The sequence below is a fragment of the Magallana gigas genome, chromosome 5, assembly GCF_963853765.1.
Source record: "Magallana gigas chromosome 5, xbMagGiga1.1, whole genome shotgun sequence".
Classification (NCBI taxonomy): Eukaryota; Metazoa; Mollusca; class Bivalvia; order Ostreida; family Ostreidae; genus Magallana; species Magallana gigas.
This window is the reverse complement of record NC_088857.1, coordinates 27,063,206-27,330,674: the sequence shown is the minus strand read 5'-3', so window position 1 is coordinate 27,330,674 and position 267,469 is coordinate 27,063,206. Positions and strand designations below refer to the sequence as shown.

General features: G+C 33.0%; 12 protein-coding genes and 6 long non-coding RNA genes across 38 annotated transcripts; 4 read left to right on the top strand and 14 right to left on the bottom strand.

Annotated features, from left to right (window-relative positions):
- The first annotated feature begins 2,926 nt into the window (after positions 1-2,926).
- LOC105326339 (regulating synaptic membrane exocytosis protein 2) lies at positions 2,927-45,877 on the top strand. Of its 6 annotated transcripts, none has more exons than XM_011426313.4 (24): positions 2,927-3,807; positions 5,790-6,006; positions 11,210-11,254; positions 14,880-15,502; positions 18,437-19,203; positions 23,770-23,966; positions 25,479-25,584; positions 26,826-26,933; positions 30,267-30,390; positions 31,244-31,335; positions 31,762-31,868; positions 33,458-33,588; positions 33,796-33,961; positions 34,078-34,185; positions 34,547-34,673; positions 35,020-35,223; positions 36,001-36,211; positions 36,573-36,670; positions 36,950-37,135; positions 37,231-37,339; positions 37,931-38,296; positions 41,759-41,961; positions 42,203-42,342; positions 42,760-45,877. In XM_011426313.4, the coding sequence occupies exons 1-24, from the start codon at positions 3,668-3,670 to the stop codon at positions 42,988-42,990; spliced, it is 4,806 nt and encodes a 1,601-aa protein (XP_011424615.3). In that variant the 5' UTR covers positions 2,927-3,667; the 3' UTR covers positions 42,991-45,877. The 6 variants fall into 6 exon arrangements, with proteins under 6 accessions (XP_011424615.3, XP_011424616.3, XP_011424614.3 ...); XM_011426312.4 differs by having other exon boundaries at positions 2,929-3,807; positions 41,759-41,979; XM_011426315.4 differs by lacking the exon at positions 23,770-23,966 and adding an exon at positions 19,826-19,914 and having other exon boundaries at positions 2,932-3,807; positions 41,759-41,979.
- A 7,758-nt stretch (positions 45,878-53,635) lies between these two features.
- Positions 53,636-56,338, bottom strand: LOC109619081 (galactose-3-O-sulfotransferase 2). Of its 2 annotated transcripts, XR_004598025.2 has the most exons (3): positions 56,278-56,338; positions 54,151-55,781; positions 53,636-53,933 (listed from the first exon to the last, which is right to left on the bottom strand). XR_004598025.2 is itself a non-coding variant. In XM_020068394.3 (2 exons), exons 1-2 carry the CDS (start codon positions 56,283-56,285, stop codon positions 54,686-54,688), a joined length of 1,104 nt encoding a protein of 367 aa, XP_019923953.3. In that variant the 5' UTR covers positions 56,286-56,338; the 3' UTR covers positions 53,636-54,685. The 2 variants fall into 2 exon arrangements, 1 of the variants encoding a protein (XP_019923953.3); XM_020068394.3 differs by having other exon boundaries at positions 53,636-55,781.
- A 10,130-nt stretch (positions 56,339-66,468) lies between these two features.
- Positions 66,469-76,865, bottom strand: LOC117684155 (galactose-3-O-sulfotransferase 2-like). 2 transcript variants are annotated; one of them, XM_066084890.1, is made up of 5 exons: positions 76,485-76,865; positions 72,017-72,075; positions 68,501-68,706; positions 68,068-68,189; positions 66,469-67,648 (listed from the first exon to the last, which is right to left on the bottom strand). In XM_066084890.1, the coding sequence occupies exons 4-5, from the start codon at positions 68,073-68,075 to the stop codon at positions 66,553-66,555; spliced, it is 1,104 nt and encodes a 367-aa protein (XP_065940962.1). In that variant the 5' UTR covers positions 68,076-68,189; positions 68,501-68,706; positions 72,017-72,075; positions 76,485-76,865; the 3' UTR covers positions 66,469-66,552. The 2 variants fall into 2 exon arrangements, with proteins under 2 accessions (XP_065940962.1, XP_034311054.2); XM_034455163.2 differs by lacking the exon at positions 76,485-76,865 and having other exon boundaries at positions 72,017-72,466.
- A 2,156-nt stretch (positions 76,866-79,021) lies between these two features.
- LOC105330932 (uncharacterized) lies at positions 79,022-80,117 on the top strand. The gene is made up of 2 exons (XR_004598024.2): positions 79,022-79,161; positions 79,897-80,117. It is a non-coding gene; the product is annotated as an uncharacterized lncRNA (long non-coding RNA).
- A 1,878-nt stretch (positions 80,118-81,995) lies between these two features.
- Positions 81,996-86,440, bottom strand: LOC105330933 (MRN complex-interacting protein). The gene is made up of 4 exons (XM_011432875.4): positions 86,253-86,440; positions 83,557-83,712; positions 83,218-83,381; positions 81,996-82,790 (listed from the first exon to the last, which is right to left on the bottom strand). The coding sequence occupies exons 1-4, from the start codon at positions 86,373-86,375 to the stop codon at positions 82,199-82,201; spliced, it is 1,035 nt and encodes a 344-aa protein (XP_011431177.3). The 5' UTR covers positions 86,376-86,440; the 3' UTR covers positions 81,996-82,198.
- A 186-nt stretch (positions 86,441-86,626) lies between these two features.
- LOC105330934 (serine/arginine repetitive matrix protein 1) lies at positions 86,627-96,121 on the top strand. Of its 2 annotated transcripts, XM_011432876.4 has the most exons (11): positions 86,627-86,792; positions 88,934-89,110; positions 89,803-89,961; positions 90,569-91,126; positions 91,287-91,340; positions 91,686-91,829; positions 93,119-93,186; positions 93,320-93,379; positions 93,635-93,699; positions 94,046-94,286; positions 94,709-96,121. In XM_011432876.4, exons 1-11 carry the CDS (start codon positions 86,749-86,751, stop codon positions 94,834-94,836), a joined length of 1,698 nt encoding a protein of 565 aa, XP_011431178.3. In that variant the 5' UTR covers positions 86,627-86,748; the 3' UTR covers positions 94,837-96,121. The 2 variants fall into 2 exon arrangements, with proteins under 2 accessions (XP_011431178.3, XP_011431180.3); XM_011432878.4 differs by lacking the exon at positions 93,320-93,379.
- Positions 96,122-99,542: 3,421 nt separating this feature from the next.
- LOC105330935 (U1 small nuclear ribonucleoprotein C) lies at positions 99,543-103,736 on the bottom strand. 2 transcript variants are annotated; one of them, XM_011432880.4, is made up of 6 exons: positions 103,609-103,736; positions 103,389-103,431; positions 101,430-101,538; positions 100,608-100,625; positions 100,103-100,213; positions 99,543-99,899 (listed from the first exon to the last, which is right to left on the bottom strand). In XM_011432880.4, exons 1-6 carry the CDS (start codon positions 103,614-103,616, stop codon positions 99,805-99,807), a joined length of 384 nt encoding a protein of 127 aa, XP_011431182.3. In that variant the 5' UTR covers positions 103,617-103,736; the 3' UTR covers positions 99,543-99,804. The 2 variants fall into 2 exon arrangements, with proteins under 2 accessions (XP_011431182.3, XP_011431181.3); XM_011432879.4 differs by having other exon boundaries at positions 100,542-100,625; positions 103,609-103,729.
- A 2,558-nt stretch (positions 103,737-106,294) lies between these two features.
- On the bottom strand, positions 106,295-112,649 carry LOC105330936 (kyphoscoliosis peptidase). Its single transcript, XM_011432881.4, has 4 exons — positions 111,936-112,649; positions 110,887-111,002; positions 109,329-109,445; positions 106,295-108,725 (listed from the first exon to the last, which is right to left on the bottom strand). Exons 1-4 carry the CDS (start codon positions 112,149-112,151, stop codon positions 107,402-107,404), a joined length of 1,773 nt encoding a protein of 590 aa, XP_011431183.3. The 5' UTR covers positions 112,152-112,649; the 3' UTR covers positions 106,295-107,401.
- Positions 112,650-113,327: 678 nt separating this feature from the next.
- On the bottom strand, positions 113,328-129,799 carry LOC105330937 (uncharacterized). Its single transcript, XM_066083995.1, has 20 exons — positions 129,741-129,799; positions 128,670-128,713; positions 128,416-128,473; positions 127,721-127,888; positions 126,709-126,849; positions 126,217-126,384; positions 125,871-125,920; positions 125,133-125,187; positions 124,796-124,834; positions 124,112-124,408; positions 123,438-123,632; positions 122,999-123,146; positions 122,720-122,750; positions 122,010-122,096; positions 118,077-120,081; positions 117,635-117,992; positions 117,316-117,536; positions 117,085-117,200; positions 116,628-116,748; positions 113,328-116,114 (listed from the first exon to the last, which is right to left on the bottom strand). The coding sequence occupies exons 1-15, from the start codon at positions 129,754-129,756 to the stop codon at positions 120,079-120,081; spliced, it is 1,500 nt and encodes a 499-aa protein (XP_065940067.1). The 5' UTR covers positions 129,757-129,799; the 3' UTR covers positions 113,328-116,114; positions 116,628-116,748; positions 117,085-117,200; positions 117,316-117,536; positions 117,635-117,992; positions 118,077-120,078.
- A 4,760-nt stretch (positions 129,800-134,559) lies between these two features.
- On the bottom strand, positions 134,560-143,642 carry LOC105348309 (uncharacterized). 5 transcript variants are annotated; one of them, XR_010713861.1, is made up of 7 exons: positions 142,776-143,640; positions 142,124-142,308; positions 141,736-141,778; positions 139,282-139,593; positions 139,031-139,189; positions 138,634-138,804; positions 137,863-137,951 (listed from the first exon to the last, which is right to left on the bottom strand). It is a non-coding gene; the product is annotated as an uncharacterized lncRNA (long non-coding RNA). The 5 variants fall into 5 exon arrangements; XR_010713859.1 differs by lacking the exon at positions 137,863-137,951 and adding an exon at positions 134,560-136,471 and having other exon boundaries at positions 139,031-139,593; positions 142,776-143,642; XR_010713860.1 differs by having other exon boundaries at positions 139,031-139,593; positions 141,742-141,778; positions 142,776-143,641.
- Positions 143,643-145,347: 1,705 nt separating this feature from the next.
- LOC136275245 (uncharacterized) lies at positions 145,348-149,175 on the bottom strand. The gene is made up of 4 exons (XR_010713770.1): positions 148,905-149,175; positions 148,231-148,425; positions 147,512-147,938; positions 145,348-146,888 (listed from the first exon to the last, which is right to left on the bottom strand). It is a non-coding gene; the product is annotated as an uncharacterized lncRNA (long non-coding RNA).
- Positions 149,176-149,532: 357 nt separating this feature from the next.
- On the bottom strand, positions 149,533-151,631 carry LOC136275261 (uncharacterized). Its single transcript, XM_066083722.1, has 5 exons — positions 151,489-151,631; positions 150,997-151,164; positions 150,658-150,707; positions 149,919-149,973; positions 149,533-149,626 (listed from the first exon to the last, which is right to left on the bottom strand). Exons 1-5 carry the CDS (start codon positions 151,601-151,603, stop codon positions 149,577-149,579), a joined length of 438 nt encoding a protein of 145 aa, XP_065939794.1. The 5' UTR covers positions 151,604-151,631; the 3' UTR covers positions 149,533-149,576.
- A 10,808-nt stretch (positions 151,632-162,439) lies between these two features.
- Positions 162,440-174,294, bottom strand: LOC117690347 (uncharacterized). 3 transcript variants are annotated; one of them, XR_010713857.1, is made up of 6 exons: positions 173,557-173,711; positions 172,905-173,089; positions 167,289-167,852; positions 166,892-167,062; positions 166,126-166,181; positions 162,440-164,728 (listed from the first exon to the last, which is right to left on the bottom strand). XR_010713857.1 is itself a non-coding variant. In XM_066083993.1 (6 exons), the coding sequence occupies exons 3-6, from the start codon at positions 167,480-167,482 to the stop codon at positions 164,033-164,035; spliced, it is 1,146 nt and encodes a 381-aa protein (XP_065940065.1). In that variant the 5' UTR covers positions 167,483-167,852; positions 172,905-173,089; positions 173,557-174,294; the 3' UTR covers positions 162,440-164,032. The 3 variants fall into 3 exon arrangements, 2 of the variants coding, with proteins under 2 accessions (XP_065940065.1, XP_065940066.1); XM_066083993.1 differs by having other exon boundaries at positions 166,126-166,210; positions 173,557-174,294; XM_066083994.1 differs by lacking the exons at positions 172,905-173,089; positions 173,557-173,711 and adding an exon at positions 169,360-169,381 and having other exon boundaries at positions 166,126-166,210.
- A 2,072-nt stretch (positions 174,295-176,366) lies between these two features.
- Positions 176,367-189,326, bottom strand: LOC136275299 (uncharacterized). Of its 3 annotated transcripts, none has more exons than XM_066083991.1 (15): positions 189,225-189,326; positions 184,016-184,062; positions 183,759-183,819; positions 183,065-183,232; positions 182,306-182,446; positions 181,809-181,976; positions 181,462-181,511; positions 180,715-180,769; positions 180,380-180,418; positions 179,688-179,984; positions 179,030-179,224; positions 178,592-178,739; positions 178,312-178,342; positions 177,596-177,688; positions 176,367-176,542 (listed from the first exon to the last, which is right to left on the bottom strand). In XM_066083991.1, the coding sequence occupies exons 1-15, from the start codon at positions 189,235-189,237 to the stop codon at positions 176,540-176,542; spliced, it is 1,509 nt and encodes a 502-aa protein (XP_065940063.1). In that variant the 5' UTR covers positions 189,238-189,326; the 3' UTR covers positions 176,367-176,539. The 3 variants fall into 3 exon arrangements, with proteins under 3 accessions (XP_065940063.1, XP_065940062.1, XP_065940064.1); XM_066083990.1 differs by lacking the exon at positions 189,225-189,326 and adding an exon at positions 186,714-186,773; XM_066083992.1 differs by lacking the exons at positions 184,016-184,062; positions 189,225-189,326 and adding an exon at positions 186,714-186,778.
- A 12,606-nt stretch (positions 189,327-201,932) lies between these two features.
- Positions 201,933-217,740, bottom strand: LOC136275452 (uncharacterized). Its single transcript, XM_066084738.1, has 11 exons — positions 217,622-217,740; positions 217,422-217,459; positions 217,245-217,314; positions 216,903-217,109; positions 216,268-216,402; positions 215,451-215,615; positions 215,339-215,376; positions 203,859-203,913; positions 203,488-203,766; positions 202,606-202,797; positions 201,933-202,515 (listed from the first exon to the last, which is right to left on the bottom strand). The coding sequence occupies exons 1-11, from the start codon at positions 217,635-217,637 to the stop codon at positions 202,379-202,381; spliced, it is 1,332 nt and encodes a 443-aa protein (XP_065940810.1). The 5' UTR covers positions 217,638-217,740; the 3' UTR covers positions 201,933-202,378.
- On the bottom strand, positions 209,270-214,294 carry LOC136275453 (uncharacterized). The gene is made up of 3 exons (XR_010714016.1): positions 213,073-214,294; positions 212,704-212,982; positions 209,270-209,441 (listed from the first exon to the last, which is right to left on the bottom strand). It is a non-coding gene; the product is annotated as an uncharacterized lncRNA (long non-coding RNA).
- Positions 217,741-218,595: 855 nt separating the features above from the next.
- Positions 218,596-241,284, top strand: LOC136275373 (uncharacterized). The gene is made up of 6 exons (XR_010713928.1): positions 218,596-218,939; positions 223,874-224,127; positions 224,218-224,356; positions 224,474-224,639; positions 225,060-225,124; positions 239,383-241,284. It is a non-coding gene; the product is annotated as an uncharacterized lncRNA (long non-coding RNA).
- A 6,657-nt stretch (positions 241,285-247,941) lies between these two features.
- Positions 247,942-264,429, bottom strand: LOC105330940 (uncharacterized). 4 transcript variants are annotated; one of them, XR_010713988.1, is made up of 9 exons: positions 264,084-264,429; positions 263,517-263,657; positions 260,756-261,008; positions 260,524-260,662; positions 260,241-260,406; positions 260,079-260,144; positions 249,391-249,446; positions 249,016-249,149; positions 247,942-248,912 (listed from the first exon to the last, which is right to left on the bottom strand). It is a non-coding gene; the product is annotated as an uncharacterized lncRNA (long non-coding RNA). The 4 variants fall into 4 exon arrangements; XR_010713990.1 differs by lacking the exon at positions 249,016-249,149; XR_010713987.1 differs by lacking the exon at positions 249,391-249,446.
- Between the last annotated feature and the right edge of the window lie 3,040 nt (positions 264,430-267,469).

Below are 267,469 nucleotides of genomic sequence, written 5' to 3'. Positions count from 1 at the left end.
GCAATTCTACATCGGTTTATATAAGTTATGCGTGGCCATTCTTTATTCTTACCACTTCATTCTGAAAAATAATCTTTAAAAATTCGTAGCGTTGAATAAACTGCATGAAAAGCGCGTGTATATGTATTGCTTGAGTGGCATGTCTTAGGAACACACATCCGTCACATCTTAAGGAATGCTTAGTGAACATGCCTGTTGGAATATAATATTTTTTTCAAACGTGGTCTCCTCAGCACCGTTTAAACACGAAAAAAAAACTTAAAATTTTAGTAAAAGCATGACACTCACAATTCCCTACTATTTAAAAAATAACATTTACATTTTCAAAGTACAAAGTTTCAGTGACGATGTTTTTTAAAGCAGTCCTCATGGAAGTTTGTATGAATTTCGTCTGTTCAAACATTAAGATCCCGATGGAAAGTTGGTTCACGCATGCGCACATCCTGGTTATAGTGCCTTGTTATACTTAATAAAAAATAGCCTATTCTATACCTCCAACATAGGCCCAAATATGTACCCCCTCTCCCAAAAATTGACCACTCTGACCTCCAACGGTTATAAAGGAATCAAAATTAAACACTCTCTTTTAATTGCTTCAGCAATAATATAAAGTTATAGCCTTCATATTCTTACGAAAAAAAACCTTTATATTATTAAAAGCAATACGTCGACCTGTATTTATTTAGAATTTTAATTTGCTACAAAAACCGGCTATAGATGATTCTGCATATAAGCAGTTTCTATTCTATCCCCGGAAGCCTTTATAATTGAACCAGGCACGTAGCATCAAGTGCCTCTCCCCCCCCCCCCCCCCCCCCCCCCCCACACACACACACTTTTTCTCGCAGTCAACATTTTCATTAAACTTTACATAAAAAATGAGTTTTTCTAGATTTGCCTCCCCCTTCCACCTTTGGAATTATTTTTAAAGTGCATTCACTTGGTTATATGTTTAACATACTTTGAATTTATTTTCCTTAATTGTTCAAAAGTGCGTTGCCACAGAGCTATAAGGAATTCAATGTACAATGAATGGATATTGAACATTTTTGAATCATTTTAAATTGGTTAGATATGTATTGCTAGACAACAATGAAAGTAAAATGAACCAAATTCACATGACTGACAACATATGTTGCACCTTAAACTTGGTTGAAAAAGGAAGAAAAATTGAATTTTGTCAAAATATTTGCGGTAAATGATTCATTTTATTTCATATTTTAACAAAAAGAAAGTTTATGCAGATATTCACCAAGAAATTTGTATGAGTTTCAAGTTACTGTAAACAATAGTTAAATAAAACATGCGTTGCCTATAGATTACAATGTAAAATTCAAGATGGAATTAATTGGACAATAATTAAAATCAAAATGAAAATTCCTTTGGTGGAGTACTTTTACTTGTTAAAAACTTCAAAATGATATCATGGTTAAGAATATCGGACCATTCATTTATTCTGTACAAAATGTGGTCGTTCTACATTGAATACCTTAAGGTCTGGTTCATACGTTCTTCCAGTTTTTGGTTTTGATTCTATCTTGAAAACGACTGAGATGATGGCCCAAAAGTCCTAATCTGAACTGCTTTCGTTAAAATATATTTAGCATAATTGCATTTTCAAACATTTCTTTAAATCTATGTATGTATTTTAAGAATTTATATTTTGAAAAATAATGATATATGTGCATCAGTATTTCACGAATGATGATTTTTTCTTGTGTCAGAAAACACCCTTTTGAAATCATCCAAATACATGCAAATCATTTTTATTCTTATGTGGATAGGTCAGACAATCAGGGAACGTTTACAATTGTTCATGCATGACGATAATGTTAACATTCTATTTCAGTAGTTTCGTTTCGGTTTTGACTATTTGATTGGCTAAAATGGGACTAAGTATATACTCTTTTTGGTAATTGCGCAACACACTGAAGATTCGAAAAAACTTTTTGAGTACAAAATACATTGTACATAGATTGTAAATTAAGAGTTTATAGAGGTTGGTAAAACATTATCATGCATGTACATGTAGTACTCGTTGTGCCCTTTTTTTGCCCAGCTGCACAGTCAAAATTACAAAGAGTTGAAGTTTATATTGTGTACCTTTTCATTGATTTTTGATGAGACTATTTCTTGAAAACACTGTTCTGTGTTTCCAGATCTTACCGCTTAACTATAATTTTCGAGATTAGTTTTATTTTGACATAATTTTATTATTGGAAGAGTGTACTCTAAGAGTATTTTAATTTTCATATTTACAAGCATTTTTTTTTGAAATCATTCAATTTATAATGATAGAAAATATTCGCTAAGGAAATAGCATTACACTAAAAGACCGAGTAGATAACAGGCGAAAGGAGATTCCTACCTCCAGACTCCCCTCATCTTACAACATAGTTGTATCTTGTTTTATCTTTCAGCATTTTCATACTTACATTTAAAACATCTCACCACCGTAAATCTTTATGGAATGCAACAAATGGTGACTCAATATGTTGTAAATATCATGTTCAAAGATGATTAAATATGGATAGAGTGGGTGAAAGTTCGTACAATTAAGTAACTATATTCGTAGATCTATAGAGTTATCTATCTGTGTCCATATCACAGGATTGCTAACATTGTGAGAATGGGGTAGAGGGTACTTCAGTTTACAACCGCATTGTTATCTTAGAGAAAGTGATATCAAGTAATACAGAGCAACAATAAAACTCCAAGATGATAGTCATCGACCGGCGTACAGCAGCTGTTGGAACGACTGTGAATTGAGCTCCCTAGTTTAGACTCAAGCTTAGTCATCATGGTATATATAAGTACAGACCAATGCATTACGAAATAGACTGACAACTGCGCCTGGCCGTGATATTTCACTTCTGACAATGATGCCTTTGGTCTCAATTTGATACATAACAGGTGAAACTAGGCAAGGTGATAATCGATCAAAGAAAATCTGGGGTCATTGTTGGAAAGTCGATAGATCGATCCACTATTTTTAAACTTCGGCCTATATTTGCCCCCAAAGCGATACAAAATAGCTTAGGGAAAATGAACATACTGGATATTTTCCTTGCATCGTTAGATCGCTCTATGATGCTGAATTCAGGCGCCATCGTCACGAAGATGCTTGCCATTCCCGCGAGGAAGGCAATTCCACGGTCTGTCGTTATTATGTTATAATATGCATATATCGACGGTTTGAAAGAATACGTTTGCTGGTCGTATACATTAAATAGAGTCTCAATGGACTACGGGCGCGATAAATGAACAGAAATCGATATCCATTCTCCAAGTAGTGCATCCACAGAACTCGCCGATATCTTGACGTCACGAACATCCTGGAAGATGATTGGCGGTCTTGACATAAATATTTAATAAGTGTCGCATAGTTAATGTCGCGAAATAGATTACCGATATTTCACAAATGATCTCAACTATAACGTTTTCAACTAGCTGGAGGTCATTTGACAAAATGAAAATCATACAATTTTGATAGTGAGAATATCTAGGCAAAAAGAATTGAAAAAAAAATGTAGAAAGTGAGGAGTATTCCGAGAGCCGTTTTTCTCTGTCCGGATTGGATATATCTATGTATATTAATGTTGAATCTAGTGTATTCATAGCATCTGTATCGGGATTTGAATATACAGGAGGATAGATCAACTCTGGCATGATGTCCACAACAAGCAGACGACCCTCCCTGCCTCCAATGCCGGACCTCTCCCATCTGGACGAGGCGGAGAGGAAGCAGATCGAAGAGGTATTGAGGAGGCAACATGAGGAGGAAGAAAAAGAACAAGAGATGATAAGGTGAGCCTATGTCGGCCGCCATTTTGTCTGCACTCTCAGGATGTAGATATTTTGGCGCGCTTGATTTGTCTACATCGGAAAACCGTTGCACACTTTTCTGCAATTTAGTGCAAAGGTGTACACTCTAAGGACATTATTTACACTCTGTATAGGGTATGGGTGAAATTGTGTACTGCATAAATTCAATATGGCTGAAAATAGTACGGAACTGGTAAAACTGCGTGGATCTATTTTTTCCAGCAGTGGGAATTAATATACCAGTATATCTGATAGATTACTTGTATCTTATATAGTGTTTTGTGTGTATATAGTAATGCATACTAGGAAGGGTTAAAAAAATTATGAGATCATGACTTGTATGTATGTGTGTATGAATGTGTTATATGTACAGTGTATTATAAAATGAAAAACTGCAAATAAAAAAAAAAAAAAAAAAAAAAAGGAAGGGTTAAATGTATCTAAAGGAAATTGTGTCCTCAAATAGCGTATGCAGATCTTAACACCAGATTGGGTTAAATTGCCTGAAACAAATACTTTATCTCCCTTTTTGTGCATAACTCAGCTATTAAAGAAAATTTAGTGGCCAAACATTGTCTTGTGTTTTAATTGTTCATCCATTTATGTTTTTTCTGCTGAAGAATTATATAACATACATATATTGAGTGTATGGGTCCATTGCAATAAAACTCTTGGATGCAAAACCAAATAACGTTACTCTCATTGAGGACAGAATTATTTTTCAGTTACTCCCCCTATTTCAGACTCTCTAGATGAAGGAAACAACAAAAATGCATTGCTTGGGACAGACTATGTTGCATGGTACTTTCCCTGCAAATATTATGTTTTGCTCAATGGCCATTCATGCCCTCTGAAGAAATATTCTTGAAATGTCTATTATTCATTGCCAATTGTAAAAGTGTCTAGGGTTATACAGTGAAATATAAAATGGAAAGGGATGCAGGATTAAAATTAACTTTCATTTTAATTTCGTTGTCAGATGGGAATTTCATTTTTGCATATCATGATCGACTGCTTGTTAACCAATGTCTTCCAAAACTGCAAAGCAGTCAAAGATCATACAACAGTTGATAATCAGCTGCATGTACAGTATGGGTATAAAAATAGAAGCAAGCGTTTCTTTTTTTTGTTACATTATTATAACTGAATAACAATTGGCCATTGCTATACATATGAAACAAAAAATGAATTTTAATCATAACCATGGTAACCAAGTAAATTACGAACTCTGAAACCATGCAGTTTAGTGCCACCCTCTTATATCAGTTTACAGCTTTTAAAAATGTTTGGTAACTGTAAAGGTCTGGGGTCAAGGTCAAAGGTAAATAAAATTCACCAAGTTCAAGGTCAGAAAGTTCACATTGGGCAATGTTTTATAACTAAAGGTACCTGATTTTGTTTCATATTGAACACTGATCTAAAGAATTAAATTCTTTCCAAAGCTTTGTATATCCTCGATCCACAGGCACCCATTCAAAGTGATGAGATGTGCTGTGTACAATGCATGATCATCATCAGTGATATTGTAATGTTAACGAGTTCAATAGGTCCGACAATTCACAACTTTGGAATAGCATGCCTATATAGTTCTTGCTATATAGATATATGCTTTGAAATGCCCAGTAGTAGTTATACCTAAACATGTAGAGTTATTATGTAAGACTTAATTAAACCAACTTTATTTATAACAACTTTATCTTGGGATTTACTGCATTGAGATAAACTGCATGGTTTGCAGCTACTAATTTCAATCAGCAAACCAGATGTAAATTCTGTGCAAAATAATATACCAGAGTTATTTGAGAACTAGTACATGGTGAGAAATATTCACGACAACAAGTCTCTTATGAACTTGCAATGATTTCTCGCACGCAAGTTAAAGGTTGGTTTAATTAACATGTCTTACATATTGCCAGATATATATCAGGAAACCTAGTACAATTAAAATATGTTTTTTTTTTCAGAAAAATGCAACAAGAGTTTGATACATACCGCCAGACAGTTGACAAAATTAACTCAGAAGCCAAAAAGCTAGGTCCCCAAGGGCAGTTGGACACAGGGGCAGTGTGTCAGATTTGTCACAAGACAAAGTTTGCTGATGGTGTGGGGCATATGTGCCATTACTGCCAGCTAAAATCCTGTGCCAGGTGTGGAGGAAGAATGACGGTCAAACAAAACAAGGTACAGCTTAAACTTCCATTTCCTTTGGATTAAAGAATAAATTCATTAATTGGCCTGATATTTTGATTCCTATTCAAGTATAACAGGTTTTTTTTCTATGTATGATATAACTTTAAAGGGGTAATTTGCTTGAAAATATTATTTGGACCTTTGAAATTACCCCATCATGAAGTGCTATGATTTCCATTGTTTGGTATCCATTTGTGTATTAATGTGATAAAGTTCAGCATGAGGATTTGACTCCTTAACAGACCATGCAGTGTTGTATTTTACAATTGTATTAAGATATATATAAACTAAAGTTCTGAAGTAAATACATTTGTGAATAAAAATAAGAATATAATGTTTGTAGCATTATATATCTATGTATACATCATACTGTCCTTGGTTTGGTTTTTTCATACTAATGTAGAGGTAGATAATATAATAATAATATAATGATATATATAGAAGTAATAATGATATACAATGTATATAGAAGTAAGACTCCAAAGTCCGATGGTCACGCCAAAATCCGATGGTCTAGTTGCCCCAAAGTTCGCTGGTTTGGTACCAGTATGAACGCCAAAGTCCGATGGTGACAGAATATCATGATAACCTCAAGGCCGGGTAACATCGTAATAGCATTTCAAGATCAACAAGATGAAAGCAGCAGCTAGGCTGTCTGGGCAATTAACAGATACGTTTTAAAAAAATTGAAGAAAATATGATAGAGAGACAAATGATCTCGATCCGAAGCAAGTTCTAGTTTGATTGAAATGAGGTGCTTAACATTGTAAATTAAAGGTGAAACTATCGTAATGGGAAAGTGTTACTGTGGAGGATTGCAAAAACGAAAAAGTGCATATTGTGTCAAAGTACCTGTTACACCTCTTAAAATGTGCTTTAAATGTCAATGATGATCATCAATCAAGATACATGTAGAGAACTTGCTGCAGGTCTGTAGCTCCCGGTCTGAATATATTCGGATGGACGACCTCATCCATCCGAATTTTTTCAAACTGGGAGCTACAGACCTGCAGCTAAAAGAGAATATGGGGTAGCTAGGGGCTGTTTGATTGAAATAGTTAACCCCATAAGCCAAGTTTTTACTCATTAGTCTCAATGCAATTTGAATGTATTTTATTCTAATAGCCTACTTTAGTTTATCATTACACATACAGATGGACCAAATGCATTAAAAAAACAATCTATGTGCATTTATTAGTCTAATTAGAACCATCAGCCTTTGCCATGTCACACCATCAGACTTTGGCGTATCAAACCATCTATGTTTGTTGCAGTTCTTGAACTTTGGTGTGACCATTTGACTTTTCAGTCCCATCGCACTTTGGAGTCTTACATATATACAGCAAATTAGCTAGGAGAAATGATAGTCAGAAATAATTGTTTTACAGTGTATTATAATCTATAGTGTTGCTGTTACGTCTGTAAATTTATAATCTATTCTCCAATCTCATGTGAAACTTCTTTCTAAAATTTAAATATGAAACTTATGGATACTTTACACATACACACTCTCTCTCTCTCTCTCTCTCTCTCTCTCTCTCTCTCTCATGTAATATGCATGCATGTATATGTACATATATACTCGCATACGTGTGACTTATTTTTTTTCCCCAATTTTGAAAAAATTACACATTGGGAAGTTCACTTATTTACCTTCAAGTGCCAAGTCAGTGGTGGAGTATGCTTTTCATTGTTACAGATCCTTTTCATTTGTTATTTGATCATATATGGCACACATGGGATAAAAAGCAATACACAGCTCTATTGTTATCCTGTGAAACTGAATGCTTGCTGTCTGAATTTTCTAGTTAATAATTTACCATTATATTGATAATTTTATGCTTCTGGCTCTTTGTACTGGTACAAAGTTGAGAAAAATGTTGCTTAATTATTTGATTATGATTCTTACTAAATTCCAATCTGATGTTCATACTCATCAGCAATAAAGGCATTTTTATGTTTTTTAAGGAAATCTAGCTGATTCTTTTGAGTTATACATGTATTGTATGGAGGTGAAAAGCATTCATACAGTGCTCAGGTGTCACAATTGTGGGGACTAGTATTTTTTTTCATTGGGGGGGGGGGTCGCCTTGAAATTGGTAAAATAGTTATCTCTTAATTATTTTATAACAGCATAGAATCAAACATTTATTTGATAATCATACAACACACCCCTCTCCTTTCTTACATCATATGACCTTGAGTCTTTGAAAAGTTGAATCTAGGAACATTGCAGACATTAGGTCAATACTGTACTGCAGTACTGCTACAGCTTGGCCAAGGAGTAGATGTTTGCACACCAGTACTACTACACATAATATTGAACCAGTGTGAAAGCCAGCGTCTAGATTGGCATATGTTAAACTGCTGTTATCTCTATTCAAGAAAATCTGCAATCAATATATGGAACTATCCCAGAATGGTATGAAATGGGGAGTGTTAGGTTCTGAAGGCCGCCATTGTGTGCCCACTAGGGTATTTAAACATTTTGAAGCATGTTTTGATGCTGCTATAGCTTTGTACATGGGAGTTTAATGTCATTTGTTTCATCAGTTTAATAACATGATTGCTAATATAGCTTTTAAAAAAACTAACTAATGAATAAATGAACAAGAAATTGAATATACCAGCTTTTAATTGGTACAGAAGTATTACATGTTTTCTGCTGCTAAATATTTGAGAATACCTGTCCAGTTTCCATATATGAAGTCAACGGAAAATTAAAAAAAAAAAATGTACATCAGAGACATATCAAAGAACAGAAATTTGAAAATTCCTATATAGTTCCAGACGTTGCCACTATGTTAGCATTTTACTCTCAATCATTTGGTTTCTTTCCTTGCAATGGGGTGAATACCTTAAATCTAACAGATACAGTTGCTGTATACACATTTCTGCTGAGTAGGCTTAATATTGGCTATTTTTCCTCAAGTCTGTAGTTGCATTTACATTTACAATAGCTGAATTGTGGAGCAATGGATACCATCATGAGAATTAAGCTAATCAATACACTGTACAGTTTTCACTTTGTGCAAATACTCGGCATTACTTCCATCCATCTGGCATCACTCCATCATATTAAACTTATAATCTACATATATGACAAAATGATATAATTTTGGAAGTATTTGTATGACATTTGAATAATATGAAATCAACCAGAGGCCATTACATCTAATTCAACCTTATAAGCGAGTCTGACTAATGCCTGCATGGTTTTCTGAAAGGCTTTATAGGAATAATGCTGTTTTTGTAAATATCTATGTTTGTTAAGAATGTTATATACTATTAATGTCATAAAAGATTATCTGAGAGTTTTAAGATTTCACATCAAAATTATACAGCCTTAACCAATTTAAGAATAGGAATAATTCTATACAAACCATTATTCTAAAATGGTATTTTGCTACAATATACCGTAGATGGTACTGCAGAAGAATTGTGAACATCGTTTTTTTTTAATCAGAAAGTTAATTACTTTGTTTTTCTAAGTTGGAGATGAGAACATTGGGCATGTAGTTATTGGGAAAATTTAATATATTCTTTTCTCTGTCTGCAGATTATAATAACAGTGTCATAAAAATAAAGAGAAAAGTGAGCTTGTTGTGATTCATTTATTGTCAGAGTGTAACAGTTGGCTGTAATTGTTTTGTTTTTGGTTTTTTTGTGAGGATTTTGAAGCCAAGCTGTTCTTGTTTACTTTGATTCACAAATAAGGAGCAGTTATCACACATTGCTTACTTGTCCATAACAATATTTTTGTAACAATCATGACAATATTTAATGTTGCAAGTGTGTATTGATCAATAGTTCATCGAGTCAAATGCAATTTTAAAAAAAATCATCATAATTTGAAAAAAGGAGAGGATTCATGAATTTGAGATGCAGTTAATACTAAATCAGAATTACTTATGGACAATTTTCTGTGCTTTTCATTTAGAATTGGTTGTGTACATTTTCTCAAAGCTGGACATCAGACCATTATGAGGGGAAGAGTGGCCTTATTACCATCCCTCACGCTCACATAGCATTGCAGTACAATTGTACATTCACAGAATTTCATTAGACTGTAAAACTGTCAAGTTACATGTTAATAAGAGTATTAAAATATACATAATCGACAGAATTAACTTTGCATCTTATGATCGTATATAATGATATCATTCTTGTGTATTCAGGTTTCAATAATTCAAGCAAATTAAAAAACGTACAGTATAAATATTAGTAACAATTTTTTTGGTGAACATTTGTAAAAAGTCCCAAATGTGAAAGAAAAACAGAAGAAAAACTCTTATGTAAGAGTCGATCATGTACACGATATTCAGTGTACACTTGCCACTTGGGTACTAGCTACACTGTGAAAGATAATGAGGGTAAATTGAAGAACTGGGATCTGGACTGCAGGAGTGCTGTATAAGTTGGACAATTGTTTTTAAAAAAAGATTGAAATATTGGCTGTAAATGTTTTTTTGTTGTGTGCCTTTTTAGATAATTTAGCCGATAGGTTGTGGTTGAATTTCTCTTAATTATGGCATTTGAGAGAGTGGTATGGTCTGTCAGCACAGCGAGATCAATAGTGTGTATGTAGATAACAAAGGGAAGGGAAATTACGTGGCTTACTGGGTCGATGGTGATACCATGCATCCTATTGCATCCTATTGATCAGTGCGGGGGAAGATCATCAGAAAACGGAACCTTTGCTTTACAGACTCGTTCGTATTAGTCCAAATTCTCATATATCCTTACTGGTGCACACCCCTGCAAAGCAAGGTGCATCGTTATCCCCCACTGCTGTTTGAAATGGTGCACTACAAATTTGTTGGTGATAAAATTAAGCTAGGGACCTCATAATCTTTCATATTATTTAGCGTAAACTGTGTAGAAATTCTGCACAAGTTAGAATTTGTTTAAATGAATACCATATAATTTTAAAATGATAAATTGAAATAATATAAAATACCTGATAAATCAATAATAATATTAAAATAAGAACTTCAAAGTATTTAATGATATTTATATATGCTATTTATATAGAAATTCTGCATTTCAGAATTGATGTTTTCATAAAATTTATACTGGTACATAATCATTAAAGGAGTTATGTATCAGTCTGTATTTGTTTGATGTGACTCAATAACCACTGAAAACGTCTGATTGTCATCATGACCATGCTTTCTTCTTTTCTGTCTGTTAGAAAATGGAAGATACTCCCCCAGTACCTGTCAACAAACCACCAACTGTAAGTTCAGACATTGGCTGTTGTAAAGTCCTTTTTCATTGGTCAGTTCCATCATCACCATCATCATCCAATTCAGTCAATAGCCTCTAATAGTCATTTCCAATAGTTGAACTCATGCTTGACTTAAACAAATAATATTAACATATGTGTACTGGATTCCAATGAATCAAAACCGCCTGACCAATAACTGAAGAAACTTATGAAATCTGTAACAATTAAAAATCCCATTTTACAATATTGATTGTGGTTATAGCTAGTTTTGCAACCATTTGTGTAATCATGCATCTTCACCTAACATCTCCATCATAATGCATGGGAACTGTCTGTTTGCATTTTATCTCGATAAAACCATTTCAATAGGCCTAGCTAATATAATTTCTGTTTTTAATGATTGAGTGTTTGATTGGTTGATTATGTGGCATGATGTGGATTTTGTGTATTAACTAAACACTTGTTAGTTTTTTTTTGTCTACCAGGCATCTTGCCATAAAAATATATATGCTGCAGTAGCATTTAATTTTGAGTGTAATTTGTGAACAGTTGATGATTATTTGTGGTTTGTCATGGAGAAAAGATGTGATTGCATGAAGATGAAATAAAGTACTGGTATAAATGAATTACCTGTATATACATCTAGTTACAACACTGTAGATGTTTTGAACATATTTTATTCACACAATATATAAAAGCTAGGTTTGAACAAAAGTTCTTGCATCTTTTTCAAAGAGATTCTCACTCCATTGTTGCATGGGGTACATCTCTTTTGAGAGCACCTGTAACATGCTTTTAAAGAAACAGTCAAGACATTGTTTTCCATGTAAGATTTCCATTATGAGTATATATATAGACTTCACAACAATACAGTGGTCATGTAGTGATTGATTTGCAGTGTTTTCTGTGTGCATTTCTTTATTTTTGAATTTCAACTTTTTAAGAGAGTTTAAATCTTATGTATGAGTATATGCTCAAATAAGGTAATCTTTATAGCATTTATGTATGGCACCCACTCAATGGTTTCCATTTCTTTTAGTTTAAAACCTGTTTCAGTGATGATTCTTTTCTGATATTTAGTGGAATTCTGCTAATTTGAATCAAAGAATCCGATATTTGTTAATTCTACGATATTCCACTTCTTTTTTTTTAGCAGTCATTTTTCGTTTTTGTCGGTTTTGAGAAAAGATCAAGTTGTTTAGTCTGTGATCATGTCTGCATCAACTAGACGCTTGCTTTTATATCCTAGTAAGGTAAACGCAAATGTCATGGTGATTGAGTATTCCTTTTTAACATGGCGCGGTTTATCCTGCCAGGCCATGATGTTAAATTTATTTCAGGCTAATTTGAGTTTACTAAAACTTAAATTTTGTTAGCATCGCGCTCAACCCCCAGCCTATTTCAGCAATTTTAAACAATTTACAGAATCATCATTGCTGTTTTCAGAAAAGCAGAAAATTACCATTTTATATGCTCTAATATGAGACTGAATCTTAATCCATAAATACTACTCAATATGCAGTACAATTAAATAAGAAAATCTATAACAGTTACTGTTTCTGTGCAATTCAACTGTACATGCATACACTGTATACAGGGTTATTTTCGCTCCTCTACACTTGCAAACTGTTTCGCCAAGTCTTGAATTCGCCCAGTTGCGGTTGTGTTAACAGAGATATTATTTGTGACAAAGAATTTGCCCAGTCTTAAATTCACCCTCTGACAATGATGGGGCGAAAGGGGCAAAAATATAACGAGGGCGAATATTACCCTGTATACAGTTTATCAGATGACCAACATGAAAATGGCCAAACATTTTTTTAAGTAGTACATGTAAGTACTCTGAAGGCTGTGCCTCTGGAAATTATAGTTTTGATCATGCATGATACAGTATGCAGCAAGAAATTGAAGGATTAATGGCTAGCAAAGATTGATAGATTTCTTACTTTAAAGTTCAAGAGATCAAAACAGTTGCTTATGATTTATTAGTAACTGAAAGTACAAATATGAAATAAGATAAGTTAATTATTAACCATTATTAGCTAAGGGAGGATAGTGAGATGGCTGCAATGCAGGAAATAGGTTTCCTATGAAAGTCAAATTGTGCATAGTATAACACATTATTATAAAGTATCATTAAACAAACTATAAACACCATCTCATCAAGGAAGTAAGGATCTGTCTCGGTGGAAATTCGCAGTACCAAGGGAATTGTGGGAGGTAGAGGGAGGCAGTAATGGAAAATTTATCGGCCTGGTCCCTCATGAAATATTCACTGTCACAGAAAAGCTAGCACTTGTTCCCACCCACACCAAATGTCAAGCACTGGCAGAATAATATAATGTGAGCATCATGCTGATGGAGGGCCAAAAGTACCAATAAAATGTCGGAAGATGTAACGGTTTGACAGCCCTGTGACATTTCAATCAGGGATAAAACCATATGCTTTGGATGTTCAAGTGCAGGGGTATTGATTCTCAGAATATAGTTGAGACTCTTTTTGTTTTTCTTCATTTCTTCTTCTCTAATACTGAAATTTCAAGTTGCAAAGACATATATGGTCTTGTTTATGTATCATTGAAATTAAAGTTATGTTATATGGTTGCACTATTTACTGGTAAAATGTTGATGAAATGAAAATTCTGATTAATTCATTGTTGCAGGTATATACAGCTACTTAGCCTATTGTACATAGAGTTTATTGAGATCTGTTGTAGATGCATTTAGAGCCATTTTAACAAGTGCTTGGACTATTATTCAAACTCTAATTTGATGAAGGCAGGGTCTTTTTATGGTTAACTGTCCAGTCGTTGGCCAATAGATATCAAATACATTGAACAAATGCGCACTGACACTAAAATGTCAAAATTTATTCACGCAGGGCTGTATATTTCATTAAAATGTCCAAACTTAGTGATGCAGGACTATATTTCGATTACACACAATTGAGCAGACCTTGAAAAAACATTCTGAAAACTCAGTATTTTTCTGTACATACAGTTTGTTTTGATAAGCAAATTTGATATTTACATACCGCCGAAAGTAAAAAAAAAAGGGGCTCTATTACAATTGCTGAAATATCAAAACCTCATTCAGTTATTCAGTGATTATCTTTCTATTATTTATTTTAAAAGATTTTAAACAAATTATAGGAATATATATGTACAAAAATTCTCTGTCCAATTGCAAACTTTTACTCAAACCTCAAGAAATTTTTTATTCAAATAAAATGACATTGAGTATGTTGGATTTGCATGAGAGTATTAGCTGTACACTGAAGAATTTCTCTATTTCTGAGAAGTGAAGAGTAATAATGAATTTCATTTCTTCGTCATTGTTTAGTAAGTGTTGTACCTTAAATATCAACATTTTTTTTTTTAATATTCAGACTATTAAAGTCTTCTGAGAGAGAATTTGTATGCAATTTGATTAGGTGACCAGTCAAGTATTCAAAGGAGATATCAAAATGTTGGCCAAGTGGCAATAGATGATTATATAATCATTGCTTACAAGTGGAAATCAACAATTTGCCGGAAGCTTATGGGTCTCTTGATTGGTTTATGTTGTTTTCTAAGATGCTGTAAGAATTTAAAATAGTAAAAAAGATTGATTTGTTCCTAATCTCTTTTTTTAGACTGTCTGGGCCTGTAATCTTTGTCGCAAAAAACAGGATCTATTGGCGAAAACAGGTGCTTGGTACCATGGGGGGATGGCCAAGCCAGTGCAGCTTGGGATTGATGCTCAGTCGGGCAGTGACACTGGTTCAATCAAGGTGGACATAAGTCCTCAGAACGAAAAGAGACCCAAATTGTACGAAAAGAAACTAGACGGAACTCCTTCAGGGTCCGACAAAGAGAATATGAACTCTGGGCCGCGAGGACCACCTCACCCAAAGGAGGGCATAAGGAGGCAGTCATCGCTGGATACTGGCAGTACACAGCACAGTCGTGGACGCCACAGTGAACAGTATGCGTTAGCTCCGGAGGATGGTGATAAATTACGGGAACATGGACCGGAGCGGGGAAGAAATCGTGACCGTTCTCCTGCCTCTAGAAGACATTACAGTGAAACAAGGCTATCAGAGACAGATAGAAGATTTGCTCAAGAATTCCGACATGGTGAACGATTGGGAAGGGGGGAGGGGCCATCACGCTCTAGGGATCCGTCTAGGGAACGAGGGGGACCAAGGGATGATATGAAAAGAGGGCGAGATAGTCACATCGACAAACGAGTACGAGATGGGCCTAGAGATCCCAGGTAATGTTGTCCATACTATTTTCATGATATAGTTTGAAAGAAAATTTCTACACATAATTTAAACATCCCGCTGATGAATAAGTTAACCGAAAACTGATTGGGAAGATGTTTTGTTTTGATTTTATGTTAAATGTCCATTTGCCATTCATTTTCACTACTCCATTTTGAAAAGAGAATACCGGTACTGTAAAGTCCTTATTTACATGATTACTTATTCTGTGATTCCGCTGTTTTAAACTGTTTTACTGTAAAGTGAAAATTCAAATTGTTAGAATATATTATAAAACTCTAAGCACCAAGTTTTTGGTAAAAATTCATATACAGTAAAACACGCTTATAACGAAGTCCCAGGGACGGGCGATTTAAGTTCATTATAAGCGTAATTGTTATATCCGTCAAGTTTACAACATGAAATAGAATCTTGGGGAATGAAATTCACTTCGCTGTAATTGTCAATTCATTATAAACGTGTTCGCTATAACCGTGTTTTACTGTAATTCAAAACTATCTAAAAACAAAGCAAGATTTGTCTAAAGTCAGCAAAGGTTGCTTATTGTGATTTTACATGGGTATTAATTCTTTGTTCTTAATAAGGAATTTAAAGTAAAAGCCGATCATCACATTTGACTAGGAAATATGTTAGACATCATGCGAGGCTGAAAAACTCGTGGATCTAGTATTGAATTTCAATCATTTTATTTTTCAACTATTAAAAATGATATTTTTATGCATAAGAACTATAATCTTAAAGCTATATATGCAGTATTTAATGCTACTTTTGCAATTTTGGAAGCTAGATCCAAAGTTTGTTAGCATGATGAGCTGTATGACAGAAAACTTTGTTATATGTGCAAAAGATAATCCATTCATTACTTATAAAATAAAAACTAAGGTTATTTAATGTAAGGAAAAATGGATATTTTCAGATGCGTATTTTTATAAACCTGTACCGTTTGTTCGATTTGTACATATTGGTTTGCGCAAGAAAAGTAATTAAAAAAAAAAAAACAGAATGGAGGAAGAGGCATGACTGAAACTTTGTTCATAAGAGAAAGTCATATGAAAAATAAAATTTGTTCATGATGTTCACAAAATAATTTATTCCTTCACAGAACTTTCCTTTGCAAAAAAAAGTATGTGAACAATACATATATCTGTAAACATATAAACCACCATTTTTCACATCTGATCAAAGAATAGATAAAAAAGAAGGATAATATTCCTTTTTTCTGGGGCCCCTCAACCCAAAATATTCTTATATCACTTTTTCTTTCTCTTTACTGCGAATGCATACTAAGCCGTTCCAGTATAACCAACATGCTGACACTATATTTTCATGTTAATGTATTGTTCACATGGTGAAAAACTTGCAACATCATTTAAGACTTTGGTTTTCAAAGTCTGCACCGGACGGTAAAAAAATCGTTGGAAATGAACTTTTATACTTTTAAATGCATTTGAATTAATTTTTATTACATGCATTGCAGAGAGTTAATTATAGCTTATGTACCGGTAACAAACGTCATTTCTCTTTTTAAAAACATTCATGCAGTTAATACAGAATATAAGGTTTAAAACACTTTAAAGAAATTTTTCATGCAAAGGCATGCCTCTCTCTCACTCTCTCTCTCTCTCTCTCTCTCTCATTTGACAGCTATTTTTAAATATTGAATTCATTGTTTTGATTTGGCATGTAACTGTTTCATAGTAAACCTAAAATTTTGAAAAAAGCTGTCTTGCACAGTTGGCTGTTAATTTGGTCTCAAGCCATCATATCTTTACCAGAGAGAATCCAAGAGAAATTTTGATAAGTTGACTTTTGTGAATGATACAGAGAGTATCACTTACTGGTGATTAATTCAGATGTCTAAATATAACAACAATGTAACTTGATCACTGACTAGGAGACATATATAATCGTAATTGTGGAAGATCAAGTCATAGAGCCGGAGTAAAAATAGCTTGATCAATACACTAGCTGTTATAATTATACCGTATATACTTACAATGGCAGTGCCATGTGATTTCTTTGTAGTGTATGTATTTAAATTATATATTAAAGGCTCAACACATTCTTGTAGAGAGAAAAGTCAATCCTTAACATTGATTCAATAGTCTTCTCCAAAAAAGAATGAAAAATAACATCACGATAATATCTGTATAATTACCCTTGGGGTTGATCGGGGGTTTAGTATGGGGGATTGGCTAGGCTGAAAAAGCGTTGAGGTTTCTTATTTTTAATTGCTCTGTAGATGATATAACATTTACAATATATAGCATCATGAAATTTCTTGTTTTGAAGCAAGTTGTAAATTGCTATGCACGTCAACAGACAAGGCAAATTAAGCCCTGACATAGTTTCTAGCACTTGATAAACCAGTAATGTCAATGCACACATGTCCATTGAATTTTAGGTTCTGATGACAGCCTATTCATGTGGCTATTTTAATATCATTTTGAAAAGTATCAATTTGAAAATAAAATCACAGACTGATGTTTCAGAATTCTGCATGTGCGTGTGCAGAGTGTAATAAAATTGATTTTTGGGTTAAATAAACTGTTTCTACTAGCACCTCTCTTCCCACGAATCAATATGTGGCTTAATTTCCTTTTTGAAAGTCTGTGCTTGAAAATTGCTCAAAGAGAGAAAGAAAGAGAGAGAGATAAAAGAAGAAAGATATATTTGATATGATAGTCTCAAAAATACTATTGCTGCAGTGAAAATATTTTCTGTTTGAATAATAGTAATTTAATGATGCAAACCACAAGCTAGATAATTGCATGGTATGAGTATGTGCTAGCTTCAGAAAGTATGGCCAAAATACCCATTGAAACAAATTTTGCTTAATAAATTTTAATACATGATTTTTTGTGTTAATTTAGTACTATTATATGGTAATAATTTCTTATTCTATAAAGTGTTTAAATTTTTAGAGATGAAAGGCACCGTGACCTCCATCGAAGTGAGCACGACATGGTCTACAAACGTAGCAAAGACCCTGAACACTACAGGCAACCTCCGGTGGATAGCGTGAAAGGCCATGACTATGCAGACAAGGACACAATTCGTGGCTCCAGAGAACGTGTCGACATGTTGGACGGTGACAAAAGAAGGACAAGAGACTCCTCTCTTTCTAAAGTAAACAATATGCAACCTCCCTCCGCAGGGAAAATGGATCGTGGTAGCAGTGGACGGTTATCCTCAAGACAGGAACGCCCCCCAAGGGATGCCAGTTCTAGCCGTAGATCACCCACCACCATGGATAGGGACAAAAGCAAGGAGGGGCTGGATGTGTATCACGGGGAGACCTCTAGGTCACCGAGTGTATCCTCGCGTCATAAGATCAGAAATGCGTCCCCCACAGTAAAGGACGAGAGTGGACGTCCCATTGACAGTCCCTATGGTTACTCACACAGTGTCTCCTCACACTTGGACCCCAGTACTGCTGCAGGGAAGAATTTAAGTAAGAACAATAACAACAACAACAGGAAAAAAATGGAGAACCTACGAGCCGACTCCCTGAGTTCTGACCCCTCGGACTGTGCCCGACCACCCCCACCAAAACCCCACAAACACCGCAAGGGGAACAAGAAGCAGAGACAGCATTCGCTCAGTAGTTCCGATGACGAGATAAGATCCACCCCAGAGAATTCCAGTTACGAAGGAGAAGAAGAGAGCGAGAGTATTGTTAGTGAAAAAGGTAAGTAGCTCTAATGATTTCTGCAGTGTATAAGTAAGATAGTCCATCGTTTATGCTGAACAGATTCAATTTGAAAACAGATCTTACTTATTTAGAATCAGGTTAGTCATAATTGTTTTTAATGAAATGAGACACCTGGAATTGATTTAAAATGTTAAATAAAGAAACAATTTCTTGTGATTTCATTGTCAAGTTTAAAACTGGCATTTTGCATGATCTTTTAAAGTCTTTAAAACAAAATAATTTTATTTCAAATTGACACATCATTTAATTGCTAACAACACATTTTGGTGTAGGTTATTTCAAATTTCTATAACAGCTAGATTTTAGAATTTTCATTTGTGAAACTGATTTTCATGAATAAGAAATTGATGTCGTTGTTATGATGAATTTAATTTTCTGGTCAGCTCTTAATTGTCCAATCACTGGAGCTATTCAAGTCTCAGGAAACGCCTGATATTATTATTGATATGAATTATTATTCTGGTGTATTTAAGCAAAAGATCATTTTTTCTCTCTTTCTCTTAATTCATGCCATGAAGCAAAAAAAAAAAAAGCATAGATATTATGAATTGAGCATTCTTATAACTAACATTTGGCCCTTATATATCCCTGGCATCAGCAAATGTATGCCTAGGGGAGTTAGAAATGGGAGAGGAAAGATGGAGAAAGGATGAGATATTAGCAGCTAAGATTAAAAAGTTTCTGTCGGTGAGTTTGCATGCTGTCCATGTGTCTGTGTGTATAGTGCTGGGATGGGACACAACTGTCTCTGTTGCTATGCATTATTATAATACGGAGTAAATTTATCTGGCTTCCAAGCTAAATTGCTCCAGACTGCCTTAATATTAGCTTTTCAAAGCAGAACTATTGGGAAAACTGCAGATCGAGTTGTTTGTACAGCTATTGATCCGACAAAAATTCATCATATTGCCTCACTAGGGAGGGAGGGGAAGATCTGGCCTAGCTTGTATCTGAGGATGAGCAGTGTTTGTTTTTGGCTGTTTTTTATTACATTAATTATTTCAGATTAAGAACTTTACCATGAATTCTACTCCTTATTTATATATAAGGTCAAGCAGTTCGAATATATATAACACACAACTGACAAGTATGATTACTATGCTCCGGCTGCTGAAGTTCGCTATATTAGCGTTCTGCGTCTTGTTATGGCCTATACTGATTAATATAGTGTCTAGACGGATGTCACATGTACAGCTAGCACATACAACGGTTGTTATGCAAGATCGCAGATAACATGTATTAGAAATGCTCCACTGGCCCTAAGCATAATAGATAAAATATGATTGTGTAATTTTTTTATTTTGAAAATATTTGATGTTTTTTTATAAATGATAATTTTTAAAAAGGTACCGTAATATGTCTTCATGGATAAAATAAATTACCTGGTATACACATCAAAGGGCATGCTATTTTCAGCACATTTTCAATATTACATGGGCATTGACTATTAGGTGAAAAATTTCAGTTTTATAAGATGAAAAATATTTATGATATATTTAACGCAGTACATGTATTATCAAAAAAATAGGAGACAGCATTTGAAGAGAATTTACACTTATTTAGAGATTGTCTTACTTTTTATCAGCTAAATATAGTGCATAAAAAAACAAAGTTAAATGATAAAAAAAAAAGATGTCATTTGATGAAACAAAATTGTTTGTACTGACGGTCAAGTCGCTGAAAGAGACGAATATGTTTAAGATTCTGTGTAAAGTGGTCACACGTGCTTATGACCAGCTATATTTACAGATACTGAAAAATCAATTCACTCGATTTCAGAATTCTGCAGTATAATGCTTTTATAGAGGAACACTAATTCTCTATGGTCTTTATATATATACATACAATTTATATTGCTAACAATGTATTTCCATACCTAAAATCTTGTTACAGTGTACATGTATATTAATGAGAGAAATTTTCAGGTACTGTGAACCAGTTGTTATTCGTGTGGGAGATATTTCCATAAGATTCGTGAGGGCCTCTTCGTCGCAAATATTCTCGCAGCAAACCAATCGTTGTTATGTATTTGTAATAATCAATGAGTTTGGATATGCCTTGGTCACAAAGAAACCTTAGTTTTCGCAAAACAGTTTATTGGGAGTAAATTGCAAAAATAAATCCATCGTGAATAAAAGTTGGTTTACAGTATATCTCATGACAGTCTCAATAGAGAACATAACAACTGATATGGAGAATTTTCTATACATGAGTTGTGTCAAACTGTTGGTATATTATTTTAAGACAATTTACTGTGAATGAAGAGGTTTAGGACTTCGAATATTGTTGGAGACGTCACATAGCTTGGTGAAATTCCAACTTATCAAGTTTAAGTAATGTCTGCAAATTGAGTGAAATTCAATCTTAAAACTGAAAAAAAAATTGTAGTATCTATCAACAATTGATAGTCATTTGATAAACCAATAAAAACATACTCAATTTTTCGAAGACTTACCCCGGTAGTACAAAATCATTTTTTGAAGCATTTTGTGGATTCCATTGTCAGCAAGCTCTTAATTTTAACATTAACTGTCAAACAGTCACAATCAACAACACTGCATGTAGTACAGGAAATGCACTACATATACAGATATACAATTGTACTATAAACTGCGCCAACTTCAGATTTTTTTAATATCAATTTTTTTTTTCGGAATTGACTACAGTATACGTGTACCAAGTATTTTAAATAAAATGGTTATTGGTGACAATTTAATGCAATATCAAGTTTAATTGTTTCTAAAATCTTAAACATAGACGGCTTCATAGTAAAAACATATTTGCAAATGAAAATGAGGTACTCATGGACCTCACAGTTTTTTTCTTGCACAGCAAAAAAGTTGTTACAGCACATGTATGGGTATATGCGCATTCAGTCAGACTTTAACTTTTTTTTTTTTTCATTGTGTAACAAATTAAGTTTTTATATTAAAAAAAGCAATGAAAAACTTAAAGTAATAACGAAATGCTCATTTCTTTTAAACATGCAAAATTAGTATGTCCTTTGAAGCAGTCTTTTTTACCATTTAGCAGCCTACAGAGCTGATTGCATGTACGTGCATAATGAAGTCATTGGACCTGAAAGAGGGTTACAGAATTGTGTAATACATTGTAGGGAACTGTTTATAACAATATTTGAACAGCTATTTAATTATTGATGGAGATTCACAAGAACATTATTGATTTGCACAATAAATAGCGGAGACATCTTTGAGGCAGTACACATGCCATTGGATTATGTTCACAGTGGTTAGGCACGAGTTTACAGCTCGTGGAGAGGAGAAATATATAGAAAGCTTCCAATGTACTTGCGTAACAGCCAATTACCAAAAATTTGTCATTACAATAATTTATATATTACATGAACATAGTAAGAATTTTTCTTCATTGATTTTATAGAATTGGTTTTATAACCAGAATTTGTTGTGGACCTCTTTCAAGTCTATTTTGCTTGCTCGAAGAACACCACTTTTGGTAAATAACCATTAAGCTGATAGTATGTACAGTAATCAACAAGAAAATAAATTTGTTTTGATATTAAAATACTGTTACAACCGTTATTGATAAATGTGTAACATTCCAGTAACATATACCCATAACGCATACATAACGGGAACAACTAATTTTTCCCAGGCCAACCGATTTATAATCAATAGACTTTAAACTCATCTGTAAAAGTATTTCAAGAAAATCCAGAAAATGAAAAGAAAATTATATATATTGGATTTTTTATATTGCAAGTTAACTCATGAAAAATAAAATGCAAAATTCCTGTGTGATATAAATTACCAAAGTATTACAGAAAGTGCATATCCAAGGATATGTGCACATTTACCCTCACTCTTTGATTAAATTTCCTAAAACCTGTCATCTGGTCAAGTGGCTTTATATAGTCAGCTTATAGGAGATGATTGATACTGGAGCCTGGGTGCTTGGAAATTCTGTCCAAGCTACAATATTATATTTGTCTTTCTCAGTCATCCATTCCCTGCTAATATGATGGACATATTTGGTCAATTCTGCACTTATGCTGACTATTCATCATTTCTAACTGTCAGTCTGAAAGGCAACCATTTAAAAAAAACCTGTGCATTACAATTTGAGAATTTAAGCAAGAGAGGTGACCCAGACCCAAGATACAGTAAATTTAGTCCTCATGCATAGTCAGTCTCTCACAACCCGGCCTGGCTGAAGTATAGTCGTAGTTGGTAAATTTTAGCAGTAAATCATGTGAAGTCATAATACGTCAAAAGAGAACAAACCATAAAAAAATTCAGTGGAATATATTGTGTTTCCAATATACCGGTACCAATAATGCCAGTTTCTTATAAAAAAAAAACTTGACAAATTGGAATGAGGCAAATATGATGAATTTTTGGGCATTAGTGGTGGTGGAATTAAATTTTCATTTCATCATTTGCTTTTTTGTATCTTTATCTTTATTGGGCATTAGTGGTCTTCCTTCTCTTTTTTTTTTTGAATTTTGTGTTTCTCTTGCCCTTTTTTCTTCATTTTTTAGAGCTTGCCATTTTATGTTTCCAGGGGGAAATGAAAGCAGTTTAAGGCAAACTAATTCAGCTGGTAGGCCCGACACCTTTAATGGCTGTCAAAAATGTTGCCATGGCAATGTTTGCTGCAAGATGGCTGCTTATGAGACCGAGACACATGTTTTGAAAGACTCTGGAATAGACACAGGTCACTCCAGTAGTAGCCAAACATTAAACGAAGACAGTTCAAAGGTACCTCCCAAAACTTACCTAGCCAATATCAGTACCTCTTTCTTGTAATGTGGAACACCTCTATTTTACATAGGCATGCAATGTCAAGGTTTTGATACGTCATCATAAACATAACTTGTTGTCGTAAATAATTGAGCTTGATTTAGCCTAAAGAAATGGGTAGATATACTGAGCCATGTCTAGTGGTCTATTTGATTAAAAAAGAAAACAACAAAATAAAACAAAAGAAACGGAACTATACAAAACTTCAGAATTAAAAGAAAATTGTAGGAATTACTTTTGCTCTATTGATCACTTTATATTACACAAATCTTATTGAATTTCTGAATGCCATTTTATTCAACACATATCTTTTTTATTCATTATCATGCACATACATACTTTTTGTCATGACTCTATAGATAAAAGTCCGGTTTTATTTACTTGCTAGAACATTGCTAGAACATTGACCAAAAGACAAGAAGTTATGTTTAAATATTTCCTAAATTGAAATTGTGGAGTCTGTCCAATATGTGTCAGTTTGTTAGAGCCTTTCTTCTGATAACAGTATTCGGAACTAAATATATATTGACATCAACTTCCAATGTAGATGACCGTTTTTCTATTTGCACAGTAGTTTAAATCATGCGGTGTAGATATTTTTCCAATTAGATGCACCAGAAAATAGGGATCTGGCTTTAATACATTTTGTCTATTTAAAGAGATTACCAGGTAACTATGATATATCAGAAAAGTACGCTGTTAAAACATAGGAGCAAGAATCTACTGGCTGTTTTGGTTGCTGTCAACTCCCAAGTGTTGCTACTTACTTATAGCATTTTAACTCAACAATAAATGATCATGATATCTGTAAAGAAAAATAGATTAAAGGGTATAATGGGGAAATTTCATTTCCTGTAAGTGCAATGATAGTGCATTTATGATAAGCAACCATTGAAAAAATGTTGCTTACTCATATTAAAACTGCTTTCAAATGACCCCATTGTTACCAAGCTTTAGGTTATCCTGTCTTCAATGTGGTGTACTTATAACTTTGCATGAGTTCGTCTTTTATTAATAGCAGCACCGTGTGTATCAGAAATAGATATGCTTGATGTTGTATTTTAATGCTGACAACTTTTTTTAAAATTTTGATTATTTAAATGTGATTTTCAGTAAACTTTTAATTCATGTATTGGAATTTAAAGCTTTTTGAATTTACAAAATTATATTTTTTCTATTTTAAGAGTGCATGTAATAAAAGGGATTAAACTTTTGTCATAAAATTCTCTTTACACGAATGTTATATCCACATGGATTAGATATACCGTATAAAGTTCAGTTTGGTCTCCTGAAGATGAAAAATCATGAATACATTTTGAATTATGGTCATACTTTAAATTAAACTTTAAATAAAAGTGTATATAGCTGACAAGGAAAAATCACATGTTAATATCCTATTTTGGTTTTTTTTCCGTTTTTATACTCTTACTGTAATAATATATTTGATTGCTCTGAATCCTGGGATTGTAGCATCCTGTGACTTGGAAATTGTCATCAGATGGCTCAACATATGTAGGTCACATGATTCTTAAAAAAACCATTGATGGAGCAAGGCAAGATGACTGTGCAATTTTAGGTAAGCTCCATATGTATTTTATAACTGAGCTTCCTTAATAATGATATGAGACCTATAGATCTAGCTATTTGACCATGTATGCATGCACTCACGGAGACAGTTGTGATTTGGGGTCAAAAGGGCACTTTTGTCCCTTAGTTTTTATCTCTTTCCCAGTAGGACTGGGACAATTTAGTTTTTTTTTTCTTCAGATTTGCTTAGATACAAAGAACTTATTAATTTTTTAAAATTCATTTTATCTTGAAATTATAGTCAGTTCAAATTTCTCATTATAAAAAAAAAATAATAATTCATTGATAAACATCTTTAGATAATTACAATGTACACATGGTTGTCTTTTGTCTTGCTTTCCATCTTTATTTGCTAGAAGGGAAATTAAAACATTCAAATATTTCTGATTTCATAACTGTCAGGCACCTTTTCAGCCAACCTGAGAAGAAGATTCAAGTGAAATTTTCTGATCAGCCCTTGTCCTGTTTCCATCAGTCTGTTCTTCCATCCCCCTGAGCATTTTTTCACATTTTCACACCTTCTCTAAAACCATAGGGCCAATATCAACTAAACTCAGCATAAAGCACCCATATGGGAATCCTTATTGTTAACATATAAATGCTACTGCACGATGACACCTTTTTTTCAAAAGATGAAAAGGGTTTGGCTAGATGATTGTAAACAAATGTAAAAATAGGTGGGAAATAGCTACAACAATCCTATTGATATAAATGTCATCAGCTTTGAAATGCTCAAAACATATTTATCCTCTTTACTTATTGTTTAACCTTTTCTTTGTTTATAACACCTGTTTACTGTTTGTACCATTTTGTAAACATGCAGTGTAGGAGCTGATGAAGTGAGGCATGCATTTAATGGTTACTCCGTCCCCACTCTGATTGATCAAAATGTCAACTTCTTGATTATAAAAGCAACTTCCATGCTTTTGTTCTCTGATTAATTGGAACCAATACATTTGGTAACATGTCAATTCATGCTACCAATGGGACAGACAAATGGAAAGCCACACATACAGAGAGATGGCAGATTATATATATACTGTACAAATCGAAAGATTTTCTACTAATCTGAATAATTTGCACAGATGTTATGTTATTAGTCATTTTAGTTTTTAAAAATCTTAGGCTTGATTATTGTATTTTGACAGTGAAATCATTGCTGCATCGATACTGATTGCCTATATAGCTATAGAGTCTCATTAATGAGGAATGTTACTTTCTATTTTTTAGGCTTGAGCATTGTGGGAGGTAGAGAGACACCTCTAGGACAGCATGGTGCATATATCACCAAAGTCAAAAAGGGCAGTATAGCTGACACGGTTGGCCATCTACGTCCAGGTATGTAATTAACTTAAAAGCTAGAACTTTGAAGCGTTTTCTTATTAAACCAAAATTTGTATTTCAGATGACTTTATTGTAACTTGAATTAGAGCTCTTTGCTCACTGTTTTATGACTAATCACCAAATAAGTGCACCAAATTTTTGAAAATGTCATTGGGAAAATTGTGACTTGTGCGTCATTTAGCATTTATTCAGGTAATTTTGGAAACTTTATTGAAAATTATACCTATTCAGTTGAAACACAACAAGGAGTTGTTTAAAGTGCACCATATACTGGGCTGTACTTATATTTAAGGCCACAGATAAGAAGCAACAATTTTTACTAGTGAGAGACTGGTGTCCCATTTGAATGGTAATTCTGCCATATTACAGTTTTTATCATTAAGTTATATGTGATATGGCCATCTGTATTAATCATAGTACCATGTAGAGGGATCAAAAATATGAGAAACCTGATTGGCTGACAGCTTGTAATGGCCATCGGTGTTCAGTCATCATTCAGACTAGCTTATTATATTAAACAAGTGATGCAAATTTCCTTTTAACCTTTTAAATGCTCTTTTGATATCAGTTTGATATGTAATAGGATCTGATGCCTGTACAGGAATGATTAGGTCCAATAGGATCTCACTAGAGTGAAGCCATAATTTTGTACAGAACTGATACAACCTTTGAGTTATTTGCACTCTATATATTAAAACATTTTGAACATTATATATTGATACTTATAATGGACTCCTGATTGCATTCTTATATTTTAACAAACAGAGAGGAACATTAAAGTGTAGATTAGAGTAAAAGTATTGGGCTATTAAGTCTCTGAATAGTATCCTCAAAAGAAAGCATCAATGGCAATATAGTACAGCAAAACAATCATAAAGCAAAGTGCCAAATAAAACAATTTTGATTCTTTTTACACATAACTAAATGTTATTACCATTGAGTTTATGATATGTTAATGACTTGGAGGAATGAAGCTGACTTCATTGTAATAGTGAATTTATTATAAGCGGGTTTGCTGCACATGTAATGGTATTTTACTGTATATATACACCACAGTATCTGAAAAGCTAAAAGCATTAAGCATTAAAAGCAATGAAAATTAAAGTAAATGGACTGGGTGGACTCAGCATTGCTATCAGGACTACAGAACATATGCTTCGTGGCAACTTTTAATTAGACCAATAATAACTAATCAAGACTATGAATAAATATACTTAGAAGAATTTTGCACAAAAAGTGAGCATGATTTCTGAAATAGTCAATTATAACATAAGGCAGTGGTATTTTTTTAAGGAGAGAGTAAAATGTCATTGTCAAGGTTTCTTATACAAGATGGATAAGCAAAATCCAAAAGAGACCTATCTTTTGGTAGTGCAAAATGAGGTTAAAGAGAAGGGCTAAATCCTGAAAGACATGCAATTAGCAAGGCTATGGACAGGCAAAAGTGCATGTGGAAAACTATTGAAGGGGGAGATTTCAAATGTTCCAGAATCATATTGCAAGAGCGATGCAGGTTTACTGAAGTACAAGACTCATGGTCCTATATAGATCTAGGGTCTCTGTATCAACATCAAGAATGGTGCTGTACCATCATACGGATATCATGGGTTGACTGTGAATGTTGATTCTAAAATGATGAAGGACCAAATAAATGTTTTGTCTAGATTATAGCTGCTTTACTTAACACTACTTACCATCACACTTTTTGTGGTAATCAGAGTCTTTTTCTGACAGTTCAATACCCTTAAAATATTCTGCTATGGACCAAATCAAAGAAGGTAATTTTTTGATTCCATTGCAGGATATCAATTTTACTGATAGAACACAGAATTACATTTTCTTCAAAACCTACAACATTATGCCTGAAATATTTAATATAGAATATGTGTTTAAAGTATCTTGCCTAAAAATAGATTTATTTTGCTCTTTCGAATATTCCCACCAAATTACAAAAATAACCCCCCAAAACACAGGGTTATGATTATAAATCAACAATATGAAATCAAAATTAAGTCAAATATTAGAATGGCCGGTGTACTGAATTTAGTGATATAAAGCTTATTGAATTGTTACCCTTTAAATAAGTTATGATTGGGACATACAATACTTTTTACCTTGTATAGACATTAAGTTTACACCAGAAGATACTGTTTAGTGCAGATTTGGAGAATCACCAGCCTGCATTGTTTATGTCTTACAAGTAATGGGAATATTACGGTGCTCAAGGGACCATATTCTTTATCGCGGAACATGCTAATTCAAGTTTCTCCTGACTCGGCGATATGGGATATTTGTACTTTTCATACATTATTCATTCCTAGTCTGTCAGAGAAGGATAGTTATATTTCTCCTCCAAGACATTTGCTGCATTTCTGTCAATAGAAACGGCAGATAAGCTGCCATTTGGTTTCATCAAGACTTGGTCACATGTTTATTTTTAGCCATTTTTAGCTCAATACTGCTGGTGAGATGGTAGTTAATAGTAAATTCTATAGCCAACTGCTGTAGATCTGTTTAACAGAATCTGCAATCTAGCCCAATTCAGTTGCAACATTCTGTTTAAATTAAAGAGGGTGTGCAGCTTAAGTTAGCTAGTTCACTCAGAGGACTGAGAGGTTGTTGTTAAGAATAGTTCTTGGGTCAAAAACTGTTCCATGGAACACACTAGGTTTCTGCTCTAAATGGCATGAATGCTGAGCTATGGCAGCACTGTTGTCAGCTAGCAGCTCATTGATTTTTTTTTTGCCTCAATACACATTATATGTATTTGGAGAGTCAGATATATATAGGTCAGTGTAGTCCATCGTCAGGTTTTCTGCCTACTTTTCTTGATCTATGATACTTGGCTCTTCGTCCGTGGTAAAACAACCACTTTTGAAAAGTACAAATTGAGAGGGATTAATTATATCATTTATTCATTTTTATCAGTATATATATGGTAATGATTCAATATAGCAAGTAAACTGTGCTCATTATGAACAAAGACCTGCATGCCTATGATAAATAAAGATCTTAGTCATATTGATCTGGTATGTCTTTTTGTCAATCAATCCCGACCATTCTATTGGCTGAAGACTATGACCTGTTAAGACTTCCATTCAAACTTATTGACTTTGTAGGTTAAGAACACAGGAAAATTATGAGCAAAATGCATGTATAAGATCAAATTATTCTTTTAATTTTCATAAGTCTAACCTATTTATTAGATTAACCCCACTCCATGTCCCATCCCCTTAGGACAGAACCAAAGAAATTCTGAAAAACTTCAAAATGATTAACTGCGTGTAAGGTTTATCTATGGGACTTTTATTTCTGTCTACTTTGTAGGTGATGAGGTCCTTGAGTTCAATGGAAGATGCTTACAGCGAGCTACATTTGAGGAGGTTCGAGACATCATCATGGAGTCTAAACAAGAACCACAAGTGGAGCTTATTGTTAACCGCAATGCCAGGTGAGCAGTCAAATCATAATCAACGGAAAACCAACTTATATCAGTCTGTTGGTCTTTCTGAAAGAAGGAGGTACCTTATATGGTTAAAAGTTATATTCAGCTTCCTTTCGAAACTACTCTATTAAACTTAATGAAGTAAAAAATGTGAAGTATTTTGATTTCAAATACCGTAAAGTTTCCAAGTACAACCATGCATTGTATTTTCTCCGATTAAAGTCTTATGATTATTCAAAGCCCTTTGGAAATGGCAAAATGACACTCTTTCCAGCTATTAAAAAAATGAATCTTAATTTTTTTTATGGATATACCCCTGCATCAAAGTTGGACAGAAAACTGCAATAGTGTTTGTTCTGTCCACCTTTTGAATAACTGTACCTTAATTTTTAAAAAAATAATCTACAGAAAAATAAATGAAATACCGGGTAATGTTTAAGTCAACTGACCCGGCCTTCCTTCCACTTTTTGTCAGACTCCTCTACTTTGAAAAATGATTCTCTGTGCCTTGTGGCAATGCTCTTTGAAAAAGTCAACTAAATATTTCAATTAAGGAAGTTACAAGTGTTCACTAACATTTAAAGACCCCATTATGTGCACTTTGAAAAATTTGTATAAATCATAAATTCTTGACTTAAAAAAGAAATAAAGTACGAGTTTTCGTGCATGTTGCAGAATAACCTCTGAGGTAAAATGATGTTATTTTGGCATATAACAGCCTAGCATTAGCAGAGGCTTTTATATTTCAGACAACTTGTGGAGATTTTGAAAAATTTTTCAAAGTGCTTAATTTTTTGAAGTGCGTTGTAAAAGTCAGTGAGTATGCCATATATTGATATCTTTGTTCTTACTCTGATAGTTCTGGTGAAGTCCCACCTGGATTACAACAAACTGATCACAATACTCGCAGAAGTCCGCTGGACCATGACAAAAGAGGCAAGAGAGCCGCAGGTCAGTATATACTGTAAATGTATTTCATTTAGCTGTGTATTCTTTTTGGCATTTTTGGCAGAATGTGGCTTCCGCTAATTAATTCAAGTACGTCGCTAAATGAAATGCATATATATATATAAGAATAGTCACATTCGGGAATACGCTAATTTAAATCCACACCAACTTGTTCAAAAACTGTTTTCCGCAAAATATCGTACACGCAAAATATAATACGTTTACAGTATTTCTTATCCTTATTTATCAAGGTGGAATCAGACACTTTTTGAGATATTGATATGGATTGAAAGTAAAAAATAACAACTACGGTATATTCTTTGCCCAGTCTTAAATTTTCCTGCTGACAATGAGGGTGAAAGGGCCAAAAACAAAACATGGGCAAATATATTCTTGTATACAGTACTTATTTTTCACTTTTTCAATTAGATATTACCAATGGCCACACAAGAAGAGTAAATCTCTCAGAGACAGCCCCAAATTTTACAAGTCCGAGATCACGATCCCTGACACCCAAGTCAATGGGCAAAATTCAGGTAAAAAGATTCCCACCACAAAGGTTATAAAGCATCCTTATACAATATAACTTTTGCTTTATAGCAGGTCTACTAATAAAGGAAATACAAGTAAATAAGTTATGATATTACAGCCAAATAATTTATAATTTAATTTAGCTTGTCTCATTTTGGAAGGATTGCTAAAATTGCATCATTTCTGAGTGCCAAAAAAGAAATGAGTTCAAAAAAATGTTGAAAAATATAATGAAAAAATATGAAGTTTCCTGAATAGAAAAGTTTGTTTCTTTTTTGCCATTTGTGACTTTCATGGTATTTATTTTGCTGTTTTGGCAAATTTCTTAAAACATACTAGACTTTGACCCATGCGTGCATGGGTTGACTTTGCATATAATATAGAACATTTACGAAATAGATACATCGACACACCATATTGTTGACATTTACATAACCAAGCTTTAAGTATACGATAACGCTATTAATTTCATCTAACTGTGTCTCGGCACAGTCCTTCACAGCAGTTAAAATGCCTCCCATATACCCGTAATGTTGCAAAAAATTGCAAAATCACTCCGAAACGATTTTGGAGAAAATTAATGAAGATGCATTGAAAATAACAGTCAAATTATTTATAACAAACCATTTTGAGGCTGTAAATTCCTTCCACCAAAAAATTTAATTCATATTATTGAAGAATCAGGTACTGGAAGAATTCAACACTTTTTCACCAACGTTTTTACTCGCTTCGAATTTACACACCATTTTGATATTAAATGCGCTGAGTTAGCGTTATCTCCCATATTTCCTTTGATGAACAAAATATATGACAAAGAACTGCAAACACTAACGCCCGTTTCCTGCCTACATTTTACATCCAAATATTTCGCAACAAAACAAAATTTGTAATAAAATTATTAAATGCCTTCAAATTTTAGTTAGGCGGCTAGACAATGCTATCGTTCGCAGTCCTTTTCAATGAAAATTTACATGTATTTGTAATATTGTTTCTGAGTTTATCCATACAAATGTGATATTGTGGAAACATAAACTAAAGAGCCTACCATGATTTAGCGTGAATGTAATACGCATGCGCAAGATTGTAAAATCCAAAAAATCCAAAAGATTTCTGGATTTTCTAATGGAATTTTCGTTGATTATTAAGTAGCAAATCTTGATTAAGATAAAATAAAAACAAATTGGTAATCTTCAAGTACCAATGATGTTTAAAATATATGAAACAAAAGACGTACAGTACTCATCGATTTCTCAGTATTAAAGCCCAAAAATTCTATTATTTTAATATAGTAGTATAGATTCCTGTTTATTGCATACAATATTGTCTGCAGATCTGAGTTTCCTTTCTTTATACTCGTTCATAATGGATTTCGGCTCATTTTGCCCTTTTATACATGTATTCTTTTTCTTTGTTATGTGCACTAGCTCAGAAACTTGAAAGTTATTTTTTTTTTTTAAATAAAGCATAGTTTTAAATTACAGTAATGTTTTTTTTATATATTCTTTGTTCTGTGTACTAGCCCAAATATTTGAAAGGTTTTTTTTTTTTTTAATTGGAGCATTTAGTTTTAAATTACAATGATGCTTTTACATAGGTGAAGTTGTGGTATAATATGAAAGAACAGGAGCTGATAGTGACCCTTATTAGTGCTACTAACTTGCCACCAACGACTAAAGGCCAGTTCAGACACCCATACTGCAAAGTCTACCTTCTTCCAGACAGAAGGTCAGTTTGCCGCACTGATGATGCTCCTATATATAGCTTAAATAGTTTAACATATTGGTAGTAAAATTAAACTTTGTGTCAAGATAAAAGGCATTAATTTGAAAAGATAATTTTCAAAATTATATATATAAAAAAAAAATTGATAAATTTGATTTTTTAGAAGATCCCTTATATAACTCTGACAGATATGTTTGGTTTGGTTTTCAGTGAAAAAAGTAGACGTCGAACTAAAACAATTATGAACAGCAATGAGCCCACCTGGAACCAAACATTTATGTACTATGGTGTTACATCAGAGGATCTTCAAAACTTGCTGCTAGAAATAACTGTGTGGGATTATGACAGAATGGGACCAAATGAATTTATGGGAGAAGTGAGTTACATATACTTAATACCTTTGTATCGTGTTCCTTCTATTCTGTTTTGAGTGCTCTGTTTAAAAAGAAATCTTTGTGTTCTAAATGTATTCAATTTGTTTTCTTCCAACAGGTGCTTCTGGATCTACACAGTGCAAACTTAGAAGATGACCCCTTCTGGTACCCCTTGTCACAACATGATGAGAACAGTATACCCTTACCCCAGTCCTCACCAAGATCTGTAAGTCTGTCAGGCTGTGAGTTGTATCACACAGGGGAAATAGGAAGTTTAATTCAGAAGTATTAGAAAAAAAAATTTCATGCTTATTTAAGAAATAAATAGCAATTTAAAAAGTTCACTGAGATATGAAGTTGGCTGGTCACGTAATCAAATCCTGTGAAGCTCGAATGGTGTTCTATCTCCCTAAATGGATTGGTTTCAATATTCAGAGAGAAATTTTACTTTCATCAGATCATATTCTATTTTTCTATAGTTTTAAGCTCTCTCATGCTCAAAAATCTATTGTGTATGAGCAGATTCCTTGAAAGTTTTCATTCTGATAATCCTGAGAGTGTTTGACCTGGTATTCTTGGTTTTACAGAAAACCCAACAGGAGGCTTACTATGGAAGGAAAGATCACTTATCCCCCCCGGTCAGTTCCAGGGGTCACAGTGACAGTGATATATCGGAGTTTGATGTAGACGAAAGGTTCGCGAGGAGTGTTCCAGGTAAACCTGGTTAACCAAATAACTTTTTTCAGCCCATGTTGCAAATTTTATGAGAATGAAGTAAATCTGAAATCTTTTTTTTTTTATATACGTAAGTTGTTTTATCCGATTTGAATAGTATTATATACTAGAAGTAAAACACAAATACCAATGAGATTTTTGCATGTTGTATTTTTGTGATTTATAAAATGATTGTGAAAAATAGATTATTGCAAATCTTACTGGATAAATTGTTTCATATGCAGATATCTTGGAAAAATCACCATGGTTTTTTTCAATTTTTGTTTTGAATGTATATCATTTTTATGGAGAACTGTATGATTGAGACAAACTTGTTGTGTAACAGCTGAGGTTCGCCGAGGTCTGGATAAAACTAGTTCCTGTAGTTCATACGGTAGTTCGGCAGGCAGCGACGATTTGTCTGACCCCACAGACTATAAATACTCACGAACACGCACAAGACCTATTCCAATTCTTAAGAGCCAGTTTCGACCAGAAATCTCTCCCCTGGCTAGGGAAGATCCCCTTGCTAGGCTAAGAGAAGCTATAGGTATTGTTTGACACATTCTAGGATTTTTCTGGGTGATGGATTAGAAAAACTTTCCTTCTTTCGACCTCTCTTTCCTAGTTGTCATGTTGGAAGTATACTCTCTGAATGATCAGGTTCTCAGATGGAGGTTCATGTAATATCTGTCTTGGCTTTATTTTTTCCAACTCTTATTTAGATTAGTCCAGTTCATTGGAGGCATTGGGTTGTTTGGTTTCCGGAATTTTGGAATTTTTATTGTTTTTTTGCATGTTGGTGATGGACACATTTAGTAAAGCAGTGTATGTCAAATAATTTTGATATAGAAGAATGACATAGATTTTTTCTATGATTAGTTGTTCTGAATCATCTGTATGAGATGAGCAGTCTACAAAATACCCTCCATGTTGACCGGCTGTCAGAGCTTTGATATTCCTGGCCCTGGAGTGAATGTGTTTGATAATTGATTTTGGAATTACCCATAGTAAATTTTTTCAAAAAAATTATGAAGAAGGAATAGTTGTTAAATTTTATTTGAATTTTAAATTTTAATTGATGATTTTTGTAAACTCTGCAAGAACATCTTGTAGCATTCATTTACTTTACTCAACATTGATGTAATAATCAACATATCATTAATCATGCATGCAAACCAGGGCAAATGATTTGATACTTTACACAGTATAGAAATTGCGAATTGATTTAATTGATCCATTTAAACTAAACCTTTTTTCCAGTGTGTGATTATGAAAACGATGATTTTCTGTTCATTGAATAATTCAGAAATAATAATCGTTTCAGTTACAAGTCGAGAAGAACATGAGCATTCTCACCGTCACCCGAAGACTGCTGTGGAAAAGCTGTCTGTCCCCGGGGAACAGAGCTCCCTGCCCAGGACAGCGTCCCCCAAAACTCCAGACATGCACCCTAGAAATAGGTCAAGGACACCTTCTTCTTCTTACCATCGTGTGCCTGAAAACGCATCTCGCTCACTCTCCCCACCAGACCTTAGGTACTTGTTACTTTGATTATGTGCCTTTTTACCTCTGAGTGGGAATATTTCAAAGTACATTCACTGTAAACAGATTAGCATTAGCATGTCGTACAATATTTGGCAATATTTGATTTTTCAACAATTAAGTTAGTGTGGGTTTGATTTGGACCATTTCTGAATATACATAATTACATACATACCATGTGCATGACTTTTAGCGACATTTTAATAAAAAATGCTATTAAGTTGAATTTATATTTCCAAACGGTTTTATCCCTATATAGAAGTATGTACATGTAACTTAGGATGATATGTTTATTTATGATAATTATGATGTTATTATTATTAGGATAATTATGATATTTTCATTGTTTGACAGCTCATTGATGGCCAACTCTCCTTCCAATACACCCTCTCCCAAAAAGAGACAGCTGCCTGCAATTCCAACTGATGCCCAGCGGGAAAGTCGAGACAGAGGTTAGTGTATTTACTATGGAGAATTTTGAGTTGATACCTAATGGTTGAACAACAACTTGTCATAACATCATTTCTGTATCAAACATTGAGTTAAATGCTTGATTCATAAGTAATTACAAAAGATGAAAACATTAATTTTCTTGCAAAGAATGTTGATATACTGAGTATCAAAAATAAAGATCGATCTACTTGTGTATCAATCAATTCACTTTCAATAAGTTTTAGCAGATTGCAAACCAAACTAGAATTTATATGTATTTAAACTTCTTCCCTTTTCAGTAGTGAAAGATTTAGAAGAGAGAGCTCGTCAGATAAAGAGTCGAATGCGACCTGGAAGTGTGACCCCTAACCTCTCTGACAGTGAGGCTATGAGGGGTCGTCACAGGTCATCTTACGACAGGTCAATCTCCAGAGAAAGGGGGTACCCATTGTATGACAGAGACCCTTCACGTGGGAGAAGGAAGGGTACGTAATAAATATGTAAATCATCTGTGTTTATAGTTTATACAATTTAAATTTGCATGCATTTTAACTAATGATATATATATGATATTTTGTAGATGATTATGATATCCCTAGTGATGCTGATAGTGATATCTCCGAAATCTCAAAAGTTAGCACCATAAGTGTTCGCTCTACTCAGTCTGAAAAACCTCACAGAAAATTTAGGTAAGTAAATTCATATTTTTTCTATTTAAAATCTAATTCTTATGTATCTGCATTATCTGTTTTACAGTTAATATAATATTCCTTCTACACTAGTCTACACACATTCATGTTGAAACACAGACAAATCATTCAGGAGAGAGAATTTATGCTTACTACATTGTCTATGCATTTGGCTTTATTGTCTTTACTACAGATGATAAATATTAAACAGCATTTTCAAATTAGCTAATTTGTTGATAAAATCCTTTAGACGAATTGATTTGTTTGCATATCATATTTTCTGTTTGAATTTTAAGTTCAGATGACACATATTTTGCTGATGATCACAGTCTAAAAGTTTTTTTTTTTTGCATTGATGTTTTGTGTAATGCAATATTTCAGACCAGAGAATTACAAAAATGGGTGATTCAGAATACCCCAAATTATTGTATCATACAATGAAATGCTGGTTTCTTTTGGAAGTAACAAATTTAAAAACATTTAATTATGTTCAAAAAATAATTTTTGATATCAACTGCCAAAAAATATTTAAAATGGTCATAGCAGTTTAGTATTTATCATTTCATTTCACACATTGCTTCTTATTTTCAGTCAATTCAAAGAAAAAATAAACACCAAGTCTACGATACCCCGATCACAACAGCCGTCAGTGCGAACCCCCACGGGCGACAGTCAAGGCTTCCAGAAGCAGAGCAGTAGCGGCAGCATGTCTGACTCCGAGGTAGGCTCATGCGTGACAGAGGGGCGGAGACGTAGACCTAGCCTTGGTCACAAGATCGGGTCACTGATTGGTCTCCAGCGCCGGAGTAGCAGCGCGTCACAGCTGACTGACGGCAAGAAGAAGAGCTCCATACAGAGAAGCGAGGAGGTGCTGTCAGGGCGGGGACTGGTGAAGCAGCCTAGCAAGGACTCGACGGACGGCAGTATTGGGAGCATCAGCAGCGATTCTGGGAGTGTGTAAGTGCTTGTGACAAATTGACAAAATTGTAAGGTTGTATAATTAAGGATCAAGGATCTGGCTTTGGGGTTCCACTTGCTTTGGGGAGATCCTGTCCTTATGACAGGAAGCAGCATTTTGAAGTCATTTTTTGGCTAATACAGAACTGTAAAGGATGTGTAGTGACCTTGAACTCAGATTCTAGGTCAAAGGTTAAGGTCAAAGCAGACCTGTATAAAATCTTTGTCATGACTGTGTTCTTTCTCCCCTTAGCCCAATCTGGCTCAAATTTTACCAAAAGAGTGCCTGTAGGCAAGGGTGTGCAGTGACCTTTAACCAATTTTGTAGGTAAAAAAATCACGGTCAATTCTTGTCCAGAAGATATTATATTATCTTTCCCCCTGACATTGTCTGTGTTTAACCTCATCCTTGGAGTAATTGTATGTTGAAGGATGTGCAATGACCTTGAACTTGATTTCTGTCAGAGGTTCAAGACAAAGCATAATCCTCTGGAAATGCTATTCAATCCTAATGACTTTTTAGCTCACCTGAGCTGAAAGCTCAAGTGAGCTATTCTGATCACATTTTGTCCGTCGTCCGTCTGTCCGTCTGTCCGTCTGTCTGTCTGTCTGTCCGTCTGTAAACTTTTTACATTTTGAACTTCTTCTCTAAAACCGCTTATCCAATTTCAACCAAATTTGGCACAAAGCATCCTTATGTGAGGGCGAATATAAATTGCAAAAATAAAAGTCCGATCTGTATTCAAAGCGGAGAAAACCTTGAAACTGTAGAAAAAGGGGGGTGCATTTTTAAAAATCTTCTTCTCAAGAACTACTGATTCTAATTCAACGTAGTTTAGCATAAATTATCCTTATGGGAAGGAAAATATAAATTGCAAAAATTAAGTGCTAATTCTGTGTCAAATTTGAGTTATTACGAAAATAATAATAAAGGAAATGGGTGTTTCAATCAGTTTAATAGCTTCGGGCTCGGCATCCGGTAATCCGGCTTCCGGTAAAATGGGTAGGCAAGACTTGGTCTGGGCAAAACAAAGATTGGCAGATATTAATCTGCCAATCTCATTAAAATATCAGGATATTTGATGGACTAGTATATTTGTATTCGCTGTAAATATTGCTGCAAAATAATGCGTATTTGGAATTGACGATTGTCGATCTGCCTTGGCTTTTATTTTGCCACGGCCCGGGTTTGCATACCCATTTTACCTAGACTCGTATTCCATACATCTAAAACGAGGTTCTTTGTTTAAAGCAGCCATGACATTATAAGAAAAAGGGTCGATCTGACTATGATGAATTTGCTTGTTGTGCAACAGTTCGCGTATGAAGGGAAATTTTTGAAACATGCAAAATATATCGTTGCCGATTTTGTGAAGTAAATTGAGGCTAAATATTTCAATGCGTTGACAGTTTTCACACATGACGTTGGTGTTAGCTTGTTCCGATTTTCGTTTCGTTTTCATTATTTCTGCTTGTAACCTGGGAACAATCGTCTGTATTATTTCGTGATTTTTACGTATCAAATCAAACAGAGACTTTGGTAAATCAAACAGTTAACTGTTTACCTGCGCAAATTAAGCAAAATCTGATGTATTAAAAAATAATGAAATACAATTCATTCTACCGGTAATTCGATCGGCATTATCTTTTGCGTAATGGTAGATTAATGCAATAGGTTTTGTTGCGATGCTCGGCATTTTCTCGAGTTTATTCAATTTAAATAAAGTTTGACATTGCTGACGGAAATATGTAGGTATATACATGTATCTATATGATTCATTTCGAAAAAATAAATTGTGTTCTTTATTTGTTATAGTGAATGTTTCTTGTGTTTAATTGTTTTCAATTTCTAATAACTAACCATATTTGAGTGTTAAGCTTCAAATTATAAGCAAGATACAGAGATTTGCTCACAATTCTATGTTTGTACACAGATCTTAAAAACTAAAGATTAAAAAAGTAAAAAATTTGTCAATATTTATTGAGAAAATTTTCAAAGTCTGTTCGTTCAGAAACCAACTTTAACATCTTATTGTATTGTAAACTTAACATTTTTTCGTCATTATTACTCCTACTGTACATGTGATCCTTCACTGTGTTTGTGTACATTTGTATAAACTGATTTTGAACCTCAAATACCAGTGAACTGGTATTGAGTGAATAAAAGAATATAAAATCTTAGGCCATTCTTTTTTTCCATTTTAAATGCTGAATAGGAAATACCAAGTTAAAAATCATAAGCTGAATGTAATAAACTCATGTGAACAAAATATGAATCAAACCTTGGCGAACTGTGAGCTCTGTATCTTGCTTATAATTCTACAATTGACGCTGAAATTTTGGTTGAACATTAAAAAATCTCTATGAATTAGAGTATGTTAAATACTTGTACAAACAAAATAAAATAATGATACTGTGAAATCATTAGATTTCGTGGTGGCTCATTTTTCGTGGAATTCTTGGGTACCTCTCATCCACGAAATAACATCCTTCACGAATTGATGAATTAGGGTAATAAAGTCATATTCCCTTTTGTAGATATATATGAAAACACGAAATTACGTCCCCACGAATCTGTAAAATTTAAGTCATCCACGAAAATTGGCCCCCACGAAATTTAATGATTCCACAGTATTCTGTATATATCTACTCTCCCTCTCTTTATACAATAAATAATGTGAAATCTACATCAATTTTGATAGTTTTTCAGACACGAGTAAATAAAAACGACATCTTTAAAACAGTTTCCATATTTCTGACACATTTCTGTTGCGGGGATAAAGTAATTATCGCTATTCCTAAGAATATCACAGCGGAAAATTATCCTGGTTTGTACGCGAAGTAAATAACAGTCATTTAATTGTAATGGAGAAGACAAATAAAATTTTTGAATGTTTTTAATTTGAGAAATTGAGCACATTGAGGTACAATTTTCTTCTTCACATCTATACATGTAGGGTTTTTAAAATAAAAAACAATAACTATTATTTTTTTTTAAAACAATAACTAGTAAGTACTGAGTAGTTGATGAAAAAAATGTAACTATATGCACTCATATATTTTGATCGCTTTACAAAGTGGGGGGGGGGGGGGGGGCAGAACGAAAATATAGGGATTTGGAAGTTAACAACTTAACAGTATACCTCTACCAAATGTTTAGTTTTATATCTTGCGTAGAATTTTCTTATTCTGGTAAAAAATAGTATTTCATGAAGGTACAATGTCAAAGATTACATGTATACAAAAAAAGTGTAAAATTCGAATACTTTACAATATTTATTTTTTGTTTTTCTACCGAGGGACCATATGGCACAATATCTTTTGAACGCCCATTGTTGCTCAGGTGAGCGATGTGGCCCCATGGGCCTCTTGTTTAAAATAAGAGCCCTTTTAGATGGGTAGATCATCTAATTTCTTAAAAAGAATGGCTATCTTGATTAAAGAATTTTACTTCCATTCCAGTCTGTGGCTGAATCCAGCAGGAATGAGACTTGGGCCGGAGGGACAGTTTGGGGACTTCATAGAAGGCCTGGGTCCAGCTCAGTTGGTTGGTCGACAGGTTCTGGGCTCCGCTTGCCTTGGGGAGATCCAGCTAAGTCTTTACGACAGGAAACACCATTTGGAAGTAGAGGTCATCAGAGCTCGTGGTCTCATTCCAAAAGCAGGTGCAAAAATTCTTCCAGGTTTGTATGATTCATTTGTAAACCCCTAATATAAATATTAAATAAGCCTGGAAATTTTGTAATGGAATCCACCTTTAATTACATGTATATGCTATTGCATGTACTTTTTATACATTTGAAAATATTCTTAATGTTAATTACAAAAAGCTTTTAATACAATGATTTTTCTCAACTTTTATGTCCTTATATTTGACAATCTTTTACAAATGCTTTCCTGTTTCAGCCCCCTATGTTAAGGTGTACTTGATTGATGGCAAACATTGCGTAGAAAAGCAGAAAACGACTGTAGCTAGACGAACCCTGGACCCCCTGTATCAGCAGCAGCTGGCTTTTACTGAGGACTACCGGGGGAAAATACTTCAGGTACTTTTATATATTGTTTGCAGATACTGAAATGCACTTCAGATGATAAGCAAATGATGGTACCTTTTTCACATGTATCTACATACTGGTAATAATCCAAACTTGTAAGTCAACCTCAAAAGTATATAATAAGACACCATTGAAAAAGGTTTAAATAATTTTATATTAAGTATTTGATAACTGAAATATTGTTGTTAAATGAACTTAACAGTTTGCTTGAATGAAGTTTTATAAAGATTATAAGGAATGACAATTCTTAATTATATACAAACTACTTAAAATTGGTTAAATTGTGATTTGGCTTTATCAGTAGCTGATTACAAACACAATCAGATTTAAATGAAATGAGAGAAAAAATAAACAACTAAAAAAAAACACTAAATGCACTGCTCATAAGCATGTTCTCAATTCTTCCAGGTTACTGTGTGGGGGGATTACGGTAGAATGGATCGTAAAGTGTTCATGGGTGTTGCACAGATTCTCCTAGATCACTTGGACCTCTCAAACATTGTGATTGGCTGGTACAAGTTATTTACCAGCTCCTCATTGGCTGGTCATCACTCCTCGTCATCGACGATTGGACATTCTCGCAAAGGCTCAACAACCTCTCTAGATAGTGGTTACAATAACAACAGCCCCAGAACGTAGCATTAGCTAGGATAAAGACCTTTATATTATGTCATTATTATGTGATTTATTCATGTTGATTTTTTTTTTTAAATATGTAGTTGAGTATGCAATTTCATGTTAATATATGAAGACTGTATGCTAGAAGTAAGGGCACAGAATTTCATGCATAAAGTGGCCTGCTGCATTAATAGTTGTAAGTCTTGATGGTATCTTGATATGAATGTAATCTTTAATCATTTATTCATATGCATGTTTTCATAAAGAGCATTTAAATTATTTGTTTGAAAAAATATAATTATATAATAATGTGGTTTTATTAATTTTCGAGGGTATCAATTTGCGAGGTTTCAATTAAAATGACAGTTTCAAGTATTTGTAAACTCGTGGCCAATGATCCTATCAATACAAAATGTTAATAGAAATTGCATTTCAATGAACATTTAATTTAGCGGATCAACTTAACAATGAAATTTGGTATTCAACGAAAATTGATGAAACCACAGTAGAACTCTTATTGGCAAAGAAAACGTTGTAATTTTTGGCCAATTAGATATAGCAAGCTCTCAAAAACAATGTGTTATTTGTTTAGAGATGTGGTTTTTTTAAATGTTCCAAAATTTTAGACCTTCAATGTCTGATAGCATGCATTGTGCAGGGTGTGTTTGTGAATATATTTAAAGAATATCTGATTGTGTAAAGTTTATGCATGTATCATGCAAATATGCAAAAATGATAATTGTTTAAGAACAATTGAAGAATGATTGGTATGTATAAAAATATCAGTATTGAAGTTACAGTATACAGGGAAATATTTGCCCCCATTTAATTTTTGCCCTTTCGCCCTCATTGTTAGCTGGTGAATTTAAGACTGGGGGAATTCAAATGGTTTTGATTATCTCTCTTTAAACACAACTGCTTCTGGGTGAATTCAAGACGGGGTGAAACTGTTTGCAAGTGTAGAAGGGCAAAAATTACACGGGGCAAAAATAACCCTGTATACAGTATACTAATACATGTATATGATTACAAAGATTCCCAGAGATATAAATTATTCATTAATAAATTTTAAATCAATTTACAGGATATACTTAAAGAGAAAAAACTATTAAGAAAATTACAAAAGAAGGAGTTTTTACTGAACATAAGATTGACACGTGAATTGGCTAACTGGATCTGTAAACATGCATGCTTCTTGTTTCTGACTTGTATTTGTACTGACATGTTTTTGTACTGACATGTTTTTGTACTGACATGTATCTGTACTTATACAATACCGGTAGTTAGACTTTGAACTCAGTCTGTTTAACATATATGTTACTGTTCTGAGTGTTGGAAAACTGTTGAAGTTAGAGATTAAAGCACAGAGTCAGTTATAGCTTGTTTTTTTTAATTATTATATTGAGATTTTTCCTGTGTTTTTTTGTGTATACATTTTTATGTGAGACATAGATGTATTTGTTACTTGCAATTATGCATAGGGTAAGTGTTGTTGTTGTTGTGATATTGAAATGTAGTTAAAAGTTATTTGTGATGCGAGTTGGTTTATTTTTTATTTGTTTTTGTTGATTTCTAGTCAAAAAAAATATATATTAAATGTGTTGGTCGAACTTTTTTAAGTTGACTTTTTTATATATTATGAATGATTTTTTCCCCTTGTTATTGAAACAAAAATCTGTGATCATTTTGTTTTTTTTCTCTTCAATTAAGATATATATACATTACATATGGATGATGTATGTTTCAATATATTTCTTATGATACATTTACATGTACATGTATGTTGCATATATGTAGAATAGGTGTGTGTAATTTAATTCCCCTGTAGACATTTTGGGTACAGAAAGTGATTTATGAGTCGTTGATATTTTGAAAACTGTTAGAGCATGATCGATGGTTGTGTGTAAGAGTGACAGTTAAACTAACATGACTGTATCTTTAGACCTTGAGATGCAGGTGTTGTGAAGGCCATGTTTATAATTGTGCTTTAGTGACTTTTAGTCGTATGAGCCCAATGATAAATATATATAGTTGATCAGGTCTGATCATAAGGGGATAAAACTTGTTCAACAAACATTTGTTATTCATCCCAGGGGTCCAATATCCCCACCCCTCTTCTTCCACCAGTCCTTAGAATATATTTATAACTTATACCAAAGGGTGTATTAAGTTCCAGCATTTTAGAATAAGGTGAACAAATATAGTGTATACAATATATGTCGAGAGATATACTTACAGACATAGTACTTCATTGAACTATTTAACTTAATATTTCCACCTTGGATATGACAGTTGGACACCTGAACCAAATGAGTGCAAAGTTACTCTGGTTTATAATTGCTTAGAACGTACATAGATGTTCCGCATATACTTTGGATTAGACCATGCATTGTCAAATGATGATGGTCATTTTTCCTTCATACATTTTGTCAGGTACATTAGTCAATCAGTTCCACGTCTCTTGCATTAGTTTTATACTTAAACTAATGAAGTTGTGTATTGATTGTATGAGAACATTTTTTTAACAGCTATGTATAACTTAGATTTTTCATACCACACCGACTTTTTTGCACTGGGGAGCCCATTCCTGTCTAATGTAGCACCCAATATCTCCACCAAAGCGTGCTTTATAATTTGATTATTAATAGTTCCTGAATACATGTATATATAAATTGAGTTTAGAAAGTTGAGAAAAAAATCATTTTGCTTAAAGAATTCTTTTAAAGAATTTCATATTAATATAGCTGAATTTGTAACCAGTAGTCTTCGCGACATTAATTTTGTATTGTATTCTGATTGAGTTGTCTTATCTTTGTTATTTCATGGTAAAGCACCATTTTGTTGAAATTAGGGAAGGAATCAACTTTACACTGTTACAATCAAATAAAGTCAATATGAAATCTCTAAATCTTTCCTATTTATTTTACAACAAAGCAACGTTGTCATGTTGTAAGTTTTGTATTTACTGCCACCTGGTTAATTCAAAATTTACATGACACAATGATCACAAAAATATTGCGAAAATATCCTTAGATACAGTATATTTTGGATTTAAAATGTTAATTACAGTGACTGCAGATTTGAATAAAGGTACTAAAGGTACTCGATTATATAACAGTTCATTTATTGGACTGCATCATCTCTCTCTCTCCCCTCCTCTCTCTCTCTCTCTCTCTCTCTCTCTCTCTCTCTCTCTCTCTCTCAACCCTACAGATAATCGAATTGCTAGTTATGTTAGTAAGTTAAAGTAGTGTGTTTGGGAGGGCTGCGAGGAGTTGTAGAACTTGTATATCAATCGTTGTAAAATAAATGCAATTTAGTTTTTATTTATGGAAGAATTGCACGCGCATTTGGAAGGGTTAAAACAGCAAAGGCATAAAAAGAAATCCTTCAGACAGGGAGAAGCTGTATAGACCAGTGGAGGATCCTCCCTATTTCTTTATCTCCTTGATAAGATGTCATGACCATGCACTAACAGAGTCTGTCGAGGAAGTTATGTGTTGTAGCTAGGACACATGACATGCAGGATACATGCAGCGCCAGCTTAACCATGCAATTATAGGAGTCACCATGCAATGGTTGAGGATTGTGCCCGTGATTAAAATTCAAATTCTTTTAAAGGATAAAGGAAGTGATCTGTCAATGACATAGATTATAGGCATGTAGATTCCACTTTTTCTGACAAAAAATATTTTTCATAAATGTACATGTAGAAATTTGAATTATCATGGATTTGTTTTTCATCTTTTAACAACAGTTTAGGCCAATTTTTGACAGAAACAAGCCAGTTCAAGAAATTTTTACATTTTTATTCTAAAATGTACAAGACAACTGCACATCTCCCTTAACAGGGGAAAAAATATAGCTGATTGTTGATTCGAACCAAGCAACACAGAAATGTTTATCCAGAGGTGTGCTCATCCACACGGCTATCTACGATATTGGAAATACATTGCAAGTCATGAAAATTAGGTATACATGTAAATCACATTTTATGAATTTCATTGTCACTGACTGATAAAAGATTACACCAACCAAGTGACCATTATCTTTCCCTCCCTCTGTCCGTCCGCGATCGCTTGTCCAGAGCATATCTTCTCTTCCCTTGGCCTAATCTGGCTCATACTTCACCCAAATATTTTCTTTTGGTAAAGGATATGTAGTGACCTTGAACCATGTTTCTATGTTTAAGGTCAAGGTCATAGCAGAATTATATATAAAATCCTTGTCAGGGGCATATCTTCTCTCCCCTTGGTCCAATCTGGCTCATAATTCACCCACATAGTGTCTATGGTTAAAGGGTATGCAATGACCTTGAACAAAGTTTGTAGGTCAAGGGTCATGGTCATATTGAACCATGCAAATATACTTCTTTAAGAGCAGTAATTTTATGCTCTCAACTTAGCCTTATTTGGCTCATACATGTACTTCACAAAAACAGAGCTTTTGAGTAAATGGTGTGTTGTGACCTTGAACCAATTTTTCAGGTCAGATGTGAAAATTATTGCAGAATTATATAAAATAATCCTTGTCCGGAGCATATTTTCTTCAATCTATCTTTGCTCTCATCCAGCTCATACTTCACCTAAATGGTGTCTTTGATCAAAGGGTACGCAGTGAACTTGAATGAAGTTTGTAAGTCAAAGTCATATTGAACCAAGCAAAAATACTTTTTTCAGAGCATACATACTTTCCACTTAACCCTATTTGGCTAATACTTTACTTAAACAGGGCTCTTTGGTTTATGGCATGCAGTGATTTTGAACCAGTGTGAAGTTCATAGCGTAACGATTTATAATAAGTTTTAGACCGTAGATTATTCTTATTTGCTTAATCTTGCTCAGATTGAACAAAAATGTCTGTATGTATGGGGTAATGAGATTCAATTAGCTGTTTTATGCCAGCTTTGTGGTCGCCCTTAAGTAATCAGTCTGCCCGTTCATTTGTCCATCCGTCCTTCCATACATCCATCCTTCTCTCCGTCTGTCCATCCGTGATCGCTTGTCCAGAGTATATCTTCTCTCCCCTTGGCCCAATCTAGCTCATACTTCATCCACAGAGTGCCTTTGAGTTAAGGATGTGCAGTGACCTTAAATCATGTTTCTAGGTCAAAGTTGAAGGTCATAGCAGAATTATATGAAAAATCCTTGTCAGGAGCCTATCTTCTCTCCCCTTGGTCCAATCTGGCTTAAACTTCACACACAGAATGCCTTTGGTCAAAGAGTGTGGCCAGCAGTCCGTAATGAAGGTTTCGACTGATCGATAAACTGGTTAGAACTGTCAGCTCCCGTTAGTTTCTTTAGATCTGTAAATCACAATCAGTTTTAAGAAATAGAGAAAATTCTCGGTAGATGTAAATATATAAAAATAATTGAGAAGAATACAAACAGCTATAAATGTAATTAAAAATGAAAAGAATATGTACCGATATGCAATAGAATGTTCTCAGGTTAAACTGTTTTAATAATACATACTGTATTTGTAGCATAATTCTCATATGTTATTTTAAAGGAACTGGGCTTTAATAAAAAAAAAATTTACAGTCTGTTAATTAACTGCAATATTTGATTAAAAGCTATTGCAAGACAGTTACGTCATTTTAAATAATTTGCTAATATGCAAACAATCATTAAACCATTAGCTGTACATGTATTATGATCATGTTCTTCATATAGTATTATCATGTCTTCATTTATTACAGTTAGTGAGTATGTAATATCAACCTAATACAATATCAAAGAGCCAAGGGTTGAAGTCATTGCCATCATCAACGTTGGATTCTATTTACTTGAATCTCTTTTTTCCGGTGTGTATTTGAATCTGACAGCACCATTGTTGTGTTGCAGTGATTTACATGTATTGTGTGCAACTTCAGTGTAAATAAACTTGAATGTGATTATCATCATCAACAGCCTGATTCCAGCCCTTTTTGGAGTGTTCGAATACAGCCTCTGAATTAGACTACAGTTGCCAGGGAAACATGATGAATTAACATCAACACTCATCGTTAACATCATCTTAAAAGATATTGATGCATCCACAACAATCAGAAGAATCAAACATAACTAGGGTTTCATGGAGAGTGATTTCCATCTTTAGGCAAGGAGAACATGACTGACAATGTTAGCACAAAGAGTTTGTGAATGGCAACTTAAAGAGGAACCTCAATGGAGCACCAACAATGGAGCAGGATAATCAAGCATGATTATGTTCATCTTTGATACAGAGGAACTCATCGAGGATATTAACACAAAGAGTTAGAGGAGGACAAACATAAAGGGAGGGCAACAATGGACTATGTTGAGCTAACAATGGGATGATTATTTAAACAAAAAATACCTTCTTTGGTGATTCATGCGGGATATGAAGGTGGCGACATTGCAGAAAGCGGGTTAAGTAACTTTTTTTCTACAGTGATCGCTACCTTCATAACCCAAATGAATCATCAAAGAAAGCTTTGCATTGTTTATATTTACATTTATCTTTTAACAAATTTATGAATTGGTCGTAAAAAGTAACTTAGATTTACTAAAATGTTGACAAAATCAATGACTTGAATGTGTACTTTTGCCCTCAGAAACATTTGTGATTTTAAATTCTTATTCAAGGGCAATAAACAGTTTGATGAAAAGTTAATAAAGATAATTTTTTGTAATTATATGTATCACTTTTTAATACCTAAATGATAATTTTTCTGTATCTATATGTATAACTTTTTTGTACCTAAATGATAACTTTTCTGTAACTTAAATTTGTAACTTTTTTTGTGCCTAAGTGATAATTTTAATATAACTTTTTAATAACCTTTTTCATACCTTTTTTATTCCCATACTTTTATTTTTATGGAAAAAAATAAATTGTCAATAGTATGGAAACTGCAGGATGACCCAATTCCATTTTGGGTAAGTCTGATAAACGAACAACCTTCACACGCTTGTGTTTGTTAAAATTTTAAGATAAAGTCTTAGACTGGAATTGAAATTTGTTGATCGTTTTATTCGTATAAGAATTACATAACATACTCGAGGATATGGCTTCTGATTGAAGGGCAGTTCAGTATGGTGTTTTGGTGCATGTATGATGAAGACAAAATTGTTAACATAGGCAAATCAGCATTTTCTGCCAATTAAAAGTAAAAGTAATACATGTATATTAATTTTATAGATTATATATATGTTGTAATCTCTTTTAATAAAATACATTTCTTAATTTAATTAAGCTAGAATAAAACCAATGTATCGTTAATTTATATAATATATTGCAGAAAAAATCATAACAAAGTCCAGCAGACTGTACAAGAGATTGAAGATCATACCATTTAATAATAACAAATGAAATAAAGTAAGTCATTATGTGTGTATGGAAATTAAATATTTATAATACACAGTACATAACTGGTCTTATTTTATTATGAATGTTTTACAAAATGCAAGGAAACTAAAGGCAGAATAATAAATATACTACTGTAACATCTATAAAAAGTTTTAAAAAATTGATCATGATTTAATTTAATTGCCTGTTTTTGATTTGAAACGCAAGTCAAATTATAAAGAACAGTTTTATCTAGGTATTGGCCACATGCATTATTAAACATGGGTGAGTTATTCCTGTTTTATGAAAAGCTATATCACATGTGAGTTTAGAGTTATTTACAGCTAAGTAGTAATCACTATAAGGTAATATTTTCTACACTTTAGAAAGGATCGAGAATCTAGATACAGATCGAGTTGTATGCTGATCCATTATTTTATTTGATTATTACAAGCTATCAGACTATTCTTGAAGAGGTAGAGAATTAAGCGATGTTTTGTAATGTACTTTTTAGCTCACCTGAGCTGAAAGCTCAAGTGAACTATTCTAACCACATTTTGTCTGTCGTCCGTCTGTCCGTCCGTCCTGTCTGTAAACTTTTCACATTTTCAACATCTTCTCAAGATCAACTGGGCCAATTTCAACCAAACTCGGCACAAAGCATCCTTAGGCTAAGGGGATTCAAAGTTGTGAGATAATTAGAAGTTTTTGAGAATTTTCGAGAATTATTCAAAAATCTTCTTCTCAAGAACCATAAGGCAAGGAGAGCTGAAACATGTGTGGAGGCATCCTCATGTATAGCAGATTTAAAGTTGTGAAAATAGCATGACCCCCGGGGTAGGATGGGGCCACAATGGGGGGGGGGTCGAATTTATACATAGGAATATATAGAGTAAATCTTTAAAAATCTTCTTCTCAGAAACCGTTCGGCCAGAAAAGCTGAAACTTATGTGGAAGCATCCTCAGGTAGTGTAGATTCAAAGTTCAAAGTTATGAAAATCATGACCCCCCAATGGTAGGGTGGGGCCACAATGGGTGTCGAATTTTTACATAGGAATATATTATAATAGAGTATATCTTTAAAATCTTCTTCTCAAGAACCATTTGGCCAAGAAAGTTGAAACTTATGTCGATAAAAGCACTTAAAAGTATACTTTTTTGACTAGATTTGGAACGACCAAATGCATAGATTTAAATTTAGTCGAAAAAAGTATACTTTTAAAGTGATTTTATTGTACTTTTTTCATATATAAAATGTACTTATTTTTGGAATAGGTAGTTAAACTGAGGCGATACATTACCTTTGTAGGCTTATTGGAGATAATGTGAATCAAACTTCAGGATTTAAGATGCTCTTGTGTTTAAATGTATTTTATTTGCTTAAAATGTAGAAAAAATTTAAAATTGTACAGACCTTTCTAGGAGTGTGGTGATGATTGATATATACATGTAATCGATGATCAGTTGGAAAGGTTGTCGTTATGCGAATGTTTACATAGGAATATATAGAGTAAATCTTCACAAAGTCTTCTTCTCAGAATCTAATCAGCAAGGAAAGTTGATTTGTTTGATATGGTTGTTTACCAGTTTTATTGTACGGCTGTGGAATTTTGGGTTTTGAAAATCTAGATATTATTGAACGTGTACATTACTGAAACTTTTGTGGAAGCATCCTCAGGTAAAGTAGATTCAAAGTTGTTTAAATTGTAACCCCTGATGTAGGATGGGCCACAAAAGGAAGCGGGGGGGGGGGGGGGGGGGGGGTCGTCACATTTTCACATGGGAATATAAGAGTAATTCTTAAAAAATCTTCTCAGAAACCAATTGGCCAAAGAAGCTGAAACTTGTGTGGAAGCATCCTCAGGTAGTATAGATTTAAGTTTGTTCAAATCATGATCCCCAGGGTAAGATGGGGTCAATTATGTGGGGGGGGGGGGGGGGGAGACAAAAATTTACACAGGAATATATTGGGAAAAATCTTTAAAAATCTTCTAAAACCCCTCGCCTAGAAAAGCTGTAACTTTAGTGAAAGCAACCTCAGATAATGTAGATTAAAATTCTTTAAAGGGATTTGGACACGATTTGACATCAAATTCTTATTTTTTATGTATAAAATGGTTTAGAGGTGCAATTTGAATAGTTGAGTAAAGTTTGAATGATAGAAGTCAAGTAATTAGAGATATACAGAGGTAAAAATTCATTGTTATGTGAACAAAGCTCGAGTCATTATTTGTTTACAAATAATGTAAAATAAAGAATTACCATTTCTTTGATACAATGACTCGAGGTAAACAAGATGAACTGATCAATCTGTTCATAAATAATGTTATCAACAGAAAAACCAACATTTGATTGAAAATTTTACCAATAAAACACATATGTAAATAATAACAATACTTAAGCTTTGTTTACAAAGAATTTTAAACTAGGTCTGTATCTTGCTTGTAACTCAAGATTTGACGTTCAAATTTTGAGGAGGCATTAAAATACCCATATGAACATATCTAAACATTAAACACTGAAAAACAAAATTTTTAAATTTCGAGCTCAAATTGGGTCTAAGTCCCTTTAAAATCAAAACCTTGAGGAGTAGGGGGAGGCACATTGAGGATCCAATTTTACAAAAACTGAAAAGTTTATACTATATGGTCTTACTTATATTCAATATTTTGACATATTTTTGAAATTGTTTAGACTTTAGCCCCTGGACGATTCTTGAACCTCACAATTGTTTCAGAGGTTGATGTAGGTTTATATTCCATATATTAGCAATTATTTCGGATCTCTTTGAGAACTGCAATGCTCAACATCTGATATCTATAAAATCACCCTGTTGGAAAAGGGACTTGATTATAAACATAAGGATATCCAGCGGGAAACTTGATTTAAATTTATGCAGGATCTACATGTATTATACTACATTGTCCAGATATATGTATTATGTCCCCATTAAGCCATTAAGCTAATTTATTTACATTATCCGGAAATTTAATGTAGCAAAAATCACAACCAACATGTGCGCAATATAGGTTGTTTTCGCTCTCAGTTTCATCAATATTTATAAAAAGGCATTATATATACTTTCTGAATACAAATTGAAATAGTGAGTAATTGCTTTGTTTTTTGAATAATTAATTATTTTGAAATACTTGATACCACTCAACATTTTTCTCAATTAACCCAATTTTATGTTACAACAAAACAATTCGTGATTTTTTATCGCGAAGAAAAATGTCTTTGTTGACGTAAAAATTCATGTCGTTCCTTTACTTTTTATGTTCATAACATACACTTTTAACATGAAAAAAAAACAACCCCATAAGTTTTTGAAGATTGTTTTTATTGCAATACACAGAAAAAAGTAAGAAGCGCACTATCAGTCAACTGAGCCACTGGTTTGCAAAGACTAGTGGAAAGGAGACACTCCGCACAGCTGTCAAAATTGATGTGAAAGGTCACACCAGGAAAAAATATGATTTATTATAATTTTATTCCTCTAATATTGATCAATGAGGAAAGTGTCGGATAAAGCAAAGGAAAAAGCTGTTACATGTATAACTGATTATCCATATTTTTGCTAACGCCATTTTATTAGTTAATTGCCACAAGGAGAAGATGCATTTCCACCATCGAAATCCATATTTCCTTTGAATCTGTCAAGCGAATAAATAGATTAAGATTAGTGTGTAATTGAAGATTATTCAGTGCATAGAAATAATGATACATAAGCAGATATTGCCAAAAGCGTGTCATGTGAGTGACATTACAAAGTAAAGATGAAAATCGAAATAAGTAAAATGATATTACTATTAAACGCAGCATTTTTCAGTACTTTTATTTCTATCAATAGCTTAGTATCTGTTTGGTTACCTAAGAAAGTCATTGATAATGATATCCAAGCCAGGAGTTTCACAAGGTGACATCTGTTAAAATGACATTTTTAATAAAATGTATTCTTTATGAAAAAAATTACTGACAGTTTATGAATATTTGTTTTCTTCTGCTTTGACTAAAGTATGTTGACATACTCAATTCTGCACTATGTTTTGATAATGTTTGCTTGTACACCTTAATTGGTGTGTATTTTATATGGGCTTCCTAAACATTAAAAGAGTGTAGTCAACTGGTATCTACATATTCAGTTGTATGCATGTTTGATTTTATTTTTGCTGCCTTTACAATATTCATGTTCATGCTTGTTATACGAATCACAAGCACCTGCCGTTACCAGCTTTTCTCGTAATTTAAAATTGTACCCCTTCCTAATCTGATAGGCGGTATGTGTGTATATATTAACACGAGATGACTTAAATGTTGTCAGATGCCTTTGCTTTGGTGTAGTTAATTTGCAAGGGCTTGATGTCTCAAAAATATTAATATTGTACTGATTATGCCTTTGCGTATTTCATTTATACTGTATTGGCAATATCATGTCTACATAGTCATTTTCGTGTCGCAGCATGTCATCACAGTCCTTCCTGGATACACGAAACGACTCACTCCACGTAGAGTTCTGTACAAAAATATACGGGCCGGAATCGGTTAAACAAAAGTTCTCCACGGTTCTTCTCAGTGACTTGAAATAAGAAATTTCTCTAAATATATCCTGTCCAAAGATACTTATTTGCCGCCACAGTCTTTCAAAGAAAAATTCATACAGAGCATAGTCAAGCTTTGCATATTGACGATACAATTGTCTTTTCTCTAATTCGGTATGATCTAGTGTTTGCACCACGTTGTTCTTGTTTAGTGTCAAAAATATGACATCCTTGACCTTCCAGTTTAATATTCTTCGTAAAAGAACAATTGACTCTTCCATGTATTCGTTCACGAGGACCACATCAAATTCTTCATCTAGTTTCTTTAAATACTCCTGGGTTTTATGTGAGTTAAAGTCTCTAAACAGAGATTCAGGAAAATCAAACTCAAAAGCCATCCTGTTATTTGTAAATGACCCTCTCACGTCTTGGTTCTTGTACAAATGGGGATTTTTTAGGAAGGTACTAACATTTTGACCGTCTCCAAGAACATGTTTGAAATAGCGAAGTGTAGAATCAAACTGTAAAAAAGGTTCACGAACAATTGCAACATATTTCGTATCATTTGGCAAAATTTTATCAAGAGCAGTTCTGTTGTATATAACATGAAAGCACAACATTTCGAAATGTCTGTCTTTGGGGGGAGGGATGATATTATATCCAGGAACTGCAGTGTCTGTATAACTGATTACGTTACGGTATCCGGAACTGTTGTTTGGTACAACGAACGTTAAATCCCGGTCTATTCCGTACCGCAGAAAAACGTTTTGCACAGTTGAACTTCCGGTTTTATGAACTTTGAGATAAAATATGTGATGAACTTGTTTTTGATTGTTCGGTATGCCAGCAACACGTAATGCCTTGGTCCTTTGGTTGGTATTTGAATCGTATTTCCCAAATAATTTTATGTTGTTAACCCATACTAGCAAAGTAGCAATCACCAGGCTTGCGGAAAAAATGTACCTGCAGCCAAAAAAAACCCCATAGACCTTGTAAAAAATAATTGCTTCTAATCATTGGAATTAATACTTAAGCATATTCTAAAAAAGAATTTAATTTTTTTTTGTACAAACATTATTATAATTCCTTTTCGTAGTCAGTAAGCCCTCTGTATAATAAGATTTACGCTTTACAAATGAAATTATGTCTCAACGAACAATTCGGTTTTGGTTTCTACGAAAATTAAACCGACGCGATTTAAAATCATTCCTCAACACCGTAAATCAAATAGTCCTTGACAGAAAAAAATACGTACGATGTATATATATCTATAGTAGTCATGTTATATATTTCATTTGTTAAAATAAATTATATCAGAGGTGTCCTTCCTAATATAATTTATTTTAACAAATAAAATATACATCATGGCTACTTCTGGCTTCTTTCATTTGTTAAAATAAATTTTACTGAAAACGAGAGTAGCTACAAAAGTTCGAATTCAATTTGTTTGAAGATTTACCTTTTCATACTGTCTCGCAGCCTGTTCACTCTACTTGATATTCCTGCCCATCTCCCGTAAAACTGCTGCGAACAGCTTTATATAATATTGTCCGATTTCGACCAACCAAGCTAAAATCGGCGGCTTTTATTGATAATAAAATGAGATATTGATTTGATACCGACTTAGTGAAATTAAATTAGTTTATCTAATTAAGGGAGTAGATTTTTGTACGACCATGTACTCTTGATCCATTCAATTACAATTTCTGATTCAGTTTCAGTTTTAACTGCTAAACAAAACCTCCTATATTTTCTCATAAAGTTTTACATCATATTTTAGTAATTCAATGTTTGGTCGTCCTAAAAAATAACAAATGGATTTAAAAATACTAAGAAGTTGCCTTTAAATTAAATACTAGCAGACTGAAGTTTTATCAACACAGAATCAGTAATCAATTTCTATAAACTTCCTTGACTCCTCCCCCCCCCCCCCCCCCATTCCACTTAGGTATATTAAAACTTTGAAGAATGCTTATAATCATAGTAACACATTCCGACATGCTTATATTGGATTGTCAATTTATATATCAATAATCAATTGTCTTAAGAAATAATGGAAAATATACATGTACATTGTCCCAGAGGCAAAACTCATCTATTAATTATGATGATACTTTCTAAGATTTTACATTTGATCACTTTTTCATTATTTACTTTTTTTTAATTTTTTTGGTCATAATTATTCCACTGTGTTATGCAACATAACTGAAATTGTAAATACATGTTTTGCTTGCATGACGAGCGTACGTAGTATTTTGACTCATGCACGTATTTTCTTTTATGTAATATTGTTGATCTGGCTAAGACTGAAGAAAAACATAAACATGGTTACGTGTGTATACTGCCATTTATTAGTCCCCTACCGGTATTCACCGGAGGGGACTATAGCTTTCCTCTGTGTCCGTCCGTCCGTCTGTCCGTCCGTCCGTCCATCTGTCTGTCCCACTTCAGTTTTCCTTACTTTTTTTTCTTTATGCGTTTGAGGAATAATATGAAATTTGACTTCAAAGATGATGGGGGGGGGGGGGGGTTGGGGGGTTGATTGCAGTTCATCACGTGACTAAACTCTGCACTCTGATTGGCTGATGTAGACAATTGAGGACGATCAGCTGAATACAATGTACTCAAAATACCCAAGAATTATTTTTGGTACTGGCATAAATATAACATATCACAGTTTGCTATTATTTATAATAATGCTGTATGCGGAGTAAAGCACTGTTGGTCAACTGCATCCCTTTATGTTAAATATTCTCTATAATTTATCTCCTCAAATAATAACTATTGCAATTCTAATTCCTTTGCAAATGTGTTCCGTTAATGTTCGAAGGGGTATTTTACGTGCCAACGGAGCATCGTCCTTTCAGTTGTCCATAAAAATAGATAATCAACCGAGTATTTCTGACATTGTCCGAATTGATTATATAAAATAAGGCAAGGTTATATAGCTTTCTTGCATTTCCCCTTGAATGATGGATGCGATCGTCATTGTGCAAAATCCTTTTATACTGCAGCATGAAAATGTATAAACGTAATGATTTACATCGTAATATATATTGATTGTCAATAAAAACTACCATTTAAGTCATACATATGTTGCATATACATTGAACTAACCTTCTGATGTAGAAAATATTGATAATTCCATAAAAGAAGACCATTTCTATGCTTCTATTGGACTGAGTATTAAAACATCTTTTTCAATGGCCCAATATTGATACCGTCTTTTTTTTTCTCTCCAAAATACATCTGTGCCTTTTATAGATATTTCTATTAAAGTCTTTTAAATCTTTGTAGTTTAAAAAAGGTAAAATGTCCAAACTTAGATTATCTCGTATAAATTTGGTAGCAAATGAATTTAAATATTTTAGCTTTCAGATTTGAGACGCATTTGTTATTTTATATCAGAAATCTATTTTCATCAAGTATATATAATGCCCAAAGATATGGCTACACAAACAATTATTTTAGCAGAAAAATTATCACAGAGCACCGAAATATAAGGATATGTGGTATGTGGCAACACACTTTGAAAAAAATTTCAAAGTGCGTTATGAAGGTACATCAACATTTTTAAGTATCGACACTCTTAGCGCACTTTGAAAAATAGTTTTATACCACAAATTCTGGATTTGAATTTCTAATTTGTTGATAGTATTATATGAATAGTGCCTGTTTGGAAGGGTAACAGTTGAAATCGACACCCCAAGAAAACCATTGTCAACCGACGCGAAGCGGAGGTTGACAGTCGTTTTCTCGGGATGTCAATTTCAACTGTTATCCTCCAAACAGGCACTATTTATTTTATTAAACTGAATGTCTTAATTTTAGAGAAATTATTACTGCTTTGATATAGAAATGACGTGAATTCCACGGCGAACCGTACGCGCATAATTTACGCGCATGTAACAATTTGTTGTGTTACCAGTTGCCAAGTGTGTTGCTAACACTGAGGGTAATAGAACGGATTATCAACTGCGTATAAACCAATCAGATTTCAGTATTTAACATAAAAGATGATTTGTTAACACTCGTGAATCTAATTTACCGTATTTAGAGCGGGGATGGGGGTGGGGGTAGGGGTTAAGAAAATACCAGTGCATCATTTAATTGATTACAAGAAGAAGGTCCCCTGCCCTTCATTTTTCATTCCAAAACATTGATCTTTAGCAACTTTGGGTAAACATTTAAGATCGGAAAAAGAAATAAGCACTGTATAAGTATAAGTACATGCAGTGTTATTGCAAAAAACGAGCTGTGCGAACAATAAATTCTCCATTGATATGTCAAAGAATCTTTATGTTTCAACAGTAACCCTCTTTTCGTATTCTAATCAAATAAATCACTTCAATAAAAGAATATCAACATTAACGAACATTAAATCATTATAAACTTAAAAACAAGCATTAGGATGTTAGTATTTTCTAATAGATTTGATTGTTTTTGATAAACAGAAGTAAAATATCCTTTTTTCAGATCATATTTGCAATAAGCCAGCAGTTGAAATATATTATACATTGATCTCCATTTATATATATATATATATATATATATATATATATATATATATATATATATATATATATATATATATATATATATATATGTGTGTGTGTGTGTGTGTGTGTTAAATATATATATATATATATATATATATATATATATATATATATATATATATATATATATATATATATATATATTTATATATATATATATATATATATATATATATATATATTACAATGGAAAGTAATTAATTAAATTACAATTACTTGCTTAAATTCTTCAATTAAATTACCATTACCATTACAAGAGTTTTCAAATGTAATTAATTAAATTATAATTACTTTGCAGAAGTAATTAATTAAATTACAAATCACATTTTCATCAAAATTTACTAAAACCATGATTTATCTACAACACATAAACATTTCAGGAGATGTCTATAAAATGAATAAACATTTCCTCATAATCAAAAAAAAATTCACGGTTTGAGAATTTGCTAACTACTCTGGTAAGTTACAATTTTTGGAAAGAAAAAATGTAAATTTGGTTTAATTGTTTATTTCAATATGCAGGTACTGGTAGTCACAATATGGAGGTGTCCCATAGCACCTTGATATTCAATAAACATTTAAAAGTCATATACCCTAACCTACACCTATCATGTCAACTAAAATATTTTCTGCATGCAAAACTATTAAATGAAAACTTTCTCCTTTGCATTTTTACACATTTTTTTTCTTTGTAAATACAATGCCAAAGTACAGGTTTATCTCAGGTACAGGGCAGACTATAATTGTTATCAAAACACAATTCACACCTGTTGTTCTCTACCTAATTATCAAAATGTTAGCAATAAGGGAACACACCCTGTGGACATGTTAGGCACCAAAAACTTAACACCCATTTGAAGCCATGCATTTTAGCTCTGTGTATTTAAGGCTATCAATTACAAAGCATGACTTGATAGTTTATATAATTTTGATAACACTGATTTTGTTTGTAAATCAAACAGTGATGTTATAAGCTAACTCAATCACAATTGACACACTTATTATTCTAATAAGAAGGAAAATAAGTTTTTTTTAAGCAAAAAGGGATGACACCAATCATCAAATACATGTACTTAATTTAATTTGGGAAACTTATCATTAAATACTGAATCACTGAAAAAATCCATTTTGAAAAATATTTGGTATGATATATATAATAATAGTTCAATGCTTTTTAACTACTCTTCGAACTTGACCTCGTACCATTGTTAGTGTGGGGAAAAATGGGTAGTGGACAGCTTGATATCTATATGTACATCAGTGTGTAATTGAAAGTAATTGAAAAGTAATTGGAATTACATGCCTTTTTTGAAAGTAATTAATTAAATTACCATTACATGTAATTGAAAATTTGGCCAATTACACATTACTTTCAATTACATCAAAATTTGTAATTAATTACTCTCAATTACCATTACAAATTACCATTACCCCATCCCTGGATAAGAGGTAAAGTTGCTGCATACTCAAAAAAAAAAGGAAAATGCAGTTGCTAAGCAATGAAGTTAATGTCATATTTTTGGATAATTCAAAACTCCCGAATTTTTTTTTCTGTGTAAATTGTCGATATTGTCTTATAAGAAAGAAAATAATTCTCATCTAGAAATTGTTTATCAAGTTAGCTGAGAATGCAATGAGTTCTTTTTTAAATATATCACATTAAGCTAAATAAGGATAAAACAATCATTTATTGTATATAAAACTATCAACTACATGTACTTTCACTAAACCATGAAATTTTTTTTAAGCGCGTTAATGTTGACGATATCAACGCACTTTGAAAAAAAAATTTCAAAGTGCGTTGACTTGGTCCCAAAATTAAAGCACTTTAAATTTTTTTTTAAGGTGCGTAATTTTTCAAAGTGCGTTGTAAAAGTGGTAGCATAAGAGAAGGCTTGCGTACATGGGCAATGCCTGCTGCCCAATTTATTTATGTATATGTAAATAATAAAATATGTTCAAATAAACAAAAACAAATGAAGCATAATAAAAAAAGTTTTTTCCTAATCCGAGCTCGAGCTTCCTCTAGCGCCTTACAGCAAACCATGGGTATTTTATGACACCAACTGGTGTTGTTTATATTTAGCCACCTGTTATTTGTAATACTACGTAGTCGGTCCACAAGAAGCTGGATTTTCATTCTAGAAGACTAATTCACATGCTCCTTAATGCTTATTGCTACATACCTCTATTTCAACATGAAAATCTAAATTTATTGTGTGGCAGCGCACAATTGAAATTTTTGTCAAAGTGCGTTTAATTTTGGACAAAATCAATTTCAACGCACTTTGAAAATATTTTTCAAAGTCCGTTAAAGTTTGGACCAAGTTAACCCACTTTGAAATTTTTTTCTGAAGATACATCAACATTTTTTAGTATCAAAACACTTAACGCACTTTGAAAAAAAATATGTATAAATCACAAATTCTGAAATTAAATTCCTAATTTGTTGATATTTTGATAATTTGTTAACACTACTGAATCTAATTTACCGTCTTTAAAAACGGGGATATGGGTGGGGGTGTGGGTTAACCAAAGACACAGGTCAATTACCAGTACTTCATTTCATTGATTACAGGATTTTTTCCTTCCAAAACATATATGATATTTAGCAACTTAGAGTAAATGTATAAAATTGGAAAAAGAAATAATTAAGTACAGTGATACTGAAAAAAAAAACCCGAGCTGGTCAACCAATAATTTCTCCAATGATATGTTACAGGATCTATATAAGTGTTTCAACATAGACTCTCTTTTCAAATTCCTATCAAATAAATCACTTCATTATTAAATAAAATACATGTACATTGACAAACATTCAATTATTATAAACTTAAAAAATAATCATTAGGGTGTGAGTTTTTTTCCTCTCGCACTGATCCTCTAAAAGATCATACTATTTTTGATAACCATAATTAATGCATCCTTTTTTCACATCATGTTTGTATACAAGACCATGCAATTAGATAATTTTCGTTTCTGGCACAGCACAATGTACCAGATTATTAGCGAGTTTGCCGCATACACAATAAAAGAAAAATTCAGTTGATAAGCATTGCAGTTTATGTCATATTTGGATAATTCAAATCTCCCGAGTCTTGAATTGTCAAACTACGTAAAAAATTCTAATCGAGAAACTGTTTATCGAGTTAGCTGAGAATGCAGTGGGTTCTTTCTAAAATATATCTCATTAAGCTACACAAGGTTAAAACAATTATCTATTGTATCTAAATATTATATATTATTTCGACTAAACCCTGAACAATTTTTTTCAGAGTGCGTTAATATCGATGATATTGACTTGGTTCCAAAATTAAAATTAAAATCAAAAAAAATTCAAAGTACGTAATTTTTCAAAGTGCGTTGTAACATCCCCTCCCTGTTTACTTGGGTAACAGTTATATCAGTTTAACTAGTTGAGAAAGATGCGTCGGTTGCTTTTCAATCGAGGCATCCAGATCGCATTCTAACTCAATACTTAAGATTCCTTATCATATGCAAGTACTTAATTTCGCGATAAAACGGTTTCGCATCTAATCGCAAGAATAAAAAATCGTGAAAACCAAATTATCATAATTCAAAAAAGTTTACATGTGTCCAAAAAATAAAAGTAATATTTTAATATCCGCTTCTTGTGGAATTTACAGTACGTGCTCTAAATTTGGAAGAAAAAAGACGACCTAGAAAAAAGGCTCAATTTACAAATTACATTCGTTTGTAATTAAAATTGCTGAAATATCCGAAGGCCTAAGACTTGCATACAGAGGGTTGCCTCAGTCGACATTCACATCGCACACACATGTACAAATACTATGACTGAGTGTTTCACCTTTTTTATATTTAAGGCGTCCATTGGAACCCCATCCAAAAGAATAGGAGGTAATAAATCCAAGTAACAACAGATACTAAGTATCGGAAAAACAATCGACTGCTACTCTATCGATTCGTGTGTGTACCTCATTAGCAGGTGGTGAACAACTGAAAATATTTTAATGTACGACCAAACATGTTAGAGGATATGTATATTGCAAAGCATCTTATGCTGGTTGTTTGGTAGAATTAAACAGGTTGCCATTTTGGTCTAAAATCTGATTCTCAAGTATCAAATATTGGAATCACTTGATAACTTCTAATTCTTTGGCATTTGAATTATATCAAGGAACAATCAATTCCAATTCCTGGACAAAGAAAATTTATGGCATCCTAGATATTTTGGAATTCTCAAACATTAGTAATTATAAAAGCACAATTCAACACTCTTTACCAAACGTAGAGCAAAGAATCATTGACCATTGTATCCAAAAATTATATATGAGAAAAAGAAGCTCTATGTTCTGGAGAGATCTTCTATTAGTAGAATAAGATTAAGTTCACATGTATTAACTTGCAATAGAAAGTGGTTAATGAAATGCCACATTCAGGAACGAAAGATATTGTAATGCTTGTAATTGCAATTGCAATTGAAGATGAAACTTATTTTCTTTTTCAATGTAAAGCCTATTCTCATCTAAGGAATAATTATTTTAGTAATTGTTTTAATACAATTAAAATAAATATTGCCAATAACTTGGACAAAGAAAGATACATTTTATATTTATGTTTAAATAGTTATATACATACTATTTAAAAAATACTGTTAAATTCATTAATGACTGCCTTGAACACAGATGTCAATTATTCTAAAGAAACCTGATCTATATACTAGCAGTTATATATAAACTGTACATGCAGTTATTGTAAACATACAATGATGTTCCTGTATATTGATTTGACCATGCTCCGACCGAAATTATCACCTCATAATATTCAAAGAGTGATTCCTTAATACCTATATTTATATTATTTCCAAGTTTACATGTTAAAACAACATTATTTTAAAACCTTTATTTTATGTAGCACGTGCTATGTATTACTATGTGGCGCAGCCAATACCGTTTCTCGGTTATGCTATAGGACACGCCCATTTTGTGTCACTCATGTTTTATGTTAAAAATTGATCCGTAAAGTTATCACAAAGACAGTTGAAAATGTAAATATAAATGTTATATACATAAGACAGTGTATTTTATTTTAGGCAAAAGTTCTCTACAGTTTTAGTCAGAAATTTAAAATAAGAAATGATCATGTGCCGAAACCATTTTTGTACGACGAATTATATCAAACCGACAAAAAAATTTGAAAGTTTTCAAACAAGAGAATATAAATATGATGCCTTTTCAATTGTTTCAATACTTCTAACACATTATAACTATCAGGGAGCATCATCGTTGGGTTTTCTTTAAGACCCCATCACAGCGGGAATTTCGCCATGGTTTGTGGCCATTTGTACAATAGAGTAATGTATCTCGTAATGCATCTCGTATCACCGGTGTGAGATCGGTTTGTCCAATGAGAGACGGCAGTGTGAGATTTTTCTGTCTTACACTCTGTATTACTACGCCGCTTTAGAATGTAAACAAACGTTGTCTGCTGCAGGGAAACGTTAAAATATGGATTGAGATTGTTTTGCTTATTTAATTACAAGTTACCAAAAAGCTGTCATGTGCTCTCATTTTATATTGCCACTATTTATAGCACGCGGAGGGACAAACCGAGAGTAATCCTTTGAAATAACAGAAAGTTGTCAGACATCGTTTTTTAATGTAAGTGTGTTATTGAAGATTAATTAGTGCATAGAAATAATTTTACATAAACAGATATTGCCAAAAGCGTGTCATGTGTGTGTGACATTACAATGAAAAGATGAAAATCGATCGAAATAAGTAAGACGACATTACTATTTAACTCGACATTTTTCAGTACTTCTAATTCAACCAATAGCTTAGAATCTGCTTGGTTACCTAAGAAAGTCATTGATATCCAAGCCAGGAGTTTCACAAGATGACATCTGTTAAAATGACATTCTTAATGAAAAGAATTCTTTATGAAAATAATAACTGACAATTTAGGAATATGTTTTTGTTCTGCTTTGACTGAGGTATGTTGACATACTCAGTTCTGCACTTTTTGATAATGTAAGCTTGTGCACCTTAATTGGGGTGTATTTTATATGGGCTTCCTAAACATTATAGTCTGTCCCAAGTTATTTCTTCTATTACGTTTTACCTGTGAAAGAAGTACAGTTGAAATTGACAAAATGGAAAATATCCAAGATATCTTCTTTGACAAATTATCCCTTTTCACTCATAAAATTAAAAGGAACGAAAACAAATCAAATTGCTTACGGAGATTTATAATGGAAAATGTTTACATCTCTTCTCCATTCGGAAGTAATCGGGATACCTCGCGCAATTTTTCAACGTTATCATCCGCGCTTATTAATGGCTGATGCAATGCAAAATCCCCGTAGACTTTCTATTTTTAGAAGTGTATTGAAACCTGAAGCGGTAGAGGGGGCGTTTCAAAACAGATCATCTGGACATTTTTCATATAAGTGGATGAACGTAATTTAAGCACAAAGGTATTTATTAGTCCCCTACCGGTTTTCACCGGAGGGGACTATACCTTTCCTCTGCGTCCGTCAGTCCATCCATCAGCCTGTCCGTCCGTCCGTCCGTCTGTCCCACTTCAGTTTTCCACACTTTTTTTCTTTATGCGTTTGAGGAATAATATGAAATTTGCTGAACAGCTTCAAAATGTCAAACTACAGATCAAGTTTACACTTTTGTAGCGTCTGGTTGACAAATTTTCGAGAAAATTAATTTTTGATATTCCAAATTTTTAATGTTCGGGTTCGATATTCTGCATAACAGTGCATTGTTTTCACAATTTCCACACACCGGTAGGGGACGTGTATTGCTTATGCAATACTCTCAGAATGCTTGTTATTATTGAAATATCAAGCAAAAAGTGGTGGAAGTAAAAACTTGGGACAGAGTATAAAATAGTGTAGCTATCTGGTATCTACATATTCAGTTTTATGCATGTTTGATTTTATTTTTGCTTTTTGTGTTTGTTATACGAGTCACAAGCACCTGCTGTTACCAGCTTTTCTCGTAATTTAAAATTGTACCCCTTCCTAATCCGATAGGCGGTGTGTGTGTGTGTGTGTATTAACACGAGATAATTTAACTAATGTTAAATGATGTCAGATGCCTTTGCTTTGGTGTAGTTTATTTGCGAGGGCTTGATGTCTCAAAAATATTAATATTGTACTGATTATGCCTTTGCGTATTTCATTTATACTGTATTGGCAATATCATGTCTACATAGTCAGTTTCGCGTCGCAGCATGTCATTACAGTCCTTCCTGGATACACGAAACGACTCACTCCACGTAGAGTTCTGTACAAAGATGAACGGACCGGAATCGGTTAAACAAAAGTTCTCCACGGTTCTTCTCAGTGACTTGAAATAAGAAATTTCTCTAAATATATCCTGTCCAAAGATACTTATTTGCCGCCACAGTCTTTCAAAGAAAAATTCATACAGAGCATAGTCAAGCTTCGCATATTGACGATACAATTGTCTTTTCTCTAATTCAGTATTATCAACTGTATGTACCACGTTGTTTTTGTTTAGTATCAAAAATATGACATCCTTGACCTTCCAGTTTAATATTCTTCGTAAAAGAACAATTGATTCTTCCATGTATTCGTTCACGAGGACCACATCAAATTCTTCATCTAGTTTCTTTAAATACTCCTGAATTTTATGTGAGTTAAAGTCTCTAAACAGAGATTCAGGAAAATCAAACTCAAAAGCCATCCTGTTATTTGTAAATGACCCTCTCACGTCTTGGTTCTTGGACAAATGGGGATTTTTTAGGAAGGTACTAACATTTTGACCGTCTCCAAAAACGGGTTTGAAATAGCGAAGTGTAGAATCAAACTGTAAATAAGGTTCACGAACAATTGCAACATACTTCGTATCATTTGGCAAAATTTTATCAAGAGCAGTTCTGTTGTATAAAACATGAAAGCACAACATTTCGAAATGTTTGTCTTTGGGAGGAGGGATGATATTATATCCGGGAACTGCAGTGTCTGTACAACTGATTACGTTACGGTATCCGCTACTGTTGTTTGGTACAACGAACGTCAAGTTCCGGTCTATTCCGTACCGCAGAAACACATTTTGCACAGTTGAACTTCCGGCTTTATGAACTTTGAGATAAAAGATGTGATGAACTTGTTTTTGATTGTTCGGTATGCCAGCAACACGTAAAGCCTTGGGTCTTTGGTTGGTATTTGAATCGTATTTCCAAGATAATTTAATGTTGTTAACCCATACTAGCAAAGCAGCAATCACCAGGCTTGCGGTAAAAATGTATCTGCAAAATAAACCCATAGACCTTGTAAAAAATAATTGCTTCCAACCATTGAAATTAATTCTTAACAATCTTCTACAATAATATCTAAATTTTATTTTACAAACATTATTATAATTCCTTTTCGTAGTTTCAAACATTAAACCGACGCGAGTTAAAATCATTCCTCAGCACCGTAAATCAAATTATCATTGACAGAAAAAAAATGTACACACATAAATATATCTATAAATATATATATATTCACACACACACAGCACTTTATATCAATCAGTATAGTGTCCTTCCTAATGCATGTAATTTATCTTAACAAATAAAATATACAACATGACTTCTTCCGGGTTATTTCTTTTGTTAAAATAAATTTTATTAAAAACGAGATTAGCTACAAAAGTTCGAATTCAATTTGTTTAAAGGTTTACCTTTTCATACTGTCTCACAGTCTGTTAACTCTGCTTGATATTCCTGCCCATCTCCCGTAAAACTGCCGTGAACAGCTTTATATATATTGTCTGATTTCGAGAAGCCAAGCTAAAATCGGCGGCTTTTATAGGTAATAAAATGAAATATTGATTTGGTACCGACTTAAATCAATTATAAATTTATCTAATTAAGAGAGAAGACTATGTATTCTTAAACCAAACAATATTAACTTATGAATCAGTGTCATATTTAACTGCTAAAGAAAACCTTCTATATATCCAATTAAATATAATTTTGAAATTTAAAATATTCATATTCAAATAAACAGCATTAAATTTTTCAAAGGTTAGAATATATGCACCATCTAATGAAAAATATTTAAATTTTTCTTTGTTCAACACACGAACGGGAGATTATTGAAACAGGACTTACGCGGTGAATGCCACAATCACGAAGAGAATGGTTCCATAGATGGCCTTTTTACAGGACACACTGGGGTCCTCTTCGGCAGGCTGAGCGCAGCATGCCTTGCAGGCTACTCGACAGCAACCGAAGCAGCAGCCGACGATTGGGAAGATGATGATGAAAAGGAGACCGACAACCACGGAGATAGAGAAGCCCAGGAAGTTACTCCGGACCTACAGGAAACAGAAGACCGTACAGAAACGTCCACACATCATTAACTAACAACTGAGCATATCTGGAAACAAAAAATGTCTACACATCGTTAACGAAAAACAGAGGTTCGATAAAGACAAAAATAACTGGCTATTAGTAACTGGCTACGAGAAGTAAGAAAAGCTAGTTACTAGTAACTGGCTACGAGATTAAATAAAAGCTGGCTACTAGTAACTGGCTACGAGAAGTAAGAAAAGCTAGCTACTCGTAACTGGCTATGAGATGAAAGAAACTTGGCTTCTAGTTACTTCTTACAGTCCATGTGAGAACACATACCAAGGATTACTTTTTGTGTTCTTAACATGTACATTGCACTATATCACTATCAATTGTCAATATATCTCAAATAGCTGTATATATAGACTGAAGATATATGCCCGAATTGCTAATATCAACATTCTGTCAAGTCATCCACATAATATTACGACACAATTACTCAGATATCTCTCTTTCTATAGTCAGCTACTTGTGCGTTTCGTTACAAATATCTTTATTTTTTGGAGGTTTTGTCAATATATCTCAAGTAGCTGTATATATAGACTGAAAATATATGCCCGACTTGCTAACATCAACATTCTGTCAAGTCATCCACATAATATTACGACACAATTACTCAGATATCTCTCTTTATGTAGTCAGCTACTTGTGCGTTTCGTTACAAATATCTTTATTTTTTGGCTGTTTTGTCAATATTTTTCAAGTAGCTGTATATATAAATTGAAGATATATGCCAGTCTTCCTAATATCAACATTCTATCAAGTCATCCACATAATATGATCACACAATTACTCAGATATCTCTCTTTATGTAGTCAGCTACTTGTGCATTTTGTTTTAAATATATATATTTTTGGGCGGTTTTGTCAATATATCTCAAGTAGCTGAATATATAGGTTGAAGATATATGCCAGACATGCTAATATCAACATTCTGTCAAGTCATCCACATAATATTACGACACAATTACTCAGATATCCCTCTTTATGTAGTCAGCTACTTGTGCATTTTGCTACAAATATCTTTATTTTTTGGCTGTGTTGTCAATATATCTCAAGTAGCTGAATAAATAGATTGAAGATATATGCAAGATATGCTAATATCAACATTCTGTCAAGTCATCCACATAATATTACGACACAATTACTCAGATATCTCTCTTTATGTAGTCAGCTACTTGTGCATTTTGTTAGAAATATCTTTATTTTTTGGCGGTTTTCTCAATATTTCTCAAGTAGCTGAATATATAGATTGAAGATATATGCCAGACATGCTAATATCAACATTCTGTCAAGTCATCCACATAATATTACGACACAATTACTCAGATATCCCTCTTTATGTAGTCAGCTACTTGTGCATTTTGCTACAAATATCTTTATTTTTTGGCGGTTTTGTCAATATATATCAAGTAGCTGAATATATAGATTGAAGATATATGCCAGACATGCTTATATCAACATTCTGTCATGTCATTCACATAATATTACGACACAATTACTCAGATATCCCTCTTTATGTAGCTACTTGAGATATATTGACAAAACCGCCCAAAAATAAATATATTTATAACAGAATGCACAAGTAGCTGACTACATAAAGAGAGATATCTGAGTGATTGTGTGATCATATTATGTGGATGACTTGGCAGAATGTTGATATTAGCAAGACTGGCATATATCTTCAATCTATATATACAGCTACTTGAGATATATTGACAAAACCGCCAAAAATATATATATATTTATAACAAAATGCACAAGTAGCTGACTTCATAAAGAGAGATATCTGAGTAATTGTGTCGTAATATTATGTGGATGACTTGACAGAATGTTGATATTAGCAAGACTGGCATATATCTTCAATCTATATATACAGCTATTTGAGATATATTGACAAAACCGCCCAAAAATATATATATTTATAACAGAATGCACAAGTAGCTGACTACATAAAGAGATATCTGAGTAATTGTGTGATCATATTATGTGGATGACTTGGCAGAATGTTGATATTAGCAAGACTGGCATATATCTTCAATCTATATATACAGCTACTTGAGATATATTGACAAAACCGCCAAAAATATATATATTTATAACAAAATGCACAAGTAGCTGACTTCATAAAGAGAGATATCTGAGTAATTGTGTCGTAATATTATGTGGATGACTTGACAGAATGTTGATATTAGCAAGACTGGCATATATCTTCAATCTATATATACAGCTATTTGAGATATATTGACAAAACCACCCAAAAATATATATATTTATAACAGAATGCACAAGTAGCTGACTACATAAAGAGATATCTGAGTAATTGTGTGATCATATTATGTGGATGACTTGGAAGAATGTTGATACTAGCAAGACTGGCATATATCTTTAATCTATATATACAGCTACTTGAGATATATTAACAAAACAGACAAAAAATAAAGATATTTGTTACGAAACGCACAAGTAGCTGACTACAGAAAGAGAGATATCTGAGTAATTGTGTCGTAATATTATGTGGATGACTTGACAGAATGTTGATGTTAGCAAGTCGGGCATATATCTTCAGTCTATATACACAGCTACTTGAGATATATTGACAAATCGTCAATTGACAGTGATATAGTGCAATGTACACCTTAAGAACACAAAAAGAAATCCTTGGTATGTGTTCTCACATGGACTGTAAGAAGTAACTAGAAGCTAAGTTTCTTTCATCTCGTAGCCAGTTACTAGTAGCTAGCTTTTCTTACTTCTCGTAGCCAGTTACTAGTAGCCAGTTACTAGTAGCCAACTTTTATTTAATCTCGTAGCCAGTTACTAGTAACTAGCTTTTATTACTTCTCGTAGCCAGTTACTAGTAGCCAGTTACTAGTAGCCAACTTTTATTTAATCTTGTAGCCAGTTACTAGTAACTAGCTTTTATTACTTCTCGTAGCCAGTTACTAGTAGCCAGTTACTAGTAGCTAACTTTACCTATCTCCCATATACTGTTAACAATTGATGGAGCCTAGTGCTATACAAATATATTTTTAAATACATAAACAAAGTTTTATCCTAAATGGAAAACATGTACAGTTTTTGTTGTTTGTGTGAATTATTTTTTATTGAATTATGAAAAAATGATATATTTGTATTCATAACATGAACTTTAAATGTTGTAGCGCTCCGATGCTTTAGATACCAAGCGCTGTAGCCGTGAGGTATCCCGCCAAGATTGCATTCTTTCCACGTAAAGTATACAAAAGATGATACGATAGAGAAAACCACTCACCATTTGAAGAATATCTTGTACGTTGCTTCCGATTTTGCCCTTGATAGCATCTTTAATAACTGTTGATATAAAGCCGCATAATGTGTATTTATTATGCAAAGTTATGCATGGGTTATCAACATCAAAACATAAATATGTTGAGTTTTTATAAAAAACGTATACCGTTTTGTGATCAAGTGTGCATGATTACTTATCAATTGCTCTATGTCTCGGTTTATGGGCTAAGATTACTTTGAAAAAACAAAAAAATTAAATATATCATACTTTGTTTGACATTTGATGACAACGATAGAGTTGCCCAGTCGATTAAAAGTGAATTCGGCGTAATATAACTAAAATATCATTGGCATCATTAGGATACTTAGAAAAATTATTGAACCATTGTACAAATATATATATTTTGATATATATATTCTCATAAAGTTTCACATTACATTTTAGTAATTCAATGTTTTGTCCTCCTAAAAAAGAGCAAATGGATTTGATTTAAAAATACTAAGAAGCTACCTCTAAGTTAAATACTAGCAAACTGAGGTTTTATCAACACAGAATCATTAGCCAATTTCTATAAACTTCCTTGACCCCCCGCCCCACCCCCATCAATTCACTTAGATATATTAAAAATTTGAGGAATGCTTATAATCAATGCGACACATTCTGACATGCTAAAATTGGATTGTCAGTTTCTATATTAATTATCAATTATCTTAAGAAACAGGGGAGAATATACCTCGTCCCAGAAGCAAAAATTATTTATTGATTATTATGACACTTTGTAAGATTTTACATTTGATAACTTTTTTATTAATTACTTTTAACCTATTTTGGTCATAATTATTGCAAGGTGTTATTCAATATTACTGGAATTGTGAATACATGTTTTTCTTGCGTGAATAGTATTTTGACTCAGGCACGTATTTTCTTTTAATATGTAATATTGTTGATCTGGCTAAGACTGATAGAAAACCATAAAACATGGTTGTTTGTGTATATACTGCCATTTATTTTTGATAATAGGAAAAATCAGACAATAAGGGAATGTCTTCAAACAGTCAAAATACTAATTACAAGACATTGAATCTAAGTTATAACAAGAGGCCACATCGCTCACCTGAGCAACAATGGGCGTTCAAAAGATATTGTGCCATAATTATGGTCCCTCGGTAGAATAACAAAAAATAAATATTGTAAAGTATTCGAATTTTACACTTATTTTTGCATACACGTAATCTTTGACATTTTACCTTCATGAAATACTATTTTTTACCAGAATAAGAAAATCCTACGCAAGGTATAAAACTAAACATTTGGTAGGGGTACACTGTTAAGTTGTTAACTTCCAATTCCCTATATTTTCGTTCTGCCCCCCCCCCCCCCCCCCTCTGTAAAGCGATCAAAATTTATGAGAGCATATACATGTATGTACATTTTTTTTCATCAACTACAAGTTTACTTGTTATTGTATTTTTAAAAATAAATATAATAGTAATTGGGTTTTTTTTTATTTTAAAAATCCTACATGTATAGATGTGAAGAAGAAAATTGTACCTCAATGTGCTCAATTCCTCAAATTAAAAACATTCAAAAATTTAATTTGTCTTCTCCATTATAATCAAATGACTGTTATTTACCTCACGTACAAACCAGGATAATTTTCGGCTGTGATATTTTCTTAGGAATAGCGATAATTACTTTATCCCCGCAACAGAAATGTGTCAGAACTATGGAAACTGTTTTAAAGATGTCGTTTTTATTTACTCGTGTCTGAAAATATATCAAAATTGGTGTAGATTTCACATTATTTATTGTATAAAGAGGGGGCCCCAGAGAGTAGGTATATACAGAATATCATTCTTTTATTTTGTTTGTACAAGTATTTAACATACATGTACTCCTATTCATATATAATTTCTAATGTTCAACCAAAATTTCAGCGTCAATCGTAGAATTATAAGCAAGATACAGAGCTCACAGTTCGCCTAGGTTTGAGTCATACTTTGTTCACATGAGTTTATTACATTCAGCTTAAGATTTTTAACTTGGTATTTCCTATTCAGCATTTAAAATGGAAAAAAAAGAATGGCCTAAGATTTTCAATTCTTTTATTCACTCAAGACCAGTTCACTGGTATTTGAGGTTCAATCAGTTTATACAAATGTACACAAACACAGTCAAGGATCACATGTACAGTAGGAGTAATAATGACGAAAAAAGGTTAAGTTTACAATACACAATAAGTTGTTAAAGTTGGTTTCTGGAAGAACAGACTTTGAAAATTTTCTTAATAAATATTGACAATTTTTTTTTACTTTATTAATCTTTAGTTTTTAAGATCTGTGTACAAACTTAGAATTGTGAACAAATCTCTGTATCTTGCTTATCATTTGAAGCTTAACACTCAAATATGGTTAGTGAATAGAAACTGTAAACAATTAAACACAAGAAACATGCACTATAACAAATAAAGAACACAATTTATTTTTTCGAATTGAATCATATATATATACATGTACATACTTACATATTTCCGTCAGCGATATCAAACTCTATTTAAACTGAATAAACTCGAGAAAATGCCGAGCATCTCAACAAAACCTATTGCATTAATCTACCATTACGCAAAAGATAATGCCGAATTACCGATAGAATGAATTGTATTTCAGTACTTTATTGATACATCAGATTTTGCTTAATTTGCACAGGTACACAGTTAACCGAAGTCTCTGTTTGATTTGATACGTACAAATCACGAAATACAGACGATAGTTCCCAGGTTACAAAGCATAAATAATGAAAACGAAACGAAAATCAGAACAAGCTAACACCAACGTCATGTGTGAAAACTGTCAACGCATTGAAATATTTTGCCTCAATTTACTTTACAAAATCGGCACCAATATATTTTGCATGTTTCAAAAATTTCCCTTCATACGCGAACTGTTGCACAACAAGCAAATTCATCATAGTCAGATCGACCCTTTTTCGTATAATGTCATGGCTGCTTTAAACAAAGAACCTCGTTTTAGAAGCATGGAATACGAGTCTTGGTAAAATTGGTATGCAAACCCGGGCCGTGGCAAAATAAAAGCCGGGGCAGATCGGCAATCGTCAGTTCCAAATACGCATTATTTTGCAGCAATATTTACAGCGAATACAAATATACTGGTCCATCAAATATCCTGAAATTTTATTGAGATTGGCAGATTAATAACTGCCAATCTTTTGTTTTGCGCAGGCCAAGTCTTGCCTACCCATTTTACCTGATGCCGAACCCGAAGCTCTTTCCTTTATTATTATTTTCGTAATAACTCAGATTTCAAAAAGGATTAGCCCTTAATTTTTGCAATTTATATTTTCCTTCCCATAAGGATAATTTATGCTAAACTACGTTGAATTGGACTCAGTAGTTCTTGAGAAGAAGATTTTTAAAAATGCACCCCCCTTTTTCTACAGTTTCAAGGTTTTCTCCGCTCTGAATACAGATCGGACTTTTATTTCTGCAATTTATATTCGCCCTCCCATAAGGATGCTTTGTGCCAAATTTGGTTGAAATTGGATAAGCGGTTTTAGAGAAGAAGTTCAAAATGTTAAAAGTTTACAGACGGACAGACAGACAGAAGACAGACGGACGACGGACAAAATGTGATCAGAAAAGCTCACTTGAGCTTTCAGCTCAGGTGAGCTAAAAAGGTGAGCAAATGACCACCCCCAGATTAAACAAAGATGCATACATTATCTACATATACCAAATATACATACAACAAAATATTGTTGAACAAAAACAGCCTTTCACACATCAACAGCAACATACATGTATAATACAATGCAAAATGAATTTCTGACTACAAAGGTGATGAAGGGGAAGGAGAGTGGGTTGATTGAAGGGGAAGGAGAGTGGGTTGATTGTGGTACATCACGTGACTAAACGCTGCACTCTGATTGGCTGATATAGACCACTGAACACGATCAGCTAAATATAATGTACTAAAAAATACCCAAGAATTAATATTACCATTACATTTTGAATATACTATTATTTTTTGGTACTGGCATAAATATATCACAATTTACATAAATGCTATAATTAACAATAATGCTGTGTAAGGAATGAAGCACTGTTGGTCAACTATATTCCTTTGTGTTAAATATTCTCTGTCATTTATCTCCTAAATTTAATAACCATTGTATTAATTTTAATTCCTTTCTAATGAATGTTCGAAGAGGTAACGTGCCAACGTAGCATCATCCTTTCAGTTATTCATAAAAAATAGATAATTAACCGAGTTTTTCTGACATTGTCCGAATTGATTATATAAAATAAGGCAAGGTTATATAGCTTTCTTACATATCTCCTTGAATGATGGATGCGATCATCATTGTGCAAGATCCTTTTATACTGCAGCATGAAAATGTATAAACGTAAGGATTTACATAGTAATAAATATTGATTGTCAATTTAAAAAATTACCTTTTTAGGCATACATGTGTTGCATATACATTGAACTAATCTTCTGATTTGGAAAATATTCATTATTCCATTAAAGAAGACCATTTCTATGCTTCTATTGGACTGGGTAGTGAAACATCTTTAATTTTTAATGGGTCCATATTGATACCATCTTCTTTTCAAAATACATCTGTGCATTTAACGTAGCTCGCGGGTTTGCTGACGTCACAATAGGAACCGACGTAAAGAGTTGACCGTCATAGTAAACTCATACATGGTCACGATTTTTGGTCAAAAATTATTTTTCCGATTTTAATGTTTACTGTGCTTCAGTAAGACATTCTTAATAGGAAACCAAAATTTGAGTGTCATTTGTTGAGTTATAAGCGAGTTGCAAAGCTTTTGTTTACATTTTAAATGTTGAAGTGATAATTCCAATTCTAGACCTAAAATGAGTGTCGTTAAATGTTAGGAACTCTATCTAGTATGCTTAAAATGAATAAGATAGAAAAATCAGCTTGAAAACGATTTTTTATTGGTATATTGAACCTATGTAAACAAAAATGGGGCAAGAGCCTTGTTCACCTGACACAGATTTGAGAGCTCTGTATCTTGCTTCATTTCATTTGATCATTAGAAATGCACTGTATATAATAAAAACAGAAAAGCAGAATTTGACCAAAATCGTGACCATGCCCCTTTAAAAGATATGTTGATTAAAGTCTTTTAAAACGTTGTAGTTTTAAAAAGGTAAAATGTCCCAGCTTTCAGAGACACGTTTGTTATAATACATTAGAAATCTATTTTCATCAAGTATATATAATGCCAAAAGGGCTAGATACGCAATCATTTCAGTTGAAAAATTATCACAGAGCACCAAAATATCAGGATATGCGGTAGCATAAAAGAAGGCTTACGTACATGGACAATACCTGCTCTCCAATCCATTTATGTATATGTAAATAATAAAATAATATAAAATCAATTTAACAAAACCAAATGAAGCATTAAATAAAATGTCTTTTCCTAATATAAGCTTCTTCTAGCGCCTAAGAGCAAACCATAGGTATTTTATGACACCAACAGGTAATGTTATATAAATAGTGCCTGGTTGGTAGGGTAACAGTTGAAATTGACACCCCGAGAAAACCATTGTCAACCGACGCAAAGCGGAGGTTGACAGTGGTTTTCGAGGGGTGTCAATTTCAACTGTTACCCTACCAAACAGGCACTATTTATTTTGTTATACTGAATGTCTTAATTTTAAAGAAAACATCACTGCTTTTAGATAGGAATAACGTGAATTCTAAGGCGAACCGTACGCGCATGATTTTCGCGCATGTAACAATTCGTAATGTTACCCGTTGCTAAGTGCGTTGCTAACGCTGAGGGTAATAGAACAGATTATGAACTGCGTCTAAACCAATCAGATTTCAGTATTTAACATGAAAGTATAACAATAATATTTAGCCACCTTTAACAATGTTATTTTACGTAATCGCTCCCCAAGAAGCAGGAATTTCACTCTAGAAGACTAATTCACATGCTTCTCATTGCTTATTGCTACATACCTCTATTTCAACATGAAAATTTAAATTTATTGAGTCGCTATATTATTTATAACCTCTTTACTTGGGTAACAGTTATATCAGTTTAACTAGTTAAGAAAGGCGCGTCGGTTGTTTTCCAATCGAGGCATCCAGATCGCACTCTTAATTAATACTGTAGATTCCTTATTATACGGGAGTACTTAATTTCGCGATTAAACGGTTTCGCATCTAATCGCAAAAATAAAAAACGTGAAGGCCAAATTTTTATTATAATTCAAAATAGTTTACATCTGTCCAAAAAATAAAGCGAGATTTTAAAATCCGCGAGTTGTGCTTCTTGCGATTTTTCGCGGATATTAATTCCTCGCGTTTAATTTGGAATTGCTCTAAATTTGGAAGAAAAAGACGACATTAAAAAAACCCCTTAATTTACAAAAAATATTCGTTCGTAATTAAAATTGTCAAAATATCCGTATTTACATACCTGCAAAACCCGAGCAGTCAACATTTACATCGCATACACATGTACAAAACTCCGATCGAGTGTTTCGTCTTTCTTTATATTTAAGACCCCCATTGGAACCCCATCCAAAAAAAATAAGGAGGTAATAAATAAAAATAACAAAACGTACTCTGAAGGGGTTGTAACTGTATATTTTGGACATCAAACAGAACGGAAGAGAGTAGAATATCTTTAAGTATTTCGTCAAAAGAATAAACAACGTCAGGGTTATTTTCAGGATTATTTTTAAAGTAACCTCCCCCCCCCCCCTCCTTTTTTTTTTTTTTTTTGCTTGTCAAGATTTTTTTTGGATGAGTCTGCCCCCACCACACATTCAAAATCGAAGCTACGTGCCTGTTTGAGAATGACCTTGAAATAAACATATCAATAAACTTGGCTAACAAACAGAGTCGCGGCACATTATATGATACTATTAGCTTACAGATTTGGACATTATCCGTAAGGACATTTACATGTGTAAGGAACCGGGGGACCAACAAGACCAACGACTCGTTATCGGTCTTATCTCGACCACGATGACGATTACTCAGTGCTATCTTATTCTATATAACAAGTTCCAAAAGCGACATTCTTAAGCCCTAACCACTTGAAGCAGAACTTCGGAAACAGTTATTTCCAGAACCAGGTATAATTCTTATTTCATTGAATTCTGAAGATTCATTTTCATAGGCGTCGGAACCGGGAGGGGGGGGGCACTTTTTTTTTTTGCAAAGTTAGGCATAACTATAAGGAACGTAGCATCAGGAAGGGGCCACTCCTACCACTTTTTCTCGCAGCCAACATTTTTTTTCTTCAAATTTACAAATAAAAAACTGAAGTAATACGAAACTGCCCTCGCCCCAATACTCTAGCAGCGTCTGAGAAATTGAAATGAAAATAAAGAAATTAAGAGTGGTATTGAAAATTGCAGTTATAGGTAGTCTTCGCTACCACCCCCCCCCCCCCCCCCCCCCCCCCAACTACCACCACGGATTAGGTATTTCATAATTTTGGGAAGTTGCCTTTTATTTTGCTTGGATGAGTCTGACTATAACCGTAACCTTATTTTAATTGGCTTGCCAAGATTTCAGATAATTAAGTCTAGCCCTCCCACTTTCAATTTGCTTCTGACACCACTGATTTTCGGTACTAAGGGGCGTTGATCTCCATGTGACCAAAATTAGCTCTATTACGCAAAACTAGAGGTGTGTTATTTCACGACGAAATGAATTAGTCTCTTTTACTGTAATATTAGCTCACAAAGTAATAAAAACGGTCATGTAAATCATCCATGAAAGCAACAAAAACTAGTGGGGACAATTTAGCTTATACATCGTTTACTTATCTTCATTACAATGTACATTACTGTATTCTAATTCAGTTCAGAAAATGATTGCAAAAGTCTTTCTTGGTGTCCTGATGACGTCACTGGCCGTGGAGATGATCCTGAGTTGTAGATCGTCCTATCAACACAAGCAGTGCTACTGTGATTGTGATGACAATCTGTTCATCCCCTGTACAACCAACTGTTCTCTAGCCTACACAGACCATACCCACCTCAACCACTGTAAGATCAGGTGCCACGACCACCTGGCCCATTGCCTCCATGTCTGCAATAACCCGGATGTCCTCGGATAAGCTTTGTATTTTACTATGCATATGTATTTGATATTAAAATTTTGTGGTTAATGGAAAAAATGTATTTGTCTGTTTCTTTTGTTTTTTAAAGAAGTCTGTATGGCTAAGAGCGTGAAATCATCAAGTTCCAAATTGAAAAGTGCATTGTTGTTCACTCGATCATTTTCAAGCATCCATCTATTTATTTCACCTACAGCAATCAAGATACTCGTGACCTTATGTGTTGATTGAAATATATACAGGAAAATATGCAACTTTGGATAAAAAATGATTTCTAAAACATAGGTAATCACAGATTACAAAGTTCACCGAGACGAGACATCACCTTTATGAGTCCACCTTTAACATATTATATGAAAATCATACTTTATGATCTTTGGTATCCATGGATACTGTTTTGACACAATATCATAATTATGTTTAAAAACTGTATGTTAATCATATGTTCATTTTATACGGTATTAAGTGATACGATATTTATCAATACAATAATATGAAACACAATATCGCATCCTATCATACTAACAATGTATATATCATATTATACAATAAAATACCATTATAAATAATGATGCAATATGATATTGTAACATATCATATGACATTTATTATGTTATACATTATTGTATTTAATCACACAATACAGTATTATACAATATCATTTCATACAATATTGTATCATACTATACAGTACTATACATAAAAATATCATGATAAAATATCATATCATCAAAAATTGATACAACATCATATCATATAACTTGTTACAATATAACATATAATTTTATCGTATAAAACAAAATTGTATAATATCATACAATTCAATATCTTAGGAACCATGTTCTATCATCTATCAATATCATGCAGGTTTGATTGAGGTAGATTTTTCTCCTTGATAATGGAGATCAGGCTCTGCTGTGTGATTCATTTACATGTATATTATAGTATAATCAACTATGCATGCAAGCTATTATCTATAAAACATGTGACCTATTCCAAAAAACTAAACCTCACCCAGCATTCAAAACCTATGGCTCAGATTCAGCATTCAAGCATGTCTGGTGCATCAGTATCACAAGACGCACCATCCTTGCAAGTTTGTTGAAGTAAGGACCAGTAATAACTAAGATATAATCATCAGAGGGCACCTGCTCCAAACACTTTAACCAGCTCTAAAAACTTTAACCTCCTCCAGCATCTGAACGATTCAGCATTCAAGTCTCTCTAGTCCATAAGTAGGTCCAGCAGATGCATCATCCATGCAAGTTTGGTGAAGATAGGACAAGTAATAACTTAGAAACAGGACCTGCAACAAAAAATTTACCCAGGTCTGGAAGCTGACAGTATAGCATAAGCTCCCCCGACTTCGTCTCGTTGAGCTAAAAATGATCCAGTAAATATGAACAAAACCTCAGTCGGATTCGATGTTGTGATCTGTGATTTACAAACCCCGATACATTAACCACTGAGCTATGATGATATTTCAATTGATAAAAATTTAACAAAACATTTAAATCACCAATTTGTAAAGTACTGTCTTAAAATGTATGTCTTGGTGTAGTGAGGTCCTTAAAAAAACCTTTGAAAAATGATAGCTGGGATATACTCAATAAGTCTCATGTTTGATGCCTTAATAGACTCTTGTTTAGATAAGAACTTCATGTTTTATCAATTCCACAACCATGTGGACACTGACAGTTTGATCTTGACAAGTAAAAGTAGTCATAACCAAATCTAATTGTATATTTTGTGTATACTTGTCTGTGTTGTTGTTTTAAAATCAATTATTGGTGAGGAAAACATTAAGACATCCTTTCAAATATAAGAAAAGATTTACTTTTCAATACAACATTTAATGGTAACACAAATTGCAATACACAATTACATAACAGTGCCAACAATAGTTCTGAATTTTAGCACTTTTCTATATACCGGTATACAAATAATTTTCTATTTTAACACTTTTCAATGTAATATGTTACTGTATATTAAAATGTATTTTGAAATAATCTTGCAGTATATATTTCAGTCAGTTATTCAATTATTCATATACAGTGTATTTGAAAGTCTGAATCCTCAAGATCATCAATGGAGAACAGTTCTTGGTTCACTCTGTTTTCATATTTTGGTAAATTGTCTCTTTGCTGAAAGCTTGTTCCTTGGTTACTTACAGGGCAGAGATTTTCCTCCTCGTCTTCAGAATCCTCAAGTGAATCCTGATCCTCTTCTACAAACTGATCCCATTTTGACCCTGTAGTTTTAATTGTCTGAACGGGATTTCTCTTCTTAACTTTTTCAGGATCTAATTTGGGAAAATTACCCGCTGTTCTTTGTTTTACGTTGAGGGTGTCCAAAGCATCAAACTGTTCTTTGGGGCCAACATTCCACTCTGTAGAGGATAAGAGACTGGTTGTGTCTTCATGGGCAAACTCTTGGAGAGAGGAATTTGCGCTAGTCAAAGCAGGGTTTGACTTAAATCTGAAAGCTTGTGGTTGTTGGAAAATCTTAACTTTGTGAGATGAACTGCTGCTGATACTGGGCTGATCATTCTGTTGTAAATCTTTATCATAACTGCTTCGGTATGATGTTGAGTCAGCACCTATGTCATTTTGATGTCTAGTATACTTTCTGCTGAAGCTAAAATGTATGAAAATGTTTCATGAGTGTTATCTTGATCCCAGGATAATGAAAAGTTTAATACAGTCATTAAAATTTGAATACTTTAATTTCTGTTTGTAATGTTCTATTTGATTTTCTGCAAGAATTTTTTTATACATGGAAAGAGCTTTCCCTTCCTCACAATCAATATGACATTTTTGATAGAAAATGAAAAATTATACAGAATGAATTTGATAGCTTCTAAATTGATATGAATGTAAACCAGGTTGGAAAAAGTGGCTCATTATCTGACATGAACAGAACTACTTTACATAAACTGTCCCAACCCACTATATATTTGTATAAATTGGTACTAGCTTTTAAGAATTCATTCCTTAATTAATTACACATAGTGTATTATACCTTAATGGTTGTATATACCAAATATTGTCTCTGCATGTTTTACCTGCTTGTATTCCGTTTGCGTTTCTTTGATCTGTGAAATACACTGCCATCTGTGGTGTACATGTCATCCTCTGGCTGTGGAAGTTCATCGTGAATCTCTGACGGCACCTCTTCTATGTACTGATTCCATCTACTTTCAGTGTAAGTAGGGAGTCTGTTTTGGTTCTGTAACAGTATTGACATAAGTAGACAATAGCTAAGATGGAGAACGAGAGAGGCAAACAAGATGTTTCATTTTATTCGTGTTCTATACCATCCTTATAAATTGTTGGCATGTCAGAAGAGTCTTGGATTGATAAGATGCTTTATGAAGCTTATAACTAATTAATATAGCACTGACCTCAGGGACTGTAGTTAACCCTTGTTCCTTGTTCTCCAATTCAGGATTATCATAATGACAGACACTGAGTGTCTGAATCTTGTCCGCTTCTTGCCGTAAGGAGTTCAAATTTTGTACGTGACGTCTACAATCAGCTCCACTTCCTCTACCGTAAACCTATCGATAAAATAACAGGAAAACTCATAAATGCAAAGTGTAAACAGTCCGTAAAACAGGTAAAAATAAAAATACAAAATAAAACAGGTAAAATCATTATCTTATTAAAAATACAAAAAAACCTTCCTTTTTTTTTAATATAAAATAACAGGTATTAAACAGATAATCTTGAGTGCAACAATGCAGTCTTAATTTGTTATATAGTCCAAAGGCCTCTGAATTTCAATCAATAAGCCATTAAATGAATGGGAAGAGATATCTATGTATATACCCTATCTATATACGAGGGTCAATCAAAAAATACGAAGACTTTTGTCATAGCTATGTTATTTAACGTCATATAATTACTTAATTTGGTAGACATAATTTAGCAATAGTTTCAGACAATTTGCAAGAAAAAAAGTTAATAAATTTCTTTATTTTTAAGAATTATTTAGAATTTAATCCTGCAAAAATGAGGTCACGGCGCACGGTCAAAATTTGTGTTATGTCAACAATTAACCATATAATGTTGAAAGTATTATCTCAATAAATTTGGCTTAAAACCAAATTATATTGAAACTTCAAATTTAGTATAATCATGGTATTCTCTGTACCAAATAATGACGGGATATATTGTTTTGTCGAACAGATATTAGTTACTTAAGTCAGATAGTCCTCTTTAGAATTGACTAAAAACATCGACGTCGCCTGACGTCACGGCGCAACGAGAAGTACAAATAAAATGGATTTAACTCAGGAAAAAGCCGATACAAGCTGTGAAAATGCTCAATGGTGCAAAAAATAAGTCAACAAATATTTGCAAGTTTGTGTTTAACTGTAATAAATTTTGTGGGGATGGTGGTCATTGTTGTTTGAATACAAAACAGTCCGAAAGAGAGTAGACTATATGTAAATATTTGGTCATAAAAGAAGTAACGTCAACCGACGTTCAGGGTTATCCTTATTGTAAACTAAGAGATACACGGTTAGAAAATGAAAACTTTGAAGAACTAACTTATGATTCTCGAGAAAATGTGTGCAAATAAGATGTTAAGTTGTTCAGTGCCATTTTAAATTGTAAGAAGAGAGGCACAAGAGACTAAGCGTGATATATTGATGGGGTATATCTATAAACTGTGCGTGTTTAATTTTGACGTCATGTTTTGAACGTTACCGTGCGCCGTGGTGACAAAACATGTTGTTTTTAAAAAGGGGTTACAAAAATACCGTTTCATCAAATGGACTAAAACTTCGCATATCAGTAACATAAGTGTTGGTGCACAGATTAATTTGTTTCGTATGACTTTCATGAAAAATATATGATAGACAGCCGCATTGTCTTCGTATTTTTTGATTGACCCTCGTATAAACACACCTAATTCACTTTGTGCAGATATATCACACACCCAAAAGGAATGATTGTACGTGATTACAAACATGAAATTCTCAATAATACATCACAATCACCGCAATGAAAATTGCTTATGATACGATATATATGGCTGTTCTATGTCATCAATACACACTTTTTATAGCACAAGTAGTGGCTGAACTGTACATTAAATAAAACATACTAAAATGCACGGTTCAATATTATTTACCATGCACAAATTTCCTTATGGGATGTCTGTAGTGAGTAATTAGCTCAAGTCATTCATAACCATCTATATAGCTCAAGTCAAGGGAACCGGTAAAGTCAAGTCGAGATATACCCAAAGAACGCTTTTCCCCATTATCATGATTATGTTCAATTGAAAAAGAAAAGTGATACAATTTTTTAAATGATCCCTACTGAAAAAACTAGGCCCCTTATTTGATTTTTATGTTATTGTTTCAATGTTTGATTGATTTTGATATACATTGTATATATATGTATAATATGTATTATTATTACTGAAACGATTAACCATGAGACGGTATATCACGGTAATGATGTTCGACGATTCGATTCACGATACTTTTCTAAAAAGCCGCGGTTTGGTTTTCTCGATCAGGAAATATTTGAACCGTTGGTTTGGCTTTTAAACTATGTTTCAAAATGGCTTCCGACAATACCAAACAGGGCACGTCTGTATTTTCCACTGCGGGTGACATTGTTACAGTCCAAAGATCTGCACTTCATCCAGGTAATGCTGATGCATTGATTTTTCTCAAGAAAAACATGAAGTTGTAACAAGTTAAACATTTTAAGAATGTTAAACAGTGTTAGAAATTAAATGAAACCTTTTATTTGCAAAGTAATTAACATCGTAGGTATCGCGATGTGTATCGTATCATAAGGTCAGTATCGCGATACGTATTGTATCATGAGGCAAGCGTATCGTCGCACCCCTATGTATTATATCATTTGTTATATTGTATATCTTCCGCAACTCTAATGTAAAATTTTCAGGGAAATCACTAGGCCTATTGTAGAAACGAATTGGGTCCATCTTCCTTATTAGCTTATTGATTATTATTCATAGGCCTGTCTAAAGTCTCTTCATTAGTAAGCTTACTATAAGATATAATCAGCTATAAAAATCAGTGATAATTGAAATCAGGTATTGGACATTTACTTTCTTGATAGATTGTTTCTCTCCACAAAGTTTACAATTCCATTTGTTGCTACTCTTCTTTACTTGATGTACTTGAAAAGTAAAACAGCTATAGCAATGAAGAACATGAAATTCCTGTGGCATTTCGACAGCTAGCCTAAAACGAAAAATTTCTTATTCTGTGAAAGTTGAATTTCCCTCTTTGTTTTGATATTAACTCGATCCATGTGTATTCGCTTTAATATAAGTCGTCGAAAAAGAATATCAGAACGTGAAATCAGTGGGCCTATGATTTATGTTATAAAATAAAAGAAAAATAAACTAAATATGTATGCATAAATATATGTTATTGATATATATTTTAAAGTTCAATGATGTACTTGAATATTTACGAGATCGACTTATTGATTACCGATTAGCCCGAAGATCTCGAACCTCGAGTTGCATCCTGAATTTTGTGAAGATTTTTTTTGCAAAACAACAAAACAAACATCATATATTTTTCAAACCAATAGACATGCCCAGAGAAAGATCATTTTCGCCAAAAAGGAGCTACAGAAGGTGAATATTGTTAAAAATCTAGTTTCGAATTTTCTCAAGTTAAATCATGTTTATTATCTACTTATTAGAGGCACATCAGGCATTTTTCTCATTCTCGCTCTAGATTGCTAAAAGTAATATTCTAAATAGAGATCACAAAACCATTTCCATTTTTATTCCTGATTGTGTACATGAATTGTTATTTCATTAATATGAAAGTACTTTCATTTTCAACTAAAATGACTGTGTAACTGGAGGGAAGCCTAAATATGGCCTTCCAAATTCACAAAAATGAGCAAATCATAGTTTCATAGTCCATATAAAACTAGGTACGTTCAATGGTTGCAAACTATAGTTTACGGACAATAAATTATAGTGAACAATGTTCACATCTGTAATCCGTAGTTAGCGCAAACATCTACATGTATGTTTCAGAAGTGTAAAACTATAATGATTAACACTGAAAACAACCATTTGCAATTGCAAAACCAGGTCTATCAAAATCTTACAGGGATAACAAATGTAGATCTGTTCAGTATGATAAAACAGATGGTGAAAAACTCTGCGTGTTACATTGTTGTTCCGTTTACAACGAACTGAATCATTTAGATCCCAGCTTGAATCCGAACTTGATCCTCTGCTGCGTACATCCAAGAAGCCTCATAAGTCATAATAGAGTTTCTATTAGTTTCTGAACTATAGTTTAGGGTTTGTAACAATTAACTATTGTTAACTATAGTTAAGCACCTGTAAATATAGTTAACAGTCGATAAACCTAGTTTATCATCAGTGAAACTTTAATTAACCCGTTAATCTATATTTCACATCTGTCAACCATAGTCAATGCCATCATCTATGTTTCAGAAGTGTAAAACTATAATTAACACTGAAAACAACCATTTGCAATTGCAAAACATGATTTATTTGATAAATATAGTTTCATGGTTGTGAAACTATGATTAACAACTCTTAACCATAGTTAACGAATGTAAATTAAGTTTACAGATGTAAATCTATATTTATCAGCAAAATCTATTGCTAACGTTATCTGCATACAGATAAACTTAGATTATCATTTGTTAACTATAGTTTACAACTGTTAAATATAGTTTACAGATGAAAACTATAAATAACGAATTATTAACTATAGTTTTCGGTTCGTAAACCTGGGAATCATAATTTGAACAAATGTGAATCTACCCTACCTGAGGATGCTTCCACACAAGTTTAAGCTTTTCTTGTCAAATGCTTTTTTAAATGAAGATTTTTTAAAAAATACTTTTAAAAAATTTGATAATTCCTACCATAATTATTTCCCTTGGAAGAGGGTGTGGCCCTTCATTTTAACAAACCTCAATTCCCTTTACCCTATAATATTTTGTTCCCAATTTGGTTGTTATTGAGATGAAGTTGAAAATGTAAAAAGTTTACAGGCAGATGGACAGACAGAGTGACACTAGACAAAAAGTGATCAGAAAAGCAACCTTGAGCTTTCAGCTCAGGTCAGCTAAAAACTAAGTTAAACCATTAATCACAAAACAGGGTGCCTGGTATGATCATGTAATAAGAACAATATTACCTATTTTTCCAATGTCTTTATCAAAATTTTGAATTGATTTTGTAATTCCAATACATTTTATCAATGACTATTTTAATATTTAATCGTACAATTGCTGAAAATTATGAAAAGTAATAAGGAATCATTTTCTGAATATTTTGAAGTGATCTAATACGGTCGAGTGTGATTAAATCTATCATAATTAAAGCCCTTTGAGCTTTATTAGATTTTATCAATTCCGACCGTATTTGATCACCTCATAACACTCAAAGAATGATTCTTTATTACCAGTACTTATATTTTCATTATTTTCAGCAATTGTACAATTAAATATTACATTACATTTGAATTGTTTTACATCATAGAATTATTTAAGGAATGAGGAATCATTCTTTGAGAAGTATGAGCTATGTGATAATTTTGGTTGGGGCGTGATCAAATTCATTAAAGCTCGAATGGCTTTATGATAGACTTGATCATGCCCTGACCAATATCATTGGATTTTATAGTACAAAATTGATACATAGTGTTATCACAGGCAAAAACACTGAAAAATGTAGATGCATGTACATGTACCGGTATATAATTATCCTCATTTTTACAGCAGGACACCAGAAAAATACAGAAAAAGGTCAAGGTCACCCAAAAGGTCAAGATCTCCAAGAAGATCAAGATCGTATTCACCAAAGTTTAGAGTGAAAAAGCAGCATTATTCTGCAAAACCCAGGTATCCTGGATACTATAGAGGAAGAAGTAGAGGCTACAATCAACCATATGGAAGGTACCCAGAATAAACTTAAAGACAGAAATTCATTTGAAAGTAGAGAGAATTCATTTCTCTTCATTGTGCTGATTTTAAGGTCTTTCAATTTATTTGAAAGTTGCTTTAGTGAATAAATTTTCTCCATAACAATCATATTATGAATCATTTCAATGACCTAGTGATTATGCTGAAATTGAAGTGGAAATATTGTTTGATGATATGAAATTTTTTTTTTTAATTATGCCATTTTCTATTTAACAAGGTTTAAGTGTAATAAAACAGTAGTCACATTACTGTGGAATTATTTTTATTCATGTTGGTCACTGTTCATGGGTAGCCAAATTTTTACTGGTTCGTGGGGGCATAATTTTGTTGGTAAAAATTTTGGGATGATTTTGATAAATATTAAGCAAATGCTCGTATATACATTCGTGGGGGTGTAAATTCTTGGGCAAGGGTTACCCATGAAAGCCACGCACAATGATGATTCCACAGTACATATTTGGAATTTTTGTAAATATTTCATAAATCTGAGTAAAATGAAAGATAATCAAGCAATTATGTTTTCTTTGCACTGAAATCTTTTCCAGCATACTGTTTATATCATGAAAAAAAATATATTCTATACCAAAAAATTAATGAAGAATCTGTTCAGTGTCTCATTGCAGTTTTAATGATTCATATTTTGTTGATGACTATATTTCCATCAGGAAGCTTCCATTTGACAGACAAAAGCGATCTCCATTCAGAAGAGATTCCAGTCATCGCTATTCCAGATCCCGCTCCCCATCACCAAAGAAGAGGTCCCCATCGCCACCAAGAAGGAAGTCACCAGAATTGTCAACAAGACCCGCTAGGCCTGTCAGCTTGTGAGTGCATTTATCAACAAGAAGATAAAAATACTGAATGGTATCTTCTATACCAGTGCAAATCATTGTTTTACTTTTTGTAAATCTACTTAACAATTACCTAATTGTCTCATACATAGTATCCACTATTTATGGTCAAGTCCAAAATCAATACACATGTAATTGATTTGTTTGATGTACTCCGATTGATTCATCAAAATTGTCCCTACCTAAATTTAGGTCAAAGTACATCGAACATATTAATTACAGTATTAATGCTGGCCCAATATTTTATCAAAAGGGGGTGCCTATTATTAATAGGAGGAAATTTTCACCCTTTTGTAAATCATTTTCTAGATGCAACAGGAGTATTGCAGCAATATTATGTGTAATGTGGGTTGAATGGGATTGGACTAAAACATTTATTTATTTGGATATGCACTTACCTATGCTTTAGCACTTAGAAATATTCAAAGGTGTGAAAATTAATTTCACGTAACTTCTGGGATGTGTATTACACATGTTTGTGTACTGTACAATGGCTATTCAAAAAAGGGTCGAATTAAAAATCTTCATAATTGAACATTTTTATTCTTGAATTGATTTAATTCTTTCTTGTTGTGTACAGAGATGAAAAGAGAAGAGATTCTCACAGTATGGGATTGGGTTTGGGACGTCCAGAGACCTCTACTTTCCCCATCTCTTTAGGAGACCCATTCAGCAAATCCGCCTCATCATCAGAAGACCGATATAAATCATTCCGAAACATGTCCCCTGATAATTCTCTGTCAGCACTGGCCCCAGGGGTCATCGGAACAGTAACTGTGGCTCCGCCAAGTGTCAGGAGACCGCTATTATCCCAAAGATTCGAAAATATTGACGCAGAATATGTGGGCCCAGTAAGAGTGGATGAGAATATCTCTATTGGAATACACCGCACTGGGCCTAATCTTCGCAACACTCCGAACAAGCCTGTTGTCAGAGATTTTGATCCGTACAAATTTGTCATGTTAAGGAGACGAGATGAAGGGAAGAAGGCCATATTTGATCGTGAGGAAATTAAAATTTTTGGGTTGGATAATATCCTGGACGAACAGATTTATGACGAGAAAAGGACAATAAGTGTTGTTCCTACTGATGATCACAGGAGATCCTCTCGCTCTGACAGTCGACGGTCTCCAGACAGGTAGAATCTTAATAAATGCTCTCTTAATGGTTCAGTTTCTGTAAAATGCATGTACCAGGTATGTAATTTTATCAGGATAGCACTGAGTATTTTTATACAAATTTCAAAGAAGATGAAATTGTTTTCAGAGATAGACTTAGATTGCTTTTGTTAATATTAGACAGGACACACGTACTGTGAAATCTTCAGACAGACCAAGAGAACCCACTATCAGGTAATGATTTTAAAGAGAAAACCGTTAAAAAGAGTTCAACTGGAAAGTTGTTGGAATAAATGTACATGTATATCTTAATGTTTTCCAGAGTTTAATTATAGTTTAATTTTCCTAGTGTACTGTAACTAATGATGATTAATCATTTAATTTAGATAATGAAAAAGTTTCATTAAGGTGTTCCTGGCTACACTGATAATTTATTTTCTTATTTCTAATAATTAAAGCAATATCTACAGATATCTAGGAGGCAGTTGTGTTTAATTGATATTTGCCAATAGTATAATAACTGTTTTTGGAAGAAAAAAAAGCAATATCAAGATTTGATATGTTTGTGATATTTTATAGATTAAATCCAAAACCAGATCCTCGTTATGAGAAGTTGTTCCAAGAAACAGAGGCCTATGAAAGTAAAAGTATAAATCCCAATGACTTGCGCCATAATTTGATGAAGCGGAAGTATGATGACGACGAGGACAGTTATGATGCCAGGTAATTCTAAACAAAATCCCCATTCCATTGAATGTAAAAAAGTGTTTCACTAATTTCCAAAGTCAAAATTTGCTATGTTGTAATAGTAGTAATCTTCTGAAAATAGACTACTGATATTAAGGTTGTTGAATTAATGGGTCATGTAACTCATGTTCTTTTCGAAAGGGGAATTGGGAAAAAATACATGTAGTAAGGAAAAAAGAGTGGAGTGTTGAAAAAAAAATCTGTTCATCTGAAAGGGTTTTAATGAGTACAAGGCTATAAATAAGTCATTTCATTTTATTTTGCTTTCAAAGCGGTAGACTGTTTATCGATTAATTTAAGAATCATTGTGGATATCAGGGACGTAAACGGTGATGGATATTTTTTATAACGTAGTTGTCGAAAACAAGAAAAACACTATGAAAACATTTTAATTACCGGTACTTAAAAAACTATAATTCCTTTATTACTTTGAGCAGAAATATTTAGTCCTACATGTATATCAAAAATAGAATCAAGGCACAACTGTTACATATTTAATTATGGTCAGTGCATCAGCTACTGTGTAAAGTTCACCGTACAGTACATTAAGTACTTTTTCAGTAGCACAAAAATTACAGATTTTTTATACGAAATAGAAATTCATGGAGTTGCATTATCATAAGCTCATGAAATTATATGATAAAGTAATTTTTGCAATTATATCTACTTTCCTGCCCCACATGTACTCGCTTCACCCACAAAGTGTTGTCTGAAATTATCCGCTCATGTTTATTTTATTATTGTCACAGGTACTTGAGGACAGGATCAACCCCCCCCCCCCCCCCCCCCAGTATACAGACCCCTGGGACTTAATTAATTTTTTTTTTATTAAATTATCCTTATATTTCTAATCTAATTTATACATTCATTGCACAAAAATACCTAAAACAAACATTTTTAAAAAAATCAGATCCTCTACATATATAATAAAAGCTTGTATTAAATACAGAGAGGGTCTGATTTTTTAAAAATGTTTGTTTTAGATTAGATTTTGGGCAATGAATGAATAAATTAGATTAGAAATATGTCATAAAAGGATAATTTAATTTTTAAAAAGAGTAAAGTCCCGGGGGTCTTTATAATCGGAGGGAGGGGGAGGGATGGATGGGGGAGGGTCGGTCTTCTCCTCAAGCACCTTTGATTGTTGTGTGAAATTATTTACACCTTACTATATTTATGATGTACAAACACATATACATTTACATAGTAACCGGAAATTTTCATTGGGCCAAGGTGTTTTTTCAATATCATATTGTACCCTATAGGCACAGACTGGAGGATAGAAGAAAAGGGGGAAGAGACTACTCAGACAGAGACAGAAAGAAATCCTTAGGTGAGAAGACTTCCTGAAATCTCTGTTTTGTATTAAAAGAAAGCTACATAATACACAGAGCATTGCTTTTCATATGAAGAAATGAACATTCTTAATCTCAACAGCAATTGAAAAAGATGATTATTTTTATCAGATGAAAGGTTAGGCAAGAAATCAGATTCTGAAGAACTACCAGATTTTAAAAACCGCCCTGGTAAGTTCATGTCTTATGGATGTGAAATTGTTAAAAATTTTAACTTGTAAATTACTGGTAAATAATGAAAACTAAATCATAAAGTTAAGTTGTTAACACTACTAGATTTATTTGCCCTTTTTATTTCAGAGGTATATCTGATGACTGGTTTCTCTCACTCAGTGTTGTCAGCTGTTCTGCAGATTGTGTTTTAACTTTGAATAATGGAAAGTTAAAAGCTTGTTTCATTGTTACAGTGTGTTTTAATTTTTTCAGGGAAATACAAAGAAGCATGGAAGGAGAATCCTGAAATGATACCAAAGCATCCGATGTATTTTGAGGTATGGTTTTTGTTATTGAACAATACATGTACTTTCAGATTAATATAATTAATACAACAAAATCTAAAAACAGATGTACATATAATTCACTTTTCCCTCCAATTAACATTCAACTTGATGGCCCTTTTTAAGATTAGTCCTTTAGAACTACCTCATATGTTTGTGTCCTTTGCAGGGGCCTTTAAGATGCTTGGTTATAATCTGTCAAGTTGCATTCATATTTGTTTTGCAAAATGAAAAACTACAGAAACAAAGTTTTTATTAACGTATAAAAACAGCAAAAAATGGTCTGGCATGAGCCATGTTTACATAACAAAGAACTAAATACTGATTTATCTTTTTTCAGCATGATAACAGAGAAAAAGATGCTAATGCAAGAGGCAGGTTTGGATATAATCGATTTTTCCGTGGAGGAAACCGCAGGCCATACAGGGGAGGTTACCAACCTCGGGGATTCCGAGGACGATTTAGGGGAGGATTCCGAGGGCGTAGCACCGGGGGTTACAGACCGACCTCCAACTACTATACTTCCAGGAAAGATGGTGATGAAGATTATGATAAGAGATATGGATTTCATTATAAATCAGGTACATATATCAATTAGATTATCTTATACATGTAGTAGTTTTACACTTGTATGCCAAATATATGGCTAATAAACAAAGTACAGTTTTTTAAAAATTTTGTAAAAAAAATTATAGGAAATCTGAAGATTAATGAATGTGCTTCAAATTGTTATAATGGGTTGGGTTTGAACATGTCTTATTGTACACTAGTACATGTAAAATACTGTAGGTTTTAACATAACTAATAACGACTTACTAGGTTTTAATATCCTTTTAATGGGTAGTTTATATATTATTAAATGTAAAATCATTTTGCTTTTTAAGAAAAATGTGTTTGCTTTAACATTGGTTTTGTATTATTTATTTATTGTGTGATTACTTTGCTTTGTAAGATAAATGTACTTTTATATGGCTAGATGACAAGTCTTATGGTATTTTTGCAGATAAACGACCCAGAGACTCCGGTGAATGGAAACACGATTTATACGACACCATCGAAAGTGAAGATGGAGAGAAGACAGAGGACAAGTCGCACGAAGACAACAAGCCCTCTAGTACCACCACTACTTAGGTCGACAGAATAGTGACTATTGCATGAAAGAGTGACTACTAGTGACTACGATGATTACTTTGAAGGATTGAGACTATGACAAGGGAGTCCGAGTTCGATCTCTTCTGGAATGTGTCTCACACATAGGAATGTAAGAATAGTATGAAAGTATGACTGATCCATGTTAACAAGATTATTACACATGACTGCTCCTTAATAATGTGAGTACCAGTGAGTACTAGAGAGGAGAGTGACTATTGGCTTGCATTGACTAATATCTTTTGTGAAAAAGACTATCCTGACTATCCAGCATGACTCATACGATGGCATTACCTATATGAACCTTGTCATTAGTAAAATGAACTGTGCATCGGGATGCTTGGGACGGGAGTGTTTTTTACCTGCATTATATGGCTACATCATTTTAGTTACTGGGAATTTGCACGTATTTTAGGATGCATAGAGGTACCAGTACTCAAGCCATTGCAAAGTCATCTCGGAGCTTCAGTGAAGAACAATACATGTAGTAAGATTCTCTGTGTTCAATTCCAGTTTTACATTGTACTCTCAACATGTGATGTAATCCATTTTCTTCAGAGTACATGAACCAGTGCTTTACTCTTAATTTGTTGTCATCATTCAACAGATCTTTAATCTGTTGCTGTTGTACATTTGTATTTTAGTGTGCATAATATATATCCTTTGTGTATTTTCCTTGATTTTAGTAACTCTTTTCATGTTTTCTTGTAATAGCAAAACATAGGAAAAAAATATTTTTTTAAACATGTATCATTATCAAGATGTTAAATTCGTCTTTTGATGCCAAGTCTTTTTTACTGTCCATCGCTTGTTATCCAGTAGTCATTTGTAAATGTTTAAAGAAGCAGTATGTTTCACAACATCTGAAATGATCATTACTTTATTTATATGTGCACAAGGTTGTACATGTGTTTTACATGTAAAGTAGTGAGTGATTTTATCAGTCTGCATGGAAATTTCATGTCATGAATATGAACTGTGGAATCATTATTATTCGTTGGGGGGGGGTCAATGTTTGTGGGTAGCCAAAATTTTCGTGGACGTAATTTCGTTGATAGCGTAATCAGGATAATTTTAATGAATATTAAACAAATGATTGTGTATAGGTTTGTGGGGGTGTAAATTTGCATACAATAATTCGTTACACACGAAAGCTACAAACATTGGTCCACCACGAACAATGGTGATTCCACAGTATTTCAATTCTTTGAATGTTATTCTATGTTTTATAATTATAAGACATTAAAAATCGATTTGGAAAATTGAATGTGCTGGAGTGTGTTTGTCCTGTATTAATTGATTTGAGGGCTAATAGGATTTATGGGAACTTGTTTTACTAGCCCAACAGGGTTGTTTGAAAAAAAATGATCTGATCATTTATTTTTAAATGACATAATTAGTGTTGTTGATCTTTCCCAATAACGTTATGCTCATTTGTAATATTTACTATTTTTCATTTGTATTTTTTCACTTTTATTACTTCTTCTGTACACCCACTGGGTCAATTTCAACTAAAATTGATACAAAACATCCATTATATATAAATCTTAATTAAAATAAAAGAGTCATACCCCTTTTTCAAAGAGGAGATAATGAAAAAAGTAAAATTAGACAGGTCTCTTTATTTCATATTCTGGAGAATTACTTACCAGAAATGCAGAATTTACAAAAAGCTTCCTAGTGTTTTGAATATTCTTAACCATGTATCCAAATGTCATTGATTCTTCATTTTGCTCATATGCTTTAGAGGAGGATAGGTACCACTATATTTTTATTGAAAATCTTTCAGCCTTGCAAGAAACAATCTTTTGAAGGAATTACAAAAATTCAGCAATTGTATATAATAGATACACGCTGCTTGCATAAGGAAATGCGCAATTAAAAAAAAAAATTCTCCAAACTGAAGTACATTAGAGATTCATCTAGGTTTTTCACACATGGTTAAAATTTTGAAGTGTGTATGACTGTCTTATATTGATATTTCACCCTTTCTAAAACCTGTTTGATGCATGGAACAATGTGTTGAGAACCATTGGAAAGATTTTTATTAAGGCTAGAATTTTGTAAATCGACTCCATTCACAAGTGTGCCAATCCTGTGGGATACAACACCCAAACAAAATCAAGTTGATCAATTGAGAAATTTGAGCATGGTAGCCATCTATCCCCAGTTAATCCAGACAAGGAAAATAAAATCAGCAAGCCATTTAGAAAAATGATGAGATGAGCAAATACTTCTGAAAAATCCTATATTTTTATTTCTGCATGGACTTTCTTGTCTAACTGTCTCTTTTCCTTAAAACCGTATCTCGCATCGGTGTTAAAATAAAGTGAAATAATACATGTACAGTTGTTTAAAACATTTTTCAGAGAATTTTCCGTGTTGAATTTTGCATCAAATCTGCATTCTTTTTGGTTTAAAGGCACTTGCAGAGTTAAAACATATTCAAAATGTATCAGTAATATTTGAGGATTTCTTCTAATTTTCTTTGTTGAATTACGCACCTCTCCCTTGTTCATGATCAAGGTTTGAACAAATCTAAAATCTAGCATAATTAAAACAAGAGGTCCAGGGGCCACATCGCTCACCTGAGCAACAATTACCTTAATTCTGATCAAATTAGCATTACAGTACATGTATCAAAATATTTTGACTACTAAGTAAAGTAGATCTTGCTAAAAAAAAATTGAAAATCTGCCAATTTTTTATCCACCTCTTTTTTGGGGGTAAATACCAAGCTCCTTTTGTTGTTGTACCTGTAAGGAGATTTTTCTCTATTCCTATATACCCCCCCCCCCTCCATTTCGTAGCCCCACTTTTCTCTAGGGAATCATGGTTTCATCAAACTTAAAACTGCATAACCTGTGGTTTCACACTAATTTAGTACTGAGTTTTGGACCGAAACTTTCCCAGAATATTTTAAGATTTTCTCTATATATTCCTATGTAAAAATTCAAAACGCCATCACGGCCCCACCCTATCACTAGGGACTGTGATTTTGCAAACTTGAATTTACACTATCCGAGGATGCCTCTACACAAATTTAAGATTTTTTCTGGCCAAATAGTCTTTAAAAAGAAGATTTTTAAAGATTTTCTCTATATATTCCTATGTCAAAATTCATCCCCTATTGTGGCTTCACCATACCAGACTACCCTGGACTATTATTTAAACAAACTTGAATCTATACGATCTTGGGATGCTTCCACTCAAATTTGGGCTTTCCTGGCCAAATAGTTTTGAGAAGAAATTTTTTTAAAGATTTTCTTTATATATAAAAATTTATCCCCCATTGTGGCCCTGCCCTACCCCCAGGGACCATGATTTGAACAAACTTGAATCTACATCATCTGAGGATGGTTACACGCCAATTTGAGCTTTCTTGGCCAAATAGTTTTTAAAAGAAATTTTTTAAAAGATTTTCTCTATATATTCCTGTATAAAAATTTATCCCCCAATTGTGGCACCACCTTACCCCTTGGGACCATGATTTGAACAAACCTGAATCTACACTATCTGAGGATGCTTCCACTCAAATTTTAACTTTTCTGGCCTGATAGTTTTTGAGAACAAGATTTTTAAAGATTTTCTCTATATATTCCTATGTAAAACTTGATCCCCCCATTGTGGCCCCACCCTACCCCCGGGGACCATGATTTGAACAAACTTGAATCTACACTATCTGAGGATGCTTCCATTTTAATTTGAGCTTTCCTGGCCTAATAGTTTTTGAGAAGAAGATTTTTAAAGATTTTCTCTATATATTCCTATGTAAAAATCCATTCCCCCATTGTGGCCCCACCCTACCACCAGGGACTATGATTTGAACAAACTTGAATCTACACTACCTGAGGATGCTTCCACTCAAATTTTAACTTTTCTGGCCAAATAATTTTTGAGAAGAAGATTTTTAAAGATTTTCTCTATATATTCCTATGTAAAACTTGATCCCCCAATTGTGGCCCCACCCTACCCCCAGGGACCATGATTTGAACAAACTTGAATCTACACTATCTGAGGATGCTCCAATTTTAATTTGAGCTTTTCTGACCTGATAGTTTTTAAAAGAATTTTTTTTAAAGATTTTCTCTATATATTCCTGTATAAAAATTTATCCTCTAAATGTGGCACCACCTTATCCCCGGGGACCATGATTTGAACGAATCTACACTACCTGAGGATGCCTCCACACAAGTTTAAGCTTTTCAGGTCGAATGGTTTTTGAGAAGAAGATTTTTGAAAAATACCAACAAATTTTCAATAATTCTCAATTATCTCCCCTTTAAAGAGGGTGTGGCCCTTCATTTGAACAAATTTGAATCCCCTTCACCTAGTGGTGCTTTGTGCCAAATTTGGTTGAAATCTGCCCGGTGGTTCTTGAGAAGAAGATGAAAATGTGAAAAGTTTACAACGACGACGACAACGACAGACAACGGACAAATTGTGATCAGAAAAGCTCACTTGAGCCTTTGGCTCAGGTGAACTAAAAAAAAAAAGGATTTCTTTGAACACAGACATTTCAGGTCCATTGGTTCTTTCAAAGATTATGTGACTGACCCAGTGGTTTTAAATAAAACATTAAACATATAAAAAAAAAATTGCAGACACGCACGTGCATATCAAATATCAGAAAAAAAACACATGCTGTCAGCTTAGCTGAGCTTAAAACATTAACTTCAGAGACAATGTTCTTTTAAATTTTATTTTGATGACATTGTATTTACATACACACACAAAAAAAGATAAAAACTGACAAATTCATTTTAACCAGTCACACATCATTTAACTACATGTAGAACATGTATAAAGTGTACATTTTCTCCCCTGTCAACACATGCTCCACAGTCAGAAACACAAGATGAAACAGGATCACTTTCAACATGAGTCCTCACACATCACACCATCCACACACGCTAATGTCCTCAGCTACCACACACATCCTATGGGTGATCATTTCATTGGTTTTCTTGGTTGTCCCATCATTGGCCCCCTCATCATAGGACCCATGGGTCCCATCATTGGGCCCATTGGAGGCCGCATCCCAACTACAAAGACACAAGTTACAACAGTTTCAAGGTACTGCCATTTTCTTTAAGTGTTACTTATTAAATTATTAAATTGATCATATTTTCTTAAATGCATTTCAGCATACAATACCATACAAGCACTTTTTCCATGACTTACTAGAGATTTATTTCCTAAATTTCCAATTTTTTTTTATAAATACAATGAATATGAGATCATTTACCTGGCATCATACCCATAGGTCCCCCTGGTGGACCCATTAGTGGCATTGGCCCACCAGGCATGGGCCCTCCCATGGGCATTGGGCCCTGAGGAGGTCCTCCAGGTTTACCTGCTGTAATCAAAGCATAAGTCATGTGTTATCAATAAGTCATACATGCAAACAAAAAAAGAACATTAAATTTTCAAAATCAGAAAACACATTTCAACCAATACCAGCTGGAATATGATTTAGTTTTGTTGGATACTTAAGCTTTAAATACCGGTAACTGTAGTTATTGTGTAATAGAGGTTTACTCCTTCAAAGTTAAAAGAATAATTTAACTGAAAGGTTTTTTAACAAAAGGAATTGAATCTGATTGTTTGGATACTACATGGACCCGTATTATCAGTACATGTACAACACGGTACGGATATTGGGATGTCTGAATGTGATGCATTACCAGCTGGAGGAGGTATCATGGCACCACCCGGAGCACCCGACTGGAATGGGTTGGATGCTATTTTACCTGCTTTGAATGCTGCCGCTGTTTAAAATAAGAATAGAAAAAGGTTAGAAGTTGTCATAAAGCAAATAAATGATCAATAGTCAAATATGATTAACATTGCACAAATTAATTTTAATATGAATTTTCATCCTTGTTCTTGATGTGTTGTTAGTTACTTTGAAATTCTTTTAAAAAACACCAAAATTTGAACAAAGAATTATATATGATATGAATTTGGCCCCCATAATTCACCATTTTTTAAAGTGTTTTGGGAACAATAAAATCTTATGTTATTTTTTAGAAGAGTTGATATAAAATATATATTTCATCTATTTATTTGATTTATTTACACTCACTTGCAATATATGCTGTCAGAAGTAACACTATTTCTATAATTTAATCAAAATCTGTCAAAAATTGACATTTTGCTTACCTTTTAACGAATGGGAAATATAGTGCACATGCTTGAACAAGGAAAATTTTTTTGTCAGTTGCCTAGTTATATCTCTGATTAAATATTTTGTTTGTTCAAGCATGCGCTCTATGTTTTCTGAAAGAAAAACCGCTTGAAAACAAGCTGTTTTATGCTAAAAATGCAAAAATGGCGAGAAAAGGTTGTCTTTATGAAATCATATTTCTAAATTGTGGGCACTTGAATAAAAATGAACATAATGTAAAAACATCACATATCATATCTGTACAAAGAATTACAGTAAAATGACGATGTTCATTTTAAGGGGGCCATTTTAGGCCCATATCATATATAATCCTTTAGTCACAATGGCAGACATGAAACAGAATAAATGATAAATTATTACAACAGCAGTTCTGACTTGCACTTACTTGTGTCATCTACAAGTTTTTGTACTTGTTCTTCTAGCCACTTCTGGTAATATAATCTGACATTTTCTTTATGCTTTCTTCCATTGCAATGTGTTTTTCTTACTGATGGCTGGTTCATGAAATAAAAGCATTGAACAATCAAACTAATATACTATGAGCTATCTTATATATTTTACATATTCATCGGAATCCACAGCTTTTAATGGACAGATAACCTGCAAACTTCTAGTCTGAAAATATTTTGATGGACGACCAAAATTTTGCCACTCAAGTCCTTTTCTTCTGCTATTTTCGAAGACAAAAGTATGAAACATGACGTTATAATGTAGACTGAGCATGCAACCTTTTTACAGTCCAACTTTGGTTTATGATATTAGTAGACAGGTAGATCCTAATGTGTGCTTTTCAAATAAATTTTCTTCAACAAAAAATCAAACTACACTGTATTAAATCTACGCTCGATCCAACGGTCTTACCCTTTACATATTACTTATGGTTCTTATGGATATAGAGCAAATAGATGGCTGTGCTCTGCGACTATCGATGTAACGTTAAAAAATAGTAACAATGGCTCTCATAGAAAGAATAATCTTACCGTGACCGGGCTACGCTCAGGTCACAGTAAGAATTCGTCCTATATACTTGCAATGTAGCAGCCGCGAACCAGATCAACTTCGCGTCAATTTTAAGTCTGTTAAAAATAATTTGTAGGGAAACACATTTTTATACATTGCAAACCTTTTTGAACATGCATATATAGTTAAGTCCACAAAATATCCATGTAATGACTCGTACTGAGACATTTTGTTAAAATGCACGTTTGAATTTGCCCGCCATTTTGTCTGAAATCGCACTCGGAATGTCTCAGATTTTTTTCATTAACATGGCGACCATAAACAGGGAATTTTGAAACGTGATGTTAAAAGTGGCAGTGATTTTGTTGCAAAAACAGTTAATGTGGTAATATCAGCGAGAGGCGGGCGAAGCCCACCCGCCTAGCGAAGCGAGGATTAATGGTAACATGTATATATAAAAAAATCATTGAAAAATGAAAGTTGAATCAGGGATACTAAGGCCAAAAAAATTTTCTTCCAGCCATGGGCGCCGCCATATTGGCAGCCATTTTGTTTTTAAAAAGTTAATTCAATCATTGTTTGACCGGTACTTATCGATGTTTGTTTCCCCTAAACTCGGATAAAATGTTCCAGTATTTAAATTGAAGGTAATTTGAATCAAAAGAAATAAAAGAGGACACGGGATAAGTTTCAACAGTGCTTCAGTCAAGAAACACGACTAGTTCTATGTATGTCTTACCAAATTATCAGATGGAAAATAAAAACGTTAATATCAAGGAACTGGTCTTTTAGATACTGAATAAAGTATTCAATTTTTATACTGCGGCATTTGTATGACTTAAATTGATAAACAATGAAAGAAGAAATAAAAAAAAAGTTTGGAATAACGTAACTCTCTTCGGCTATTTCGAAGACAAAACGTGTATTACGTTTGAAACATGACGTCATAATGTAGACTGAGCACGCGACGTTTCGTCAAACTTTGGCTAATGCTTTGAGTAGGCAACCAGGCGGATCCTACTGTGTGCATTTCAAATTAATTTTATTCTACAAAAATCAAACTGCTCTGTGTTAAATCTGCGCTCGGTCCAACGGTCATACCATTTACATATTAACGTTGCAAAAACAGTTAATGTGGTAATATGGGATTATAAAAGAGAAACATTGAAGGCATTTGAGACCAATCGTATGAACATTTAGGCGAGATACAGTGCGATGTAATTTTTTTATTTGCTACAAAGCGAGTATATGGGACGAATTCTATCGTTAAACCGGGTCCGTAGGACATCTGTCTTTTTAACGATAGAACATTCTATGTATGGCTCTCAAACATTATAACATAGTCAATACACATTAAATAACCAATTGAAACACAGATACTTACTGAATCATGTGTGAGATAGGTGTCGCAGTAGTCACAGTAGTATCTGAAATCACAAAAGAATGCGGTAGACATTAGACAACATGTCACCGTAGCACAATGAGACGTGCATCTAACGTTATGCTACAACATCCGTTATCGCCGTCGGTTTTTAATGATAAACTGATTTTCTGTATAACAAGTAACTGTCTATGTCAAACATTCTTAACAAGATTGTACTTACTTTGGCATTTTCAGACATAAACTTGTTGAAAAAAAGTGAAACGATGCGAGCACAAAACACCGGAAGTTCGACACACAGACATACAAGTAAATGTAAGTTTAAAACCTTAAAAGCAGTGTCGTATAATCCGATAAATTCCGGTATATTGCAATAAAGCGATTTGTTATTTTATTTGATGGAGAACTGTAAATTAAAAGAATATGTACTGAAACGTACACGACAAGCAAGCATATATCATAATAATCAAAATAAATCAAGATAAAGTAATGCAATGAAATATGTTACGGTGTGATCTATAAATTCTGAAACTCCTCTGAGTGCCCATTACAGTTTGATTAATAGAACAAATTAAAAGTACCAGAAATTCGTCAATGAATATGATTTAATTGACCATGTTGACGTCTTTCGTTTTTGGAGGCATAAGAAGATCTTTTTTAATCACAAACTGTAATTGCACAATGCTTTACACTTTCTGCTTGCTTCTTTTTCCACATTTCTTTCAATTAGCAGCTTTAACATTTAAAACTTTAAGGTTTTATTTAATATGAACTCGATCATTTAATAACATGAAATGAAAGATCCCCGCCCCAGGTTTGCACCAGGGTTACATGTGTTACATTAAAAGTTTAAAATTTATCAATTTAAACTTAACAGTTTTAAAACTGTTATAGTTAAGTTTAAATTGATAAATTTTAAACTTTTAATGTAACAGTAATGATTAACATGAATTCATAATTCATGATATTTTTGATTTTATATTTTGGATTAATTCTAATATTCAATTAGGATTTTCCTCATGTAATAGTAAATTTTATTTTATTTTAGTTTAAGAATATCTACTATTTCGCACAATTTCCTTTAAGTATTTTTCTGAAAAACAGATTTCTGTTCCCTTTGTTAGCTAATTCATTCGCACATCTTTTGTAAACTTAGGATGACATTCCCAGCTGTTAGATACTAAGAAAAACATTCTTATTTCGGTTTCTTTGGAGGTAAATAAAGATTAATATTTCTTTCTTTATATATTGAATAAATACATTGTATGACCCTCACTGGTTTTCTGTCTATTGCCTGGGTTACAACACACTTTCCATCTTGCGGCAATCAAATAAAGACAGTTTTATTTTAATTTACGGATTTTATTTTGATTCAATCAGGTGCTGTGGAAGCAAGTTTCTTGCATTTAGACACAGGTTGATCCTTGAGCTAATTTCCCCAAACAATTAGTCACGACGGTGAAAACCAGTGTGTGACACATGTATGAGTAACGCAGCAGTAACTCATCTTCTGGTCTCAGTCTTAAAGAGAATGAAACTTTCTCCAGTATTTTCTCGAACCACATAACTATTCTCAGGCACCAGAGACATAAATAACATGTTTCTGCAGGCACGTCATGCGCGGATCTAGAGGGGGGATCGGGGGGGTCCCGACCCCCCTGGAAAATGAAAATTTATTAAATTTACATAGTAAAATTATCGCGAAAATATGCCTCGGACCCCCCCCCCCCCTGGCAAACACAATTATCCTTCGGACCCCCCCTGGAAAAATTTTCTGGATCCGCGCATGCACGTAGCATCGTTTTTGAAAGTTGGGGGGGGGGGCATCGAAATAATCATGAAATTCCTAACCCGTATTGGGGGTGGGGGGCATAGCTTTCCTATAAATTAATATAACATCAATTTTCACTGTTAATTTCCTTCCTTTCAATTAATTTCTTTTCGCCAACTTTGCACAACACGCTGTCGCACTAACACACAACATGCTGTCGCATCGACACACAATACGCAGTTATATATTTAACGAATAAAAAGAAGTAATTTAAGGGAATTAGGTTAACGGGAGAAATAAACCTATATAAGTAAGCATGCTAAGAGTTAAATAAACTGGTAATAAACAACAGTCAGATATACAATATGGCTGGGAACACGGTGCATGTTGTTCGGTTCGAAAACCTACATCTAATAATAATTCATTTATTATACATCAGAGAAAACGCACAATTACTATTTTCTTAGCCTAGTTCCACAGGCACCTGACGTTATAAATTTTCTTATAATAAAAACAAACAAAGAACACGTCAGGAATTATCATCTCATAAAATCCTTTCTAAGACACAATGAATTTAAACGTTTTATGTTTTCCCCAATCTGACTGTTGTTTGTACGTTAGCACTGATTCTAAGACAATGTCAATTACCTCAGTGAATGAAACATCGCAGGTTTATTAAATCGCTTGTTATATACTGAGTAGTTGGTTTTTAGCAATGTTTTTCCGACAAGGGTATTTTATTTTTATTATGAGAAAAATTTATAGCGTCAAGTGCTTGTGCCTAGTTCCAAGAAAAGACCACGTGGTGAGCACGTTGTTAGATACGCAATGTTTGACAATAATGTTCAAATTCTTTAATGCTATTATTTCAAATTTATTTTTTGGAGGTCAACTGGCTAATGAGATTTAAATAAGTTTAAATATATGATATAAAGTTATGCATTTCACATAATTATGTAAAATACATTGAAGATTTTAAAAATAAAATGTAATGCACATACATGTATGTGGCAATTGACTTTATTAAATTTGCTTAAATATTCACGTGTAGAAATGCTTGATATACATATTTCAAGATTTTTATGTAGCAACCTCTAATGATACAAAACCTATCATAAGTTATATAAAGTTGCAAATTTAATACCCACCTGATTTACCGTAACATTTCAATGATTTTTGGCTGCATGTAATATTTCATGTTTAAAATTTCATCAGATTTTAAATATTTAAACATAGCTCCTCATCTTAAGGATATTAAGTAAGGGGATTAACGTGGTCTTAAAGTCGCTACGACCATCCGGCCCTCCTTTTCTTCACTTCTTCTATCGATCGAATTAACATATTTTGTTTGTCTATGAAAAAGATGAATAGGCGCATTTACTTCATGATATGCCAGTGCCTGTGTATTTATTAAATATCATCTGTCATCCCTGACTTTGAATATCCATCATTGTGTCATAACCTTACAGAACAGGCAACATGTCGAAAACAAGTCTTATTCCTTCCCATTCGGGACGTTTCACCTCTTTCCAGGGGAGGAGAATGATTCGGAAAATAATTTGGAAAATTCGAAATCTTTTACGCACACGTATTTTAAAATATTTATATGTTTAAAATATGCCAAGCTTCTGTTCATCATATACATTTTGCTTCTTTTAAGGGATAAAGAATCATTCTTTGAGCATTATGTGGTGATCAAGATCAAACCTATTAAGGCTCGAAGTGCTTTATGATAAATTTGATCACCTCCTAATATTCAAAGAAGGAGATCTTCTTACTTATTTTAACATAATTTTCAGCAATTGTGCGAATAAATATTAAATAAATAATAATTATATCAAAATAGTCATTGATGAAATGTATTTGGACCTTACATTAGAAAACCGATTCGTGGTTTCATCTCTGACAAAGACATTGGAATTTGTAAATCTTTCTTCATATTATTCTTAAAATCTGTCACCTATAAAGATGCTAAAATGAGATGCAGTTATTCTTTACCGTTCAAAGACAGGTACGAACGTAAAAGGGTTAAACAATGATTTATTCAGAAGATAAATGGATACTAAACGGCTAAATGCTTGACTGGACTTGCAAATATATATGTGCTCATATAGAGCTGCTTTTCTAAAGAAAAAATCCCTTAATTTTTCAAATGCAAAAACGTAATCAACATGCATCATCTCAATGAATATACTGATACAAGTAAATAGATGATAAAGCGTACACATTTCCTGCACATTGGGCTTTATATTACGTCGTATTGAAAAAGTGTCCAGAAAGTATGTGTGCCATCTGTATTTCCAGAAATGTCGAATCTTGTGCCAGAACTTGGTGTTGTTACAGTACATGACCATTCATCTCCATCACGTGTCATTTTTGTATCAGACGCCATGGCTTTCACGACGAGTGGAGACTGAAACCGACAGGTAACCGTTGTATTAGCAGGCAACTGAGCTGATAGAGGTTCTATCAATTTGCAGCCGTATGTTTGGGCTTGGGGGTACGCTTTAGGGTATCCTGGACAAGGATCTGCCGGTTTTGTGCACTCGATAAGAAAGCAAGCCATATTGTGATACAGATCATCATCCCCATCCACCCTTTGACACATCAGTTCTAATTTGTAAAAATCCGTAACAGGAAAACAAGCTTTTATATTCAAGCTGGTGTGTGTGGCCGATACCAAACAATACTTTTCATAATTCCAAGAGAGCTTTTTAGTTGCAGGTATAATTTTCGCAAGAGTGGGGATATTCCGATTTGTGACAAATGTTTTGTCCAAGTGCCCATCTTTACTTCTGATTTTCACCGGTAGACGATTCTTTTCCGTCTTTGAAAATCCATTGTCAAACGCCTCGAGATTTATTCCACACATTTGCCCATTGTTTTGTGGATATGGATTGTACTCTTTGGAAACATTTGAAAACTTAATGACATAAGTCATCAATGATTGATAAGTTTTCTCAGTCTTATTAATTTCACCAAAAATAGTTAAATTATATTTTCCATTAGATGGGGGTAGAATAGAAATAGAAAATTCTTTCGATTTCTCTTGTCGAAGGAAAGTGAAGTTATCGCAAGGCATACCGGTATTCATATCATAAAAATCTGATGTTATGACGCAAAGAAGTCCATCTTTATCTCCGATTATTATTTCAACTTCATCGCGAGCCTCAACAATGCTCTCTTTGTGGGTCAGTGGAAAAACATTCCACATCATTGCGCTGTAATCAAGTTTTAGTGCTTTGTTGTATGTCTCTAATGAAATTGGATTACCAAGAAGTTGCCATGTTTTGGACACACTTCCCTCATTGGACTGCCATGGGAAATGATCAGTTATAAAGAGTTTTGGGTCAGTGAAAAAATAAAAGGTATTTAGGCTTTTCTGAAATTTTCTGTTTTTGTCCACATATCCAGCACCCCAGGTACATTCAACGAACTGCCATTGTCCGTCCACTCGTACCACGTTCCATGCATGATCTGTCTTTGTCAATGGTGTAAAAGGATTTTCTGCTGAATAACTATATCCTTTGGAAAAACCAGCAATAACTTTCACAGGAAGACCAGCTATTCTGAAATGAATAAAGGTGCATGCACCAAATTGATAAACCAACGGATAGGCGATTTCTAAAAAGAATATCTATTGCAGTAATAGTAAAATACATCCTAATTGCAAAGTCATGTGGCCCGATAAAGTATGACTGTTCGCTCAGATATTATTATTAATCTTAGAATGTCATATTGATGCCAGATTCATTCTGACGGCATTGCTCTCGATTTTGATTTTACAGTAGGCTACTTGGTAAATATTACAACAGCAAAAGTTAAACATGAAAGGATAAAAAAGGTAAAACCTGATCCCCTGTCATTTCAGGTATTTTTCTACAAGAATTGTGGGTATTTTAAGATCTGTATGATTTACTTCCAAAATCACGGAACTCTGCACATGTGAATACTCGGTGCTTTTGGATTTTATACCTAGCATCCAATATTAAAGCATTGCCGGAATCCACGGGTTTTCTATTTGTTACACTGCTTTCAACAGTTGAAAACAATGGAACGGATAAAAAAACCTGTGGGTTCCGACGAAGCTATTAAAGCAATTACATGAAACTTTATCTAAAAATGATGTTTGCGCATAAATAAGAAATAAGAAAGCGTACTCAAATACTTACGTGCATAATGCTTCAAATAGATTAGCGTATCCACTGCAGACAGCTTTTCCCGCTTTAAGAACAGATTTAGCATCCATGCTACCATAGTGACCACTAAAGAATGCTTCGGTGTCATATCTAACTCAAAAAATGAACAAGGGTAATCAGTATTGGACAAAAATTCAAGTTTGCCACATTGATATTCTTTAAATAGCTATACTAGTCATTAACTTTAGGAGAGAGAAGAGTCTTTTCTGGTTTTCGACCAGTCAAAAGTAAATTTGATGTTCATTAAATCAAGATGAAAGGAAATTAAAATATGATATTATTCTATTTTTTTTACTATCATGCATGTTGGCATAAAAAAAGTAATCAAAGTTAAGAATTTAACAAGGACTATATTTTTGACGGAAAACAGGCGTCGGAATATATAACACATTTTTGCAATTCAGAATTGCTGTCGATTCACGAGTCTATTTAGCATTTTTAAAACTATTGTGAACTAATGATATTAAGATACTTGAGTTTCAGAATATGTTTTTAAAATATGATTTGCCTATCGAATTACATTCTTATTAGCTTTTTTAAAGCATTTAAAATTACAAATCTATGCATAGAATTAAAAAATCGGTTTCGTTTCATAGGATCAAATTTGATTAGAAACATTAAACTCTAGTCATTACCTACTGAGTATTGATTTAAAAATCAATAATCTATTCGTACTTATATAAATCTACATGTATCTAGTTGGGGAATACATGTTTATTTAGAATTATAGCATCTGTTTTATTATTGTGTTTATATTATTTATCGGGATTTACCCATCTTTAATTCTTCATACGTCAGGTTAATTTCATTAACGAGTTGTAATGTATATTACATATGCTCAATGAAATAAGCCCATTATTTATCAAATTGATTTAATCTTATTCTATTTAGAAATAGGAACAGTTATCGAGCAATATGTATTTTTTTAAGTTATACGTACATGTACAAATATTTCAATAAATGTGACTGTTTTCCTTAATAACACGTTAAACAAACCGAAAATTAAATTTCTTTATTAATTTAGCTTTAGAAACAAAACCCTCGTCATTTTTGTGCACAGACTAAGAACTTACGCCTACCCATTAGCAGGCATAGATTTAAACCCAAATTTAGTCCCGACTAAGTTTCCGACTTTTTGTGAAACGCAACTTAGTCTGGTTTTGAGGTTTAGTCCCTTATTTAGTCTGGACTAAGCTTACGCCTGGACGTAGGCCTTTTTGAGAAATGGGCCCCAGAGGCCATGCTTCGTAAGCGTTCTATGCATCAAAACTAAAATCGCACATTCAAGAAACGAATTGAATTATTTTTAATATTCAACGTTGGTCAAATCTTAACGTCCTTGTGCACTATAAGTAAGTTTCCCGTAAATATATCCACTCTGTACGTAATCATTTAATATTATTAAACAGTTTTAATTTATAAGTATGGATTGATTAAAACAATATCTTTTTTTAATTGAGATCAAAATTAAAATTCATTCTTCCCAAATGAAAGATTGAATTGCTAGTAAGCATGAAATCAAAATGTATACCTTATATTGTTTGCTATCCAGATGAAGAGAACACGAGCTTTCTCCGAGTCGAGTTTGGCTGATTTCAGCAAATAGTCAGCTAACGTATTGATAGATCGTTTTACTTCTTTGGGTGCCTTAGAAAAGATACATGTATATTAAATACGTTAAAAATCCTTAAATTTCTTTAAAGAGGTTCGTTCCTCTGTTTTGGGGTGGACATTTTGGGTCACCTCTAGTCTGAAAATTATCTTTTATTAATTCTATTTATCAATTTATATTTTACAATGCAAAATAAACCATATTAGATAAAATAAATTACATATTTACAGAGTATAAGGGACTATCTTTCGAGACGGACGGTTTTTAAGAAGAAAGTGAACATTTTTCTTTACATGTGCCGTATAACTTTAGCTTCCTTATTTTCAGTGCAGACCAAATTTTCAGATACTAGTAGTTTGTGCATTGGAATATTTTCGAGTTGTTTCAAAACACATAAGTTGTATCGTAATAATTTTTCAATATTTTTTTCTACATATATTGGCTTATTAAACTGATTTTTCATAAATTAGATTATCTTATGCCATGTCTCTTTTACATCATTTACCTAACTTTCGGTTTTATTCTCTAAATTTATACGATTTTTCTGACAAGTCTATTTTGATTTGAGAAAATGTTTGAAAGTTTTAAACAATCAATTAAGTGGAGAAATTGCAAATTTTTTCATTACGTGAATTTTGATTTTATTGATCTTAAATTGTATAAATTTATATTTGATACCATGGTTCATACCATTAAAAAATTATAGAGGGAAAAGCGATTTATATGCAATTTGCACTGAAAGTGCAGAAAGGCCATATTAAATACACCGTAGCACCGAAACAAGCACACATACCCTAAAAGTTTGTTTTGAATTTTGTTAAAGCTAAGTGTGTAGATTTTTAAAACATACTTAGAAAAACCTTTAAAACACTTTTGATCGCAGGATCCAACGTCCTTAAATTGATTATCAATTAGTGGAAGACATGTACACAAATTACAATAAACATGTGCATTAAAAACTGATATACCAAGAGCGCATGTTGATCTATCGCGGTAAAGTCCTCCTTTTTCCTGGTCAATACTTTTTCGCCTCTGCTTTTTTTTCTTGGTGATGTTTGGTCTTGCTCATGTTCTCTAGTCTTTGGCTTTCCTTTCTTAGACCGTTCGTAGAGTTTGCTGTTTTTGTTGATAGTCCCTGTGGAATATTCTCTAGGACTAACTTTAACGGACGCACAACATCCCATGATTGGTATTGATTGGTAACTATAATCCGGGACACTTGCTTTACAATGAATGACCACTTTCGCTTTCCAGCTATTGTTAGGACTTCCTTACTTGGAATTGATTTACTGTTTGATTTATAACCTTAAAATTTATGATAACAAAGCCACCAGGTTGTCGCACATGATAGTGTTACGGGGACATGTAATCTTATACCAGGGACGGAATATCGATTTAACTCTAGTAGACTTTTAAATTTATGATTCATATCTGCTGTTTGAAGTATTATATTATGAAATATGATACTTATACTAGTACTTATTTGATATTTTGACGGATAATGATTATATAATTCTTGTTAAAAATGCTTGAGGCTTAAAATTTGGCTTCTAAAGCAAAATAAAATAACGATTTAAAATGGAATATAACTAACCCTCCTTCATAGACGTTTTGGTAACACACATACCGCGAACTTTTCGGCGCCTTGAACAACATTAAAAACTCCAACACGCATAAAGTTCACCATTCTAACACTTGTTAGACATACAAGTCAAATAAAAGAAATTACGTTACTTTAATACGTTGAAACATAACGGCAATCATGCGCGGATTCAGAAAAAAAGTTTTCGGTTTGGTTTGGGGGTTGTCCGAGGGATTCCATTGGGGGGGGGGGGGGCGAGGCATATTTTCGGAAAAGTTTACTATATATATTACAGATTTTATAGACTCCCTGATCCCCCTCTAGATCCGCGAATGGCATTTAAAATACCTAATCTATACATGTATACACATGCACAACTTTTGCTTTTCATTCTTTTTACCCAAATTTACCGGAAGAGTTACATTTGTATTGCATTCAGAAGTTGGAGTTCTATTCGCTTTTCGCTATTCACTATTCGAATAGCAAATAGAATTCTCTGGTCGGTTCGCTATTCAAATCATTTGTATATGTATATCACAAAAGAAACAAGTTTGAGTAAAAGATAATTTTAATTAATATATACTGTGAAATTGTTGCAATTCGTTGAGGCTATTTTCGCAGATTTCTTTTTTGAAAGGCTCTTACATTTTATTGTGGATTTGCTTGTATCAATAAACAATAAAACTGCGTTTTCTAAATCGTTAAGAGAGTAAATTCGAGGCAAGGGATACCTATGAGAAAAATAAGATAATGCGAATTCTAAAAAAAATTGTAACACAAAAATAGTAATTTTAATAAATGTGATATGACAATGAAGGAAACGAAGGCTATTGAAACACACAAAATGGTTTGTGACTAATGAAAAAAATATATAAACTTTAATTATCCCTCTCTGGAAACTTTAAAAGTAACTTGAGGTGAAAATGAACAAAACAGTTGAATGCCAACTGGCCAATGTGGAATTAAATATATTACACATCTTCATCTTCGCAGGTCATAGTTGCACAAGTATATGGGTTTTTTTTAAATTTACACCAAATCACTTTAAAAACAATGTTTAAAAACAATGCTAGACAAAGTACTTAATTGTTTCAAATGAAAATATTACGCAGCCAATCAAATTTTACCCAAATGTATTGAGTGCCCACATTTCATACATTCCAAACAAAAATTAAGATGAGTTGTGTTTTATACAAACATGTCCAGGTACATTTCTTGAATAATCTTTAAAATGTAGCGAAACTGAATGTCATAGTTCTATATGTGCTGCCCTGTACAAAGTTCGAAGATATAAAATATCCATGAAAGCGGAAGAAATGGTAGCCTTTCTGAATGCAAGCGACTATTATTACTTAAATTGTCTTTTTAAACCTTACCCAGTAAATAGTAATTACTTGTATGTCATTTCCCTCTGTTTACAAGTTAACGTATTGTGAGAATCACTATGAATATTGAAAATAAAATATTTAAGAAACCTGAGATTGTTTTGATAATTCAACGTCGTGTCTGAAACATCCATAATCAATACAATAACAATTTTGAGAAATCTTAATTTACCGAGTTATTTCCCTTTTCATGATCAGAATGATTCTTATCGTTTCTTCATTGATATATGTATATAATAAACCTTTTTGAAAATGGTCGCAATATTTCTCTTTTCAATTTCTCCCTATTGCTTTTAAGGTTTATTATGTCGGCTAAAAATACTTTTTTTAAAATCAGCGGGGAATTTGAATTTTAAACGACATGATCATGTTAAAAAGTTGCTTTGAGTGACTTACTGATGATTTGATAAAATAGTAAAATAATGTGAGAAAATATATTTTCCTTTGTGTATTTCCGTAAGAGATCTGCTTAACTTTGAAAAGAGTACCAAATGAAGGTAAATTGTCACAATATGTTATCTCTTGACTGTCAGTGTGTTAACAACCCCTGACCTCTTTTATCTACAGAGGTTACCATCCTTTGCATGAAGTACAATGTGATTGTTACTACTTTGAAATTGTAAAAAGTAAAAGCAAAGTGGTCGGTCCAACAGGAAAATTATATATACAATATTTTAACAATATATGACTAGACACTACCCATACACTGTTACTGCTATCATTTTTTTTTTTATTTATGTTTTTAGCGAAGAATTTTGTTACTATTTTCATATTGACGTAGGAAATAGTTTGATAAGAAAAAAATGACATTTTACATCAAATATTCCATCAACTCCAAAAACATGCATTTAAAGTGTTATATTATTTCAAATTCATACAGTCTGGAGTAGGAATTTCCACCATCTATATTTCCAGAAATGTAAAATGCGGCACCGCAGCTAGGTGTTGTTACAGTACCTGACCATTCATCTTTATTTTGGGTCATGCTTATTTTAGCAACCATTGCCTTCACGACAAGTGGAGACTGAAACCGACAGGTAACCGTTGTATTAGCAGGCAACTGAGCTGATAAAGGTTCTATCAGTTTGCAGCCGTATGTTTGCGCTCGAGGATACGCTTTAGGGTATCCTGGACAAGGATCTGCCGGTTTTGTGCACTCGATAAGAAAGCACGCCATATCGTGATACAGATCATCATCCCCATCCACCCTTTTACACATCAGTTCTAATTTGTATAAATCCATATTCGGAAAACAAGCTTTTATATTCAAGCTGGTGTGTGTGGTTGTCACCAAAGAGTATTTCTCTTTACTCCAAGGGAGCTTCTTAGTGGCAGGTATAATTTTTGCAAGCGTGGGGACGTTTTGTGTTGTTGCAAATGTCATATCGACGAACCCATCTTCACTTATAATTTTAACAGGCACTCGATTATTATCTTTCTTTAAAAATCCATTGTCGAACGCTTCAAGATCCATTCCCCACATCTGCCCATTGTTTTCCGGGTATGGACTAAAGTTTTTGGAAACATCTGAAAATCTGATGAGATAAGTCATCAGTGATTGATAAGTGTTCTCAGTTCTATCAACTTTTCCATAAATAATTAATTCATACTTCCCATTTGAAGGCGGTCGAATAGCAATCGAAAATAATCCAGATTTTTCCTGCCGCAAAAAAATAAATTCATTGCAAGACAGTCCAGTCTTCATGTCATATATCTTAGACGTAGTACCGCAAAGAAACTCATTTTTGTCTTCTATTTCGATAACAATTTCTTCATGAGCCTGCACGATGCCCTCTTTGTGCGTCAATGGAAATACATTCCACATCATTGCACTATGTTCTAATTTCAATGCCTTGTGGTAGGTCTCAAGAGAAATTGGGTTTTCAAGTAGCTGCCATGAGTTGGAAAATCCTTCTTCCTCAGGATTCCAAGGAAAATGGGCATTAATAAAGTGTTTTGGTACTGTAAAAAAGTAGAACGGTTCGAGTTTTTTCTGAAATGAGTTGTTTTTGTCCAAAAAACCAGCACCCCAAGTACACTCGACAAAACGCCAATGTCCGTCAATGCGAACAGCGTTCCATGCATGATCTGTTTTTTTCATTGGTGTAAATTTATCTTCTGGTGAATATCCAAACCCTTTTGAAAAACCAGAAATAACTTTCACAGGCAGACGAGCTATCCTGCAATAATATCAAACAGTTGATAGTTAATTCATTTTAAATCTAATTATTTAGCATGCTATTACCAAGTCAATTTATCATTTAAAATACATAAAATATAGTAATATAACGACATCAATATTTCTATGTATCTAAAAAGAAAAACAGTTTTGACAAACGTAAATTTGTGGATAATTGTCATAAACATAGAAATTATGAATGTTTGATTAAAGTAATCGGTTCAACAACAAAATTCGATGGTTGGTAAATAAAGATTAAACTTCAATACTCTTTTATCCTTTAAATTAGATGAAAACCCCCAAAATAAACAGGTTCTTCTTAGATCAATCTTTCTTGTGTAGAAATTATATGTTAAAAAAAAATGACGAAAATGTAATCATTGAATTAAAAAAAGCTTTTGGAGCACTCAAACTTTATATATAATCAAACCAGTTTTCATCAAATCTTGTGTTGCACGTCGGAAACTAAAATCAAATATAGTTAACACAAAATTTAGGCAAAATATTGAAATACTTGCGTGCACAATGCTTCGAACAAATTAGCGTATCCACTACAGACAGATGTTCCCGACAGAAGGACAGATTCAGCATCAGTTCCACCATACTGGCCACTAAAGTAACCCTCTGTGTTATATCTACCAACAAAAGCAGTGCTCATGTATCCAACGAATAGGTATAAAGATCGACAAACCTAGCTTTTCAGAGCCATATGAATAACTTTATAACATTAAACTACGATAGTACACAACAGAGAAGCCAAAACTTTCTTTTCTATAAAATTTTCTTTCAAATAAAATCTTAAAATATTCAAACTATAAAAAAATGTGATTTCACAATTTTACCCGCATCGCCTCACAACTACTACTTTTAGGAGTTTAAACGAAATAGTCATAATGTTGTAAAATTAAACAACATTGAAGAGGGGTAAAAAAAGGTCAAGAATAACAATATACAAAGATGAAAATATCAACCTTATGTAATCTGCTATCCAAATAAAGATAACGCGGGCTTTCTTCGAGTCGGAATTGGCTGGGTTAAGCAAATAGTCTGCTAGCGTAGCGATAGACGTTTTAACTTCTTCAGGCGCCTAAAAGCAACATGTTTTTATAATATCACATCTTGTAAAATGCAAAACTCGTTGACTTGAATAAATAGAATAACTTTGATGATAGGAAAAATAATAATGTGAAAAAAGTAACTACCGAAAGTGCATGTTGATCTATTGCGGTGAAATCCTCCTTTATTTCTAAAGTAATTTGGGTGGATACTTCGTCATCCATGCTTTCTCTGAAATTGTCGGAAGTGTTGGAAATTTTTTCCAATTTGTGTTCTTTTTGTTCTTTTGTAGTTTCATTCTCCAGTATATCGGGACTATTTAGGTCTTTAGTCGAAAACTCTTTGAAAGATTCGTTATTTTCCTCACCTAATTACAATTACATATACTAGTATATATAAAATAAAAAACATAAGTAATGCAAATCAAAAAAGACATTTAAGAGATCATTTGTTGGCTTTTCTTACCATGTTCAGTATTTTTTTTTAATTTCAGTGTTGGGGACATTTTCTGTTTTTGAAACCAAATCCAATGTTGCACTCGACGAATCATTAGGAATCACCTCCTTATTAGCCAAGGATTCTTCGTCATCTTCTTGTGTTTCATTTTGAGTTTTATTACCTTCATCTTTATTCACCGATACAGTTTCAGACAGTACTTCTTCGTCTCGATTAATTTTTCTTAAGTCTTCATAACTGCTGATTAAATTTTCTTCACCGGTTTCTTCTCTCTGTGTTGTAGTCTCATTTTCCAGTATTCCAGACCTATTTTCAGTACTTTGATTAGAAGTTTGAGACTTTTCGATGCTATGCTGAAGATGTTTATCTAAAATAAGAAGGGAAAATAATACGACATTAAAACTTCAAACTTCAAATAATCATTTGTATTATCTTTGTTTCCTTTTATGACCTTGTTCAAAGCTATCCGTTCTATCTCTGTCATAAGTTTGGAGGAGGTCATCTTCTTCTGTTTGTGCCACTAAATCTGATGAGATATTAGAAGAATTATGCGGAATCACCTCATCTGTAGTTAGCGTTTCCTCGTCGTCTTCTTGCGATTCCGTTTGAATTTGGGTTTTGTCATTCTGTTCGATATTTTGTTCCGAGAATTTTTCTTCTGGTTTAGACCGTCCTTTGTTGGACCGTTCAGCGAATTCGTTGTTTATTTTGCGAGTCTCTGCGGAATTGTCCACAGGACTGACTTTTACGGAAGCACAGCATCCCATGTTTTGAGGTATTGTAACCCCTTCTCCTGTCTGTTTGTTTTATGTATATTGACCACTTCCTTTTTCCAAAAACTGTTAAGACTTCCTTACTTGGAACCGATTTATCGATTGATTTTCGAAGTTTTATCAACATACTGACTATGCAATGAAGGCTTTCAAACATGACAGCGCTACTATTGACCCAATGACTAATTATTGGCCTACTTCTGATTTAAATGTCTACAATTTGAAGTACATTGTACAGGCCTATCAATCAAAATTTTGGGTTTCGAACATATTTTATCAAACTTTAAAATCGATGTTAACTTCGCAAAACAAGCCCCAAATCTTGAAAGTTTACATAATTGATGCATACACCTAAGCATTACTTAAAATAGTAATTTTTGCCGATATAGGCATCCACATCCATATGTATAGCTATTTCAAATGAGAAATTGTGAAAACAAAGCAATAAATTCAAAAAATTTTACTTCATGGTCTAAATTTTAAATCATATAACTTATTTAATGACATATAATATACGATATCTATTTTAAACAATACATATATTAAGATCTAGTAAATGAAAGATGCCTACAGGTTTATGAAATTCAAGATATAAATTCTTTTAATGATGCTTCATTACAATATCTTTGTGTCATAGGGTGTACCAGGGCTTAAATTTTAGGTAAACACCATAAAAAAATCATGTTTTAAACAACCATTTTCTATGAAATATGAAGGATAAAAGTAACAAATCTCGGAGTTTTGTCCATTTTTGACTAATGAAATATATCTAAAATGCCTACAGTCTTTCAAAAAAAGGCATTCAACGAGATCTTGACCTCTTCTTTTAAATGATGTCAAATAAAATATAGGTACCGGGATTACTTTTCCCGTGATTAAATATAGAATGTCAAAATTCTTTTATCTTTTAAGCCGTAAAATACGGGAAAAGATTAATCAAATCAATTATGACGCCATAAAGGTTCTAGCACCAAAAAGACAAGCTGGGATCATTTACTAAACCTTAACTCTTAATATCTCGAAATAATAACTAAATCATGTTGATATGTGGAAGTTTAATTTGTGTAACATATAAATTACACACGGTGCATGGAGATAAAATACTTGTACGTTTAAAATACAAATGATTTGTTAATCAATAGAGAATGATCGAACTGTAATGAAGACTTCTTAAGTTAAAAGCTTTGATTGAATAAGATTGTTATTTATCGACGATGATCAAATAAGCCATATCAAAACGTTTTTAAAAAAAATGCTTATAAAAAGAACTGAATGATCAGAGGTCGTTTGAGCATGAGGTCTGTGATCTGTGAGGTTTGTTGTGTTCCTGTATGTATTGGCATGATACAGCAATGTTACATAATTATTATGTTCTTGGTCAAGAGGGTTATGAATAACCAATAAAATGTCTTTGTCATATCAGTAATTGTACTCTCATAATTATGGGACGAAAAGTTCTTGAAAACCAGTAAAATTAACCATTAACAAAAACCAACAATATCTAACATCATAGAGTTGTGATCATATATTTTCAATTCTTTACATTCAAACTAAAGGCTAGTTTACTTTTAAAATGTCGGTGTATACAGTCATTAAACAATCAATTAAATCAAGAATAACAGGAGTTGTCTTTCGAATGGCCTTGACTTTGAAAGACAAGATATCATGCAAGTTGTTTTATCACTGCAATAGAGAAAATGATCAATTTATTAGAGATACATGCATACACATATTGGTTCTTTTTCAATTTGTTTTGCTCTGCTTTAAAATTTTTGTGTTGACATTTACTTAAATTAAGCTGACAAGAATTCATAAATACGCATTATTTCCCTTTTATCTCCGACTACCGCCATATTAGTTGTCAATTTCTATTGTTCTGCTCATCGCTACACACCCCCTATATAAGGCCGAGAGCACTATTCATGCTTCACCGCATTCAGGTATTTCATTCACCCTAACACGTTACGGTTACCTTGGACGAAAAGACGTGTAGAAACACGTTTGAAACAAAAATAATATGACAACCACTTCACTGGTAAGGCATATCCAATGAATGACGAAACAAGACAGACTGAAATCCAGCCAAAAATACTTCAAAAATCCTCGAGAAATGTAGACCGTTTTCCTGTGTATAATATAACATCGCACATGCGCAAACTACACACTGGCAGATCGAGCAATGTCAATGATCGCATGGATTTTTAGAAACGGATCGTTTTTGTTGGAACGGATGGAAACAATGTTACGTTGTTACTTTCTTGGATTGACTATCATTTAGCTACTGTGTTGGATGAACTGCCGCCGGGGTTTTAAAAATGATGCAGACGTTATGCATTCTGTATGAACGACAGACGTGTTCGATGTGCATGCGAAGTAAAAAGCAGCGCTATCTGTGCAAAATATTACGGATACCATGGAAATTCTTTCAAAGAATAAATATATTTTGTATTTTATTGATTTTTGTTTCTATTATTTATCACGAACATTTTACTATATTCTGTAGTTCATACATTCAGAAGTCCGTGCAACCTGAATGCCTCGATCAGAAAGCAACCGACCGTAACTTTCTTAACCGGTATATATACCCCAGTGACATTAGAGGAGCGATCAAAACTAATATGGCGACCAAATGCATTTATGAATTCATGTCACCTTTAAGTTACTAATCTACAATGGCAACTATCATCTGTATATATTCTTATGAAAATGGTTATCATTATAACATCTAACATATCCTTTTCATATTATTTAATCAATTCAATTCTTTTTATCTCGCCAAATGTAGATACGTGCACATGTGTTTAGTTTCATATCCCTCAGTTCTCATTCCTGGTAATGTACTTTGCTTATATTTAGGGTTTTATTTGGAAAACGCTTTCGCCCCATCTCAGAATGGTCCTTCGTTAAAGGTGTCTTGAAATTCAGGCCAAACTTCACTCGTTTGTCATTTTTAATATAGAACTAACTATGTTTTCACATTTTAATTTTGCACCTTGCTTATCCTTATTATATGTACTTTTATCATTTGGTTATCCTTATTACTTTTACCTTTCCATTTAACATACTTTTAACACCATGACAACCTTTAATTCATCAAACTAGTGTGTTTGTATTTGTTCTAGTTATCAGAATTTATATACTTTCGACATTTTAAAAAAAGTCCATCGATTCTTTAGATTCTTTAGAGAACACAACGTGCATTCAACATTTTAGCGCATCAACAAAAAGTTTTCCAATGATGATGATCAGAACTGGAATACAAAATCAAATCAAATACACCAGTTTGATAATTTAGGATTTATCACCATGTAAAGATACAAGATTAAGACGTATTAGCAATAATTGATTGGAAGGATCTTTATGCAACTTAGTGGACTAGACACATGAATATCCCAATTTAAATTGCAACGCGCAACCGAAAATTGGACCAAACTTTTTAAACACAAATTATTAAAAAAAAGGTAAAGGTCTACATTAACCGTTTCAAATATCAATCCGACAATAATCTCGACCGAGGCTCGTGTACAAGAGAGGTAAAACCAGAGCTAACATATGGATTACTAGTATAATACCAATAAAGGCTTATAGATAAAGGTTGATAATAAACAGACCTTTCCTTTACCCCGTCCCCGTCCCCGCCCCATTCCTGGCCCTTTGGCATCAGGTGGTATTACTCCTTGTCCGCCCCCTCCTTTTGCCTTGGAAATAATGAAAATAAATCATTACATGATGATAATGCTCAAAAGGCTATTTGTAATGAACAAGATATCTGTGACCCAATGCTCCCTAGTGATACCCCAGTTCTGATGTGATATTACAAAATAAGCAAAGTCGACATTTCACTGGAAGTTGGCTTGTGATTGGTACAAAAATATATCCCACAATATCGCATGCCTAAACAAATAATGTGTTAAAATTTCAAGCATCTGCGATAATTAGTTGCTAAGAAACCTTTGACAAAAATTTGTTTAAAAATTTAGGCATAAAATAAACAAAGCCGTCATTTAACAGGAAGTTGACGTCCGATTGGTCAGAAATATATCCCACGGTATAGCATGCTTAAACAAATAGTGTGTTTAATTTAAAGTATCTGCAATAGTTGCTTAGAAAAATGCGACAGGAAATTTTAGTTACGAACAGACAGACAAACACACATGGGTAAAACGGTATACCCCCTTCTCCTTCGGAGCGGGGGGCATAATACAATCGGTCAATAACTTTAGTTCCAGTCAATCATAAAAAAGATGAAATTACAATATGGTTATTCTGTATACATTTACAGGTATTAATTTCCATTTATATACATGAGTTCTGTTATTACCTTCTCGGAACCTTGAGTCTTCTTACGACACCTTCATTTGAAAAAAAACCCAGTTTTTTTTAATTTATTGAATCAAACTTAACGTAAATATCGTACGAATTGCAGATCTTTCCTCATAGACTACTACACGCGCGTTATTCAACAGAGATATTTTGCGATAGAAAGCATTACTAGTATCAGTATAGGCCTTGATAAATGAAATTTTAAAAAAGCATGCAGTATATTTTTAATATGGAATTTTAATGACATCATTTTTGAAATCATTCAATAATTACTCACAGCTTGTAACTCACAAATCCTGCCACCCCCAACACAATGATGCCACAAATGCCCCCGACGATGGCTCCAGCCCCGGAGAACCCCTCCTTCTCTTTCTTGTTCACTAACCGTATGACGGCACGGCCCCCACTTTTTCTGGTTCGGTTACCTGAACCGTCATTGAAAATATATTGTAAATTAACATCAACAAACCTCACATATACTTGTGTTTAGTACCTAACAAAACAATATATACAATATACATTGCTTGGAGTGTTAAACATACATGTGTGCAGTGGTTACTTAAACAATAGCTACTCATATAAAGTAAACCATATTGATTTTATATAGCATTTTTTTTTTATCTCTACTTCTTGCATTATACAGGTGTGTAGATAACATATTAAATGAAATAAATTATAAAAATAAGGGAAGAAGTTACGACATAAAACTGATTTGCCTTTAAGTTTCTCTAGTCTGCATTTCTTGCTGCCAGTTGAAAATGGGGTGTCTCCTAATTTAAGCCATCCTCTGACCATCGTTATTTTCTTTTTAGACAAATTCGGGGCTTCCACCGCCGCCTGACACTGGAATGCTCCCTTTAGAGTTTGGCATAACTTCAATGGTACAACTATTGTAAATGTAGCCTTTTTTCCTTAAAAAAAGTATAAAGAACGTATCGTTGATACCAAGAATTTTTTTTTTGAATAGATGTTCAGTTTTAACAATGAAAAAAAGCATTATACCTTTGGTATTCTGCACAATTACACATTACCCAGATTTGTACCTTAACAGGCATTCAAATATAGTTGATTTTATAGGTAATGCAAAAGGAATTTACATTTTGAGGAAACCTTTAACAAAATGTGATATCAAAGACGCATGCGCACAAGAGGCAGGTCTCGGACTCTTTGAGGGATCGCATAGCATGATGGCCATCTTATTTTTATTTAATTTATATTGCTTAGACTCAATGAATTTATCATAAAAAGCAGGCAATTAACATTCAGAAAGAGTACCTCGTAAAACGCATATTCAAGAGTAGCTGTATTCACTTAGACTTGTGTTGTTGCCTCCCAACAGTGTTTCTGATTGACCAGATTTGGATTGCATACTTTTGACTTCATTGCTTACCCTCGCCTGAATTCCCCCTCCAGGCCATGCCTTTGTGTTTATCCAGCAACATGCGCAGCTCCGGAAACATCCGGACTCTGTAGGGATCCGCCCACATTCCCGTACTTCTCACCAGTCCGGCGAGCAGTATCCGTGCATTGGGCCACTCTTCGTCGGGCTGGTAAAAAATGTAAAATGCTTCAACAGAGTTGACAGTTTTTTTTATTTTCCTGATATTAACTTTACATGTTAACTCCATATATTTCATGTTCTTTTCTTTATCCTCGATGAAGTTAGCGTGCATTTTTGTGTATCCACCTGGAAAAAAATAATTTCAAAATCTCAGTATAGTATGAAGTTTGTTGATACATCGACATCCACAGTTGATTGAGTTTTTTGTTGTTGTTTTTTTCTTTTTTTGGTTCTGTTTTTGTTTTGTTTTTGTTATTTTTTTGTTTCAAGTTTTTTTGGGGAGGGAAGCTGTTGTTGTTTTGAGTGTATATATCAATTTGTATCATCATTTTTTTTCTTTTTATTATATAACTGAAATTACATTAAATTAATTTAGTACTTTTATGTAAATAAAGACATTTCTTTCAAGAAATACACTTAAAAGAATAAATGTTTTTGGAGTATATTATAAAATTATCTCCCTATCAAGACATCATCCATGATGAAGTGACTTTTCACATCGCTACAGCCTACCCTCGCTTCGCCACTTCTTCGGGTCTCCCTTTTCCTCAACTGAAAAGACAAAACAAGGCCAATATTCTTTGCTCAACATAACACATTTTTTTTTGCATTGCAAACATACAAACCGCCATTTATTTACTTTGATGAAAACAGTAATTTACAAATCAATGGCGTCGGAATCAAATTGAAAGTGGTGGGGGAGGGGGTAGACTTATCAAAAATCTTGACAAGCAACCCCCAACGTTCCAACGCACATGTATATATTCTCTTCATATCAGTACCAGATACAGGGAAAGGCCAGTTTGCTATTTCCGGGTTGATATTATCGTATGTACATGTATTTTTATACCTGGCATGAGAAAAGCAAGATTCATTGAATCCATGTAAAATCCGGGTAAAGAGTCCTGAAAAAGAGTTAAGAGAAAGTGAATATTGTTCAAGTAATATAAAACGCATTTTTAAAATAAAATCTTACATAACAACATTATGTTGTAAGTAATATTTGTATCAGTCCAAGGGGTCGCATTTCGTTATTTACAGGTATAAGAAACATTAGTTACTTAATCTTTGGTGGCTCATTTCGTAGCAATGATTGCAAAAAAAACCCCACAATTTTGTCCGTGTGTGAATTTCTTCTAACGCATATATCATAAGTGTTGGAAAACTTTATTTCAGAATACAAATAGATTTGTGATTCGGTTTCGTATGAAGTTGTATCTACACAATCAAATCTCTTCAAAACTAGGAAGAAATAATTACATTGGATGCATATATACCGGTAATGATATATAGAATACCAAATTATGTAATTTGTCACTAGATCTGATGCATAGGATAGTATCTTTGTTTAATTTATGAAATTTATCACTTTTGGATGTAACTTTACTATTGTCATGCAAACAAAAATGACCTAAGTATAATACAAGATGGTTTTACTTTAAGGGTGTAACTTTTTGAGAAATAAGAATTCGTATTAAATTGATATTTCGCTCATCATAAGCGAATGAAGACATACGATTATATATTTAACTACTAGTATTCTTTTAACTTTGAATTTACAAATTTCAACTTTGAGTTTACTACGTACATAGATCTCCATGAAGTTTCGAGCGAGGTCCTTAAATTGATTCTTTTTACCTACAAAGTTAATAAGATGAGAACAAAGTTTGCTAGAATTCTATGAAATTTTGTGTGATATTCAAAATATTTCGTCAAATGTAGATACAACAGTTTCAACAGCTCTCTGTACTCTATTTCTTGTCTAAATACATTTACATATATGTAGGCATTGAAGATCAACTCATTTAGTTTTTGTGTAATTCTCGATTCATTGCAAACTTTACAGTTTCAATGAAATATGCAATGAATTTTCCTTGCTACTTATAATCTAAAGCAATAATCATAAAATGTGATTGAAAAACTGCTTGGCATACACGTTGATTCCACTTTTCCTTCCTTAGTCGTTTCGGCATCGAATTCTCCACGAATAGGCACTTCTCCGTATCTATTGTTATACGCCCTGACCAACGCCTCACAGCGGAACACCCCCGGGGGGTCGCACTTGTCCATGATAAAGTACATGCGCAGGTAATCATTCCTGTCTTTTGTCAGGAAAACAACCCAATAGAAAGTGGATTAGTAGAACAATCTATCAGAACCATTTGTATGCTAACAAAAAATACTTTGTCTACTACTCTCACAGTAACAGCATTTTCATGCAACAATATGACATAGTTCGTACATGTACATGTAATTAGCAAGTATCGTAACTTCTAATAAACCACACAGAATATTCACTTTAATTATGTTATTGTATTTAACCATATGGTAACTAAATTTTTATATACATGTATTTTCATACATGTATATAATATACAATGTGCCCTGCATACTTTGGAGTTCTCTAAATGACCAATAATACCAACTGTTTTGTAACATGTGCATCTCCGAGTTCATGTTTTCGACAGCACATACTAAATGAGGTTTCAGATTGGTCACAAGATTGTTCCTTTTCTCCCATCTAATGTTATCTCTACCCATAACAGGCATATCGTTCAAGTATGAACCTGAAGTGTAGAAAGTTTACCATCACTTTTTTCAGAGATATACTTGTTAAACATAAATATTTCGATCATTTCTTATCATTTTTTAATAGTTTCTAACGTCCATTGTATTTCTCATAAGCATTTGTTTTGAATATAATCATTGTTTTTTCTGTGATAAAAAATTCTATGGGCAATATCATGCTAGATTATCCATACAATATGGTTTAAACATTTGGATTAACAAACTATATGATAAGCATCTGTGTCTAATGATCCAATATCGTCACCTAATTCGATTCACAGACACTTAAAAGATTGATATATAGGCGTCGGAACCGGGAGGGGGTGGCTGGGGGGGGGGGGGGGGGCTAGAGAGGGCTTAGCCCCCCTACTTTTTTGCAAAGTCTGACCTAACCATTAGGGACATAGCATCATAGAGGGTTCAGTCCCCCCCCCCCCCCCACTTTTTCTGGCAGCAAAGATAATTGTTCCTAAATTTACCTTGAAAGATTGAGAAGTTGGAGTAATAGGCATACTAGCCCCCCCCCCCTTTCAATTTGCTTCCGACGCCAGTGTGATATATATAACCAAACATAAGCTGAGAAAAAACTAACAAACAAAAAAGTCGCGTGCGTGCGTACAGATGGACGTTAACAGGATATCAATAATTGTTTTCAAACGCAGCTTCCTTGACAACTAATTGTAAAGCGTGTAATTCTCCTGTGTATCAAAATTAAGATACCTAATAAAGTAAATGAAGATTTCAGGGTGTAGTTTCTCTGTGTGGACGAAAATTAAAGTAGCCAACACACGAAAGAATCATTCCCCGTATTGTCTGAACTAACAATAAACCTTTATTTGTCGGTCCGTACTTTCATCTTGTATATCTTACCTGCAATGAGACCGTAAGTTTTAGCGGCTTTGGGTCGCCACCACATGACCCACCACATGATATAGTGCACATTCTTAAATTTGTCGGGGTCTAGACGACACGTTACAGACACAATTTTGGAATTGCCAATACGCCTCACCTCCCCAATCGCTTTGACTACACCTTCGTCTGAAATGGTTTTATTGAATCTCAAAAGTTGATAAATTAAAAAGAAAAACTACTGAAACAATTTCTTTGAAAAAACTTTGCATGTTTTCTCATCATTTAGAAAATTAAAAAAATTATTGAAAATTAACATTTTTCAACGGCCACATCAGTAGCCCATTTTAAAAAGTGGGTAGTCTTAAAATCTGTACATTTGCAACAATTTTGTAAATCGCTAAAACACTTATTATAAGTTAGCATTAGCTGCGAAAAAGGAAAATATCTAATTGCAAAATTTAGTACCATGGCAAAATTATTTCATTTTGATCATTTTGTCCTAAAAGGAATTGTAAAAAATATTTACTTTAACTAAATTAATTGAGAAATTCATAATCTCCCGCAAAATTTAAAATTTATACCGTTATGACTCATTAAACAAGACCTTTGCGACTTATTAAACACGACCATTAAAGATAAATAAACTATTTCGCACTATATTTAAAGATAAATTTCTGGATATGAAATTGTCTTTGCAAATTAAAGGTATGTACCTGACCATGCCTTTGTGTTTGTCTTGTCAATAGGTCTGACATCATAATCTTCTTGCATCTGGAACAAAAAAGTACAAGTACGCTATGTTCATTCCAATCATTTGTGTTTTCTCAACAAAGATGCATCTGCATGCAAAGTTGGTCTATGAACAAGAAACTCTTCGTCCATATTGTTCATCCAAGCAACATAAGCCAAAAATCACAATACATGTACTGTGCTTCTAAATTGAATTTAAAAAAGAAAATCAAATTACCCGTCCATCTGTACCAAGATAAAATGTCCACATCATCAGAAAAACTACAGATATGAAAAAAAAAATAAGTATTTTATCTAGATAATATGGTTATAATCTTCAACAATATTTAATAATTAAAAGTTTCACTTTGTATTGTATAATATTTCATTTGTATTTCATATTATCTCGTTTGTTTTGTATAATTACTATTTGAATTGCATATTTTAAATATGAATGGAAATTTATTAAATTAAATAAATTTTCCATTTATATTTTAAAGTATTTTATTTGCATGGTGAAAAAATTCATTTCCATTATAAAATATTGCATTTGTATTGCATGATTTTAGTTATTTGTTTTGTATCTTAGGGGTTGTTTATATGTTGCCATGCAACAGATGGAATTCTCGACCAAATTCAATGGTCAATAAAGTGCTTAAGTCATTACTATTGTTTTTTGCTGACATCCGTATGCCTTTACGGGAATAAAACGTGTTTACGTGTCTAAAGGATATTTAGAGACAAGTAAAGTAATGACATCTATAATCTGTTCCAAATTATTGCTTCCATCATTTTTTGATGATTTTCAATAAAAATACACATACATGTGAAAGAAGTACAGTTGATATCAATGAAATGGAAAATATCCAAGATATCTTCATTGACAAATTATCTGGACATTTTTCATAGTGGATGTACGTAGTTTAAGCAGAAATGTATTTATTATTATTGAAATATCAAGCGAAAAGTGAAAGCAAAAACTCGGGACAGAGTATAAAGTAAAATATCTCAGAAATTGTTTAGCAGAAATTTTCACAGAATACTTAATTAGTTTCATAAGTCCAAAACCGTGCTCAACTTTTTATGAACAATAAATATACAGTTTTGGTTTTTGGATGGATGGAACTGTAGCTCCAAGGTCCGTGGAACTACACTTCAGAAGATATTTAACGCTGATGAATGCATTTTTTATATAGAAAAAAAACCCTGCTATTCTATAAGGCTAAAGTGTTGTAAAACCGGTCTGTGTCGGTATAACTAGTCTGTCTATTGCAATATCATTAATATATTCTTTAAAACATTGACTCACAATATAAAATCTTCATATTTTGACTTCTGCTGTGTACTATTTCAAATATTTTGCTTTTCGAGTCCGACCCTTAATGCTGTTTAAAATCAAAGTACTGAGAGTACTAAACGGACTTAATTGATGTGTCTTGGACATGTAAGTGTCTGACGTAAATAATTTGTTTTACTGTGCGACCATTGGGGAGAGCGTAGCATAAATTGAACTGTCAATATACAAGATTACATGATCATAAATTAAAGGGGGAAGGAAAGTCAAAACACATTTTATCTAATATGTTTTACGGTGCAACCGTTGGGGCGAGCGCAGCATGAAAAATAAAACAACGTAAATAAATTCGATTGCAAAATAAAATAAAACATACCTATTTTTTCAGTAAATTTACATTATTCATAGTTTATAAGATTTGTTATAAGTAGAACAATAGTTGAATCTCAGATACAATGAGATAATAAATATTTTGATGTAAATGTCCATTGCACTTTATTTCCTCTTTTAAGTGATTGTAAAGTACGTCAATTCATCCCTTTTTTTGGAGTAGACATTTTTTCTTAAACTTACATACAAAAATTGACTTATCATAGAGCCCCCCCCCCGTTAAAAAAATCAATTTGCACATAGAAAATCGAATTATCATGGAGTTGCCCTCTCCACTTTTAAAAAAATAATAATTCTAAAAAAAATTTTAATTTACGCTTTAAAAAATTTGCTATTATAAAAAGAACTGCTAAAGAGCTGAAGTATTAGAATTTTCTTTCATGAATTTGAGAATTATCATTTTTTCCCCTTTTTGCTTGCAACGATTTTTTGGATGAGGCTGCCATCCATCCACCCAACCCCTGTTAAAAACGATGCAATGTGAACATTCCTGGAAATTAACATTACCGTAATTATAGTGAATAAAATAAATGTTAGCATTCATCCAAATGAGTGCAAGTTACAACTGTTTCCTATATCTGAACATAGACATATATATCTATGATCTGAAGAAATGTCCTAGCTCTTTCTTTAGCTTTTCAAGATTTTGAGAGGAATTTCAGCAGATTTACAATAATTTTAGTTAGAGTAATTTCCCCTTATTGTAACGTCAAAGTTCACGTTGGTTAAGTGTCGTCTGACTTTGTAAATTAAGGTATCCGATGTACAATTGACCAAAAAATGATGCCTGGTAAGGTATATAATCTATGTACTCGTTTGATATGTAAGGGTATGTAGTTTCTAAAAATAGATTTTTTCCCGCCAAATCACTATGGGGAAGTAACTCTAGCGCTGTAAATCACGCACGGTAAAATACTACTTTTCTTTGACGAAATTCATAATCCAACGCATATTTCCGTTACCTGGTAACTTTCGTGTTTTCTATTCCTTTACGATTGAGAACTTGTAATTTTAGAATTAAAAATCTAAATTGTTGAGGTTTTTTTTTTCATTCATCTTCGTAAGCCAAGGGTTTCTGATCCGCGCCCCTCCTGTATATATCAAACCCTTGGCTAGCAAAGTTGGGGGTATTTATGAATAACTGATAGCGAGCGAAGCGAGCTCTAAGAACTAGTGTGCGCGGGAAAAAGAACGAGCTAAACCTACAGTTCATCAAACAACCTTTTTTGTCTACGTCCCATAATGCTCTCTAATGTTTTCACCCCTGGTGCTATGCCCAAAAATGGCCGACTTTTAACTTGTAATTTACGGTGACTTAAAGTTTGAAGACACGTTTTGAGTACCGCATAATATTATGCTTTTGCGAGACTCAAAAGATTTGTTACATGCTTCCATACCTCCGGAATTGAGTCGAGAAACGTAAACAAAAACGAACAAAGTCATGGATGACGTCACAGTGCACTCGCGCTATATTTCCCGCGATAAATTTAAAGGTGGATCAAACATCTGTAATGAGTGTACTGCCTATTTCAGTATTGACTGCGATACCTGGCTCATTGACATATGATTTGTTTTTATTTATTTTTTATATAGAGATTTTATGTATATATACTAGCAAGAGTTATACTTTAATGTCATATCGATCCATTTTTAAGCTAATTGTGCATGCATGTACAGTATGAGTAGGGAGGAAATAAACAATAGGGCAGGAAAGCGGAAACGCGTCATAACACGAGATTTAACGAGAATTCAGCCGTTGGAGATAAACAAATACACGTGGTTTTGTAAATGGCATTTTCGATTCTATATTGGCTGAACTATGTGTTCGGACATTTTGAACTAAATAAAAAGGAATAAAATGAAAAAAGGAATAAAATGAAAAAATAAACAGTTAATAAAAATATGTAGATATTGCATATAGTCAGACCATTAAATTTTAAAGTGGGAAATTACACACCTACAAACAGGTACCGGGCTCTCTCTCTCTCTCTCTCTCTCTCTCTCTCTCTCTCTCTCTCTCTCTCTCTCTCTCTCTCTCTCTCTCTGTAGGGGGTTGCGCTGTACGTATCATAACCATTAAAATTAGTACCTCTGGCATACTTATTGTAGAGCAATACTCTCTCAAAAATTCTTTGGCGTTCGTTGATACCTAAATAAAACTATAAGTTGACAATGATGGAAGGTATGTGTAATTCTTGCTGCGCTCGCAGAACGGTAGCACCGTAAAACACATTAATGAAGCAAAAAATCTTGGGACAGATTTTAACTGCATTTTTGTTGTTGTTATTTTGATTCTATCAATATACATGTATATTATTTTAATGTCTTATTGTCTAGTCTGAAGTAATTTATACATATATTGGATAATACCTGGCTGCAGCTACATGTAGTATCTACATCGCAGATCTCTGGATAATTTCTCACCATAAAGTATTTTTTAACCTTTTACTCCCATATTTTAAATTTATGTATAAAACTTGAATTAAAGAGTAATGTATATTTTTTTTAAATAAGAAAATCAATTTATCTCGAGAATATTTCACTTGTATGGACAGATATTGAGATTATTTTTGGTTCCTAAATTCACTAAAATTTGTCATTCAAACACTGAATTATTAAGCATTAATGATTGATTTGTGCATTAAAACTAGAGAATTGAGATACCCTAGCTAATTCACACCATGATTAGAATTGACTTGACAATGCCACTTTGGCGGAAAATTTCTCTAATACTAAATATTGATGTTACATGGAAATTGATTGTCATTGGTTTTATTTTCACGAGCAACAAATATACTCTTATCTTAGACAACACTTTGTCATTCATTGCATGCAAAATTTACAAATATAAGATGAAACGTAGAATCTTAAACGAACATGTGTCATCTGAAGATATGCGCTGTTTTTAAAAAAATGCGCTAATGCAATTGTATCTTACTGTAAAAAAATCAAAATGTGTAAAGTTAAATTTCAGCATTCTTGAAAAATTATCAAATAGTATATGATAAATGAAATATTATAAACTTTATTAATGTACTATTATAATGTACAAGAGGGAGACCTGTCCCTCTTCACATATATGCGGTAGGCAATTTTGGACTGTGATGCTGTTGTTAGTCCTGCCGCATTGCATTTACTTTATGTTCCGATTGTATATTTATTGCTAAACATATTTCATTGAACAGGTATGAATTTTATATCAATTGATACCTCCCCGAATAGTACTCTTATTTTACTTTACTATTACTTGTATCAAAATGTGTTATTTCATATTTACGTCTAATTACGCTTAAAAAAAAATACAATTATACATATTGAAGAAAACAAATACCTTGTACAATGTATATAAATGCTCTACAAATGTATATACAATATTGATACGTATATTATATCAATTGTTATTTCATATCTAAGTCTATTTACGCTTAAAAAAGAATACAATTATAAATACTGATTCACTTATATCGCTGATTAGCGTTAATGATCCAGGGGGCCCCTGGCACCCCAGGTGATGTATATATAGAGAGCCTCTGCGGAGGTATTATCTCGCATGCAAATTAATGTTTAATAAATGCATACAAAAAAAAATGATTAGAATGGGGAAATATTTTAATTTACAATGTGTCTGTCAAAAATTATGATGTCCACAAATTTGAGTTTTGATTATCTTTGGTTTTTATTGAATTAGTTATTGATGGTAACTTAATTTTTTTTTGGATTTTGATAATTCAAAAGTTTAATTTACATACTCATTAGCTTCTAATAATTAACTCATACGCACAAAAAACAAAAAAAGAACTTCTTGCTTTTATATCCCATACCAAAACATTCTCATTATTTGCTCACGAGCAGCTCATATCTTGCAATTGTTTATGAAATAGTAAATCTATCACATTTGTAGAAATTATGTAACACATATAATTCTGAAGTGCATACAATTATGCATTTGTTACATGTATGGATGCTTCACATTAATGTAATTGCAGCTGTTGGGAATACAATTGCTTAATTATCAAATAAGAAGATTGATATCAAGTGGAAATAATCAGTTAACAAGAAATTGATTTGAAAGAGGGGAGGGGGGGGGGGGGCATTAGTCATTGCAGATAGAATTTGACTTTTTTGCACTTGAAATACAATTTCTCCTATATAGTGACATCTGTCGCTGATATTTATAAATGAAAAACTATGTGATGTTGGTAAGTTTTAACTTTCCAAAGGTAGATTGAACATTCAAACCCTTCCCCCTCCTTTTAAAACATTCCTGATTTTATACATGTATGTCATATATGTTCACTATGAATGCTGTGCAATAATGAAAATAAAATATTTTCATAACTTATAGATTCTCATTTTTTGAACGGCAGTAATCGATTTCAAAAGATATTAAACTTTCCCATTTTGACATAAAATTGTTAAAAGACAATAACAATGAATTTCATGATACAGGTATTCAAATTTTAATAGGTGTACATAGCAAGTACTTCTAATATCATCAATTCATACATGTTGCGCTCTCAGACAGCGAATATCATCAATTCATACATGTAGCGCTATCAGACATCTAATTTCATCAATTCAAACATGTTTATCACCATCAGACAGATAATATCAACAATTCATACATGTAGCACTATCACACAGATTATATCATCAATTCATACATGTAGCGCTATCAGACAGCTAATATCATCAATTTAAACATCTAACGCTACTGGACAGATAATGGTCATACATGTAGCGCTATTGGAAAGTTGATATCATCAATTCATACATGTAGCACTATCAAACAGATAATTTCATCAATTCATACATGTAGCGCTATTGGACAGCTAATATCATCAATTCATACATGTAGCGCTATCAGACAGATTATATCATCAATTCATACATGTAGCGCTATTGGAAAGTTAATATCATCAACTCATACATGTAGCACTATCAAACATATTATATCATCAATTCATACATGTATCATGCTATTAGACAGCTAATACCATCAATTCATACATGTAGCGCTATTGGACGGCTAATATTATCAATTCATACATGTAGCGCTATCAGACAGCTAATAACACCAATTTTTATTTGCATGTAGTGCTGTTATTCTCAGAGATTTCTTGGTAGAGAGCAAAGTATTTTCTCATCTAAAATAGATGCCACTATCAAACATAATATAGTTGATAAAATAATCATTTAAGTAAATATAAACCAAAAGATGTAGCTGATACATTAGTTGTAACTGAATGAAACATTCTTCAATAAATGCAATATCCTTCCATATTTCAAATTGTAGTTTACTCTTCTTTCTCAAGAAATCTAACGAGAGCTGACCAATACTTGGTTGTTAGGAGAACATGAAAACTATCCAGTAACAATTTCAGTCCATGGTTTCTACCATGAGCTAGCTGCAAGTGATATGGCATAATACCACTTCTTGCTAACTTTTGTGCAGCTGCAACTTTGATGTTCTTTCGTTGTAATAATTCTGAATATTTCTTTTTCACATCATGAAAGCTTATGTGAAACAGATCCTCATCTTGAACTCCCTTCTCTAACCTTTCCGCAAACAACACAGTCAATGCTCGAACATCTTCTTTTGCATCATGTGCTGAAAATGTGCAGTTTGTGAGTTTATTAACCAAGTTTTCTTGCTGAAAATTACCCACCTCTGATTTTTTGAAAACTCTTCTGGCAATTTTTAACGTGTCCACAAAACCCACAATATGTTTTGAAAACTCTGCGAAAAATTTGAATTATTTCAGTTTGTTAGCAATGATTGGAAGATCAAAGTTGCAGACATTGTGCCCAACAAGTATTGGTTCAGGAATTTCCCTAATGTAGTCAATGAAATTTAAAAGTGCATCTTGAATAGGCTTGGATCTTACTTCACTTCCTTTATGGAACATGGTATTTGTATCCCTGTTGTACTGTATTCCATTTACTAATGAGGCCTGCTCAGTTATATTACAGCGTGGATGAACATAAACATTGAAATCTTCTCCAGCTGCAATCTGCAAAATTTCGCAGTCCCTCCCCCTGCCTGTTGTTTCAATGTCGAAGGTGACATACGTGTAAGACTTTTCTCTAGGAAGTGTCAGGCGTTGTGGGATTTCTGTTGTCTTGGTTGGTTCCTGCTCCTTATCATGATCTAATTCAGCATATTTAGAGAATGTAACTCCTTCGTGGATTTCATTTGTGGCCTCCTTACAGCTCTTTTTAATCTTTTTAACAAGTCGCTTTCTCTTCCCTTGTATGCTCATCTGCTTCGCTTTCTGAAGTTTCCGCTTGGTCGCAGTTTTCATTGCTAATTTCATGGTGAATTGTCCTGGGGATAATCCAACTGCGATGTTTACCTATTAAGGAGAGTTGAAATTTTAATTTTTTGTTATGTTTGTTTTTAAAAATGACAGACAGAAATCATACATGTATATCGTGTACTTATAGAAAATATACCCTTTTCCAACTTGTGCGATATATACAAAATTTGCCTTATTATGTGTAATAAACCCTATGGGTGTGTATGAAAATTTATTATTAATATTTCATGTTAAATACTGAAATCAGATTGGTTTAGATGCAGATTATAATCCGTTCTATTACCCTCAGCGATAGCAACACACTTGGCAACGGGTAACACAACGAATTGTTACATGCGTGTAAATTATGTGCGTACGGTTCGAAGTAGAATTCACATCAAGTCATGTTATGCGTTTGAAATAATGCAAATAAATAATAAAATAAAAGCAATAAAGTTTCCTTTAAAATTAAGACATTCAGTATGATAAAATATATAGTGCTTGTTTGGAAGGGTAACAGTTGAAAAAGTTGACACCCAATGAAAACAATTGTCAACCTCCGCTTCACATCGGATTACAATGATTTCTCACGGATGTGAATTTCAATTGTTACCCTCCTAAACAGGCATGTTTTATATATTTCATTTCCCTCTCTGGCATTCTTTGGTTGTTATTACACACCCGTTTTCGTTAAATAATATAAGCTATCAATATAACAAAGTTTCAAATGTGTTGTTCAACTCTGATTTTTGAGTATGACGTCGAATAATTAATTAATTACATCAACTTGGTATACAAACAGTTGTGGCGAAATTTTCAGGGAGATTTATAAGAGACAGAATATGTAGACAAGGGCAAATTGTTCACAATAATCAATCATCACATGATTTATTTTTAATTGTGTCTTTGATACTTTCTATAAGTATATGATATAAAAATCATGACCTGGCATTTTTTATATCACATCCTATATTAGCCCTCGGTCACTGTTTATCAGCTGGTCAATATGCAGCAATCTTGGGCTAATATATGATGCAATATAAAAAATGCCATGTAATATAAATCTATATATATTTACATTTTGCAAATGTATTTCTACATATCTAAATATATGAACCTACAAAAAGCAACAACCTTCATTTCTGTATGAATATTTGCCTAGCCAGTCAAGAGGTCAATTTTATAACATCACAATGACAATTTATTGCACATTCTTATGGTTTGAATGTAGCAGACTTACAAAGTTTAATATAAAATCTCGGTAATGTCTATAATTTGATTTAATTTTGTTAGTTTTCACACAGAGTTGAACGTTTTGGCTATTTTATAGGTTCATATAAGGAAACATATTTCCAAATGTAAATATGAATAATTGCACATCCTTTATTTAGAAGTACTCTGTGGTTAAAGTTTGAACAAGTTTATGCAAAGCATAATACTTGTCTCACTTGCCTTTGATAAATATCCATGGCCCTCATTTTTTTGCAATACAGATGCTGATATTCTACCTGTCAAAGATTTACTTGATCCGAATGACCTGTGTAGATATTTCTTTTGTTATAAAACAATTTACAATACTAAATGCAAGTCACTTTAAAGCTCAATATTTAGTGGCATCAACTTACTAAACATCTTAATCAAGTATACATATACATAATTGATGATAAAAGAAGCATACTTTTTGGTAAATACAACAATAATAAATTATACAGAGTTCAGAACTTATTGATACTTATTGTAAAACAATACATTTTTGCCAGTAAGTTCAAACCTATCCAAAAACTTGACTTTTTTAGTTTAAGTATCATAATTGCCGACAGATTCCTTATTCAGAAATTTATGTTATTAAAAAACTGCAAATATTTAGAATATGAAAGAGAATGGAAAGCAATTTGTGATTTGCTGTAGGTAGCATATATATTAGCTATTACATAGAACTTATGAATTATAAACCCAAAATCTACTATAGTTATTACTAGAAGTAAAATATACATAGCTGATTTATGTTTGATGTACATGATGTGATTGCCTGTCTGTCTTTTTTTTCTTTCTCTTTTTACTTTCTCTATCATATATAACTCTTTTGCATAATATTATGCTATATATTAATTTTCCTGGTACCATGTATGAAAAATTGTAAAAGAGTTTCAATAAAATGTTTCCAAAAAAAAAAAAAAAGTATACATATACTTTCACATTTAATTTTTAACAATCCTTACTTGTTTTTTGGAGCTTTCGTTGAGACAATGAAATTAAAATTTTCATTTGCTTGTGTAGATCCAAGGTTGGTCAAGGCAGCAGCTCTGTCTTTCAGGTTATTTATGACATCTGTTAGAGCACTCTTCAGGTCAACGCATGTGAGAGGCTTGCCTTCTGGTAGACTTCGATACCTGTCAAAAAGAATGTTATAAAATCAACACCCTCTATTACTGAGTACGGTAATCTTATTCTCCATAATTTCCATCATTTATTTTGGTCTTTATCATGAATACATTGGATATACAGACCGATATGAGCTAAGGACATATCAACATGGAGAATACAGTAATACCCTCCTTACATAAATTTATGATACTTTAAATTCTTTTCTATATTGACATGAACATAAGTCTTTACCTAAACTTTGAAGGGTTCTTTAGATAACTGCACCAGGTAGCACTCTCTTTGGCACATTTGGAATGATCCCCATACAAGTGTGGAACAATAAGATCCAACGACATTCTTAACTTTTTTGGATCCTTTTCATGAGATTCTTTGATGGCATACATGATGCATCTACCATATATAGGATATAATATAGGATATAACATTTGGCTGTCTCAGAACTTTGTACTTCTGTCTCGATTTATATAGCTTTATTGTTATACTTTTTTTGGTGTGGTTGGTGTCATCTCTTTTCTCCACGTAAGGAAAATCAGCTTGAAGACGGAATTTTGTTGTTGAATCATTGTCGCCATGGATAATATTAATCGGATTGCCAGTCTTTTCCAAGTCCCGGGCCATTGTTATTGCCATGTCCGGTTCCATCCCTTTACTTGGCCCATCCCAGTTTCTTGAACAATCATGAGATGGAATAGTATGATCTTTATTCTGATGAAGGCTACATACATGGCAGGACTTGCTTCTTATTGAAAACTGAATTACTTTTCCCGATTCTTTTCCAATTAATGATCCATGACCTATATTAAATCATATACAAGTTAATTTTACTCATACATGTGACCACCACTATATATCTGTGAAAAGAATGATACACATTATAAAAGGCATCATGAAGGAACATCCATGATAATTAATAAGTAATATTTCAGTCATAAATTTAATTAAGTTAAATACATAAATGTTTTAAGTATTTGATCAAACTGCAAAACTTAAAATGTGAAATAAATATAAATTATTCATCATTATTCTAGCTAGTGTAACGGGATGGGAGAAATAATGACAGACCAGACCGGGTTTCGAACCGGTCTGACCGTCACATTCCTTCCCCCTTAAATGATCTTCGTCCCTGAAGATCACCCCCAGACTCTTCCCCTGGCAGGAGTTCACCTGTCAGTTCCAGGGGTTAGTCACGACACCAAATGTAACGGGATGGGAGAAATAATGACGGACCAGACCGGGTTTCGAACCCGGGCCCCCTGAATCTCTAGTCAGGTGCTCTACCAACTGAGCTATCTGGCGCCGGTATTCGAACCGGTCTGACCATCACACTAGTTTAACTATACTCAGTCTGAAAAATAAGATACATTTACTAACAATAATTAAGAAATTAACTTAATGTCTACCTAAGTTATACGAGTATAACCTGGGTTGGGACAGTTTACGCTTTATAACCTATATAAAAAAGCGAAAATTGCTCAAAGCCAGGTTATACTCGTATAAGTTGGGTAGATAATGAGTGCATTTCTTATAATTTAATTTTTTGTAATTTTCTGTTCAAGCATGAGATGAGGGACTGTGCAGATAAACAGTTAGTACTTTGAAGTTTAAACAAGTTGCTGTCCTTTAAAAAATGACTACAATACGTGGACCATTTGCATGTGTTTTCAACGAGAACGAGAAAGTCTTAAGATTATCAGAGATTCCACCCACTCTAGCCCCCTGCTTTTAACCACTAAATTTGTACGTTGTATTACGTATATGTATAGCCCTGACTTTTTATCTCAGAATTGAAAGTGTTCATACTTCTAAGATCATTATGATATATCTATTAATGAAGTTTGCATGTACATGTATAGTATCAGGCATTTGGCGAATTCTACTATTTGCGCACACATTACGATTTGTAATACTTTGATAACTATGCAGTGACAGCTTTGTATAAATTAATTTCATATTTTGATGCATCTTTCTTGAGATTTAAACTTTTATACAGTGACATAATTATTCAATCATACTGAAATGCTTAAACATTTTAATCGGGAAGTACTCTAGCCTCGCCTACTATAAAAGTAAAGTTAAGTTACATGTGTATTCGGAAAACAACTTAACATTGCAAATTATGCTATTTGATGCATGTTGTAGTTTCGACATAACATTAACTTATTTTATAATATTGACAGTTCATATCACATGCCGATCATTTCTTTAAAAGGAATAATTTGTTTCTGTACTGTTTACCGACAACTTTACAATAACAGCGCCTTTGAACTTATGGTCACATACCACTATTTTTACCCCGTGCTCATTGACCACGCAAGTAGTTCCATTCTAAAAATGTATGTATTATTTCAAAAATTCCTAGGGGTACTAAATGGTCGAATTTGGTTACTTTTATGGCATGGATGGAAAGAAGAAGGTTTGAAAAAAAATACAGGCAGGAAAAAATTTAGAAAAATTATCTTTACAGGCGCAATAGAAAGGGTGTAAAGAGGCCAATGTTTACACAAATTCCAAAGTGAAAGTGAATTTTTCATGGTAGGGGTTATTTTAGGGGCCATATCTCAGTCCCCTCTCGATTGATTTTCCTGTAGTTTGGATATGTTGTTGGACTAGTGTCATTCTATAGGTATGCTGTATTTGAACTCATTTGAGCCGGTGAAATTTTTTATATGATTTATTTTTGTATAATGGAATAAGAGGGAAAAATAATTGTGGTCTGTGTCCTTATGTGTGCATATGGCATGGAATCCCGATCCCGATTCAGATAAACGTGTGCTAGCCTGGTTCCCTGAGCTACCCATTACGCACAGGAACCAGGCTAGCTCATGCGCAGGCTGAATTTTCCCCATAGCATCCGGTTTAACCTCGCTTATATATTTTCTGCGTGGACCTCAGGGTCCACGCAATTAGCTCAGGTGTATTACTGTCATAGTTCCAACCTGTACCCCGTTTCTGCCAGCCTCCATTGAAGCTTACTTCCATCTTCAAAGAGATACAAATAAGTAAAGAACTAGATAATAATATGTATAGGTGATCAACATTAGCTGGTTATAATTTATAATTTTTATTACCAACATATCCTTGATTTCATAATCAGTTACTATAATCATTATTCAAACTTAATAATAAGAAAACTGATTGGCAATCGTGATTCCTATTTCACACAAATTTAAGATGCAAGAGTTATATTAATTATTGCTTTAAGTAGAAAAACATGTGCAGTTTGTGCACCTCAACAAATTTCACTACATTGAATAAATTAAAATCATTTTCAAACCCATGCCTTTGACTTTTATGTTCACTAATTATTTTTGTTTTAATTAGTACCTTTCCATTTCCCATTTCTATTTCTTCCTTTTGTGCCTCATAGCAAGACAACTTTGCTATGGTCTCCAGTGTAGAGTCGATTTTGTATTCCCACCGTTTTAATGTTGTAGGGTCCACTGGGGGGAGATATAAGGTTGTGAGCAGGTTGTTCACCTGTACAGGACCAAGTCCAGTGTGTACAACAGCTAAAATACCGATAATAAACATGTATAAACCGAAGCAAGGTATCATTTCAACTTGTGTTAAATGTGTCGATATCCTGCCTACTAGTTCTAGGAAACAAGTGAAGAGATTTCTGAGGAATTGAATTTATATAAGCAACCATAGACTAACTCAATTATATGACCATTCAAACATTTGCAAAAAACGCATGGCCAAAATTCATGTACATAAAATAGAAATACTGAAATGTATAGTTATGTTAATATGTACATGCATGCATCCCTATAAAATACAAATCATTATCATTAATGTGTGGGTTTTTTTTTTCAATTTGCTTGTTGGTTTTTAAAATGGTTTTTTTTATTAGCCGAGTGATAAACAGATGAAAACCCCACAGCTCCAGAAAAATACTGGGATCCGCGCCATACTTTTTGACAGTATCCGTTATTTGTTATAAATAACAAACCATTCTTAAAAGTGAAATAATTACCTAATGCAAGTTTGGAGTTTACGTCAAATGCCCCTTGGCTCCTCTTCCAAGTTTTTACATCGTTTAAAGCCCAGCAAACATTGTTTTGGCATCGAATGAACAGTATACTATACTTCCCAGTCAATATCTCCTTTCACTTTCGATATTAGAAAGATGCAACGGGGTATTACACGATGCACAAAACATACGCTTCGCCAATACATCCAGTTCAACAATTCCACGGCCCGAGGTGTCTTTACAGAAAGAGTGGTCTTCTTTAACAGCGTCGTCTACCCGGTGTGTAGCTAAATTTATCTTCGCTTCCTGTGCTTTTAGGTCCTTATAATATGATTTTTTACTTTTAAACTTTCCTTTCTTGTCTCTGTAGTGCATTGTAACATTGTTTGACAGATTCAGACGACAATGTTTACTAATAAGTACTTTAATTGCTGGTTTATATTTCGCATCAATAAAACGCTCAAGTGATTCTTTTTGTTTGCAGCGCCATCCATATATAATCTTTTATAAATGACAAGTAATAGCTTTCCAAAAAGCTTGCCTGACTAAACAAAATTATTCAATGAAAGCATGCATGTATCAATTAGGCTATCTTATCAGAAATGAATTTTAATTTTCGCTGCTGATCAAAAATTTATAAACGGAACGTGCAAATTTAAGACGAAATGTCAGTCTTTTCTTCCATCTAAAACGTGTACTGCAGTACATATATATCACTTGAAATTCATTTATTTTATTAATTAAATTTTTAGGAATGTACACATATCATATAAGTGCATGTAAGCTTGAAACCTGGAGAGTTAATAGTCGTTTTTTTTAAAATTGTATTTGTATATTAAGATGCAAAATCAACTGAAAGGCATTTTTAAAAATTTCCAACCATATGAAATATGAAAGGGTATACAAACACGTATTGTATTTGAATGTGTGTGGGCAGCTTCATCAAAATAATCTTGACAAGCAATTAAAAAAGCGTGAATTCTCAAATTCATGAAAAAAACCCTAACTGTCACTTCAATTCAATTAGAATTCCTTATTTTCAGTTTCATTTATTCCATGCTCCTACAAAAGTGGAAGGGGGGGGGGTTGAATCCATGATATTTCCATTTAGCCTATAAAGTTAAGAAAAGTGCCAGCTGCCAAAAAAAGTTGGGAGGGGGAAGCAGCCTCCCTTACCCCAACCCCCGATGCTACGTGCCTGTGATGTAAACACATGGTGTATTCGCATGATCCCAACTGACTCGTCAACTAATCGGCGCGCAAAAACTATGAATGCGACATCCTGCTATTACCTTTAACGCAACGAATGAACTCATCCATTGGCAGAGATCCATGGGGAGGGGGTCAGATGAATTTTTTGACATTTGTTTTGTAACAGCTACATACATGTATATTATACTTTGGGTAGGATGTTTTGGAAGAAATCTATCGAATTAAGAAACACACTTGATTAGTAATTGTTAAATGCAGTAATGTACACACGCGAGTTATGATCCCGTTTCTAGATTAATGAAATCGCCCAACTAAACGAAAATCGGGTCACACTCCGCTTTGGCGATTTAGTTCCTTAAGTAAACAATCCAGCTGTATAAATATATATTTGTTTTAATCCAAACTGATGACTCTCTTGTAATAATGAGAATCCAACACCAATTATTACTTACATTGTACCGTAATAGACAAATATTTTACAACTTGTTGCGATGACCCGCTCCCCCTTTTTCACCGTTCAAATATGGTGGAATGCTGATCTATTTTTAAATCAGGATTACACACGTGCACTGCATGGTGAACGTCCCTTTTACTTGAAAACTCTTGCTCGCTGTTGTTATTACATGCCATATAACATTTTCATCAATTGTGAATGTAAATGCTAACATCTTAAACATGCATCGGTTAATCTTTTTTGTGAAATATCATGATATTGCTAGTCCCACTGTCTGCACTGTTTCGGAGAATGCAACTTTTAAACCTTAGATATGCCTGACGTCATGACGGTAAATTGTGAAAAAAATGCAATAAATTCAAAAACTTGTACTTCATGGTCAAAAATTTAAATCAGTTTACTTATTGAATAACATATAATATACGATATATATTTTAAACAATACATATATTAAGGTCAAGATCTAGTAAATGAAAGATGCCTACAGGTTTATGAAATTCAAGATATATCGCGATAAATTCTTTTAATGATGCTTCATAACAATATCTTTGTTTCATAGGGTGTACCAGGGCTTAAATTTTTGGTAGACACAATGAAATATCACATTTTAAACATCATGTTTTGAAATATGAAGGATAAAAGTAACAAATCTCGGAGTTTTGTCCATTTTTGACAAACGAAATGTATCTAGAATGCCTACAGTCTCTCAAAAAACGGCATTTAACAAGCTCTTGACCTCCTTTATTGATCAATAGAGAATGATCGAACCGTAATGAAGACTTCTTTTAAAATTTAAAAGCTTTGATTGAATAAGATTATTATTTATCGACGATGATCAAATAAGCCATATCAAAACGTTTTTAAAAAAATGCTTATAAAAAAGAACTGAATGATCAGAGGTCGTTTGAGCATGAGGTCTGTGATCTGTGAGGTTTGTTGTGTGCCTGTATGTATTGGCATGATATATACAGCAATGTTACATAATTATTATGTTCTTGGTCAAGAGGGTTATGAATAACCTATAAAATGTCTTTGTCATATCAGTAATTGTACTCTCATAATTATGGGACGAAAAGTTCTTGAAAACCAGTAAAATTAACCATTAACAAAAACCAACAACATCTAACATCATAGAGTTGTGTTCATTTATTTTCAATTCTTTACATTCAAACTGAAGGCTAGTTTACTTTTAAAATGTCGGTGTATACAGTCATTAAACAATCAATTAAATCAAGACGAACAGGAGTTGTCTTTGAAATGGCCTTGACTTTGAAAGACAAAATATCACGTAAGTTGTTTTATCACTGCAATAAAGAAAATGGTCAATTTATTAGAGATACATGCATACACATATTGGTTCTTTTTCAATTTGTTTTGTTCTACTTTAAAATTTTTGTTGACATTTACTTAAGTTACTAATCTACAACGGCAAGTATCCTCTGTATATATTCTTATGAAAATGGTTATCATTATAACATCTAACATGTCCTATTATTTTATCAATTGAATTCTTTTTATCTCGCCAAATGTAGATACACGCACATGTGTTTAGTTTAATATCCCTCAGTTCTCATTCGTGGCAATGTACTTTGCTTATATTTAGGGTTTTATTTGAAAAACGCTCTCCCCCAATCTCAGAATGGTCCTTCGTTATAGGTGTTTTGAAATTCAGCCCAAACTTCACTCGTTTGTCATTTTTAATATAGAACTAACTATGTTTTCACATTTTAATTTTGCACCTTGCTTATCCTTATTATATGTACTTTTATCATTTGGTTATCCTTATTACTTTTACCTTTCCATTTAACATACATTTCACACCATGACAACCTTTAATTCATCAAACTAGTATGTTTGTATTTGTTCTAGTTATCAGAATTTATATACTTTCGACATTTTAAAGAAAGTCCATCGATTCTTTAGATTCTTTAGAGAACACAACGTGCATTCAACATTTTAGCGCATCAACAAAAAGTTTTCCAATGATGATGATCAGAACTGGAATACAAAATCAAATCAAATACACCAGTTTGATAATTTAGGATTTCTCACCATGTAAAGATACAAGATTAAGACGTATTAGCAATAATTGATTGGAAGGATCTTTATGCAACTTAGTGGACTAGACACATGAATATCCCAATTTTAATTGCAACGCGCAACCGAAAATTGGACCAAACTTTTTTAACACAAATTATTAAAAAAAGGTAAAGGTCTACATTAACCGTTTCAAATATCAATCCGACAATAATCTCGACCGAGGCTCGTGTACAAGAGAGGTAAAACCAGAGCTAACATATGGATTACTAGTATAATACCAATAAAGGCTTATAGATAAAGGTTGATAATAAACAGACCTTTCCTTTACCCCGTCCCCGTCCCCGTCCCCGCCCCATTCCTGGCCCTTTGGCATCAGGTGGTATTACTCCTTGTCCGCCCCCTCCTTTTGCCTTGGAAATAATGAACATAAATCATTACATGATGATAATGCTCAAAAGGCTATTTGTAATGAACAAGATATCTGTGACCCAATGCTCACTAGTGATACCCCAGTTCTGATGTGATATTACAAAATAAGCAAAGTCGACATTTCACTGGAAGTTGGCTTGTGATTGGTACAAAAATATATCCCACAATATCGCATGCCTAAACAAATAATGTGTTAAAATTTCAAGCATCTGCGATAATTAGTTGCTAAGAAACCTTTGACAAAAATTTGTTTAAAAATTTTGGCATAAAATAAACAAAGCCGTCATTTAACAGGAAGTTGACGTCCGATTGGTCAAAAATATATCCCACGGTATAGCATGCTTAAACAAATAGTGTGTTTAATTTAAAGTATCTGCAATAGTTGCTTAGAAAAATGCGACAGGAAATTTTAGTTACGAACAGACAGACAAACACACATGGGTAAAACGGTATACCCCCTTCTCCTTCGGAGCGGGGGGCATAATACAATCGGTCAATAACTTTAGTTCCAGTCAATCATAAAAAAGATGAAATTACAATATGGTTATTCTGTATACATTTACAGGTATTAATTTCCATTTATATACATGAGTTCTGTTATTACCTTCTCGGAACCTTGAGTCTTCTTACGACACCTTCATTTGAAAAAAAACCCAGTTTTTTTTAATTTATTGAATCAAACTTAACGTAAATATCGTACGAATAGCAGATCTTTCCTCATAGACTACTACACGCGCGTTATTCAACAGAGATATTTTGCGATAGAAAGCATTACTAGTATCAGTATAGGCCTTGATAAATGAAATTTTAAAAAAGCATGCAGTATATTTTTAATATGGAATTTTAATGACATCATTTTTGAAATCATTCAATAATTACTCACAGCCTATAACCCACACATCCTGCCACCCCCAACACAATGATGCCACAAATGCCCCCGACGATGGCTCCAGCCCCGGACAACCCCTCCATCTCTTTCTTGTTCACTAACCGTATGACGGCACGGCCCCCACTTTTTCTGGTTCGGTTACCTGAACCGTCATTGAAAATATATTGTAAATTAACATCAAGAAACCTCACATATACTTGTGTTTAGTACCTAACAAAACAATATATACAATATACATTGCTTGGAATGTTAAACATACATGTGTGCAGTGGTTACTTAAACAATAGCTACTCATATAAAGTAAACCATATTGATTTTATATTGCATTTTTTTTTTTATCTCTACTTCTTGCATTATACAGGTGTGTAGATAACATATTAAATGAAATAAATTATAAAAATAAGGGAAGAAGTTACGACATAAAACTGATTTGCCTTTAAGTTTCTCTAGTCTGCATTTCTTGCTGCCAGTTGAAAATGGGGTGTCTCCTAATTTAAGCCATCCTCTGACCATCGTTATTTTCTTTTTAGACAAATTCGGGGCTTCCACCGCCGCCTGACACTGGAATGCTCCCTTTAGAGTTTGGCATAACTTCAATGGTACAACAATTGTAAATGTTGCCTTTTTTCCTTAAAAAATGTATAAAGAACGTATCGTTGATACCCAGAATTTTTTTTTGAATAGATATTCAGTTTTAACAATGGAAAAAAAGCATTATACCTTTGGTATTCTGCACAATTACACATTACCCAGATTTGTACCATAACAGGCATTCAAATATAGTTGATTTTATAGGTAATGCAAAAGGAATTTACATTTTGAGGAAACCTTTAACAAAATGTGATATCAAAGACGCATGCGCACAAGAGGCAGGCCTCGGACTCTTTGAGGGATCGCATAGCATGATGGCCATCTTATATTTATTTAATTTATATTGCTTAGACTAAATGAATTTATCATAGAAAGCAGGCAATTAACATTCAGAAAGAGTACCTCGTAAAACGCATATTCAAGAGTAGCTGTATTCACTTAGACTTGTGTTGTTGCCTCCCAACAGTGTTTCTGATTGACCAGATTTGGATTGCATACTTTTCACTACATTGCTTACCCTCGCCTGAATTCCCCCTCCAGGCCATGCCTTTGTGTTTATCCAGCAACATGCGCAGCTCCGGAAACATCCGGACTCTGTAGGGATCCGCCCACATTCCCATACTTCTCACCAGTCCGGCGAGCAGTATCCGTGCATTGGGCCACTCTTCGTCGGGCTGGTAAAAAATGTAAAATGCTTCAATAGAGTTGACAGTTTTTTTTATTTTCCTGATATTAACGTTACATGTTAACTCCATATATTTCATGTTCTTTTCTTTATCCTCGATGAAGTTAGCGTGCATTTTTGTGTATCCACCTGGAAAAAAATAATTTCAAAATCTCAGTATAGTATGAAGTTTGTTGATACATCGACATCCACAGTTGATTGAGTTTTTTGATGTTGTTTTTTTCTTTTTTTGGTTCTGTTTTTGTTTTGTTTTTGTTATTTTTTTGTTTTAAATTTTTGGGGAGGGAAGCTGTTGTTGTTTTGAGTGTATATATCAATTTGTATCATCATTTTTTTTTCTTTTCATTATATAACTGAAATTACATTAAATTAATCTAGTACTTTTATGTAAATAAAGCCATTTCTTTCAAGAAATACACTTAAAAGAATAAATGTTTTTGGAGTACATTATTAAATTATCTCCCTATCAAGACATCACTCATGATGAAGTGACTTTTCACATCGCTACAGCCTACCCTCTCTTCGCCACTTCTTCGGGTCTCCCTTTTCCTCATCTGAAAAGACAAAACAAGGCCAATATTCTTTGCTCAACATAACACATTTTTATTTGCATTGCAAACATACAAACCGCCATTTATTTACTTTGATGCAAACAGATACAAATCAATGGCGTCGGAATCAAATTGAAAGTGGTGGGGGGAGGTGGGTAGACTTATCAAAAATCTTGACAACCCCCAACGTTCCAACGCATATGTATATATTCTCTTCATATCAGTACCAGATACAGGGAAAGGCCAGTTTGCTATTTCTGGGTTGATATTATCGTATGTACATGTATTATTATACCTGACATGAGAAAAGCATGTTCCATTGAATCCATGTAAAACCCGGGTAGGGAGTCCTGAAAAAGAGTTAAGAGAAAGTGATTATTGTTCAAGTAATATAAAACGCATTTTATAAATAAAATCTTACATAACAACATTATGTTGTAAGTAATATTTGTATCAGTCCAAGGGGTCGCATTTCGTTATTTACAGGTATAAGAAACATTAGTTACTTAATCTTTGGTGGCTCATTTCGTAGCAATCATTGCAAAAAAAACCCCACAATTTTGTCCGTATGTGAATTTCTTCTAACGCATATATCATAAGTGTTGGAAAACTTTATTTCAGAATACAAATAGATTTGTGATTCGGTTTCGTTTGAAGTTGTATCTACATAATCAAATCTCTTCAAAACTAGGAAGAAATAATCACATTGGATGCATATGTACCGGTAATGATATATAGAATACCAAATTATGTAATTTGTCACTAGATCTGATGCATAGGATAGTATCTTTGTTTAATTTATGAACATTTATCACTTTTGGATGTAACTTTACTATTGTCATGCAAACAAAAATGACCTAAGTATAATACAAGATGGTTTTACTTTAAGGGTGTACCTTTTTGAGAAATAAGAATTCGTATTAAATTGATATTTCGCTCATCATAAGCGAATGAAGACATACGATTATATATTTAACTACTAGTATTCTTTTAACTTTGAATTTACAAATTTCAACTTTGAGTTTACTACGTACATAGATCTCCATGAAGTTTCGAGCGAGGTCCTTAAATTGATTCTTTTCACCTACAAAGTTAATAAGATGAGAACAAAGTTTGCTAGAATTCTATGAAATTTTGTGTGATATTTAAAATATTTTGTCGATACAACAGTTTCAACAGCTCTCTTTACTCTATTTCTTGTCTAAATACATTTACATATATGTAGGCATTGAAGATCAACTCATTTAGTTTTAGGGTAATTCTCGATTCATTGCAAACTTTACAGTTTCAATGCAATATGCAATGAATTTTCCTTGCTTCTTAAAATCTAAAGCAATAATCATAAAATGTGATAGAAAAACTGCTTGGCATACACGTTGATTCCACTTTTCCTTCCTTAGTCGTTTCGGCATCGAATTCTCTACGAATAGGCACTTCTGTGCGTGGATTGTTATGCGTCCTGATCAACGCCTCACAGCGGAACACCCCCGGGGGGTCGCACTTGTCCATGATAAAGTACATGCGCAGGTAATCATCCCTGTCTTTTGTCAGGAAAAAACCCAATAGAAAGTTGGATAAGTAGAACAATCTATCAGAACCATTTGTATGCTAACAAAAAATACTTTGTCTACTACTCTCACAGTAACAGCATTTCCATGCAACAATATGACATAGTTTGTACATGTACATGTAATTAGCAAGTATCGTAACTTCTAATAAACCACACAGAATATTCACATTAATTATGTTATTGTATTTAACCATATTGTAACTAAATTTTTATATACATGTATTTTCATACATGTATATAATATACAATGTGCCCTGCATACTTTGGAGTTCTCTAAATGACCAATAATACCAACTGTTTCGTTTCATGTATATCTCCGAGTTCATGTTTTCGACAGCACATACTAAATGAGGTTTCAGATTGGTCACAAGATTGTTCCTTTTCTCCCATCTTAGGTTATTTCTACCCATGACAGGGATATCGGTTAAGTCTGAAGCTGAAGTGTAGAAAGTTTACCATCACTTTTTTCAGAGAAATGCTTGTTAAACATAAATATTTCGATCATTTCTTATCATTTTCAATAGTTTCTAACGTCCATTGTATTTCTCATAAGCATTTGTATTGAACATAATCATTGGGTTTTTTTCTGTGATGAAAAACTCTATGGGCAATATCATGCTAGATTATCCATACAATATGGTTTAAACATTTGGATTAACAAACTATATGATATGCATCTGTGTCTAATGATCCAATAAATAAGGTCACTTAATTCGATTCACAGACACTCAAAAGATTGATATATTTAACCAAACATAAGCTGAGAAAAAAAAAAACAAACAAAAAAGTCGCGTGCGTGCGTACAGATGGACGTTAACAGGATATCAATAATTTATTTCAAACGCAGCTTCCTTGACAATTAATTGTAAAGCGTGTAATTCTTCTGTGTATCAAAATTAAGATACCTAATAAAGTAAATGAAGATTTCAGGGTGTAGTTTCTCTGTGTGGACGAAAATTAAAGTAGCCAACACACGAAAGAATCATTCCCCGTATTGTCTGAACTAACAATAAACCTTTATTTCTCGGTCCGTACTTTCATCTTGTATATCTTACCTGCAATGAGACCGTAAGTTTTAGCGGTTTTGGGTCGCCACAACATGACCCACCATACGATAAATTTCACCATCCCAAATTTGGTGGGGTCTAGACGACACGTTACAGACACAATTTTGGAATTGCCAATACGCCTCACCTCCCCAATTGCTTTGACTACACCTTCGTCTGAAATGGTTTTATTGAATCTCAAAAGATAGTTTATAAATTAAAAAGAAAAACGACTTGAAACAATTTCTTTGAAAAAACTTTGCATGTTTTCTCACCATTTAGAAAATCAAAAATATTATTGAAAATTAACATTTTTCAACGGCCACATCAGTAGCCCATTTTAAAAAGTGGGTAGTCTTAAAATTTGTACATTTGCAACAATTTTGTAAATCGCTAAAACACTTATTATAAGTTAGCATTAGCTGCGAAAAAGGAAAATATCTAATTGCAAAATTAAATTTAGAACCATGGCAAAATTATTTCATTTTGATCATTTTGTCCTAAAAGGAATTGTAAAAAATATTTACTTTAACTAAATTTATTGAGAAATTCATAATCTCCCGCAAAATTAAAAATTTATACCGTTATGACTCATTAAACAAGACCTTACAACTTATTAAACATGACCATCAAAGATAAATAAACTATTTCGCATTTTAAAGATAAATTTCTGGATATGAAATTGTCTTTGCAAAGGTATACCTGACCATTTCTTTGTGTTTGTCTTGTCAAAAGGTCTGTTATCATATTCTTCTCGCAATGTCTAGAACAAAAAAGTACAAGTATGCTATGTTCATTCCAATCATTTGTGTTTCCTCAACAAAGATGCATCTGCATGCAAAGTTGGTCTATAAACAAGAAACTCTTTGTCCATATTCATCCAAGCAACATAAGCCCAAAGTCACAATACATGTACTGTGCTTCTAAATTGAATTTAAAAAAGAAAATCAAATTACCCGTTTTGTATCTGTACCAAAATAAAATGTCCACATCAGCAGAAAAACTACAGATATGAAAAAAAAAATAAGTATTTTATCTAGATAATATGGTTATAATCTTCAACAATATTTAATAATTAAAAGTTTCACTTTGTATTGTATAATATTTCATTTGTATTTCATATTATCTCGTTTGTTTTGTATAATTACTATTTTAATTGCATATTTTAAATATGAATGGAAATTTATTAAATTAAATAAATTTTCCATTTATATTTTAAAGTATTTTATTTGCATGGTGAAAAAATTCATTTCCATTATAAAATATTGCATGATTTTAGTTATTTGTTTTGTATCTTAGGGGTTGTTTATATGTTGTCATGCAACAGATGGAATTCTCGACCAAATTCAATGGTCAATAAAGTGCTTAAGTCATTACTATTGTTTTTTGCTGACATCCGTATGCTTTTACGGGAATAAAACGTGTTTACGTGTCTAAACGATATTTAGAGACAAATAAAGTAATGACATCTATAATCTGTTCCAAATTATTGCTTCCATCATTTTTTGATGATTTTCAATAAAAATACACATACATGTGAAAGAAGTACAGTTGATATCAATGAAATGGAAAATATCCAAGATATCTTCATTGATAAATTATCTGGACATTTTTCATATTAGTGGATGAACGTAGTTTAAGCACAAATGTATTTATTATTATTGAAATATCAAGCGAAAAGTGATGGAAGCAAAAACTCGGGACAGAGTATAAAGTAAAATATCTCAGAAATTGTTTAGCAGAAATTTTCACAGAATACTTAATTAGTTTCATAAGTCCAAAACCGTGCTCAACTTTTTATGAACAATAAATATACAGTTTTGGTTTTTGGATGGATGGAACTGTAGCTCCAAGGTCCGTGGAACTACACTTCAGCAGATATTTAACGCTGATGAATGCATTTTTATATAGAAAAAAACCCCTGCTATTCTATAAGGCTAAAGTGTTGTAATACCGGTCTGTGTCGGTATTACTAGTCTGTCTATTGCAATATCATTAATATATTCTTTAAAACATTGACTCACAAAATAAAATCTTCATATTTTGACTTCTGCTGGTCACATACCACTATTTTTACCCCGTGCTCATTGACCACGCAAGTAGTTCCATTCTAAAAATGTATGTATTATTTCAAAAATTCCTAGGGGTACTAAATGGTCGAATTTGGTTCCTTTTATGGCATGGATGGAAAGAAGAAGGTTTGAAAAAAATACAGGCAGGAAAAAATTTAGAAAAATTATCTTTACAGGCGCAATAGAAAGGGTGTAAAGAGGCCAATGTTTACACAAATTCCAAAGTGAAAGTGAATTTTTCATTGTAGGGGTTATTTTAGGGGCCATATCTCAGTCCCCTCTCGATTGATTTTCCTGTAGTTTGGATATGTTGTTGGACTAGTGTCATTCTATAGGTATGCTGTATTTGAACTCATTTGAGCCGGTGGAATTTTTTATATGATTTATTTTTGTATAAAGGAATAAGAGGGAAAAATAATTGTGGTCTGTGTCCTATCAGGTCAAAGGTCAAAATCCACGTTTATCAACTTAAGTCTAATTTTTCGTTATTTTTCAAACAATTAGGATGAATAATGACATTTTGTGGGGTTCTTTTTATCATTAGCATCATCATCTAGACATGTTAGGTTAATGAATGTAATAGATTAATGAAACTTTTGACAAGTAATTAATGTTAAATGTAGCTCTTGAAATTTGAATATTGTGTGTAACGTGCTAGATTTTGCATGTTATTTCAGCCTTCCTGGACCATATTTCAAAGGCCTATAACTCTGATGCAGAATACACAATTCTCGCCAAATTTCACAGGGAGGTGTATTATGGGTATAAGTGTCTACCTACAAAGTTTCATCAAAATCAAAGAAGAATTGTGTAATTATCAGGTCAAAGGTCAAAATCCACGTTTTTCAACTTAAGTCTAATTTTTCGTTATTTTTCAAAGAATTAGGATGAATAATGACATTTTGTGGGGTTCTTTTTCAATTTCGGCAGATAATATGAAAAAATAACGGTAAAAATTGTGTGGAATGGATTTGAACGGGGTGTGAACAGCATGGTGTCATCAAGGAGTCAAACAGGGGACGTAAGTACTTGCAAAATGTCTAAAAACACTTTCTAATGTTAACTTTACTTATCACCCAAATCATAAAAGAATTGGTCGATTTGTCATTAAGTTATAAAGCCTTAAATATACCCCCCCCCCTCTCTCTCTCTCTCTCTCTCTCTCTCTCTCTCTCTCTCTCTCTCTCTCTCTCTCTCTCTCATATTAATCATAGTACATGTAAAAGTATATATATATTGCCTTTAATATTATTTTGATTAAATTATAAGGAGGAAAGTAGGGCTTATGTTACTTTATGATTCCTATGAATGATTACATATTTCACTGCCTAGCAGATTGCATGACAGGACATACAAGGTGGTAAAGGGGCACCTGCTGCCCCCCCCCCCCAGTTAACACCATTTTGACAGAGAAAAAATGTAGAAAACAACAAATGGTAAGTTGATTTTATTCATTTATTCATATTTTTCTTACAATTTAACACTTGGAATCTGATGGTGAGTATAGGCATCACACCATTTTCCTCAGTACTTTAGAATATGTAAACCTTCATGTATAGATATTTATATGAGACATATACATTTTACTGGTTAGAAATAGTCATTTTAGCATCTAAATTATCAATGCTTTGCAAACTTTTATTTAAAATACTGCTTTAAAGTCTTATTATGTCAGTTTGTTCCCCTCTTTGTGTCCTAGAAATGTAACTACCAACAAATGTAGCATGTGTATGAGTTTGGTTGCTGGCATTGAACAGTGATTGCCCAAGATATATGAGGTCTGCTAGAAGCTTTACTATTTGTAATACTGTAGTAATATCTTTTTGGCACTCTCATCATTAATTTGAGTCTTGGTCATCATTGTTCATGGTAACATACCAGACATTTTCACCTCTAAATGCACAATGTATGTAGAAACCCTTGACTTTGAATGGTGAATCCTCGCTACAAAAGGTAAGATCTCCTCAAGATTAATCACACCAGATAATGCTGAAAGAAGGTGATGGACTTTTAATTTCTAAAATAGTTTCTCGTTAATGTTTGTAAAAAATCCCTACTTTGGATTTTAATGTGTAGAGTTATCTCCCTTTGTTTTAAGAGTACAGTTTTCATGAACCAAGGCTCCTTATGAATTAGGGTACATTTAAGTAATTTATTCAGTGTATATGTAATGAATGGACAAATAGAATTCATTCTAAATTCTTCTAAATTGTTAGTTTTGTTTCAAAAGGCATTTTATGCCTATCCATATCAGCCCTGTGTACTCTGAGTTAATCTACTTTGGTCAGCAAGTGCCATTTCCTGAAAATGTGTGAATGGTTCTATGTGATTATCTGCTTAATGTAAACGGATTAGCCACTGTATATTTATCAAAATACCTGATTTCTATAGCAAACTTAATGCAGAATTTTTAAAATATTTTTTCAAGCTCATAGCATGTGATAAAATGTTTCATTTTTGGCATTTTCTGAAAAATTTAGCCATATTTGGGGTATTTTTTTTCAAAAATTTCCAAAAAATAGTTCCAGGTGTAAAAGAATTAAATCATCATTAGCATCATCATGTAGACATGTTAGGTTAATGAATGTAATAGATTAATGAAACTTTTGACAAGTAATTAATGTTAAATGTAGCTCTTGAAATTTGAATATTGTGTGTAACGTGCTAGATTTTGCATGTTATTTCAGCCTTCCTGGACCATATTTCAAAGGCCTATAACTCTGATGCAGAATACACAATTCTCGCCAAATTTCACAGGGAGGTGTATTATGGGTATAAGTGTCTACCTACCAAGTTTCATCAAAATCAACGAAGAATTGTGTAATTATTAGGTCACATACCACTATTTTTACCCCGTGCTCATTGACCACGCAAGTAGTTCCATTCTAAAAGTGTATGTATTATTTCAAAAATTCCTAGGGGTACTAAATTGTCGAATTTGGTTCCTTTTATGGCATGGATGGAAAGAAGAAGGTTTGAAAAAAAATACAGACAGGAAAAAATTTAGAAAAATTATCTTTACAGGCGCAATAGAAAGGGTGTAAAGAGGCCAATGTTTACACAAATTCCAAAGTGGAAGTGAATTTTTCATGGTAGGGGTTATTTTAGGGGCCATATCTCAGTCCCCTCTCGATTGATTTTCCTGTAGTTTGGATATGTTGTTGGACTAGTGTCATTCTATAGGTATGCTGAATTTGAACTCATTTGAGCCGGTGGAATTTTTTATATGATTTATTTTTGTATAAAGGAATAAGAGGGAAAAATAATTGTGGTCTGTGTCCTGCTGTGTACTATTTCAAATATTTTGCTTTTCGAGTCCGACCCTTAATGCTGTTTAAAATCAAAGTACTGAGAGTACTAAACGGACTTAATTGATGTGTCTTGGACATGTAAGTGTCTGACGTAAATAATTTGTTTTACTGTGCGACCATTGGGGAGAGCGCAGCATAAATTGAACTGTCAATATACAAGATTACATAATCATAAATTAAAGGGGGAAGGAAAGTCAAAACACATTTTATCTAATATGTTTTACGGTGCAACCGTTGGGGCGAGCGCAGCATGAAAAATAAAACAACGTAAATAAATTCGATTGCAAAATAAAATAAAACATACCTATTTTTTCAGTAAATTTACATTATTCATAGTTTATAAGATTTGTTATAAGTAGAACAATAGTTGAATCTCAGATACAATGAGATAATAAATATTTTGATGTAAATGTCCATTGCACTTTATCTCCTCTTTTAAGTGATTGTAACGTACGTCAATTCATCCCTTTTCTGGCAGTAGACATTTTTTCTTAAACTTACATACAAAAATTGACTTATCATAGAGCCCCCCCCCCCCCCCCCCGTTAAAAAAAATCAATTTGCACATAGAAAATCGAATTATCATGGAGTTGCCCTCTCCACTTTTAAAAAAATAATAATTCTAAAAAAAATTTTAATTTACGCTTTAAAAAATTTGCTATTATAAAAAGAAAATGGAATCCCCCCCCCCCCCAACATTGGGATTGGGAGCATGTAATAAATGGAAGTGAAAATAAAAAAAACTATTGAACTGCTAAAGAGCTGAAGTATTAGAATTTTCTTTCATGAATTTGAGAATTATCATTTTTTTCCCCTTTTTTCTTGCAACGATTTTTTGGATGAGGCTGCCATCCATCCACCTAACCCCTGTTAAAAACGATGCTATGTGTTCGTTCCTGGAAATTACCGTAATTATAGTGAATAAAATAAATGTTAGCATTCATCCAAATGAGTGCAAGTTACAACTGTTTCCTATATCTGAACATAGACATATATATATCTATGATCTGAAGAAATGTCCTAGCTCTTTCTTTAGCTTTTCAAGATTTTGAGAGGAATTTCAGCAGATTTACAATAACTTTAGTTAGAGTAATTTCCCCTTATTGTAACGTCAAAGTTCACGTTGGTTAAGTGTCGTCTGACTTTATAAATTAAGGTATCCGATGTACAATTGACCAAAAAATGATGCCTGGTAAGGTATATATTCTATGTACTCGTTTGATATGTAAGGGTATGTAGTTTCTAAAAATAGATTTTTTCCCGCCAAATCACTATGGGAGAGTAACTCTAGCGCTGTAAATCACGCACGGTAAAATACTACTTTTCTTTGACGAAATTCATAATCCAACGCATATTTCCGTTACCTGGTAACTTTCGTGTTTTCTATTCCTTTACGATTGAGAACTTGTAATTTTAGAATTAAAAATCTAAATTGTTGAGGGTTTTTTTTCATTCATCTTTGTAAGCCAAGGGTTTCTGATCCGCGCCCCTCCTGTATATATCAAACCCTTGGCTAGCAAAATTGGGGGTATTTATGAATAACTAATAGCGAGCGAAGCGAGCTCTAAGAACTAGTATGCGCGGGAAAAAGAACGAGCTAAACCTACAGTTCATCAAACAAACTTTTTTGTCTACGTCCCATAATGCTCTCTAATGTTTTCACCCATGGTGCTATGCCCAAAAATGGCAGACTTTTAACTTGTAATTTACGGTGACTTAAAGTTTGAAGACACGTTTTGAGTACTGCATAATATGATGCTTTGGCGAGACTCAAAAGATTTGTTACATGCTTCCATACCTCCGTAATTGAGTCGAGAAACGTAAACAAAAACGAACAAAGTCATGGATGACGTCACAGTGCACTCGCGCTATGTTTCCCGCGATAAATTTAAAGGTGGATCAAACATCTGTAATGAGTGTACTGCCTATTTCAGTATAGACTGCGATACCTGGCTCATTGACATATGATTTGTTTTTATTTATTTTTTAATATAGAGATTTTATGTATATAAACTAGCAAGAGTTATACTTTAATGTCATATCGATCCATTTTTAAGCTAATTGTGCATGCATGTACAGTATGAGTAGGGAGGAAATAAACAATAGGGCAGGAAAGCGGAAACGCGTCATAACACGAGATTTAACGAGAATTCAGCCGTTGGAGATAAACAAATACACGTGGTTTTGTAAATGGCATTTTCGATTCTATATTGGCTGAACTATGTGTTCGGACATTTTGAACTAAATAAAAAGGAATAAAATGAAAAAAGGAATAAAATGAAAAAATAAACAGTTAATAAAAATATGTAGATATTGCATATAGTCAGACCATTAAATTTTAAAGTTGGAAATTACACACCTACAAACAGGTACCGGGCTCTCTCTCTCTCTCTCTCTCTCTCTCTCTCTCTCTCTCTCTCTCTCTCTCTCTCTCTCTCTGTAGGGGGTTGCGCTGTACGTATCATAACCATTAAAATTAGTACCTCTGGCATACTTATTGTAGAGCAATACTCTCTCAAAAATTCTTTGGCGTTCGTTGATACCTAAATAAAACTATAAGTTGACAATGATGCAAGGTATGTGTAATTCTTGCTGCGCTCGCAGAACGGTAGCACTGTAAAACACATTAATGAAGCAAAAAATCCTGGGACAGATTTTAGCTGCATTTTTGTTGTTGTTGCTATTTTGATTCTATCAATATACATGTATATTATTTTAATGTCTTATTGTCTAGTCTGAAGTAATTTATACATATATTGGATAATACCTGGCTGCAGCTACATGTAGTATCTACATCGCAGATCTCTGGATAATTTCTCACCATAAAGTATTTTTTAACTTTTACTCCCATATTTTAAATTTATGCATAAAACTTGAATTAAAGAGTAATGTATATTTTTTTTAAATAAGAAAATCAATTTATCTCGAGAATATTTCACTTGTATGGACAGATATTGAGATTATTTTTGGTTCCTAAATTCACTAAAATTTGTCATTCAAACACTGAATTATTAAGCATTAATGATTGATTTGTGCATTAAAACTAGAGAATTGAGATACCCTAGCTAATTCACATCATGATTAGAATTGACTTGACAATGCCACTTTGGCGGAAAATTTCTCTAATACTAAATATTGATGTTACATGGAAATTGATTGTCATTGGTTTTATTTTCACGAGCAACAAATATACTCTTATCTTAGACAACACTTTGTCATTCATTGCATGCAAAATTTACAAACGTAGAATCTTAAACGAACATGTGTCATCTGAAGATATGCGCTGTTTTTTAAAAAATGCGCTAATGCAATTGTATCTTACTGTAAAAAAATCAAAATGTGTAAAGTTAAATTTCAGCATTCTTGAAAAATTATCAAATAGTATATGATAAATGAAATATTATAAACTTTATTAATGTACTATTATAATGTACAAGAGGGAGACCTGTCCCTCTTCACATATATGCGGTAGGCAATTTTGGACTGTGATGCTGTTGTTAGTCCTGCCGCATTGCATTTACTTTATGTTCCGATTGAATATTTATTGCTAAACATATTTCATTGAACAGGTATGAATTTTATATCAATTGATACCTCCCCGAATAGTACTCTTATTTTACTTTACTATTACTTGTATCAAAATATGTTATTTCATATTTACGTCTAATTACGCTTAAAAAAAATACAATTACATGTATACATATTGAAGAAAACAAATACCTTGTACAATATATATAAATGCTCTACAAATGTATATACAATATTGATACGTATATTATATCAATTGTTATTTCATATCTAAGTCTATTTACGCTTAAAAAAGAATACAATTATAAATACTGATTCACTTATATCGCTGATTAGCATTACTGATCCAGGGGGCCCCTGGCACCCCAGGTGATGTATATATAGAGAGCCTCTGCGGAGGTATTATCTCGCATGCAAATTAATGTTTAATAAATGCAAACAAAAAAAAAAGATTAGAATGGGGAAATATTTTAATTTACAATGTGTCTGTCAAAAATTATGATGTCCACAAATTTGAGTTTTGATTATCCTTTGTTTTTATTGAATTATTTATTGATGGTAACTTAAATTTGTTTTGGATTTTGATAATTCAAAATTGAATTCTGGGTACGAAATGACCTGGGTATGAGTATGTCAGGCTACGATTTGAAATGAAACCTAAAAAACGAAATTTCAAATTCAAAGTAGGAGAAAAAACGTCTTTGGTGTTTTTATTGAAAATAAATTAATCATTACTTTATTTTCATCATATATCATGTGTTAACTTGCGTAAAAATCAACATTTAAAAAAATTTTTGTAATAATTCATAGTGGTTGCCATGGTAACAAACTAGTGAAAAACACATTTTACAGGTCCACCGATTTCACCAAAATTTATGAAAATGTTCATTGGACTATTAGTGAGCTAAAATAAAGTATATGTGTTGGACTTCGTTTCCATGGAAACATAGACTATAAAAGGGGTTTTGTACACAAAAAATCATAGTTTTTTCCCTTTTTTCAAAGGAAACACTGTAACTAGTGAATTAAAGTTTACTTTACATACTCATTAGCTTCTAATAATTAACTCATACGCACAAAAAACAAAAAAAGAACTTCTTGCTTTTATATCCCATACCAAACATTCTCATTATTTGCTCATGAGCAGCTCATATCTTGCAATTGTTTATGAAATAGTAAATCTATCACATTTGTAGAAATTATGTAACACATATAATTCTGAAGTGCATACAATTATGCATTTGTTACATGTATGGATGCTTCACATTAATGTAATTGTAGCTGTTGGGAATACAATTGCTTAATTATCAAATAAGAAGATTGATATCAAGTGGAAATAATCAGTTAACAAGAAATTGATTTGAAAGAGGGGAGGGGGGAGGGGCAGTATTCATTGCAGATAGAATTTGACTTTTTTGCACTTGAAATACAATTTCTCCTATAGTGACATCTGTCGCTTATATTTATAAATGAGAAACTATGTGATTTTGGTAAGTTTTAACTTTCAAAATGTGGATTGAACATTCCAACCCTTCCCCCTCCTTTTAAAACATTCCTGATTTTATACATGTATGTCATATATGTTCACTATGAATGCTGTGCAATAATGAAAAAAAAAGAATTTTCATAACTTATAGATTCTCATTATTTGAACGGCAGTAATCGATTTCAAAAGAGATTAAACTTTCCCATTTTGACATAAAATTGTTAAAAGACAATAACAATGGATTTCATGATACAGGTATTCAAATTTTAGTAGGTGTACATAGCAAGTACTTCTAATATCATCAATTCATACATGTTGCACTATCAGACAGCGAATATCATCAATTCATACATGTAGCGCTATCAGACATCTAATTTCATCAATTCAAACATGTATAGCACTATCAGACAGATAATATCAACAATTCATACATGTAGCACTATCACACAGATTATATCATCAATTCATACATGTAGCGCTATCAGACAGCTAATATCATCAATTTAAACATCTAACGCTACTGGACAGATATCAACAATGGTCATACATGTAGCGCTATTGGAAAGTTGATATCATCAATTCATACATGTAGCACTATCAAACAGATAATTTCATCCATTCATACATGTAGCGCTATTGGGCAGCTAATATCATCAATTCATACATGTAGCGCTATCAAACATATTATATCATCAATTCATACATGTATCATGCTATTAGACAGCTAATATCATCAATTCATACATGTAGCGCTATTGGACGGCTAATATTATCAATTCATACATGTAGCGCTATCAGACAGCTAATAACACCAATATTTATTTGCATGTAGTGCTGTTATTCTCAGAGATTTCTTGGTAGAGAGCAAAGTATTTTCTCATCTAAAATAGATGCCACTATCAAACATAATATAGTTGATAACATAATCACATAAGTAAATATAAACCAAAAGATGTAGCTGATACATTAGTTGTAACTGAATGAAACATTCTTCAATAAATGCAATATCCTTCCATATTTCAAAATTGTAGTTTACTCTTCTTTCTCAAGAAATCTAACGACAGCTGACCAATACTTGGTTGTTAGGAGAACATGAAAACTATCCAGTAACAATTTCAGTCCATGGTTTCTACCATGAGCTAGCTGCAAGTGATATGGCATAATACCACTTCTTGCTAACTTTTGTGCAGCTGCAACTTTGATGTTCTTTCGTTGTAATAATTCTGAATATTTCTTTTTAACATCATGAAAGCTTATGTGAAACAGATCCTCATCTTGAACTTCCTTCTCTAACCTTTCCGCAAACAACACAGTCAATGCTCGAACATCTTCTTTTGCATCATGTGCTGAAAATGTGCAGTTTGTGAGTTTATTAACCAAGTTTTCTTGCTGAAAATTACCCACCTCTGATTTTTTGATTTACTCTTCTGGCAATTTTTAACGTGTCCACAAAACCCACAATATGTTTTGAAAACTCTGCGAAAAGGTTGAATTCTTTCAGTTTGTTAGCAATGATTGGAAGATCAAAGTTGCAGATATTGTGCCCAACAAGTATATGTTCAGGAATTTCCCTAATGTAGTCAATGAAATTTAAAAGTGCATCTTGAATAGGCTTGGATCTTACTTCACTTCCTTTATGGAACATGGTATTTGTATCCCTGTTGTACTGTATTCCATTTACTAATGAGGCCTGCTCAGTTATATTACAGCGTGGATGAACATAAACATTGAAATCTTCTCCAGCTGCAATCTGCAAAATTTCGCAGTCCCTCCCCCTGCCTGTTGTTTCAATGTCGAAGGTGACATACGTGTAAGACTTTTCTCTAGGAAGTGTCAGGCGTTGTGGGATTTCTGTTGTCTTGGTTGGTTCCTGCTCCTTATCATGATCTAATTCAGCATATTTAGAGAATGTAACTCCTTCGTGGACTTCATTTGTGGCCTCCTTACAGCTCTTTTTAATCTTTTTAACAAGTCGCTTTCTCTTCCCTTGTATGCTCATCTGCTTCGCTTTCTGAAGTTTCCGCTTGGTCGCAGTTTTCATTGCTAATTTCATGGTGAATTGTCCTGGGGATAATCCAACTGCGTTGTTTACCTATTAAGGAGAGTTGAAATTTTAATTTTTTGTTATATTTGTTTTTAAAAATGACAGACAGAAATCATACATGTATATCGTGTACTTATAGAAAATATACCCTTTTCCAACTTGTGCGATATATACAAAATTTGCCTTATTATGTGTAATAAACCCTATGGGTGTGTATGAAAATTTATTATTAATATTTCATGTTAAATACTGAAATCTGATTGGTTTAGATGCAGATTATAATCCGTTCTATTACCCTCAGCGATAGCAACACACTTGGCAACGGGTAACACAACGAATTGTTACATGCGTGTAAATTATGTGCGTACGGTTCGAAGTAGAATTCACATCAAGTCATGTTATGCGTTTGAAATAAAGCAAATAAATAATAAAATAAAAGCAATAAAGTTTCCTTTAAAATTAAGACATTCAGTATGATAAAATATATAGTGCTTGTTTGGAAGGGTAACAGTTGAAAAAGTTGACACCCAATGAAAACAATTGTCAACCTCCGCTTCACATCGGATTACAATGATTTCTCACGGATGTGAATTTCAATTGTTACCCTCCTAAACAGGCATGTTTTATATATTTCATTTCCCTCTCTGGCATTCTTTGGTTGTTATTTCACACCCGTTTTCGTTAAATAATATAAGCTATCAATATAACATAAAGTTTCAAATGTGTTGTTCAACTCTGATTTTTGAGTATGACGTCGAATAATTAATTAATTACATCAACTTGGTATACAAACAGTTGTGGCGAAATTTTCAGGGAGATTTATAAGAGACAGAATATGTAGACAAGGGCAAATTGTTCACAATAATCAATCATCACATGATTTATTTTTAATTGTGTCTTTGATACTTTCTATAAGTATATGATATAAAAATCATGACCTGGCATTTTTTATATCACATCCTATATTAGCCCTCGGTCACTGTTTATCAGCTGGTCAATATGCAGCAATCTTGGGCTAATATATGATGCAATATAAAAAATGCCATGTAATATAAATCTATATATATTTACATTTTGCAAATGTATTTCTACATATCTAAATATATGAACCTACAAAAAGCAACAACCTTCATTTCTGTATGAATATTTGCCTAGCCAGTCAAGAGGTCAATTTTATAACATCACAATGACAATTTATTGCACATTCTTATGGTTTGAATGTAGCAGACTTACAAAGTTTAATATAAAATCTCGGTAATGTCTATAATTTGATTTAATTTTGTTAGTTTTCACACAGAGTTGAACGTTTTGGCTATTTTATAGGTTCATATAAGGAAACATATTTCCAAATGTAAATATGAATAATTGCACATCCTTTATTTAGAAGTACTCTGTGGTTAAAGTTTGAACAAATTTATGCAAAGCATAATACTTGTCTCACTTGCCTTTGATAAATATCCATGGCCCTCATTTTTTTGCAATACAGATGCTGATATTCTACCTGTCAAAGATTTACTTGATCCGAATGACCTGTGTAGATATTTCTTTTGTTATAAAACAATTTACAATACTAAATGCAAGTCACTTTAAAGCTCAATATTTAGTGGCATCAACTTACTAAACATCTTAATCAAGTATACATATACATAATTGATGATAAAAGAAGCATACTTTTTGGTAAATACAACAATAATAAATTATACAGAGTTCAGAACTTATTGATACTTATTGTAAAACAATACATTTTTGCCAGTAAGTTCAAACCTATCCAAAAACTTGACTTTTTTAGTTTAAGTATCATAATTGCCGACAGATTCCTTATTCAGAAATTTATGTTATTAAAAAACTGCAAATATTTAGAATATGAAAGAGAATGGAAAGCAATTTGTGATTTGCTGTAGGTAGCATATATATTAGCTATTAAATAGAACTTATGAATTATAAACCCAAAATCTACTATAGTTATTACTAGAAGTAAAATATACATAGCTGATTTATGTTTGATGTACATGATGTGATTGCCTGTCTGTCTTTTTTTTCTTTCTCTTTTTACTTTCTCTATCATATATAACTCTTTTGCATAATATTATGCTATATATTAATTTTCCTGGTACCATGTATGAAAAATTGTAAAAGAGTTTCAATAAAATGTTTCCAAAAAAAAAAAAAAGTATACATATACTTTCACATTTAATTTTTAACAATCCTTACTTGTTTTTTGGATCTTTCGTTGAGACAATGAAATTAAAATTTTCATTTGCTTGTGTAGATCCAAGGTTGGTCAAGGCAGCAGCTCTGTCTTTCAGGTTATTTATGACATCTGTTAGAGCACTCTTCAGGTCAACGCATGTGAGAGGCTTGCCTTCTGGTAGACTTCGATACCTGTCAAAAAGAATGTTATAAAATCAACACCCTCTATTACTGAGTACGGTAATCTTATTCTCCATAATTTCCATCATTTATTTTGGTCTTTATCATGAATACATTGGATATACAGACCGATATGAGCTAAGGACATATCAACATGGAGAATACAGTAATACCCTCCTTACATAAATTTATGATACTTTAAATTCTTTTCTATATTGACATGAACATAAGTCTTTACCTAAACTTTGAAGGGTTCTTTAGATAACTGCACCAGGTAGCACTCTCTTTGGCACATTTGGAATGATCCCCATACAAGTGTGGAACAATAAGATCCAACGACATTCTTAACTTTTTTGGATCCTTTTCATGAGATTCTTTGATGGCATACATGATGCATCTACCATATATAGGATATAATATAGGATATAACATTTGGCTGTCTCAGAACTTTGTACTTCTGTCTCGATTTATATAGCTTTATTGTTATACTTTTTTTTGGTGTGGTTGGTGTCATCTCTTTTCTCCACGTAAGGAAAATCAGCTTGAAGACGGAATTTTGTTGTTGAATCATTGTCGCCATGGATAATATTAATCGGATTGCCAGTCTTTTCCAAGTCCCGGGCCATTGTTATTGCCATGTCCGGTTCCATCCCTTTACTTGGCCCATCCCAGTTTCTTGAACAATCATGAGATGGAATAGTATGATCTTTATTCTGATGAAGGCTACATACATGGCAGGACTTGCTTCTTATTGAAAACTGAATTACTTTTCCCGATTCTTTTCCAATTAATGATCCATGACCTATATTAAATCATATACAAGTTAATTTTACTCATACATGTGACCACCACTATATATCTGTGAAAAGAATGATACACATTATAAAAGGCATCATGAAGGAACATCCATGATAATTAATAAGTAATATTTCAGTCATAAATTTAATTAAGTTAAATACATAAATGTTTTAAGTATTTGATCAAACTGCAAAACTTAAAATGTGAAATAAATATAAATTATTCATCATTATTCTAGTTAGTGTAACGGGATGGGAGAAATAATGACAGACCAGACCGGGTTTCGAACCCGGGCCCCCTGAATCTCTAGTCAGGTGCTCTACCAACTGAGCTATCTGGCGCCGGTATTCGAACCGGTCTGACCGTTACATTCCTTCCCCCTTAAATGATCTTCGTCCCTGAAGATCACCCCCAGACTCTTCCCCTGGCAGGAGTTCACCTGTCAGTTCCAGGGGTTAGTCACGACACCAAATGTAACGGGATGGGAGAAATAATGACGGACCAGACCGGGTTTCGAACCCGGGCCCCCTGAATCTCTAGTCAGGTGCTCTACCAACTGAGCTATCTGGCGCCGGTATTCGAACCGGTCTGACCATCACACTAGTTTAACTATACTCAGTCTGAAAAATAAGATACATTTACTAACAATAATTAAGAAATTAACTTAATGTCTACCTAAGTTATACGAGTATAACCTGGGTTGGGACAGTTTACGCTTTATAACCTATATAAAAAAAGCGAAAATTGCTCAAAGCCAGGTTATACTCGTATAAGTTGGGTAGATAATGAGTGCATTTCTTATAATTTAATTTTTTGTAATTTTCTGTTCAAGCATGAGATGAGGGACTGTGCAGATAAACAGTTAGTACTTTGAAGTTTAAACAAGTTGCTGTCCTTTAAAAAATGACTACAATACGTGGACCATTTGCATGTGTTTTCAACGAGAACGAGAAAGTCTTAAGATTATCAGAGATTCCACCCACTCTAGCCCCCTGCTTTTAACCACTAAATTTGTACGTTGTATTACGTATATGTATAGCCCTGACTTTTTATCTCAGAATTGAAAGTGTTCATACTTCTAAGATCATTATGATATATCTATTAATGAAGTTTGCATGTACATGTATAGTATCAGGCATTTGGCGAATTCTACTATTTGCGCACACATTACGATTTGTAATACTTTGATAACTATGCAGTGACAGCTTTGTATAAATTAATTTCATATTTTGATGCATCTTTCTTGAGATTTAAACTTTTATACAGTGACATAATTATTCAATCATACTGAAATGCTTAAACATTTTAATCGGGAAGTACTCTAGCCTCGCCTACTATAAAAGTAAAGTTAAGTTACATGTGTATTCGGAAAACAACTTAACATTGCAAATTATGCTATTTGATGCATGTTGTAGTTTCGACATAACATTAACTTATTTTATAATATTGACAGTTCATATCACATGCCGATCATTTCTTTAAAAGGAATACTTTGTTTCTGTACTGTTTACCGACAACTTTACAATAACAGCGCCTTTGAACTTATGGTCACATACCACTATTTTTACCCCGTGCTCATTGACCACGCAAGTAGTTCCATTCTAAAAATGTATGTATTATTTCAAAAATTCCTAGGGGTACTAAATGGTCGAATTTGGTTACTTTTATGGCATGGATGGAAAGAAGAAGGTTTGAAAAAAAATACAGGCAGGAAAAAATTTAGAAAAATTATCTTTACAGGCGCAATAGAAAGGGTGTAAAGAGGCCAATGTTTACACAAATTCCAAAGTGAAAGTGAATTTTTCATGGTAGGGGTTATTTTAGGGGCCATATCTCAGTCCCCTCTCGATTGATTTTCCTGTAGTTTGGATATGTTGTTGGACTAGTGTCATTCTATAGGTATGCTGTATTTGAACTCATTTGAGCCGGTGGAATTTTTTATATGATTTATTTTTGTATAATGGAATAAGAGGGAAAAATAATTGTGGTCTGTGTCCTATCAGGTCAAAGGTCAAAATCCACGTTTATCAACTTAAGTCTAATTTTTCGTTATTTTTCAAACAATTAGGATGAATAATGACATTTTGTGGGGTTCTTTTTCAATTTTGGCAGATAATATGAAAAAATAACGGTAAAAATTGTGTGAAATGGATTTGAACGGGGTGTGAAGAGCATGGTGTCATCAATGAGTCAAACAGGGGACGTAAGTACTTGCAAAATGTCTAAAAACACTTTCTAATGTTAACTTTACTTATCACCCAAATCATAACAGAATTGGTCGATTTGTCATTAAGTTATAAAGCCTTAAATATACCACCTCTCTCTCTCTCTCTCTCTCTCTCTCTCTCTCTCTCTCTCTCTTATATATTAATCATATTACATGTAAAAGTATATATATCTATATTTCCTTTAATATTATTTTGATTAAATTATAAGGAGGAAAGTAGGGCTTATGTTACTTTATGATCCCTAAGAATGATGACATATTTCACTGCCTAGCAGGTTGCATGACAGGACATACAAGCTGGTAAAAGGGCACCTGCTCCCCCCCCCCCCCCCCCCCCCAGTTAACACCATTTTGACAGAGAAATAATGAAGAAAACAACAAATGGTAAGTTGATTTTATTCATTTATTCATATTTTTCTTACAATTTAACACTTGAAATCTGATGGTGAGTAGGCATCACAACATTTTCCTCAGTACTTTAGAATATGTAAACCTTCATGTATAGATATTTATATGAGACATATACATTTTACTGGTTAGAAATAGTCATTTTAGCATCTAAATTATCAATGCCTTGCAAACTTTTATTTAAATTATTGCTTTAAAGTCTTATTATGTCAGTTTTTTCCCCTCTTTGTGTCCTAGAAATGTAACTACCAACAAATGTAGCATGTGTATGTGTTTGATTGCTGGCATTGAACAGTGATTGCCCAAGATATATGAGGTCTGCTAGAAGCTTTACTATTTGTAATACTGTAGTAATATCTTTTTGGCACTCTCATCATTAATTTGAGTCTTGGTCATTATTGTTCATGGTAACATACCAGACATTTTCACCTCTAAATGCACAATGTATGTAGAAACCCATGACTTTGAATGGTGACTCCTCGCTACAAAAGGTATGATCTCCTCAAGATTAATCACACCAGATAATGCTGAAAGAAGGTGATGGACATGTAATTACCAAAATAGTTTCTCGTTAAGGTTTGTAAAAAAATCCCTACTTTGGATTTTAATGTGTAGAGTTATCTCCCTTTGTTTTAAGAGTACAGTTTTCATGAACCAAGGCTCCTTATGAATTAGGGTACATTTAAGTAATTTATTCAGTGTATATTTAATGAATGGACAAATAGAATTCATTCTAAATTCTTCTAAATTGTTAGTTTTGTTTCAAAAGGCATTTTATGCCTATCCATATCAGCCCTGTGTACTCTGAGTTAATCTACTTTGGTCAGCAAGTGCCATTTCCTGAAAATGTGTGAATGGTTCTATGTGATTATCTGCTTAATGTAAACGGATTAGCCACTGTATATTTATCAAAATACCTGATTTCTATAGCAAACTTAATGCAGAATTTTTTAAATATTTTTTCAAGCTCATAGCATGTGATTAAATGTTTCATTTTTGGCATTTCCTGAAAAAATTAGCCATATTTGGGGTATTTTTTTCAAAAATTTCCAAAAAATAGTTCCAGGTGTAAAAGAATTAAATCATCATTAGCATCATCATGTAGACATGTTAGGTTAATGAATGTAATAGATTAATGAAACTTTTGACAAGTAATTAATGTTAAATGTAGCTCTTGAAATTTGAATATTGTGTGTAACGTGCTAGATTTTGCATGTTATTTCAGCCTTCCTGGACCAGATTTCAAAGGCCTATAACTCTGATGCAGAATACACAATTCCCGCCAAATTTCACAGGGAGGTGTATTATGGGTATAAGTGTCTACCTACCAAGTTTCATCAAAATCAAAGAAGAATTGTGTAATTATTAGGTCACATACCACTATTTTTACCCCGTGCTCATTGACCACGCAAGTAGTTCCATTCTAAAAATGTATGTATTATTTCAAAAATTCCTAGGGGTACTAAATGGTCGAATTTGGTTCCTTTTATGGCATGGATGGAAAGAAGAAGGTTTGAAAAAAAATACAGGCAGGAAAAAATTTAGAAAAATTATCTTTACAGGCGCAATAGAAAGGGTGTAAAGAGGCCAATGTTTACACAAATTCCAAAGTGAAAGTGAATTTTTCATGGTAGGGGTTATTTTAGGGGCCATATCTCAGTCCCCTCTCAATTGATTTTCCTGTAGTTTGGATATGTTGTTGGACTAGTGTCATTCTATAGGTATGCTGTATTTGAACTCATTTGAGCCGGTGGAATTTTTTATATGATTTATTTTTGTATAATGGAATAAGAGGGAAAAATAATTGTGGTCTGTGTCCTTATGTGTGCATATGGCATGGAATCCCGATCCCGATTCAGATAAACGTGTGCTAGCCTGGTTCCCTGAGCTACCCATTACGCACAGGAACCAGGCTAGCTCATGCGCAGGCTGAATTTTCCCCATAGCATCCGGTTTAACCTCGCTTATATATTTTCTGCGTGGACCTCAGGGTCCACGCAATTAGCTCAGGTGTATTACTGTCATAGTTCCAACCTGTACCCCGTTTCTGCCAGCCTCCATTGAAGCTTACTCCCATCTTCAAAGAGATACAAATAAGTAAAGAACTAGATAATAATATGTATAGGTGATCAACATTAGCTGGTTATAATTTATAATTTTTATTACCAACATATCCTTGATTTCATAATCAGTTACTATAATCATTATTCAAACTTAATAATAAGAAAACTGATTGGCAATCGTGATTCCTATTTCACACAAATTTAAGATGCAAGAGTTATATTAATTATTGCTTTAAGTAGAAAAAATGTGCAGTTTGTGCACCTCAACAAATTTCACTACATTGAATAAATTAAAATCATTTTCAAACCCATGCCTTTGACTTTTATGTTCACTAATTATTTTTGTTTTAATTAGTACCTTTCCATTTCCCATTTCTATTTCTTCCTTTTGTGCCTCATAGCAAGACAACTTTGCTATGGTCTCCAGTGTAGAGTCGATTTTGTATTCCCACCGTTTTAATGTTGTAGGGTCCACTGGGGGGAGATATAAGGTTGTGAGCAGGTTGTTCACCTGTACAGGACCAAGTCCAGTGTGTACAACAGCTAAAATACCGATAATAAACATGTATAAACCGAAGCAAGGTATCATTTCAACTTGTGTTAAATGTGTCGATATCCTGCCTACTAGTTCTAGGAAACAAGTGAAGAGATTTCTGAGGAATTGAATTTATATAAGCAACCATAGACTAACTCAATTATATGACCATTCAAACATTTGCAAAAAACGCATGGCCAAAATTCATGTACATAAAATAGAAATACTGAAATGTATAGTTATGTTAATATGTACATGCATGCATCCCTATAAAATACAAATCATTATCATTAATGTGTGGGGTTTTTTTTTCAATTTGCTTGTTGGTTTTTAAAATGGTTTTTTTTATTAGCCGAGTGATAAACAGATGAAAACCCCACAGCTCCAGAAAAATACTGGGATCCGCGCCATACTTTTTGACAGTATCCGTTATTTGTTATAAATAACAAACCATTCTTAAAAGTGAAATAATTACCTAATGCAAGTTTGGAGTTTACGTCAAATGCCCCTTGGCTCCTCTTCCAAGTTTTTACATCGTTTAAAGCCCAGCAAACATTGTTTTGGCATCGAATGAACAGTATACTATACTTCCCAGTCAATATCTCCTTTCACTTTCGATATTAGAAAGATGCAACGGGGTATTACACGATGCACAAAACATACGCTTCGCCAATACATCCAGTTCAACAATTCCACGGCCCGAGGTCTGACAGATCTGGATTCGGCGGTTTGTCTTTACAGAAAGAGTGGTCTTCTTTAACAGCGTCGTCTACCCGGTGTGTAGCTAAATTTATCTTCGCTTCCTGTGCTTTTAGGTCCTTATAATATGATTTTTTACTTTTAAACTTTCCTTTCTTGTCTCTGTAGTGCATTGTAACATTGTTTGACAGATTCAGACGACAATGTTTACTAATAAGTACTTTAATTGCTGGTTTATATTTCGCATCAATAAAACGCTCAAGTGATTCTTTTTGTTTGCAGCGCCATCCATATATAATCTATTATAAATAACAAGTAATAGCTTTCCAAAAAGCTTGCCTGACTAAACAAAATTATTCAATGAAAGCATGCATGTATCAATTAGGCTATCTTATCAGAAATGAATTTTAATTTTCGCTGCTGATCAAAAATTTATAAACGGAACGTGCAAATTTAAGACAAAATGTCAGTCTTTTCTTCCATCTAAAACATGTACTGCAGTACATATATATCACTTGAAATTCATTTATTTTATTAATTAAATTTTTAGGAATGTAAACATATCATATAAGTGCATGTAAGCTTGAAACCTGGAGAGTTAATAGTCGTTTTTTTTAAAATTGTATTTGTATATTAAGATGCAAAATCAACTGAAAGGCATTTTTAAAAATTTCCAACCATATGAAATATGAAAGGGTATACAAACACGTATTGTATTTGAATGTGTGTGGGCAGCTTCATCAAAATCATCTTGACAAGCAATTAAAAAAGCGTGAATTCTCAAATTCATGAAAAAAACCCTAACTGTCACTTCAATTCAATTAGAATTCCTTATTTTCAGTTTCATTTATTCCATGCTCCTACAAAAGTGGAAGGGGGGGGGGGGTTGAATCCATGATATTTCCATTTAGCCTATAAAGTTAAGAAAAGTGCCAGCTGCCAAAAAAAGTTGGGAGGGGGAAGCAGCCTCCCTTACCCCAACCCCCGATGCTACGTGCCTGTGATGTAAACACATGGTGTATTCGCATGATCCCAACTGACTCGTCAACTAATCGGCGCGCAAAAACTATGAATGCGACATCCTGCTATTACCTTTAACGCAACGAATGAACTCATCCATTGGCAGAGATCCATGGGGAGGGGGTCAGATGAATTTTTTGACATTTGTTTTGTAACAGCTACATACATGTATATTATACTTTGGGTAGGATGTTTTGGAAGAAATCTATCGAATTAAGAAACACACTTGATTAGTAATTGTTAAATGCAGTAATGTACACACGCGAGTTATGATCCCGTTTCTAGATTAATGAAATCGCCCAACTAAACGAAAATCGGGTCACACTCCGCTTTGGCGATTTAGTTCCTTAAGTAAACAATCCAGCTGTATAAATATATATTTGTTTTAATCCAAACTGATGACTCTCTTGTAATAATGAGAATCCAACACCAATTATTACTTACATTGTACCGTAATAGACAAATATTTTACAACTTGTTGCGATGACCCGCTCCCCCTTTTTCACCGTTCAAATATGGTGGAATGCTGATCTATTTTTAAATCAGGATTACACACGTGCACTGCATGGTGAACGTCCCTTTTACTTGAAAACTCTTGCTCGCTGTTGTTATTACATGCCATATAACATTTTCATCAATTGTGAATGTAAATGCTAACATCTTAAACATGCATCGGTTAATCTTTTTTGTGAAATATCATGATATTGCTAGTCCCACTGTCTGCACTGTTTCGGAGAATGCAACTTTTAAACCTTAGATATGCCTGACGTCATGACGGTAAATTGTGAAAATAAATTCAAAAACTTGTACTTCATGGTCAAAAATTTAAATCAGTTTACTTATTGAATAACATATAATATACGATATATATTTTAAACAATACATATATTAAGGTCAAGATCTAGTAAATGAAAGATGCCTACAGGTTTATGAAATTCAAGATATATCGCGATAAATTCTTTTAATGATGCTTCATAACAATATCTTTGTTTCATAGGGTGTACCAGGGCTTAAATTTTTGGTAGACACAATGAAATATCACATTTTAAACATCATGTTTTGAAATATGAAGGATAAAAGTAACAAATCTCGGAGTTTTGTCCATTTTTGACAAACGAAATGTATCTAGAATGCCTACAGTCTCTCAAAAAACGGCATTTAACAAGCTCTTGACCTCCTTTATTGATCAATAGAGAATGATCGAACCGTAATGAAGACTTCTTTTAAAATTTAAAAGCTTTGATTGAATAAGGTTATTATTTATCGACGATGATCAAATAAGCCATATCAAAACGTTTTTAAAAAAATGCTTATAAAAAAGAACTGAATGATCAGAGGTCGTTTGAGCATGAGGTCTGTGATCTGTGAGGTTTGTTGTGTGCCTGTATGTATTGGCATGATATATACAGCAATGTTACATAATTATTATGTTCTTGGTCAAGAGGGTTATGAATAACCTATAAAATGTCTTTGTCATATCAGTAATTGTACTCTCATAATTATGGGACGAAAAGTTCTTGAAAACCAGTAAAATTAACCATTAACAAAAACCAACAACATCTAACATCATAGAGTTGTGTTCATTTATTTTCAATTCTTTACATTCAAACTGAAGGCTAGTTTACTTTTAAAATGTCGGTGTATACAGTCATTAAACAATCAATTAAATCAAGACGAACAGGAGTTGTCTTTGAAATGGCCTTGACTTTGAAAGACAAGATATCACGTAAGTTGTTTTATCACTGCAATAAAGAAAATGGTCAATTTATTAGAGATACATGCATACACATATTGGTTCTTTTTCAATTTGTTTTGTTCTACTTTAAAATTTTTGTTGACATTTACTTAAGTTACTAATCTACAACGGCAAGTATCCTCTGTATATATTCTTATGAAAATGGTTATCATTATAACATCTAACATGTCCTATTATTTTATCAATTGAATTCTTTTTATCTCGCCAAATGTAGATACACGCACATGTGTTTAGTTTAATATCCCTCAGTTCTCATTCGTGGCAATGTACTTTGCTTATATTTAGGGTTTTATTTGAAAAACGCTCTCCCCCAATCTCAGAATGGTCCTTCGTTATAGGTGTTTTGAAATTCAGCCCAAACTTCACTCGTTTGTCATTTTTAATATAGAACTAACTATGTTTTCACATTTTAATTTTGCACCTTGCTTATCCTTATTATATGTACTTTTATCATTTGGTTATCCTTATTACTTTTACCTTTCCATTTAACATACATTTCACACCATGACAACCTTTAATTCATCAAACTAGTATGTTTGTATTTGTTCTAGTTATCAGAATTTATATACTTTCGACATTTTAAAGAAAGTCCATCGATTCTTTAGATTCTTTAGAGAACACAACGTGCATTCAACATTTTAGCGCATCAACAAAAAGTTTTCCAATGATGATGATCAGAACTGGAATACAAAATCAAATCAAATACACCAGTTTGATAATTTAGGATTTATCACCATGTAAAGATACAAGATTAAGACGTATTAGCAATAATTGATTGGAAGGATCTTTATGCAACTTAGTGGACTAGACACATGAATATCCCAATTTTAATTGCAACGCGCAACCGAAAATTGGACCAAACTTTTTTAACACAAATTATTAAAAAAAGGTAAAGGTCTACATTAACCGTTTCAAATATCAATCCGACAATAATCTCGACCGAGGCTCGTGTACAAGAGAGGTAAAACCAGAGCTAACATATGGATTACTAGTATAATACCAATAAAGGCTTATAGATAAAGGTTGATAATAAACAGACCTTTCCTTTACCCCGTCCCCGTCCCCGTCCCCGCCCCATTCCTGGCCCTTTGGCATCAGGTGGTATTACTCCTTGTCCGCCCCCTCCTTTTGCCTTGGAAATAATGAAAATAAATCATTACATGATGATAATGCTCAAAAGGCTATTTGTAATGAACAAGATATCTGTGACCCAATGCTCACTAGTGATACCCCAGTTCTGATGTGATATTACAAAATAAGCAAAGTCGACATTTCACTGGAAGTTGGCTTGTGATTGGTACAAAAATATATCCCACAATATCGCATGCCTAAACAAATAATGTGTTAAAATTTCAAGCATCTGCGATAATTAGTTGCTAAGAAACCTTTGACAAAAATTTGTTTAAAAATTTAGGCATAAAATAAACAAAGCCGTCATTTAACAGGAAGTTGACGTCCGATTGGTCAAAAATATATCCCACGGTATAGCATGCTTAAACAAATAGTGTGTTTAATTTAAAGTATCTGCAATAGTTGCTTAGAAAAATGCGACAGGAAATTTTAGTTACGAACAGACAGACAAACACACATGGGTAAAACGGTATACCCCCTTCTCCTTCGGAGCGGGGGGCATAATACAATCGGTCAATAACTTTAGTTCCAGTCAATCATAAAAAAGATGAAATTACAATATGGTTATTCTGTATACATTTACAGGTATTAATTTCCATTTATATACATGAGTTCTGTTATTACCTTCTCGGAACCTTGAGTCTTCTTACGACACCTTCATTTGAAAAAAAACCCAGTTTTTTTTTAATTTATTGAATCAAACTTAACGTAAATATCGTACGAATAGCAGATCTTTCCTCATAGACTACTACACGCGCGTTATTCAACAGAGATATTTTGCGATAGAAAGCATTACTAGTATCAGTATAGGCCTTGATAAATGAAATTTTAAAAAAGCATGCAGTATATTTTTAATATGGAATTTTAATGACATCATTTTTGAAATCATTCAATAATTACTCACAGCTTGTAACTCACAAATCCTGCCACCCCCAACACAATGATGCCACAAATGCCCCCGACGATGGCTCCAGCCCCGGAGAACCCCTCCTTCTCTTTCTTGTTCACTAACCGTATGACGGCACGGCCCCCACTTGTTCTGGTACGGTTACCTGAACCGTCATTGAAAATATATTGTAAATTAACATCAACAAACCTCACATATACTTGTGTTTAGTACCTAACAAAACAATATATACAATATACATTGCTTGGAGTGTTAAACATACATGTGTGCAGTGGTTACTTAAACAATAGCTACTCATATAAAGTAAACCATATTGATTTTATATAGCATTTTTTTTTATCTCTACTTCTTGCATTATACAGGTGTGTAGATAACATATTAAATGAAATAAATTATAAAAATAAGGGAAGAAGTTACGACATAAAACTGATTTGCCTTTAAGTTTCTCTAGTCTGCATTTCTTGCTGCCAGTTGAAAATGGGGTGTCTCCTAATTTAAGCCATCCTCTGACCATCGTTATTTTCTTTTTAGACAAATTCGGGGCTTCCACCGCCGCCTGACACTGGAATGCTCCCTTTAGAGTTTGGCATAACTTCAATGGTACAACAATTGTAAATGTTGCCTTTTTTCCTTAAAAAATGTATAAAGAACGTATCGTTGATACCCAGAAATTTTTTTTGAATAGATATTCAGTTTTAACAATGGAAAAAAAGCATTATACCTTTGGTATTCTGCACAATTACACATTACCCAGATTTGTACCATAACAGGCATTCAAATATAGTTGATTTTATAGGTAATGCAAAAGGAATTTACATTTTGAGGAAACCTTTAACAACGCATGCGCACAAGAGGCAGGCCTCGGACTCTTTGAGGGATCGCATAGCATGATGGCCATCTTATATTTATTTAATTTATATTGCTTAGACTAAATGAATTTATCATAGAAAGCAGGCAATTTACATTGAGAAAGAGTACCTCGCAAAACGCATATTCAAGAGTAGCTGTATTCACTTAGACTTGTGTTGTTGCCTCCCAACAGTGTTTCTGATTGACCAGATTTGGATTGCATACTTTTGACTTCATTGCTTACCATTGCCTAAATTCCCCCTCCAGGCCATGCCTTTGTGTTTATCCAGTAACATGCGCAGCTCCGGAAACATCCGGACTCTGTAGGGATCCGCCCACATTCCCTTAATTCTCAACAGTCCGGCGAGCAGTATCCGTGCATTGGGCCACTCCTCGTCGGGCTGGTAAAAAATGTAGAATGCTTCAACAGAGTCGACAGTTTTTTTTATTTTCCTGATATTAACTTTACATGTTAACTCCATATATTTCATGTTCTTTTCCTTATCCTCGATGAATTTGGCGTGCATTTTTGTGTATCCACCTGGAAAAAAAATAATTTCAAAATATCAGTATAGTATGAAGTTTGTTGATACATCGACATCCACAGTTGATTGAGTTTTTTGTTGTTGTTTTTTTTTTCTTCTTTTTTTTTGGTTCTGTTTTTGTTTTGTTTTTGTTATTTTTTTGTTTTAAGTTTTTTGGGGAGGGAAGCTGTTGTTGTTTTGAGTGTATATATCAATTTGTATCATCATTTTTTTTCTTTTTATTATATAACTGAAATTACATTAAATTAATTTAGTACTTTTATGTAAATAAAGACATTTCTTTCAAGAAATACACTTAAAAGAATAAATGTTTTTGGAGTATATTATTAAATTATCTCCCTATCAAGACATCATCCATGATGAAGTGACTTTTCACATCGCTACCGCCTACCCTCGCTTCGCCACTTCTTCGGGTCTCCCTTTTCCTCATCTGAAAAGACAAAACAAGGCCAATATTCTTTGCTCAACATAACACATTTTTATTTGCATTGCAAACATACAAACCGCCATTTATTTACTTTGATGCAAACAGATACAAATCAATGGCGTCGGAATCAAATTGAAAGTGGTGGGGGGAGGGGGGTAGACTTATCAAAAATCTTGACAAGCAACCCCCAACGTTCCAACGCATATGTATATATTCTCTTCATATCAGTACCAGATACAGGGAAAGGCCAGTTTGCTATTTCTGGGTTGATATTATCGTATGTACATGTATTTTTATACCTGTCATGAGAAAAGCATGTTCCATTGAATCCATGTAAAACCCGGGTAGGGAGTCCTGAAAAAGAGTTAAGAGAAAGTGAATATTGTTCAAGTAATATAAAACGCATTTTTTAAATAAAATCTTACATAACAACATTATGTTGTAAGTAATATTTGTATCAGTCCAAGGGGTCGCATTTCGTTATTAATTTTACAGGTATAAGAACCATTAGTTACTTAATCTTTGGTGGCTCATTTCGTAGCAATCATTGCAAAAAAAAACCCACAATTTTGTCCGTGTGTGGATTTCTTCTAACGCATATATCATAAGTGTTGGAAAACTTTATTTCAGAATACAAATAGATTTGTGATTCGGTTTCGTTTGAAGTTGTATCTACACAATCAAATCTCTTCAAAACTAGGAAGAAATAATCACATTGGATGCATATATACCGGTAATGATATATAGAATACCAAATTATGTAATTTGACGTCACTAGATCTGATGCATAGGATAGTATCTTTGTTTAATTTATGAACATTTATCACTTTTGGATGTAACTTTACTATTGTCATGCAAACAAAATTTACCTAAGTATAATACAAGATGGTTTTACTTTAAGGGTGTAACTTTTTGAGAAATAAGAATTCGTATTAAATTGATATTTCGCTCATCTTAAGCGAATGAAGACAAACGATTATATATTTAACTACTAGTATTCTTTTAACTTTGAATTTACAAATTTCAACTTTGAGTTTACTACGTACATAGATCTCCATGAAGTTTCGAGCGAGGTCCTTAAATTGATTCTTTTCACCTACAAAGTTAATAAGATGAGAACAAAGTTTGCTAGAATTCTATGAAATTTTGTGTGATATTTAAAATATTTTGTCGAAATGTAGATACAACAGTTTCAACAGCTCTCTTTACTCTATTTCTTGTCTAAATACATTTACATATATGTAGGCATTGAAGATCAACTCATTTAGTTTTAGGGTAATTCTCGATTCATTGCAAACTTTACAGTTTCAATGCAATATGCAATGAATTTTCCTTGCTACTAAAAATCTAAAGCAATAATCATAAAATGTGATTGAAAAACTGCTTGGCATACACGTTGATTCCACTTTTCCTTCCTTAGTCGTTTCGGCATCGAATTCTCTACGAATAGGCATTTCTGCGCGTGGATTGTTATGCGCCCTGATCAACGCCTCACAGCGGAACACCCCCGCGGGGTCGCACTTGTCCATGATAAAGTACATGCGCAGGTAATCATCCCTGTCTTTTGTCAGGAAAAAAACCAATAGAAAGTGGATTAGTAGAACAATCTATCAGAACCATTTGTATGCTAACAAAAAATACTTTGTCTACTACTCTCACAGTAACAGCATTTCCATGCAACAATATGACATAGTTTGTACATGTACATGTAATTAGCAAGTATCGTAACTTCTAATAAACCACACAGAAAATTCACATTAATTATGTTATTCTATTTAACCATATGGTAACTAAATTTTTATATACATGTATTTTCATACATGTATATGTATAGAATATACAATGTGCCCTGCATACTTTGGAGTTCTCTAAATGACCAATAATACCAACTGTTTTGTTTCATGTATATCTCCGAGTTCATGTTTTCGACAGCACATACTAAATGAGGTTTCAGATTGGTCACAAGATTGTTCCTTTTCTCCCATCTTAGGTTATTTCTACCCATGACAGGCATATCGTTCAAGTCTGAAGCTGAAGTGTAGAAAGTTTACCATCACTTTTTTCAGAGAAATGCTTGTTAAACATAAATATTTCGATCATTTCTTATCATTTTCAATAATTTCTAACGTCCATTGTATTTCTTATAAGCATTTGTTTTGAACATAATCATTGGGTTTTTTTCTGTGATGAAAAACTCTATGGGCAATATCATGCTAGATTATCCATACAATATGGTTTAAACATTTGGATTAACAAACTATATGATATGCATCTTTGTCTAATGATCCAATAAATAAGGTCACTTAATTCGATTCACAGACACTTAAAAGATTGATATATTTAACCAAACATAAGCTGAGAAAAAAAAAACAAACAAAAAAGTCGCGTGCGTGCGTACAGATGGACGTTAACAGGATATCAATAATTGTTTTCAAACGCAGCTTCCTTGACAATTAATTGTAAAGCGTGTAATTCTCCTGTGTATCAAAATTAAGATACCTAATAAAGTAAATGAAGATTTCAGGGTGTAGTTTCTCTGTGTGGACGAAAATTAAAGTAGCCAACACACGAAAGAATCATTCCCCGTATTGTCTGAACTAACAATAAACCTTTATTTGTCGGTCCGTACTTTCATCTTTTATATCTTACCTGCAATGAGACCGTAAGTTTTAGCGGTTTTGGGTCGCCACAACATGACCCACCATACGATAAATTTCACCATCTTAAATTTGGTGGGGTCTAGACGACACGTTACAGACACAATTTTGGAATTGCCAATACGCCTCACCTCCCCAATTGCTTTGACTACACCTTCGTCTGAAATGGTTTTATTGAATCTCAAAAGATAGTTTATAAATTAAAAAGAAAAACGACTTGAAACAATTTCTTTGAAAAAACTTTGCATGTTTTCTCACCATTTAGAAAATCAAAAATATTATTGAAAATTAACATTTTTCAACGGCCACATCAGTAGCCCATTTTAAAAAGTGGGTAGTCTTAAAATGTGTACATTTGCAACAATTTTGTAAATCGCTAAAACACGTATTATAAGTAAGCATTAGCTGCGAAAAAGGAAAATATCTAATTGCAAAATTAAATTTAGAACCATGGCAAAATTATTTCATTTTGATCATTTTGTCCTAAAAGAAATTGTAAAAAATATTTACTTTAACTAAATTAATTGAGAAATTCATAATCTCCCGCAAAATTTAAAATTTATACCGTTATGACTCATTAAACAAGACCTTTACAACTTATTAAAAACGACCATCAAAGATAAATAAACTATTTCGCATTTTAAAGATAAATTTCTGGATATGAAATTGTCTTTGCAAAGGTATACCTGACCATTCCTTTGTGTTTGTCTTGTCAAAAGGTCTGTTATCATATTCTTCTCGCAATGTCTAGAACAAAAAAGTACAAGTATGCTATGTTCATTCCAATCATTTGTGTTTCCTCAACAAAGATGCATCTGCATGCAAAGTTGGTCTATGAACAAGAAACTCTTTGTCCATATTGTTCATCCAAGCAACATAAGCCCAAAATCACAATACATGTACTGTGCTTCTAAATTGAATTTAAAAAAGAAAATCAAATTACCCGTTTTGTATCTGTACCAAAATAAAATGTCCACATCAGCAGAAAAACTACAGATATAAAAAAAACAAAATAAAACAAATTAAGTATTTTATCTAGATAATATGGCTATAATCTTCAACAATATTTAATAATTAAAAGTTTCACTTTGTATTGTATAATATTTCATTTGTATTTCATATCATCTCGTTTGTTTTGTATAATTACTATTTGAATTGCATATTTTAAATATGAATGGAAAATTTATTAAATTAAATAAATTTTCCATTTATATTTTAAAGTATTTTATTTGCATGGTGAAAAAATTCATTTCCATTATAAAATATTGCATTTGTATTGCATGATTTTAGTTATTTGTTTTGTATCTTAGGGGTTGTTTATATGTTGTCATGCAACAGATGGAATTCTCGACCAAATTCAATGGTCAATAAAGTGCTTAAGTCATTACTATTGTTTTTGCTGACAACCGTATGCTTTTACGGGAATAAAACGTGTTTACGTGTCTAAAGGATATTTAGAGACAAGTAAAGTAATGACATCTATAATCTGTTCCAAGTTATTGCTTCCATCATTTTTTTATGATTTTTAATAAAAATACACATACATGTGAAAGAAGTACAGTTGATATCAATGAAATGGAAAATATCCAAGATATTTTCATTGACAAATTATCCCTTTTCACTCATAAAATTTCACAGGAACGAAAACAAATTTCTTACGGAGATTTATAATGGGAAATATTTACACTTTTCTCCATTCGGAAGTACTCGGGCCACCTCGCGCAATTTTTCAACGTTATCATCCGGGCTTATTAATGGCTGATGCAATGGAAAATTCCCGTAGACTTTCTATTTTGGGATGTGTATTGAAACCTGAAGCGGTAGAGGGGGCGTTTCAAAACAGATAATCTGGACATTTTTCATATTATACTCTGTCCCAAGATATTTTGGATTCACATTTGGCTTTATTGCTTGATATTTATAAATACCTCAGGATTCAAACGATGTTCATTCACAAGTATGAAAAATTTCCAAGATTTCTCAGTCGAAACGCCCCTGTTAGCTTATCAGGTTTCAATACAATGCTAAAAAATGTGATGTCTACGGAGATTTTGTATTGCAGCACGCCCGGATGATAACGTTGAAAAATTGCGCGATGTATTCCGAGTGTATTCCGAATGGAGAGAAGATGTAAACATTCCCCATTATAAATCTCCGTAAGGAATCTGTTTTCGTTCCTGTGAATTTTTCCGAGTGAAAGATGATAATGTGTCAATGAAATTATCTTGGAAAATTTCCCTTTCAACTATTTTAATTGCACTTCGTCCAAATGTGCTGCATAAATATCTTGGGACAGACTATAGTGGATGAACGTAGTTTAAGCACAAAGGTTTATATCAAGCGAAAAGTGGTGGAAGCAAAAACTCGGGACAGTGTACAGTCGTTTGACCAGTTCCGAATAGGGTATAGATTTGGAGGTGCTGTAAATGTTCCTGGGTGTTATCTTTAGATCTAATTTTTTGGCCGATATACACCATATCCCTGCTGATATAAATGCAATATTACTGTATTTAATATTTTTAAAATAAAATTTTATTCTAACAAATTACGTGGGAAGCCATTTTACCAGTTGCAAATAAGCCGATGGGTTCCGAATAACATAACTGTTCCTATACATATGGAATGTAGATAAAAAAGTTTCGGTCCTAAAACTATTGATTGAACCTGTTGAATAACAGGTTTAATGCAAACATCTCAGTTATTGGTATTTTCTTAACAATACAGTTTGATTTGCACGGAAATGACAGACAAAATCACCGTAACAATAATTTAGCCTGGTTTCTAACACCTTGTCGGAATACAGTCGCAGCCCCTCCACTTATCATTATTGTGGTACAATATGATTTATTTAAGACGGAGAAAGACATTTAATGAATTTCAGAAGTATTTGTTTCAATCAATATCTTCATTAAATCCTAAAACAGAGGGAAACAAATAGGGTATTCGGAACTCGTAAAATGACGGCTAAATAAAATTCTGCTTCCATTTGCGTTTTTATTTTATTTTTTATCCTGTTTGCTTTTGGGTATGTTAGAATACATACTAAACCTTCATTTAAAAAAAGAAATCTTGTTACAAGTAAAAATTTAAGGCACCGACAGACGATTGTACGTGCATATTAGCGTTCCAATGACCTGGATTTATTACAAAGCGAAAGTAGGTCGACTAATCTAAGACCGATATCAAATACACGTATGACCGCAAAAATGAAACTACAGCAGAATTCAAACAAGCATTAATACGTGTTTATATTAAAGGTATTGATTTTTTCCCACATTTTTTATTTCATTAATTTTTTGCTATTTAACTGCTTAACTATTCGAAACTGGTCAAAATTCGGAACTGGTCAAACGACTGTATAAAGTAAAATATCTCAGAAATTATTTAGCAGAAATTTTCACAGAATACTTTATTAGTTTCATAAGTCCAAAACCGTGCTCAACTTTTTATGAGCAAAAAATAAACAGTTCAACACCTATATTTAACGCTGATGAATGCATTTTTTTTTATATAGAACCCCCCCCCCCCCCCCTGCTATTTGCTATTCTATAAGGCTTAAGTGTTGGAATACCGGTCTGTGTCGGTATTACTAGTCTGTCTATTGCAATATCATTAATATATTCTTTCAAACATTGACTCACAAAATAAAATCTTCATATTTAGACTTCGTCTGCTGTGTACTATTTCAAATATTCTGCTTTTCGAGCCCGATCCTTAATGCTGTTTAAAATCAAAGTACTGAGAGTACTAAACGGACTCAATTGATGTGGTAGCTAAACACAGTTTCGTATAAAATCTCTGGGGAAAAGCATGATGGGTAGGGATTTTCCTGCTATTTTTATGCGGTATACATGAAAATTTTTTTTTTTAAATTCTCAATTGCATGATATAGTGGGTTATCTGTCGAATACATGAAAAAAGTATGTAGAAAAATTTAAAAAAATAATTTTGTGAGACTCTAAAATAAAGGGAGGTAACTCCAAAAACATCCGGATTTAACACATGCAGAATTTAATGAATTTTTTAGCGGGTGGCATAGCTCTTTAAAAAGCTGGCGAATGTACCCTGAAAATACTATCAAACGATTCCTAAGGACTTGTTCTTAAAAATGTACAGAAATTAAATTTGCTGATTTGGTTGCATTCTGCTTTTAGGGGGAGCCTAAAATGCATGGGTGTACTGCATTTAGAGGCATCCTTTTGTCTATTTTCCGCATGTTTTGAGTGCCAAATAAATTCTAGCATTAAGTTACATGTGCATTATTCTTATATATTTAAAAAATGGACAATTTTATCTTTCTATTGATATATAGATATATATGTAACATGTTTTTACAATTTATTTTTATAGGGGTCAGTTTTGTATTCCCCTCATCTGAAAACGTCCTTATAATGTGACATATAAAACGGTGTTTTGCACCCTTAAGGGAAAACATAATATAACGTTGATATGTCTTTATCTTACAAAATTGCTGCGTTAGCATTTTGTTCAGTCAGTGGAGTTTTATTTTGACCCTCAAACATTAGATAAATTAATAGCATGCTATGTGCATGTTTCATTTCTCACTTTATGACGTTCGGTCTATGATTGTGTATTGTGACGTGTTGTTTTACATTGTGATGCATTAGCACTGTGAAAATTGTAAGTGTGAGGTCATGTAAACAAAGCCGCTCCGATCATGAGTTCATAACTTTTAGTTCCAATAATAAAATAGAGAAAAATATGATACACTAATTTTAAGTGTATTTAATTATGTGTATTAAAATGAGTATCCGGATATGGACTTTTGAGTCGCTCTATTAATTCAACAAAATGTCATATAAAATGATTACACATATGTGCATGATTCAAATAGACAATTGTGTAAAGTTTGACACGGGGGGGGGGGGGGGGGGGGTAGTTATTTTTTTTTTTCATTTGTGTGTCATCAGTATCAAATGCGCAGTACCATTGGTTATGTTTAATTCATTAACAAAAAGTAGAATTAGTAAGTGGAAAGTCAGTTTTGAATTTTGAACTGCATAGTCGTGTTTGAAAGGGCTATCTTTGTATTTGACACATCCTACCTAAATGACAATTTCTCGGCCATTTTTTCACTAAATTCAACTTTGTGTACACCAAAATGTTTGTAATATTCTCCTCTTTGCATCAAAGCATTAAAAAGTGGCACACACAAATATTTTATTTCCTTTAAGGTAGCTAAACACAGTTTCGTATAAAATCCAGGGGGTTTTTCTCTGGGGAAAAGCATGATGGGTAGGGATTTTCCATAAATTGAACTGTCAATATACAAGATTACATGATCATAAATAAAAGGGGGAAGGAAAGTCAAAACACATTTTATCTAATATGTTTTACGGTGCAACCGTTGGGGCGAGCGCAGCATGAAAAATAAATTTAATTTACGCTTTAAAAAATTTGCTTATCATATTATAAAAAGAAAATGGAATCCCCCCCCCCCAACATTGGGATTGGGAGCATGTAATAAATGGAAGTGAAAATAAAGAAACTATTGAACTGCTAAAGAGCTGAAGTATTAGAATTTTCTTTCATGAACTTGAGAATTATCATTTTTTTTTCTTTTTTGCTTGCAAAGATTTTTTGGATGAGGCTGCCGTCCACCGACCCAACCCCTGTTAAAAAACGATGCTATGTGTACGTTCCTGGAAATTAACATTACCGTAATTATAGTGAATAAAATAAATGTTAGCATTCATCTAAATGAGTGCAAGTTACAACTGTTTCCTATATCTGAACATAGACGTATATATCTATGATCTGAAGAAATATCCTCATTCTTTAGTTTTGCAAGATTTTGAGAGGAATTTCAGCAGATTTACAATAACTTTAGTTAGAGTAATTTCCCCTTATTGTGACGTCAAAGTTAACGTTGGTTAAAAACAAACTTGAAGTTAGTACGAGATTCAATTCAGCATGGTTGATGTCACTGCGCGTGAAGTTATTCTTTTTTCCTCCATCTTGGAAAAGTTTTTCAACTTCATAGGTATAGAGTGTAATTTCTATTTTTAGACATATATACACGAGTTGTCTATAGGGAGAGCTTCGCTCTCACGGGCCCTTCGGGCCCGTGAGAGGGCTTTGCCTTCTATTAAATAATTAATCTTTAATGAAGTTATAGAAATCGTACTTACTGGAGGCTGACATGATGTAGAACTTTTGTGTATTAAAAACAAAAACAAAAAAATAGTTATTTTGACTTCACACCATCTATTCTGGTTTGGTTTAGATGTACAATGTACACAGTGCTCTGCCGGAAGAAAACGCTGATTTATGCCTTTCCGTTACTCAAGTAATCGACTACTAGTATACAAAATATTGATAGTGTTTAGGTTTAGGTTTTCTAGGATACTTGGCATCTGTTGACAATTTCCACAAAATACGCAGAGATTCCACCGACACTGACCTCCGCTTTTTAATTTCAACGAACATGCTCTGTTTGAGGTTGGTTTGTAATTTAGTGGAAAGTCAAAGGTAGAAATATGGTCTCAAGTCGATATTGTTTCAAATTTTCCAGAACTTGTCATTTATAGCGAATATCATGATTTGATACTGATACTGATGCTATATGTTGATAAAACAAATAGATGGTGTGACGTCATAGATTCTAGAGTTCCATGGCAGCTCCCATGGCGGCGGGAAACTTAAATTAAGCGATCTATTTTTAATTTATTCATTGTTCTGAGGTTTTTAATGAAAAGAAATATGAAAAGAAAATATGATTTATAATTATAGTAGATGATAATTGATTGATTTAGTTTCCTTCCCCTTTAAAGCGTGGTTTACCAAATGGATGCATCAACGTGAATAAAAATAAATATTTTATGCTCCGATATACATGTTTTACGGTGTGGCGATCTGGAGGATGAAATGGGATATCACTTTGTTAAAAATTTGTTATTTTGTATCAATTCAATTGTATGGATGACGATTAAAACATTTCTGACAAATTGTCGGTTTAATCAGGCGAAAATTTATAACGAAGTACATGTAGCGTCACTGTTTAATGAATAGACCTAGTATCTTATCGACTAGCTTACAACACTGACAACATTGTCAATATCCACGTAAACAGTATTCTTAAAATAGTGTGAATTTTCATTTTTAAGTCAATTGCCATAACAATATTAACTTACAAACAAAAGACCGAGCATTACTTCCTTATTTGATCGACTGATGACCTTTTTAACACCACTTCACAATGAGCAAGTGATGAACACACATTTAAAATCATGGTGTGTACACTGTGTCTTTCTTAATTCTATTAAAAAAGAAATACCCGATTTAATCTTGATGATAAAAATCTCTCAATCTATCGTTACATCGTTGGTGATAATCACCTGGCCAATGTTAATTAAACATTTACAATTCAGAGGCGGATTCAGAGGGGGGCGCACCCGGCGCGCACCCCCTCTAAAATTGTCAAATAAGGTTAAATAATACTCCTACTGGCAAAGAAAATGTACAGCTTGTGAATCCTAATTACGAACTTTTTGGAAATTTTTCTGCATTAAACTGATTTCAACAGTGTAGTATGAAAAAAAAACCCACGTGTGTAACGTACATAAAAAGCCCACTTTAATTACTAGTACCCTCTCCATGGGTTCAGATGTGACCAGTCACCCAACTTTAAGTAATTGGTTAAACAAGGTATTAGTATTTTAAACGAATTTCCATTTTTATTTTAAAACAAGCTGGCATGGTTATCTTTTTTTTTAACTTCAAAACACCTTCCAATTGAACTTGTTGTTTTTTAAGCTTATTAATTTACAGCCATTAGTAAAAAAAAAAAGAAAGAAGAAATGTTTCTTATATTTCTGGATTGCAGAGGGTTTTGATGGGATTACTGCAGGTCTTACATGTATATCTACAAACGTTTCAAAATTGTAAATAAATGTTTATCAGTAGTGTATTACTTCAAAGTATAATCACAAGAAGAAATACCACAAAAGTCTAAATTTGAAGGATTTATTTTTAGCCCACTAAATATCTAGAATCCACGAGCTTCCGTGGGCTTAGCCCCCTAGGCCCCCACTAAGGCTGCCCAGATCCCCTGTCTAAAACTGGCGCCACCTCTAACTTCAAATCTTGGATCCGCCGTTGCATGTATATATATATATATTTTTAGGATATACATGTACCTGAATTTTGTCGACTAAAATCTAGTTTATTGGTGATAATCCAAGTTAAAAACATTCACTAGACTATGCTTTTCGAGCCTTAAGTCAATTTATCTTATAGTGGCATAATTTTCCCCTCCCCATTTTCCCTATAATGCAAGACAAATTATATGAACATGCGAGGAAAGGTATGTCAACATGCAAGGTAATTATGTTAATTTCTTTCTATATCAAAATATACAATAAACGTATTCAGACAAGAGCATAAATTAAAGCGCTGTTAAATTATTTTTTGACGTCTTTTTATTAGCTGGTTATGTGTTTCTGATATTTCTATTTTTTCGTCGTTTTTAAAGGACCGCTTCATGCGGTATGATGTCAAACTCATAGGTGTACGCTATCTAATTACATTTATGGAATATGGATTCATTCTTTGAGTATTTTGAGATGGTAGTTTTAGTCAGGGCGGGATCAAATCCAAATGGTAAAGCCCAAAGGTGTTTATGATAGCTTTGATCACGCCCCGGCCCAAAATATCACTTCATAATATTCAAAGAATTATCCCTTGTTACCTATATTTATATAAATTTCTACAAGTGTACGATTAAAGGTATATGTGGCGTATTTTTTTCATGCTCAGAAATATTTGATTGATTTATTTATTGAAATAAGTTATATGAAGATAGATCTTAACAATAAATTACGCAGTTTATATCATTCGGGTTAAAAAGATATAGAAATAAATAAATAATTTTTGTAATCATTGTGGAGTCGAAAATAAATCCAGCATTTGAATAAACCCCGCCTCAAATCGGTTACGTGATACCACGTTCAGTCTATTACAACAACTGTGGCGCCGACGAGAAAGATAGATATACCGTTAAGTTTGACAGATTTGGCAAAGAACGAAAAAAGAGACAGACTGACAAGGATAGGAACAAAGGGAGGATTGTCATCGGAGACCATGTAGAATGATAGAATAGGAATTAAAGCCGAATTAAACTTTTTATCATTAAGTTGTAGGGGTTTTGTTAGTCAGGTTCGTACGTACTCCATATGTTCTATGTCTTTACTTAATAAGTTAATTATAAACCACAAGTAGAAGAATTTTTTAATAAAGATTAAATAAACACTCCCAGTACATGCATCCCTCAGGGAAAGGGGGTATTCACTCATTTTACCGTGTCGTTGATGCTAAAATCGTGTTCCATCTTTATTACACCAGAGACATAAATATGTTATTTATGTCTATGATTTCACACAAGAACAAATATTGACACAAGCGTCAAATGGGCCGCAAAAAATATAATTGTTGTAAGAACCATCATTAGCTGTTTACATAAAAAACACACCACAATGAAGATAATAACGAGTTGGTTGTACTATAAGTATTAATCTTTATGGTAAATTTTAATATATTTTTCAGCAACACGTTTTTAGCTCACCTGAGCTGAAAGCTCAAGTGAGCTATTCTGATCACTTTTTGTCCGTCATCCGTCTGTCCGTCCGTCTGTCCGTCTGTTTGTCCGTCTGTAAACTTTTTACATTTTGAACTTCTTCTCTAAAACCGCTTATCCAATTTCAACCAAATTTGGCACAAAGCATCCTTATGGGAGGGCAAATATAAATTGCAGAAATAAAAGTCCGATCTGTATTCAAAGCGGAGAAAACCTTGAAACTGTAGAAAAAGGGGGTGCATTTTTAAAAATCTTCTTCTCAAGAACTACTGATTCCAATTCAACGTAGTTTAGCATAAATTATCCTTATGGGAAGGAAAATATAAATTGCAAAAATTAAGGTCTAATTCTGTTTCAAATCTGAGTTATTACGAAAATGATAATAAAGGAAAGGCGTGTTTCAATCAGTTTAATAGCTTCGGATTCGGCATCCGGTAAAATGGGTAGACAAGACTTGGCCTGGGCAAAACAAAAGATTGGCAGTCATTAATCTGCCAATCTCATTAAAATTTCAGGATATTTGATGGACCAGTATATTTGTATTTGCTGTAAATATTGCTGCAAAATAATGCGTATTTGGAATTGACGATTGCCGATCTGCCCCGGCTTTTATTTTGCCACGGCCAGGGTTTGCATACCCATTTTACCTAGACTCGTATTCCATACTTCTAAAAGGAGGTTCTTTGTTTAAAGCAGCCATGACATTATACGAAAAAGGGTCGATCTGACTATGATGAATTTGCTTGTTGTGCAACAGTTCGCGTATGAAGGGAAATTTTTGAAACATGAAAAATATATTGGTGCCGATTTTGTAAATTGAGGCTAAATATTTCAATGCGTTGACAGTTTTCACACATGACGTTGATGTTAGCTAGCTTGTTCTGATTTTCGTTTCGTTTTCATTATTTATGCTTTGTAACCTGGAAACTGTCGTCTGTATTTCGTGATTTTTACGTATCAAATCAAACAGAGACTTCGGTAAATCAAACAGTTACGTTAACTGTTTACATGCGCAAATTAAGCAAAATCTGATGTAGGGGTACTGAAATACAATTCATTCTATCGGTAATTCGGCATTATCTTTTGCGTAATGGTAGATTAATGCAATAGGTTTTTGTTGAGATGCTCGGCATTTTCTCTAGTTTATTCAGTTTAAATAGAGTTTGATATCGCTTACGGAAATATGTAGGTATATACATGTATATGTATGATTCATTTCGAAGAAATAAATTTTGTTCTTTATTTGTTATACATGTAGTGCATGTTTCTTGTGTTTAATTGTTTACAATTTCTATTTACTAACCATATTTGAGTGTTAAGCTTCGAATTATAAGCAAGATACAGAGATTTGCTCACAATTCTATGTTTGTACACAGATCTTAAAAGCTTAAGATTAAATCAAAGTACTGATAGTACTGAAAAGCGCTAACCCAGCTTCTGTATGTATATAACAGATATATGTGTATAGCATTTCAGCTTCTGTATACGCACTATATTTCCTCATCACTGCATGACAGTCCCTGCAATGATGTATGTAAGCCCCGTACATTAATTTCACAATAGCCCGTAAATTAAGCATCCTCAGGTAGTGTAGATTCAAGATGTGAAAATCATGACCCCTGGGGGTAGGGTGGGGCCACAATGGAGGGTCGAAGTTTAACATATGAATATAAAAAGTAAATCTTTAAAAATCTTCTTCTCAGAAACTAATTAGCCAGGAAAGCTAAAACTTGTGTGGAAGCATCCTCAGGTAGTGTAGATTCAAATTTGTGAAAATCATGACCCCTGGGGGTAGGTTTGGGCCACAATGGGAGGTCGATGTTTTACATAGGAATAAACAGAGTCATCTTTAAAAATATTCTTCTCAGAAACTAATCAGCCAGGAAAGCTGGAACTTGTGTGAAAGCATCCTCAGGTAGTGTAGATTCAAAGTTGTGAAAATAATGATCCCCAGGGGTAGGGTGGGGCCACAATGGGGGGGTCAAAGTTTAACAAAGGAATATATAGGGTAAATCTTTAAAAATCTTCTCAGAAACTAATCAGCCAGATGATTCTTTATAATTGTTAAGACTTTGGCCCCAGGACAATTCTTTGGCCTCACGAGAAGGTTTAGAGTTTGATGTACGTTTATATTCCATATATAAACTATTGTTAGGGATCTTTTTTAGAACTGCAATACTCAACATATGATATGACTATAAAATCATCCTGTTAGAAAAGGGACTAATGATTATAAACATAAGAATATCCAGGGAAAAATGGATTTTATTTATACAGGATTTACATGAATTATTGTACATTGTCCAGATAGTTTGTATCATGACTCCACTGAGCTGATTTTATCATACCTATTGTTCCTCAGGTGAGCGATGTGGCCCATGGGCCTCTTGTACTATTATTATTAAGAATCGAATGAAATGTATTTCAAACTTACTTGACATTCAAATATATCATTTATTTAAAATTTCATTTCATTCAGTTCTTTTGTATTTCAGGTCTTTAGAATGCCCCGCATACCGATCCTGATACAATGGAAGAGGCTGTCCAAGCAAAATTCAGGCAGGGCTTTGCACATGCTATGTCTTGGATTTCAATAAATTTTTGTGTATCACTTCATTTTAACATGATTGTAATACATGTGAAAGAAAAAGTTCATTGTATGCCTAACTTGGCAGAAAAATGTCTATTTTTGAATTTGGAACATGTTTAGTGCAAAAAGGTCACAGAAGTTGTAAAAATATTGTGAAGTTTGATCAGTTGTAAAACTACTTAATTCTATTCAACCTTTTTAAAAATTATATTATTTAGTTTAAACACACTGAACTCTTTAATTTAGACTGCTTTTAAAGTATAAATATATTTCAAACAAAAAGATATGCCTTATCAAAGTTGATGCATATTTTGTAAACAAAAATTCGGGTCTTTTAATGTTAATTTGAAATTTCAATAAAATCCAATACATTTTCATGAAAGGAAAAAATGAGGCATCTTTATAAACCTGAAAAATGAAATTTTGAGAAACAACAAAAAATTCAGTGGGAACAGCATCGGTCTCATAGAAGCAGTTGCACAAAATTACTCATTTTTAACATTGAAAATGAAGTTTTTCCATGCATAACGTGTCATTATTATTGTTAAAAGACAGTGAATGACAGAGTTAATGTCACAAATATTGACTATAATTTAATACATGCTTATATCTTTATAATAGGAAATGCTTTATGACGAAAGAAATAATGATCACTCATCAAAAACCAACATTTTTCATAATTTTAAGTGCAAAAAGGTCATTTTGACAAAAATGTTGAAAACTGAGTTTAAGTCTGCTAAAACTATTCACAACTGAAGAAAATTGGCTGAACATTTCACTATTTGGATGGTCTAATATACATTCAAAGGATTTTCAGTATTTCATTAAGTACATAAATTTGAGAAGAAGGATTCAAAATGTGTTAATCACTGATTAAGGAATAATAATTAATGCAGAGTAAAACTAAATGTATTTTTCAAATTCAATTGTATTTGTGTGTTTTCAATAAGTATTAACTAAAACTTTCTTCTTAAACTGGTAATAAACTTGGTGGGATAATAATATTGAAGCGGTATAATTAGCTTAAATAAAGAAGGTTTTTTTTATCAAATTGTGTGAAAAGGTCAAATCCAATTTATCATTGGTACTACTGAACTTGAGGGGTTTTTGTTGTTGTTTTTTTTTTAAAACAAAACAATTATAACACAATTCCATAATGTACAAATACACATAAATATATCAAATCATTTCTTCTTAGTAGTAACATTTGAATTTGTAATTATCTCTATATTAGTGCCATTAGCAACTTGTTCAATCCAAAGTTTCAAAATGAATGCATACAACTGTTTTGGAATGAGAACTAAGAAATGTGACCTCTACTTTCAGTCAGGTAGCTTTTGGAAATTCTAGGCAGGTGTAACTTTTGGGTAAAAATTAGCATAAACAGACTGGTATAAAACAATTATTTAGTCAGACTAAGTCCACAATGAATCTAGCAGAAATGTCAGACATCACAACCCCCCCCCCCCCCATTTTTGGATCCCCCATACTAATCCATTTTATAATCCATGTATGTTGAGCAGCTAAAATATACATGGGACAGTATGCTTTAAAACACCCCCCTCTTGAAATCCTATTCCCAAATCAAATCCATGGTCATATAAGAATCAGTGTGCCTCTTTTAAACTGTATTTTCCTCTTTTTAAAAATGTATTTCTAAATTACTCAGCTGACTAACTTTCAAGCATGTTGTACATATTTGAATAAATAAGCAGTGCTTAAGAGTGAAAGAATACATTTCATTTACATGTATCAATGCTACGTTTGGACAATTTACTTGGACAGTGTTATTTTATAATATTGGTAATGTTAAGTGATGTCAGTACATGTATTTGCATGTTAACAGTGGATACTGTTGTACTAACTAATATATTTAATTATATTTAGTTATTTACTCAAGATATTGAAATCTCTTAACATACATATTAACTAGGCTAGTATAAGTTACTTTCATAGTATGACAAACAACCATAATAGATGAAGATATCAAACTAATAATAACATTAAAATTAATTATGACAAACAACCATAATAGATGAAGATATCAAACTAATAATAACATTAAAATTAATTTAGTTATCTAAGAAAGTGTGCAGTAGCAATTTGGAATATAAACAGAGAATAAACTCATGCAAGATAACAATTTAACAATTTATTGAGCATTAAAATGCTAAATGATAACATGTTCATACAGTGCATGATGCATGAAGACAAGTTCATTCAACTTCTCTCTCTCTCTCTCTCTCTCTCTCTCTCTCTCTCTCTCTCTCTCTCTCTCTCTCTTATGTGGTCAATCCGACAAACTTCAAAGCATCTTATTTTAGTCTTGTTTGCATCTTTTATTCATTGAAGAAAAATGTGCAGTGTGCAGATGATTAAATTGAGAAAAACAAATTCCAAGTGATATCTTCTGGATATTCAACCACTCCTTAGGAAAACATTGGTTAATTTAAATGAATGTGGCAATTTATATAATGACTTGCAAATCTAGTTAGTTTCTCTGCCATCTAAATATATCCTTTCAAATTACTGCTTCACATAATCCCTGAACCCCCTTCTTGATCTTCTTTCTTATTCGGCACACTTTCACTGTTTCATATGCAGGAATATCATTTTTACCCATGATATTAGATGCTGTAAAAGTCATCCAGATCCATCATGCCAAGCAACTTGATGGGTTTTTTTTCTTTCAGCAATCTTGTAGGTTTTTTTTCTTCTATGTTTTATCCAAGTTTAAATATAGAAGGACAGTACTTTCCAGAAGAATAATTTATTTGCACTTCTCTAAAAAATAAATAAATAGAGAAACACATAATAAAACAAATTCATGTTTCAAGTGTTAAGATCTTAAAATTGATAATAAATATTGTGGAACACATACAGAGATTCCATTTCATACTCTGATTATCATTAACAAAACTAATATCATACTGTTGTGTGAAATTGTTTATTTACATTTCTTGTCACATGTCAGATATGTATTCCTACCAATTGCCAAGTCAATAGCTGCTGTGTTAAATAATATTGCTGTGCTAACAAAAAAAAAACCACCCCATATTTTCTGCTGTGTATGTTATAAAAACTCATCATTTCATAACATTTTTTTTCTTCAATTTTTTAAAAAAGCAACATTTTTCAATTACGAAAATTAAAGAGATGAAGATTGAAGACTAAATTGACCTATCAAAGGAAAAAAAGAGTATTCCAAATCTCAACACAATCCTATCTAAAAATTTTGTAGGATATTTTCCCAATATTACCCACATGAAGCCACAGGCACTTGTTTCTGAGAAAAAAATTTACCCTATAATATAGGGTAATTTTTTTTCTCCGAAACAAGTGCCTGTGCATGAAACACTCTATGATTATTGTTGAAATTTCTTTTTAAAAAGATTTATTCATGGTATGTGAATGCAATTAATACAAATTAAATGTACGAGTAAACATCTGATATTAAATAATTTAAATGTAAGAATGCTCTCTCTCTCTCTCTCTCTCTCTCTCTCTCTCTCTCTTAATGCATATTATTTACCTGACCCCTCTTGAACTACCCATTTGTCAAGAAATAACATTCCTCTGTCGTCATCAGGTGAACACCTCTTGCCTTTTTTTTTGAGGAGTGGATGTGTACATCGATGTACCCATAGCTGCATAATTTGTTGGCTGACTTGTTGAAATTCGTCTGGTAACAGTAATTCATCTCAGTTTCAATAAAATGTTCGGGATGCTTACTATTATTGGCGACCTGATTTAACTTCCAATGGTATTTGAGATCAAGACAACATCACCAAAACACCGAAAAGCAATCAACTCTGGCAGCATGCTGTGCACAGACGTTAGTGGCGGCCATCTTTGTTTACATTGGTTTTGAAAATATACCCGCACTGAATATTTTTTAAAAATATATTTCAGCGTTAAAAAAAATTATGTCTATCATAAACAATTAGGCTGATTTTATATGAATTATTTATAGTTGACAATTTATTGCTTTTATTTTTTTTCTTAAGTTTTTAAGCCTCCAAATATTCATTTGGCAAGGGAGGTAACTGAAATTATCAATATACTTGTCTACAATTTTTCAACGCAAGCTTTTCCCACTCATTTTATTTTATCAATAAAAAGTCAAAATATTTTTCTCATTTATAAAAACTACAAACCCTCACCAATAACAATGTATTGGATTTTAAAGCTCACAGTTTGGTACATGGTTTCAATGATTTATATAAGAGAATGAAATATATATCTTCCCGTCCGAATATCCACTTAAATTATTTTTTCAAGCAAATCATCATTATTGTGGGTTAAAAGAGAATACAAAGAAACTATTTCAGAGGGAAAACAAAAAATCCGTGATAATCGATGTGCGATGTTTTCTTATATATTCGCCTGATGTTTGCTTGGACAGCCTCTGTCAAAAAACTCCGAAATTTTCCGAATAGATTATGGTCTCGGTAAAATCGCGCCTTACACGACAGTCTATGACCCATTTTACATTTACGAGTAAAAACAAAAAATATGTAATATTTTTTAAAGGCATAAAACATATTTCTACATGCAAATTTACTTTTAAGGAGGCCGACTTTATTTTGCATTGCGCATGTTTTTGCGCATTCTAATATAATACAGTTGATTTATACATCTTATGAATTTTTTTCGATATCATTTATAAAATCGAACACAATAAACAAAATACAGATAAAAATATTTAGATTTTTAAAGGAAAGTTTTATTTTTAACACGATTTTTTACGTTGTGCGGTAGGGGAGCATTGCCATTGCGCTTTTATGACGTTATGATAAAATGAAGCTTTGTAGGAGTACGTTATAAGAAATAACATAAAAGAAAAAGCAAAAATTGTACGCTGTTGAAATTTTATATACAGAATGATGCTATCCTCGAGGATATTTTCCTCATTTTTGGAATTAATCCATTATACCAATCATCATTCGTGATGATCCAAATATATAGCAAAATTTGGCGCATTTTAATATTTTGAGATGGCCCCCACTAAAAACCAGACGGTAGTATTTTGTGTTTTTTACATATAAGGTAGGACATGATATTACTAATCATATATAACAATTTGAGAAAAAAAGCTATTGTAGTATTTTTTAAATTGCTTTGATGTGCGGAAAATGACAGTTTCCTATATATTCCTATAGTAAATGTACCTTTATTTTGAGATGGTCCCTAAAAAGAACCAGACGGTCGATTTTTATGAACCTTCGCAAATAAACTAGAGTTGGTTTAAATTACATATGGTTAAAAAATAAAGAGTTATGATATTGTAGTTTTTCCGCAAAAAAAACCCAAATCGGCCTCCTTAAAAAAATAATATCCCGCAGAAACGCAGTTACAATATCTAAATGTATATCAAATAACGGACCGCCTTCTGGCGGCCCGTAATAATTAGCAATTTATACCTTTCTACATTAATGAATAACGGAATAAGAATGCTTCAGGTATCATCTGATATTAGAATTACATGTATCTAATTTAAGACATGAAAAACATGAATCTAATTTGTAAACAAACTGGTCTTCCATCGTGTTTTCAATACAAGGTTTTCCCGCATTCATGCGCAGTGGTGTTACAAATGGCGGATCACATTAATATTCATCAGACGTGTAGCAAAGTTTAGAGACAAATAACTAATAAAGAACATGTTTTACGGGCCTAAAGTTTGTGAAACGTCTAATTATAAGAAGCACAATGTATATTTTTACTCAAACTCCTGTCAAAACTTTAACTCCAAATACGCCAAATATACCTTTAAAATTATTGATATTATAAGTTATTTTCATTTCGTATAATAATCCCGCTTAGCGCCCCATACTGCGTCAGTAATGTAAAATGTTTTGGACTGTTCGTTACAAGTTTGATTCGTCGAGTTATCACAGACAAAGACACCAGAAAATGTATGTGTAAAGATGTAAAACTACTTTGCATCTTGGGTCCAGCTTTACTAAATTTGACGTTGAGATGGCTACTGAGATGACATTTGCAACTAATTTTCTTGGTATAATTCTATAGCTGTTTTACTATTACTGCCACTATTATAAAACAATCTCATCGTCAACAATGTCGGAGTTTGATCAAATTATACATTTACCTTGATGTAAACGCAAGAAAAAAGAGTTCCTCGGTAGATTGGCATCTTTGATAGTTTTACACAGTAATTATATCCGACTATGCGGACGGTTTGCAATATGCTTTTTTCTGAAATCCACTCATATTTTGTTCAATGAAAATTAATATCATCAAAATTAGATCCAACACTGTATAAATGCAAACCGATGGATTCGAATTAGATTGAATTTGTAATATCTTTATAATGTTAACACCGTTAATAGTGTTAACACTCTAAATTTGAAAATCATTTTGTCTCTCACAGATATATATGCTGACTGTGTCCCTCTAACTGAATGTGTTTTTATAAGATATATCTGGTTAATATTAAAATATAAGTGATATCCTTCTTGGGTAGAAAAACTATACTGATTATTATGATAAATTAAATTGTCTGTATTATATATATTATACTTTATACATGTTTATTGGTATGAATAAGTCTATCATCCAAATTGATTTATTTAATTGACTTGCATCATTGTTTCGACCTCGGTCCTCGAAAACTTTGTTTGATTGCAAAGTGCGCTTTATATAAACTCACCATGTGTCATCAAGCTTTATTAATTAAGTCACATTTATCAGTTATTACTTAATATATTCATTAACAATAAAGAAAATAAATAAAATAGCCAATTAAAATGGTTTTAGAGGAGACATAATTTGATACATTGTAAGATAGACAAATTGTAGATTACGTCCACTTATTCAAAAAATAAAATAATCAAAGATTTAACAATACCAAAAACATCTATGTGACATGTCCTGAAACAATACATACTGAGCAACATATATGGTATGTGGTACAAATCTGATCAGCATTGTTCCCGTAATTCAGTGTTTGTACCCGGATCAAAATAGAAATATATGTTGATATACACAAAACTTCATACATGTTACAGGCGTATTTTAATATGAAACACCCAATATGTACAATTAATATCAGCCCAATTTTATTTTTCACGCTCATCCCCAAAAGAACTTCTAGAAGTTTAAAAACTACTACTGATTAGCAAAAGAATTCCTAAGGTCAGCATCCAGCCACCTCCGGGGTGTATTCTATATCCAGCCGACTCTCCCACATTTCGCGCAGCCGTTATTCTATATGAGGCATCAGACCAAGATTTGCCTGGAAAAAATCACCAAACATTTAAGTTGGGAAAATAAAACATTTTAATTCTTTTCATTGATTTTTATTTTACTTTCACAATTCCCTTACATTTTGGGCTTGGTTTTGAGGCTGAGGTCTCCCTTAATTTATACAAGCCTCGTAGAATTTCAAACTTGACGGATCCATCATTGTGCCCCTTATGTCTTTTTTTAACCTCAGCCACAATTGCACATTGAAACCCGCCGCTAAGTGCGTCGCATTCATTTAACACTATATCCACTTTCATATGAGCGATGTTAGCTAAAAAAAAATGTTAATTATAGAAATCAAGTAAAATAAACTACATATTTGGAGAATAAACGGTTCATCATAACTAACATCACATAAAAAATACTTATATGTATTCGTATTACGTTTTCATGTCTAAAACAATTTTTTAGTATTATGCCTATTTTAATATTGATGTTAAGGTAAAATGAATTTTTATGCTTCAATATTTTCCAAATCAGATTTTTATAACTATCAAATAAAACTAAAATCAAAATCAACATTTCATATTCTGATATACTTTACCAAATATAGCACATGCTGTTAACTAGTATTTCATTTGTTAAATTTCTGAAGAGTCGTCTCCATAATTTCTTGCATCAAATTTTGTGCATTGCTGTTATGTATATATAATCTTTTAACTCTTTATCAAGTTAGTTTTACATATTTTAATACTATAGCATTGTATATGGCTCTTGCAAAAAAGATTTCAGCAGATGTAGTTCTTGAATAGAAGTCATTGGTGTGAAAAGACAGACGGACACGTAACGTTCAGAAAAGGTTACTTGAACCTTGAAGAGTTCGCTTTGGGTTTTCTAGAAAGTCGTCAACTGTAGCATGCATTGTTTTGCACAAGTTATTCAACTGTAATTATTGGTAGTAACACTGATATTAATTGAAAAAAATATAATAAAAATGTATCAAATACTGGTACTCCATTACCTTTATCCGCAGTACATGTTGCACTTTTGTCCTGCAACATAGTCTTAAACTGCGGAAACATTCTTATTCTGTACGGTTGCGCCCACAGTATGTCTTGACTGTAGCCAACCAGGAGATGACGTGCTTGATGTATATTACTAAAAGGCTGGTAGAAAATAAAAAACGCCGATACCGTCTTTACATTCTGTATAAACTTTGGGCTTAATCTGCATTCGATATTTATCTTTCTCTTGCCACTTCCCTTAATATCCCTATAAACCACTTTCGCCATTCCGAAATCTAGTAAATAATAAAAATAACATATTTTCGTTCAATAAAAGAAAAGAACATCGTTCATAATAACGGTCACAAGTGTCAACGTAAGCATATACCTTTGATGTTGAAACTTTCCAGCATTATTTTGTTGTATTCGGCTACTAAAGTGTCCTGCAGAGTAATACAACAAAAATTATTTTTCATTTTTGTTGTTATGTTTTTGTATTTAAACAATAATAAATCCCTACATTTTTCGTTCTTTTTATCTATATATCTAGTTTTAAAATAGTTCACTCCTGTGACAACATTTCTATGCATAACTACTATTTATCAAAGTACTGAAGAACAGAAAGCCGGGCTCTCTTTAAATTTGATGTGCCATTTTGCATATTGTGTAGTTAATACTGGATCTCTCTCTCTCTCTCTCTCTCTCTCTCTCTCTCTCTCTCTCTCTCTCTCCCATGCTTTTAATATCGACAGAGCGTCAGAGCCAAAAACACAGTTTTTCTATGTGCAGCAGCATACGAGTGCTATGTAAAGTAGATCATGGTAATTCATGCGCATTGTACGTGTCAAAATACAGAGTATTGTTTCATAAACACGTAATCAAGAGGGAAAAAGGACAACAACAGAAAAACACTTCTCGCAAATATTATTCGCAAGCATAAAAAAATCAATACAATTGACAAAACGTGACCTTTTGTATAGCTACTAGTATTTGGTATAGCGGAAGCTGTTTTAATTCTTACTAGTATTTTAGAATTTTTCTACACGATTTTGAACCCAATTAAAATTGCAATTATTTTGCTAAGTCTTATTTACTGAATGCTTTTTGAATAAATACACTCCATGATTCTTTCAAATTGTTCTCCAATTCCTGACCTCAAATAAGTGTTCCTTGGTAAATCATAGAGAGGCTAAAATCCGCGAATTGTGAAAACTTTTTACTTCAAGAACCAAGCTATCTCCTCCTTGATCACTTATGTGTTACATTTACTATATATTGATATAGGTTTTTTTAAGTTGACTTGAGGCGGCTTTATAGGCAACAATTTAACAAAAGACAAATCGCAATAAGAAACGCCATTATTACAATAGCTTTATGCATCCTGCATAATTGTTCTAAATAAATGAAAGACACGTGCATACACTTCCCATCACCTCGGATATTTAAATGACTTAATTACATATCTTATCGAGAAATCATACACTAGAAGGTGTGCATTAATACATGTGGGATATCTGACCATCATCAAACATACATTTACATTCATACTTTTTCCATAGTTTCAATTCTATGTTTATTTTCTTAACAACTTGATCTCAAAACAATCCCTGACTGTGCTAACGCTAATCCAGGTAATTGATATTTGACATCATTTTAATGGGCAAGAAAACTATCGTGTATTTTTTATCGTTATATAAACAGTTTCAAATATTTTCTATTAATCCATGAACACTTTGAGAAAATATGGTTTAATTTCCTAAGATAAAGTAAAAGCACAAAATTTAAAGGAAAACGCGAGTCGAACACCCTCTCAGCTGCAAGATCTAGGTACTGTCTACAATCCTCCGCCTATCACACGACTTAGCAGGGTATATCCCTCTAACTATTTTTAGAATCGGTAGGACAACAAAGTAGTAAAATAGTTCCTATACTTGCAGAGCGTATATACATTGGGATATCTTAAATCAGAATGCTTGACACATGTCAGAAAAGAGGATTTGCAATTTTAAAAGCAAGTGTCAAAATTGAATTATCATTTGAAAGAAAGAATTGAAACTATTTGATGTACACCCTTTCCAAAACTGTGAAATTCCCTCCTTTTACTTTAATTTTCAGATTTTTTCAATCCAGATTTTGCCGTAAAACGATTCTGACTTCATGCCACGAAATTTTAACAGGAGAGAGACAATTTGATGAGCTTTCATTCAAGAGGTCCCTGGTTGCTGAACGAAAACTAGAGTTTGAGCTATGAATCCACCCATTATTTTCATCTTTATTAAAAACAACAAATGTCTACAAAGATGATTTTCCATTGCAATAATTTTTTAAGAACACCGATAATGCTTTTATCCTCATAATGATAATGTGTCAGGACTATGGAAACTCTTTAAAAGACGTTGTTTTTATTTACTTGTGTTCGAGAAACTATCAAAAATTTGTGTAGATTTTATGCAATTCGTCGTTTAAGAAGGGGCACCAGAAAGTAGTAACAGAATATCATCCTTTTAGCAAGACATTTCTATTGATCAACCAAAATTTCAGTGTCAATCGTAGAATTATAAGCAAGCTTGGTTTGAGTCGTGTTTTTGTTCACATGAGTTTATTACATTCAACTTTAGATTTTTAAACTTGGTATTTCCTATTTAGCATAGCTGCATTTAAAATATAAACGAACTAAAGCATGACCTCAGCTTTGTGTACAAACATACAGTAGCATTGTGCGCAAAGCTCTGTATTTTGCTTATAACTCGAAGCTTGACTCTCAGGTTAGTAAAATTATAGAAATTTGTAAACAATTAAAACAAGAGAAAAATGCACTAAAACAAAGAAAAAAACTCAATTTATTTTTCATCATATATAAACTTATATATTTCTTGCTGCGAGAATAATCTCTGTTTAGATTGAAATTGCTGAGCATTTTAATAAAACATGTTGCATTAATCAACCATTACGTAGAGATCGTAACGAATTACATGTACCAACATAATGAATAGTTATCTATAATATGTTGTTAGTGCATAGATTTTGCGCAGATACATGTCAACAATCAGCTGTCTGATTTACCGGTCTACACGTAAAAAATTTTAATTCTAAAATAAAGACGATGGTTCCTCTCTAGTTAAAAAAAAGAAACTAAACATGCTAAACGAAAATCAAAACAAGCTAAAACCACCGTCACAAATGAAAATGTCAACGCACTGAAATATTTAACCTCAATTTACTTCACATAAACGGCACAAATATATTAAATTCATGTCCATTCAACTTCAAGACGCCAAGGTAAACGCAGTAGAGTCTCCTACAGCGCCGTAACAACGCAACGGCATCTTCGTCCGTCGCGGTGAGATCGCCTTGAACATTTTAGAACGCCATGAGACGGCGTGCACTTTGAACATGCACAAAGTACGCGCCGTGGCTCTACATTCTGATAAACACGCCGTAGAAGCGTAGTGAGGTCGCTGTGACAGCGCCGTAAGATCTCCAACAGCGCCACGAGAGCTCCGTCGGCGCGCTCAAGGAACGCAGCTAATCGCAGTGTAGACGCAGTGATAAGTCAACTGCGCTTGCAAGGAGACCTCACGGAGTCCTTTGGGATCTCACTGCGTCTCTATCGAGCTCTCACTGCGCATCCGCAGCGTTTAAACAAGTTGTTTTTCATTTGGCAGCGTTCACACAGCGACCCCAAAGAGCTGTTGCTGCGTTCATCGCGCTCTCGCGACGTTTCTTCTGCGTTTATACCACGCTCTCATGGCGTTTCTAGTGCGTTGTCATCAGGACCACGAAAACTCGAACAATGGCTGTTGTACAATAGCAAGCGATGTAATAATTATCAATCTGGATGTAGATGACTATGTAAAAAGTAGCATTTGCTAATATAAGACCTATCAATGGACGTAGATGGAATTCATGCCATTTGGTTCTGATGTTTTCACATCTTTTCTTTGTTTTCTAACAACTAATAACGGATCTCTTTTGTAGATCTGACTACTAAGAATTTTGTCCTAGTCCTTCACAAATTGTTTAGAAGTAGTTACTAGTATGTCTCAATTACAACGAACCTTTTCATAAAATCAAAACAATTTTTCAATCATTTATTTAATTACTAGTTTTAAATTCTTGTTTCTTTCCCATACAATTGTACAAATTAATATTGACCTACCAAGAAGTAAAGAACGTCTTGTGCACGCAGTCAGCGCGCAGAGCACGCCGTGGACGCGCGGTAAAAACTCCTAGCACGTCATAAGCGCTCGGCAGAGACTCAGCGAGAACGCAGTTAATCGCCAAGTAGAACTCCGTGGAAACGCAGTTTCACGCCATGGGAGCTCCGTAAGAACGCCTCAATCGCCGTCAGGACGCCGTGACATTTCCACTTGTAAAATTTTCAAATAAAATTGTACATTTTTTCTGAATTTTCCTTGCGATCCTACGGCGATTCCATGAATTTTACAACGCCGTGAACACGCCGTGGGGGACGCAGCTTGGTGTGACAGGGCCTTAGCATAGACTGGTCCTCTAAACTGGTTTTCGATACATGAAATATCGAAGTTAAAATGATTGACCCCCATTTTCTCTGTCTTAATATTACTTTCGTAAATTACTCGAATTTGAAACAGAATTAGCCCTTAATTTTTGCAATTTATATTTCCCTTCCCATAAGAATGATTTATGCTAAATTACGTTGAATTTGACTCAGTAGTTCTTGAGAAGAAGATTTTTTTTAAATGCATCCCCATTTTTCTACAGTTTCGAGGTTTTTTCCGCTTTGAATAAAAATCGGTCTTTCATTTTTGCAATGTATATTTGCCTTCCCATAAGGATGCTTTTGTGCCAAATTTGGTTGGAATTGGCCAAGCGGTTTTATGGAAGAAGTTCAAAATGTAAAAAGTTTACAGACAGACGGACAGACGGACGACTGACAAAATGTGATCAGAGCTTTCAGCTCAGGTGAGCTAAAAATGTATCCTTTAAATAAAAGTACTTTTCAAGAGCCATTCATACCAAAATTTGCAATTTTAAATTTAGCACAGTAAATGGTCAAGTTAAAGGCGTAAAACGTTGTGTGCACGTGGCTTAATTTGAAAACATATGTACATGTACCTCTTGTGTTAACAGAATGAAAGCACGTTTTTGACATGCAACGTAAAATTTATAGTATAAGCAAAATAAACTAGGCAAAAATAAATATTTAGCAACATTTTGAAATAAATCTTTTCTATTGTTTCTATTGGAGGATATACATGTATATAACACCTTGTACGCACCTGTCCTTTCAAAGAGGTACTCTTGTAACGTTAGACAAACAAATTCCTTTGGTTAGTTACCGGAAAACCGTAGAATACATATTATGTAATCAAATCAGGATTTCGCTTTCTGTAAAACGATTAAACTATCAATGGAAATTGCATTACATATATGACGCATTATATATTTTTCCGGTCCAAATATTTTGTTTGTGTCCTTAAAAAATGACATGCAGTGTCGCAGGACCTTTTAGTCATACACAAGCAAACAAATGGTTCGAACATATTTATTACTTTATAAATAACCAAGCACTTTGTTTATTGGATAAACAAAAGAATCCAAATTAACATCATCCAGCCAACTTCTGGGACTGTTCTATACCCAGCTGATTTGCCCTTCTTTCTTGATTTTACCGCTGCCGTCAATGAAACGGACGCGTCGGCTTTTGCTGATTTACCTTGAATGAAAAGCGAATCATTTCATTAAGGTTCTTTATGCTGTATATATTTCAAAAACATATAGAAATGCATAGTTGGCTTTAACTGGTAACTCGTACATCCCAAGCCTGGTTCTGGTATTGAAGCTACTGTATCCTTCAGTTCGTAAATGCCTCGAAGGATCACAGATTTGCCGGATCTTTTATGTTTACCTACTATTGCACATTGAAATGCCCCGCTCAGTACGTCACATTCATTCAACACAATGTTTACTTTCATTTCGGCTTTGGAAGCTGAAAGTTAAACACCACGAAATATGAAGAAGAAAAAATTACATGTGATATTTTTGACCACCACCCCCCCCCCCCCTCCCCTTAATCTCTCATCCTACTATCGAGTGAGAATTCTGTGCTTGATTGTTGTGATTGGGTTCTTTTTCATTATATTTAGAAAATATAAGTGTTATTGATGCTTGTATTGACAAACAAGAAATAAAGCAATGTGAGCTGCAATTTATTCTTTTATGAAAATGTTATTTTCTACTAAAATGACAAAAATATCACGGTTTTTAAATTTCTGTTAGTCATATTTTTGAATTATTGTCGTCCTGTACAAAATTGAATTATTGTCGTCCTGTACACAAATTGATCTGCTATATATTCCTTCGAAGAGAAATCTTTCTTCTGACAGAAATTAATGATTTTTTCAAATCTTAAATGATTCTTTTATAAATATAATAAAAGTTTAAGTTACATGCAGTCTTATCATACTAGCAGGTTTTAATAGCAAAATTATATTCTAATAAATACAGCTCATATTACTTTAAAATCCAGCATCTACATGTGATTTAATAAACGACTGACGTTTATCTCAAGCACATCTCATATTACAATTTTCAAGAATCATAGGTTGAGATTGGAACTATTTTCCAGATCTTAGACTCACTTTGGGTATTGTTCCGTACATATATTACTGGGAGTAAGTTAGTCTTGGGATATGGAATTTTAATTTTTTGGCAAAGGTCGGATGCGGAAGAGACAAATCCAAGGGAAATAAATATGGAAGGGAATTACTGCCAAAATTCTATGTATCTTGCTTTTATTCTTATTATGCTTACTTCTTTATTCTTCAGTACATTTAGTCTTGCATGTCACTTTATTGTTTTCATATTCGTGCTTATCTAATTTCACTTTGATCCTCTTTAATTCTTTATTGCTTGCTTATTTCTATGTTCCAATATTCTCTTCTTACTCGTGTAAATTCTTTCTTCTATCTCTGTTACAAACGTGAATTCAAACACGCAAACCATAAGGCACTTTCAATAACGAATACAAGTTGTATGAATTTAATACTGCATTATGACGCCAGGCGGCAGTGTGTGCGCTACAATTGCTGCTCCCGAAGATTTATTAAAACGAAACTAACAAATGGCATAAATTTAATAAATTCGTGAAAACATCTCAAATTAAGGGCTTAGTATAGGAATATGAAATGCATGTTAATATAGTCAACTTTTTAAAACAAGCCACGATATACGCAGACTCAAAAAGATACGGTTTTTTTGTATACATGTAAAAAGTCTCCGCGCGGTTCTAAAATAAATCATAAGGGGGGGGGGGGGTGGTGAGGGGGGGGGGGTCTGAGAGATTATTTTGTATTAATTTTTTTATTGGTTATAAATAAGTGTGAATTTTCCATTGGGGTGGATCTGATCTCGTTCTAGATCCGCAATGCAATGTATTGTATATATATATGCAGTAACAAATTTTTTGCAAATTATTTGCAGGAACGGTTAATTTTTAGAAGAGGAACATGTCATAAGTACTTGTCGACAGGACTTTATTTTCATTTAAGGTGAAAAGAGGTGGGGTGATGCACGGTTCTGTCCAAAGGTACCCGTGGAACATGTAGATGAAAAAAATAAATTTAAACCAAATTTAAAGATGTTTTTGAAAAACAATAAAAGGACTGGGGTACGAAATGCTAAGAAGTAGCTTTTCCTGAACTCTAGTACGTGTGAAAATTATCACTTGCATGAATCACTATGTACCTCTCGTTAGGCTACAGTATTGTGTACCCCTGATTAAATGCAATGAATTAATATCCGCGTGAAATTCCGGGTTAAAAAACTTAAAACTGCAGGTTTTAAAATCATGGCTCACTTATTTTTCTACAGGTTTTGAACTTGTGATATGAAAACAAAGTTTGGTGTACGCGATTTTATATTCTTGCGATTCGGCACAGCACGGTGGAATCGCAGAAGTATACGCGGTAAAATTAACGAATCTTAATTATCAGTGACTTAATTACACAATAAGTAAACGAAAACAAACCAGGCAAAGAGATTAAAATATATACGGTATGTGATATAACTGTTTATATGTTTTGGTGTAAAATCTAAATCAAATCTTAATAAAAATTCTTATATAAAGTTCTAAATGAAATATTTTTTTTCCAAAATACAAAACATAAATAATGTATGCTTCTTATTTAAACAAATTTACGAAGTGATAAAAATGTGTATGTATCATTCACAGCCATGTTTATTGTAGGTTAACTTTGTTTATTTTAATATAAATCAAGTACATGTAACTGAATGTCCATGTTTAGATTTGAAGGTGTTTATATAAGCTATGATACATGTAACTTAGAGACATGAACCTCATACATGTCTAACTGTCAACTGGTTTTGATTAAATGAAGAGTTGAATTGACCGGCTTCCATATCAAGCTTGCGATAATGATAATTATGATACGGGTGCTAATTATGAGAACTGTAAGATTATATCGTCTCATGTAAATAACTGATGCGCAGACTTAGAATTTTATTTTATTTTAGGAGGGGGGGGGGGGTTCCAGTCACCCCACCACCCTTGAAAATTCAAACATTTTTAAATCCACATAGTAAACCTACTGAAAATAGAACTCGACCTACCCCCCTCCCCGGCAAACAAAATTATAAATTAACCCTTAGTACATAAACCTCCCCTCCATTTCTTGATCTGAACATATAAACCTTGGAGCGAAATGTCATGGTGCGAAACATCACACATTTAGCAAGCTACGTTTTTTCTTCTTCAGGGAGCAGCAATTGTAGCGCGCACACTGCCGCCTGGCGTCATAATGCAGCATTCAATTCATGCAACATGTATTCGTCTTTATTGAAAGTGCTCTATGGTTTGCGTGTTTGAATCACGTTTGTAACAGAGATAGAAGAAAGAATTAACACGAATAAGAAGAGAATGTTGCAACATAGAATTAAGCAAACAATGAAGGATCAAAGAGAATCAAAGTGAAATTAGATAAGCATGAATATGAAAACAATAAAGTGACATGCAAGTGTAAATGTAAAGAGGAATAAAGAAGTAAGCATAATAAGAATAAAAGCAAGATACATAGAATTTTGGCGGTAATTCCCTTCCATAAATAAATGTATACTATTACTGCATCGTTCAATGGTGTTTAAAACAGACGTGGTGTTCAATAAGATGTGTACCTTTTTCATAAAGCCTGAATAAATACAACACAAGCAACAAATACAGGTAATCAACACACCGTGGCCAACAGTACAGCTAGCATCCTTCTCCTTCAGCAGATTTTTAAATTGTGGAAACATTCGAATTCTGTACAGATCTGTCCACAGCATTTCGCCTTGGAATCCCACCAGTAAGCTGCGAGCTAGAGACGCACCACTCAAAGGCTGGTAGAAGATGAAAAAGTCCGAAACAGACTTTAATAGCCTCGCGAAATGTGGATGAACACTGCATCGAATATTCATCTTTCTCTTTTCGCTTAACCTATCAGCGGTATAAGCTACTTCTGCTAATCCTAAAACTAAAAATCACATTAATTTTCTCTAAGTTATTGTTGATATCTGTTTAAGCATACTTTTCAAATAACAAAGTTCAAAGTAATACAGTGTACCTTCAGAGTTGACGCTTTCCTTCATTTTTCGGTTATACTCATCAACTAAATCGTATCGCTTTGGACGAATACAAAGAACATGCACTAGACGCTCTCATATGGACAGAAAATATCTGCAAACATGTAACAATGCATTGCTTTGCATACATGCAATATCTATGCTTGGAAACTGTACTTAGAATGATAGTTTACGACCAAAAGTTACTTAAACAGCCTGAATCGAAGTTTTTGACCTTGATATAATATCATCCTAACATCCATGACACCGAACTGAACTGAAGACTGTGTCCATCAGTATGTTCTTTTCTTATTCCCAATTCAAAGAGTACTAAAATTCTGCCATTTTACTATTATTTTAGATAAGGAGTGGTAGGTTAAAAAGACTATGGTACTCAGGAAACCGTCAAGGCCTGTGGGCCTCTTGTTATGTACATGCACGGTGTAAGTTTTTACATTAAGTACCCTTTTTATAAAATTCAGATAAAAACGCAGCCACGGTTACCGATATTGTGTTTGATAAAACTCACTTTGTACGGAGAATCGATCTAACATTGATAATTGTCAATTTACAAAAACGATTAATTACGGAATCGAGTTTATTTCTTTTATTCATGTACGGTCCAATAACAATGAAGCATGATTCCAATACGAAGATTGAAAAGAAAAATAATTCAAATTTAACAGAAACAGTCCATGTATTGAACACGTAGCGTGTAAAGTGACTTCCGGTTCATCATACACGGGTTGTTTCCAATATGAGTACTAAAGCTTTGAGCGTAATGAATTAATATAAGATACGTTATTTCACAAACACATATGATATAAAAATATGTTAATTGTTAATTCTAGATTAATTATTGATGGGGTTTTTTTTAATTTCAAATTCGTATTTTTCGTTTCCGATGTGATGAATTTCAAAAATTACATTGCAACTGCTTCTTTCTATTCAAAGTTCTGAACCATCGAGAGTGATGAGGATGGGAAGTCGTATTGTTGACGAAATATTGATTTTATGATTTGATTGCTTTTACAAATATGGATTATATTTCACAAATAAAACACACAAACTAAAACTATCTAATCAAATGGTTGATTATTCGTTTATTGATAGAAAAGTTCGGTATATACCGGTACTAAAGAAAGTGTTGACATAAGAACATCACAGATTTAGAATTGGAAAGCCTCTTCGGATATCTCAAACTCCCGGATGTCTCGAAGTTTTGATGAGCCCCCCCCCCCCCCCCCCCGAAGTTCGAGATACCGATATTTACCTGTATATTGCAGATCGAGCAACATGTCAATTTTCATTTTAAATCATTTGTTTTGTCTTGTTTAGGAAATTACTTGTCATTAATAAAATAGAGAATCAATTGGAAATTCCAAGAAGAATGTTCAAAACCCTTTGTTACAAAAAATATATCGAACACGAGCGCAATTCGGTTCTTTATGGTTTAGCTTGGGATACATGTCTCAAGGCTCTTCCATAAGATTCTGAAAGACAACTTTCTGTGTAAGTCTAAGTTTTTCATATGCCATTCACCAGTGTGCAATAAATTAAATGTAAAGTACTGCGATTTAGTTAAATAAAAATGTGGTTACTTCACCTACTTGTATACGCTTAAAATTGCATCGTTAAAGAAAGTTTATTGGGTTTTTTCTTGGAATTAAGAGGTACCAGTCAAAATAAGAATAACAAGTTTGATGCAATATGTAATACACGTCTTTGAAGAATTACCATTTGCGAATACATATAAAAAATAGTAAATCAAAATCCATTTCAAAGCTATTGTCAAAAGCTCTACGCTGTTGATAAAGGGATATTATACATGGTGTAGACTTTCATTTAAACTAAAATGCGTGACTCTTGGAATTTATCATGTTTTTGTGGCCAGATTTTGTGATGAAGGAAACAAAAAAAGCAATAAAAGCTTTTAATTATATCACTCACCATATAACCATTCTCTGTATGACACTGCGCCTTTCACAAAAGTTATTTTAAAATATATCTGCGTCGTAGATCAAAGTTATAAACTATATTGTTCAAGACCTGCACTTTGATTGCCAGTAGTGGTCATTTCTAACCTCAAAGTGGGTGCGAGTTTGAGGCACAAACTTACAACGTAACTACAACTACAAATTCTTTTAATACGTCCGATTTATGCCTTTTTGGTGTAATGGTCTTAAAATACTAGGCTGAAGATGTATACATGCAAAAAATATTTAAAAAAAAAAACAATTTGGAAACTGGGATAACTTAATAACTTGCCATTTGGTAGAATTTGCTTTCGTCTTTGTAATCTGGGCCTGAAACGTGAAATAAGATGGATAAAATTTTTATGAATGTGTTTTAGATGGATAGGTCGAACATCCATACATACATTTTGGTGATGCTTCCTTGTCTGAGGGTTTGTAAAAGTCGGATAACAAAGTAACATGGCCTCTTTTTACATGGTGAGCTTCTACTGCATTTTCACAGAGAAACCGCCCAGGAATTGGGTCACATCGATGTAGTATGAAATACATATTCATAAAGCTTTTAAACCCTGAGAAAATAAAAACATTTCATAGTGTTTTTCAATGTAATTTGAATATGCAAACAACAAGTTTATGATTACTAGTAGTTATTTGGTAAATGTAGTGTTATAACACAAATCTTTGTGTTATAACTTAATTATAGTCAACGTTTACATTATTTATATTAAAGCCACGAGTGCATTTGTATAAATTATCCGTTAAGTTCAATTGTATAGGCAAATTATCCGTCTAGTTCAATTGTATAGGCAATGGTCTATGACATTAGAACAGGAAAATACCACTAAATATCCACACACATAAAGAATACATGTAATAATAATTAATTTCATTGTTACGAAGCAAAGCATAAAGACAATGTGAGCCTATAACTACATACATGTACATTTGTACTAACATATCAACTTATTGACCTGACTGATGAGCTGCAGCAACACAATTAATGTGCTTCTTTCTTCAGTAATCAGTATAAATTGGTTTCCAATATAAATTCAGTATACATAAACATGTTTTATTGAATACATGTACATGTACGTACATTCAATAGGGATTTGAATAACACATGAATGTACATATTTCCTCACCTTCTACAGCAGATCAGGACAAAGATAGGGGAAAAGGTCATGCAAGAGATAATGCAGAGCGTTTTGAACTGATACTGACTGTCAGTGGTGACATCCTCAGCAATATTTCTGCTCTCCAACGCTGACTTTAAATAATTTGGCATATCCTTCATTTCTGCAGTGGATTCCCATTTTGCATTGCATTCCCCTCTTTTTCCGTCATTGTATGAGGCCTCTAGAATTACGAAAACGCATCAGTCCAAACTCAACTGGTATGTAAGACATACTAGAAGTCTTTTAATATATCAGTAGTACATGTATTAGTTTACATTCCGACTCTTTAAATTGTCTTGCCCTCAAAGACAGTAAAAGGCCATCATTAACGACCCTGACATGCCTCAGTACTGTAGTTGATTAACTGTTTGTCAAATGGGCCAATCGAATAAAACCAATATTTGAAATACAAAATTACGATTAAGAGTAACACATTTTGACTGGAATTAATCATAAATGGTTCAAAAAATATTGTTTTCTGACACTGTTATTATTAAGCAATAAAATGCTTTCTTTTGTGATTCATAAGTATAAAGATAGCGAGCATGAAGTCTTCACTGCCTGGCGCGTATTAGTACCGACGATATCCAAAAATATGCATTCATCCGTACAGGTTTCATAGAAAAACTAAATCTTATATTTGTTGTACTACATTATCTTTATATTCTTATTTTACCTTACCAGCTAATGTGTAGAACTTGTCAGCATCATAACTTCTTGAATCAGGTGCCCATCTCATAAAGAAATGTTTGCATGAAATAATGAATTCCTTAATAAATAGCCGACCATCTTCGTGTTTGACTTTTGTATTCGGAAAGCATGCTATTCCAACTAATTTTGCGTCACCCACAACTTTGATATTACCGTCAAAGGTTAGATATCTTTTTTCTGTAAAAATTCATAAAAAACAAAATCAATATTTTTAAGAAAATCATAAACTCCAAAACGAAAGCCACAACAATCACTTATATGTATAGCACTTATAATATAAGAGCGAAATAACGAGTGTAGTTTTTTTCTTACTGAAGTATTTTTTCGTGTATTTTTTATCAATGCTCAATTTTCCTCTGTCTTCAGATGGCGAATCTGATGCCTTAAATAAAAGAACGGAAAACTATACCATGACAGCTTTTTACATGTTTAATTATTATATTTTAAATATTATTGTTGTAGATTAATTGCAAACAACAACATTCTTACCAAAACTATGATTTTCATACAGCTAGCAAGAAAGAAAACTGAAATAAATTTAAATTTGTTATTGTGTTGATTTTTTTTCGATAATGTGCACATACAGTTCTGTTACATGTAACGTTACTATATCAATACATTACAATCGTGCATGTTTCAATTTCAAATTTCAAGTCAGTAAATTAATATATGTTAAAAGTTTCACTCACGTTGAAACAAATTCATTCCCACTAACGGTTATTTGTTGCTATGAGTAGTTCAATATATAAATAAATGTCATTACACAAAAATCGTCTGCTGAAAAGTATTTTGAGTATTTCGAACCCGGTGTAATTTTTTCTACCAAAGTTGTCGTTCGTGTCTCACATCAGACTTGGTGATCAATTGATAACCTTACGTTGTAGCTTTTCTGCACCACTAGATTTAGATATTTCATGTAAAGTCTAGAAAACGGAATAATATGTAAACCGGTGTGACTGTTTGGCCGAGCGCAGATTTTTATGGTTTAATTTTTAATATAAGAAGTATTTTATTCAAGTAAATGGATTGAACAGCAGGCATAATGCCTATTTATGTTCTCTCCTATAATTATAGTCTGTCCCAAGTTATTGCTTCCATTGCTTTTTGATGATTTTTAATAAAATTACACATACCTGTGAAAGAAATACAGTTGAAATTGTTAAAAGGGAATATATCCAATATATTTTCATTGAACAATTATCCCTTTTCACTCAGAAAAATTCACAGGAACGAAAACAGATTCCTTACGGAGATTTATAATGGGGAAGCTTTTCTCCATTCGGAATACACTCGGAATACATTGCGCAATTTTTTAACGTTATCATCCGGGCTTATTAATGGCTGTTGCAATGCAAAATCTCCGTGGACTTTTTGGGATGTGTATTAATTGAAACCTGCAGCGGCAGAGGAGGCGTTTCAAAACAGATAATCTAGGCATTTTTTATATTATATTTATATTTATATCTATCTATCTATCTATCTATCAAAAACGTTTTTCGTGTTTTCTTATTTAATTTTTATCTATAACTCGCCGACCACTGTGGATTTTATTGTTTTTCAATATATATATATATATATATATATATATATATATATATATATATATATATATATATATATATATATATATATATATGTATATATATATAGTTATACAAATCCGTGTTGTGGGTTATTTCATATACCTCAGACTCACGTTGTGGGATCCTTAGGTGGTTTATGGGTCATCTATATTTTGACCCATAAACCATGTAGTTCAAAATTCACAGGGAGGTTGAAAATGGTATTATTAACATAAAAAACAAAAAAAAATGTTTTTTTGACCCACACGGATATATTGAAAAATGTCCCAGAACTCAAAATCTATTTTTAGAACATCGCGTCAAAGCTACTAGTTTTGAACATTTTGTCTATCTATAAACATCCAGCGGGGTGTCCCACAAAACGGTTTTGTGATGCACGCAATGCATTGTTGGATATCAATGGCGGAGTACAGCAGTAACTTGGGTAAGTACTGAATATATTTTCTTATTAGCAGTAATTAGTAGGTCATATTTATAAAAATATGACGAGGAAGCAAAGATTATCGAACTAAAAGTACAATTAAGAAAAAATGGCGGACGCTCTTAGGCTGAAACGTCAAACGGCTGCCTTTTGACCATGCACCGATTCGTAATGCTGAAATGTCAAATGGCTGCCATGCACCGATTCGGAATGCAAGTGTCATTCTTCAGCTGTACAGTACATGGGGAACAAGTCTGCGAGTTCAGAAAACTTGTCTTGAGCGGTTAGATTACTTTTTTGTTCGTTTGCATACATAAAAATGTATTGTTTACAGGTGCAAGTAGAGAGTCCCCCAATACTCAACCCCGGGACTTGTTGAACATTTCTTCCTTAAATTATATTTGTTATGCACTAATTTGTACGACCGGATTGATTAAAGATCGTTTGCTTATCACTTCCCTGCCATGTATACAAACTGGTGTTCACTGGGGGATAGTAACCTAGCCTGGAGGCATATATACGGTAGCACATGCAACCCTGTGTCTTTGTTGTTGATCGAGTCTAAAGTAGTATATAATACTGTATATGAAATAGTTCACCGGAGATTTCATTTCACCCGCTAATGTTACGGTCCATCTATCGTCAGTGTAATTACATGTATTCCTTAAGATTTGGATATATCCTACCGTATTGTTTAAACAATAATAATTTATATATGTGCCTAATCATGATAATCGTTCACACCTCTGTGTGACTTTTATATTGTGTATATAATGAGTCAACCTCTCGAAGACTGCGGGCATGAGTAGCACGTGCCGAGAGTTCAACTGTGTATAAACAAAGTAGGCCCAACCCAGACTTATTTCAGAGACACCTGGTTTAGATTTCATTGAGAGTTTTATTTTGAATCTCCAGAAAAAAACTTGTAGATGTGTTCTATTATAAAAAGAAATCAGCTTTTTATACCTACCCGACGATATTTTTTCTTCCTTTAAGTACAGACCCTGAAACATACTACTACACCAAAAAAGCGTGCAACTTTCGTGCGAGAAACGTTTCGTGTAAACCGTTTAGCGTTTCGTGTGAATCGTGAAGCGTTTCGTGTAAACCGTTTAGCGTTTCGGGCAAAGCGTGCAGCGTTTTGGGAAAAGCGTGTAAATCGTTTCGGGCAAAGCGTGCGAGAACCGTGTGAATCTTCATCAGATTTCATTCGGAACTCTCTGACAATTTAATTGTTTCAAAATAGCACTCGTGTTAAACATTACTTTTAACTGTTTGTGATTGGCAAAACTCCTTTGAGATAATCTTGTGGAAAAAATCTATAAGAAATGATACACTTATAAATTGAACTAATTTTTAACAAACAAAAGAAAAGTTCGCGTATTGAAAGAAGACTAGTTACTGAGACTATTCGGCTGTGTACAACCAGTACACATAACCTCGGACATCGGGTAAGACCTGCACCTGGCTGAACCTGTCAATCAAACTCTGTGTATTCGTTTTCATTGGGTGGTCACGCGTCTCTCTTTTTTTGTCAATAGCCAGCCAATAGAAATTTAATGACTTCAAGGTAGTCGGAATCAGTATTTGATGATGCACACAATTTCAATGATAGATTATTTAACATTAATTTGAACAAAATTAAATGTAAACATGGAAAGAAAATATACTGTTCATTTCTATGAATTGCGGGAAGTAAATTCTTCTGAATCCCGATTAAAAAAATTTCTACAAATTATTATTTTAATTATTTAAGCTCTGATAATGTAAAACAACAGATAATTAACACACTGCAATTTTCCTAAAATGTACACATGCAATTGATTATTATGGGAATCTATATGCATGGTACTTAATTCAAATAAATTACATGTATGATAGATATATTGTACGCCCTTATGCGGGGCGCCGGTTATGTATACGAATATTGAGACAAAAATCTAAATCATTTTTTGTTCTTTCCGAAATCCGAAATAGTAATGACAACTTTCTTTATTGTTTCATCCATTGATTTTCTCTGTGATATTATGTACAGAACATTTATTTACGCGATTGATTTGACATAAAAAAAAATTAATCGGTTGTTTTATAGCATTTTTCTAACTTATGTGACTAATTTTATTTTACATAACTTTCAAAATTATCAATGTAAATAATTACAGGTTTATTAACAGTTAGTATTTTTACATCGTATTCTCTGAAACCATTAAAAATATTAATGTGAGAAGAAAAAACAAATCCCGCCGAATACTGAAAAACCGATTTCAGTTTGTAATCATACGGATTTTATTTTTGGTATTGAATATTTTCTCTGGAATTTTTATTATTTACAGGACTAACAAGAATCATGGATATTTCTTTTAAGCAATAAATATGTTTATAATTGATTTTAATTGATCAATTCAATACTTATGTACATAAATGTTTCTAATATCAGTATTTCTATTATTTCGGCTTTTCTTAAAATTAATTCTTACTAACAGAGTCAGGGTAAAAATCCTAGAGGACCCGAATCGATCAGGATAAAAGCGTGTGAAAAGCGAGCAAATCGTTTCGTGCGAGAATCGTTTCGTGTAAACCGTTCAGCGTTTCGTGTAAAGCGCTTAGTGTTTCGGGCAAAGCGTGCAGCGTTTCGTGTAAACCGTTCAGCGTTTCGTGTGAACCGTTTAGCGAGCGTGCAGCGAGTGTGTAGTGTAGTAGTACGTTTCAGGGTCTGTACCCTTTGTACGGTTCTCATTTTACTTTAACCATGCGAAATCGATTTCTTGTTTATCGTAAGCACACGATCAAAATGCATGACAGCATGTAATAATGATAGAAAGATGATTCAGTCTTAGCGATCGAAGTAAGAAATGTTAGAAGAAATAAATCTATTCACATTTAATTTGTTTATGATAAATTACTACAGTATATTGATAAAAATCCATATGATTTGTACACAAAAATTCAAGCAGTATTATAGTAAACACTCATGATTTTATTGGAGATTTGCATAAATTTGTGCAAAATTTCATATCAAATTAAAAAAAAAACATAAATTAGGCGAAGCGATGAATAGGGCGAGGTCCACGTGCCAGGAAAAAAAAGTATCGACCTGATTTCCGAAAAATACGGTACTTTTAATGGGCGATTTTTTGTCTATAACAGGCCATTGTTTTAAACATTCCATATGAATTTTGAATGATGATTTTTTTTCTATCTAAACTTGTAATAATCTTAACTAATGAAATTCATGTTAATATGTAGATGTTTTAAAAAAAAGAAAATAAACATTAATTGTGAGAAATCAAATTCACAATTATTGGAAATGAACTATGTGATCAATATGTTACTAGCACTGTATGATCATTTTTTTTTTTACATGATATGATATGCTTCCTGTATGATAAATGTTAGCTGCAATAATGTAGCCCTCTCCCGATTTTTTTTTTTTGGAGAGGGCTACAACTCAAAAGGATCTCCGTAATGGTGCAAGTGCGGGAGTGATTCACTCCCGCAACAATTTCATCTCAAATCGTACATAAATGGAAATAACATTTGCATTTCTTACCAGAACTCAAACATTGTAGATGTCTATGGCATAAATTAATCCAAAAATATCAAGTATATTCCATATATCGGTTATTTTTCGTGTATGTCAACAACACAAGTTGAATTTGTCTGCCATGTTTACTGGCCTTGACCAGTTTTATTTCGGGACAGCCAATGAGATGTAACGGGATGGGAGAAATAATGACGGACCAGACCGGGATTTGAACCCGGGCCCCCTGAATCTCTAGTCAGGTGCTCTACCAACTGAGCTATCTGGCGCCGGTATTCGAACCGGTCTGACCGTCACAGAGAATTCAGGAGCGGATCTTTACCTGAATATAGGAATTCCCCTATTTTAAACATAATTAACGCGGTAAATATGAATTTTCCATTATATACCATTTCCTGAAACATTGTTTTAGTGATAGAACGAGGAAAGATCGATTATTTACTCTGTCATTCACGTTATCAAGCCCATCAAAACTCCAAGCGTAGATCCCATACAGTCACGCTAGAACTGTCATGGCTGCTGAAAAAGACGACTGGTAAACATGCTTATGTGTTTTATCTGGTTTTGATATATATACGGTTAGTTTGTTCAACCTGAATTAAAAAATCATTTTATCTAAAGGAAGTCAAATATAAAATCGAAATTTTTAGACCGAAGTCAGTTGCATTAAAGAATTAATTTAGCACCATTACGGAGATCCTGTGGAATTGTAGCCCTCTTCAGTAAACATCAGATATAAAAATCGGAGAGGGCTACATTATTGCAGCTAGATACATGAATAACACTTTTTCTATACACTTTTTCATACAGGAAGCGTTATGATATCATATCATGTGAAAAAAGACCATACAGTGCGAGTAACATTTATCATATCGTACAAAAAGCAAACCGTGCTATGCTAGGAACATATTGTAAAAACTGTATAGCGCGTGAGAAGCATGTGAGAAACATACAGCTGGTATAGTAGTGTGTTTCAGGTTTTTATTTGTATGAAGAAAAAAAAATTATTACCTCCTCTCCCCCCCCCCCCCCCCCCCCCCCCCCCCCCCAAGAGCTTGCATGGGGAAAGGAATATTTTGATCTAAAGAGGTTTTATGAAGATAAATATTATTTGTTATTTTTATAATTACATGTATATTCTAAATAATGCATCCCCCCCCCCCCCCCCCCCCCAAATATTTCATTTTGCGAGGGGATGCTCTGCTTTGCGGTGCCCTTGTATTTTTTAAAAATACATTGTGATTCATATATCGTTACCACTATATTGTGATATGTATTGTTGTTTCATAACGCATGCATTGTTCATATAACCATAATATTTCATCATATGAATGCTTATGTTTATATGTAACATTAGACTTTTTATCTAAGTATTGTTTTCATTATTATTTTACAGCATTGATAAGTATGAATCTTCCAAAAGCTTGGAAAGCACATTAATGATGCAACCTCAGACAAGCCCAAAAATAATGCTGTTATGAAATTAATGTTGAACAACTACCCATGGAAGCTTTGACTCTTTGCAAGGAGGGATATCGATAGACAGTAGGAGATTAGATATGACTTTGGACTCTGTTGCAGCACTGTGATGCACGTTCCATAGATTCTTCTGAACACTGCACTGATTCATCAGATGTCGGACATGAACAGGTATTTTTCATTAACTATATTACTTTTTTCAACACATGATTTACAAGCTTAACTCTAATTACAATGAAATCTTTTTCAAATTTATAACAGAGAGCATTCTAGAGAGGGACACAATGGTAACTCATGTAGATGTTCCACTAACTAGTTAATATGGGCTCTTAACTGATACTACAGTCTACTCAGGACCATGTAACTTCACATGTTCAACAGCTTTGGCATTTTACTACAGGTATTACCTTAAGTTACTCTTTCTGAAATATAGGGGAACATTTCAGTAACTACAGTAGACCTGTAGTAACTAAGTAACTAAAATTTCATTGACAATTATTCTTTGCCTGTACTCTAGGGAGGAATTTGAAGGCAAATCCTGTTGAAGCACACCCAGATGTTCCACAGATTCTGCAGAACAGTGAAGATCTGTTGCAGCACATAATTACCGTATATACTTGTTCAACAGATTCAACAGGTCATAAAGGACCATGTTGCAGAATATGTTCAACAGCCTTGCATAGGTATTTTTATTACACAAATACATGTATTCTGAATGATAGGGAATTTTTGTCAAGGCAGGACTTCACTAGAATATCATTGTTCTTTGTATACTATAGGGAGCATTTTGGAAGCGGCAGTTTTGCATATACCGCATAGTTTAGTGCTAGGATCTTTTCAAGAGCACTCGATTGGCGCAACAATTTTTGGACTATTTTTATCTCCTTAATAAGAAGACCTATGTATAAAGATAGAGAAAAGTAATAAGATTTTAAAGCTAAAATATTTAGATTTTTTTCTTTTGTAAATGATAGTTTATAGCTAGACAAATCATATCAAAAAAATTAAAGAAGATCTGATGGTTAATTTATTAACCACCCAGCCTCCTTAAAGGATGCCATCCGAGTACTAATTAATCACCAAATCATTTTATTTCTTTTCAGAATATGAGATAGAAGATTGTAATGGTAGTAGCATCAGCATTGTCTGGAAGGAACTATCAGTGAAGGTAATACATGCAGGTACATTATTTGAGGGTCCTCAACACCTGTTAAAAGTTCTGCATACAAGCCCATTTTCTTAATTAAAGTTATTGATTTTTACCATGTGTTTTGACTTAAAAATTACCCCCCCCCCCCACCCCCTTATAATCAGTTTTTTAAGGGGGGACTTTAAATTTCATTTCTCTTCATTAAAATAAATGCTCCTCCAGTATTCACACTCAGAACCTGTGGGTTGGTAGACTGAGGGTAAACCCATAGCTGCACAGAGATATTTAAAACACCAATTATTGGCGATATAAACTGATTCACATCGCGTTGAAATTGCCATGATGTGACGTATTGTCTTAAAAGTAGAAGTCACAGGGTGTCGAGGATTCTTAATTTCGTTATTGTTTTAGTTATATTTTGTCACCACTTTTTAATCAGCCTTTATCCTTAACTTTGACAATGACAGCTTTTTCTCTGAAATGGAATTGTTTGTTCTGACATTTTCCCTGTAGATTGTTCATGATTTTTTTTGTGTCTTTGTGACATTGTGTATATGCAAACATATAACTGTGTGATTGCTCATGGTTTTTGGGTCACTGTCAAATATATGTATTTGTGTTTGTTCATAGATTAAACGTGGGTCATTGTCATATATATATATATGTTTGTGTCTGTTCATGGATTGTGGGTCATTGTCATATATATATAAATATATATATATACCGGTATATGTTTGTGTCTGTTCGTGGATTAAATGGGGGTCATTGTCATATATACATGTTTGTGTCTGTTCATGGATTGTGGGTCATTTTCATATATGTGTCTGTTCATGGATTAAATGCAGGTCATTGTCACACATACATGTTTGTGTCTGTTCATGGATTGTAGGTCATTGTCATATATATATACTATATATACCAGGGTTGTCCAAATATGTTCGTGGACAATAGCATTTTTATCATTTTAAATGGGTTAATTTATTCATATTATATATCTAAATCTTTGTCATAAAATTTCAGATCAAACCAAAGTGGTCTTTATTGTTTTCTATAGAAATAAAGTAAAATTTTAATGTATCAAAGGCTCGCAGAAAGTATGCACGTCCCAGCGCAAAAATTGTCCAAACTTTGTAATTGAGTTTTTAGATATGTATATTTACTGTTTTCATAATCTTCTATTGTGATGTAGTCTGTATTGTGTACATTATTTTCATACATCATTTAAAAATATTTTCAAACCAGCAGAGGACATTTAAAAGATATTACGGCAAGAATATGTCTTTAAAAACGCATGAAAAAGCAACTTCATCTGACCGCTGGCAATAAAAAAATTGTGTCAACTGAAGTAAAAAACTGAAATGAATGAAACAATTAAGGAAACTTATCCACAAGTGGCACAAGTGATATGTTGATGGAATATATGCGATTGTACCTTCTGACCAAACGGCGAATGCGGCATATTACTCTCAATAAACCCAGTACTACGTCATTATAATTTAACGTCATACTGGGCTGTGCGGCCTGTATAGGCAATGTATATACATTCATAACTCCATTACAAAAATATACATTATTATGCTCTTTATTACAATATTATAATACTTTCCTGAAAATGGCGCTTCTATTTTGAATAAAATTACATGTGTCCACGAACTTTTTGGACAACCCTCGTATATATATACGTTTGTGTCTGTTCATGGATTGTGGGTCACTGTCATAGAGTTTTTGTTCTGCAATTTTTTCTGTGGATTGTTCATGGGTTTTTGTGTCTTTGAGTTTAGACATTTGTGCATATGCATGCATACATATTTAGTCAAAGATATATATGTGAATGCTCATGGTTTTTGGATTGCTCTCATATCTACATGTTTGTGTCTGTTCATGGGATGTGGATCACTGTCATGGATTGGTTGTTCTAACATTTTTCCTGTAGTTTGTTCACGCCTATTTTGTGTCTTTGACTTTAGAAATTTGTGTAAGTGCAAATATATATGTGAATGCTAATGATTTTTGGGTTGCTGTCATATATACATGCTTTTGTCTGTTCATGGGATGTGGGTCATTCTAACAGATTGTTTGTTCATGAGGTTTTAGTGTCTTTGTACATAACGCCTCAACTACCTTATGTGGATGATGATGATACTTCAACATTAATTTACATGATGATACTTCAACATCACATGCTGAAACTTTAACATTACAAGCTGATACTTTGTCTTTATATGATGATAGTTCTTTGTTACATGCTGATACTTCTTTATTATGTGATGGTACTTCACTCTGCGGTGATTCTAAAAATAGGGAAGGGTCATCTTGAGATTGAAATACACTAAAATTCAGAACTCATTGATGCCTGACAAGTTTTTAACACTGGGCTTTTTCTCTGTTTCGGAGATTGATCAGATATTACTAAGGTCCACTGAGACTAGTTTAGATCAAGATACTCAACAAATAATACCACTTGATTATGTGTTGTCCTTTAACAGAGTCATTTTATATTTAAAGAAAGCCTGCTTGGGAAAACCATTGGCGCTCCCCATCAGTGCAAACAAATCAGGGGGTTCGAGGTACCCCAGGGGATTTTTTGTCCAAAAATGTGCATTCTGAAGTGAACCCAAGTTTATGGCGCTTGGTCAAAGTGGACCGCTAAAAGTATTCATAGCACCTAATCAAAGACTTCTGTCATTCAGGTTACATCAGATTTATGGGTGGGCTTTCCCTGGAGATCCACGTAAAGGAGTGGACAATGTAAGCACTAATTTTTTTCAACAGTACAGTTACTGCTAAAATCAGTTTCAACAGCGCACGTAGTCCCTAGCATCTGACTTCATGTAAGATATTCCAATCTGGAGGACGCAATGCTCTATCCTTTGTATGTAGTTTTACAATAATTTTATGAAAATGGAAATTCGATCATATGTAGATCAATAGATGAAATATTGTAAAATACGGGATCCCCCCATTCCCTATTTTATATTTACTTGTTGACTTGTGATTGAGGGGTAGGTCTGCCACCACCACCCCCCCCCCCCCCCCCCCCCCCCTCCTTAAATAAAAGATAGTTTGTGAGAAGCGCTGGGATTTAATGGATGATTGCTCATGCTCTGATTTCCTTAAGACAGAAAGTAAAATTGCTATTTAATGGCGTAGAATGCCCAATCCAAAGGGGGTAAAATAAATTTGAGGGCGCCTGCCTGCAGAATTAAAACAATCAACCTACAACATAAAACGTACTCATAAAATTGGCATCCAATTTGAAGGCGCCTAAACAAAGACGAGTTACAATAAGGGGACTATGGAGTTGTTTGACACACAGAGATTTCGGCGCAAGTTCCAACAAATGTAATCAAAAGTGATGGTGCCCCCATTCCCTCCAGCATCCAGTTTCAGCTGAATGGCACAAGCCCTAGTATTGGGAATATAAGTTTTGATAATAACCAATGGGGTGTCCATATTTATATAAGGAAATAAGCATAAAAGAAGCTTGTTTAAATTGTTGGGTACAATGTAGCTTGAATTTAGTCTATTCTCTCCTTAGTAATATCCCTGAGTTTTATCGAATCACGATCCTGCTGCTTATAGCGAATTTAGAATCACCGCATACTGTAATACCATCATTTTATGAAATATCAGCATGTATTAGTGAAAGCATATAGTGAATAGGTATAATCATATAATAAAAAACTAGACACTTGTTGCAAAAGCAACAAAAAGGTCTTCCGTTTTGATATACATGTATCAATTGAACTGTAAGACATTGCTTCTCTTACATGCAAAAAAAAGTTGATATGATAATTATTGTGAATGATATATCCAGACGTTACTTACATGTAAAACAACGAGAATGAAAAAGAAATCAATTTTTGAAGTAATTTCTGTGACGACCGGAAGTAACGCCGATCTAAACAAAAATGTTAACCATTTGTACAATCATAAGTCAATCTTTCCTCAAAGTTTGGTTGTTCACGACTCTGCCAAATCTAAGATCTATTTGAAACAATATTTTTTTGTCTCGGGACCGAAACGGACGAACGAAAGTGATTAATAAAAACAAAAGCTGGCATTTCTCGTACATTTGCTTAATGTACATCACTGTTTATCAGGCTAGATGAAATTCCAAGAAAGTCAGCTAAACTTGTTAAAAACAGGATTTGTTTGAACCCTTCCGGTAAGAACCGGAAGTGACAGTTGACAAAATTAAACCCGTTAAACACATCCCCAATCAAAATTCTATCAAACAATCTATGAAAGATTCGTGTCTCAATCACTTACAATGACAAAAATATTGCGGACATCAAATTTGTAAAAAGAAAAGCTACATAGAGATATTTGAGATATCTCACCGGAAGTAAAATTTATTTGCCAATTTAAAATTATATAGATGACATATGTAAGATTGTATACTGATATTTTCATTTTATGTAAAATGAATAAAACAAATTTTGAAGTGCTTCCGGTGACGACCGGAAGCTACGCCGAACAAAACAAAATAGTGTTAACATATGTACATTACATAGGTCTATCATCCCACAAAGTTTGATCGTTCAAGTCGTTACCGTTTTTGAGATCTCCAGGAATCAAGGTTTTTTGTCTCGAGACAGGAAACGGACAAACGGAAGTGCTCAATGTAAATTGTCATTAAATTTTTTTTGTACTTGCCCTTTCTACTTAATTGTTCATCGACTTCACTACAAATATCAAAGGAAAACAGTTAAACTGATAAACAGCTCGATTTGTTTGAACTCTTTCTGTGTGGACCGGAAGTGACGGAAGACAAAACGAAACCGGTTAAACACATCTTCAATCAAATGTCTATCATCCATGAAAGTTTTGTGCTTTGATCACTTATAGTTTCTGAGATCTCGTTTGTACAAAATGTGTTTCAAAAAAGCTACCTGAGATATTTGAGATATCTCACCGGAAGTCGAATTTTGTGTTGAGTTAACATCGCATAGACAATATATGCATAGATTTATACTTCTATATCTATTTTATGGAAAAAGAATTTTATGCGAAAAAGGAGTTATTTTTGAAGTGCTTCCGGTGACGACCGGAAGTTACGACGAACAAAACAAATAGTGTGAACACATCTACTGCTATGGGTCTATCATCCCACAAAGTTTGGATGTTCAAGTCTTTACCGTTTTTGAGATCTCGTTGATACAAGCTTTTTCAACGCGGGACAGGAAACGGACAAACGGAAGTGCTCAATCTAAATTGTATTTAATATATCTTGTAAACTTGCCCTTTGTACTTCATTTCTCATCCAGCACACTACAAATATCAATGGAAATAAGTTAAACTGATAAGCAGCTCGATTTGTTTGAACTCTTTCTGTGTGGACCGGAAGTGACGGAAGACAAAACGAAACCGGTTAAACACATCTTCAATCAAATGTCTATCATCCATGAAAGTTTTGTGCTTTGATCACTTATAGTTTCTGAGATCTCGTTTGTACAAAATGTGTTTCAAAAAAGCTACCTGAGATATTTGAGATATCTCACCGGAAGTCGAATTTTTGTGTTGAGTTAACATCGCATAGATAACCTATGCATAGATTTATACTTATATATTTATTTTATCGAAAATGAATTTATGCGAAAAAATAGTTATTTTTGAAGTGCTTCCAGTGACGACCGGAAGTTACGACGAACAAAACAAAATAGTGTGAACACATCTACTGCTATGGGTCTATCATCCCACAAAGTTTGGATGTTCAAGTCTTTACCATTTTTGAGATCTCGTTGATACAAGCTTTTTCAACGCGGGACAGGAAACGGACAAACAGAAGTTCTCAATCTAAATTGTATTTAATATATCTTGTAAACTTGCCCTTTGTACTTCATTTCTCATCCAGCACACTACAAATATCAATGGAAATAAGTTAAACTGATAAACAGTTCGATTTGTTTGAACTCTTTCTGTGTGGACCGGAAGTGACGGAAGACAAAACGAAACCGGTTAAACACATTTTCAATCAAATGTCTATCATCTATGAAAGTTTTGTGCTTTGATCACTTATAGTTTCTGAGATCTCGTTTGTACAAAATGTGTTTCAAAAAAGCTACCTGAGATATTTGAGATATCTCACCGGAAGTCGAAATTTTTTGTTGAGTTAACATCGCATAGATAACCTATGCATAGATTTATACTTATATATTTATTTTATCGAAAATGAATTTATGCGAAAAAATAGTTATTTTTGAAGTGCTTCCGGTGACGACCGGAAGTTACGACGAACAAAACAAAATAGTTTAAACACATCTACAACTATAGGTATATCATCCCTCAAAGTTTGGAGGTTCAAGTCTTTATCGTTTCTGAGATCTCATTGTCCATAGCTTTTTGTCGCGGGACAGGAAACGGACGACAGGAAGTGAATTTTGAAAAAATGAAAAAAACGCCTAGAGATATTATCATTTTCTATCAGTCCTGAAAATTTCAAGAAAATCCATCCCGCCATCTCTGAGAAATCTTGTGGACAAAAAAAGGAAAAAAAAAAATAATAATAACTAGACACTTGTTGCAAAAGCAACAAAAAGGTCTTCCGTTTTGATATACATGTATCAATTTAACTGTAAGACATTGCTTCTCTCACATAGAAAAAAAAGTGGATATGATAAATATTGTGAATAATCTCAATCACTTACAGTGACAAAAATCTCACGGACATCAAATTTGTAAAATGGAAAGCTACACAGAGACATTTGAGATATCTCACCGGAAGTAAAATTTATTTGCTAATTTAACATTATATAGATGACATATGTAAGATTATATACTGATATATTCATTTTATGTAAAATGAATAAAATATGAAGAAAACAAAATTTTTGAAGTGCTTCCGGTGATGACCGGAAGTTACGCCGAACAAAACAAAACAGTGTTAACACATGTTCATACATAGGTCTATCATCCCACAAAGTTTGGTTGTTCAAGTCGTCACCGTTTTTGAGATCTCGTCAAAATAAGGTTTTTTGTCTCGGGACAGGAAACGGACAAACGGAAGTGCTCAATGTAAATTGTATTAAACATGTCTTGTATACTTGCCTTTTGTACGTTATATTTCATTTATCTCGCTAAAAATGTCAAAGAAAAACAGTTAAACTGATAAACAGCTCGATTTGTTTGAACTCTTCCGGTGTGTACCGGAAGTGACGGAAGACAAAATGAAACCAGTTAAACACATCTTGAATCAAATGTCTATCATCCACGAAAGTTCCGTGTCTTGATCACTTATAGTTTCTGAGATCTCGCGGGTACAAAATGTGTTTTAAAAAGGCTTCCTGAGATGATTGAGATATCTCACCGGAAGTAGAATTTTTTTGTTGATTTAACATTGCATAGATAAGTTATGCATAGAATTATACTTATTTATTTAATTTACGGAAAATGAATTTAATGCGTAAAATAACTATTTTTGAAGTGCTTCCGGTGACGACCGGAAGTTACGACGAACAAAACAAAAGTGTTTAAACACATCTACATACACAGGTCTATCATCCTACAAAAATTGGTTGATCAAGTCTTTACCATCTTTGAGGTCTCGAGGTGACAAGCTTTTTCATTGCGGGACAGGAAACGGACGACGGGAAATGAATTTTTAAAAAATGAAAAAATCATTCCTACACTTTATCATTCTCTATTATTCCTGAAAATTTCAAGAAAATCTATCCAGTCATCTCTGAGAAAATCGGGGAAAAAAATAATAATAATAATAATAATAAAAAGAAACATTACAATCACTATAAGGTCTTCCGTTGGAAACGGAAGACCTTAATAATAATAACTAGACACGATCTCGTTGCGAGCAACGAGGAGGTCTTCCGTCCGATTTTTAGGAGAGGAAATGACCTTGCCTTTCATCTTCATCAACGAAACATATCAAGAAATGCAGATGTGATCTAAAAGAGCGATGGGTGAAGGATTATACACCCCGTTGGATCACTAATTTGAGGGACCAACCCCATTTTATTTGATATCAAATAAGAGGTCTTTTGAATTCAATACATTTTGTGTAAAAAGTTTAGAAATTTGTTACCGTTCTTGATTTATATGGAAGAGATTGTGGGAGTGGATAACAAACAAGTTTTGGTTGCAGATTGTTAACCTCATTTTTTTTAGCGTGTTTTGTTCAATATTTCTTCTTAAAATTTATTTTTTTTTTTTATTTTGGGACGTTGATAATAAGTTCGGACTAAAGTTATGGTTACATATTGTTGAATACTGCTTTTCAATTTTTTTTTTATTTTAAGATATTGAAGATCAAAATGTTGGACTTCTGGTCCCTTAAAATCCCTAATTTAAAGGAACATAGGAGTAAACAATTTTCGTGTATAGGTACATCACATTTCGATTAACATAATTGCCTCTGTAATGTATTACTAAATATTTCATAATTAAAAGTAATGGTTAAAAGACTTTAGAGCCTTAACGGCCCCTAATCGAAGGACCAGCCCCTTTTCTTGATGTGAAAAGAAAGCTCTACTAATTTTACACACATTTTGTTCAACAACTGTTTAGAAAGTATGTACCGTTCAAGAGAAATCTGGAGAAGATCATTTTAGGGGCCAACCTTTATAACTCCTTTTAGGAAGTTATTAACAAATAAAGTTATGGTTACATATTGTTGAATACTGCTTTTCAAATTTTTTTTTATTTTGAGATATTGAAGATCAAAATGTCGGACTTCTGGTCCCTTAAAATCCCTAATTAAGGAACATAGGAGTAAACAATTTTCATGTATAAGTACATAACATTTCGATTAACATAATTGCTTCTGTAATGTATTACAAAATATTTCACAATTATTAGTTATGATTAAAAGACTTAAGAACTCTATCGGCCCCTAATTCGAAGGACCAGCCCCTTTTTCTTGGTGTGAAAAGGAAGCTCTTGTCATTTCAAACACATTTTTTTCAACAAGTATGTAGAAATTATATACCATTCTAGAGATATCTGGAAGAGATCGTTTTAGGGGCCGACCCTATAACTCCTGTTAGGGACCGGATAACAAACAAATTATGGTTGCAAATTGTTAACGACATTATTTGGAGCATCTTTTCTTCAACATTGCTTTTCAAAATTTCTCTCCATTTTCAGATATATAAGATCAAAATTTCGGACTGCCGGCCCCTTAAAATCCGTAATTACGTAACAAAGAAGTAAACAATTGTCATGTTTAGGTACATAACATTACGATGAACATAATTGCTTCTATAAAGTATTACAAAATATTTCACAGTAAAAAGATATTATTAGAATACTTTAGAGCCCTTTCGGCCCTTAATTTAAAGGGCCAGCCCCTTTTCCATGATGTCAAATGAAAGCTCTTGACTTTTTAGAGTTTTTTTGTTATACAAGTCTTAACAAAATACTTTTGGGAAAAAAGATATTCAAAGTAAACCACAAAAAAATCATGACGCTTTTTATCTCAATTTTTAGGCTCAGGCGAGCTTCGGTGTTTTTTGTCACAAAACAATGAAAATGCTTCTGTCATATCTACAATCATAGGTCTACAAACCCTGAAAATTTAAATCAAATATCTGTTTTCGTTTAGGAGAAAATCACCGGACAAGCCAACCCTCTAAATATCGTAAAAACGTCAATATCTTTAAAACGGAAATGACGTCATCAATATAAAAAATTTCCAATAAGGTTCAGATCAATATGTGTTAGTTCTGAAAGTTTCATTAAAATCAGTCAAGCCGTTCCCGAGAACTCGCGTGCACAAAAATGCGTAAGAAAAAAAAAGAAGAATAATAATAAGGGAAACAGAAACAAAGCAATAACAAGAAGGTCTTCCGTTGGAAACGGAAGACCTTAATAAGAAACATTACAATCACTATAAGGTCTTCCGTTGGAAACGGAAGACCTTAATTATCAGCATGTAATGTTATACTATCAGCATGTAATGATAATTGATAAATTATCATATAATGAAGAAGTATCAGCATGTAAAGTTCACTTGATGTATCAGCATGTAATGTTGATTGATGATCAGCATGAAATGTTGAACTATCAGCATATTATGGGCATTATCTACATAAGGCAGTTGAGGTGTTCCATTTCTTTGAGTTTTATTTGTGTTTGCATGTATATGTATATATATGTGAATGCTTATAGTTCTAAGGTTGCTATACTAATACATGTTTGTGTCTGTTCATGGATTGTGGTTCACTGTCATATATACATGTTTGTGTCTGTTCATGGATTGTGGGTCACTATCATATATATACATGCTTGTGTCTGTTCATGGATTGTGGGTCACTATCGTAGGTTAATTTTTGTATTATTTCTCTTGTACCAGGTAGTTTGTTCATGACTTTTTTGTGTCTTTGAGTTTATACATTTGTATATATGCAAATATTTTAAAGGGGCACTGTCATGATTTTGGTCAAATTTTGTTTTTCTGTTTTCATTATTTACAATGCTTTAGGATATATTTCTAATGATCAAATGAAATTTGAGAGTCAGTCATTGAGTTACAAGCAAGATACAGAGCTCACAATTCTTTGTCATGTAAACCAGGATTGTGCCCTATTTTTTTATTTACATAGGTTCAATATACAAGTCTTTTTCAAGCTGATTTGTCTATCATTTTATTCATTTTAAGAATAAAAAAACAGTTCCTAACATTTAATACATTCATTTTAGGTCTATAACTGGAATTTTTGCTTCAACAATCAAAATTAAAACAAAAGATTTGTTTACATAGCAAAGTAATTTCTTATTTAATTTTGGTCTCAAGCATTTTGATATTAGTATGATAGAATGCTGGAGAAAATTGTATCTAATTTGTTTGATGAATTATTGAACTGTATATACATGTTTGTGTCTGTTCATGGATTGTGGGTCATTGTCATGTATATACATGTTTGTATCTGTTCATGGATTGTGGGTCATTGTCGTATATTTACATCTACAAACTTTAAGTATAATTTCCTCAATTTCTTACGAAAGGTTATAGTTAATTCATAGCTCTATAGAAACAGCCAGACTGAAATCTACACGCCCCATTTAACTATTGGTCGAAATCTACAGCGGCTGAAAGTGACAGGACTGAAATTAACACGCCCTGTTTATCGATTGATCTGAACCTACAGCGACCTAAGTAAAATAACGGACTGCATGAAATAATCATGATGATGTCAGACTGAAAGTCTCACAGGAGACGATTTGGCTGTTTCTTTTAGCTAACGTACATGTGTACGTTAACAGTAATTTAGTAAATTTTACTAACTTTTCATAAAATGCTTTCTTTGATGATTCATGCAGGTTATGAAGGTAGCGATCATTGCAGGAAAAATTTACATAACCCGCTAACACTGGTTATTTAGCAGGTTATGTATTTTTCCTGCAATGTCACTACCTTCATATCCCGAATGAATCACTATAGAAAGCATTTTATTGTTTAAATATGTTACATGTTGGCGTCGATCTGTTCATGGATTGTGGGTCATTGTTGTAGATTTCTTATTTTAACATTTTTCAGTTGATTGTTCATGAGTTTTTATGTTTTTGAGTTTACTGATCAATAAATATTTGCTTTAACGGCGTATTGAACAACATGTAACTTCCAAATAAAATGACTTGCTTATGGAAAGGAACGATATGATTAACATAATAGGATACACAGAAAAACCGTGAAGTTAAATGATAAACTTTCTAGGATTAACACTCGGTACTACTGGATTTGTGCATGATGATAGATCTGTATGCTTGATCAATAGGTCTGATAAATGATATGATAGTATAAGATTGTAAAAAATATTGATGCAGGTACCATATATATATGTTTGTATCAGTGTTCATGGATTGTGGGTCACTATCATATATTGTTTGTTTAAACATTTTTCATGTTATTTGTTTATGTGTTTTTTGTGTCTTCAAGTTTAGTCAATTGTGTATATGCATTCATACATATTGAGTTCAGACATTTGTAAATTCAAAGATATATATGTGAATGCTCATTGCTTTTGGAGTGCTGTCATATATATAAATGTTTTTGTCTGTTCATGGGATGTGGGTCACTCTCATAGAATGTTTGCTCAAACATTTTTCTTGTGACTTTGAGTTAGATATTTGATCTTTATGTTAATTTTTGGTTCTCTGTTATACTGTACCCGCAATGAATTTAACATGATAATAAAATGATAGGATAGAAACCACGCACGATATGATAGGATTGACGCATGTTATACATGTACATTGAAAAGTGTACATGCAAGATACGATAGGAATGATACACCAGAGGAAAGGATAAATGATGTTCATGATAAACATATAATATTAGCTCTAAATGATCTTCAAAATTAATGTGATAAATTAATGGCATAGTTTGATAAAAAAATGTACAAATTAAGATACTCGCAGAAATCTTTTTATTAACAATTGCCTAGTTGTTAATCCTAGCTGCTTCATCTAAAGGGTATACAAAAATGACTTATTGGCTTACATGATTAATAAATTATCTGTATTTCTACATTTTTTTCATTACCGAACATCCCAGCCAATCACTACTAACATCTCATCCCAACATCGAATCCTGTAGAAAATAACAGGTTCAATAAAAATTCAACTGTTGTTTTTGATAAACATGTAAAATCCATACAATAACAAATTATATACAAATTACATGTAATGTTTACGCAGTTATAAACTCTAGTACATATGATTAAATGTAATACTATGAGCATTTAGTCTAGAAAAAATGTTACTGTAACCATGTTCCTATAAAGATCTTCAATTGTTCACATTAATCTTTTGTTTCCATTACTTAGTACATATATGATTAACATGTAATTTCTAATTTGATTTTTGTCACAAGAGTTTTGATATTAGTATGATAGAATGCTGGAGAAAATTTTACCTAATTTGTTTGATGAACTATTGTACTGTAAAAAAAATGTTGGTGTCTGTTCATGGAATGTGGGTCATTGTCTTGTATATACATGTTTGGGTCTGTTTATGGATTGTGGGACATTGTCATGTATATGTATACCTGTTTGTGTCTGTTCATGAATTGTGGGTTATCATCATATATTTCTTATTCTAACATTTTTCAGTTGATTGTTCATGAGTTTTTGTGTCTTTGAGTTTACTTAATTGACATTTGTATACTGGATATATGCGTCCATACATATTGAGTTTGTACATATGTACAACAAAAAATATGTATGGGAATGCTTGTGGTTTTTGAATCTCTTTCATGTATAAATGTTTGTGTCTATTCATGAATTGTAGGTCACTGTCAGAGATTATTTGTTCTAACATTTTTCCTATAGTTTATTACTGTGTCTTTGAGTTTAGTTATCTGTTTATTTGCAAACATAATTACCAGGTACATGGGATGTTGGTCACTGTCATAGATTGTTTGCTCAAATATTTTTGCAGTGGGTTGTTTATGAGTTTTTTGTGTCTTTGAGGTCAGATATTTGACTGTTCATATGCGTACATATATATATTGCAAGTTTAGACATATGTTAATATGCAAATATTTGCATTTTCATTGTTTTTTCCCACTGTAAGCCCATACGGAGGAGCTACAATTATTTCTCTATAATCGCAATTGCTCTGTCAGTATACTATGACGTCAAAAAGGTGTAACGTTATATATACTTTTCCATGACGTTATAGATTAAAACCACTATACAATACATCATGTGTTTTTCTCCAACTCCATTAAAATTGACGTATTTACATGTAATATTAAAACATGTTTTTGATAACATTTTAAAGGAATTACTGTTATAACATATCATTGATTCTGTTAACAAATCTATGTGAATTAAAAAGATACATTACAGTCTGAATGCTTACTTTTGATGTAATAGCTAAATGTCAAGGTCTAGGCTAATACAGGGTATTTGCGAGTGGTAAAATGCAAATATAAGTAATAAACAACGATTATTTAGTGAACATGGCGTTATGAATAGCAACTGCTCTGCTGGCATATTTTCCATGATGTGCTAGCGTGCATCATAGAATATGCCAACAGAGCAATTGCTATTCATAACGCCATGTTCACTAAATAACGTTGTTTATTTCTTAAATATATACATTGATATGTGATCGCAGATAATTTTTTAGTTTTTAAACATTAAAGCATTATTACTTGAAAGATGTGGTCACAATTTACTGCAGCATAGTGTGTATACAAATTGAATACCAAGCACTAGCATGTTATGAAAATGTGTTGCGTACACTATTATTTTAACTTACATGTACAATTGTAGAATTTAATTCACTGAACCTTTCTTATATTTGATTCACAGATTCTATTGAAGAACACAAGGATTATGTCCCAAGTGGTATAGAATCAGTGGATAAACCATCATGCACCACATTACCATCAAAGAAAAAATGGACAATGGAATAGGACATTTGAATTTTATATGGACTTTAAAGATTAAAGTGTACCAAGAGAGGCAGAAGCACTGAAAGTAAAAAACAATTGCAAATTTCTTGCTGATAGAAGTATTCATCAGAAAAAGAGTAAAATGCAACATATGCTGAGACTTAATCAGCAGATACGAAAGCTGATTCCAATGAGCCCCCGTTAAACGTAATGGCGGAAGATGAGGATGCAAATTTAGGACGTTTGGTCTTGCAGTAACAAATGATTCTGTAATAAACCCTTTAAATTTCAACAGTAATTGGAAGATAATCTCCTCATGAAATACCCTGGACTTATTTATAAACAAGAGTCGTCTGTATGCTTCATGTTTTAGATTGAAGATTGAACGTGTATGTGTTATATCTGTATTACTCTCTCTGCTTCCCATCTGCAACATGTGTACCTGTGGTGTAACCTCATGGTTTAGTTTTTATTCGTTTTAAAATCTTAATATCAGCAATAAGATGTTGTAATTTCTTATGTGTTACTTTTATGTTTAAGGTCAAGTGAACATGATTGAAATATGTATTGCATATATTTTAAAAGTATATTACAATGTAATTTAGAATACTTAACGTTTTTAAAAAAGGACAATCATATTAATATCTAATATTTACATGTAGTGTACCGGTATATTTCCCCTTATGTTTGCAGAGGACATCTGTGACGTTCAATTTCTCATGACACCTGTGGGTTTTAGCTCTGCTGGCCATAGACCAGAAGAGTGTATGCGATGATCTGTTTGTGTAGCTTTCTGTTTGTCTCTCTGTGAATAATTTTCATCTGATACTTCTATTACAGCTATCAAGAATGTTCACATATATATACATGTCTTGTGTTTGAAATCATGCATGACACATGTTTCTAACTTTGAGAAATAGAATATAAAATCTTTAACTGACAAAAGTGTTCCCTTATTAATATTGTTTTACCTCTGCAAATAAAGGTATCATGGTATAAAGGATTTACCTTGTCTGTCTGTTAATCTGTGTCTACATTACAAGTGTTGAGGATGGATTGCTATGCCATAGCAATATTTTTGGTGGAGGTTATGCATTTGCTGCTGCCTTTATTTGACACAGAGTTGGTCATGGTCATGTAGGGATTCGTCATGACCTAGACGTGGTAGTACATGGACAAGGTGACAAGGAAAATAATGATTTGGGGTATTACCCTAATACAAAGTCACAAGGAAAAGCGTATAGGACATTTTGATGTGGCCTAAGCTATAACCGAGATAAGTTGTTCACACCTTAATTTTTACAAGTAGTTTCAAACCAATGGCATTTGACACTTTAGTCGTCAATGATTTTAGTGAAGAGGTTTTCTGGTCTGTTACCATATTCTCTTTGAAGAAAATTATAGAAACCAAACTTAGAAAACAATGTATTTGAAGACATTTTTTTTTTTATCTTTGACACCGGTTAAGGACAATGTTTTGATCTATTCATCTTATCAAAAGGGGTACACAGACCAAACTTCTTCCTGAGATGCATTAACATATACTAGTATATGATCATTTCAAAGCATGCTTTGCATGCTGCTTCTGACTTAAATTACATAAGTCTGTGATTCATAAGCACAGTATCTATATCTTTTTATTTCAAGGGGTTTACAAAGTAAATTTCTTCAGTGCATCACTGGCTGCTCTGTTCAATGCATTACATGTAGTAAAAAAATCTGCCACCTTTTCAGGAATGCCCCATACTATGCACTGTTGCCATTAGGAGACAAGTCGTTAGTAATTCTTCGGTTACTTTTATAAAACAAATTCCCTTAACCATTTCTGTGCCACAGGGCCTATTTGGGCCTATTTGAATATCTACGTTAAGTGCCACAGGGCCTATTTGGGCCTATGGCAATTTGAAAAAATATACATTAAAATAAAAATAAATATTAAATACATTCAGGTTCTGTTTTTCATTATTGATTTTTTAAAATTTGTATCAATATACATCGTATGATCTATGTGTTTAGTGAAATACTGCTGATAACGTCACAACGTTAAAAATGACATCATAATCATGACGTCACTACGTCACACAGCGCAAACTCGTTGTCTGCGTTTTACCATGGCTGGCGTATGGTTTTTGTGAATACATCCCCAGGACTTTTCCGTCAGAACGGGAAAATAATATCTGTCCTAATGCACAACCTGGACCAAAGGAAATGCCCCCTCCCCCACAAGAGCACGACCAATCTTACTTTTCCCTACTCTGCCATATAAACCCTGGGCTCGTTTAACATATAACCGACTTTTGACTAAAATCTATCTTAAAAGACCAAATATTTTTCATAAGATCTCACCATAGCTCATAAATTTGTCATATCTTAATAGGATAATCTTAAATACTGTCAAAATACAGGTCTTAAGTCCAACTTTAACATGGCGAGAGCTAATACTTTAGTCCACCACCGAAGGCCGAGTATAATTCGAGTGTGCGCGACTTTTTTATTTTCATGCTGCCGTTAGTGCTGATTAAAAAAATCAAATAAAACACATCGGTAATATCAATGCGGTTTTTTTTTAATCGGGTAAAAAGCTACTACATACAGCATCGTTCTCTGGTATTGTATAATTTGCAAGAAATCGAGAGAATATTAAGCACCAAAGGAAGCATGTACTTTATATGTATTATTTTTATTCAGAGTTAATTAATGAACGGCAATATAAACTGCGATATGCCAAATAAGGAGGAATGGGGCACTGAAAAAATTACTTTGATATGATCCTAGAACAAAATTTTAGCCAGATGATCAACATTAAAAAAAAATTCCATCTGGTGACATTTTACTGTAGTTTTAATGCATGTAAAAGAACAATACTGAATCTTTGGACAGAAAAACAAGAACTGCATGTAATAACTTATTTGGAGATAATGGTGATGCTTCGACCGTGTTCGAGATTAAGACTTTAGTGCCCAACCCCCCCATCCCCCCTGCGTACGCGCTTCAAGTCCTATTGATACCTTTTTCGTATCTTCTGTCTCCTTCTTCAGAGCATTTCAAACAGAGACATTCTTTCTTGAAACTAAATTTCAACCGTGTCTCTAAAATTGGATACCGCATATCATAGACATTTAATTTTCACATGGATGGTTCTGACCGCACGGACTTTCATTACCTGTTTTATGGTCATAAAGAGCATCTACTCTGTGTAAAGGTGCAAATATAGCGGTAAAAGAAGGAAAGATTTCTAGGACTGTAATATACTTCATGAAAATATTTAATCACAAAATTTTATCATTATTATATTTTAGACAACTCAGTTGGTCAAGCGGATTTAATCACTAAAACAAACTGTAAGACCACAAGTTGGTAAAAAAAAAGTTCTTAGATCTAATCGAGATATAGAATCGTAAATGTTTTGCATTTCATAACTGTTATATTTCATCGTATGATGATGAACTATGTGTAATCGTTAACTTTCTTAGGTCTATATTGTTTTTTATTCTTTGAATATTAGAACTATAATATAAATCACAATCGTAGTTGTATCGATAAATAAGCTAAGATATCAGAGAACATTAAGAACAAAATTATACATCTTTTTCCGAGAGTTCAAACGTTTACAACTGACGATCGTGATTGTCAATTTTACACGTATGATGTGGTAAAAGTTTTTACTTTGTATGGAATAAAATGTAAAAATTAAGATAGTGTTCACCTGTCCGAGAAAAGGAAGATTTTAAAACATACAGATAATTTAAAGCTACATAGTCCGATTTTTTCTGGCTATGGGAGTATCAAATATTTTTCTATACAGACCAAATTTATTAGACAAATGCCTATTTACACAAACAAAATCCGTCTCCTTTCAAAGTTTGTATTATTTAAAGTACATAAAAAATTTCTGTATGAGAAAACAAAAAACAAAAGAAACCAACTCCATCTTGGGAATGTTTAGAAACGGGAACCGCTTGGTTTTGTTCCCGAATGATTGGGTTTATTCAACCCGCATGTGATGTATCGATTGTACATGTATACAAAACACTTCCCCAAATATTAGTGAATAAAATGTACCGACGTTTATTTTTGATTTGAATTTTTTTCAAAGTCGTAATACAACCATACCCGCCTTGACCTCAGCAGCGAATTTTATTATGAGACGAAAGAAATCAATACAATTTATGTCGTTTGTTTTTGTAAATAAATTGTGTACATCACTTTTTCAATAAAATATGGCTTAATGTACCTGGAAAACTACTGCAATGTCTATTATGATACTCATACTTAGCATAGCCATCGTATAAATCGAACATAGCAGCTTTAAAAATTTCACGATAAGCCTATACATGTATATTATTCTATTTACGAAATCATTAAAGTCATTTGGGGTATTTTGAATGACAGTTTTTGTTCAACTTGATTGTAAAATATGTGTAAATACGCATGTTTAATACAGTTCGTTGTTTTGGTCCAACAGAAAGATCATACTCGTTCATGTGCGGACCTAGAAGGGGGTGCATGGACTATTCCTTCCACCTCTTGGGAAATCAAATTAAAAAGATTATAGCAAAATTCCCGAAATAGGCCTCAAAACCCCTCTCCAACATTGGAAAACAAAATTATCCCTCGGACACCCCCTGGAAATGTTTTCTGGATCCGCGCATGCTGTAACAAACATACAATATATCAATTTTCTCGCTGAATAAAGCAATAGCATACAGTGTAATGAGAAATGAATATTGAGCACCGTTTTCATCACATAAATTCTCTTTACTGAGGTTAGCGAGAATATTTTAATAACAAAATAATTTATTAATGTATGTCATTTCTTCTTTAAACTCTCTATATATAAATCACTGCATGGCGTTGGAAGCAATTTGAAAGTGAGTGGGGGGGGGGGGGGCTAGACTAATCCTAAAAAATATTGACAAGCCAAAAAAAATGATAAAAAACTAATTCCCAAAATATCCGGGGGGGGGGGGGGGGGGGGGGGTTAGTACTATACCTATACTTCCAAAAAAAGTCTTACCTACCAAAATAAAAAAAATTCCCACATCATGAAATTCCTAATCCGGGGGGGGGGGGGGGGATAGTATGCCTATGACTTCAACTTCTCAATAATTTAATCATTTCAAGGTAAATTTAGGAACAAATATGTTTCCTGCGAGAAAGAGTGGGGGGGGGGGGGGGCTAACCTTCTATGATGCTATGTGACTAATGGTTAGGTCTTACTTTGCAAAAATGGTGGGGTGGGTGCTAAGCCCCCCTTAGCCCTCCCCCCTCCGATTCCGACGCCTATGTAAATTACATTGCAGGTGGTGACTGTTGGAGAGTTTCATTTGTTCGTGTTTTGTACATTGCAGTGCGATACACCACACTTTCTAAAACACGGAACGCGGGGTGATTCGAAATTTCCCCCAAATGACTTTACGAGCATAAACTTGGATGGACGTTTATGCTTGCGCGATTTCATAGAAATGATTATTAAAACGAACAAGGAATTGCTTACCAATCTAGCACTGTCATTCTTTGTCTGTCTGTCTGCATATCTAACACACAGTAAAAACCAATTCCTTTTGCGAATTTCTTAAACTGCATCATGATAAACCTTTACAGCTGCAGCCAGCAATACCTGCCTCTTGACCACTAACATATTTGCGTTATACTAATTAATTAGTTTTTGAAAATTATCCGCTATTAATGACAATGATTGTTACAAAAATATCGTATTAATGATGCATACAGGCTCTAAAACAATGTAAGTTGGTTATATAAAATCGCTTTAAAACATTTGGTGCTTTGCTTAATTACACATATAGTTTAATGTTAATCTAATATGGTTTGTACATGGTCAGTAAATCCCATACGGTGCGAGGCCGAATGAAGATGTTTTAAAAATAAATGTCCAAATTATTCGTGGGAAAAACTTAGTTATTGCTATTTAGACCATATACTTTCGTGATAACCCCGCCCCATCAGTTCCATTTTTCACAATTTGAGGGAATTTCTGGTGTGAAAAACATGATTAAGTTTGCATTGCATGTCATTAGGTTATCAAAAAAGAAATCCGATAATTTATGATTTTTTTTAAGTCAACCTACTTAAACTCTCTCTCTCTCTCTCTCTCTCTCTCTCTCTCTCTCTCTCTCTCTCTCTCTCTCTCAGGAATAAGATAGCTTTTTTATCGTGAAATTTATGTCTCATATATGTGCAAACAAAGAAATAAGAGATATATGCATTATATCTTATAGAACTACATGTAATTTCAATGATAAAAAATTCACATGTATGCGTGGATTATAATTAAGATTGACAGGATAAGAACGTGATTATTTTAAAAACTGCACGTATTTGTTAAAGATTGGGAACATGCATCATTAATGAAGTATTTTTTGAAAGACGTGGTTTTCTTTACATTTCTTTTTCATTTGGCGACGCTTAAAAAGAAAGAAAAAAAAGAATGGCGTAACGTCTTATTTGAAATGACAGAGAAAAAGATAAAAAGCCATTGTTTTCGATAATAACATTAGAAATTATTGATTAAACACAAAACTGCATCCCGCAACGCTAAAAAATGGTACGGCGCGTTGTGTCAGATTGTTACGTCAAAACATGAATTTGATAACGTCATGCTTGGCACTGAAGCGTAATAACGTCTTTTTTGACGTGGCAGCCTATATATATATAAGTCTGATAAAATGATATTTTGTATTTTGTGCTCCTATACAAATCATATTCAGCTGTATGCTATATATCATTGTTTTAGCACCCATACATGGTTTGTGGGATATATCCCATAAAGAATCTATATATATATATTGCCATGACATGGTTTGTGGGTTCCTACCCACAAGTATGTTATATATATTATCTACTATATATCACTGTGGGTATGTATACCCACAATGTGGTGACCCACAACGTTATCTATAACTTTGAAACCAAATATGAGTAATCTTTATATTCATCTTATATTTGGCTTCTTCATCAAAAACTATTCCTAAAAATGCGTTTCCTTTTGTAATAAGCCTACCACAAATGCAGGGTCCCACAACCCATGTTTATGGATCATGACCCGCAAACCATGTCAAGTACCTATATATATATATATATATATATATATATATATATATATATATATATATATATATATATATATATATATATATATATATATATATATATATATATAGGTACTTGACATGGTTTGCAGGTCATGATCCATAAACATGGGTTGTGGGACCCTGCATTAGTGGTAGGCTTATTACAAAAGGAAACGCATTTTTAGGAATAGTTTTTGATGAAGAAGCCAAATATAAGATAAATATAAAGATTACTCATATTTGGTTTCAAAGTTATAGATAACGTTGTGGGTCCCCACATTGTGGGTATACATACCCACAGTGATATATAGTAGATAATATATATAACATACTTGTGGGTAGGAACCCACAAACCATGTCATGGCAATATATATATAGATTCTTTATGGGATATATCCCACACACCAAATATGGGTGCAAAAACAATGATATATAGCATACAGCTGAATATGATTTGTATAGGAACACAAAATACAAAATATCATTTTATCAGACTTATATATATAGGCTTTTTTAAGGGAATTTGTTTTATAAAAGTAACCGAAGAATTACTAACGTTGTATCCTAATGGCAACAGTGCATAGTATGGGGCATTCCTGAAAAGGTGGCAGATTTTTTTTACTAGATGTAATGCATTGAACAGAGCAGCCATGCAGTGATGCACTGAAGAAATTTACTTTGTAAACCCCTTGAAATAAAAAGATTTAGATACTGTGCTTATGAATCACAGACTTATGTAATTTAAGTCAGAAGATAGCATGCTTTGAAATGATCATATACTAGTATATGTTAATGCATCTCAGGAAGAAGTTTGGTCTGTGTACCCCTTTTGATAAGATGAACATAGATCAAAACATTGTCCTTAACCGGTGTCAAAGATAAAACAAAATATCTTCAAATACATTGTTTTTCTAAGTTTGGTTTCTATAATTATCTTCAAAGAGAATATGGTAACAGACCAGAAAACCTCTTCACTAAAATAATTGACGCCTAAAGTGTCAAATGCCATTGGTTTGAAACTACTTGTAAAAATTAAGGTGTGAACAACTTATCTCGGTTATAGCTTAGGACACATCAAAATGTGCTATACGCTTTTCCTTGTGACTTTGTATTAGGGTAATACCCCAAATCATTATTTTCCTTGTCACCTTGTCCATGTACTACCACGTCTAGGTCATGACGAATCCCTACATGACCATGACCATCTCTGTGTCAAATAAAGGCTGCAGCAAATGCATAACCCCCACCAAAAATATTGCTATGGCATAGCAATCCATCCTCAACACTTGTAATGTAGACACACAGATTAACAGACAGACAAGGTAAATCCTTTATACCATGATACCTTTATTTGCAGAGGTAAAACAACATTAATAAGGGAACACTTTTGTCAGTTAAAGATTATATATTTTATTTCTCAAAGTTAGAAAAATGTGTCATGCATGATTTCAAACACAAGACATGTATATATATGTGAACATTCTTGATAGCTGTAATAGTAGTAGCATTTGAAAATTGTTCACAGAGAGACAAACAGAAGGCTACACAAACAGATCATCGCATACACTCTTCTGGTCTATGGCCAGCAGAGCTAAAACCCACAGGTGTCATGACAAATTGAACGTCACAGATGTCCTCTGCAAACATAAGGGGAAATATACACTACATGTAAATATTAGATATTAATATGATTGTCCTTTTTTAAAAACTATAAGTACCGTATTCTAAATTACATTGTAATATACTTTTACAATATATGCAATACATATTTCAATCATGTTCACTTAACCTTAAACATAAAAGTAACACATAAGAAATTACAACATCTTATTGCTGATATTAAGATTTTAAAACGAATAAAAACTTACCATGAGGTTACACCACAGGTACACATGTTGCAGATGGGAAGGAGAGAGAGTTATACAGATATAACACATACACATTCAATCTTCAATCTAAAACATGAAGCATACAGACGACTCTTGTTTATAAATAAGTCCAGGGTATTTCATGAGGAGATAATCTTCCAATTACTGTTTAAATTTAAAGGGTTTATCACAGAATCATTTGTTACTGCAAGACCAAATGTCCTAAATTTGTTAACTCATTTAAGTCTCAGCATATGTTGCATTTTACTCTTTTTCTGATGAATACTTCTATCAGCAAGAAATTTGCATTTGTTTTTTACTTTCAGTGCTTCTGCCTCTCTTGGTACACTTTAATCTTTAAAGTCCATATAAAATTCAAATGTCCTATTCCATTGTCCATTTTTTCTTTGATGGTAATGTGGTGCATGATGGTTTATCTACTGATTCTATACCACTTGGGACATAATCCTTGTGTTCTTCAATAGAATCTGTGAATCAAATATAAGTAAGGTTCAGTGAATTAAATTCTACAATTGTACATGTAAGTTAAAATAATGTTTTCCAATAACTTAAGAAAATGTGCACAATCACTTTGTGTTGCATGAGAAGAATTGTTCATATCCTTAAATAACAGTTTTCTTGAAAAGTCTGTGAAATTGGATATGATGGTTTATCCACTGATTCTATACCACTTGGGACATAATCCTTGTGTTCTTCAATAGAATCTGTGAATCAAATATAAGTAAGGTTCAGTGAATTAAATTCTACAATTATGTACATGTAAGTTAAAATAATGTTTTACAATAACTTAAGAAAATGTGCACAATCACTTTGTGTTGCATGAGAAGAATTGTTCATATCCTTAAATAACAGTTTTCTTGAAAAGTCTGTGAAATGGGATATGTTTTAAGGACCAATTGTCACAGAAATCCCTTAAATATTAATTAGAAATACTTTTATTCACACCTTGATCTATTTCTGCATTGAAAGCAACTTTTCTTTTCCTGTTTATACATTGGTTTCTTATAAAAAGAAAGAAAAAATTCAAAGAAGATATTCCTTTCATAAATACATGTACAATACATATATCTTTCTTTCGCTTATGAAGAATTGAATACAAATATATCAATAAATGAACAAACTATATCACTTTTTCAATACATCAAAAGCACATCTGCTCAACAATTCTTACTGCGCAAATGGAACTTAATTACAATGTAGAATTTTATTGACAGTTACAACCGTTTAGCAATTCGCCCCAAGCATTTAGCAATTGGGATATCAGTGGAATATATTCCTATTTACAACAAAAATATGAGTACACCATGAGTAAAGATAAAATTAAGGTCTTTACATTATTACGGTAATTAAAACTAAACACTGCTCGTACATAAGCACCGTCACAAGTTATATATGTATATATACCATTTGATTTCGTTACAACCGATTGCACAACTGTTACTTGTTGCCATATAGTATTCTTTCTTTGGTCTTTGGTTTGTATGCATTTATTTCTTATTTTATGTGCATATACTGTTGGTAAATAATGCATTAACCTGTTTATTTGATGTCAGTATTCTTCTTGCTTGAAAAAGTGCATAAATTTGATTATTTCATAGCGACTGAGTAGCACGGCAAGGCAAGGTGTATGTCCTCACAGGTGAAACCTCTACAGCGAAAAACTTTCAATTGTTTACTTATATTAGGTTTATAGAGGGATAGCAGTGATGAGAAAAATTAAATCATTTTCATTGGACATAATGATAGAAAAGTCAAAAGAATTATGGCAGACAGTGACAATTTACAAGCGGTGTACAGCTTCCATAATGATCAAACTGTCAGAATTCCACTGTGTACAAGTTACATACACACATCCTTCATGGTGGTTAAAAAAATGATTGGTTAAAAAAATGATTGTGGACACGCACGCACACACACACACATACAGACTTATTTATGACAATCATTAGAAAATCATCACAATCAAGCATCTTCAACTGTGACCCAAAAACAAGAACTGACAAATTAATTCTCTGTATCATATAGCCATACTTATATTGAACAAAACCCCATAATCATACAAATAACCACATAATCATACACGTTTGAATACAAAAAATCCTAAAACAGTGACTGAAATTCCATGAACATGTTGATTACCTAGTGATCAACAAACCACAACAGTGAACCACATCCCAAGAACAGACACAAACCTGTATATGACAATATTTACTTTCACCTTCTTTCCATCAATTAATTTGCATTGATTGATCTGATTGATATTAACAAATAACAAAGAAGACCTTATCACCAAATCTGGTGCATACGCATAGTATCTTCTTTCAGTATTTCTTGAAGATCACAATTCACTGACTCATCTCGTAACTTCAATTGCATCATGACCTGATATACTAATGCTTATACACATTTCATTTATGTTAACATTTGTCAACAGTAAAATGAATGCAATTTATCAATTTAATACCTTTATCAAAGGTTATAAGTATTCATTGAATACAATTTATAGCATTGTGCACTATTCTTGTCAGCATGAGCAGCTATTCCAAAGGCTCTTCTGTTAAATGCGCATTACTCATAGAATAAATTAACAGAGATTTTGAAGAAAAAAATCATAATTGCAGAAAGGTAAAAACCACAAATATAACCATTTCATCCTTATTTTTTCGAGACAGGTGATCTGATTACTGCAACAGTGTACGCAACACATTTTCATAACATGCTAGTGCTTGGTATTCAATTTGTATACACACTATGTTGCAGTAAATTGTGACCACATCTTTCAAGTAATAATGCTTTAATGTTTAAAAACTAAAAAATTATCTGCGATCACATATCAATGTATATATTTGCATATAAACATATGTCTAAACTTGCTATATATATGTACGCATATGAACAGTCAAATATCTGACCTCAAAGACACAAAAAACTCATAAACAACCCATCGCAAAAACATTTGAGCAAACAATCTATGACAGTGACCAACATCCCATGTACCTGGTAATTATGTTTGCAAATAAGCAGATAACTAAAATTAACTCAAAGACACAGTAACAAACTATAGGAAAAATGTTAGAACAAATAATCTCTGACAGTGACCTACAATTCATGAATAGACACAAACATTTATACATGAAAGAGATTCAAAAACCACAAGCATTCCCATACATATCTTTCATTGTACATATGTACAAACTCAATATGTATGGACGCATATATCCGGTATACAAATGTCAATTAAGTAAACTCAAAGACACAAAAACTCATGAACAATCAACTGAAAAATGTTAGAATAAGAAATATATGATGATAACCCACAATCCATGAACAGACACAAACAGGTATACATATACATGACAATGTCCCACAATCCATAAACAGACCCAAACATGTATATACAAGACAATGACCCACAATCCATGAACAGACACCAACATTTTTTTTACAGTACAATAGTTCATTAAACAAATTAGGTAAAATTTTCTGCAGCATTCTATCATACTAATATCAAAACTCTTGTGACAAAAATCAAATTAGAAATTACATGTTAATCATATCTGTAAGTAATGGAAATAAAAGATTAATGTGAACAATTGAAGATCTTTATATAGGAACATGGTTACAGTAACATTTTTTTCTAGACTAAATGCTCATAGTATTACATTTAATCATATGTACTAGAGTTTATAACTGCGTAAACATTACATGTAATTTGTATATAATTTGTTATTGTATGGATTATTTTTTTCAACAACAAAAATATTCATAATAGATTTTACATATTTATTTAAAACGACAGTTGAATTTTTATTGAACCTGTTATTTTCCACAGGATTCGATGTTGGGCCGATATGTTAGTAGTGTTTGGCTGGGATGTTCGGTAATTAATGAAAAAAATGTAGAAATTTAATACAGATAATTTATTAATCATGTAAGCCAATAAGTCATTTTTGTATACCCTTTAGATGAAGCAGCTAGGATTAACAAGTAGGCAATTGTTAATAAAAAGATTTCTGCGAGTATCTTAATTTGTACATTTTTTTTTATCAAACTATGCCATTAATTCATCACATTAATTTTGAAGATCATTTAGAGCTAATATATTATATGTTTATCATGAACATCATTTATCCTTTCCTCTGGTGTATCATTCCTATCGTATCTTGCATGTACACTTTTCAATGTACATGTATAACATGCGTCAATCCTATCATATCGTGCGTGGTTTCTATCCTATCATTTTATTATCATGTTAAATTCATTGCGGGTACAGTATAACAGAGAACCAAAAATCCACATAAAGATCAAATATCTAACTCAAAGTCACAAAAAAGGCGTGAACAAACTACCTGGTAAACTAAAAGGGAAAATTTTGAGCATATACCAGTAATCTACGACAGTGACCCACAATCCATTAACACATATTAACATGTATTTATGACAGCGACCCAAAAACCAGGAGTATTCACATATATATTTATACTCATAAACACAAATATCTAAACTCAAAGACACAAAAACCTAATGAACAATCTACAGGAAAAATGTTTGAGCAAACATTCTATGAGAGTGACCCACATCCCATGAACAGACAAAAACATTTATATATGACAGCACTCCAAAAGCAATGAGCATTCACATATATATCTTTGAATTTACAAATGTCTGAACTCAATATGTATGAATGCATATACACAATTGACTAAACTTGAAGACACAAAAAACCCATAAACAAATAACATGAAAATGTTTAAACTAACAATATATGATAGTGACCCACAATTCATGAACAAATACAAAGATATATATATGGTACCCGCATCAATATTTTTTACAATCTTATACTATCATATCATTTATCAGACCTATCGTATCAAGCATGTATACAGATCTATCATCATGCACAAATCCAGTAGTACCGAGTGTTAATCCTAGAAAGTTTATCATTTAACTTCACGGTTTTTCTGTTTATCCTATTATGTTAATCATATCGTTCCTTTCCATAAGCAAGTCATTTTATTTGGAAGTTACAAGTTGTTCAATATGCCGTAAAAGCATATATTTATTGAGTAAACTCATGAACAACCCGTGTTAGCGGGTTATGTAAATTTTTCCTGCAATGGTCGCTACCTTCATAACCTGCATGAATCATCAAAGAAAGCATTTTATTGTTTATATTAACATCTTTCTTTAACTAATTAATAAATTGATTATGAAAAGTTAGTAAAATTCACCAAATTACTGTTAACGTACACATGTAAGTTAGCTAAAAGAAACAGCCAAATCGTCTCCTGTGAGACTTTGAGTCTAGTATCATCATGATTATTTCATGCAGTCCGTGATTTTACTTAGGTCGCTGTAGGTTCAGACCAATAGATAAACAGGGCATGTCAATTTCAGTCCTGTCACTTTCAGCCGCTGTAGATTTTGACCAATAGATAAATGGGGCGTGTAGATTTTAGTCTGGCTGTTTCTATAGAGCTATGAATTAACCATAACCTTCCATAAGAAATCAAAGAAATTATACTTTGTAGATGTAAATATACAACAATGACTCACAATCCATGAACAGATACAAAATTAACGTATATACATGACAATGACCCACAATCCATGAACAGGCACAAACATGTATATACAGTTCAATAATTCATCAAACAAATTACATGTAGATACAATTTTCTCCAGCATTCTATCATACTAATATCAAAATGCTTGAAACCAAAATTAAATAAGAAGTTACTTTGCTATGTAAACAAAATTTTGAATGTTGAAGCAAAAATTCCAGTTTTAGACCTAAAATGAATGTGTTAAATGTTAGGAACTGTTTATTTATTCTTAAAATGAATAAAAAGATAGACAAATCAGCTTGAAAAAGACTTGTATATTAAACCTATGTAAATAAAAATAGGGCACAAGCCTGGTTTACATGACAAAGAATTGTGAGCTCTGTATCTTGCTTGTAACTCAATGACTGACTCTAAATTCCATTTGATCATTAGAAATATACCCTAAAGCATTGTAAATAATGAAAACAGAAAAACAAAATTTGACCAAAATCATGACAGTGCCCCTTTAAAATATTTGCATATAAACAAATGTCTAAACTCAAAGACACAAAAAAGTCGTCAACAAACTATTTGGTACAGGAGAAATATTACAACAATTAATCTGCGATAGTGACCCACAATCCATGAACAGACACAAACATGTATATATGACAGTGACCCACAATCCATGAACAGACACAAACATGTATTAATTACTATAGCAACCTTAGAACTATAAGCATTCACATATATATACATAAATGAAACTCAGATATGGAACACCTCAACTGCCTTATGTAGATAATCCCCATAATATGCTGATAGTTCAACATTTCATACTGATCATCAACATTACATGCTGATACATCAAAATTACATGCTGATACTTCTTCATTATATGATAATTTATCAATTATCAATACATGCTGATAGTATAACATTACATGCTGATAATTTTTCATTATATGATGATACTTATTCACTATATGCTTTCACTAATACATGCTGATATTTCATGAAATGATGGTATTACAGTGTGCGGTGATTCTAAATTCGCTATAAGCAGCAGGATCATGATTCGGTAAAACTCAGGGATATTACTAAGAAGAGAGAATAGACTTAATTCAAGCTACATTGTACCCAACAATTTAAACAAGCTTCTTTTATGCTTATTTCCTTATATGAATATGGACACCCCATTGGTTATTATCAAGACCTATATTCCCAAAACTAGGGCTTGTGCCACTCAGCTGAAACTGGATGCTGGAGGGAATGGGGGCACCATCACTTTCATTATATTTGTTGGAACTTGCACCGAAATCTCTCTGTGTCAAACAACTCCATAGTCCCCTAGTTTAGGCGCCTTCAAATTGGATGCCAATTTTATGAGTACTGTAAGTTTACTTAATATGCAATGACACATTCTAATTAATTCTGAACTTTTGTCATTTTTAGTTTTGTTTACCTGTACATTATGCATGTATATATGACAGCAACCCAAAAATCATTAGCATTCACATATATATTTGCACTTAAACAAATTTCTAAACTCAAAGACACAAAATAGGCGTGAACAAACTACAGGAAAAATGTTAGAACAACCAATCCATGACAGTGACCCACATCCCATGAACAAACACAAACATGTAGATATGAGAGCAACCCAAAAACCATAAACATTCACATATATATCTTTGAATGTACATGTCTAAACTAAATATGTATGCATGCATATGCACAAATGTTTAAACTGAAAGACACAAAAACCCATGAACAATCCACAGAAAATTGCAGAACAAAAAGTCTATGACGGTGACCTACAATCTATGAACAGACACAAACGTATATATATATATATATATATATATATATATATATATATATATATATATATATATATATATATATATACACACGAGGGTTGTCCAAAAAGTTCGTGGACACATGTAATTTTATTCAAAATAGAAGCGCCATTATCAGGAAAGTATTATAAGATTGTAATAAAGAGCATAATAATGTATATGTATAAAAATCAGAGCAATGTATATTTTTGTAACGGAGTTATGAATGTATATACATTGCCTATACAGGCCGCACAGCCCAGTATGACGTTAAGTTATAACAACGTTTCTATAACGTCGTAGTCCTTGGTTTATTTGAGAGTAATATGCCGCATTCACCGTTTGGTCAGAAGGTACAATCGCATCTTCCATCAACATATCACTTGTGCCACTTGTGGATATTAAGTTTCCTTAATCGTTTCATTCATTTATTTCAGTTTTTTACCTCAGTTGACACAATTTTTTTATTGCCCGCTGTTCCGTGCGGTCAGATGAAGTCGCTTTTTCATGCGTTTTTAAAGACATATTCTTGGCATAATATCTTTTAAAAATTCTCTGCTGGTTTAAAAATATTTTCAAATGACGTATGAAAATAACGTACGCAATACAGACTACATCACAATAGAAGATTATGAAAACTGTAAATATTCATATCTACAAACTCAATTACAAAGTTTGGACAATTTTTACGCTGGGATCCGCCTTTGATACATTAAAATTTTACTTTATTTCTAAAGAAAACATTAAAAACCACTTTGGTTTGATTTGAAATTTTATGACAAAGATTTAGATAAACAATATGTATAAATTAACCCATTTAAAATGACAATAACGCAATTGTCCACAAACTTATTTGGACAACCCTGGTGAATATATATATATTATATGAACAGACACAAACATGTATGTGTGACAATGACCTGCATTTAATCCATGAACAGACACAAACATGTATGTGTGCAGACAATGACCTGCATTTAATCCATGAACAGACACAAACATGTATGTGTGACAATGACCTGCATTTAATCCATAAACAGACACAAACATGTATATATGACAATGACCTGCATTTAATCAATGAACAGACACATGTGTGACAATGACCTGCATTTAATCCATGAACAGACACAAACATATATATATGACAATGACCCACATTTAATCTATGAACAGATACAAACACAATATTTGACAGTGACCCAAAAACCATGAGCAATCACACAGTTATATGTTTGCATATACAAAATGTTATAAAGACACAAAAAAAAAATCATGAACAATCTACAGGGAAAATGTCAGAACAAACAATCCCACTTCAGAGAAAAAGCTGTCATTGTCAAAGTTAAGGATAAAGGCTGATTTAGAAACGGTGACAAAATATAACTGAAACAATAACGAAATTAAGGATCCTCGACACCCTGTGACTTCTACTTTTAAGACAATACGTCACAACATGGCAATTTCAACGCCATGTGAAACAGTTTATAGCCATGTGAAACAGTTTATATCGCCAATAATTGGTGTTTTTAAAATCTCTGTGCAGCTATGGGTTTACCCTCAGTCTACCAACCCACAAGTTCTGAGTGTGAATACAGGAGGGACATTTATTTTAATGAAGAGAGATGAAATTTAAAGTCCCCCCTTAAAAAACTGATTATTGGGAGGGGGGGTTATTAATTTTTAAGTCAAAACACATGGTAAAATTCAATATCTTTAATTAAGAGAATGGGCTTGTATGCTGAACTTTTTACAGGTGTTGAGGACCCTCAAGTAGCATATCTGCATATATTACCTTCACTGTTCCTTCCAGACAATGCTGATGCTACTACCATTACAAGCTTCTATCTACTATTCAAATGATTTGGTGACCAATTAGTACTCAGATGGTATCCTTTAAGGAGGCTGGGTGGTTAATAAATTAACCATCAGATCTTCTTTAAATTTTTTGATATGATTTGTCTAGCTATAAACTATCATTTACAAAAGAAAAAAATCTAAATATTTTAGCTTTCAAATCTTATTACTTTTCTATATCTTTATACATAGCTCTTCTTATTAAGGAGATAAAGATAGTCCAAAAATTGTTGCGCCAATCAAGCCCTCTTAAAGAGATCCTAGCACTAAACTTTGTGGTATATGCAAAACTGAATTCTTTTGCAATTAAAATCCCTAAGTCATATGTCGTAAAACATTTTGTATTGCAGAATATAAATAGTACCAGTACAATCATATATATGTTGAATCATATACTAATGTCTATCCCAAACCCATCTGTCTTTTATTGTAAAGAATTAGAAAAGCTAATCTTTTCATTTATATTGAATGGCTCAACTCACAGAATACAGAGGGATGTTCTTGTTCAAAAATATGAAGAAGGTGGTCTTAAGATGATAAATATCAAAGCATTTATATCTTCCATGAAATTATTCTGGGCGAGACAGCTTATTGTTACAAACAGGGGGTTGAGTCAATTCATACTTAATTTTAATCAAAATAAGTTTACATCATGTGGTATTGAATACATTAATATACTTTTGAAAACATTTAAAAACAAGTTCTGGATAGATGTGTTTAAGGCATGGGTTGACCTGCATAATATATTGGAGTCTGGCACAACTGCAGACTCACCTGAGGATGCTTCCACACAAGTTTCAGCTTTCCTGGCTGATTAGTGTCTGAGAAGATTTTTAAAGATTTACTCTACATATTCCTATGTTAAACTTCAACCCCCCATTGTGGCCCCACCCTACCCCAAGGGGTCATGCTTTTCACAACTTTGAATCTACACTACCTGAGAATGCTTCCACACAAGTTTCAGCTTTCCTGGCTGATTAGTTTCTCAGAAGAAGATTTTTAAAGATTTACTCTATATATTCCTATGTAAAAGTTTGAAACCCATTGTGGCCCCACCCTACCCCCAAAGGGTCTTGATTTTCACAACTTTGTATCTACATTACCAGAGGATGCTTTCACACAAGTGTCAGCTTTCCTGGCTGATTAGTTTCTGAGAAGAAGATTTTTAAAGATTTACTCTATACATATTCCTATGTTAAACTTCGACCCCCCATTGTGGCCCCACCCTACCCCAAGGGGTCATGATTTTCACAACTTTGAATCTACACTACCTGAGAATGCTTCCACACAAGTTTCAGCTTTCCTGGCTGATTAGTTTCTCAGAAGATTTTTAAAGATTAACTCTATATATTCCTATGTTAAACTTCGACCCTCCATTGTGGCCCCACCCTACCCCCAGGGGTCATGATTTTCACAACTTTGTATCTACACTACCTGAGGATGCTTTCATATAAGTTTCAGCTTTCCTGGTCTTATGGTTCATGAGAAGAAGATTTTTGAAAATTTCTCGAAAATTTTCATAAATTCCTAATTATCTCCCTTTGCAAAAGGGCGTGGTCCTTTATTTTCACAAATTTGAATCCCCTTAGGCTAAGGATGCTTTGTGCCAAGTTTGGTTAAAATTGGCCCGGTGGTTTTTGAGAAGATGTTGAAAATGTGAAAAGTTTACAGACAGACGGACAGACAGACAGACAGACAGACGGACGACAAACAAAATGTGATCAGAATAGCTCACTTGAGCTTTCAGCTCGGTGAGCTAAAAACTGTAAACTTCAATGGTTCCAATACAGAATAATTAACAAAATTTTAGCAACAAACTCTTTTTTATTCAAAATTAAAAAGTAAACTCTACAATGTGTACCTTTTGTCACAGAGAAGAGGAAACTATAGAACATATATTGTGGGATTGTGAATGTGTTCAATCTTTTTTAGAAAATTTTACACATTATTTAGAAGAAAAAATCAATTTTCAGGTTACATTTACCAAGAAAACTTTCATTCTAGGCATCCTTGGTAAAAGCAAAGATATCCTTAATATCATTTTTCTTTGGTTAAAGTACTATATTTACACAGCAAGGTGTACAGAGAAACAATTGAGTGTATCTTATGCGATGTCGTCTTTAAAGCTCTTCTATGAAACACAGAAATTCATTTCTTATAAAAATGGTGAAAATGAGATTTTTGATACTCATTGGAACATCTGGAATCCAATTTTTACTTGAATTTTCCTCCTCTCTCTCTCTCTCTCTCTCTCTCTCTCAAATAAAATTTTGCACTTCTGAATTATTATATTTAAAGCATCATAATCATCATTGTATGTCTGCAGAATGTGTGAAATAAAAAAAATAAAAAAAAAAAAAAAAAAAATAGTACCAGTGTGTATTACCCTTAGTCTTTGGAATCTGTAGATCTTGTACATGTGCTGCAAAAGGAACCGCTTCCAAACTGCTCTCTATAGTATACAAAGAACAATGACATTCTAGTTAAGTCCTGCCTTGACAAAAATGTCCTATCATTCAGAATACATGTATTTGTGTAATAAAAATACCTATGCAAGGCTGTTGAACATATTCTGCAACACGGTCCTTTATGACCTGTTGAATCTGTAGAACAAGTATATACGGTAATTATGTGCTGCAACAGATCTTCACTGTTTTGCAGGATCTGTGGAACATCTGGGTGTGCTTCAACAGGATTTGCCTTCCAATTCCTCCCTTGAGTACAGGCAAAGAATAATTGTCAATGAAATTTTAGTTACTTAGTTACTACAGGTCTACTGTAGTTACTGAAATGTTCCCCTATATTTCAGAAAGAGTAACTAAAGGTAATACCTGTAGTAAAATGCCTAAGCTGTTGAACATGTGAAGTTGCATGGTCCTGAGTAGACTGTAGTATCAGTTGAGAGCCCATCTTAACTAGTTAGTGGAACATCTACATGAGTTACCATTGTGTCCCTCTCTAGAATGCTCTCTGTTATAAATTTGAAAAAGATTTCATTGTAATTAGAGTTAGCTTGTAAATCAGGTGTTGAAAAAAGTAATGTATAGTTATAATGAAAAATACCAGTTCCTGTCTGACATCTGATGAATCAGTGCAGTGGTCAGAAGAATCTATGGAACGTGCATCACAGTGCTGCAACAGAGTCCCAAGTCATATATCTAATCTCCTACCATCTATCAATATCCCTCCTTGCAAAGAGGCAAAGCTTGGGGTAGTTGTTCAACATTGATTTCATAACAGCATTATTTTTAGGCTTGTCTGAGGTTGCATCATTAATGTGCTTTCCAAGCTTTTTGAAGATTCATACTCATCAATGCTGTAAAATAATAATGAAAACAATACTTAGATAAAAAGTCTAATGTTACATATAAACATAAGCATTCATATGATGAAATATTATGGTTATATGAACACAATGCATGTGTTATGCAACAACAATACATATCACAATATAGTGGTCACGATATATGAATCACAATGTGTTTTTCAAAAATACAAGGGCACCGCAAAGCAGAGGATCCCCTCGCGAAATGAAACATGGGGGGGGGGGAATGCATTATTTAGAATTATATACATGTAATTGAAAAAAAACAAATATTTATCTTTGGATCAAAATATTCCTTTTATTCCTATCCCCATGCACGCTCTGGGTGTATCCAGAGGGGGGGGGGGGAGGGGGAGGAAGGGGGTAATAATTTTTTTCCTTCATACAAATAAAAACCTGAAACACACTACTATACCAGCTGTATGTTTCTCGCATGTTTCTCACACGCTATACAGCATACCACGGTTGCTTTTTGTACGATATGATAAATGTTACTTGCGCTGTATGGTCTTTTTTCACACGATATGATATCATAATGCTTCCTGTATGAAAAAGTGTTAAACATGTTTCATACAGGAAGCATATCATATCATGTAAAAAAAATTATCATACAGTGCTAGTAACATATTGATCATATAGTTCATTTCCAATAATTATGAATTTGATTTCTCACAATTAATGTTTATTTTCTTTTTTTAAAACATCTACATATTAACATGAATTTCATTAGTTAAGATTATTACAAGTTTAGATAGAAAAAAAAATCATCATTTAAAATTTTAAATATGGAATGTTTAACAATTAATGGCCTTTTAGCCCATTAAAGGTACCGTATTTTTCGGAAATTAGGTCAATACTTTTTTTCCTGGCACGTGGACAATGCCCTATTCATCACTTCGCCCTATTTATGTCTTTTTTTTAATTAATTAATTTGATATGAAATATTGCACAAATTTATGCAAATCTCATGAGTGTTTACTATAATACTGCTTGAATTTCTGTGTATAAAAATCATATGGATTTTTATCAATATACTGTAGTAATTTATCATAAACAAATTAAATGTGAATAGATTTATTTCTTATAACATTTCTTACTTTATTCGCTAAGACTGAATCATTTTTCTATCATTATTACATGCTGTCATGCATTTTGATCATGTGCTTATAATAAACAAGAAATCGATTTTGCATGCATTGGTTAAAGTAAAATGAGAACCGTACAAAGGGTAATTAAGGGAGGGAAAAATATTGTCGGGTAGAAATAAAAATGATTTCTTTTTATAATATAACACATAGATCTATTTTCACAGAGGTGTGAACGATTATCATGATTATGTACACATTGTTTAAGCAATACGGTAGGATATATCCAAATCTTAAGGAATACATCTAATTCAAGCTAGCGATAATTTTTCGACCTATTCTTCGAGGTCGACCTATTTATACTTTTTAAAAAATTTTTTGGTTAAAAACGGGGCCCTATGCCAAATAAACAGTATCTACCTAATTTTCGAAAAATACAGTACTTGTTTGCGGGGACAAAATAATTACAGCAAATGTTGATTATAACCTGTAATGGTTGTGAATTAAAAACCCAACCACTGAGTACAAGATTTTTTTTTATTTTTCCACAATATAATATAATTTAATAATCATGGTTAAGATTGAAAATTTCTGCGCACTGATCGGTCATATTATGCATATGCAAGTTAAAAATATATTTCTGTAAAGCATCAACTTATATCATGTGGTCAAATTAAATCATCATAGTAATGATATTTATCCAAGGTAATTGTAGGAATAAAATCATTTGGAGTATTTCATGTTTTTTAATATCATGCCGTTAGGTCTTTTCGATAGTCATGTGTTTCCGATAGTCTAATTTGGTCACACGAGTTTTCTCCAAAATGACATCACTTTTTAAATTATTTATTACATTGGATGACCGAAATCTCCTTTTGTCTTTAAACTCTTTATACATTAGGGGTGTGCAATATTATCGATATATCGGTATATATTGCAATATTAAACCCAACGATAATATATCACAATATATTTTTCCACGGGCCCTGGAAGTTATTGTAAATATATTGCATTATACATGCACATGCAATATTTTTACAATAACTTCCAGGGCCCGTGTATTTTTTATTAAGCTGCCCTGGTTTTTAAGGTGTACATCCTGATAGATGGACAGGTCCTCCAAATTAATGTCAGTCTGACACTGGACACTTGAAACATTTGTTATGCTGGTCAATGGGCAGTAAGCATGGTCAACTACATGTAACAAAGGGAACAAAATTTGCTATGATATAAACAAATACACAGCTTACACATTACATTTTCTACAAAATGAAAATATACCAGTTTATTCATAGCCACTTTTAGTTGTTGGTACACATATGTGCTAGTAATGCACAATTAGCTTTAAAAACCTTTAAATTTTTCTTGATTTTGTGTGAAAATTAATTTTGTAGAAGTCATTAAGAATACATACTATTGGGGATGTCCTTCATTTCCTTTATTACAGGCACACATTCAACATCCTCATCATGTGCACTGGTGCAGGTGACAACAGTTTCTTCAGCTTCCTCAGCAGCAATTTCCATGTTTGCCCCCACATCCAAGCAAAATGCATCTATTCAAAAATCATAAGAAAGCCATTTAAAAATAGAATTAAAAATAAGATTGAGAAACTTGAAGAAATCTATGCATGCATTTTCTTATTATTTTATCAATGTATATATATATATATATGTAATACCACCAATGTAAGTTCTGAGTCTAGACTGCTTCTGCATATAAAGGTGTGATGATTGCAAGCTCAGAGTAAATGGTTAACATGATTACAGCAATCTGAGTATACGCGTACGTATAAGAAATAATAGCTGAGAAAGGTCGTATGATGTTAAATATACCTACTTTGAATAAATACAGATGTCAATTTCACCATATAATTAATTATATGTATATATCAAATTTCAGATACACGTAGCATTAAAATTCGAGTTATAAAAATACTGAATAATAATGTTAATTTTTGAAATAATGCTTTCAGAAGTACCATTCTTTATTTTCTTTTCCTCTGGACCCAAGACATTTCCACTATTTACTCTCACAAGCACCCTTCGTTTTCGTTTCTGTGCCCTCAGTATGTCCAAGGATGTCCCCGCAGCAGGTATCGGGTCTGGGTGCTTTTCAGTAGGTCTTCCAGACAGGAAATGTTTCGAACAAATGTATGTGGACTTAATTACATTAGCAACAGTAAAAATTTTCCTACCGCAAAGTTTAACCCATCTCTGACATTTTTCTAACTGCGTTATGGGTTTTGGAAACGGAAACCATGAAACCCCCTCCATATGCTCACCCTCATCTTCGCCCGCCAAGGGTTTTCGGTCCACTTTGCTCCCCATAAATGGGGAGCAAAGTGGACCGAAAACCCTTGGCTGGCGAAGATGGCTCACCCTCGGCATAACGGGAATCGCTTCTGCAAGTCCCCCAACAACAGTGTTTAACCATAATGACAGCGTGACTTAAAAAATAGCGCGCGTCTTAATGTCTGGTATCGCTTACAGTTTACGTCATGTCCGCTTATATCATGTATAATTGGAAAATCGACTATTGAAAAAATATTATAAAAATTTATCAAATACTGGTACTCCATTACCTTTATCCGCAGTACATGTTGCACTTTTGTCCCGCAACATAGTCTTAAACTGCGGAAACATTCTTATTCTGTACGGTTGCGCCCACAGTATGTCTTGACTGTATCCAACCAGAAGATGACGTGCTTGATGTATATTACTAAAAGGCTGGTAGAAAATAAAAAACGCCGATACCGTCTTTACATTCTGTATAAACTTTGGGCTTAATCTGCATTCGATATTTATCTTTCTCTTGCCACTTCCCTTAATATCCCTATAAACAACTTTCGCCATTCCGAAATCTAGTAAATAATAAAAATAAAATATTTTCGTTCAAAAAAACAAAAGAACACCGTTCATAATAACGGTCACAAGTGTCAACGTACGCGTATACCTTTGATGTTGAAACTTTCCCGCATTATTTTGTTGTACTCGGCTACTAAAGTGTCCTGCAGAGAAATACAACAAAAATTATTTTTCATTTTTGTTGTTATGTTTTTGTATTTAAACAATAATAAATCCCTACATTTTTCGTTCTTTTTATCTATATTCCTAGTTTGGGGTAATGCTAAATGTAATGGTAATGCATTGCAATGCATTACATGTTTTCAAAGTAATGCTAGTAATGTGTAATGCCACAAAATTAGCATTACAAGTAATTGTAATGTAATTCATTACTTTCCAAAATCTAGTGTAATGCTGGCATTACATGGCACTACTTTGCATTACTATGCTTATTTATGCATGTTCATTTTAAAAAATGTGATGAATAAATGAATAGCTGAAATTGATTTTGATTAACTTTATTATAAAGAAGAAAGAAATAATTCTTGAAATAAAAATGTTTTAGTTGTATTAAAAATGATTTATAAAATTTCATTTTTAAATTGTTTATATTACTAGATATAAAAACACAGTTTCATAACATTTTTAGAGTATTGTTTTTAAGAGTTTTAAATCATTTAGACAATTTACTCCAATTAGTTTGCACTTCAATAAAGATGTGTCAACAACACACTATGCCCCAAGGATAACCTAAGTATCAAAACAATCTATTGTTATAAGAAGTGCTATTCCCTTCCCTATGCCATGTCCCAATAGAATAGGGGACAGACATGCACCTTTAAGGGCAAAATAAATGCACTGCCCATCCATGATGAAAATCAAAATATTATAACCCATTTGAAAATAATTTTACTCTCTCTCTCTCTCTGTTGTACATGTATATAAAGTACATTACTTTGGACTGATAGAATTTACAAGATTCATGTATTTTTTTTCTATTTTTTCACTTGATATATCCTAAGATAAAGATTGTCAAACAATCTTTCAGTCCCAGCTTTCACTGCACTGTAGAACGTTTATTTAGTATGTGCAATAAGAACAAAAATAGAAATCCTTGGTATGTGTTCTCCCATGGACAGTAAGAAGTAACTAGAAGCCAAGTTTCTTTCATCTCGTAGCCATTTACTAGTAGCTAGCTTTTCTTACTTCTCGTAGCCAGTTACTAGTAGCCAGTTTCTAGTAGCTAACTTTTATTTAATCTCGTAGCCAGTTACTAGTAGCTAGCTTTTTTTACTTCTCGTAGCCAGTTACTAGTACCCAGTTACTAGTAGCTAACTTTACCTATCTATTTAAGAAAGTACTGAAGAACAGAAAGCCGGGCTCTCTCTAAATTTGATGTGCCATTTTGCATATTGTGTAGTTAATACTGGATCTCTCTCTCTCTCTCTCTCTCTCTCTCTCTCTCTCTCAATCTTTCTCCCATGCTTTAAATATCGGCAGAGCGTCAGAGCCAAAACACATTTTTTCGATGTGCAGCCGCATACGAGTGCTTTGTAAAGTAGATCATGGTAATTCATGCGCGTTGTATGTGTCAAAATACAGAGTATTGTTTCATAAACACGTAATCAAGAGGGAAAAAGGACAACAAAAGAAAAACACTTCTCGCAAAAATTATTCGCAAGCATAAAAAAATCAATACAATTGACAAAACGTGACCTTTTGTATAGCTACTAGTATTTGGTATAGCGGAAGCTGTTTTAATTCCTACTAGTATTTTAGAATTTTTCTCCACGATTTTGAACCCAATTAAAATTGCAATTATTTTGCTAAGTCTTATTTACTGAATGCTTTTTGAATGAATACACTCCATGATTCTTTTAACTTGTTCTCCAATTCCCGACCTCAAATAAGTGTTCCTTGGTAAATCTTAGAGAGGCTAAAAACCGCGAATTGTGAAAACTTTTTACTTCAAGAACCAAGCTATCTCCTACTTGATCACTTATGTGTTACATTAACTATATATTGACATGGTCTTTTTTAAAGTTGACTTGAGGCGGCTATATAGGCAACAATTTAACAAAAGACAAATTGCAATAAGAAATCGCCATTATTACAATAGCTTAATGCATCATGCATAATTGTTCTAAATAAATGAAAGACACTTCCCATCACCTAGGATATTTAAATGACTTGATTACATATCTTATCGAGAAATCGTACATTAGAAGTTGTGCATTAGTACATGTGTAATATCTGCATGACCATCATCAAACATACATTTACATTCAGACGTTTTCCTTAGTTTCAATTCTATGTTTATTTTCTTAACAACTTGATCTCAACAATCCCTGACTGTGCTAACGCTATTCCAGGTAATTGATATTTGACATCATTTTTATGAGCAAGAACATTATCATGTATTTTTTATCGTTATATAAACATTTTTAAATATTTTCTATTAATCCATGAACACTTTGAGAAAATATGGTTTAATTTCCTAAGATAAAGTAAAAGCACAAAA

Bases quoted from the DNA above. Each gene is read 5' to 3' on its own strand.
- LOC105326339 (XM_011426312.4), top strand. From the start codon at position 3,668: ATGATGTCCACAACAAGCAGACGACCCTCCCTGCCTCCAATGCCGGAC. The intron at 19,204-23,769 runs GTAAGTAGCTCT...TTATGTTTCCAG, and splicing joins GAGTATTGTTAGTGAAAAAG to GGGGAAATGAAAGCAGTTTA. The intron at 35,224-36,000 runs GTATTGTTTGAC...TAATCGTTTCAG, and splicing joins TAGGCTAAGAGAAGCTATAG to TTACAAGTCGAGAAGAACAT.
- LOC105330933 (XM_011432875.4), bottom strand. From the start codon at position 86,375: ATGCCACAGGAATTTCATGTTCTTCATTGCTATAGCTGTTTTACTTTT. The intron at 83,713-86,252 runs GTAAATGTCCAA...TTTTATCGATAG, and splicing joins AGAAACAATCTATCAAGAAA to GTTTACGGTAGAGGAAGTGG. The intron at 83,382-83,556 runs GTCAGTGCTATA...ATACTGTTACAG, and splicing joins GGTTAACTACAGTCCCTGAG to AACCAAAACAGACTCCCTAC.
- LOC105330934 (XM_011432876.4), top strand. From the start codon at position 86,749: ATGCCCAGAGAAAGATCATTTTCGCCAAAAAGGAGCTACAGAAG. The intron at 89,962-90,568 runs GTGAGTGCATTT...TGTTGTGTACAG, and splicing joins CCCGCTAGGCCTGTCAGCTT to AGATGAAAAGAGAAGAGATT. The intron at 91,127-91,286 runs GTAGAATCTTAA...TGTTAATATTAG, and splicing joins AGTCGACGGTCTCCAGACAG to ACAGGACACACGTACTGTGA.
- LOC105330935 (XM_011432879.4), bottom strand. The intron at 100,626-101,429 runs GTAAGTGCAAGT...TATTTTAAACAG, and splicing joins AAAACTTGTAGATGACACAA to CGGCAGCATTCAAAGCAGGT. The intron at 100,214-100,541 runs GTAATGCATCAC...CTTTGATTACAG, and splicing joins CATGATACCTCCTCCAGCTG to CAGGTAAACCTGGAGGACCT.
- LOC105330936 (XM_011432881.4), bottom strand. From the start codon at position 112,151: ATGGGATGTTGTGCGTCCGTTAAAGTTAGTCCTAGAGAATATTCCACA. The intron at 111,003-111,935 runs GTATATCAGTTT...ATCTTTTCTAAG, and splicing joins TAGATCAACATGCGCTCTTG to GCACCCAAAGAAGTAAAACG. The intron at 108,726-109,328 runs GTAAGTATTTGA...TATTCATTTCAG, and splicing joins CTATTTGAAGCATTATGCAC to AATAGCTGGTCTTCCTGTGA.
- LOC105330937 (XM_066083995.1), bottom strand. The intron at 125,921-126,216 runs GTATGCCAAGCA...TTAACTTTGTAG, and splicing joins AGGAAAAGTGGAATCAACGT to GTAAAAAGAATCAATTTAAG. The intron at 125,188-125,870 runs GTACGTAGTAAA...ACTCTTTTTCAG, and splicing joins GAAACTTCATGGAGATCTAT to GACTCTTTACCCGGATTTTA.
- LOC136275261 (XM_066083722.1), bottom strand. From the start codon at position 151,603: ATGGGTAGAAATAACCTAAGATGGGAGAAAAGGAACAATCTTGTGACC. The intron at 150,708-150,996 runs GTATGCCAAGCA...TTAACTTTGTAG, and splicing joins AGGAAAAGTGGAATCAACGT to GTGAAAAGAATCAATTTAAG. The intron at 149,627-149,918 runs GTATAATAATAC...TTGTCTTTTCAG, and splicing joins ACATGCTTTTCTCATGTCAG to ATGAGGAAAAGGGAGACCCG.
- LOC117690347 (XM_066083993.1), bottom strand. From the start codon at position 167,482: ATGTTATATCCTATATTATATCCTATATATGGTAGATGCATCATGTAT. The intron at 167,063-167,288 runs GTAAAGACTTAT...TCTTTTTGACAG, and splicing joins AAGAACCCTTCAAAGTTTAG to GTATCGAAGTCTACCAGAAG. The intron at 166,211-166,891 runs GTAAGGATTGTT...ATATCTACACAG, and splicing joins ACGAAAGATCCAAAAAACAA to GTCATTCGGATCAAGTAAAT.
- LOC136275299 (XM_066083990.1), bottom strand. The intron at 183,820-184,015 runs GTAATTTGATTT...TTTTTGTTCTAG, and splicing joins TTGGTACAGATACAAAACGG to ACATTGCGAGAAGAATATGA. The intron at 183,233-183,758 runs GTATACCTTTGC...AAACCATTTCAG, and splicing joins AAACACAAAGGAATGGTCAG to ACGAAGGTGTAGTCAAAGCA.
- LOC136275452 (XM_066084738.1), bottom strand. The intron at 203,914-215,338 runs GCAAGTTATTAA...ATTACTCTGCAG, and splicing joins AAAGCAAATTCTACCAAATG to GACACTTTAGTAGCCGAATA. The intron at 203,767-203,858 runs GTATATGCTTAC...ATTATTTACTAG, and splicing joins GGAAAGTTTCAACATCAAAG to ATTTCGGAATGGCGAAAGTG.